At 44.6% G+C, this 225,347-nt stretch overlaps 1 protein-coding gene across 2 annotated transcripts; it reads right to left on the bottom strand.

Annotated features, from left to right (window-relative positions):
• Positions 1-23,936: 23,936 nt before the first annotated feature.
• Positions 23,937-147,659, bottom strand: tpst1 (tyrosylprotein sulfotransferase 1). 2 transcript variants are annotated; one of them, XM_080512038.1, is made up of 6 exons: positions 147,510-147,659; positions 88,568-89,603; positions 53,276-53,474; positions 31,383-31,433; positions 30,896-30,954; positions 23,937-24,387 (listed from the first exon to the last, which is right to left on the bottom strand). In XM_080512038.1, the coding sequence occupies exons 2-5, from the start codon at positions 89,422-89,424 to the stop codon at positions 30,919-30,921; spliced, it is 1,143 nt and encodes a 380-aa protein (XP_080368164.1). In that variant the 5' UTR covers positions 89,425-89,603; positions 147,510-147,659; the 3' UTR covers positions 23,937-24,387; positions 30,896-30,918. The 2 variants fall into 2 exon arrangements, with proteins under 2 accessions (XP_080368164.1, XP_080368165.1); XM_080512039.1 differs by lacking the exon at positions 31,383-31,433.
• Between the last annotated feature and the right edge of the window lie 77,688 nt (positions 147,660-225,347).

Below are 225,347 nucleotides of genomic sequence, written 5' to 3'. Positions count from 1 at the left end.
CCTCGCTGTCCCACAGTACGCCAGTCCCTCTCAGGTATAGTTTTCTAAACTAAAAACGCTTCTCCTGTCCACACATACCCAGTCCCTCCTCAGGTATAGTTTTCTAAACTAAAACCTTCCTCCTGTCCCACAGACCCAGTCCCTCCTCAGGTATAGTTCGTACTGAGTATCCTCCTGTCCCACAGACCCAGTCCCTCCTCAGGTATAGTTTCTAAACTAAAACCTTCCATCCTGTCCCACAGACCCAGTCCCTCCTCAGGTATAGTTTCTAAACTAAAACCTTCCTCCTGTCCCACAGACCCAGTCCCTCCTCAGGTATAGTTTCTAAACTAAACCTTCTCCTGTCCCACAGACCCAGTCCCTCCTCAGGTATAGTTTCTAAACTAAAACCTCCTCCAAGTCCCACAGACCCAGTCCCTCCTCAGGTATAGTTTCTAAACTAAAACCTTCCTCCTGTCCTCACAGACCCAGTCCCTCCTCAGGTATAGTTTCTAAACTAAAACCTTCCTCCTGTCCCACAGACCCAGTCCCTTCCTCAGGTATAGTTTCTAAAACTAAAACCTTCCTCCTGTCCCACAGACCCAGTCCCTCCTCAGGTATAGTTTCTAAACTAAAACCTTCCTCCTGTCCCACAGACCCAGTCCCTCCTCAGGTTCTATAGTTTCTAAACTAAAACCTTCCTCCTGTCTCACAGACCCAGTCCCTCCTCAGGTATAGTTTCTAAACTAAAACCTTCCTCCTGTCCCACAGACCCAGTCCCTCCTCAGGTATAGTTTCTAAACTAAAACCTTCCTCCTGTCCCACAGACCCAGTCCCTCCTCAGGTATAGTTTCTAAACTAAAACCTCCCTCCTGTCCCACAGACCCAGTCCCTCCTCAGGTATAGTTTCTAAACTAAAACTCTCCTGTCCCACAGACCCAGTCCTCTCAGTATAGTTTCTAAACTAAACCTTCCTCCTGTCCCACAGACCCAGTCCCTCCTCAGATATAGTTTCTAAACTAAAACCTTCCTCTGTCCCACAGACCCAGTCCCTCCTCAGGTATAGTTTCTAAACTAAAACCTTCCTCCTGTCCCACAGACCCAGTCCCTCCTCAGGTATAGTTTCTAAACTAAAACTCCTCCTGTCCCACAGACCCAGTCCCTCCTTCAGGTATAGTTTCTAAACTAAAACCTTCCTCCTGTCCACAGACCCAGTCCCTCCTCAGGTATAGTTTCTAAACTAAAACCTTCTCTCTGTCCACAGACCCAGTCCCTCCTCAGGTATAGTTTCTAAACTAAAACCTTCCTCCTGTCCCACAGACCCAGTCCCTCCTCAGGTATAGTTTCTAAACTAAAACCTTCCTCCTGTCCCACAGACCCAGTCCCTCCTCAGGTATAGTTTCTAAAACTAAAACCTTCCTCCTGTCCCACAGACCCAGTCCCTCCTCAGGTATAGTTTCTAAACTAAAACCTCTTCCTGTCCACAGACCCAGTCCCTCCTCAGGTATAGTTTCTAAACTAAAACCTTCCTCCTGTCCCACAGACCCAGTCCCTCCTCAGGTATAGTTTCTAAACTAAAACCCTCCTGTCCCACAGACCCAGTCCCTCCTCAGGTATAGTTTCTAAACTAAAACCTTCTCCTGTCCCACAGACCCAGTCCCTCCTCAGGTATAGTTTCTAAACTAAAACCTTCCTCCTGTCCACAGACCCAGTCCCTCCTCAGGTATAGTTTCTAAACTAAAACCTTCCTCCTGTCCCACAGACCCAGTCCCTCCTCAGGTATAGTTTCTAAACTAAAACTCCTCCTGTCCCACAGACCCAGTCCCTCCTCAGGTATAGTTTCTAAACTAAAACCTTCCTCCTGTCCCACAGACCCAGTCCCTCCTCAGGTATAGTTTCTAAACTAAAACCTTCCTCCTGTCTCACAGACCCAGTCCCTCCTCAGGTATAGTTTCTAAACTAAAACCTTCCTCCTGTCCCACAGACCCAGTCCCTCCTCAGGTATAGTTTCTAAACTAAAACCTTCCTCCTGTCCCACAGACCCAGTCCCTCCTCAGGTATAGTTTCTAAACTAAAACCTTCCTCCTGTCCCACAGACCAGTCCCTCCTCAGGTATAGTTTCTAAACTAAAACCTTCCTCCTGTCTCACAGACCCAGTCCTCCTCAGGTATAGTTTCTAAACTAAAACCTTCCTCCTGTCCCACAGACCCAGTCCCTCCTCAGGTATAGTTTCTAAACTAAAACCTTCCTCCTGTCTCACAGACCCAGTCCCTCCTCAGTATAGTTTCTAACTAAAACCTTCCTCCTGTCTCACAGACCCAGTCCCTCCTCAGGTATAGTTTCTAAACTAAAACTCTCCTGTCTCACAGACCCAGTCCCTCCTCAGTATAGTTTCTAAACTAAAACCTTCCTCCTGTCCCACAGACCCAGTCCCGTCCTCAGGTATAGTTTCTAAACTAAAACCTCCTGTCCACAGACCCAGTCCCTCCTCAGGTATAGTTTCTAAACTAAAACCTTCCTCCTGTCCCACAGACCCAGTCCCTCCTCAGGTATAGTTTCTAAACTAAAACCTTCCTCCTGTCTCACAGACCCAGTCCCTCCTCAGGTATAGTTTCTAAACTAAAACCTTCCTCCTGTCCCACAGACCCAGTCCCTCCTCAGGTATAGTTTCTAAACTAAAACCTCCTGTCTCACAGACCCAGTCCCTCCTCAGGTATAGTTTCTAAACTAAAACCTTCCTCCTGTCCACAGACCCAGTCCCTCCTCAGGTATAGTTTCTAAACTAAAACCTTCCTCCTGTCTCACAGACCCAGTCCCTCCTCAGGTATAGTTTCTAAACTAAAACCTTCCTCCTGTCCCACAGACCCAGTCCCTCCTCAGGTATAGTTTCTAAACTAAAACCTCTCCTGTCCCACAGACCCAGTCCCTCCTCAGGTATAGTTTCTAAACTAAAACCTTCCTCCTGTCCCACAGACCCAGTCCCTCCTCAGGTATAGTTTCTAAACTAAAACCTTCCTCCTGTCTCACAGACCCAGTCCCTCCTCAGGTATAGTTTCTAAACTAAAACCTTCCTCCTGTCCCACAGACCCAGTCCCTCCTCAGGTATAGTTTCTAAACTAAAACCTTCCTCCTGTCCCACAGACCCAGTCCCTCCTCAGGTATAGTTTCTAAACTAAAACCTTCCTCCTGTCCCACAGACCCAGTCCCTCCTCAGGTATAGTTTCTAAACTAAAACCTCCTGTCTCACAGACCCAGTCCCTCCTCAGGTATAGTTTCTAAACTAAAACCTTCCTCCTGTCCCCACAGACCCAGTCCCTCCTCAGGTATAGTTTCTAAACTAAAACCTTCCTCCTGTCTCACAGACCGAGTCCCTCCTCAGGTATAGTTTCTAAACTAAAACCTTCCTCCTGTCCCACAGACCCAGTCCCTCCTCAGGTATAGTTTCTAAACTAAAACCTTCTCCTGTCCACAGACCCAGTCCCTCCTCAGGTATAGTTTCTAAACTAAAACCTCCTGTCCCACAGACCCAGTCCCTCCTCAGGTATAGTTTCTAAACTAAAACCTTCCTCCTGTCCCACAGACCAGTCCCTCCTCAGGTATAGTTTCTAAACTAAAACCTTCCTCCTGTCTCACAGACCAGTCCTCCTCAGGTATAGTTTCTAAACTAAAACCTTCCTCCTGTCCCACAGACCCAGTCCCTCCTCAGGTATAGTTTCTAAACTAAAACCTCCTGTCTCACAGACCCAGTCCCTCCTCAGGTATAGTTTCTAAACTAAAACCTTCCTCCTGTCCCACAGACCCAGTCCCTCCTCAGGTATAGTTTCTAAACTAAAACCTTCCTCCTGTCTCCACAGACCCAGTCCCTCCTCAGGTATAGTTTCTAAACTAAAACCTTCTCCTGTCCCACAGACCCAGTCCCTCCTCAGGTATAGTTTCTAAACTAAAACTCCTGTCTCACAGACCCAGTCCCTCCTCAGGTATAGTTTCTAAACTAAAACCTTCCTCCTGTCTCACAGACCCAGTCCCTCCTCAGATATAGTTTCTAAACTAAACCTTCCTCCTGTCCTCACAGACCCAGTCCTCCTCAGGTATAGTTTCTAAACTAAAACCTTCCTCCTGTCCCACAGACCCAGTCCCTCCTCAGGTATAGTTTCTAAACTAAAACTTCCTCCTGTCTCACAGACCCAGTCCCTCCTCAGGTATAGTTTCTAAACTAAAACTTCCTCCTGTCCCACAGACCCAGTCCCTCCTCAGGTATAGTTTCTAAACTAAAACTCTCCTGTCTCACAGACCCAGTCCCTCCTCAGGTATAGTTTCTAAACTAAAACCTTCCTCCTGTCTCACAGACCCAGTCCCTCCTCAGGTATAGTTTCTAAACTAAAACCTTCCTCCTGTCTCACAGACCCAGTCCCTCCTCAGGTATAGTTTCTAAACTAAAACTCCTCCTGTCTCACAGACCCAGTCCCTCCTCAGGTATAGTTTCTAACTAAAACCTTCCTCCTGTCTCACAGACCCAGTCCCTCCTCAGGTATAGTTTCTAAACTAAAACCTTCCTCCTGTCTCACAGACCCAGTCCCTCCTCAGGTATAGTTTCTAAACTAAAACCTTACTCCTGTCCACAGACCCAGTCCCTCCTCAGGATATAGTTTCTAAACTAAAACCTTCCTCCTGTCTCACAGACCCAGTCCCTCCTCAGGTATAGTTTCTAAACTAAAACCTTCCTCCTGTCCCACAGACCCAGTCCCTCCTCAGGTATAGTTTCTAAACTAAAACCTCCTGTCTCACAGACCCAGTCCCTCCTCAGGTATAGTTTCTAAACTAAAACCTTCCTCCTGTCCTCACAGACCCAGTCCCTCCTCAGGTATAGTTTCTAAACTAAAACCTTCCTCCTGTCTCACAGACCCAGTCCCTCCTCAGGTATAGTTTCTAAACTAAAACCTTCCTCCTGTCCCACAGACCCAGTCCCTCCTCAGGTATAGTTTCTAAACTAAAACCTTCCTCCTGTCTCACAGACCCAGTCCCTCCTCAGGTATAGTTTCTAAACTAAAACCTTCTCCTGTCTCACAGACCCAGTCCCTCCTCAGGTATAGTTCTAAACTAAAACCTTCCTCCTGTCCACAGACCCAGTCCCTCCTCAGGTATAGTTTCTAAACTAAAACCTTCCTCTGTCCACAGACCCAGTCCCTCCTCAGGTATAGTTTCTAAACTAAAACCTTCCTCTGTCTCACAGACCCAGTCCCTCCTCAGGTATAGTTTCTAAACTAAAACCTTCCTCTGTCTCACAGACCCAGTCCCTCCTCAGGTATAGTTTCTAAACTAAAACCTTCCTCCTGTCCCACAGACCCCAGTCCCTCCTCAGGTATAGTTTCTAAACTAAAACCTCCTCCTGTCTCACAGACCCAGTCCCTCCTCAGGTATAGTTTCTAAACTAAAACCTTCCTCCTGTCCACAGACCCAGTCCCTCCTCAGGTATAGTTTCTAAACTAAAACCTTCTCCTGTCCCACAGACCCAGTCCCTCCTCAGATATAGTTTCTAAACTAAAACCTTCCTCCTGTCTCACAGACCCAGTCCCTCCTCAGGTATAGTTCTAAACTAAAACTTCCTCCTGTCTCACAGACCCAGTCCCTCTCAGGTATAGTTTCTAAACTAAACCTTCCTCCTGTCCCACAGACCCAGTCCCTCCTCAGGTATAGTTTCTAAACTAAAACCTTCCTCCTGTCCTCACAGACCCAGTCCCTCCTCAGGTATAGTTTCTAAACTAAAACCTTCCTCCTGTCTCACAGACCCAGTCCCTCCTCAGGTATAGTTTCTAAACTAAAACCTTCTCCTGTCCTCACAGACCCAGTCCCTCCTCAGGTATAGTTTCTAACTAAAACCTTCCTCCTGTCCCACAGACCCAGTCCCTCCTCAGGTATAGTTTCTAACTAAAACCTCCCTGTCCACAGACCCAGTCCCTCCTCAGGTATAGTTTCTAAACTAAAACCTTCCTCCTGTCCACAGACCCAGTCCCTCCTCAGGTATAGTTTCTAAACTAAAACCTTCCTCCTGTCCACAGACCCAGTCCCTCCTCAGGTATAGTTTCTAAACTAAAACCTTCCTCCTGTCCCACAGACCCAGTCCCTCCTCAGGTATAGTTTCTAAACTAAAACCTCCTCCTGTCTCACAGACCCAGTCCCTCCTCAGGTATAGTTTCTAAACTAAAACCTTCCTCCTGTCCCACAGACCCAGTCCCTCCTCAGGTATAGTTTCTAAACTAAACTTCCTCCTGTCTCACAGACCCAGTCCCTCCTCAGGTATAGTTTCTAAACTAAAACCTTCCTCCTGTCCCACAGACCCAGTCCCTCCTCAGGTATAGTTTCTAAACTAAAACCTTCCTCCTGTCTCACAGACCCAGTCCCTCCTCAGGTATAGTTTCTAAACTAAAACCTTCCTCCTGTCCTCACAGACCCAGTCCCTCCTCAGGTATAGTTTCTAAACTAAAACCCTCCTCTGTCCACAGACCCAGTCCCTCCTCAGGTATAGTTTCTAAACTAAAACCTTTCCTCCTGTCTCACAGACCCAGTCCCTCCTCAGGTATAGTTTCTAACTAAAACCTTCCTCCTGTCCCACAGACCCAGTCCCTCCTCAGGTATAGTTTCTAAACTAAAACCTCCTGTCCCACAGACCCAGTCCCTCCTCAGGTATAGTTTCTAAACTAAAACCTTCCTCCTGTCCCACAGACCCAGTCCCTCCTCAGTTATAGTTTCTAAACTAAAACCTTCCTCCTGTCCCACAGACCCAGTCCCTCCTCAGGTATAGTTTCTAAACTAAAACCTTCCTCCTGTCCCACAGACCCAGTCCCTCCTCAGGTATAGTTTCTAAACTAAACCTCCTGTCTCACAGACCCAGTCCCTCCTCAGGTATAGTTTCTAAACTAAAACCTTCCTCCTGTCCCACAGACCCAGTCCCTCCTCAGGTATAGTTTCTAAACTAAAACCTTCCTCCTGTCTCACAGACCCAGTCCCTCCTCAGGTATAGTTTCTAAACTAAAACCTTCCTCCTGTCCCACAGACCCAGTCCCTCCTCAGGTATAGTTTCTAAACTAAAACCTTCCTCCTGTCTCACAGACCCAGTCCCTCCTCAGGTATAGTTTCTAAACTAAAACCTTCCTCCTGTCTCACAGACCCAGTCCCTCCTCAGGTATAGTTTCTAAACTAAAACCTCTCCTGTCCACAGACCCAGTCCCTCCTCAGGTATAGTTTCTAAACTAAAACCTTCCTCCTGTCCCACAGACCCAGTCCCTCCTCAGGTATAGTTTCTAAACTAAAACCTCCTGTCCCACAGACCCAGTCCCTCCTCAGGTATAGTTCTAAACTAAAACCTTCCTCTGTCTCACAGACCCAGTCCCTCCTCAGGTATAGTTTCTAAACTAAAACCTTCCTCCTGTCCCACAGACCCAGTCCCTCCTCAGGTATAGTTTCTAAACTAAAACCTTCCTCCTGTCTCACAGACCCAGTCCCTCCTCAGGTATAGTTTCTAAACTAAAACCTCCTGTCCCACAGACCCAGTCCCTCCTCAGGTATAGTTTCTAAACTAAAACCTTCCTCTGTCCCACAGACCCAGTCCCTCCTCAGGTATAGTTTCTAAACTAAAACCTCCTGTCCCACAGACCCAGTCCCTCCTCAGGTATAGTTTCTAAACTAAAACCTCTCCTGTCTCACAGACCCAGTCCCTCCTCAGGTATAGTTTCTAAACTAAAACCTTCCTCCTGTCCCACAGACCCAGTCCCTCCTCAGGTATAGTTTCTAAACTAAAACCTTCCTCCTGTCCCACAGACCCAGTCCCTCCTCAGATATAGTTTCTAAACTAAACCTTCCTCCTGTCCCACAGACCCAGTCCCTCCTCAGGTATAGTTTCTAAACTAAAACCTTCCTCCTGTCCCACAGACCCAGTCCCTCCTCAGGTATAGTTTCTAAACTAAAACTCCTGTCCCACAGACCCAGTCCCTCCTCAGGTATAGTTTCTAAACTAAAACCTTCCTCCTGTCCCACAGACCCAGTCCCTCCTCAGGTATAGTTTCTAAACTAAAACCTTCCTCCTGTCCCACAGACCCAGTCCTCCTCAGGTATAGTTTCTAAACTAAAACCTTCCTCCTGTCCCACAGACCCAGTCCCTCCTCAGGTATAGTTTCTAAACTAAAACCTTCCTCCTGTCCCACAGACCCAGTCCCTCCTCAGGTATAGTTTCTAAACTAAAACCTTCCTCCTGTCCACAGACCCAGTCCCTCCTCAGGTATAGTTTCTAAACTAAAACCTTCCTCCTGTCCCACAGACCCAGTCCCTCCTCAGGATATAGTTTCTAAACTAAACCTTCTCCTGTCCCACAGACCCAGTCCCTCCTCAGGTATAGTTTCTAAACTAAAACCTTCCTCCTGTCCCACAGACCCAGTCCCTCCTCAGGTATAGTTTCTAAACTAAAACCTTCCTCCTGTCCCACAGACCCAGTCCCTCCTCAGGTATAGTTTCTAAACTAAAACCTTCCTCCTGTCCCACAGACCCAGTCCCTCCTCAGGTATAGTTTCTAAACTAAAACCTTCCTCCTGTCCACAGACCCAGTCCCTCCTCAGGTATAGTTTCTAAACTAAAACCTTCCTCCTGTCCCACAGACCCAGTCCCTCCTCAGGTATAGTTTCTAAACTAAAACCTTCCTCCTGTCCCACAGACCCAGTCCCTCCTCAGGTATAGTTTCTAAACTAAACCTTCCTCCTGTCCCACAGACCCAGTCCCTCCTCAGGTATAGTTTCTAAACTAAAACCTTCCTCCTGTCCCACAGACCCAGTCCCTCCTCAGGTATAGTTTCTAAACTAAAACCTCCTCCTGTCTCACAGACCCAGTCCCTCCTCAGGTATAGTTTCTAAACTAAAACCTTCCTCCTGTCCCACAGACCCAGTCCCTCCTCAGGTATAGTTTCTAAACTAAAACCTTCCTCCTGTCCCACAGACCCAGTCCCTCCTCAGGTATAGTTTCTAAACTAAAACCTTCCTCCTGTCCCACAGACCCAGTCCCCTCCTCAGGTATAGTTTCTAAACTAAAACCTTCCTCCTGTCCCACAGACCCAGTCCCTCCTCAGGTATAGTTTCTAAACTAAAACCTTCCTCCTGTCCCACAGACCCAGTCCCTCCTCAGGTATAGTTTCTAAACTAAAACCTTCCTCCTGTCCCACAGACCCAGTCCCTCCTCAGGTATAGTTTCTAAACTAAAACCTTCCTCCTGTCCCACAGACCCCAGTCCCTCCTCAGGTATAGTTTCTAACTAAAACCTTCCTCCTGTCCCACAGACCCAGTCCCTCCTCAGGTATAGTTTCTAAACCTAAAACCTTCCTCCTGTCCCACAGACCCAGTCCCTCCTCAGGTATAGTTTCTAAACTAAAACCTTCCTCCTGTCCACAGACCCAGTCCCTCCTCAGGTATAGTTTCTAAACTAAAACCTTCCTCCTGTCCCACAGACCCAGTCCCTCCTCAGATATAGTTTCTAAACTAAAACCTTCCTCCTGTCCCACAGACCCAGTCCCTCCTCAGGTATAGTTTCTAAACTAAAACCTCTCCTGTCCACAGACCCAGTCCCTCCTCAGGTATAGTTTCTAAACTAAAACCTTCCTCCTGTCCCACAGACCCAGTCCCTCCTCAGGTATAGTTTCTAAACTAAAACCTTCCTCCTGTCCCACAGACCCAGTCCCTCCTCAGATATAGTTTCTAAACTAAAACCTTCCTCCTGTCCCACAGACCCAGTCCCTCCTCAGGTATAGTTCTAAACTAAAACCTTCCTCCTGTCCCACAGACCCAGTCCCTCCTCAGGTATAGTTTCTAAACTAAACCTTCCTCCTGTCCCACAGACCCAGTCCCTCCTCAGGTATAGTTTCTAAACTAAAACCTTCCTCCTGTCCCACAGACCCAGTCCCTCCTCAGGTATAGTTTCTAAACTAAAACCTTCCTCCTGTCCCACAGACCCAGTCCCTCCTCAGGTATAGTTTCTAAACTAAAACCTTCCTCCTGTCCCACAGACCCAGTCCCTCCTCAGGTATAGTTTCTAAACTAAAACCTTCCTCCTGTCCCACAGACCCAGTCCCTCCTCAGGTATAGTTTCTAAACTAAAACCTTCCTCCTGTCCCACAGACCCAGTCCCTCCTCAGGTATAGTTTCTAAAACTAAAACCTTCCTCCTGTCCCACAGACCCAGTCCCTCCTCAGGTATAGTTTCTAAACTAAAACCTTCCTCCTGTCCCACAGACCCCAGTCCCTCCTCAGGTATAGTTTCTAAACTAAAACCTTCCTCCTGTCCCACAGACCCAGTCCCTCCTCAGGTATAGTTTCTAAACTAAAACCTTCCTCCTGTCCCACAGACCCAGTCCCTCCTCAGGTATAGTTTCTAAACTAAAACCTTCCTCCTGTCCCACAGACCCAGTCCCTCCTCAGGTATAGTTTCTAAACTAAAACCTTCCTCCTGTCCCACAGACCCAGTCCCTCCTCAGGTATAGTTTCTAAACTAAAACCTTCCTCCTGTCCCACAGACCCAGTCCCTCCTCAGGTATAGTTTCTAAACTAAAACCTTCCTCCTGTCCCACAGACCCAGTCCCTCCTCAGGTATAGTTTCTAAACTAAAACCTTCCTCCTGTCCCACAGACCCAGTCCCTCCTCAGGTATAGTTTCTAAACTAAAACCTTCCTCCTGTCCCACAGACCCAGTCCCTCCTCAGGTATAGTTTCTAAACTAAAACCTTCCTCCTGTCCCACAGACCCAGTCCCTCCTCAGGTATAGTTTCTAAACTAAACCTTCCTCCTGTCCCACAGACCCAGTCCCTCCTCAGGTATAGTTTCTAAACTAAAACCTTCCTCCTGTCCCACAGACCCAGTCCCTCCTCAGGTATAGTTTCTAAACTAAAACCTTCCTCCTGTCCCACAGACCCAGTCCCTCCTCAGGTATAGTTTCTAAACTAAAACCTTCCTCCTGTCCCACAGACCCAGTCCCTCCTCAGATATAGTTTCTAAACTAAAACCTTCCTCCTGTCCCACAGACCCAGTCCCTCCTCAGGTATAGTTTCTAAACTAAAACCTTCCTCCTGTCCCACAGACCCAGTCCCTCCTCAGGTATAGTTTCTAAACTAAAACCTTCCTCCTGTCCCACAGACCCAGTCCCTCCTCAGATATAGTTTCTAAACTAAAACCTTCCTCCTGTCCCACAGACCCAGTCCCTCCTCAGGTATAGTTTCTAAACTAAAACCTTCCTCCTGTCTCACAGACCCAGTCCCTCCTCAGGTATAGTTTCTAAACTAAAACCTCCTGTCTCACAGACCCAGTCCCTCCTCAGGTATAGTTTCTAAACTAAAACATTCCTCCTGTCCCACAGACCCAGTCCCTCCTCAGGTATAGTTTCTAAACTAAAACCTTCCTCCTGTCTCACAGACCCAGTCCCTCCTCAGGTATAGTTTCTAAACTAAAACCTTCCTCCTGTCTCACAGACCCAGTCCCTCCTCAGGTATAGTTTCTAAACTAAAACCTCCTGTCCCACAGACCCAGTCCCTCCTCAGGTATAGTTCTAAACTAAAACCTTCCTCCTGTCCCACAGACCCAGTCCCTCCTCAGGTATAGTTTCTAAACTAAAAACCTCTCTGTCCACACGACCCAGTCCCTCCTCAGGTATAGTTTCTAAACTAAAACCTCCTGTCCCACAGACCCAGTCCCTCCTCAGGTATAGTTTCTAAACTAAAACCTTCCTCCTGTCCCACAGACCCAGTCCTCCTCAGTATAGTTTCTAAACTAAAACCTTCCTCCTGTCCCACAGACCCAGTCCCTCCTCAGGATATAGTTTCTAAACTAAAACCTTCCTCCTGTCCCACAGACCCAGTCCCTCCTCAGGTATAGTTTCTAAACTAAAACCTTCCTCCTGTCCCACAGACCCAGTCCCTCCTCAGGTATAGTTTCTAAACTAAAACCTCCTCTGTCCCACAGACCCAGTCCCTCCTCAGGTATAGTTTCTAAACTAAAACCTTCCTCCTGTCCCACAGACCCAGTCCCTCCTCAGGTATAGTTTCTAAACTAAAACCTTCCTCCTGTCCCACAGACCCAGTCCCTCCTCAGGTATAGTTTCTAAACTAAAACCTTCCTCCTGTCCCACAGACCCAGTCCCTCCTCAGGTATAGTTTCTAAACTAAAACCTTCCTCCTGTCCCACAGACCCAGTCCCTCCTCAGGTATAGTTTCTAAACTAAAACCTTCCTCCTGTCCCACAGACCCAGTCCCTCCTCAGGTATAGTTTCTAAACTAAAACCTTCCTCCTGTCCCACAGACCCAGTCCCTCCTCAGGTATAGTTTCTAAACTAAAACCTTCCTCCTGTCCCACAGACCCAGTCCCTCCTCAGATATAGTTTCTAAACTAAAACCTTCCTCCTGTCTCACAGACCCAGTCCCTCCTCAGGTATAGTTTCTAAACTAAAACCTTCCTCCTGTCCCACAGACCCAGTCCCTCCTCAGGTATAGTTTCTAAACTAAAACCTCCTGTCTCACAGACCCAGTCCCTCCTCAGATATAGTTTCTAAACTAAAACCTTCCTCCTGTCTCACAGACCCAGTCCCTCCTCAGATATAGTTTCTAAACTAAAACCTTCCTCCTGTCTCACAGACCCAGTCCCTCCTCAGGTATAGTTTCTAAACTAAAACCTCCTGTCCCACAGACCCAGTCCCTCCTCAGGTATAGTTTCTAAACTAAAACCTTACTCCTGTCTCACAGACCCAGTCCCTCCTCAGGTATAGTTTCTAAACTAAAACCTCCTGTCCCACAGACCCAGTCCCTCCTCAGGTATAGTTTCTAAACTAAAACCTTCCTCCTGTCTCACAGACCCAGTCCCTCCTCAGGTATAGTTTCTAAACTAAAACCTTCCTCCTGTCCCACAGACCCAGTCCCTCCTCAGGTATAGTTTCTAAACTAAAACCTTCCTCCTGTCCCACAGACCCAGTCCCTCCTCAGGTATAGTTTCTAAACTAAAACCTTCCTCCTGTCCCACAGACCCAGTCCCTCCTCAGGTATAGTTTCTAAACTAAAACCTTCCTCCTGTCCCACAGACCCATTCCCTCCTCAGGTATAGTTTCTAAACTAAAACCTTCCTCCTGTCCCACAGACCCAGTCCCTCCTCAGGTATAGTTTCTAAACTAAAACCTCCTGTCTCACAGACCCAGTCCCTCCTCAGGTATAGTTTCTAAACTAAAACCTTCCTCCTGTCTCACAGACCCAGTCCCTCCTCAGGTATAGTTTCTAAACTAAAACCTTCCTCCTGTCCCACAGACCCAGTCCCTCCTCAGGTATAGTTTCTAAACTAAAACCTTCCTGTCCCACAGACCCAGTCCCTCCTCAGGTATAGTTTCTAAACTAAAACCTCTCCTGTCTCACAGACCCAGTCCCTCCTCAGGTATAGTTTCTAAACTAAAACCTTCCTCCTGTCTCACAGACCCAGTCCCTCCTCAGGTATAGTTTCTAAACTAAAACCTTCCTCCTGTCTCACAGACCCAGTCCCTCCTCAGGTATAGTTTCTAAACTAAAACCTTCCTCCTGTCTCACAGACCCAGTCCCTCCTCAGATATAGTTTCTAAACTAAAACCTTCCTCCTGTCTCACAGACCCAGTCCCTCCTCAGGTATAGTTTCTAAACTAAAACCTTCCTCCTGTCCCACAGACCCAGTCCCTCCTCAGGTATAGTTTCTAAACTAAAACCTCCTGTCTCACAGACCCAGTCCCTCCTCAGGTATAGTTTCTAAACTAAAACCTCCTGTCTCACAGACCCAGTCCCTCCTCAGGTATAGTTTCTAAACTAAAACCTTCCTCCTGTCTCACAGACCCAGTCCCTCCTCAGATATAGTTTCTAAACTAAAACCTTCCTCCTGTCTCACAGACCCAGTCCCTCCTCAGGTATAGTTTCTAAACTAAAACCTTCCTCCGGTCTCACAGACCCAGTCCCTCCTCAGATATAGTTTCTAAACTAAAACCTTCCTCCTGTCTCACAGACCCAGTCCCTCCTCAGGTATAGTTTCTAAACTAAAACCTTCCTCCTGTCCCACAGACCCAGTCCCTCCTCAGGTATAGTTTCTAAACTAAAACCTCCTGTCCCACAGACCCAGTCCCTCCTCAGGTATAGTTTCTAAACTAAAACCTTCCTCCTGTCTCACAGACCCAGTCCCTCCTCAGGTATAGTTTCTAAACTAAAACCTTCCTCCTGTCCCACAGACCCAGTCCCTCCTCAGGTATAGTTTCTAAACTAAAACCTTCCTCCTGTCCCACAGACCCAGTCCCTCCTCAGGTATAGTTTCTAAACTAAAACCTTCCTCCTGTCTCACAGACCCAGTCCCTCCTCAGGTATAGTTTCTAAACTAAAACCTTCCTCCTGTCCCACAGACCCAGTCCCTCCTCAGGTATAGTTTCTAAACTAAAACCTTACTCCTGTCCCACAGACCCAGTCCCTCCTCAGATATAGTTTCTAAACTAAAACCTTCCTCCTGTCTCACAGACCCAGTCCCTCCTCAGGTATAGTTTCTAAACTAAAACCTTCCTCCTGTCCCACAGACCCAGTCCCTCCTCAGGTATAGTTTCTAAACTAAAACCTTCCTCCTGTCCCACAGACCCAGTCCCTCCTCAGGTATAGTTTCTAAACTAAAACCTTCCTCCTGTCTCACAGACCCAGTCCCTCCTCAGGTATAGTTTCTAAACTAAAACCTTCCTCCTGTCCCACAGACCCAGTCCCTCCTCAGGTATAGTTTCTAAACTAAAACCTGCTGTCCCACAGACCCAGTCCCTCCTCAGGTATAGTTTCTAAACTAAAACCTTCCTCCTGTCCCACAGACCCAGTCCCTCCTCAGGTATAGTTTCTAAACTAAAACCTTCCTCCTGTCCCACAGACCCAGTCCCTCCTCAGATATAGTTTCTAAACTAAAACCTTCCTCCTGTCTCACAGACCCAGTCCCTCCTCAGGTATAGTTTCTAAACTAAAACCTTCCTCCTGTCCCACAGACCCAGTCCCTCCTCAGGTATAGTTTCTAAACTAAAACCTTCCTCCTGTCCCACAGACCCAGTCCCTCCTCAGGTATAGTTTCTAAACTAAAACCTTCCTCCTGTCCCACAGACCCAGTCCCTCCTCAGGTATAGTTTCTAAACTAAAACCTTCCTCCTGTCCCACAGACCCAGTCCCTCCTCAGGTATAGTTTCTAAACTAAAACCTCCTGTCTCACAGACCCAGTCCCTCCTCAGGTATAGTTTCTAAACTAAAACCTTCCTCCTGTCTCACAGACCCAGTCCCTCCTCAGGTATAGTTTCTAAACTAAAACCTTCCTCCTGTCTCACAGACCCAGTCCCTCCTCAGATATAGTTTCTAAACTAAAACCTTCCTCCTGTCTCACAGACCCAGTCCCTCCTCAGGTATAGTTTCTAAACTAAAACCTTCCTCCTGTCTCACAGACCCAGTCCCTCCTCAGATATAGTTTCTAAACTAAAACCTTCCTCCTGTCTCACAGACCCAGTCCCTCCTCAGGTATAGTTTCTAAACTAAAACCTTCCTCCTGTCCCACAGACCCAGTCCCTCCTCAGGTATAGTTTCTAAACTAAAACCTTCCTCCTGTCCCACAGACCCAGTCCCTCCTCAGGTATAGTTTCTAAACTAAAACCTCCTGTCCCACAGACCCAGTCCCTCCTCAGGTATAGTTTCTAAACTAAAACCTTCCTCCTGTCCCACAGACCCAGTCCCTCCTCAGGTATAGTTTCTAAACTAAAACCTTCCTCCTGTCTCACAGACCCAGTCCCTCCTCAGATATAGTTTCTAAACTAAAACCTTCCTCCTGTCCCACAGACCCAGTCCCTCCTCAGGTATAGTTTCTAAACTAAAACCTTCCTCCTGTCCCACAGACCCAGTCCCTCCTCAGGTATAGTTTCTAAACTAAAACCTCCTGTCCCACAGACCCAGTCCCTCCTCAGGTATAGTTTCTAAACTAAAACCTTCCTCCTGTCCCACAGACCCAGTCCCTCCTCAGGTATAGTTTCTAAACTAAAACCTTCCTCCTGTCTCACAGACCCAGTCCCTCCTCAGGTATAGTTTCTAAACTAAAACCTTCCTCCTGTCCCACAGACCCAGTCCCTCCTCAGGTATAGTTTCTAAACTAAAACCTTCCTCCTGTCCCACAGACCCAGTCCCTCCTCAGGTATAGTTTCTAAACTAAAACCTTCCTCCTGTCCCACAGACCCAGTCCCTCCTCAGGTATAGTTTCTAAACTAAAACCTCCTGTCCCACAGACCCAGTCCCTCCTCAGGTATAGTTTCTAAACTAAAACCTTCCTCCTGTCCCACAGACCCAGTCCCTCCTCAGATATAGTTTCTAAACTAAAACCTTCCTCCTGTCCCACAGACCCAGTCCCTCCTCAGGTATAGTTTCTAAACTAAAACCTTCCTCCTGTCCCACAGACCCAGTCCCTCCTCAGGTATAGTTTCTAAACTAAAACCTTCCTCCTGTCTCACAGACCCAGTCCCTCCTCAGGTATAGTTTCTAAACTAAAACCTTCCTCCTGTCCCACAGACCCAGTCCCTCCTCAGGTATAGTTTCTAAACTAAAACCTCCTGTCTCACAGACCCAGTCCCTCCTCAGGTATAGTTTCTAAACTAAAACCTTCCTCCTGTCCCACAGACCCAGTCCCTCCTCAGGTATAGTTTCTAAACTAAAACCTCCTGTCCCACAGACCCAGTCCCTCCTCAGGTATAGTTTCTAAACTAAAACCTTCCTCCTGTCCCACAGACCCAGTCCCTCCTCAGGTATAGTTTCTAAACTAAAACCTCCTGTCCCACAGACCCAGTCCCTCCTCAGGTATAGTTTCTAAACTAAAACCTTCCTCCTGTCCCACAGACCCAGTCCCTCCTCAGATATAGTTTCTAAACTAAAACCTTCCTCCTGTCCCACAGACCCAGTCCCTCCTCAGGTATAGTTTCTAAACTAAAACCTTCCTCCTGTCCCACAGACCCAGTCCCTCCTCAGGTATAGTTTCTAAACTAAAACCTCCTGTCTCACAGACCCAGTCCCTCCTCAGGTATAGTTTCTAAACTAAAACCTTCCTCCTGTCCCACAGACCCAGTCCCTCCTCAGATATAGTTTCTAAACTAAAACCTTCCTCCTGTCCCACAGACCCAGTCCCTCCTCAGGTATAGTTTCTAAACTAAAACCTTCCTCCTGTCCCACAGACCCAGTCCCTCCTCAGATATAGTTTCTAAACTAAAACCTTCCTCCTGTCCCACAGACCCAGTCCCTCCTCAGGTATAGTTTCTAAACTAAAACCTTCCTCCTGTCTCACAGACCCAGTCCCTCCTCAGGTATAGTTTCTAAACTAAAACCTCCTGTCCCACAGACCCAGTCCCTCCTCAGGTATAGTTTCTAAACTAAAACCTTCCTCCTGTCTCACAGACCCAGTCCCTCCTCAGGTATAGTTTCTAAACTAAAACCTTCCTCCTGTCCCACAGACCCAGTCCCTCCTCAGGTATAGTTTCTAAACTAAAACCTTCCTCCTGTCTCACAGACCCAGTCCCTCCTCAGGTATAGTTTCTAAACTAAAACCTTCCTCCTGTCCCACAGACCCAGTCCCTCCTCAGGTATAGTTTCTAAACTAAAACCTTCCTCCTGTCTCACAGACCCAGTCCCTCCTCAGGTATAGTTTCTAAACTAAAACCTTCCTCCTGTCTCACAGACCCAGTCCCTCCTCAGGTATAGTTTCTAAACTAAAACCTTCCTCCTGTCCCACAGACCCAGTCCCTCCTCAGGTATAGTTTCTAAACTAAAACCTTCCTCCTGTCTCACAGACCCAGTCCCTCCTCAGGTATAGTTTCTAAACTAAAACCTTCCTCCTGTCTCACAGACCCAGTCCCTCCTCAGGTATAGTTTCTAAACTAAAACCTTCCTCCTGTCCCACAGACCCAGTCCCTCCTCAGGTATAGTTTCTAAACTAAAACCTTCCTCCTGTCCCACAGACCCAGTCCCTCCTCAGGTATAGTTTCTAAACTAAAACCTTCCTCCTGTCCCACAGACCCAGTCCCTCCTCAGGTATAGTTTCTAAACTAAAACCTTCCTCCTGTCCCACAGACCCAGTCCCTCCTCAGGTATAGTTTCTAAACTAAAACCTTCCTCCTGTCTCACAGACCCAGTCCCTCCTCAGGTATAGTTTCTAAACTAAAACCTTCCTCCTGTCTCACAGACCCAGTCCCTCCTCAGGTATAGTTTCTAAACTAAAACCTTCCTCCTGTCTCACAGACCCAGTCCCTCCTCAGGTATAGTTTCTAAACTAAAACCTTCCTCCTGTCCCACAGACCCAGTCCCTCCTCAGGTATAGTTTCTAAACTAAAACCTTCCTCCTGTCCCACAGACCCAGTCCCTCCTCAGGTATAGTTTCTAAACTAAAACCTTCCTCCTGTCCCACAGACCCAGTCCCTCCTCAGGTATAGTTTCTAAACTAAAACCTTCCTCCTGTCCCACAGACCCAGTCCCTCCTCAGATATAGTTTCTAAACTAAAACCTTCCTCCTGTCTCACAGACCCAGTCCCTCCTCAGGTATAGTTTCTAAACTAAAACCTTCCTCCTGTCCCACAGACCCAGTCCCTCCTCAGGTATAGTTTCTAAACTAAAACCTCCTGTCCCACAGACCCAGTCCCTCCTCAGGTATAGTTTCTAAACTAAAACCTTCCTCCTGTCCCACAGACCCAGTCCCTCCTCAGGTATAGTTTCTAAACTAAAACCTTCCTCCTGTCCCACAGACCCAGTCCCTCCTCAGGTATAGTTTCTAAACTAAAACCTTCCTCCTGTCCCACAGACCCAGTCCCTCCTCAGGTATAGTTTCTAAACTAAAACCTCCTGTCCCACAGACCCAGTCCCTCCTCAGGTATAGTTTCTAAACTAAAACCTTCCTCCTGTCCCACAGACCCAGTCCCTCCTCAGGTATAGTTTCTAAACTAAAACCTTCCTCCTGTCCCACAGACCCAGTCCCTCCTCAGGTATAGTTTCTAAACTAAAACCTTCCTCCTGTCCCACAGACCCAGTCCCTCCTCAGATATAGTTTCTAAACTAAAACCTCCTGTCTCACAGACCCAGTCCCTCCTCAGGTATAGTTTCTAAACTAAAACCTCCTGTCTCACAGACCCAGTCCCTCCTCAGGTATAGTTTCTAAACTAAAACCTTCCTCCTGTCCCACAGACCCAGTCCCTCCTCAGATATAGTTTCTAAACTAAAACCTTCCTCCTGTCTCACAGACCCAGTCCCTCCTCAGGTATAGTTTCTAAACTAAAACCTTCCTCCTGTCCCACAGACCCAGTCCCTCCTCAGATATAGTTTCTAAACTAAAACCTTCCTCCTGTCTCACAGACCCAGTCCCTCCTCAGGTATAGTTTCTAAACTAAAACCTTCCTCCTGTCCCACAGACCCAGTCCCTCCTCAGGTATAGTTTCTAAACTAAAACCTCCTGTCCCACAGACCCAGTCCCTCCTCAGGTATAGTTTCTAAACTAAAACCTTCCTCCTGTCCCACAGACCCAGTCCCTCCTCAGGTATAGTTTCTAAACTAAAACCTTCCTCCTGTCTCACAGACCCAGTCCCTCCTCAGGTATAGTTTCTAAACTAAAACCTTCCTCCTGTCCCACAGACCCAGTCCCTCCTCAGGTATAGTTTCTAAACTAAAACCTTCCTCCTGTCTCACAGACCCAGTCCCTCCTCAGGTATAGTTTCTAAACTAAAACCTTCCTCCTGTCTCACAGACCCAGTCCCTCCTCAGGTATAGTTTCTAAACTAAAACCTTCCTCCTGTCTCACAGACCCAGTCCCTCCTCAGGTATAGTTTCTAAACTAAAACCTCCTGTCCCACAGACCCAGTCCCTCCTCAGGTATAGTTTCTAAACTAAAACCTTCCTCCTGTCCCACAGACCCAGTCCCTCCTCAGGTATAGTTTCTAAACTAAAACCTTCCTCCTGTCCCACAGACCCAGTCCCTCCTCAGGTATAGTTTCTAAACTAAAACCTTCCTCCTGTCTCACAGACCCAGTCCCTCCTCAGGTATAGTTTCTAAACTAAAACCTTCCTCCTGTCTCACAGACCCAGTCCCTCCTCAGGTATAGTTTCTAAACTAAAACCTTCCTCCTGTCCCACAGACCCAGTCCCTCCTCAGGTATAGTTTCTAAACTAAAACCTTCCTCCTGTCTCACAGACCCAGTCCCTCCTCAGGTATAGTTTCTAAACTAAAACCTCCTGTCCCACAGACCCAGTCCCTCCTCAGGTATAGTTTCTAAACTAAAACCTTCCTCCTGTCTCACAGACCCAGTCCCTCCTCAGGTATAGTTTCTAAACTAAAACCTTCCTCCTGTCCCACAGACCCAGTCCCTCCTCAGGTATAGTTTCTAAACTAAAACCTTCCTCCTGTCTCACAGACCCAGTCCCTCCTCAGGTATAGTTTCTAAACTAAAACCTCCTGTCCCACAGACCCAGTCCCTCCTCAGGTATAGTTTCTAAACTAAAACCTTCCTCCTGTCCCACAGACCCAGTCCCTCCTCAGGTATAGTTTCTAAACTAAAACCTCCTGTCCCACAGACCCAGTCCCTCCTCGCTCTTTTAAAGAGGTTTGGGGCACCATTGGCTCTTCTGTTAGGGAGATCATCAACAGCAGCCTGGCTTCTGGCATAGTGCCCTCCTTTTGTAAGAAAGCAGTTGTAGAGCCTTTGATTAAAAAACCTGGCCTTGACCCTGCAGATTTAGCAAACTATCGTCCAATCTCAAAATTACCTTTAGTGTCTAAAATATTAGAGAAATGCGTTTTTGCACAGTTGCAACCTGTTTTAGATGCAAATGGCACCTTAGACCCGTTTCAGTCAGGCTACAAAGCTTTGCACAGTCCTGAATCTGCACTTTTAAAGGTTTTTAATGACCTGTTTTTAATGACTGATTCTGGAGGCTCTGCTATTTTAGTGCTTCTAGACCTCACGGCTGCTTTTGACACAGTCGACCACACAATTCTTTTAAACCACCTAAGAGATTGTGTGGGTGTCAGGGGGACCGCATTGGAGTGGTTTAAGTCCTACCTGTCAGGGAGGTCCTTCTCCGTCAGGCTGGGGGACTCCACCTCTTCTTCTGTCCCACTTCACCGTGGAGTCCCCCAGGGATCTATCCTGGGACCCATTCTTTTTGCTTTGTATCTCCTCCCACTGAATGAGGGAAAAACCGAAATGATGGTATTTGGATCAGCCCTCACGGACTTGGGATCACTCGAAAATTATTTGCATCCCAAAGTCACCAGCCTTGGCGTCACCATAGACAGTGATTTAAGATTTGATAAACAGATCAATGGCATTTTAAAATCAGGCTTTTATCATCTTCGACTTTTATCCAAGGTTAAGCCGTTTTTATCTTTTAATCTTTTTGAGCAAGTCGCGCATGCTTTTATTTCTTCTCGTCTGGACTACTGCAACGCACTTTATTCTGGCGTTAGCCACAAAGCACTTTATTCTGGCGTTAGCCACAAAGCACTTTATTCTGGCGTTAGCCACAAAGCACTTTATTCTGGCGTTAGCCACAAAGCACTTTATTCTGGCGTTAGCCACAAAGCACTTTATTCTGGCGTTAGCCACAAAGCACTTTATTCTGGCGTTAGCCACAAAGCACTTTATTCTGGCGTTAGCCACAAAGCACTTTATTCTGGCGTTAGCCACAAAGCACTTTATTCTGGCGTTAGCCACAAAGCACTTTATTCTGGCGTTAGCCACAAAGCACTTTATTCTGGCGTTAGCCACAAAGCACTTTATTCTGGCGTTAGCCACAAAGCACTTTATTCTGGCATTAGCCACAAAGCACTTTCCCGCTTGCAGTTAGTCCAGAACGCTGTGGCACGACTTTTAACAGGGACCAAAAAACCAGAACACATCACCCCTATCCTTGCATCTTTGCACTGGCTCCCTGTTCATTTTAGAATTGATTTTAAAATGTTGTTGTTTGTTTTTAAAGCTTTGAATGGACTGGCCCCTCAGTACATTACAGATCTCATCAAAATGTACCAACCCCCCCCCCCCCCCCCCCGCGCTCTGAGGTCTGAGGGCTCCAGCTCGGGGGTCCAAAGACAAAGTGTAGAACCAGAGGGGACAGAGCGTTCTCCGTTGTCGGCCCTAAGCTGTGGAACGCTCTGCCCCCCCACGTCCCAACAGCCCCCCCACTGTGGACTGTTTTAAATCACGTCTTAAAACCCACTTTTAATCTCAGGCTTTTAACACCGCGTGAGTCGTGTGGTCCCCTGTGTCTTTTATTTATTGTTTTATTTATTGTTCTCATTTATTTTATTGCTTTTTAAGCATTTTTATATTTCCATGTATTCTTTTAAATTGTTTTATTCTTATTTGTATTTTTTTAATGTGTTTGTAGTTTTTAATCTGTTTTTATTTTTATTTTATGGTTTTATACTTATTTAGTGTTGGACTGTTTAGTTTTGTTCTTATGTGCAGTCTCATGTGCAGCACTTTGGAAACGCTTCGTTGTTAAAATGTGCTCTATAAATAAAGTGGATTGGATTGATACTGCAGACATGACCTGTGTTCTCATGTCAACACTCAAGGCCCCTCCAGACTCCCTTTATGAAGCCATAAGACCAAGAAGAAAATTTGGCTGTGAGGTCAGCCAGCTGCCCAATTTTTTATTTTTTTTCTGCAGGACTGTTCAATACACCGAGAAGCTGCCGATAATGTAAAAAAAGAAAATTCCAAACTTCACAACACTGTTCATTTCCATTATTGTCCTTGTACTTTTATTCTCTCACTTCATTCAATGTTATGTAAGTCTGTGTTATGTGCTATAACAGGAGAACGTGTCTCGGCGAGTAAAGAAATGTGTTGGAGTCGAAGTGTCTGGGTTGTACTGGAGCAGAAAAGAAAGTAAGGATGCATCGACTCATGTTGTTTCACTTCCGATCTCATCCCGATACCCGGAATTTGATATCTGCCGATACCGATACGATTCTGATACAAGAGCTCAGTTTGCTTTAATATTATTATCATTATTCTTGATTTTATATGAAGCTGTAATAAACTAGTCTCTACAGTAAAGTATGAAATGTACAAATGTATACATGTATTCTCTCAAAAGGTAACTTGAGGTTAGAATAAGCAGTACAAACTATTTTCGTTCCATTTGGACAATGTGGGGGTCTGTGACGTCATCATCTCATAATAAACTAGTTCTGTTTTTAAAACCTCACAATCACTTTATTAATTCCTGTGGAAATTCTTTAGCAACGCAGCACAAACAGAATGTTTCCATCATTAACGCAGTACAAATGATTGGGACTATTTTCAAGGAGTAAACTCCTTGAAAATAGTCGTGGAAGAGGACGCAGCTTCACTGAGGTGTGAATTGCCTGCTACCACGGAGGAACTGCTGTTTATTGTTTTGATGCCATTCTCCTCTGCAAGCTGGCGTTTTAAAATAGTAAACTCTTTCAAACTGTCTGGCGGCAGAGCGGCCGCCTCGCTGTACAAGGGCTTTACAAACATCCACGTTGCTGCATTGCTTTGCAGTGTTTTGAGCATGAAATACATCCAAACAGCGACATGTTGTCATGAAAGGTCGGATAGCACAGTGCTACTATGCGCGCCTGCTAGCTGGCTTCAAACTGTGGAATGGATTTCCTGACTTGTTACGCCACGTCTCATTGAGACCCGCCTCTGTTCAATAATGAAATCCAGTCCACAATTTGCAGCCAGCAAGCAGCGCAGCAGCAGGGAAACGCTGTTGAGTCATTTCAGCAACAGTGAAGAACAGACAAGGCTTCATGGATCTGAAATCTCTACAGGTTGGATCGGAAATTTCCAATCCGTGAATTATGTTGGTATCAGAACCCAATACCAATAATGGATCAGATCGGCCCCATCCCAAAAAGAAAGAGGAAGCACGTTTCTTAAAAAAAAAAAAGCATTGTTTATCACGGTCGATACGTCAAACTGATCGGTACCCATGAAATTGCACAATACAAAGGCATGAAAAAAATGATTCATCAAAATAGGTATTGCATCTTCCAAAAACAAACTTTCCATTCATAAATACTTGCCTTATGATTTGGGGTTCACTGCAGTTTCTTACAACAGAATCACAGAGTTTGTCTCTAAATAGGCAGAAATCATCTCTACGAATCGAACTAGTGTGACGCAACACTGAGAAATGGCAGTCAGCAGACATTCTGCGGGGCCCACAGCTGGGCTACCATGCTTTTAGTACAGTACAACACTGAAGGCCAGGAGGAGGAGGAAGAAGAAGAGGGCGGCGGTCACATGACCTCTGAGACCCGCCGAGCCTGCACACATGTGGTGAGATGAGTGGATGAATGTCCGTGATGTTCCACCGCAGCTAACTCCTGCACACACACACACACACACACACACACAAACACACATAGAGAAGGTCTTTAGTGTAGTTCACATGCCATGTCACAAGGGGGCGCTGTGTGCTCTGCACCACCTGACCCTGTCAGCGGATTCTACTTAACTCTCATGTCTTAATATTGTCACTCCTCAGACATGCTGCCAGAGGCTGCCTGTCAGCACAAATAGTTCACAGTAAATATCCAAATCAATCTAAATGTATGTTTGTAGTAGGGTTGAGCTTCAGACAAGTATCCGGTACGGATAAAGCATTTTATGACGAGTACAATATCCGTGTTCACACACACACACACACACACACACACACACACACACACACACACACACACACACACACACACACACACACACACACACACACACACACACACACACACACACACACACACACACACACACACACTGGCTGAGGCTCTCCCTAGGTTTTCTTCAGCTCGCCTCTATTTCGGTTTGTATATTAAAAGTTACTTGGTGAACTGATTTCGTAACGTACGCGGTGCATTTGACTAGACAGAGCTGAAAACGGCTCGTGTCACGTCAGTCACTGCCTCCACTCCAGTCGTTTTTTTTCTTCTTTTTTTTACCGTCTGCTTGCTCTTAGTTTGACTGGTGGTGTCAAGTCAGTTGGAAAACTTTGCTCGTACTGAACTTTTGAGAAGAATACAATGAACAAGGCCGACATATTATTTCCCTGTTTGCCATCACTGGATGTTTACATGAATCACTAAGTTCACACAGATCATTAAAAAATAAACAGTCTACAGACCACTTACACACACAATATAGCTGAACACACATAGGAGCCTATATTAATATGGCTGTTCATAAAATAAATATAATATTATAAATATTACAAATTAAGCTTTATATACTGTGTATTAGGGATGAGCGAGTACACCACTATCTGTATCTGTATCTGTTCAACCACTTAAATGATCTGCATCCATATCCGTACTTGGGAGTGGGCGTGGCCTAAACCGGAAGTATATATATAAAACATTGAATCTCAATTCTGAGGCTGTTCTGCAAATAGTTTACAAATAAAAAATAAAACCAACTTCTGATCAATCTACATCAATTTAAGACTTAAAATAATGTGCAGATTTAAGCCCCACCCAGTTTCAGTTGAACCACGCTCACTTCTGGTTTAGGCCCCGCCCAGTCCAAGTACAGATGCTGATACAGATCATTTAGATTGTTGAACAGATACAGATACAGATGCAGAAAGCGGTGTACTCGCTCATCCCTAGTTTGTAGCACAAGCACTGCAGAGTAATTCAAATGTTTTTAATGATATATCAAAATGGATAAATGTGTGTATTTCCTGGTAATTAAAGGTCACACCAAGTTCACTTGTAAATTTTAGGCTCATCATGAAACTTCATCTCAAAGCCCGACATCACTGACCTTTTGTTAATATTGTTTTAGAAGAGAAACATTCAAAAATGACCCTTGTTTCCTCTGAGTCTCAAACTGTGATATTTGAACTGCGCCTGAGTGTCTAGTGAAAATTCATTAAATGGCTTTGAAACCATGAACATCAACAGCAGCCTGGAACTGACTGGAAGCATCATGTAAAACTACTTTACTGAAAAGATTTCATTTACAGTAAAACCTCCGATTTAGGGACGCCCTAAAATCCAAGGGCAAGTGTCCCCTGAAGGCAGGTGTCCTCTCTTCGGAGACACAAGGTCACAAGGACAAATTGTAGGACCAGTTGATATTGAATGAACCAAACATCAAATAGGTTATGGTTGTTTAAAAGCACAAAAGTGTATACAATAAATATACATGTCTATAAGATGTATATAAAATAATTACCCTATTTTCCAGATGATAAGCCGCGACTTTTTTCCAACACTTTGAACCCTGCAGCTTATAACACGATGTGGCTAATTTCTGGATTTTTACGGGTTAATGGGCTTCATGCCACCATATGTTGCTTCCGCATGTAGATACATGCTGCTTCTCCAAAACGTGCCTTAAAAGTTACATTTCTGCTCTTGGTGAGCTCATCTTGTGCTGCTCTCCGTGGTCCTGACTGCTGTGAATGTTGCGTTCAGGTGCATCATAGCACGCTGGACTCCGTAGCTGAAAATTCTTCCTCCTCAGAATCACAATCGGCAAATAACCAATAAAATACTTTATCAACAGAAATAAAACGCTTGCTGATTATGCATCTGTCTCTCTGCGTCTTTCTGTGTCTCTCTCTGTCTGTGGGCTTCATCGCAGGAGAGGGAATTCCTGCACACAGCGCTGTGTTGTGTGCCTTGCGCCTGCTGCGAAGCTCGCAGACAGACAGAGAGACATGCACGAGGCGCAATTTCCAGCACTATGAAAGACAGACTGCGAGAATTGATGAAAATATAAGCAATCCCTGTGTACCTGCAGTGACATTCTTGCCACATTACAACTTGGACACCTGCAGCTTATTGTCGAGTGCGGCTTATATGTTTTTTTTTCTATTAAAATGTTGTGGGTGCAGCTTGAATTCAGGTGTGCTCTATAGTACGTAAAATATGGTATTACATAAGATTCAATTTACTTCCTGGACCATATACAGTCCAGTTTCATCCAGAGTGGACCAAAATATTGCTATAATAACCTTTAAATTTACACTTCCAAGTTTTTTCTTTATTGCGGTCACAGTGAAATTGTCTGTTTTTACAAGATCAAACAGCTAGTACTGAAAATGACTACAATCTACAGCATAAAGTCCATTTTAATGAAACATTCTGGTTCAAAACACAATGAAAAAAAAACAACAACAAAAAAACCCTTGTATAAATCCTCTATAAACTCCTTGCTTGGTGGGACCAGATTGGAGGCTCTCGGTGGGTTTTGTCCCATGGGCATTATGCTTTCTGCTGTTCAATAAAAGTGAAACCTTCTGTCTCTCATTCATTACTGCCCATATTCACGAAGCATCTCAGAGTCTCTTAAGGAGCTCCTATTTTAGCCTAAAAGTTCCTTAACAAGGAATTCTTACCTTAAAAGTGACCCAGGAAGTGTCTAAGGGCAACTCTCAGCAAGGAGTTGACAGCAACTTTTATCTTAGTGAGGAGGTGTTGTTGACCCCGTTGCTGTGTATGATGCAGTCTGCTGAGAGCTGATTGGTTGGTAGAGAAAGACAGAAAAAAGTGATTTGTGCTCCAAGTAATGAATGGAGAGTCAAATTAACCAACCTTGGGCTGTATTAAAAATGTGTAATCATGAAATTAATTTGTCTATTTAATGAAACTCAGAAAAATGTATTTAATTTGTACACAGCTTAAAATGATTGAACTTACCTCATTCACACGCCGATTATTATATTGATTTGATTATTGTTATTACGTTGCTTCACTATGGGAGAAGTAAGATACTCCCTGATGAGTTCGACCACAAACATTCCTGAACGATGGTAGTGTCATTACATCATTATCATTAAACAATTTCATAGTGCACACGTTCCCCCCATTATCCATGAGCACCTGGGGGTGGCTGTCGTACAGAAACGGCGCACCAAGCAGATACAAAAACCCTTTAAAATACACATTTTTTCACACCTTTAAAAAACTTGTACCACTGTGGTCTGTGCCACTGAATAAACAAACGGAGAACATCTTTCCTTTCTCTTTCTATTTCTGTCATCTTATCTGTTTAAGGAACTCGTAGGCTTCTTAAAAGTCCTCTTCACTACTTCTAGTGGTATTCCACCTTAGGAGCTCACTGAGGGTGAGGATGCTTTGTGAATTACTTTTATCTTATTAAGGAAAAATGTTCAGAAAATTTCGAGGAATTCTAAGATTTTTCTTAACAGTGACGTCACTACGTGCTACCTTTAGCCTCAGGATGTTTTGTGAATACGGACAAGGTGCACAGAGCGTCTTCCTCTCTCTAACAACCAATCACAGCTCTCAGCAGACTACATCACACATAGCAATGAGGTAAACCACACCTCATCACTAAGATAAAAGTGGCTGTCATCTCCTTGCTAAGTTATTCTTAGACACTTCCTCAGTCACGTTTAAGCTAAGAATTCCTTGCTCAGGGAATTTTAGGCTGAGATGCTTCGTGAATACGGGCACTAGTCTTCACCCACTCACTGCCAGATTGTTCTCATCTGCTCGCGTGCAAGACCTTGCAGCTATATTTTCTCGGACGGAAATCCTATTGCCAACTCTGCCTGCCTTTGATGAGCCAACCTGGCCTGAACCCTGCTTTGGACCTCAGCCTTCCGTCCCCGACCACGACTTCTGGTATTTCCTTGTTGGTTTGAGACTTTTGTTTCTGGCTCACCGGTGGCTGTTCTGTGTTTGGATCATTGCCTGCTGGATTCTCCATTTGCTTATTCCTGTATCGCCTTCAAACTTCATTAAAGCCATCACCTACGGTACCTGTGTGTCCGCTGTGCTGCTATTGGATGGCATACACACCTGTTACAACTTTGTGTGTGCAGAGTACACATGATATCAAAATCATCATCCACCCTGTGCGTTATACTCCGCTCCGACCCTCTGAGGTCGAACATGCGATCTGTGTGCGCCAACTGGACGCTTGTGTGAGAAGGTCCTCCATCTCCCCATCTCAACAATCACAATTTAAAAGCAAAGAACTCTCTTGGAAAAGAGGTTTATAATCTCAACTGGATTTTCCTGGTTAAATAATGGTTAAATATAAAAAGTACAAATAAATAATAAAGAGCCAGTTGGCTCAGAACTCCTGAAGTGAAACATAAACTACTTTAGGAAAGGTGGAGAACGTCGGGCAGCAGAAGTGGAGATATTTTCAGTATCATTATGTTACGCTATGGAACGCCCACAGAAGTGAGCCGAGTGTAGTATGGATGTAAACGTGTGTGCATCCGCGACTTGCACACAGTCTGCAGACACGCAATGTGGAAATCCTCGAGTAGCTGACGGAAAGGAGCTTCACAGAGCAGCAGCGTGCTGCTGGGAAGCTTTGATTATTCAGATCTCAAAACTTATCTCCTGACACCACTACAATGTCTGAATATTCAAATAATAGGGAGCCAGCCCAAGTAGTTTCGCTATTTCAGTGTCCGCTCAGCTTGAAATTTGCCAGGAAAACATGTCCGTTGTCTGTGTTTGGCCGGTTGTACGCTCATTAAAGTGTGTTAACAGTTATGTGTCCATGCGTAGTGACGTGTCCGCCCAGTACAGGGTGTTGCTCTTCCTGAGTCTAGTGTCAGAGGTTTTCCTGTATTCAAAAACACTGTACACTGGGGGGTGCCGACACCTGGTAGGGAAGGTCTGAGCATCAGTTTGTGTGTGTGTGTGTGTGTGTGTGTGTGTGGTGTGTGTGTAAAAGCAGGAGAGTGATGAAGCAAAAGAACACAACATTCCAAGAAAAAGACTTGCTAATCACAGTAAAGTTTGGTGGAGGTGGAGGAAGAAGTACAAAACTTTGGATTTAACATCATAGTCCAAAACTAGAATATCATTGAAAAATTGGTGTATGAATTTAAACAGACTGCCAATGTTTAGAAACTATAAAATTGAACTGAACCGGAGATGTTTTGTCAATAACAATAGTCCAAAATACCTTTCAGATTCTATCCAGAATCCAGACTCATTAGAGTTTATAGGAAACACAGAGTGGCTGCTATTATTGCAACAGGAGGCTCTATTAAATATTGATGTGATTGCAGCAAAAACAGAAGACTAAAAGGTTAAAATTGGGTATTCTATTAAATATATTTATTGTTTAACTAACTAATAAACTAACTGATGAAACTAATTAAAATAAACTGTGAACAATGACTTACATAAAAAAGCAGTTCATAGTCAAACTCATATTTAATGATTAAAATGTGTTTTTATTGCTCAGAAAATTCAACAAATACTCCAGTTTCAGATGTACCGTAATTCCCGGACTATTCAGTGCACTTGAATATAAACCGCACCTACCAAATTTTAAAAGAAAAAAGAAACTTCAGAGTTACGTGTTGCATTTGAACGCATCACCCATTTATCAGAAGCATGAAGCTCTTTAACAGTAAAAATGCATAAATTAGCAGCGTCAGTGTCTTAGCTGCAGTGATCAAAGCCTGTGAAAAAAGTGGCGGCTTGCAGTGCAGAAATTACAGTAAATAAATCATTTCCAGATTGTCATTTAACATGGTTGACATGGTTAATTATAGTCTATCTTCATTAGGATTTTTATTTTATTTCATGGAGCCGGAGCCTTTTTCTGAAGACTGTTTCTGAATCTGCTTTCTAACAAACAGATTTGATCATTTATTTAGAAATGGCCTGGCCTTGGCTTGATGGTTGTTGTCTGGGGGGTTAATATTGTATTTTATAAATTAGACAAAAGATTTACATTCATCACCTGTTTTAAAAAGGATCATGAAAAAATTCAGGACAAAAAAACATGACAAAAATCCTACGTGGTCAGGAAGTTTCTGCAAAATGTTTAATAATAAACACTATCTGAAATGTTGTGACTCGGAGTGTAACTATTGTAAGTCTGTACCTGGAGACAAGCTGCTGATGTTCCTAGCTGGGGTTGGGACCCTCTGCAGACTTCTGCATCTGTGTGGAGGAAAAGAGGACAGGTCAGCTGCTGTCGGCTCTGAGTGACTCACACCGAGACCATCCAGCACACACAAGGCCGGGAGGTGAGTGGAAGTGATTCAAGCGTAGAGAAAACAGGTGCACGTTCTTTTAGCTACCAGCAGAGGGCAGAGGTGCTCTTGAGCCAACTGAAAACTGGGAGAAGACAAACAGGCTAAAACAAAATAACCACTGAAGGCTGGAAACATGGAGGCAGCCGAGAAGCTGACAGTCAACAGGAGGCTGTGTTACATGGCCACACACTCAGGGGAGAACACAAAAGGAGATGATGGAAACATGATCATCCACATAGTTCAACTCAAATCAGACACCAGAAAAATGTGGAGAAATAAAAAGAGGAGAACAAAAAAAAAGGAGCTCAATGACAGGCAGAAGTGTTACTGTACCTGTGAATGTTCTTTTAGGAAATCAGGTAGCTGAAATTCCCCCTTAAAGACCTGGAAAAACAAAGGGCCAGCTTTAGAGGTCAGGGAGGCTGTGTGGGGTCAAGTCCGTGTTGCCACAACAACGAGTCCAGAAAACTCCCAGAGGCAATGAGAGAGAAAACCTGCACAAAACTCACACTCAAGAGACACAGCTGAGGGGATGCAGGGTGAAAGGAGGAGGAGGCAGAGAGGTCAAGAAAATAAGGAGGATGGGGTGTAGGGGTGGGGGTGAGGGGGTTAATGTCCTGCGGGAAGTGTGAAAATCGGGAATGTGTGTTTCTTAGAATGTTTTTCCAGGAAAGAACTACAAAAATATCTACTGTCTATAGACTTTAAATTCCTTTGTCAGGGTTTTCAGGCCTTTTGTATTGAAGCATCCACTGAATTACATCTTATATAACTAATTAACTAAATAATGAATCTTTTTCTGCATTGACCAAGCCTATTTCTAGGATTCTGAGCTACATTACGACATCCCAGGGAACTCATGGAGGTCAAGGCTCTTGTTCAGGGTGACATGTCAGCTGTGGGATTTGGACCTTCTAATTCCCGATCTCAGGTCTAACTTCCTGAACCTTGAGGTCACCACTGTCCACACAAACATGTGACCTTACATTCATTTCATTTACCTCACTGTCCAAAGTGTCGCTTGCCAAAAAAAAAAAAAAAGACTGTAATGGTTGCAGTTGAACAATGGATGGGTCTAATGTTCCGTGACGAGCCAGTGAGGACAATTCTACCAGATCATTTCTTTCAACTATAAGATACTCAACAGGTAGAGAGTTTGACCTTTCTGAAAGGTCCAGGTGAGGAGGGCACTTCATGGACTTTATAGTCCAAATATTTGCATTTATAACAACTGTTTTCACTATAACAACCAAGTACCATCATTTCTGGACCATAATGCACACTTTTGTGTTTGTTGTTGGGCTGGTACAATTTATATATCAATATATATTAGTATATATGATCGTGACCACGAGAGTTCTCTGTATGGCAGCAGAAACCTGCTACAGTACCACAGAAAAACCTCCATTACTGATGTATTCCACTGACCGAGAAAGAGAATTTGGAGTAAAAAAAAATAGAAAACGGAAAGACTTGTGTGTGTGAGAAATATGAAAGGGACTGAGGAAAAGAAACGGTTACCATGATGAGGAAAAAAAAGAAGGTTAATTGTTGGCTAAAGGCACAATGGCTAGAGCTGAGGAAGTGGGACTTGTATACATTTTATTGCAACTTAGTGTCCAGAAAATATGAAAGTAATATAAAATATGAAAGTAACATGAAAGTTGCCAAACTGTGAAGCTTCACTTATGTTGTTTTCTCGGTTCTGTCTCATGAGCTGTTGATCCTGAGGTTTTATTAGACTTCAGAAAGAAGCCACTGCCGATGCAGAGACCAGGTTCAATTCAAAGAAGCCAAAAGCCAGGAAAAGAGAAAAAGCTCTACCGACCGAGTGAAACCCACCTGCTCTTCCATGCTAACTTCAACTACCCACGAAAACATGAGCCAATCTTAGCATTCACACTCAACTCAGACTCTTTTCATCACTGCAGCCCTTGAGGACCTGGCACTGTCTCCTTCGCAGCCGTTTCCATCAGAGAGCCAGCAGCACAGCTTTACTGGGTGTGTAATAAGGTGACGATTGAAAAGTTCAATCTGAATTGGGTTCTACAAACTGGGAGGAGATTGAGTCCCCCTGCTCCTGTCAGGCTTGAGTTATTAAAACTTTCCCCACAGCAGTAAGATTATTCCACAATCCTCTTGCATGCCTGCATGCTCCCTCGCTCCCTCCCTCGCTCGCTCGCTCGTCGGCACCGGGCCAAAAGCGGGAAGTGAGCTGAAATCATTTCCGAAACCAGAGTTGTGGTTGTGATTTTCTCCTGGGTGCTGCTTTGCAGCTCTGCTCTGCTTCACAGAAGCCATGGGACACATGGGGCCGTGTGAACTCCTGACAACAGTATGCATCATAAGTCCAAGTGGACCGGACTGTCTGCTCTTCAAGCTGCAGGTCAGTGTGTCCTTCAGAGAGAAGATGGGACGAGAGGAACATGTCTGCAGCCTTAACATTGCCTCAACAAGGGGTAAATATTCAAAATATGGTGATAAACTGAAACAGTGATAAGTACAATTGCGTGTAAGAACCCTTAATCACATCATCCAATCAGCAGCGTTTACAATGTCCGATAGCTGATCTGATCGGCAGAAGGACTTTGTGTTTGATTTGTGCTGGCTACTTAACGTTAGTGATTATACCATAAATAATGTATTCACTATGAAAATTAAAACAACAAACTTTTATTTCCTTGTGTTTTGGATTCTTGGATATATTTCACCTTCAGTGACAGACACATTTCATTCCTGTGACTGTTTGAACTCCCACACTTTGCAATAAGGTGGTTATAAAGTCTAAAACAGAGTTCTTGACATTTGATTTTAGATATAAATATGGACCTGCTGCTTACACAACGGTCAACTGAAAATGTTTTTCTTTCACAAAAACTTCATGTTCAGCTGGCAAGGTTGTTTTTTTTTGCGACACTGCTTGTCTTGAAAATCTGGCTGCCTCATCTGTCTTTTGGCATAAAGACATGCTTCCTGTTTGTACGTGGTGGATGGCTGTTAATCAGTACATCCAGTAGCGGGCAGTGCAGATCGTTGGTTTTGTTGGGATCTCACAGGACCACAGAAAGTTTGTTCATTTCTAGGAAAAGACAATTGTCATATGTCATGATACACAGTCATGACATATGAATTCTGACCCAGCAATGTGATTGTCTTTCACACCCAGTGGGGGGGGGTCCTTTCACAGGACCTTCCTCCCCCCCTTTCTGCTCACAAGACTCTTCCCCCCAGGCATTCAGCCAGTCACTGATTGGTTGAAGCTCCCAGGTTTTGACACCTCCGAATCCACACGTGGAAAAAAAGGCATTCAGCCAGCCTCCACTCTCTCTCTTGCAACGAAGACTCCGAGGAGTTGCTGAAGGAAGCTCCCCAGTGTTAGCATACAGCTAACACCAGAGGCTTGCAACCAGGGACCTTCACTCCTCAACTCCTCTGCTGACCCACCACGAGGGTCAGACCTTCCCAGGACCTGGAGACCAGCACCCAGAGTCTGATCTCCCATCAACCAAGGAAAACCAAGCAGTTCCTCCAGGACGGACCAGGGAAACGACGCCTCACAGAACTTCTTTGTGTTTTCCTCAACCAGCAGGAAAAGCATCACAGACCTGAGCGACCAGCTCCTCAGTCTGGACAAAAGGAACAACCAGGAGCTGCAAAGAAGGACTCCTGAAACATCAACTTCATCTTCTTCTCCTCAGCCTGCAGAACCAGCAACCACAGTTAGCAGGAGGTGCTAACTACAGGAGAAGACACCAGCTTCCCTTCCAGCAAGGACAACAACCGAACTCTTCCAAGGAAGTGGGAACAACTGGGCATTACCTGAGATTAGTTAAACTTGATGCTATGATAGAACTGTTTAACTTTCATGAAGATGTGTTGATTCTATTACAGTGATTGAGTTCTATAGATAATGATATTAGGAGCAGTGATCAACCTGTAAACCAACGTTAGCTCTGCCACAGACACAGGGTCTGCATGCTAATCTGCTTTACTAACTAGTTAACTCACAATCCTACACATATCACATCAAAGACAACATCACACAGTAACTGAACACCATCTGACGACTCCTGACGTTTTATAAAACAAGTCTCATTCACATCAAGTCATTCTAGAAATGGTCCTTTAGCAGAGACACACAGGAAGCAGACGCTACGGCTAGCTTCTATTGTCCCCAGCACATGGTGGAGACCCAGGACAGACTTCCTGCTCTCTGATAACCTCCATTTGAATGTAGTTTTTTGTGATCCGCCATCTTGTTTTGTAGTTCCATCACACGTCTCACACACACACACACACACTCCCTCCACCTCTCTCTCTCTTTCTCTCTCCACACACACACACACACACACACACACACACACACACCAAGCTGTATATAGGTAGTTAGAATCTGTGTTTTATTGGCTATCAATTCCTGTTAAGACAGGTGGAGCTCCGAGGTTCTGATACAGATCAGATTAAATTTCAATAACATTATTAATAACTATCTTTGATAACTATTAATCATTATCGGTAGCCAACCAAAACATAAATAGTGCTCCTTATGAGGTAAGAAATCCCTACAACAGTCCAAAGGTAATGTTTTCTTTTTTGTTCATCTACGGCCATCTCTCAAAGTTTAGAATAAATCATGTACGATTACACAGATTAAACCAGGCAAGAATAGTTTGATCTGAGCTGACAAGTCAATAAACTCTGTGTGAGCTCAAATCCTGCCATGATGCCAGATAAGCACAAAACAGACGAAACGCCACTGACATTTGTGTCTTCTCTCTTCACTAACTCATCTTATTATTGTTAGTGTAGGGAAACTGAGAACTTATTGATCTTAATATCCATTTCTCACCAACTGCAAAGCCACTTAAAAGCTATTGATTGTGGCTACAGGAGCTGAGGCCAATGAGCCTCATTTACAGCAGGCTGGAACAAACACTGCGTCCCCAAGCCGGAGAGCAGAGGGTGAAGCAGTTAGACGTGACACTGGAAATAAGTCATTAGTGTACATATAAGATGCAGGAACAGTCTCACAGGGTCAGCTCAGGGTCAATGCAATTTGTCATTTTATTAGCTTGAATGCCACAATTGAGCATTGCAGCCTCAGCTTTATGACGGCCTCACTGTAATAACTCCATGTACACTAACAATTCATCAATACATTAATTGGTTGACTAACAATTAAACTGATGTCTGTCTTTTGTTATTCTCAAAAATGAATGCTGAAATCCATATCCTCCCTAGACAAAAGTTATGAGTGCAATTTATCCTTCTGATCCATTACATTATCTGCAAAAATTAATTTGTTACCTTCTCAAGTGATCATTCTTCATGTCGGTGCAAGTAGCAAACATGACCATAAATAACCAAACTGGACTGATATCAAAACCTCTCCAATACAACCTATTGACACCATAGGAACATGGACAGGCTGGTGGGAGATGATAGAAAGACAAAAGGAAGTCAAAGGTTGCAACCTGCAGTAAGCAGAAGCTTCTCTATCAGCTGATAAGACCACACCGAGCATCCCGGCAGGAAACTGAGACTACAGTTCACACAGGACCACCAGAACTGGACCGGAGAAGGTCTGTTGACTTTCCACAAGAACAGCACCTTCACATCATGGATGCTCAGACCACCAATCTGCAGCCACTGTGACAAGTTATGTCAATATGGACCTCAACCTCGGCGGTTCTATAACACAAAGATTGAGATGATGGAAGTTGAAAAATGGAGGTAAAAAAAACAACCTTCCTGCACTTCAGAAAAAGTCAAAAATCAAAGTCTAGATTTTTTTCTCATGGAGACGTCTGTCTATCCCTCCTCATTTTCCTGTGGATGTGAAATCACATTAAATCACTTAAAGGGTCCCTGAAATAATTCTATTAAAATACACCAGTATTTAGCATTATTTTTCCCCCTTTCGAATGATATATGACACACCAATGACAATCACACCACTATCTTGCTCTTGAGCGCCGAACGTCTAAAAATGCCTTTAAATCTCCCGCCCTGTGAATCTGACCTAGTTTTCCCAACTTGCCGTAGTTTTGCGCTGTGACGTATGAGGAGTTATTTACTTCCGCCCACAACAGCTGATCGTAGCGTCTTGTTTACATGTGCTCTGCATTATCGCGTTATTTAGCAGTTTTTTAGAGCCATGCCTAAGCGTTGTGTTGCGGCTGGGTGTTCCCAAATGCCCAGTCCGTCTGTAAGTGTCCATAAATTCCCAAAAGATCAAACTTTGAGGAGATTATGGACAAAACAAGTGCAGCGCACTCGCTCCAACTGGACACCAACAGAGGCCTCCTATCTCTGCAGTCAACATTTCACGGATGACTGTTACGAAACAGCACCCGCAATCCGAGAGTCACTTGGTTTTGATGTGAAGAGGAAACGTATCCTGAAACCTGGTTCTGTCCCCACCATTTTTAAACGGCTTTTTAACGGATTTTTAAACCCAACCTTCAGTAAGTCTTTTTAAAACCTGCTAAAACTTAAGACAAATAGACCAATAAACTTTGCAAAACACCCACTCTGACACAAGGGTAAATACCCGGTCACACACAATATGTACTCACGGGTAAATACCCGGTCACGCACAATATGTGCACACGGGTAAATACCCGGTCACGCACAATATGTGCACACGGGTTAATACCCGGTCACACACAATATGTGCACACGGGTTAATACCCGGTCACGCACAATATGTGCACACGGGTAAATACCCGGTCACGCACAATATGTGCACACGGGTTAATACCCGGTCACACACAATATGTGCACACGGGTTAATACCCGGTCACGCACAATATGTGCACACGGGTAAATACCCGGTCACACACAATATGTGCACACGGGTTAATACCCGGTCACGCACAATATGTGCACACGGGTAAATACCCGGTCACACACAATATGTGCACACGGGTAAATACCCGGTCACGCACAATATGTGCACACGGGTAAATACCCGGTCACGCACAATATGTGCACACGGGTTAATACCCGGTCACACACAATATGTGCACACGGGTTAATACCCGGTCACGCACAATATGTGCACACGGGTAAATACCCGGTCACACACAATATGTGCACACGGGTAAATACCCGGTCACGCACAATATGTGCACACGGGTAAATACCCGGTCACGCACAATATGTGCACACGGGTAAATACCCGGTCACGCACAATATGTGCACACGGGTTAATACCCGGTCACACACAATATGTGCACACGGGTTAATACCCGGTCACGCACAATATGTGCACACGGGTAAATACCCGGTCACGCACAATATGTGCACACGGGTAAATACCCGGTCACGCACAATATGTGCACACGGGTAAATACCCGGTCACGCACAATATGTGCACACGGGTTAATACCCGGTCACGCACAATATGTGCACACGGGTAAATACCCGGTCACACACAATATGTGCACACGGGTAAATACCCGGTCACACACAATATGTGCACACGGGTTAATACCCGGTCACGCACAATATGTGCACACGGGTAAATACCCGGTCACGCACAATATGTGCACACGGGTAAATACCCGGTCACGCACAATATGTGCACACGGGTAAATACCCGGTCACGCACAATATGTGCACACGGGTTAATACCCGGTCACGCACAATATGTGCACACGGGTAAATACCCGGTCACACACAATATGTGCACACGGGTAAATACCCGGTCACGCACAATATGTGCACACGGGTAAATACCCGGTCACGCACAATATGTGCACACGGGTAAATACCCGGTCACACACAATATGTGCACACGGGTAAATACCCGGTCACACACAATATGTGCACACGGGTAAATACCCGGTCACACACAATATGTGCACACGGGTAAATACCCGGTCACACACAATATGTGCACACGGGTAAATACCCGGTCACGCACAATATGTACTCACGGGTAAATACCCGGTCACGCACAATATGTGCACACGGGTAAATACCCGGTCACGCACAATATGTGCACACGGGTAAATACCCGGTCACACACAATATGTACTCACGGGTAAATACCCGGTCACGCACAATATGTACTCACGGGTAAATACCCGGTCACACACAATATGTACTCACGGGTAAATACCCGGTCACACACAATATGTGCACACGGGTAAATACCCGGTCACGCACAATATGTACTCACGGGTTAATACCCGGTCACGCACAATATGTGCACACGGGTAAATACCCGGTCACGCACAATATGTGCACACGGGTAAATACCCGGTCACGCACAATATGTACTCACGGCTCAAACATGTATGGTTGAACGCCTTGATTTTCTTCTAATTCTTCCTCCGATGATTCCTCTCCTTCATCTTCGTCCAAAACCAACGATACGTCACTTAAATCTTCGCTAACATCGCTCCTAGGTGCTTCTGTATCGCCAAACCCCTCCATTCTTCAATCAGCTGATGTTGTTTTGGCTGGGACATATAACCCCTCGTACGTCATATCCGGTCTAGCTCAGGCGGCTCACATTTATGGCCCGCAAATATACCGTCGTCTGCTGCATCATGTAAAGTCAATTAAAAGGGTCGGAATTCGGACTTTTATCTGGGAATGTTATATACCTTTCGAAAGCATATTTATTCTTCTTTCTAAAGATGAAATCTGAAAAACATTTCAGTTACCCTTTAACTCTGACTACATCTGGTTGCTTACTTCTTCTGGACATGTGATTTTACACTGGATTTCCTTGATTGATAATAACACATTTTGTAAGCACCCCAGGATCCGTGCCTTTGTCTTTCATACTCGATGAACTTCTGTGACAGAACAATGCTGCAGGCTGCACAGTCTCTTATAGTCTTAATACTGATAACGGCACTGTTTTTATGAGCAAGCTTCTGTTCTGAAGCATCTTTTCACCACTTTCAAAATCACAGGCGGTTTGCCTGTGATTTTGAAGCAGTCACACATGCTGGCATGTGGATGGAGTAAAAATAACTTTTTTTTTTCCTCCGTGAAAATAAAAATCTCAACTTTGATGCTTGACTTTTTTTCTGAAGCATGTGAGTTTTTTGTTGTTTTTTTATTCAGTGGCCCTAATACTCTTCCATAGTATAACAGAACGTTGTTACTGATATAATCAGTATTAGGAAAGTGTGGCAGGATAAAGGACACGCTGGAATTGCAGGTAAAACTTGTCTTTATTTCGCCACCGCCAAAACAGAACTTCAAACAGTGCGTAACATCCCAAAAGCGGTAGAGCTAAACCAAGCCCCCTTCCCACAGTCCTTTTTTTTTTTTTTACTTATTTATTTTTTCTTCTCTCTTTTTTCCTCTTTTCTCTCTTTTTTCTTTAAAGAAGAAAATACACTTTACCTTGAAAGCTCACCTTTCTGCACTTACTCCCTGCTTTAAATTAGTTCACAATGCTTTGCAGAATAAAACGTACAAAAACTATTTAGTTGTTTGTCGCTGGGATGAACAACAGCGTATTTTCCAAAGCTTTCTATGACCGTCAGGTTGCTTTGGTTGTTTCAAGATTTTCATACTTATTGTGAATCTTGAGTTCAAGGATGTTCTTGGCATGCCATCAGCCACATGAAATAACACGGCAGCTTAGACTTCCCCTCTGTTATTACACCTCTATAAACATTGTAATAGGTTGAAATAAAAACACATGGAAGAGAAAGTATAGATAAATTAAGTTCCTGGCAGAGTGAGGAGTTCACCCATCTGGGAGAAACTCTGCACCACAACATCATCAAGTCCATAAACCAAAACTCGTTTTGCGTTCTGGAGGAAGTTGCTGAGGACAGAACTATCAGGGCTTCCTTGCTCTCTGGACTGCCACTGCGGCACGCTTCAGATGAAGAGAGAAAGATGATGGACGGATCAGATAAATGAAGGGCCTAGAAGGTATATAGAATTACAGCAACAAAGCTATTAGTACTTTTCGACTTCCCACATTTTCTCCCATTGCTTTTTTCCTTTTTTCATTCCCACAGTCCTGCTGGGTGAGAGGCCTGGGTCCTAGTGGCCCCTCCAGAACACCCAGAGGGCAAACCTGGGAAAACCAGTTAATACCTCACTGGAAGCTTTATCAGTCGGCCATAACGGCTGCGTTGTCCCTCAGGCAAAACAGCAGGCGAAGCTTGGCGTCCATGAGGAGGAGAAAAACAGTTATCCACAGGCTGTGAGCGAGAACGCCCATCAGGAGAAGAAACAACTGGGGGTCTTGAAGGAGGACGACCACGATGGGGAACCTGGGCCATAAACATGTCCTCATCAGCCATCATATGAGCAGGCTTAAGTCTGTCTAAAGAAATGTGCTCCCTACGCCCACCCACATCCAGCACAAAAATCTTAGGACCCTTCTCCAGGACCTTGAAGGGGCCATCATACGGCGGTTGTAAGGGCGAATGGTGAGCATCATGTCGCACAAAAACAAAACGGGCCGACTTGAGCTCCGCCGGAACAAACAACGGTGGAAAATAGTGGTGAATGGGGCCCGTAGCCGAAAAACTGTCAGAGGAAAGTGGACAGGCTTCCGACCGGGATCGCGGAGCAGAACTTTCAGGTAAAAATTCCCCAGGAACACGGAGCGGGTGACAAAGCACGAGCTCGGTGGGCAACGCATTTCGGTCCTCCTTCGAAGGCAAACCCAACCCCAGCATTAGCCAAGGCAAACGGTCCACCCAGTTACTGTCGGACAGTGCGGCATGCAGCGCTGCTTTAAGGGACCGGTGAAAACGCTCACACAAGCCATTAGCCTGAGAGTGATATGCAGTTGTACGGTACACCTGCACACCCAAAGACCCTGCCATCACAGACCACAGCTCTGACACAAACTGGGGCCCCTGTCGGAGGTAATATCTGACGGGGTACCGAAACACGAGACCCAAGCAGAAAGGAACGCGCGCGCCACATCTGCAGAAGTCGGGGAGGACAGAGGAACCGCCTCTGGCCACCTGGTGGTTCAATCCACACTTGTAAGCAGGTGGGTAAAACCCTGCGAAGGAGGCAGAGGACCTACCAAATCCACATCCACATGGTCAAAACACCTGGCCGGAATGGGGAATGGTTCAAAGGGTGACTTGGTGTGCGGGTGGACCTTAGCACGCTAACACGCGACACACGCAGCTGGCCAGGCCAAACGAACTTAGCCCCGACCAACTTCACCGACGCCCTCACACATGGATGACAAAGGGAATGAATAGCGTTGAAAACGCGCCATGACAAGAAACTGGAATTATGGGGCGGGGCTGACCCGTGGAGACATCACAGAGGAGGGGAGAACCACCCTCAACCAAAACTGCGTTTTCCAGCCTAAGGCCCGTACCCGAAGACCTAAGAGCCAAAATGTCTGAGTCTTCAGGTTGATTGGCAGCCATAGCAGAAAAATCCACCCCCAGATGCACTGGACACACAAGCACGTGATACAGAAAATCAGCGACACGATTCACTTTACCAGCCACATGTCGGATGCCAGTCGTGAACTCAGAGATGGATGCCAAATGGCACTGCTGGCGAGCAGACCACAGCTCTGTCACTTTAGACATAGCAATGGTCAGCGGTTTATTATCCACATAAATGACGGGTTGCAAGATACAGCGCCAACAACTCATGGTCAAAAACACTATACTTGCTGTCTTGTCTTGTTCACTGTCTTGTAACTTGCGGCTGAAAAATGCAAGAGGCTGCCAAACTCCAGCTACCTGCTGTTCCACCACCGCCCCCACCGCTATATCCGATGCATCAGTCATTAAAAAGATGGGTGCTGAAGGTGCTGGATGGGCCAGAAGGGCTGCATCAGCAAGAGCAGACTTGCCGCTTTCAAAGGCCTGGACACGATCCGGTGTCCAGTCAACCGGTTCGGAGCACTTCTTCAATTGCAGAGCGCCAAAAAGTGGCTGCAGAAGGTGGGTAGCACGAGGCAGAAAACGATTGTAGAAGTTAATCATGCCCAAAAACTCCTGCAGGGCCTTAACCGAGGCTGGACGTGGAAAATCCGCCACCGCTTGCACCTTAGAAGGCAACGGAACAGCACCATGAGTTGAAATACGATGACCCAAAAAGTCAATAACTGGCAGACAAAACTGACACTTAGCTGGGTTGACAATAAGGCCGTGTTCCTCAAGGTGCTGAAAAACTTGCTTCAGATGCGACAGATGCTCCTCGACTGAAGAACTGGCCATCAAGATGTCATCCAAATAAACGAACACGAAAGTGAGGTCGCACAGCACCGAGTCCATCAACCTCTGAAAAGTCTGTGCTGCCCCTTTAAGGCGAAAAGGCATGCGCAGGAACTCGAAAAACCCAAATGGGGTAATCACTGCAGTCTTAGGCACATCATCTGCACGCATGGGAACCTGGTGATAACCGCGCACCAGGTCCACCTTCGAAAAAATTGATGTGGCCGCCAAACGCACAGAAAAATCTTGAATCTGCGGAACGGGAACAGTAATGGAGGTGATCACAAAGTCCCACTCAAAATGGCATCCGTGGAAGCATACAGTTACTGACCGACTACCAAAAGATGGGATGGGGGAACCGTTGGCCACGCTCAATGGAGGTCCGCTGTCCCCGGCCGACATGTCCGTGCTGGCTGGACGGAGGGCAGGTGAGGAGTCTGTCCGCCCTCTCAGCGGCGGACAGGCTGTACCTACGGAGCAGATGCTGCTTGAGGGTGGCATATTTCCCGAGACACGGGGGAGCGCGCAACAGCTGCATGGCCCAACGAGTGCACTGCTTGTCTCAGGCGGCAACGATCAGACGACCTGGACTCATCTTCGGTGATTCCGCGCAGTCGGAACAGCACTTCGACATGTTCGAACCACGAAGCCGGGTCGTTCTGCCAAAAATCCGCAAGCCTCAAAGCCGCGGTGAAAACTGCCGGCTGCTGAGGCTGAGGAGACGCGGACAAATCAACATCACAGTCTTCTGCTTCCTCTAACATGTTCCAAATGGGGTCACCAATGTGGCAGGATAAAGGACACGCTGGAACTGCAGGTATTTATTTCGCCACCGTCAAAACACAACTTCGAATAGTGCGTAACATCCCAAAAGCGGGAGAGCTAAACCACGCCCCCTTCCCACAGTCCTGCTGGGTGAGAGGCCTGGGTCCTAGTGGCCACCACAAAAATTCAGTTTCTACATGAACTAGTTCAAAGTTCAGTTTACAGATTTTAAAATGAACTAGTTCAGTTCATAGTTCATAATTCAGTTCAAAAATTAATGAGTTCATAGTTCTTTTTTTTCCCAATATGTTGCTGCAAGCTATTACCCTCAGAACACTGACATTTCCTTATTGTTGCCACCCATTCAGCCAGATGGCCTCACACACATACATCCCTACATTCTCAAAAACATGAGGAAACAAACATGCTGCATGAATGGTCTTTTTTAATGAGGAATTATTCAAACAAAAGAAAATATACCAGACAGGTTCTACAAACAAATTACAAATTAAAATAGTAAAACCCCCAAGGAGACCATTGTGATCTGCAGTATACTGTTAACAACCAAGTCCAGAAGATGTGTCGACATAATTGTTGTACCAACATAAACACAATCTGAGGTAGGAACCAGGCTAAATACAGTATGTTCGGTTCACGTTGGCCCAAAATATAGAGTTCATGAACAGGTGTTCATTGAACTTGTTCAGGCACAACGCTTGATATAATTAACTGTATTAATTTATCATCTGCATGAGTGGAGGAAGCAGGACAGCTAAAAGTATTCAGTTAAATGAACATGCCAACACCATGTACCACAAAGACAAAGTAGGAGAAAATCTCTGATGATTCTTGGATGTTAGAGTAAAAATTATACAAAGCAGTTTTGGTGAGCTATGCATTGGCCGTGATCACTGCCACGACCAAACTGCTTCTGAGGATTACTTTTAATATAGATGGTGCTTCATTCACACTAAAAACAGCAAGGCCGGCTGGGATAAGACTACTTTTGACAGGTCATGCCTCCTTCATCACTCACGTCTCCCTCTCAGTCAGTCGCTCAACCCGGCCTGCAAGACTGGTGGCGAAACCGGGCCTGAAGAGGAAATGGGATGCAGGGGTAAATGTTTGAATGGTGCTTGGCCAGAGAGTATTTCCACATGCGGCTAATGCAATGCAGGGGAGGATTGGAAGGGTGCTGGCACTCAGGAAGCACAGCCTGGGTTTCTGTGAACCTCGATAACATTTCAAGTGGCCCATTTAAAACCTTTTAGTTGAAATTATTTATTGTTGCTTTTCATGTCTAAGTCATTCAATTGAGTTGACCCAGAATATCAGTAGTTACCAGGATTTTAACATTCAAGTATACGTGGGCCAAAACATAATCTAATTCCCCTCCCTCATTGCAAACATTGCAGACATTTGTCTGCACATGTCGTCAGGAGAACTCTGACAAACGGACTCAAACACGCTGTCAACAAGACACACAGGTCTGCTGTGGTCAGGAGGTGGAAACAGTTGTATTCAGAAAGCATCCACATGATTGATAGAGCAAAGCAGATTTAGTATCTGAAGAATACATATCGTGTAGATTGTTTAAAAATCTCAAGCAACCTATAAGTCTGCTGAGCTGTTGGCACTCAAGTGATTTTGATTCAATGAATTCCAGTGTTGTGATTTCTTACCTCATAAGGATCACTAGGAACCATTTATGTTGTGTTTGACTATCGATAATGATTAATAATTATCAAAGATAGTTATTAATTATGTTATGGACATTTAATCTAATCTGTATCAGAACCTCGGAGCTCCACCTGTCGTAACAGGAAATGATAGCCAATTCAGTTCTATCAGTCTCATAAGATATACTAAACTGTTCATCAGGAAGTTGAATTAATAGTTAAATTAATTACAATTACCAGAATTAACAGTAAAGATTGAAGGATTTTGGAGTTCGTGATACAGAAGAATCGACATTTCATTCACCTTTGTGCTCATTAATAAAACAGCAAGTATGATTCCAAACATTATATTTTTTTACAATGAAAGATTGTAAATCAAAGATTCTAACTACCTATATACAGCTGGGTGTGTGTGTGTGTGTGTGTGTGTGTATGTGTGTGTGTGTGTGTGTACAGAGAGAGAGAGAGAGAGAGAGAGAGAGAGAGAGAGAGGTGGAGGGAGTGTGTGTGTGAGACATGTGATGGAACTACAAAACAAGATGGCGGATCACAAGAAACTACATTCCAAATGGAGGTTATCAGAGAACAGGAGGTCTGTCCTGGGTCTCCACCATGTGCTGATAGCAATGGAATATGGAAGCTAGTCGTTAGCATCTGCTTCCTGTGTTTCTCTGCTAAAAGACCATTTCTAGAATGAGTTTATATGAATGCAATTTGCTTTATAAAACGTCAGGATTCGTCAGATGGAGTTCAGTTACTGTGTGATGTTGTCTTTGATGTGATATGCTAGTAAGGCAAAGATTAGCATGCAGACCCTGTGTCTGTGGCAGAGCTAACGTTGGTTTACAAGTTGATAACTGCTCCTAATATCATTATCTATAGAACTCAATCACTGTAATAGAATCAACACATCTTCAACCCCCTCCAACCCCCACGGCCCCATCCCCTAATCCCAATACACACGCACACACACACCCACACCCACACCTAAGCATACACACACGCATACACATACACATACACATACACAAACACATACACATACACATACACATACACATACACATACACATACACATACACATACCTACATTTACTTGGGGGGAGGGGGGTGTCCCCCACTCCCCAGGCCGCCAGCCAGGCCCCCACCAGGCCACTACGAGATCCCATCCTCCACCAATCCAACTGTGAATAGGGAGGGAGAACCACTACCCAGCCCCCCCGGGGCGCCACGCCCGAGCGAGCATGCCCCCCATACTCCAGTCGCACTCACCCCGGAACACGGTGGGACCACAGCGGGAGGTGCTGGGGGGAGCGCCCCCCCCCCCCCACCCTGTGGGGTGTTGGGTGCATGTGGATGTATGTATTTGTGTTTTGAAGAGGTGGTGCAATGTGTGTGTCTAAGGTGCGGTTTAAAATTGAGGGGTAGCGGGGGCCCCGAAAACCAGCTTATCCACATTCAGATTACTTCTGGATTTCCACTTCATGAGGATTGCCTTTTTTGCGACGCTTCGGAAGACCAGGAGTGTGAAGGACTCGTTTTTCTCTCTTTTAATTTCTGTGAGATCGTCTAACAGGCAAAGTGCAGGTGAGACTGGAATGGGGTGGCCCAGGTATAACGATAAGTCTTCACAGGTCTTTGGTCAGAATGTTTGGACTGGTGTACACAGCCAGAGTGCGTGTAGATAGTAATCAGGGAGATCACAGTGGAGATAGGTATCAGGGAGATCACAGTGTAGATAGGTATCAGGGAGATATCAGTGTAGACAGGTATCAGGGAGATCACAATGTAGACAGGTATCAGGGAGATATCAGTGTAGACAGGTATCAGGGAGATATCAGTGTAGACAGGTATCAGGGAGATCACAGTGTAGACAGGTATCAGGGAGATATCAGTGTAGACAGGTATCAGGGAGATCACAGTGTAGACAGGTATCAGGGAGATCACAGTGTAGACAGGTATCAGGGAGATATCAGTGTAGACAGGTATCAGGGAGATATCAGTGTAGACAGGTATCAGGGAGATCACAGTGTAGACAGGTATCAGGGAGATATCAGTGTAGACAGGTATCAGGGAGATCACAGTGTAGACAGGTATCAGGGAGATATCAGTGTAGACAGGTATCAGGGAGATCACAGTGTAGACAGGTATCAAGGAGATCACAGTGTAGACAGGTATCAGGGAGATCACAGTGTAGACAGATATCAGGGAGATCACAGTGTAGACAGGTATCAAGGAGATCAGCTGTGCAGTTTGAACATATGTTAGAGGAAGTAGACCATCTTGAACATCTTTGTCCTGTAATGAACTCTGTGTAGGACCTTGTATTGTCTGAGCTGTATATTGGTGTTTTTGCTCATTTTGAATGTATTTCTACAGATTAGTGACCAAAGCGTTGGGTCTGTGTAGAACAACCAACTCCTTCAAGACGTCAAGGAAGTGGTAACAACAACTGGGCTTTACCTGAGATTAGTTAAACCTAATGCTATGCATAGAACTGTCTAACTTTTATGAAGATGTGTTGATTGTACAAGGATTCTGCATGCTAATCTTTGCTTTACTAACTCGTTAACTCACAATCCTACACATATCACGTCAAAGACAACATCACACAGTAACTGAACACCCTCTGATGACTCCTGACGTTTAGACAAAGCAAGTCGCATTAAAAGAAACGCATTCTAGAAATGGCCCTCTAATAGAGACACACAGGAAGCAGACGGTGTCATCCCAGATAGACGATTCCCAGTTTGACGACAGTGTTTTTTCCCCCCCAGATAGACGTATCCCAGATAGGTGACTTAATTTAAAATCACGTTGGGGAAGTTAAAAAAAAAGTAGCGAGGTAAGAAAAAAAACAAAAGTTGTCAGTCGGACTAAAAACCTTTAGACAACTTATTTGTAATGTTTCAGTGACCTAGGATAAATAAAAATTTTGTTTTTACACAAAAAAAGAAACTTTAAAATCGCTTGTTTAAAAAAAAAAAAAAAAAAAAAACGTTTTACGATTTTAAAAGTTTTTATGTTTTTGGAGGGTGTAAAAAATACATTTGTATTTACCCTAGGTCACAGAAATATTACAAATAATTCAGTTCTTGTAATAACACACACACACACACACCTACACACACACAGCTGTATATAGGTAGTTAGAATCTGTGTTTTATTTGTTTTCAGTGTGAATAAATATAATTTTTGGAATCATACTTGCTGTGTTATTAATGAGCACAAAGGTGAATGAAATGTCGACCTCTTCTGTGTCAAGAACTCCAAAATCCTTCAAGCTTTACTGTTAATTCTGGTAATTGTAATTAAGTTAACTATATATTAATCCAAATTCCTCATTAAGTGTTTAGTATATCTTATGAGACTGATAGAACTGAATTGGCTATAATTTCCTGTTAAGACAGGTGGAGCTCCGAGGTTCTGATACAGATCAGATTAAATTTCAATAACACGATTAATAACTATCTTTGATCATTAACAATCATTATTGATAGCCAAACTGCAAAATGCAATATAGATGGTACCCTGTGGGTGGACCGCACAACATAAATGGTACCTAGTGTGATCGTTATGAGGGAAGAAATCCTTACAACTGCAACCCTAAGGTCAGATGCAGTAAGCTCCATGTCCAGCCCAACTTAATTTGTGTGCATATGCGCTTTCTTTGTGGTCAAAAGTCTGCTTCACCTTACTACAAAATCGCCCTGACTTCCTCCAGTGAGCCGGCCTGTTTTAATAAACTCCATCAGGCTTCGAGGATAAATCTGCTGTGTAAGATGCTATGCACACTTCAAATAGCCTTGAAAGTTTCAATATACTACTGCATCCATAATACGTGCAGCACAGTGCATAGCGTCTATCTACACACTGCGCAATGTGTACTGTAGACTGAGGAACTGAGCTCGTTCTGTGCCGCCACACACTGTTAAGTAATGTTAAGCAATTAACATCACGGGTGTGTGAGCCTCAAAACTCTTTCGTACATATGAACAAAACAGTAAGACAAGTGAGGAGACTGTTTAAACAAGCAATTACGTGCATTAATTAGACTAGAGATATGGAGTTTTAATAAAGGATTATGTGGAAACACAGGGCTATGATATTCTATAAAGTACAGAAAGAGGTTTGCGTTCTGCTTCATTGTCCAGTTTCCATCTTTGTGCTCATTTTCTTCTGTAACAAAGTTCCCTTGTCCCTGAAGTCTTGAAACGTTTTCCATTGGCGTCACGACGCTCTCGACAATGTGACAGATTGCAGCAACTTCATTTTCTTTGCATTCCCGTTTCCCCTCACACTGATGGAAAAATAAACCAGACGAAGCACCGGCAGGATGACGTTCCACTTTTCCACAGACTCAAACTCTAAATTACGCCCCATTGAGTTACATACCAGCCAAGGAACAAAGCAGATTTCCAAGCTCCAAATGATATGAGCAACCTTCAAGAATGAAAACATAATAAGAAGACGTTAATGGAGCTGTTGCATCCCTTTCACAGAATAAGCACATCTGGTGTGACAGCGTGACGCTACTGAGACAGAAACAAGCTGGAAAAGAAGTGTTGATGTTTTTCATCACAATAAGTCAAAACTCTGCTGGTGATATCCATGACTGTAGTTAGTGATGACACCGTCACACCGACACAGTACAGCTTAGGCAGTAAGACTAACTTTAAACTGTGTGCCAATGAGAGATGGACAACATAACTAATAACCACCTCATCCATGCATTTCAGTCATGGCGTCATACGCAAGGAATCATTTACTAAGGCCCTGTTCATACGACAACGTTTCAAGGGAAAGCTAATCGTTTTTGATTTAACAAAAGTTTACATACAACATTCCGAAAACGATGTCTTTATACATGGCAAAAGCAGAAACACTGAAAACAATGTAATTTACCTGTTTTGTGTCACTAGCTTGTTTTTCTAATGAAACCACACACACATGTTTACGTGTGAAGTGCTGGGAGCTAGAATAAAGCAATTAAAAATAAAATGAATCGACTTGGTCCTCACAGGCTCAGACGAAGGCAGTAAAAATCCACTCCTCTGCTCCTTGATACAATTCATAATTGTGCATCTGGAGTGGCTAGCTCATATCTTCGCTGGTTCTTTCTACTGCTGAAGGCCAACACCTGCAGCTGTCACCAGGAGAAAAAAAACAATGCTGCATGCTGCTTGTGGGCGGGTCACCTTGGTGATGTCACCAATGGTTGAAACAATTAAACAAGCCAGAGAACGAGAAGGCAGACTTTCTTCACTTCTGGAGTGTCATTTCCAGGTATGGGGACGCAAATTAAGGTAGGAAAACCATAAGAAAGTCACATTTGCATGATATGGGACCTTTAATATATAATGTGTTTGCCTAAAAAATGGTGGAATAAGATAATGTCAAATAGATTTGATATCTGAGGGTAGTTGAAATAAAGGACTTAAATAGTGGGGAATAGTGTCAGTTGGGTCATGTTGCAAATACATGGGCAACAAAAGAAATTCTGTTGACTTGCGTAGAACAACCAACTCCTCCTCGTTTTACAAAGCAATTCGCATTCACGTAAACACATTCTCGAAGTGGACCTTTAGCAGAGACACACAGGAAGCAGACACTAAAGACAATAATTATTCATCATTATCGATAGCCCAACACAACATTAATGGTACTGAACGATCCTTATGAGGAAAGAAATCCCTACAAGTCTTACTTACGGTCAGAACATTTAAAGATTACAAGTGGTTGAGAACAGAGACCTTCTACTATGTTTGTTTGGGAAAGCATGTATTTGGAAATGTATTTGGCATGAACAGAAGTAGTCGCCTTGGCTGCACAGACTGGACGTTTCAGGAAAACTCTACGATAACTGGAAAAAGCTCCACATCTGATCCCAGAAGCACCAAAACAGCACGACTTGTTTTTACAGCAGTGTAGCAGATTAGAGGTAAGGCCCACAAAACAAAACAAAACATTGTTTGGTTTGGAGCCCAACTGAACCACTAATCCTACTGTGAACAGAACTTAATTTTTAAAGATGATTTCCACTGAGACTGTCAGAAGAAAAGAGCACCATTAAGATGTACATGCATTGATCAGTTCAAAGTGCACCACTGATGACCTCACACAGATAGAAACTTCACACTGTGCATGTGAATTCATCTTCATAGCACTTGTGATCACTTCCTGTAATCTACCCAAGTTCTAATTCTTGTTTCACCCAGTTAAACATGTGGAGACGTTAACAGCACTCAGTGTGAGGAACCACACCTCCTCCAGCACTGGATCCTCCTCACTGACACTCCTGCAGGTAATTGACTAATTGATTGCTCCTCCTCTTCAGCCCTTAAGCCTAAGTGAGGCGGGCCAGAAGATTGAGTCTCTGTTCCGAGTCACCAGCTCCTCTCATGCGCTCCACAACCCCCTGCTTCAAGCGTCCTCCGCCCCCCCGCCTCCCTGCTGCGCTCTCGGCTCCTCACTCCGGGTGTCCTCAGCACACCTCCTCTTGGTGCAGCGTGCCTCCCTGCTGTAGTCTCCTCGCCTGCGCACTCTGCCTCCCAGAGTCTCCGTTCCCTCGTCTCCCAGGTCTTGCAATAGAAATAAAGTATTGCTAATTGCACCTGCTCTGCTTTTGGGTTTCAGAAACTCCACGCACCGGCTCTCAGCTGTAACACTCAGCCCTTGAAAGCTCAGTTCCTGCAGCCCTGAAGATATACAAATAAAACAAACTTCTTGCCCCTCCCCGTGTGTGTGTGTGTGTGTCCCCTGTCTTCTGTTGTGTGGTGTTTGGAACAGACTCCAGGCCTCTGTGGGTGGGCTTCTGGATCGTTGGAGAGATGATGGAGGCTAAATTAATGCACAGACAATCCTGCCAGATGCTAATTCTCTTTATCTTGAGAAGCTCAGAGACAATTCAAATCCAAGTGAGAAATCTAATCTCTAAAAGTGGGTCTTGAGGCCTCTTTAATGCCAGCTGGCAGTGCCTGGTTTATTCCAGAACCCCCCCCAAAAAAAAACCCCAAAACAATCCATTGCTCTGAGCTGCTCATTGGTAAATTAACAACTGAATTGTTCACACTAAGCTGCATAAAGGTGACACTTTGCTTCATTCCTTCATCCGTCTGGTTGATGTCCAACTGTGCCACAGCTGGATCCGAACTCCAATATAATGCATTTCACCAAATCAAAGACGAGCAGACCTTGGATTTTTTCCAGAGTTGCCTTCAACAGCTTACAAGGAGCATGGTGGTGATTCACACTGACTTGACAAAGTAGCCAAAGTCTTAAATACAGACTCCAGCTCCATCTTTTCCATTTGGGTAACATTCCATACTTGAAAAGCCAGTTTTTGCTCCAGGAAACTGTAACTACTGCTGGACCCTCAGTGAACGGGCCCTTATTATTACATAGTACGCTGTCTTTTCAGGCTCAGCCTATCCAGTTTATGGATGCTGCTCAGCCACAGAGCGAGCACAAACCTTGTTTGTCTACAGCATTCCTTCACACATCTGTAACTTCCATTAAAGTCAATCACTGAATGTTCAAAGTCTGCCTAAAACCGGAGTAGAAGAATGATAAATGTACTTGCTCTGTACTCACCCGCCTAGTGTTGTCCAGCACGTTGGGGTCAGGGTGACCGTAGTTGGGGGGGTTGGCGTGTGGGTCGTAGCCCAACCTGGAGAGCATGGGTGCGATGACAGACATGTCCCTCACCACGTCAGCTGGAATCTTTCCGACCCACTTGGACAAGGCCTCCACGTTGACTGGTTTGATGACCTGATCTGTGGACCTCTCCACCCTAACAGGACACAGATGAGAGGGTTTTAGTTGTGACATCAGGTATAACCCAACTTCTGGCACTGATGAGAAAGGTCTCTTAGACCAGTGGGACCCACCCCTATAGGGGGGTGCCAAATACTCATGGGGGCAGTTGTGAAATACTACTGATTTGTAGGTGTATATTTTGTTCATGTCTCAAAACCCTGTAAGTCAGTATTTAGTTCAAGCATGTTACAAACCTACTAAGTTCAAGTTACATTCAAATTGTAAGCAGTAAGATTAAAAAATGGTGGCACATCAGTGTAAAGAGACAGATCAATGACTCAAAAGTGAAGCGATAGAGTTACATTGAATGTGTCTTCATTGGAGTAATTGACTTTTCTTTTTTGTAATTCTACAGGGTGCGTGTGTGTGTGTGTGTGTGTGGGGGGGGGGGTCACCTCACTTTACAATGTTCAGGATGTTGTGAAGAAGAAGATTGAGAACTAATAATTATAGATCCATTTGAAAAGCAAGCAAGAATTTTCTTTTTTTTCTTTTTGTTGTTCTCAGTGTTTGTGTCGCCCAAATTGTCCATTTATTCATGGCAGGTCATTGTGAAGCTCCTCACTGAGGGTTTTCTTGCTCTGTACTCACTTTCACACACACATTCGCTTAAGTCTTGTACAAATAACTCAAAGGAACTTTCAAAGGAAAACGCAAAACATCTGTTGCCTTTTGAAGATACATTTACACAACAACAGAGCAGAAAATACAACTTTTTGAAAATGGCTCCCAAAGTAAAACTTTTCGAAAAACAGTCACATATAGACAGGCAAAAATGACACTTTCTGGAAATGCTTGGGCTCTCTCTCCATAGAGACATGTGAATGTGAAACCTTGCCAGGTAAACAAGTCCTCAAACAGTAAACGTGCTGAACACTGACGACCACATTTCATTGGGTACTTTTCCTGGTCAGTGAGTGTGAGCGTTGTTAGCTCAGCTGGTCCCCACATGGCCCGACCTGCCATCTCGAACTTCTCTTCACTGAGAGCATTCAATTGGCTGTAATTGGATCATAAAACCTTTTTAAAGATGGCTTCTTGAACACCATTTCTCAGCAGGTCCCTATTAAACGTGTTGAATAAATGATCTTTGGCTCTGTCGGGTCGACCTCCAGGCTGCATGCATCATCGTTTATATGAGGTAGCATCACTGACGTGCCTGTCTCTCCCAACAGTGGTCACAGACAATACAGGAGATGTTTGTTTGATGAAAATCACACTGACAATGTCAAAACTTTGCAGAGTCAATGATACTTGAGGCAGATGACCTGCAGACAGTGAATGAATCAAACAAATGGGAAGACATTGATAAATATGCAGAAATTCAGGCCTGCGTCTTCATTCAACTGAGGCCTGTGTTTCCTCTGTTTAAGACAGATACATTTGTCCTCATCATCACTGCACTGTTACCTCATAGCCATATTAATTATTCATTATCTGAAATTAAATATTCATCCAGGGAGGGAATTGCAGCTGTTGTTTTCTGGAAGAAGCAGAGAGATGTCAGATCTGCCAGCATGCACATGACCACTCTCTTTAAGTTGATAACAAAGCATCGTGATAGATTCCTATAATTGACAGAGAGTGGAGTCCCATTAGCATCGGACCTCTCGGCGGCTGACGAGGGCATGTCTGACAGACATCAGCTCAAACACATTCACATAATCAGAAGAGCTGCAAGTAACTGACTGGATCAATGTCACTGAGTGAGTGGAGGCTGCATTCCCATTGTGTGTAGCCAACTGCAGAAGAAACTGTACATGATGTGAGGATGACAGCATGTCTGCTTGGATTCCACAGAGAGTGGCATGTATAGATGAATGCTAAAAATGGTAGTTTCATAAGATCAGATTTAAAAAATAATTTGATCAACAATACATTCAATATCAAAATGAATCTGAAAACCCACACATTTAATCTTCGCGTAATAAAAATAATTGATTAAACACACATTCCCCCTAAAGAGACATCACATTACAGTCTTTGAGGTTTTTTTTTATTTCTCTTTTTATTGTCTAAAAATAAAAAAAAAATCAGTTTCAGAACAAACAATGAAAAAGAGAGAGAAAACAAACAAAACACAAAAACAACACAAAACAACGCAAACAAACAAACAAAAAACAAGACCCACCCTGAAAAGCCCTCCACTTCTGGTGCACGGCATTCTCCACCTTTCCTAAAGTACTTTATGTTTCACTTCTGGGGTTTTGAGCTGTGTGTCCATCTTTCTTTGCTTTTCAATTGATTGTTCCGACGGGGAGATGGAGGCTTACTTTGCACAAGCTCTGGCGCATGCGCAGTCGCTTAGTCTTGAGACATGAACTATGGGCGCCTCCAGACAGCGCAGTGCTGCTCTGTGAAGCTCCTCTCCATTAGTTCACTTTCCCTTAACAGCAGGTCTATAGGCCAAAACCAAACAAGAGGCACTAATCTGATCCCACCAAGCAAAGAGCTTATGATTAAAATTGACTTCATGTTGAAATTGTAATAATTTTCAGTACTGTTTTGATCGATTAATATATAAATAAATAAATAAATAAATAAATAAATATCATTCCATACACTGTGACCACAACAAAGAAAAACTTTGAAGTGTAAATTCAAAGGTTATTATAGCAATATTTTACCAGTCTGGTCCGGTCAGGATGAAACTGGACTGCATGTGGTCCCCTATCTTATTTAATAATTATCTTCGGGTTAGGGTTATACATCTTATATTCAGGTGTATATATATGTATACACCTTTGTATTGGTTCAGTTATGTTCTTTTAAATAACTATAACACATTTGGTGTTTGATTCATTCAATATCAACTGGTCCTACAATTTGAAATGTTTTTTTAACCGATTCATCAATTAATCGCAAAAATAATCATCCGATTAATCGATTATTGGAATAATCATTAGTTGCAGCCCTAATTGCCAGTGTAAATGGACATACAATATCAACCACAGGGTCCAATTTCTGCCACGGATAATGGAGCCCCTCTTAGAGAATATGGACACCCCCTAAAATTGCACTGAAATGTTAATACGTTTTGACCACATAAATAAATATGTACATATACAACAAAATACAATAGGTAGTGAATTACAATTTTATTATACATAAACTATTAAAGAGTGGCAACAGGTTCAAATTGCTTGCACCTTTCAAGAACATTGCCTGATGGTGCAGATAGAGGTGGCACATTGTCTATATGCGAGAGTACATATAGAGTATACACAAGTCCAAAGGGGTACAGAATCTGTGTCATAATGAAAATGGACCCAGGATCCATATTCTGCTGCAGAATTTGGATCCTGGGTCCATTTTCTAGGGGGTTTACATTCAATATTACACCTGCGTTAATGAATCTGTAAAATTACAATAAAATTCACTTGAGTTTTGGAAGTTGAAATCAGGTCCACTCTGACTTTAAATCTCTGCAGATTACAAAGGTCAGTGAAGTTGCAGTGTATCACACAGAAACACAAATACCACAGAGTCAATGAGCATGACTGACTTTCGATCCTGCACAGGCCACCCCCAATGACCAAGAGCTTATTCCTACTTGTATAAAAGGTTCTTGAGGTGCAGAGCAACCCAAAAATTATGTATTTTTTACGCTGATCGTTGTTACATTAAAAGCTCTTTCAGGTCTCTCTGTTCCCCTGCACACATCTGTTAAGCATCTGCAACCTAGCTGCCATCCCTATGTTTCCTGTCTGGCTCTATACTTCAATATGGCAATTCACTTTCCTCTAATCCATTTACTTTGCAATTGAATCTTTACACTGTACGGGTATAGCCTCCTGCATGATTAATAGACTGAGCTGGTTTTGTCTTCTCAGGAGGATGGTGGAGAAGGTTTCTGAGAGGTGGGCCACGATCCAAATATCCTCTCTGCAACAAATGGGTGGGGAATCACTTTAGATAACTCCATCAAGACCCAGGAGGCTGCTGCGTGTTGACGTGGTACATAAAAGAATAAAGACTCAGCGTGGTGAATATAGCTCAGTATTTAGTATCACTTCACACATACACGTACGTAAGCATGCACACAGAAATAATCCAATTTGTCACAGTTCACAAATGAGTCACTTCTTTGTTGGTGGTCCTGACAGGCACCATTGGCCAATCAATAACATCTCATTAGTACTAAACTAGAGCCACATGGTGGAGTGGCAGCAAACATTCGTGCCTGAGACCAACATTCACGGGATTGAATCAGAAGTATCCAGAGCAGTAGACCCTCGGGAAGACAGTCGCCACATAATACAAGCAAAAAGTGATGTACCGTAGCTTCAGTATTATAGGTTGCACTTTTTTTTTTATTGTATGATGATGCAGTACCACTAAAACACTTTTGTTATTACCAAGTAAAAATGATCAAATGTGCATCAGAAAACAGAAAGAGGGCATAAAAAAAAGCTCACACTGTGTGAGAAACCTACTGTGATGAAAGAAACAAAAAAGGCTAATCATGGGTTAAAGGTTGAGGAGCAAATGTACTTCTGGACCTGGATAATAAATGTTGTTATACACCAGGTAGACTTATAGTGGGGTTGTTTCCCTCTTTGTGATACATTTTTGATAGATGTCACTGATACTCAAGTTCCACATCCAGGAAGTAATGGTACTTGTTAGTTTGCATCATTACTTTTAGAAACGTTGCTACTGTGCATGTGCACTATGGCTGTAATAAATAGTTTAGTGGATTGACATTAATGACAATGATGGCCTATATAATGTCATGAATTCCAGTCCATAATCTCCTGAAACCTGGTAATTTTATAGTTGAGATTTGGTCATCTGTCCACATGACTGTCTCATTGTTAATATTTACATCCCATGAGCCTCTGCACATGCATGTATGCTTTCATTACAAAAACAACCAACTGCACCCATGAGTAGCACAGCAGCAGGGGCCAACCCTGCCTCAGCGGGGGGAGGGAGGATCCACCCCCAGGGCCGCAGCGGGCACCCCCACCAGAAAGGGGAGGGCACCCAGCCCCCAAGGCCCCGAAGCCCATCACCCGCCCGCCCCGGCCAGACAGCCTGGCCGGTGCCCGATGCAGAGCACCCCCACCCCAGCAGAACCACCCTCAACCCAGAGCAGACCCCACTCCATGCCCCCAAGGCCAGGCCGCCATTCCCCAGGATGGATGCCAGCACCCCCCCTAGACTGCAGGGCCACCAAATACCCAAGCCACGACGCCCCAGCCATGTGTAGATAGGTATCAGGGAGATCACAGTGTAGACAGGTATCAGGGAGATCATAGTGTAGACAGGTATCAGGGAGATCACAGTGTAGACAGGTATCAGGGAGATCATAGTGTAGATAGGTATCAGGGAGATCACAGTGTAGACAGGTATCAGGGAGATCACAGTGTAGACAGGTATCAGGGAGATCACAGTGTAGACAGGTATCAGGGAGATCATAGTGTAGATAGGTATCAGGGAGATCACAGTGTAGACAGGTATCAGGGAGATCACAGTGTAGACAGGTATCAGGGAGATCACAGTGTAGACAGGTATCAGGGAGATCACAGTGTAGACAGGTATCAGGGAGATCATAGTGTAGACAGGTATCAGGTAGATCACAGTGTAGACAGGTATCAAGGAGATCAGCTGTGCAGTTTGAACATATGTTAGAGGAAGTGAGAGCATCTTGAACATCTTTGTCCTGTAATGAACTAGTGAAGGACCTTGTATTGTCTGAGCTGTATATTGGTGTTTTTGCTCATTTTGAATATGTTTGTACAGATTAGTGACCAAAGCGTTGGTTCTGTGTTAACCCTCCCGGGCCTGAAGCATTTTGTGCCGTTTTTCACTACAATGGATTTTTCCTTTATATCTCAAATATAAAATCCATAAACCTTGCCTTTTTGTTGTCATTTTGTTCAGGACAACCTCATAAATGCAGCTCTGAAGTATTGGTTTCGGTTTGGCATACTTTATTAACACAGTGGATCTAAAACCACCATACAACTACAAATTCGGTTGGGATAAACATAGATTTATTGATAACAAAATTCCTAGACATGCTCAACGAATCATTTTGTTTACTTGTAAAGTAAATCTAAACTATAATTAACTAAAATGTATCAAAACAGGACTGAAAAAACAATTCTATACAGATATTTACAGTGAAATAGAAGCACTGCCTCAGGCGTTTTTATAAAACTATTTACAAAAGGTCACACATATAATGTCAGGAGAAGACAAATGATTTGTGCCACTCAAAAAAACAGATTGTGTCCAACACAACACAGAGGGACACATCACACATGGCATTTCCATGAAGTGTTTTTCCTTTTCTTGTGTCCCTGCAGGCAATGTTTACATTTTAGCCTTTGGCTGTTGTGGTGGAGCTGGAATGATGGGGACAGGGGGGGGGACAGCTGTCCTGGTCTGGGGGACACCTGTCTCCTCTCTAACAAAAACAAGCTGAGGTGTTCAATATTGTCATCAGAATCACTCTCAAACTCAGTGTCAGACTCGATGCTCTGCTCCTTCAAAAAAAAAAAAAAAAGTCGGAGCGCCTGATTGACGTTCATAAGGCGTCATTGTTTTGATAGAAAAAAAAAAAAAAGAGTTCACTTGAAACTAAAAAAGACTCTAATCTCACTCACTACACACTCACTACACACTCACTACACACTCACTACACACACTCACAACACACTCACAACACACTCACTACACACTCACTACACACTCACTACACACTCACAACACACTCACTACACACTCACTACACACTCACAACACACTCACTACACACTCACAACACACTCACTACACACTCACTACACACTCACTACACACTCACAACACACTCACAACACACTCACTACACACTCACTACACACTCACTACACACTCACAACACACTCACTACACACTCACTACACACTCACAACACACTCACTACACACTCACTACACACTCACTACACACTCACAACACACTCACAACACACTCACTACACACTCACTACACACTCACTACACACTCACTACACACTCACAACACACTCACTACACACTCACTACACACTCACAACACACTCACTACACACTCACTACACACTCACTACACACTCACTACACACTCACTACACACTCACAACACACTCACTACACACTCACTACACACTCACTACACACTCACTACACACTCACTACACACTCACTACACACACTCACAACACACTCACAACACACTCACTACACACTCACTACACACTCACTACACACTCACAACACACTCACTACACACTCACTACACACTCACAACACACTCACTACACACTCACAACACACTCACTACACACTCACTACACACTCACTACACACTCACAACACACTCACAACACACTCACTACACACTCACTACACACTCACTACACACTCACAACACACTCACTACACACTCACTACACACTCACAACACACTCACTACACACTCACTACACACTCACTACACACTCACAACACACTCACAACACACTCACTACACACTCACTACACACTCACTACACACTCACTACACACTCACAACACACTCACTACACACTCACTACACACTCACAACACACTCACTACACACTCACTACACACTCACTACACACTCACTACACACTCACTACACACTCACAACACACTCACTACACACTCACTACACACTCACTACACACTCACTACACACACTCACTACACACTCACAACACACTCACTACACACTCACTACACACTCACAACACACTCACTACACACTCACTACACACTCACTACACACTCACTACACACTCACTACACACTCACTACACACTCACAACACACTCACAACACACTCACTACACACTCACTACACACTCACAACACACTCACTACACACTCACTACACACTCACTACACACTCACTACACACTCACAACACACTCACTACACACTCACTACACACTCACTACACACTCACTACACACTCACTACACACTCACTACACACTCACTACACACCCACTACACACCCACTACACACCCACTACACACCCACTACACACCCACTACACACTCACTACACACTCACTACACACCCACTACACACCCACTACACACCCACTACACACCCACTACACACCCACTACACACTCACTACACACTCACTACACACTCACTACACACTCACTACACACTCACTACACACCCACTACACACCCACTACACACCCACTACACACCCACTACACACCCACTACACACTCACTACACACTCACTACACACTCACTACACACTCACTACACACTCACTACACACTCACTACACACTCACTACACACACACTACACACACACTACACACTCACTACACACTCACTACACACTCACTACACACTAACTACACACTCACTACACACTCACTACACACTCACTACACACTCACTACACACTCACTACACTCTCACTACACACTCACTACACACTCACTACACACTCACTACACACACACTACACACTCACTACACACTCACTACACACTCACTACACACTCACTACACACACACTACACACTCACTACACACTCACTACACACTCACTACACACTCACTACACTCTCACTACACACTCACTACACACTCACTACACACACACTACACACTCACTACACACTCACTACACACTCACTACACACTCACTACACTCTCACTACACACTCACTACACACTCACTACACACTCACTACACACTCACTACACACTCACTACACACACACTACACACTCACTACACTCTCACTACACACTCACTACACACTAACTACACACTCACTACACACTCACTACACACTCACTACACACTCACTACACTCTCACTACACACTCACTACACACTCACTACACACTCACTACACACTCACTACACACACACTACACACTCACTACACTCTCACTACACACTCACTACACACTAACTACACACTCACTACACACTAACTACACACTAACTACACACTCACTACACACTAACTACACACTCACTACACACTAACTACACACTCACTACACACTCACTACACACTCACTACACACTCACTACACACTCACTACACACTCACTACACACTCACTACACACTCACTACACACTCACTACACACTCACTACACACTCACTACACACTCACTACACACTCACTACACACTCACTACACACTCACTACACACTCACTACACACACACTACACACTCACTACACTCTCACTACACACTCACTACACACTAACTACACACTCACTACACACTAACTACACACTAACTACACACTCACTACACACTCACTACACACCCACTACACACTCACTACACACTCACTACACACTCACTACACACTCACTACACACTCACTACACACTCACTACACACTCACTACACACTCACTACACACTCACTACACACTCACTACACACTCACTACACACTCACTACATGGTCAAATCATGATAATAATCACTTTTTCCCTGATATAAATCTCAACTCACTCTCGCTGTCTCCGTCTCTCTGTTTACTTTTTCACGGGTGAACTAAACAAAATGACACCTCCCACTATGGAAACTTGTGATTGGACATGGGCATACTGGCACATTTTTTTTTGCTACTCCGCTCCTTTCACTTCGTTTTAGAAGCACTCCTGACCGGTCTTCATGCACCTTAATGTCACGGAAAAACACGGACACAGTTTTCCTCATATCTCCATAATTTAAAAACGATCTTGTAGTTTTAAATCTGCACTTTGGACACGGATTGAAACACTGGACCAGATGACGCTGTGCTGTGACGCTACTGCCTTTTAAAACAGTCATGTGATTAGGACGCAACTGTGCGTCCGCCGGCCTCAGAGGTTTAATGTTGAGATCTTCTTCACATTTGGAGGTGGGAAGAGATATTGTGGTATTTGAACATGACAGGATTGAAAGGATTTTAGAAAGTGGTTTTGGTGCTGGCAGGATATCAAGATTGTTCCAGATGGTGTGAGTTTACAGGGAATGAGTGACGATCCATTCATTTTAAGAAATTCCCACCAAGCTGTCAGAGATGTGTTTACAGGTACTTCTCAAAAAATTAGCATATTGTGATAAAGTTCATTATTTTCCATAATGTAGTGATAAAAATTAGACTTTCATATTTTTTAGATTCATTACACACAACTGAAGTAGTTCAAGCCTTTTATTGATTTAATATAGATGATTTTGGCAAAAAAGTAAAGAAAAACCAAAAATCCCCATCTCAAAAAATTAGCATATTTCATCTGACCAATAAAAGAAAAGTGTTTTTAATACAAAAAAAAGTCCACCTTCAAATAATTCTGTTCAGTTGTGCATTCAATACTTGGTGGGGAATCCTTTTGCAGAAATGACTGCTTCACTGCGGCGTGGCATGGAGCCAATCAGCCGGTGGCACTGCTCAGGTGTTCTGGAGGCCCAGGATGCTTTGATAGCGGCCTTAAGCTCCTTCACAGTGTTGGGTCTGGTGTCTCTCAACTTCCTCTTCACAATATCCCACATATTCTCAATGGGGTTCAGGTCAGGAGAGTTGGCGGGCCAATCCAGCACAGTAATACCATGGTCAGTAAACCATTGGCCAGTGGTTGTGGCACTGTGAGCAGGTGCCAGGTCATGCTGAAAAAGGAAATCTTCATCTCCATAAAGCTTTTCAGCAGATGGAAGCATGAAGTGCTCCAGAATCTCCTGATAGCTAGCTGCATTGACCCTGCCCTTGATAAAACCAAGTGGACCAACACCAGCAGCTGACATGGCCCCCCAGACCATCACTGACTGTGGGTACTTGACACTGGACTTCTCCCCAGTCTTCCTCCAGACTCTGGAACCTTTATTTCCCAATGACATGCAAAATTTGCTTTCATCAGAAAAAAGTACTTTGGCCCACCGAGCAACAGTCCAGTGCTGCTTCTCTGTAGCCCAGGTCAGGCGCTTCTGCCGCTGTTTCTTGTTCAAAAGTGTCTTGACCTGGGGAATGCGGCACCTGTAGCCCATTTCCTGCACACGCCTGTGCACGGTGGCTCTGGATGTTTCCACTCCAGACTCAGTCCACTGTTTCCGCAGGTCCCCCAAGGTCTGGAATCGGTCCTTCTCCACAATCTTCCTCAGGGTCCGGTCACCTCTACTGGTTGTGCACTTTTCTCTTCCCACAGACTTCCCACTGAGGTGCCTTGATACAGCACTCTGGGAACAGCCTATTCGCTCAGAAATGTCTTTTTGTGTCTTCCCCTCTTGCTTGAGGGTGTCAATGATGGCCTTCTGGACAGCAGTCAGGTCGGCAGTCTTACCCATGATTGCGGTTTTGAGTAATGAAACAGCTGGGAGGTTTTAAAAGCCTCAGGAATCTTTTGCAGGTGTTTAGAGTTAATTCGTTGATTCAAGGGTGGGTGTGGTGCTCCAGATGATGAGGTTCATATCTCATTTAGAGTACCTTTTCATGATATGCTCATTTTTTGAGATGGGGATTTTTGGTTTTTCTTTATTTTTTTGCCAAAATCATCTATATTAAATCAATAAAAGGCTTGAACTACTTCAGTTGTGTGTAATGAATCTAAAATATATGAAAGTCTAATTTTTATCATTACATTATGGAAAATAATGAACTTTATCACAATATGCTAATTTTTTGAGAAGTACCTGTATATTGACGCTTTTAAAGCAGTTGTGTTTTTTGATGACAGGACTGAAGAAAGGAAGGTCTCTGATGTGGAGATCTTCACAGAAGGTTTTTTCAATGTCCAGCCAGCCTTCATCTAAGGGTTTCTGATTAATCCATTTTATAACATAAAGTAATTTATTGGCAAGATAATAATTATAAAAGTTTGGAAGTTCTAAGCCACCTTGGTCCTTGGCGTTCTGGTTTATTTTTCTGTAAGAATTTTGAGATATGGGAATCCAATTTATTAAACCATGTTTTTGGTGGTTTTGTTGGGATCATTGAAAAGATGTAGTTAATTTTAGGCAGGACCATCATTTTAATTGTTGCTACTCTCCCCATAAGTGATATAGGAAGTGTCCTCCACCGAGTGAGGTCCTCTTCTATTGTTTTAATGAGGGGGGTGTAGTTTAAGTGCACCAAGTCTGACAGTTTGGCTGAGATATTAATGCCGAGGTATTTGATGTTCCCTGGTTTTAGTGGAGTATTTGGTGTGTGCTGAAAAATAGAGTTAACAGGTGAGACCCTCGTAGTTCCCGGCCGCGGCTCTTCACCAGTTCTTTCTGTTTGAAATGTTCAAACTTGGCGACGATGGGCCGCGGGCGCTGATTGTCCTGTCGTCTCCCTCCCAGGCGGTGGACTCGGGCGAAGGTGATCTTGTTCACGGTGTCCTCGGGAAGCTTCAGGTGCTCCTGGATGAATCCTCGCAGCGATGTTTCCGCGTTTTCCTCCTCGCGTTCTGGAAGTCCCGCAAAGACGAGCTTGTCCCGCATACTCCTGCTTTGGAGGTCCAGGATCGACTCCTTCATCTTCTTGTTCTCCTGAGTCAGTCCGCTCAGTCCCTGGTGAAGAAGTTCCACCTGGCTTCTCAGCCCGTTTCTCTGCTGTGAGGTCTGCTACCTGTTGTTGGCTGAATTCCAGCGAGTCCCAAAGAGCTTGAAACTCACGATGGAGCACCTCCACCAGGGCGAGACGGGCATCAAAGCTGGACAGCTTGGTGTTGATGCTGTCCAGGATGTCCTCGAACTGTTTGGATGGTGAAGAAGCCGCTGTTGGAGAGCTTTCAGCGCGGCTCCTCTTCGAAGATGAGGTCTGCGGAGTTTTGGACATGATGAGACAGTCGTAGCACTCGTCCAAGTATGCTTGAAGGTCCTATTGTGTCCTCTTCCAGCGTTATAATTTAGCTTAATTTACCCTTCGTTTCTTTGTTCTCAGTAGTCAGAAAAGTTTGTTTTATGGCGCCATGTTGAACTGCACTCGATTACGTCACACTGGAATCACTCACTGCGCATGCTCCTCTGCCTCATTCCTATTTGAACACAGTTGAGCATCTCTGCTTCGTTTCCTTATATGAAATGTGTATGTTAATTTCCTATTTTTGAATTCACTGCAGTTTCCCAAAATAATGTGGAAAACAGGGTTGTCTATCATTAACCTGGTCATGCCAAACAATAAGTGCTCATAATGTTATTCCAAGAACTCGATTAACAAGCACTAATTATTTCGTATACCCTTTTATCCTCAATACTAGGGATGAGCCAGATACTCGTTTAAGACGAGTATCTGGTACAGATAAAGCATTTTTGACGAGTACGAGCATGATACGTGTAAAACTCGTCAATATCCGTGCTCGTGCTGAAGAAAATCCTCATTTGGTAACTAACTGTCTTCACACCCTGTGATTGGCCAGTCACACACAGCACCCACCCCTCCCTACAGACACACATCTCTGCAGCCAGAGCTGCACTGTTGCTAACTTGGCGACTTTCTTGCTAAATTTGGCGACTTTTCAGGTCCTGTTGGTGACTTCTTTTGTGAAAGCGACGAGTGACAAATCTACTTTTTCTGGTGTTATTGGAGACTTTCTATTGTGTTTGGCGACTTTGATGTGAAAGTACGTATGGTTCTGCAGTCGCTGTCATCAACGAGCAGTGGGTACTGCTGTGAGCCCCTCCTCCATCCTGAAGCATTCACAGACCTGAGGTCAGTCTGACAGGAGCCTCCCTCCTCCCTCCTGCAGCAGTCCCAGCTGCAGTCAGACCAGAGGAGACCCTCACCACACTGCATCCACACTGCGAATGAACAAGGCTGCCGCTGGTTTACTGAGCGGCAAGTACATATAAATGTATTTTCAATCACACTACAGATCCAATAAATCACTGAATTTGACTCAGTCAGGCACAGTCTCAGTCACTGACTCACCTTGCCAGAGTGTGACATAAGCCAGCCAATCATGTCTCAGTCAAAACTGTACTCTCAAAAATACAGAAAGGAGTTAGAATCAAACACAGAATTTAAAGGCTGGTTGAAGCCGTTTATTGGAGACAATAAACGCCAAACTATCAGATATAAAAAAAACACATGAACTCAGAAACATACCCATAAGGCAAACGGTCCGTCACTCAAAGCTATTCTCTATGAAGTGGCGTTTTGTGGTTAGGATTAGTGCGGGGTGTGTGTGTGTGTGTGTGTGTGTGTGTGTGTGAGAGTGTGTGTGTGTGTGTGTGGGCAGGGGGCTCCCAGTGTGTCGTGCTCAGTGGGAAACGGGTCCAAATGGCTCTTTAAGTGTTGGAAGTTGCCGACCCTTGGTCGAGACACAGCATTAGGCTTCAAGTTATTTTGAGAAGTGATGGCCTATTTCAATGACAAAAAAACAAACCACAACACAAGACTCAGCAGCAGAAAGATCATTTGCAGTTCTAAACATAATCAGGGCGTTTTCTTTTACTTACTTTGTCTCTTCCATGATGTTATTCCTCTTTCCAACAGCATACCTTACAATTACATGCCATTGTCCAATTACGCAAATTAGGTGATGATGTCATTTAGCAACTTCTAGCGACTTTGAGGACAGCCAATCACAACTTTCCTTACTGAGGAGTTGGCAACGCTGCCGAGCTGTGCCCTACTCTCACACACACACACACACACACAGTGACTGAACTCTCTGTGCTTGGCTTGACCCAAGCTCACGTTGCTGTCTTCAGTACTCCCTAGGTTTTCTTCAGCTCGCCTCTATTTCGGTTTGTATATTAAAAGTTACTTGGTGAACTGATTTCGTAACGTACGCGGTGCATTTGACTAGACAGAGCTGAAAACGGCTCGTGTCACGTCAGTCACTGCCTCCACTCCAGTCGTTTTTTTTCTTCTTTCTTTTACCGTGTGCTTGCTCTTAGTTTGACTGGTGGTGTCAAGTCAGTTGGAAACCTTGCTCGTACTGAACACGGTGTTTTTGAGAAGGATACAGTAAAGTTTGCCATCACTGGATGTTTACATGAATCACTAAGTTCACACAGATCATTAAAAAATAAACAGTCTACAGACCACTTACACACACAATATAGCTGAACACACATAGGAGCCTATATTAATATGGCTGTTCATAAAATAAATATAATATTATAAATATTACAAATAAAGCTTTATATACTGATATAGTATATAGTTTTTTATCATTAAAACATTGCCTTTCAATTCTGAGGCTGTTCTGTAAATAGTTTTAAAATAAACAATAAATAAAGCAACTTCTGATCAATCCATATCAATTTCAGACTGGTACCGATAATAAATAATGTACCGATTTAAGCCCCACCCAGTCCCGATAGAGCAGACGCAAGGCAGGGACGGAGACTGGGACTTGGGAGAGAAAGCTACAGCTGTAACCGATGCACTACCTTGTCCGCTCATTGCGTCATGTGGTGTCACGTTGAATCGCATCGCGTCGCGTTTGGAACCAACACGTGAGTTGCAGCTGCACCTCAGTGGCTGCAAAAAACAAAAGTTAACGAAACAACTCGTGCAAAGCAGAGGATGTACAGCAACAGAGGATTCACAAGGTCTGCCCCTGGCTGAAATGAACTAGATGAACCAAGAAGGCGGCGCCCTGACCAGCTCTGGCTGCAGAGGCTCATGATAGTAATATTGGCAAATAACCCCGTCACTTCTGATTATTTCGCAGTGAACATGCAGCATAGTTACTCTAAAGTAGTATTTGACTGTTGGGATTTATGGTTGGTTATTAGCGTTAAAATTACCATAATAGATTACTGAAAGCAATAAATCACTGGAAGTAACTCATAAAAAAAGTTAATTATTAATGGAAGTAAACGGTCATTTACTCACTAACAACTCCTAAAGTAATTGAGTAATTACTTAAAAGTGAATAAATTATAAAAAATAATTTATTAATGAAAAATTATTAATTTGATACAAGTGGCTGAAATGAGCTTCCTTCGTAGGGTGGCTGGGCGCACCCTTAGAGATAGGGTGATGAGCTCAGTCACCCTTAGAGATAGGGGGAGGAGCTCAGTCACCCTTAGAGATAGGGTGAGGAGCTCAGTCACCCTTAGAGATAGGGTGAAGAGCTCAGTCACCCTTAGAGATAGGGTGAGGAGCTCAGTCACCCTCAGAGATAGGGTGAGGAGCTCAGTCATCCTTAGAGATAGGGTGAGGAGCTCAGTCACCCTTAGAGATAGGGTGAGGAGCTCAGTCACCCTTAGAGATAGGGTGAGGAGCTCAGTCACCCTCAGAGATAGGGTGAGGAGCTCAGTCACCCTCAGAGATAGGGTGAGGAGCTCAGTCACCCTTAGAGATAGGGTGAGGAGCTCAGTCACTCTGAGAGATAGGGGGAGGAGCTCAGTCACCCTTAGAGATAGGGGGAGGAGCTCAGTCACCCTTAGAGATAGGGTGAGGAGCTCAGTCACCCATAGAGATAGGGGGAGGAACTCAGTCACCCTTAGAGATAGGGTGAGGAGCTCAGCCACCCATAGAGATAGGGGGAGGAACTCAGTCACCCATAGAGATAGGGTGAGGAGCTCAGTCACCCTTAGAGATAGGGTGAGGAGCTCAGTCACCCTTAGAGATAGGGTGAGGAGCTCAGTCACCCATAGAGATAGGGTGAGGAGCTCAGTCACCCTTAGAGATAGGGTGAGGAGCTCAGTCACCCTTAGAGATAGGGTGATGAGCTCAGTCACCCTTAGAGATAGGGGGAGGAGCTCAGTCACCCTTAGAGATAGGGTGAGGAGCTCAGTCACCCTTAGAGATAGGGTGAAGAGCTCAGTCACCCTTAGAGATAGGGTGAGGAGCTCAGTCACCCTCAGAGATAGGGTGAGGAGCTCAGTCACCCTTAGAGATAGGGTGAGGAGCTCAGTCACCCTCAGAGATAGGGTGAGGAGCTCAGTCACCCTCAGAGATAGGGTGAGGAGCTCAGTCACCCTTAGAGATAGGGGTAGGAGCTCAGTCACCCTTAGAGATAGGGGGAGGAGCTCAGTCACCCTTAGAGATAGGGTGAGGAGCTCAGTCACCCTTAGAGATAGGGTGAGGAGCTCAGTCACCCATAGAGATAGGGGGAGGAACTCAGTCACCCTTAGAGATAGGGTGAGGAGCTCAGCCACCCATAGAGATAGGGGGAGGAACTCAGTCACCCATAGAGATAGGGTGAGGAGCTCAGTCACCCTTAGAGATAGGGTGAGGAGCTCAGTCACCCTTAGAGATAGGGTGAGGAGCTCAGTCACCCATAGAGATAGGGGGAGGAGCTCAGTCACCCTTAGAGATAGGGTGAGGAGCTCAGCCACCCATAGAGATAGGGGGAGGAACTCAGTCACCCATAGAGATAGGGTGAGGAGCTCAGTCACCCTTAGAGATAGGGTGAGGAGCTCAGTCACCCTTAGAGATAGGGTGAGGAGCTCAGTCACCCTCAGAGATAGGGTGAGGAGCTCAGTCACCCTTAGAGATAGGGTGAGGAGCTCAGTCACCCTTAGAGATAGGGTGAGGAGCTCAGTCACCCTTAGAGATAGGGTGAGGAGCTCAGTCACCCTTAGAGATAGGGGGAGGAGCTCAGTCACCCTTAGAGATAGGGGGAGGAGCTCAGTCACCCTTAGAGATAGGGTGAGGAGCTCAGTCACCCATAGAGATAGGGGGAGGAACTCAGTCACCCTTAGAGATAGGGTGAGGAGCTCAGCCACCCATAGAGATAGGGGGAGGAACTCAGTCACCCATAGAGATAGGGTGAGGAGCTCAGTCACCCTTAGAGATAGGGTGAGGAGCTCAGTCACCCTTAGAGATAGGGTGAGGAGCTCAGTCACCCATAGAGATAGGGGGAGGAGCTCAGTCACCCTTAGAGATAGGGTGAGGAGCTCAGCCACCCATAGAGATAGGGGGAGGAACTCAGTCACCCATAGAGATAGGGTGAGGAGCTCAGTCACCCTTAGAGATAGGGTGAGGAGCTCAGTCACCCTTAGAGATAGGGTGAGGAGCTCAGTCACCCTCAGAGATAGGGTGATGAGCTCAGTCACCCTTAGAGATAGGGTGAGGAGCTCAGTCACCCTTAGAGATAGGGTGAGGAGCTCAGTCACCCTTAGAGATAGGGTGAGGAGCTCAGTCACCCTTAGAGATAGGGTGAGGAGCTCAGTCACCCTTAGAGATAGGGTGAAGAGCTCAGTCACCCTTAGAGATAGGGTGAGGAGCTCAGTCACCCTCAGAGATAGGGTGAGGAGCTCAGTCACCCTTAGAGATAGGGTGAGGAGCTCAGTCAGCCTCAGAGATAGGGTGAGGAGCTCAGTCACCCTCAGAGATAGGGTGAGGAGCTCAGTCACCCTTAGAGATAGGGGTAGGAGCTCAGTCACCCTTAGAGATAGGGGGAGGAGCTCAGTCACCCTTAGAGATAGGGAGAGGAGCTCAGTCACCCTTAGAGATAGGGTGAGGAGCTCAGCCACCCATAGAGATAGGGGGAGGAACTCAGTCACCCATAGAGATAGGGGGAGGAACTCAGTCACCCTTAGAGATAGGGTGAGGAGCTCAGTCACCCTTAGAGATAGGGTGAGGAGCTCAGTCACCCTTAGAGATAGGGTGAGGAGCTCAGTCACCCTTAGAGATAGGGTGAGGAGCTCAGTCACCCTTAGAGATAGGGGGAGGAGCCCCCGGACGCCTCCCTAGGGAGGTGTTCCGGGCATGTCTCTCTGGTAGGAGACCTCGGGGCAGACCCAGAACACGCTGGAGGGACTATGTCTCTCTATGGCCTGGGAACGCCTTGGGGTGCCACCGGAAGAGCTGGAGGAAGAGTCTTGGGTGAGGGAAGTCTGGACAACTCTGCTAGACTGCTTCCTCCGCGACCCGGACCCGGATAAAGCGGTAGACATTGGATGGATGGATGGATGGATATTAATTTGAATAAATTGGTTATTTATCAAATAATAATGAAATTGGAGCACCACCAGCTGAACTGGAAATAGCTAAAACCAAAATATCAGCCTCATTTGTAAAAAGGGTTATTTAAGTCCGTTAAGTCATTCAGTGCCAAAGACGCGTTTTCGCGTTTTTTCGAATAGTACCGCTGAGTGCCAAAGACGCGTTTACGCGTTAATGGCGTTTTTTGCATGGGGGCGGGGCTAATAACATGATCTTGCTTGTATCAAAAAATTGGAGTTGTAATCGCAAGGATGTAGTACAGAGCACCGTCTCAGAAGCCATGTCAAAGCGGCGGAGTTCAAGCAACTAACTTTGCAGCAGAGCATTTTGAGAGGACCCAGCACCAGCTATAGAAGACGCCGGCAGAGACCACTCCTCTGACGTAGCGAGCTTCAGCGAGCCGGTGACTGGGACCACCACAGTCGTCGAAACCAGAGGGAGAAGTCAAAGATCTGGGAGAAGACCGATCCCTGATCCGATCCCTGATGAATCAGAGTTCAGCGAGCCTGACCCAGATTCTTGGGACGAGTGGATACCGACCTCTTCTGCGAGTAGCAGAAGCCCGTCGCCCCAGCCTCGCGCCAAAGCAGCGCATAGCTCTACAGGTGAGGCTGATAATTGGATTATAATTTTCAATCCGTGAGCTCCCCCCTTTGGCCAATCTGCGTTACTGCATTCCTGCCGTGAGTCAGTGAGAACTGCTTCACTTTCTATTTCAACAAGTTGACACTCTTTATATCATATCATTGCATATAACTCGTATATCCTCACAATATGTTTAGTTTGTTCATACTTCACATAGCATCTTTTTATTTAGAATATGTGGATATGATGTGGCCTTCATGTGTTAGTGACAGCCTATATTTACTTCAGCAGCTTTTGAATTTGTTTTCACAACTGCTGCTACAGATTATACTAAAATGGTATTACAATTTCTGTCATTTATAGATGGTGCTTCAAGCACAGCTCCCTCCCCCAGGCCGGCCTGCAAATCAAGGAAAAAAGGTATGTCATTTTATATAATTATGTGCATCATATTGTGGTTGCTAAAGTCCAATATTAGCCTCAGCATGTGCCCCTCAATGTCACGGTCACACATTACACCGAATATACATTGGATAATTTTTCAAAAATTGAGTGGGCCCAGATATAAACACCCCAGGCAGTGAATCTGGACGCTGCCTGGCCTACCAACTGTTTACCAGACAGCGTTGGCCTTCTGATTGTCCATCGCCTACATCACTATCACAGCAATAAATGTGATTCTCATGGCGATTGTGTTTTTATGTAATTTACAGGTCGCACATCAGGCAGAGCCTCCCAGCAGGACACTGGCGTCTGGCATGACGAAGACTGGCATCCGACTGAGATTCCCTTCACCGCCATCCCTGGACCCCAGAATGCTGCAGCAGTGCTAGACAGCGACCAGCCAGCACACTTCCTGAGCTTGTTCCTCCCTGATGAACTGCTCCATTATATTGTGGTACAGACAAACCTGTATGCTCAGCAATATTTTGATGCAAACCCTGAACAGCCACCCCACAGCAGAGGTAAGGCATGGAAACCACTGTCTGTGCCAGAGCTTAAAACATTTCTTGGCCTTACATTTCTCAGTGGTTATATCAAAAAACCTAGTCTTCACTTGTACTGGAGTGTTGATGAAGTAGATGCTACACCTTACTTCAGCAAAACCATGCCAAGGAACAGATTCCAAATCATATGGAAGTTCCTCCATTTCAACAACAATGCAGATCAAGACCATGGTGACAAATTGTACAAGGTACGGCCCGTGCTAGACTACATTCTGGGCCAGTTCAAAGAGATGTACCAACCAAAGCAAAATATTTGCATTGATGAGGGGATGATGCTGTGGAGGGGGCGGTTGGCTTTCAGGGTGTACAACCCTCAAAAGCCTGTAAAATACGGAATAAAATCGTACATTCTGTGCGATTCTGCCACAGGTTACTGTTTCAACATGCTTCCGTATGTTGGGGAAGCTCGTACCTTGACAGATATTGTGTTCAACCTCCTGGATCGTCTGCCAGGTCACGGTTACAGACTATTCATGGACAACTTCTACAACTCTGTTGCACTGTACGAGCGTCTCCTGGAAAAACAAACACATGTCTGCGGCACACTGAGGGCAAAGAGGGGGGAGCCCAATGTCATTAGGGAGGCCACAAAGAAAGACTTGGAGGTTGGGGGCAGAATTGTGCGGCACAATGGCAGGGTGATGGTCACGGCGTGGCAGGACAAACGGGTGGTGAAGATGGTAGCAACCTGCCATCAAGATGAAATGCAAAGAGTTGAGGTGTGGCAAAGGGGGCAGAGGAACAAGGTTGAGCAGTTGAAGCCGGAGTGTGTGGCAGCCTACAACTCCTACATGAATGGGGTGGACAGACTGGACCAGAACATTGCCTATTACCCCTTCATGCGTAGAACACTGAACTGGTCCAAGAAATTTGTAGCCTACCTGTTCCAGCTTTGCATTTTCAATGCATTTGTGCTTTACAGAGCCAGGTACCCAAGGAAGTGTAAATCACTCTTGGAGTTCACACGCAGCGTTGTGAAATCCTGGACAGCGAAGCAGAGGGTGGAAGAGCATGGAGAAGGGGAGCAGATGCAGGAGGAGGGTGCAGATGGAGGCGGTGAGGATGCTGGTGAGGATGGGTACACACCAAGGGCACCATATAATTGTGACCCAGAGAGCAGGCTAGATGGAGACCTAGCCAAGCACACACTTGTGCGGCTGCCGGGAGAAAAGAGAAGGGAGTGTAGGGTCTGCGAGAGGAGGGGAAAGAGGAGTGAGACGAGACTGATCTGCAAGACCTGTAGTGTTCCCTTGCATCCAGGACAATGCTTCACAGACTACCACAGTAAAAATAAATATTTGTAGTGGTGGGTGCAGACAGACGCACAGCTGCTAAGTTTTCTTTCACAAGAAGCACTTTATGTTTGAAAAAAAATGTTTATTGTTATGTATCTGCTACCTCTTACATGCATATGTACATGACCGCTTTCCAATGCTTGTTGATGCTTCTACATGGTTGCAATAAAGTTGTATTTGTGTAACTTTAAAAAATGTTGTCCGTGTTATTTTGGTTCATTATATAATGGGAAGACTTCTCAAAGTGTTTGAGATGCCATTGAAGCAAAAAGAATTATGATCAAAGATATTTTCTGCTTGAAATGCTGTTTTTCACAAAAAGCCATTTTTCTCAGCTTTTTGGTCAGAAACCAGGATTTTCAGTGATACCCACCCATGTTCAGGAGGCCATTACTAATGAATGGAAACAGGTACAAACAAACAGATTTTTTCTGATGATAAAGGAAAGTCTGAATTTTCATTTGGTATGTTTCCTGACAAGATTTACACAGAACAACATTTTCTATGGGCTTTGAGAAAACGCTGAAATGTTGAAAAAACCCTGGCACTGGGACGTGCCAAATTTGAAAAGGGCTGGCACTGAATGAGTTAATATTCCTGTGCAAAATATAACAATCTTAAATAACAGGGAAGATGTGAGATTCGAGCGCAGACTGTTATGAACCAGTGCATTGTCAACCATAAATACACAATAATTACTAGGAATCGATCAATTCAGCTAACAGGTCAATTCACAAATACGCATTCATTCATAAATAATTCTGAAATTATTTCATAATCAATCAATCAATCAATCAATCAAACTTTATTTCTATAGCCCTTTACAATCACCCAGTGGTATCCAAAGTGCTTTACAACAAAGCTATATATAAAAAAAACAATGCATTAAGAAATACGAGAATAAAACACAGGTGCTGACTGTGGGAGGTGCGGCGGTGCTGCAGGTTGGTGAAAACTTCCAGAGATTCATAAAAACAGAGCATACAGAATAAAATACACTGTCCTAGACAGAGTAAACCAACACAATCAAGTAGCAAACGTCATCTAACGCGGAGATCTAATCTACTAAACAGCAAACACTATGTACAAAGAAAGAGTGTGTGTGTGTGTGTGTGTGTGTGTGTCTTGGGAGTCTGAGTGGGGATGTACTGACCACAAGTGTCCACCAGGTGGCGGTGGACCTTGGAGGGTCAGTGTGAGTGGGTGTAATGATCTCAAACAGACGCCAGAGGGAGGCAGGGGTCTGGTTCAGGGCGGTGACCGTAACGACCACTCAGGGCACGCTGTGACGTGCGGAGGGAGAGCGCAATGACTCGATGCAAACACCAGGTGGGTGTAAAGAGAGATTGCGATGACTCACGCAGCCACTGGAGCCGCTCGACTCGTGCTTTCTGGGAGTGCGGCGGTTGCTCAGCAACCACATAAACAAGACGCCTGTCGCACATATGCGCGTGGGACACTCGGAACGAGCGGTCTCACCTGGGCGGAATCATTACTGTAACGCCAGAGTTTAACTGGGTGTTGAGACATACAGTCAAACTCTGGTGACGATACGAAGGCTCAAGTTAGCGGTTCGGATGCTAAATGTGGCTATGTGGAGAGTTTATCTCGATCAGTTACCACACGCGGTGGCAGGATATACTCGGGACACACGCGCATGGGGGGTTAATAAAAGAGAGAGTGGAGGAAAAGAGGAGGAAAGTTCTGGTGAGACTCAGTTCTCCACACAGAGATCCAGAGGGCCGGGAGCTAAACTGGAACTCCTGTTCTGGGGTGGAAAACCAGAGTCCCGAACTTGTGATGGTGCACGTGCAATGCACGTACACAACAGATGCTTATCAGTGGCACATGAAACACAATTACAGGTTAGCTTCAGGCTAATCTCACAGCACTGCTGACACAAAAGCTCTCTTACTGTTCTGTTGGGCTGTGTGGTACAGCACTTTCCATGGGCTGGGCTCCCATTGGGCCTTACTCCGCTGTAAGTGAGCTTCAGGTTTGCCACTGTGTGAAGAGGGGGAGGGAGGGGGTGTGGCACCCAGGATCCAAAAAAAAGAAAAAGGAAAAGAGAAAAAGGATAGTCCAAACGGACTGTGTTCTGCTTGCCAGCGGGCTGAACCTTGGTTTAGTCCTGTGATCCACTTTGTGCTCTCTTGGTCTTCCCGGTGATGCAGAGACGTTCTCCCTGCTTGGAGACCAGAGTGAGAAGCAGGGGTAGTGGCTTGTAGCCCTGTCCTCCCCCAATGCTGTTTTATTACCTTCCCATTGTTCTTGCAGCCTGTTTTTTTTCAACCTTATTTTGTCAATCATTTGATGCTGCTTTTTTTTAAATCCTGCATTACAATGAGCCAATGCAACGGAATTCCGTCATTATCTCAGAATCAGAATCAGAATCAGAATTTCCTTTATTGTCATTGTAACAAGTACAACGGAATTTCATAGAAAGTTTGGGGGAAAGAAGGACAACATGAGGTGAGGAGAGGAGGGGTCGGGGCAGAGCCTTCGTTCCACACTCACATCCAGGAGAGTTGAAGACAAAACACAGCCTTGGCGACTGGGTGTCTGGGAGTCCGAAACGTAGATTAGGTTTGTTTTCGTTCAGGCGATTCAGCTTTATCTGCTGACCTTGAGTGTCTCTGGTCTCCAATGCTGCTCCAATTTTGGCAAGATTTTAGCTTCCCAACCGAGTTTGAATATCCTCCAAGATCGATCCAATTCTGCGTAAATGTTCAAGAGTCACGTCTTGCCTACTCTTGAGTTCGTTTATCACATGAGTCTGAGCATTCTAAGCTCGGCACAGTCCTTCAGTGACGATGGGCAGCCTTCCCAATGCAGCTGCTAGCGTCTTCTCAACTTTGCGATAGATCAGAAAGCTGCCAGCCCCAATCAGCAGCATACCTGCTATCATGAATCCTAATATGTAGAGGTCCTCCATATCCTCCATGGAAAGAATGGCCAAACACAGGGACCTCCAGGAACCTCCAGGAACCTCCAGGAACCCCAGGAACCTCCAGGGACCTCCAGGAACCCCAGGAATCCAGCATGTATCCGGCTGCAAACGTCCCATCGGGACATGCAGGCTCTCCTTTGCCCGGTCGTTGTGTCGTAAAAATTTGGTCCATCGCATTGAGAGACCAGTTGATCAATTCCATGGTTCCGGTTAGGTTCGGATGGGGGTGTGAAGACATTCTCTTCATAGATCAGACACAGGACAGTACAGGACGAAGCAGCAAGCGGGGAAGACGAGGGGGAGAGAGGAGAAGAGAGAAGCGTCCGCCTTCGCTGAGAGCCGGAAGAAGAAGGCTCTACAGTCCTCTGTACTGGAAAGTGCAAATTTGAATGACAATAAAGGATGTCTAAGTCTGAGATTACTGTTGCAACATCACATATCTGCGGAGCTCACCATCCCACTTACATTTAAATCGTACTTTCTGTGGAGGAAACGCACCAGATTTGGCTCTGGTTACGCTTTGCTCTCCTGCTCCGTATCGCTCCGTTCATTCCCTGCACTTTTTGTGAGGTGGAAATGGGTCTTAAATGACCACAGATCTGCATTTGGAGCCCAAAGAGCTACTATCACTCTATTTCTATGCACAGACGATTGTTCTGTTTTAAGCTGGTGTTTTCTTTCCCTTTCAAATCCTGTGGCGTTTCACTCTGGTGCATCTGTTTAACCAAACCTGGCAACTGAAAGTGATTTCTATAGTGTGCACATGACTGACATTGGAAGTGTTTATGAGAGTCAAGAACATTGTGGCCTGGAGACCTCAAGGGGGCTTGTTTTGAGACTCCAGTGTCCCATTGTGCTGGAACATTTGAAGAGTACTCAAAAGTCTCCATAGTATCTAGGCCTTAACCACAACATCCTGAAGAGCTTCTGAACATGTTTGTTTGAGGCTTTGCTCGGCCAACAAAGGAAACTTTCCTTTTCTGTTTGTGATATGTTTTTAAAAGATTCCAAACAAACTCGTTGCTCAACATTACATTTCTTTGTGTGAATGAGCTCTGACCACTGGTGTCATGTAAAGAAACACTCAAAACACAGGCCTTGCATTTTCACTTGAAATAATTGCTGAAGAATCAGTGGGAGGATATGATGAATAATGATGTATGCGGTAATGTTAATAGTCTTGCCAGCTGTCAGGCTCTCAGAGTATCATAGTGCTCCCAAACCCACAGTAAACAACTGCAAAAAACAATGGCCTGAGGCAGCATCCCTCTCTCACTCTTCACATTCACCTAATGTCTTCGCCTGCAGGACAAAACATATTTCGGTGGACAAAGGTATTTAGAAAAAAGAAAGAAAACAGCATTATCTGACAGAAAAGCTCCACATATCTCCCCTGAAGCTATCAGATATGTACATATAAATAGACGTGATCTTATTAGGATATTAGATTATTTTCAAGAGGAGTTTTATCTTCTGAAATCTCAAGATAGTACAACAGCAAAAACAACTACAAACAGTAAAAAGGATAAATAGCCAGTGCTAATAGAGAGAAATAACTAAAATCACACAAAACCGCTTAACCTCATGAAAAGTTTTTTTTTTAATGGATAATTTTCACAAAAAAAACTCAGTTTAAACAACTTCAAAAGGTTTAAAGGAAAGGAAACATGCAGGATGCCTGAATTAGTCAAAAGGGATAAATCTATTAACCCTTGGATGCACAACCTACCAGTACCTACACTCTTCCACAAGTGGGGTCAAACATGACCCCAATTCAAATCAATGCGTTTTGGAAATATACCGGGTTGTTATGTTCAAAATCTTTAAAATAAAGAGTTCTAGTATCTTCATATTCCAGGTATTCCTCATAAAACATGTTTGTGACAGGAGGCCATTTGCATTTTTATTCTTTTTTTCATAAATTTTAAGAAATTGCAGTTTTTGTATCATGACCCCACTGTTCCACAAACAGTTCCTATGGAATCTTCTATGAAACTTAATTCTTAGCAACTCTGACAGTCCTACTAACACATGTGATATCATCTCACACATCTGATGCAACTTTGACTGTCAACACTGTCCCACTTACACATGTGATGTCATCTCACACATCTAATGCAACTTTGACTGTCAATATTGTCCCACTTACACATGTGATGTCAGCAGTCTCACCACCCTGGAGGTCATTTTACCCAGCAACGTACATGTAAGTATTATCTCCATTTATGAACTTATTTTTCATTGACAGATTATGATGTGTGATCAAATTAGTGATCAAATGTGTGACCAGATTAGCCTACTTTGTTGCTAGCTAACAGTATTGTATTTAGGTAGGTAACACGGTATTGTGTTCGCTAACAGTAGCCAACTGTATTGTTAGCTGCATCTATATAATTTATAGTTTTCTGTGCACTTTAAACATTGTCCTTTCTAATCTTTTTATTTATTTATCTAAAGTAACATGGCTGCTAGGAGGCCAGCGAGGATCCCTGTGGATCTTGTCATACAACTGGTCCAGGACAGATGGGTTATGTAGAGGACTCCTAAAAAACATACAGACTGGTACATCCCAGTTCTTCTCACTTCCATCAGCACCTCTTCTATTATATTATCAGACATGAACAGCTTCCTTGCATCTATTGGGGAGACAGTTCTAAACCCAGGTGCAGGCCCTGGCTGACAACCTGGAATATTGTCCGTGGTGTTTTAGCCTGGCTGGGCGGTCACTCTGCCCAGTAAGAGCCTTAGCGCCTCATTCTGTTGGACACAATATCCATTTCTTCTTCTGAGGACTCATCAGAAGACTCCTCTGTGTCTGACTGGCCTTGTTCAGTGGGGGACGACAGTCTGGGTCCTCTACATCTGACATGTCACATTCTGAGTCAATGCCTCTGATGGGCACTTCATCCAATCTGTCCTGGATCATTTGTATGGAAAGTCCACAGGGATCCTAGCTGGTCTCCTAGCAGCCATGTTACTTTAGATATATATAAATAAATAAAAAAAACATTAGAAAGGACAATGAATGCACAGAAAACTATAAATTATATAGATGCAGCTAACAATACAGTTGGCTACTGTTAGCGAACACAATACTGTGTTATCTACCTAAATACAACACTGTTAGCTAACAACAAAGTAGGCTAATCTGATCACTAATTTGATCACACATCATAATCTGTCCATGGAAGTTCATAAATGGAGATAATACTTACATGTACGTTGCTGGGTAAAATGACCTCTCAGGTGGTGAGACTGCTGACATCACATGTGTAAGTGGGACAGTGTTGACAGTCAAAGTTGCATCAGATGTGTGAGATGACATCACATGTGTATGTGGGACTGTTAGAGTTGCTAAGAATTAAGTTTCATAGAAGATTCCATAGGAACTGCTTGGGGTCATTTTTGACCCCAATCATTACCCCCCCCCCCCCAGCTATGACCCTCTCCACACAGCTGCAAACCTGAAGCTCATTTACAGCAGAGCAAGGCCCCATGGGAACCCAGCCCACGGACGGGGCTGTACCAGCCCAACAGAACTGTAAGAGAGCTTTTGTCTGGGCAGCGCTGCTAGATTAGCCTGAAGCTAACCTGCAATTGTGTTTCATGTGCCGCTGATAAGCATCTGTTGTGTACGCGCATGACCGTGGCATTCACGTGCACCATCGCAAGTTCGGGACTCTGGTTTTCCACCTCAGAACAGGAGTTCCAGTTGCGCTTCTGGCCCACTGGATCTCTGTGTGGAGAACTGAGTCTCAGAATCGAGCTGAACCAGGATTTTCCTCCTCTCTCTCCTTCATTAACGCTCGTGCATGTGCGTCCCACGCGTATCCTGCTGCCGCTTGTGTTAACTGATCAAGATAAGCTCTCCCCACAGTTACAGTTAGCACCCAAACCGCTAACTTGTGTTGCCGTGATACATCCGTATTGCCACCGGAGTTTGACTACACGTCTCAACATCCAGTTAAACTCCAACGTTACAATAATGATTCTGCCCAAGGTGAGACCCCTTGCTCCGAGCACCCCCACCCATGCGCGTGACAAGCAATCGTCGCGTCCCCAGAAAGAGCGAGTCAAGCGCCTCCAGTGGCTGCGTGGGTCATCGCAATCTCTCTTTATGCCCACCTGGTGGTCGCATCGAATCATTGTGCTCTCCCTCCTTGTGCCGCCGTGCCCTTAGTGGTCGTCACGGTCACCGCCCCGAACCAGACGCCCGCCTCCCTCTGGCATCCGTTCGAGATCATTACACCCACTCACACTGACCCTCCAAAGTCTGCAACCACCTGGTGGACACTCATGGTCATTACATCACCACTCAGACTCCCAACACTGACTGACTGTCATGACTGACTGTCATGACTGACTGTCATGACTGACTGACTGACTGACTGACTGACTGTCATGACTGTCATGACTGTCATGACTGTCATGACTGTCATGACTGTCATGACTGTCATGACTGTCATGACTGACTGACTGACTGACTGTCATGACTGACTGTCATGACTGACTGTCATGACTGACTGACTGTCATGACTGACTGACTGACTGACTGACTGACTGACTGACTGACTGACTGACTGACTGACTGACTGACTGACTGACTGACTGACTGACTGACTGACTGACTGACTGACTGACTGACTGACTGACTGACTGACTGACTGACTGACTGACTGACTGACTGACTGACTGACTGACTGACTGACTGACTGACTGACTGACTGACTGACTGACTGACTGACTGACTGACTGACTGACTGACTGACTGACTGACTGACTGACTGACTGACTGACTGACTGACTGACTGACTGACTGACTGACTGACTGACTGACTGACTGACTGACTGACTGACTGACTGACTGACTGACTGACTGACTGACTGACTGACTGACTGACTGACTGACTGACTGACTGACTGACTGACTGACTGACTGACTGACTGACTGACTGACTGACTCACTCACTCACTCACTCACTCACTCACTCACTCACTCACTCACTCACTCACTCACTCACTCACTCACTCACTCACTCACTCACTCACTCACTCACTCACTCACTCACTCACTCACTCACTCACTCACTCACTCACTCACTCACTCACTCTTTTTGTACAGTGTTTGCATAGTGTTTGTTACTTGATTGTGTTGGTTCATGAAATAATTTAGGAATTATTTATGAATTAATGCATTTGTGTAAATAAATGCCTGTTTATTCAATTCCTGGTAATTACTGTATATTTATTGTTGACAATCCACTGGTTTGTAACAGCCTGTGCTTGTATCTCACACCTTCCTTGTTATTTCAGATTGCTATATTCGAAGAGAAATATTAACTAACTTAAATAAGTATTTTTACAAACGAGACTGATATTTTGGTATTAGCTATTTCCATTTTAGCTGGTGGTGCCCCGATTTCATTATATTTGATAAATATCCAATTTATTCAAATTGATAATTTTTCATTAATAAATTATTTTTGATAACTTATTAACATTAAAGTAATTACTCAATTACTCTAGGAGTTGTTAATGACTTAACAACAGTTTACTTGATTAATAATTAAACATTTTCAGAAATTATTTCCGGTGACCTATTACTTTCAGTAATTTTAATGCTATTAACCAATCATAAATCCCAACATATAGATACAAGTCATGAGTAAGGTCAAGAGTAGCAAAAAGGACTCATCTATCGACACCGCAGACCTCAGAAACCTCTCCAATGCGGTAAGTATCCTGGAAGGGATAAATAAAAAAACTTGATGGTCTTTCTGCCTTCCTGGGGGAGGGCAGAAAGACTGACAGTATGTATTTCTGAAAGCACTGGAGGCGAGAAGTAAGATGTGCAGTTGACAAGTTAAAACGCTGCTTCACAGACGTGTGGCTACTGCGAGGGGGTGTGCCCTGTGAGTTCAACAGCTTGTTCTCAGATTATGAACAGTTCTACCTTCTTGTTCTTGTGGCTTCAAAAAGGAAGTGTGCATGGGCTTTTAGGGGTCCCTGGAGTTTATGCACCAATCAGATGCATGACCTGCAACTGCACAACGCTGAGCTCGATCAACTGTGGTCGCCGTCTCATCAGAGGTGGACCGGCTTAAGAAGGACAACCGGGAGGCTACCCCAGGACTCGACATTAATGCTTGCCCGAACATCCGGGGCTAGTAAAAGCTTTGCTCAGGCAAGTGAATCATCTACCCAGCTTGCCCGAACAGGCTAGTGGGTTTTTTTGGTGATATTTTGACGTTTTTTCTGCAAAAATCACTTGGTATCGCCAAAGGATCACGCCACCACAGGGCACGGCCATTTCTCGCCCCGAGAGCGTGATCACGTGATTCTCCAGTGAATGAGATGATAGAGTGGGAAAACGCTGGATGCTGATCAACGCTGATCACCGCCGCTATTTTCTTCCCGATTCGTGTTCCCTATTCTGGTCAGTGACGATGCGTCTTACCTGGAAAACATGCATTCTGATTGGACGACGTCGTGTAATTCCTTGGGAATCCGTCAAATTACATCATCCGCCATTTTGAATGTTTCACTTTCTTCAACATTCAGATCGTCACGAGAAGGAATTAAAAACTCACTCACTCACTCCACATAAAAACAACTTCAACTGAAACAATGTATTTTAGATTATTTTGACTTTCTAATCCCGAAGTTTCACAACTTTTTATGGTTCAGAAAAAAGAGGAAGAGGTAGACGACCAGGATTTGTTTTGTTAATATATTAAAAATACATGTCACACATTTACCATGTTATTGAAATAAATGCAAATGGATAAAAAGTGACTAATACAATAAATAAGGTGTGGCAGTATGTAGAAGTATGGTAGTAGGGTGTGACAGCTCCCATCGTAATACCATCACATTTATTTCAGACCAACACAGCAAAAAGTTGTGCTTATTATACATATTATTATTATATTGTACATATAATTATATGTTAATTTGAGACCGGTTGGCATAAAATAAACGCCTTGGGTATTAATTCAACTCTGGGCTTTTTGCTGTGAAGAACAAACTTAAAATATAGATTATTAGTCCCTCAGATTGAAGAGTATAAAGAGATACGCTTTCCCTGAGTTTCATTCAGATTCAGATTCAGATTCAGATTCAGATTCACTTCATTAATCCCTTGGGATGACTCCCTCGGGGAAATTCGAGTTCCAGCAGCTATAACAGGACAGGAACAGCACACAGAAAGCAAAGAATAAAAAATAAATAAAATAGGATAAATCTAAAAAATGTAAATAAAATAATAAAATAAGATAAATAAATAATTATGTACAATAATTCATTCATTGCGATATCTTGATTATTAAAGAAACTAAAAACAGTTTTTATGTAAAAAATAAGTTATGTTGGTCGAATTCATACCCCAAGCTTATAAATTTCCATTAAACTTCAGGCAAGTAAAAATGTGTCCGGGTAAATAAAAAGGTGTAAACACTTGCCCAAAAATCCTTAATGTCAAGCCCCGCCCCCCCAAAATAAATTCTGTTGACATGTGAAACTTCAGCTCAATATCTTACAGATTTAGAGGTGGCTCATCCCTCAGAAGGTTTTATCTATATTCACATCACTTTCCCACTTTACGATAGTTATCAACACACATACGTATGGTTTTAAAATGTAAAGACCCGTGAGCCACCTCTTAATATTTTAATCTTAAAATTATGAATTATTATGAATTCCTAATATTATTCACCTGATAAAATATTTTGGGTTGTTCATTTGAATGGTTATTAATTAGGGGGTGCCATCAATGATTTACTGAGTGAGATTTCTTCGGACCACACTATATGTTCCAAACATATACAGCTTGTACTGCATATGTGTTAAGTGTTCAACATCTGCTTTTTCACATTACAATTAACAGTGAATGTCCACCATTGAGAAATGCATTAATTCTGCTTAAACTGTATAATGTTCCAGCAGGAAAATTCTAACACAACCATGAACTAACTGATTTGTTTTCATTGTATATTTTGAATATTGTTGGTGCCGAACAGTACAACTGAAATTTTTAAATAAAAAAATAGCTGACCTCAGATCTATGGTTATTTCTGCTAAAACCTTTGGAGTCTCACAAAATAAAAAAAGAAGCCACAAGTTTTGTGGCTCTCACTATTTTTTTTTTTTTTTTTTTACTACAGAGAAAGCAGGATGAAGTCATTGGACTGCTGCATGGATGCACTTTAATAAAAAGCAGGAGTCTTTTGAAGCACAGAATAACAAAAACGTGGTCCCAGTGTTTCCAGAGGATATGAAGTGTATTCCACTGCTGTGTGGCAGGAGGAAGGTGGGAGCTGTTTCTTTAACAGCTTCCAGCCACCCAAGTCAGTGAAGCCTAACAAGGCTGACACCGTCAGGAGAAGTTGCCCCCAGTGCTGCTATCATCTCATGTGTTTCCCTAATGAGTGGCTTCCACACTGTGCAGCTGCTCGATGCGTCATGTCCAAGTGAGACCTTTTGATGGAAGGTCAGAGGGCTTCATGGTAAGGATCTGTTTCAAGGCCAGAGGTGAAGGCTTGGGGTAGTACCTCTATAGCAGTGGTTCCCAACCTTTTTTGACCAGTGTACCCCTTGAGCTGGTTTCCATGTGAAAAGTACCCCCTCTCTCGTGTGTGATTATTCGCCTTAATGTGTACTTATATTTAACCCTTTGTCTTTCTATCTATCCAACTGCTCATTTAAATAAAACAATTATTGTGAGTGTAAAAACATACCTTTTAATGAGACACTTGCGCTTGCTTGTCTTTCATAAGTCTTTCATAATTCCTTTTTTCACTGGGCTCCCCTGTGCCTGCGTCCGAGGCGACGGTAGCAGTAGCGGTAGCAGTAGCAGTAGCGGTAGCAGTAGCGGTAGCGGTAGCAGTAGCGGTAGCAGTAGCAGTAGCAGTAGCGGTAGCGGTAGCAGTAGCGGTAGCTGGACGTTTACTCCTGCCTAGCCATGCATCCATGTTTACAGTCGGTTTGCAGCTAGAGTTAGCTAGCTTCGCGAATCGTGCGCGCCCGCAGCAAGAACGTGAACCTTTTTTTTTTTTTTTTTTAAAGCGCGTCACTTTATAGTCTTTTCATATTATGTGCATTGTAGTGTTACAATCACTGTGGACGAACTGCTACTCATGGAAAATAAACGTATGGCCTTACTAAAATTCATGATACAATATAATATAGTATACATTTTTTTTTTGTGTGTGTGGATACTGTAGGCTAATTTATAATCTTTCTGCGTACCCCCTGCAATACCCTCGCGTACCCCTAGGGGTCCGTGTACCCCCGGTTGGGAATCACTGCTCTATAGGAAGTCATGTTATAAGGAACAAGATACTATTTCTCTCCACGTCAGGCTTCGGCGTTACAGGCTTAGTGTACAAGGGCGTGTCTGAGCTCATTTCTACTGCACAAATGTTTAGTACAACAGAACACACACACACACACACACACACACACACACACACACACACACACACACACACACACACACACACACACACACACACACACACACACACACACACACACACACACACACACACACACACACACACACACACACACACACACACACAGAGACAGAAAACATGTTCCAGAAACTGCATCCCTGATGATTTGAGTGTCTGAAATGTCCCAGAAGAGGCAGAGATAAAGAAGGATTCAGCAACACATGCAGAGCACTGCAAAAAAACAAACAAACCAAAAAACTCCACCCATAAATTAACATTGTTTTATTTACAAAAAGCCACAAGCAGCATTTTTCCAGCTGGTAGACTCAACTCGAGTATAACAAGAATCAAGCACACAATGAAACCAACACTGTTTCAGAAGGAGTCTATTTCTGAAACATGTCACCAGCGTGTGTTGTGATTACTTATAAAATTAGAGAGTTGTGTCTTAATGTGGGCAAGTCTGTCCAGCACATATCAAGAAAAAGGGATCAAAGACAGTAACAATGGTATTTATGAACCCACCATCACCCCAGATGCACCAGCGACAGGAAATTGCTGAAGTTAGGCTGAGGGTGACCAAATCTGTCGGTTCTGTTAGTAGTTTTATGTTCGTATCAAACCATACATATATAATAACCTGCTCCTTATTTTTATAACATATCTCAAAAAAGCCAAGTTCATTTTTAATCAAATGCATGTATGGAATATTGTAAATATATAATCCATCAAAAAGATTTTCAATATCACACTATCAACAATACTGAAATCAATCTTCTCACAGAACTGTATAGACAAGAGCATGACGAATTGCACTGGACAGAAGATGGTATCAAGACTTGAAGTGACAGGAGGAGGAAGAAAATCAAGCTTGTGCATTGAGGTGTGAGTATTACTTACTTTGAGAGGGAGACTCCTCCAGCTTTACCGATGAGCTCCTCGTGATGGAGGACAGCATCATCCCAGGGAATGTCCAGGAACTTCAGCAGAGTCCTCATCCATTTCTCAGGATGGAGAACCAGCTGTTCATAGTGCACAGGTAAACATTTATCTGCTGCCTCCAGGCACTGACTATACATGGTCTCTATTGCCCGATTCCACTTTGTCAGACAGTCCCGGTAGCTGCCCAGGTCGAAGCCGGCGATGGTCACCTTCCGAGAGATCATGGAGTGGACAGAAGCCCGGCCGTCACGAATCATAAGCACAAACTTGGCACGAGGAAAGATCTTTGCCAGGTAAGACAGCGACTTCAGAGCAAAAGGGTCCTTGTTGCAGAGGAAGTTGGCAGGTTCACCATGCTTGACGATGATTTCCAACAGGAAGGCCTGCATGGCGGCGTCCAGCACCTCGTCGGTCACCCCGGCCTCATCTAGGCGCATCTTTTCCCGGCCCGAGCGGCTCCACATCTGCTTCATGGCAAGAATACGTGGAATTACGCGTGTTTCTTCACCACAGCGTACCTCTGGATGGGCGTCCAGCATGGCTCGCATCAGCGTGGTCCCACTGCGCGGCACCCCACCGATGAAAATAAGCGGCATGTCTTTGTTGTAAACAAATGGTGTGCTGAGGTTCTGACCGGTCCGTAAAGTGGTCCGCATGCTCCTTCCCATCGCCGACAGAGGCAGGACCCCTCCTGCCTGGCTGCGCTCCTCGATGCGATGATGGCACTCCATGGCATGGCGGCCCAGGTAGAAGACTGTGACCGAGCTGATGACCAGGCAGGCCACAAGCAAGTTCTGTTTCAGCTTCCCGATCATATTGTAGGCCACAGAAGGAGAGGACAGTATCACCACCAGGGCAAGTCAGGGGAGGGGGTGGGATTATAGGAGCTGAAGGGCAATCAAGGTTCCCACCCTTTATGGATGTTTGCTGGAAACCGGGCATGGATCGAGCTCCCTGGTACACAGTAGGTGTCGAGTCCCCAGCTCCATGAGGCCTGGATTAAAGAAAAAAAATCAACAGAACAGGTAGATCTCGTTAAACTGAGGCAGCTGCAATCCAACTACAAGGCAATGAGAGAAGATGATCTCAAAACAATAGAACCAGGTCAACTCAACTGACTTGGTTATGATTTAGAAGATATTTCACTCCATTTCCAACTGGCTTCATTAGTGTAACTTGCACTTGGACTTATGAAGCCACCTTTAACAGCAATGAAATCTTCAAAGACAAATAACCAAGCTTATCTTATTGTATTTAAAAGGATATTAATACACACACACACCATGTTAGCATTGCTTTTCTTATCAACAAGAACTGCACAGAAACTCTTAACTTGTTCATAATGTAGTGTGTTTTTAACTGCTTTCTTCAGTGCATAGTATGGAGTTACCATTACTTCCCTAAAACTGTGAAGTCTTATCAATATGCTGAAAGCAGCTTGGTGAATGTACAGTTTAGCACAAGTGCAGCGTGCTGTGTGCACATTGAAGCCACAACAAACAATAAAACTAGTTATCAAGATATGTTCAGCTTCTCATGACACCATGGAGGCACAAATGAGTCTTTGGTGAGCTGCTAGAGGTTAAGTAACCACTGGGAAACAACAAGTTATCCTGAACACACATATTTGTATTTTGCAAAGCTAATCAAGACGAAACAAAAAGATCCATTGAAATATGTATGCATGAGAATGTAGTGGAAAACATGTCATGTCTGCCAAAACATCAAATCAGACGGACACATGAATGACCACATCTGAAAAAACTACAGAAAAACTACCAGATTAATTGGTCAACTCAGCCAAGATTCTTCATGTTAATAAACCACACAAGTGCAGAATCAAATACACCCGTGGAGAGCATGTAGAGAACTACGCGTTTCACAAAAGTTGCGTTTTCTTGTTTTGATGGAGGCATTTTGAGAAAAAAAAAAGTATGTCCATTGTCTTTCCATAAGAATGTCTGTGTACTCACCATTTATAATGTTTATAGTGTATTGTTCTCTGCTCGCATGTGTGGCATAAATGAGTGCCCAACATAAAAACTACATCGTTTTCAGTGGTTTTGCCATTGCCGGGTAGATGGACATCCTATTTCAGAATGTTGCCATGTTAATATGATCATTTTCTGTAACGAAAATACAAAAATGGGCTTTCACTTTTAAAACGGGGGTCGAACAGTCTGTCTATTTGTGAACTGGAGTTTTCTGAAACGTTGGTATGACACCATTTACTACAGCTGCAGTAAATCATTCAGTGCGAGTGGAAGAAGGATTCATTCATGACCAGGAATGTAGTGCATGTGTCTCTGTACTTTTGAATTTCACAGCGCATCTCCAATAAAGTGTACATTTACTACAAGATCATCTGGATCACATATGGAGACACATTTGATTCCTTACATACTCATACTGAGTGGAGCAAAACGATGAATAAAGACAGTTTGAAATCGCTTCAATGTTGACCGCAGCACTTTTCTCAGCGTACATACAGCAGTGGTTGCGCAATACGTTGGCCAGTCGGTCATGACAGATAAAACTGCTCTTGGTCTGGTTAATATCCTCTTAAAACTGGTCCCTTGTCCTAATTTTTCATTTATCATGCTGAAAAAGACAAGAATTGTAACATCTGCCAGACGTAAGAACGACAAGGTGGCTCGTTCACCAGCTTTATTACCTGGTCATTGTCGGCTGTGACCATGCCTCAAACAGGACAGGGCAAACGCAGTATTTTAGCAGGTACCAGCGCGCCACTATCTCACGAGCTCTCTCTCCCTCGGTGGCTCACCGCCACACCCACCCACCCCCCACCCCCCACCCCCCATCCCCCCGCTCCTCATCTCGCTCTGAACATCAAGAACACTTAATATGAGCACCACACACATGAACTATTACACTATCGATGGGTGTCGCGATTTTGAATGGTGATATCACATCACATGACTCCAGTCAGATATGTTGTTTACTGCTGAAGTATTTAGTGTTTGTGATTTTTTTTGTTCTTTTTTCACATTATGACATGGTTTCAGAGTAATTTGTGAATTATAGCCAGATAAGTTGTTTTACTGCTGAAGTATTTAGTGGTTATTGTTGTGAATCTTTGGTCTTTTTTCACATTATGTTCACATTATGTTTCACATTTGTTTTGATAGTCTGTGATGTTAATAAACTTTATATTACCATACACCTTTCTTATTCTTCACAGTTTTGCAAATAAACAATAACTTGGGAGAGTAGATAAATATTTTCATCAACCTTTACTTTGGTCCAGTAAAATGTGCTTCAGTCCAGCAAAACCTGCATAATTACAAGAGCAGTGTCCGGTAAAAAATTTGAATATTACATAACACCAAGGAAAAAAAAGGACATTTTAAACAAAAGTGTAAGGCTTCTGAAAAGTATGTTCACTTCTATGCACTCAATACTTGGTTGGGCCTCCTTTTGCATGAATTACTGCACCTTCGCGGCGTGGCCTGGAGGCCATCAACCTGTGGCACTGCTCAGACATAATGGAAGCCATGTTGCTTTGATAGCAGCCTTCAGATGATTTGCATTGTTGGGTCAGGTGTGTCTAACCTTCCTCTGGAGAATAGCCCACAGATTCTCTACGGCACACGCATCAAACTCAAGGCCCGCGGGCCCAGCACATTATTTGATGTGGCCTGCGAGTGCTTAAAGGTCTGATTGGCTTAAAATAAATATCGTATTGTTCCCAACAGTGCATGAGTGCAAGCCTTGGTTTGGGCATCTATTGAAAACAATATGGTATTACATGTGCCTTTGTTGACACGGAAGTAGTATCCAGATTAAGACATGCATCGACCTGTGTTCCACCCGACGGCAGACAACCCCCCCGTGAGAAACCGCACTATACTGTCTTACAGTTACATTTGGCCCTTTAGGGGCAACCATCATGCTGATGTGGACCTCGGTGGAAATTAGTTTGACAGCCCTGCTCTATGGGGTTCAGGTCAGGCCAGTTTGCTGGCCAATCAAGCACAGTAACACCATAGTCATTGAACCAGCTTTTGGCACCTTTGGCAATGCGGGCAGGTGCCAAGTCCTACTGGAAATTAAATCAGCATCTCCATAAAGCTTGTCAGCAGGAGGAAGCATGAAGTGCTCTAAGGTTTGCTGCGAGATGGCTTCATTGATTGTGGACTTCAGAAAACACAGCGGAGCGACACCAGCAGATGACATGGCAACTGAACTCATCACAGACTGAGAAAGTTGAGACTGCAGTTCAAGCAACGTGGATTCTAAACCTCTCCACTCTTCCGCCACACTCTGAGACCTTGATTTACAAATGATATGCAAAATGTGGCTTTGGCCCTGTGTTGTAATCGTTCATTTATTTGATTATTCCACCAGGCCACTCGGGGGCAGAATCATTTCAGTTATGCTCAGTCATTTAGCAGTTGAGCAGACGTTGTACACTCTCACACCTTCATTAGCTGCAATGCTTATTACCGCTCTATGTCTTCCGATTTGTTTCTAGCCCTTTGAATGGCAAAATAAGCGAGCAAACAATATTGTTAGAGTGCATATTTCCAGTTGTTATATGTAAACAGTGTTGTGACTGTCATTCTCCTGGTATATTATAGTGTAATAACGGCTTTAAGGCATCCAGCTTATCTGTTATGTAGTTTATAGTTTATATTCAGCTTCTATTCAGCTTACTAATCAATAGTAGTGTTATATGTGAAGAAATATCTATATATCTATATCAGAATAAATTTGTGTTGTTACTGACAAAGGTATTCCTGTGTTTTGTATGTGCATTTCAGCTTCACACTTCTATATATAAAATCTGTTCAACTTCAACATTTGCCTGTTCCTTGAAGGTTGTGGTACGAAGAAGAGTTTAGCTGGCTGTGAATCCCAGTATAGGACAGGAGTTACACTGGGTGTAACAGTGCAGTGAAATTATTGCAAACTGCGAGGGACGTCAACAAACCGGACAAAGACAAGGGAGCCCTACGCAAACAGCATATGGAGACACCGGATGTCCAAGGTGACGAATCCAAGTCCATCTCAGCCCACTAAGGGAAGCCTTCAGGGAGGAGGAGTGTCAAATCATCGACAAACTTCAAGAAGTTCAGTTACATCCTCTTGAGCCAGTATGGAAGCAGCACGAGCACACGCCGAAGCTCAGACAGCAAAAGCCTGATTAGCCTGTGCTGAGAAAGAGATACACAGTAAGACTGAAAAGACCCACTTGGAGGCAGCTCTTGATGTTCGTCAACTTCAGAAAGAAGCTGACACTACCATGGCCAAAGCAGAGATAACAGAGTCTGCGGCATGCTAAGTTTGAAATTGCCCGGAGTGGTGAAGAGTTGGAGTTCCTGCCTGTCCAAACAACCGCAGAGCAAAAAGTGACTGACTACGTAAATAAACACAACTGCACTGAGCTTAATCAAGGACAGAGAGATGTGTTTATCCAGCATGATGACACCATGCAACAGCAAAAACAAATGAACCCTCCTTCCTTTAAACAAGAGCCAAATCAATACAATTTCTCACCATCAGATGGCAGCAGACCAATTGCAGAGAAATTCAGCTCAAAATCTTCCGCTCAGAATGGCAGTACCACAACAGAGACTCAGTGTCAAGGGTAGCAGACAGGACCCAATTGCAGGACTCCGAGGCAGGCTGAGTTCAATCAAGTCTTTATTTACAATGACAGTACAGACCGACATGAGATGCAGGTTGCTCCTCAACCTGAGGTGCACAGCAGACCTGGACTCCGGACAGCAAACAGGACGGACTTGACATCGACGACTAACAGACCAATAGAGAGCACACACACAGACAGGGCATATATAGCTGGCATGGTAATGAGAGAAACTGGCTACAGGTGTGGAACAGACCGCCTACTCTTAAAGGGAGATCCTCAGCCTAATCCCTGACACTCAGTTTAAACGAAACAGTAACTAACAATGACAGTGACATCCCCAGGTTCTTAGCAAAGAGTCAGCTGGTGACTGGAGGACTGACTAAGTTTGATGACAAGCCAGAGAGTTATTTAAGCTGGAAAGCCACATTTCAGAGTACCATCATGAACCTTGGTCTTACTCCCAGTGAAGAAAGTGAACTTCCTCCTCAAGTGGCTTGGCCATGAGTCTTCAGAACATGGAAGAATGATGATATCAGTCAATATACGTCACCCATCAGCTGGCCTGGCTACGATTTAGACTAGACTTGAAGAATGTTATGGCTCACCAGTAAACACTGTCATAAGCTCCGTGAGTTATTAGACTTGCTCTGTGAAGTAGAAGCTGCAAAACAAGATGGGTACTTACCTGGTTTAACTTACCTCGACACTACCAGAGGAGTAAGTCCTATCGTGGAGAATCTGCTCTTCCACCTTGAAGAAAAATGGACTACTGTTGGGTCAAAGTTTAAACAAGACTTGTTTGTCTTGTGGCTTTCCCACCTTTCACATTTTGTTCTGAGTTTGTGAGAAAAGAGTCGAGAGCAAGAAATGACCCAAGCTTTAACACAATTCATGTTTTCTGTGAGGATCCACACCTCGCTCCTGCACCGGATCCTCCCAGTGCTAGAAGATTGAGTTCTCACCCGAGTCACCAGCTCCTCTAGTGCACTCTAAGGCTCCGTGTGGCGCGCTCTCCTGCTGCGGTCCTCGTGCACTCCACGGCTCCTCGCTCTGAGCGTCCTTGGCGCTCCTCCTCTCAGCGCATCGCTCCTTCTTGTTGCGGTCCTCACACTCGTGCGCTCTGCAACCTGAGTCTCCAACTCCCGTCTCCCAGGTTATGCAATATAAATAAACGACTGTTAATTGCACCTGCTCTGCCTCCTGGTCTGCTTCTGGGTTTCAGAACACTACAGACTGGCTCCCACCCGTAACAGAAACTTCTGGTCAAACATGAACCTAGCAGACCTCAACCCGGCGGTGGAAGCCCTCTCCTTCCAAGGGGGTGTTACTCACTCGGCATGACCACCTTCTACAGGAGCTCAATGCCTCCATCCATGACATTCACCAGCGGCTGGTCCAGCAGTCTTCCACCACCACACTCAACGTTTCCGCGTCAGATCCGGGCACCGCCCACCCTTCCAGAGGCCTGGGCGATTCTTCCCCCGGCAAGGAGCCCTTTGTTCCACCACCAGAACCATAAACCGGGAAATTGAGCTCCTGTGATCAGTTCCTACTAAAGTGATGCCTTGTCTTCGACCTCCAGCATTCCAAATATCCCCTGGATCAGGCCAATATCGCCTACACTACCAACTTTCTGCCAGGGAAGGCGGCTCGGTGGGTGACGGCACTCTGGAACCATGATTCCCCGGTAATTCAGACCTGGGTCCAGTTTAGCAGGGAGCTTAAGAAGACATTGGACCAACCAGTAAAAGGAGGGGAGGTGTCGCGGTGGCTTCTGTCACTCTCCCAGTGCACCATGTCAATGGCTGACTACTCGGTAAAGTTCCGGATCCTGGCGCAGGAGTGTGGGTGGCATGACGAAGCTCTCCAGGGAATCTACGCCCAGGGTCTCTTGGAGAGACTCAAGGACCAACTGGCTACCCGAGACGAACCCACCTCCCTCGACGAGCTCATTTCCCTCTCCATCCGCTTGGACAACCGGCTGAGGGAGAGGCAGCGGGAGCGCGCTGGCTGACATCTTCGGGACTCCTGCCCAAGCCTACCATAGAGATGCGGCGCATCAGTGACCGGGAACCCTCTGACGAACCATATCTCCTGTATCCCGAGTTCCTCTGCCCGGATGAAGTGCCTCTGGTCCAGCGAATCAGTCTCCTGTTCCTGTTCTCTGGCTCCTCCTGATCTGGCTGCAGTCCCCTCGGAGTATCATGAGCTGGCGCCGATCTTCAGCAAGGACCTCGCACAGACTCTCCCTCCTCACCGGTCCTATGACGGCTCCATTGACCTGCTTCCGGGACTCCGCTGCCGGCGGCACACCTCTATAACATCTCGCGTCCCAAGAAGGAGGCGATGGAGACGTACATCCAGGAGTCGTTAGCTGCTGGCCTCATTCGCCCTTCATCATTTCCGGTGGTAGCAGGATTTTTCTTTGTGAAGAAAAATGACGCCACTCTCCGTCCCTGTATTGACTTCAAGGGCTTGAACGCCATCACCGTAAAGAACAGGTCACCCCTTCCCTTCATCGATCCCTCCTTCGAACCCCTCCACAAGGCCCAGGTATTTACCAAACTGGACCTCCGAAACGCATACCATCTCGATCGGATCAGGGAAGGAAATGAATGGAAGACGGCATTCAACACCTCGCTGGGGCTTTTCGAGTAACGGGTGATGCCGTTTGAACTCACAAATGCACGGGCGGTGTTCCAGACAATCATGAATGATGTCCTCCAGGACATGCTTCACAAGTTTGTTTTTGTTTACTTAGACGACACCTTAGTTTTGTCCCGCTCACTGTAGGAGCACTGAGAACACATCCACCTAGTCCTTCAACGCCTCACGGAAAACCGGCTGTATGTCAAGCAAGAAAAATGTAAATTCCACGCCACCTCCGTGCAGAACCTCGGCTTCATCATTGCAAAGGAGAAACTTGAAACTGGAACTGGCCATAGTTCAAGTCGTCGCAGGGTGGCCCGTTCCCATGACCCGGAAGGAGCTGTTGCGATTCCGGGGATTCACCAACTTTTACCGCTGATTCATCAGGGACTACAGTAGGGTAGCTTGTCCCTGAACTCAACTGACCTCCCCCAAGGTTCCGTTCCGGTGGTCTGAGGAAGCAACTACAGTGTTCACCCAGCTGAAAACCCTCTTCACCAGAGCTCCGGGTCTGCTTCATCCAGACCCCTGTTTGCAGTTCGTGGTGGAAGTAGACGCCTCCGACAGTGGGGAGGGAGCGGTGCTCTCCTAACCACATCTTGGCTCTCACAAGCTCCAGCCCTGTGCCTACTTCTCCTGCAGGCTCTCTCCGGCCGAGAGAAACTATGACGTGGCGAACCAGGACCTCCTGTGGTGTGGGCTCTGCAAGAATGGAGGGCACCACTGCAGTTCATCATCTGGACAGACCATAAGAACCTGGAGTACCTTCGCTCGGATTGCAGGCTTAACTCCTGTCAGGCGCGCTGGTTCCTCTTCCTGAGTAGGTTCAACTACACTCTGTCCTTCCAACCAGGACATCCCCGAACATCAAACCGGATGCCCCGTCTCAGCTACACTCATCCCCTTCCTCGTCCGAGTTGCGGGACCTCATCATCCCATCATCATGTGTTCTGAGTGCCTCCAACTGGGACATTGAAGTGACCGCACAGAAGGCCCAGGGAGCAGACCCAGATCCAGGTATGGGTCTCCTGGATCACATCTATGTTCCGGACTCTGTGCACTCCCAGGTCCTTCAGTGGGGTCACGACTCTAAACTCACCAGCCATCTTGGAGCCATCCACACCCTCTCCTTCCTGCAGCGACGTTTCTGGTGGCAAGGCATGGCCCGGGAGGTTCAGGGCTTCGTCGCAGTCTGCTCAGTCTGTGCCCGTAGTAAGTCCCATCAACCTCCGGTGGGCCCTGGTCCCACATCGCCGTGGACTTCATTACCGGACTCCTGCCTTCTGATGGGAACACCAGTATCCTGACCATAGTGAACAATTTTTCGAAGTCCGTTCACTACGTCCCTCTCCAGAAGTTGCCAACTGCCGGGAGACAGCCAACCTCCTTGTCCTCCATGTATTCAGGCTCTACGGCATTCCCATTGACATTGTGACCGACCGGGGACCTCAATTCGCCCCCTGGGTATGGATAGCCTTCTGCTCGGCCTTGGGGGCGATGGCCAGCCTCTCCTCTGGACATCACCCCCAGACCAACGGCCAGATGGAGCGGGCAAACCAGAACATCGAGGCAGCTCTACAGTGCATGGCTGTGTGGTTTCCTTCATCCTGATGCGCCCACTTTCCATGGATTGAATATGACCACAACTCCCTCACCTGCCCAGCCACTGGAATATCGCTGTTCATGGTGTGTAATGGTTTTCAACCTCTCCTCTTCCCAGATCTCGACATGGGTGTCCCCGTGGTCAAGGACCACCTCCATCGTGTCCGGGAGGTGTGGAAATCTGCAAGGGTGGCGCTCTCCAAATCCGCAGAGTACATCAAGCGACTCATGGACCGTCACCACACTCCCGCTCTGGACTACAGACCTGGGCAGATGGTGTGGTTGTCCTCCCGAGACCTTCCTCTCCATGTAGAATCGCCAGAGCTGGCTCCCCGCTACATCAGCCCAATCCCAGTGTCCAAGTTTATCAACCCCACTGTCGTCCGCCTCCAGCTCCCGACTCCCTCAAGATACACCCAACGTTTCATGTCTCTCTCCTCAAACCAGTCTCCTCTCACCCCCTTTGTCCTCCAGCTGACCCCCCGCCAGCCCCCCCCCCCCCCGGATCGTCAATGACCATCCTGCCTTCACCGTGTCCAAGATCCTGGACGTGTGGCCTCGGGGTCGGGTTTTCCAATGTCTGGTGGACTGGCAGGGGTACGGTTTCCCCCGTCGGCTCATCCTGGACAAGACACTCATCTTGGATTTCTACACCGAGGTGGCGACCATTGAGTGGGGGGAAGGCACTGTGAGGATCCACGCCTCACTCCAGCACCGAATCCTCCCTCCCTGACACTCCTGCAGGAAATTTACTAATTGATTGCTCCCACCTCTTAAGCCTTGCAGTGAGGTGGGTCCGGTGCCAGAAGATTGAGTTCTCACCGGAGTCACCAGCTTCTCACTTTGATCACATGACGGCTCCCCACTCCGTGCGCTCTTGGCCAACCTCCTCTCCTCTAACATTTGCTCTGTCAATTCCAGGAGAGAAAAGCCCTCTGGTAATTACAACAGCAGGCCATCAGTTATATTGCGTAAGACACATGCGTCCGCCAGTGTAGCCACAACAGTGTTGGGATCTCACAGGACCACAGAAAGTTTGTTCATTTCTGGGGAGAGACAATATTCATTTGTCATGAGACGCAGTCATGACATGAATTCTGACCCAGGAATGTGATGGCCTTTCACATCTAGAATGGAGAAGGGGGGGACATTCTCCAAGACCTTCCTCCCCCCCCCTTTCTGCTCACAAGACTCTCCCCCATGCAATCAGCCAGTCACTGATTGGTTGAAGCTCTCAGGCTTCGACACCTCTGAAGTCACACGTGGACAAAAGGCTTTCACCCAGCCTCCATTCGAAGACTCTTGCAAAGCAAACTCCAAGGAGGTGGGTTGCTGCAGAGCAGCTCATCCAGTGTTAGCACACAGCTAACACGAGAGGCCGGCAACCAGAGGCCTCCACTCCTCAACTCTTCTGCTGACCCACCACGAGGGTCAGACCTTCCCCTGATCCAGAGACCAGCACCCAGAGTCTGCTCTCCAGGGAAACCAACCGGTTCCTCCAGGACGGGACCAGGGACCCTCACAGAACTTCGTTGTGTTTTTCCTGAACAAGCAGGAAAACCATCACAGACCTGAGTGACCAGCTCCTCAGTCTGAACAAAGGAACAACCAGGAGCTACAAAGAAGGACTCCTGAAACATCAACTTCATCTTCTTCTCCTCAGCCTGCAGAACCAGCAACCACAGTTAGCAGGAGGTGCTAACTACAGGAGAAGACACCAGCTTCCCTCCAGCACGACAACAACTGAACTCCTTCAAGGAAGTGGGAACAACTGGGCATTACCTGAGATTAGTTAAACCTGATGCTATGATAGAACTGTTTAACTTTATGAAGATGTGTTGATTCTGTTACAGTGATCGCGTTCTGATGATAATGATATTAGGAGCCGTTATCAACTTGTAAACCAACGTTAGCTCTGCCACAGACACAGGGTTTGCATGCTAATCTGTTTTACTAACTTGTTAACTCACAATCCTACACATATCACATCAAAGACAACATCACACAGTAACTGAACACCATCTGATGACTCCTGACGTTTTACAAGACAAGTCTCATTCACATCAAGTCATTCTAGAAATGGTCCTTTAGCAGAGACACACAGAAGCAGATGCTACGGCTAGCTTCTATTGTTCTTTTGCTATCAGCACATGGCCGAGCTGTAAAGGACAGACCTCCTGTTCTCTGACAACCTCCATTTGGAATGTAGTTTATTGTGATCCGCCATCTTGTTTTGTAGTTCCATCACACGTCTCACACACACACACACACACTCCCTCCAACTCTCTCTCTCTCTTTCTCTCTCCACACACACACATGCACCTACACACACCCAGCTGTATATAGGTAGCTAGAATCTGTGTTTTATTCGTTTTCATTGTTAATAAGTATAATTTTTGGAATCATACTTGCTGTTTTATTAATGAGCACAAAGGAGAATGAAATGTCGACCTCTTCTGTGTCAAGAACTCCAAAATCCTTCAAGCTTTACTGTTAATTCTGGTAATTGTAATTAATTTAACTATTAATTCAAATTCCTGATTAACTGTTTAGTATATCTTATGAGACTGATAGAACTGAATTGGCTATCATTTCCTGTTAAGACAGGTGGTGCTCCGAGGTTTCTGATACAGATCAGATTAAATTTCAACATTATTAATAACTATCTTTGATAATTATTAATCATTATCGATAGCCAACCAAACATAAATAGTGATCCATATGACGTAGTAAATCGCTACATAATGGTCCCAACAGCAGTGAAAAATGTGGTTGAAGATATAAGCAGGCAATGCCCAATCCATCACAAGCCACACCCACTAAAAAGATGGTGAGGTTTCAGAACTATACGACTCGAAGACAGAAAGAAGTTCTCCAGAGAGCATAAGATCTGCTACCGTTGTCTTGCATCCACTCGCCATCAAGCAAAAGACTGCAACGTTAGCATCAAGTCTGTGGAATGTGACAGTGAGAGTCACCTGGCAGCTCTACATCCTGGTCCAGCACCCAAGAAACCAAAGCTTGTGCCTTCCTCTGAAGAGCAGGGCGGGGAGGAACACAGCACATCAGACTGGAATGTCACTGCCACATGTATTGAGGTATGTGGAAAGAGAATCTCAGGGAAACCCTGCTATAAGATTTCCCTGGTGCACATCTTTCCTGAAGGTCAACCACACAATATAAGGAAGATGTATGCAATCATAGATGACCAAAGTAATACCTTGCAAAACCAAGGGTTTTTTGATATGTTTGACATTCCGGGCACAACAGAACTGTACACTCTGAAGACATGTGCAGGCATAACAGAAACTTCAGGTAGAAGAGCTCCGACCTACATAGTGGCATCTGCTGATGGGAAAACAAGCTTTCCTCTCCCTGGGCTTATTGAATGCAATGCTATCCCGAATAACCGGGGGGGAAATACTCACCTCTGAAGCTGCACAATACCACCGACATCCGAGTTCAATAGCTGCTGAGATACCACCCCTTGGTCCAAGAGCTCACAAGGTGAGAAAAAAGTGTATTGGTGGACATAGTGACCCATACGCACAGAAGCTTGATGTGGGCTGGGTTATCATTGACGACGTGTGCCTCTGCAGCACCCACAAGCCAACTGAAGTGAGCGCTCTAACAACACATGTTAGATAATGGATAATGTGTTTCATCACACCAGTGCAGACAACCAGCTTGCCCCATCTGTTGAAGATTTTGCCTTTCTAAAGAAGATGGAGGGAATCTTCAAAGATGAAACTAACACCCGGGTTGCCCCACTGCCATTCCCACACAACAGATCTTATGCCTACAACCAGCTCATGTCCCTTCGATGCACACTCGACAAAAAAGAAGAAATGAGAATGCACTTTGTTGACTTCAAGCAGAAAATGTTTGATAACAAAGACGCTGAGCTTGCCCCACCTTGTGGTGAAGATAGAGAGATGATATTTGCCCACCTTTGGTGTCTACCACCCACAGAAGCCAGGAAAGATTTGAGTGCTGTTTGATTCAAGTGCATAGTTTGAAAAAGTGTCCCTCAATGACGTGCTGCTTTCTGGGTCAGATTTAAACATCTTTTTGGGTGTGCTGCTTCAGTTTAGGAAGGAATCTGTGGCTGTCACAGCTGACATAGAACAAATGTTTTACTCTTTTATTGTTCAGGAAGAAGACAAAGATTTTCTTTGCTTTCTCTGGTATGAGAATATTGATCTCAGCAGAAATGTTGTTGACTACCGCATGAGATTCAATGTCTTTGGAAACAGTCCCTCCCCAGCAGTGGCCAGAATGGTAACAGAAGAGGCAGAAGAGGAATATGGCAGTGATGCATGGCACTTCATAGAGCGGGACTTCTATGTTGACAATGCACTGAAATCCTTTCCAACTGTGCCTGAAGCCATAGATGTCTTACAGAGAGTGCAAAAGATGCTTGCACTCTCGAACCCGTGTCTCCATAAGATCACCTCCAACAGTGTTGAGGGGATAAATGCCTTTCCACTGGAAAACAGGGTCAAGGATATCAAACACCTGGATCTCTCTCCAGCTGAGCTTCCTGTCCAGCACAACTTGGGAGTGACTCGGAGTACCATGTTGGATACATTCACCTTTCGAGTTCCACGTTTGATCCTCTAGGTTTCCTTGCACCGGTAACTATCAAAGGACGACTTCTTCTCAGAGAGCTGACCAACAGTAACCTTGAGTGGGACAGCCCACTACATCAGGACATGCATGATGAATGGAGAAGATGGCAAGGTTCTCTCCAGAACTTTGAGGCACTTCCCATATGTTTCTTTCTCCACCTCGCAAGCAAAAGCTATTGAGCCTTGTGTGTTTTCAGATGCCTCCTTCAAAGCTATAGCTGCAGTCGCTTACCTGAAAGTCACACATGAAGATGGACACAATGAAGTTGGCTTCATCATGGGTTAGGTCAAGCTGGCTCAATTACAGGAGCTCACCATTCCCCGACTGGAGCTCTGCGCTGCTGTGCTTGCTGTGGAATTATCAGAGCTCCTCATAGATGAACTCGACTTGAAAATAAACAAGACGACATACTACACCGACAGCAACACGACAGTGGTGATAGTGTAACCCTGCTCAGCTACATTTCACTGCTGGTGGCTGGCTGGCTCAAACAACCTCCTCGACTCTGCATTGTATAGTTTGTTTTGAATCAAGACGGGAGGCTGGAAAGTTCTTTGTGCCACCGTTTAATATGTGGGTATGAAAATGAACATTTGCTGGTTAGATTCACGGCTTGCAGTGGATGTCTCCACACAGCACACTCATGCACGCCTCCGGTGAACTGACAATGCTGGCCACTTGGCAGCAGCATAAAACAGACAGACATGGTAATAGTAAACATACTGTATGAAAATGAACATTTGCCAGTCAGATTTATGGCTCGCAGTGGACGTCTTCACACAGCACACTATAACAGAAATACACATTAATTACCAAAGGCTAACTAGCTAGCTCATGTTGTGTGTTAAACGTGTATACACATTTAAACTCATGAGACACACATAAAACATGTGAAAACTCCGGTAATCTACAATACACACAACATTACATATTGAACAAGTACAAATAATAATATAGGGTTTTATACACTGTGCTGTTATTGACAACCCACATCGTGCACGCCTCCATGGAACTGACAATGCTGGCCACTTGGCAGCAGCATAAACACACAATTCCTGAGGGAGGCATTATAGAGCCATTGAATAATTACATGAATCCAAATAAAAACAAGTGGAATATACACCACATAAATCTTGTTACATTAGGATACATAAACAATCACAACAGAAGATTCCACATATATGTAAACAATCGTGTGCAGAGGATTTAGCAATCTTCTGAGCCAGACCAGTGGAAATATGTCTCAACAGTACATTTGGGCTAGTCATTTGGGTTCAGCACGTTTTGAGCGCTTTTCAAAGTGGACTTCCCTCATTAAATCAGTAGCTCTCCTTCGTTATATCTCGCACACCTTCACCAAACCTAAAGATGATGTGAGTTGTGCGGACTGGCACCTCTGCAAGAGAAGTCTCACATGTGAAGCCTTGACTCAAGCAGAACACACAGTGATTAGATGTGTCCAGCATGAAGTGTATGCAGAAGAAATCAAATGTACCAAGTCAAAACAGGACCTCCCATCTAACAGTTCCCTTCACAAGCTTTCCCCTTTGATTGATGACAACGGCCTACTGCGGGTAGGAAGACGCCTTGCAGAGTCAAAATTGTCAAGTGAAGCAGGCAAGCATCACATTGCTCCTCTTCTCATCCATAATCACCACGAAGCAGTAAAGCATCAAGGAATCCACTTTACTGAGGGAGCTGTGAGAGCCAATGGGTTATGAATAGTGGGAGCCAAAAGATCTATCTGCAGTATCATTCACAGATGGGTGACTTACAGGAAGCACATAGGAAGAGTGGAGCAGCAAATCATGGCGGACTTGCCTGCTGAATGCTTACAGACTGACCCATTTGATGTTGGCCTTGACGGAAGAGAGAGAAAGGGGGTGGTATATGTCAAACTGATTTCTGACCCCTAAACGTTTGATGTCCGGCTCAAAAAGGGCTGGGGCTAAGGGGGTGGAAGTCATAAATTCATGTTTATGGTTGTTTTATGACGATAATATGAGGATTTAAATTATTTTATGGTTACTTTGAAGAAATGAACAGCAGCACCGGTAACTTCCTAAATTAAATTATGGAGAGTTTTTACTGAATTAAGGTTATTTTGTTTAATCCTGAAGGGTTTAAATAGTTTAATTCCTTTGTATACAGGGGTTTAAATAGTTTAATACCTGTATTAGGGATGTTTTAAATGTTTAATACCTGTATTAGGGGATGTTTTTAAACAGTTTAATGTTTAATTCTATGAAATATATACATGGTCTTTGTATACAGTTTGATGTTCTGCCGACCTTTGAATGGTTCCTTTGAAGAATTTAGCAGGTGTTACAACTTCCTAAATGAGTTTATAAGGGTTCTGATGAGAATGTTTTACTGTTTAAAGGTTACTTTGAAGAATTTAAATTTAACTCTTAAATACAACTTCAATATGCAAGAGAAGAGACGCAGGCTTTTAATGTAAGGTTTAGTTTAAATATTTAATTCAGGGGTAGTAGAGGGTTTTTAATAGTTTAATTCTCTGAATACAGGATTTAATGTTAGACTTAATTCGAACATGAAACAAGAACGACAACAGCTTACAGCCTAGACTTAGGATTTTAGAGGAAATTAAATAAAGTACTTCTCTCTCACACATAAGGTCAGTTAAACCTCGTAACTGTTGAAGATAACATGGCTGAGAAATACTTCAATATTTAATTCACAGGGTTTGTAATTGTTTAATTCTCCGAATACCGGATTTAATGTTAGATTTAATTCTAACGTCAAACAACAACAACAACGACGACAGCTTACAGCCGAGACTTACAATTTTAGATTAAATTAAATAAATACTTCTCTCTCACACATAAGGTCAGTTAAACCTTGTAACTGTTGAAGATAACATGGCTGAGAAACGTTTTAATGTTTAATTCACAGTATACAGAACCTTAAACAGGTGTCTGAGTCGACCACTGAATGGTTACTTTGAAGAAATGAACAGGTGCGCTGGTAACTTCCTAAATTAAATTATGGAGAGTATTTACTGAATTGAGGTTGTTTTTTTTAATCCTGAAGGGTTTAAATAGTTGAATTCCTACAGGGGTTTAAATAGTTTAATACCCGTATTAGGGAGGTTTTAAATGTTTAATACCTGTTTTTAAACAGTATATTATTTTATTCTCTGTATACATGGTCTTAAGCAGTGTGATGTTAGAGTCGACCTTTGAAAGGTTACTTTGAAGAACTTAGCAGGTGTGTTACAACTTCTTAAATTAGTTTATAAAGGTTCTGACGAAAATTTCAAAGAGTTTTTTTTACTGTTTAAAAGTTACTTTGAAGAATTTAAATGTAACTCTTAAATACAACTTCCGTATGTAAGAGACCAGATGCGGGCTTTTAATGTAAGGTTTAGTTTAAATGTTTAATTCAGGGGTAGTAGAGAGTTTTTAATTGTTCAATTCTCTGAATACAGGGTTTAATGTTAGACTTAAGATTTAATTCTAACGTCAAACAACAGCAACGACGGCTTACAGCCTAGACTTAGGAGATGAAATTAAATAAAGTACTTCTCTCTCACACATAAGGTCAGTTAAACCTCGTAACTGGTGAAGATAAGATGGCTGATTAATGGTCTATAAAACAACAGCATATATTATGCATATATTACAGCGCAGCAAATCCGGGTAGCTATGGGAGTGTCGACTGACTCTGTAAAGTTGTTCAAAACAAGACAGGTAGAAAAGTGAAGATAGGAGATGTAAAATAATTTTTATCCGGTCAAGACACCGATACTCTACACAAACCGGCAAGGATACAGTTTGCCTGGAATAGAGTAATTGTGACCAGACCTCTGAGGCAATTTCAGGCAGATCTTTGTGGTATGAGGGAATTGTCCTGGGATAATGACGGCTTTATCTATCTGCTGATCGTCATTGATGTGTTTTCAAAAAAGGCCTGCGTGCGTATTTTAAAGAAGAAGACCAGTAGTGAGGTCGTGCAGGCTTTCGAGTCTTTTGCGAAAGCCAGAAACCAGAAAAACTACAAACTGATGCCGGGAAGGAATTTTTTAACAATAAATTTGAGATTCTGATGAGGAAACACGGCATCACACATTTCTCCACAGCCAGCAATCTGAAGGCCTCTGTGGTCGAAAGATTTAACCGTACGCTGAAAATGAGGATGTGGAGATATTTCATGGCTCACAACACCAGGTTAAAAATTACCTCGAGGTTTTGCAAGACTTGGTTAGAAGTTACAACAACACTTTTCACCGAAGCATAAAGATGACACTCATGGAGGTGACGTCTGAAAATACACACCAAAGTTTTTCGCAATCTGTACGGCGCACCAACAGCTCGCAATGGTCAGAAAACAAAGTTTATATTTATGGAGGGCGACCTCATCAGAATGTCAAAGTGAGAGGGACATTTGATAAAAAATGCGAGCAGAGTTTTACGGACGAAGTATTTACCATGTCAGAATGCGTCGCCTCGTACTCCTTCCATATACAATCACAAAGATCATGACACAGAACTTATCGACGGTTCGTTCTACGAGGCAGAGCGGAAAACAGTGGAACTGACTGAAGACAAGCCGTACGGACAGACAGAGGCCTGAGCACTCCCGCGTCTGCAGAGCGCCATGGAGCAGATTGGTCACCAAGGGTTTTATGTCACCCTGCCCTCCAACGCCTGCAAAAGGCCATTTAAAAACAACACTCGTTCAAGTTACACTGTGGAGTTGGACCAGGCCATTGCGCTGCATGGGGAGTGGTTCGTGGGTATGTGTCAATTTATCTACCCCCATACATGGTTCAATCTACTGAAGGAATCAGCTTCTATAAGAGAAATATGGCATCACATATTTCTCCACAGCCACCAATCTAAAGGTCTCCGTGTTTGAAAGATTTAACCAGACACTGAAAACAAGAATATTTATATATATTATATATAGGGATGCTCGATATTGGCTTTTCTACCGATATCCGATATTCCGATATTGTCCAACTCTTAATTTCCGATACCGATATCACCGATACCGATATCACCGATACCGATATTTGCTGGCTTTTTACATCAAAACTGTTAGGTAACAACAACATAAAATATCTCCTACTGTGGAATTAACACATTATGCCTAATTTGATTGTGACGCCCCACTGGATGCATATGTGAATCAAACATGGCTTTCCAAATGTACACACTGAGGAAAATAAGAGAACAACAACTTAAATTATGGAAAAAAGTGCCATATTTATTTAGTGTTAGAGAGAAACTTCAACAACAAACTCAACAACACCACAGACAATATCAAAAAAAGGAAGAGGCATATCTTCAGTCCATTAGTTGTAAACAGTCAATGAATGAATAACTGGACATAACTTGTCAAATAATAGACTCAAACTGGGCTCAATCTCTTTTAAGAGTAACACAATAGTGCAAATATAAACAAGAAAGGCACAGAAATGCTCACAAAATTAAAACAGCCCTCCTTTAAAGTGCAACAAAAACAAAGACTGAAGTTGACTCGTCCATATAACTGGTCTATTTCTTTTCCATGTCCTCATGTGTAAGAGGGAGATTGTTCTGTATGAATACAAGCATCTCAGCATCTCAGCAATGTATGAGATTTCTCTTCTCATCAATGATGTGGGCACCAGTGCTGAACACTGGTTCACTGTCAACACTGGTGCAGGGTGCAGTCAGGTACTGGTACCAGTGCTGAACACTGGTTCACCGTCAACACTGGTGCAGGGTGCAGTCAGGTACTGGTACCAGTGCTGAACACTGGTTCACTGTCAACACTGGTGCAGGGTGCAGTCAGGTACTGGTACCAGTGCTGAACACTGGTTCACTGTCAACACTGGTGCAGGGTGCAGTCAGGTACTGGTACCAGTGCTGAACACTGGTTCACCGTCAACACTGGTGCAGGGTGCAGTCAGGTACTGGTACCAGTGCTGAACACTGGTTCACTGTCAACACTGGCGCAGGGTGCAGTCAGGTACTGGTACCAGTGCTGAACAGTGGTTCACCGTCAACACTGGTGCAGGGTGCAGTCAGGTACTGGTACCAGTGCTGAACAGTGGTTCACCGTCAACACTGGTGCAGGGTGCAGTCAGGTACTGGTACCAGTGCTGAACAGTGGTTCACCGTCAACACTGGTGCAGGGTGCAGTCAGGTACTGGTACCAGTGCTGAACACTGGTTCACTGTCAACACTGGTGCAGGGTGCAGTCAGGTACTGGTACCAGTGCTGAACACTGGTTCACTGTCAACACTGGTGCAGGGTGCAGTCAGGTACTGGTACCAGTGCTGAACACTGGTTCACCGTCAACACTGGTGCAGGGTGCAGTCAGGTACTGGTACCAGTGCTGAACACTGGTTCACCGTCAACACTGGTGCAGGGTGCAGTCAGGTACTGGTACCAGTGCTGAACACTGGTTCACCGTCAACACTGGTGCAGGGTGCAGTCAGGTACTGGTACCAGTGCTGAACACTGGTTCACCGTCAACACTGGTGCAGGGTGCAGTCAGGTACTGGTACCAGTGCTGAACACTGGTTCACTGTCAACACTGGTGCAGGGTGCAGTCAGGTACTGGTACCAGTGCTGAACACTGGTTCACTGTCAACACTGGTGCAGGGTGCAGTCAGGTACTGGCACCAGTGCTGAACAGTGGTTCACTGTCAACACTGGTGCAGGGTGCAGTCAGGTACGGGCACCAGTGCTGAACACTGGTTCACTGTCAACACTGGTGCAGGGTGCAGTCAGGTACTGGTACCAGTGCTGAACACTGGTTCACTGTCAACACTGTTGCAGGGTGCAGTCAGGTACGGGCACCAGTGCTGAACAGTGGTTCACCGTCAACACTGGTGCAGGGTGCAGTCAGGTACTGGTACCAGTGCTGAACACTGGTTCACCGTCAACACTGGTGCAGGGTGCAGTCAGGTACTGGTACCAGTGCTGAACACTGGTTCACCGTCAACACTGGTGCAGGGTGCAGTCAGGTACGGGCACCAGTGCTGAACACTGGTTCACTGTCAACACTGGTGCAGGGTGCAGTCAGGTACGGGCACCAGTGCTGAACAGTGGTTCACTGTCAACACTGGTGCAGGGTGCAGTCAGGTACTGGTACCAGTGCTGAACACTGGTTCACTGTCAACACTGGTGCAGGGTGCAGTCAGGCACTGGTACCAGTGTGAACACTGGTTCACTGTCAACACTGGTGCAGGGTGCAGTCAGGTACTGGTACCAGTGCTGAACAGTGGTTCACTGTCAACACTGGTGCAGGGTGCAGTCAGGTACTGGTACCAGTGCTGAACAGTGGTTCACTGTCAACACTGGTGCAGGGTGCAGTCAGGTACTGGTACCAGTGCTGAACACTGGTTCACTGTCAACACTGGTGCAGGGTGCAGTCAGGCACTGGTACCAGTGTGAACAGTGGTTCACTGTCAACACTGGTGCAGGGTGCAGTCAGGTACTGGTACCAGTGCTGAACACTGGTTCACTGTCAACACTGGTGCAGGGTGCAGTCAGGTACTGGTACCAGTGCTGAACAGTGGTTCACCGTCAACACTGGTGCAGGGTGCAGTCAGGTACTGGTACCAGTGTGAACACTGGTTCACTGTCAACACTGGTGCAGGGTGCAGTCAGGCACTGGTACCAGTGTGAACACTGGTTCACTGTCAACACTGGTGCAGGGTGCAGTCAGGTACTGGTACCAGTGCTGAACACTGGTTCACTGTCAACACTGGTGCAGGGTGCAGTCAGGTACTGGTACCAGTGCTGAACACTGGTTAACTGTCAACACTGGTGCAGGGTGCAGTCAGGTACTGGTACCAGTGCTGAACACTGGTTCACCGTCAACACTGGTGCAGGGTGCAGTCAGGTACTGGTACCAGTGTGAACACTGGTTCACTGTCAACACTGGTGCAGGGTGCAGTCAGGCACTGGTACCAGTGTGAACACTGGTTCACTGTCAACACTGGTGCAGGGTGCAGTCAGGTACTGGTACCAGTGCTGAACACTGGTTCACTGTCAACACTGGTGCAGGGTGCAGTCAGGTACTGGTACCAGTGCTGAACAGTGGTTCACTGTCAACACTGGTGCAGGGTGCAGTCAGGTACTGGTACCAGTGCTGAACAGTGGTTCACTGTCAACACTGGTGCAGGGTGCAGTCAGGTACTGGTACCAGTGCTGAACACTGGTTCACTGTCAACACTGGTGCAGGGTGCAGTCAGGTACTGGTACCAGCAGGGAAGAGGGCCTGGTTGAGCCTCCAGTCCTCCACGGACATTTCATTCACCGGGCTTCTCCTTCTTAGCCACGAGTCCAGCGTGTTGTATTTGTTGTTGTTAAACGTCATCAAGCGCGCGCCCGTAAACGTCCCATGCTGCGTTCATGCAGACTCGGAAATTCCAATATCGGTTGTAAAAATCCGATACCGATATTTCCAAATGTTACATTTTTAAGTCAATATCGGCCGATAATATCGGCCCGCCGATATTATCGGACATCCCTAATTATATATATATTTCACGGCTCACAACACCCGACGTTACTCGGATCTGAAAAATGCATCAAAACTCCGTACAGACAGACAGAGGCCGTCTGTACGGAAGCAATCCAGCGTCTGCCCCACAGTGTGTCCACACACGTCTACAGTCTCCTGGAGCTCCCAACAATTTCAATTTTCATCTGAGTTTTGGGATGACTTGCACTTAGCACACTGATTTGGTACGTAAACATTGTACTCTGTTGTTTTTTGATACTTGAAAAAAATATTAGGTAGCTGCAGCCCTAATTACATACAGCGACCTGGCGTGCTGATGGTTGGTTACATGTGTGTCTGTATTTTGAACTTGTTGCTTTAACTTTATGTTCTATTTCACTGTCCCTATTTCAGGCTGAAGCAAACAGTCAGTTGTCCTCACAGACCCTCATCACAGCAATTAAGGTTTTTCACTTAACGCCTCATAAACTGAACAAAGAATCCTTCTATTATGAGTATTTATTTAATAGGTAGGCAGAAACCGGCAGGGTTGATTGGAACACTGCCGGTTTCTCCCTGTCTTCCAGCAGACACTTTTATCCAAAGCAATGTACATCTGAGAGTTTATTCAACACAAGCAAGGGTCACATTAGGAGAAAACATAAGCTCAGTCAGATCCACCAGGCCAGTTTTAAGTCCAGTTTGACAAAGGTGACAACAGGCAGCACAGATGGACATTAACGTCACGACAGTTGGATTATGATGAAACCATTATTAAATGGATCAAGCATGTTAATTCTAATTTTGGATTGTTTAAAATAACATGTTAGTAGTAGTAGTTTTAGATGATTGAAGATATTTTGTTCATTGCATATTTAAATATGTAACTGAAAAATGAATTGCACCTTTCAATTTGACTGTTAGTCACATACCGTATTTTCCGCCCTATAAGGCGCACCGGTGTATAAGGCGCACCTACATCAATTGACATAATTTATAACTTCATTCATATATAAGGCGCACCGCCGTATAAGGCGCATGGAATAGACCAGTGGTCAGCAACCTTTACAGCTCAAAGCTGTTAGGTTACATTTTCCACTGATTCTAACACCCAGAGAGGTGCACACACTTTATTTTGATAGTCCTACCTGCAGCCTATGCCAGGAGGACACTACACACAAAACCTTCTTCACTGCTGGTTGACAACTTACAACTACCGGTAATAAACTAAACTACATGAACTAAGCAACACAAACACAACACAACACAATTATTACCGACACCACAAACCAAATAGAACCCCCAATAATTGCATTTAAAACACCACAAACAGCTGCAATGAATTATGGGAGTTTCTATCGGCTGCACTGAGGAGCTCAGGTTGAATTTGTCGCTGCAAGGCATGATGTCCCACCATGCCTTGCAGCGACAAATTCATGTTTTGTGTTGTTGGAGGTTATTGTGGGTTGTTGTTGGGCTTGGTGTTGTGTTGATTGTGTTTATGTGTTTTTGTTCCCCAGTTTAGGGAGTCATTATTTCATCTAGTTTATTTTGGTTTGTTAGAATGTTGGTGTGCAACCATGAGTGATGAAGGTGTTGTGTGGAGTGTCGTGAAGATCCGGTTGCAAATTTAGAGTTGTCAAAATAAAAGCTTCTGGTTGTTCAGCTGTGAAATAGCAGTCTTGAGTAGAACAATCGTCCATATATAAGGCGCACTGGCAGCTTTTGAGAAAATTTGAGGTATTTAGGTGCGCCTTATAGGGCGGAAAATACGGTAATTCAAAAGTAATTCTTTGCAAATTTTTGGTTGTGAATGTTAGAATGATTCATTGTGCATTATATTTTTGTGAATGAAAAATAAACTCGTCATTTTTAACTTGTGACAGAAAAATAAGTATTAATAGGTGTGTGACTTCAGACTTTTAAAGTCATATATAATGTCATAAGTAATTCTAAAACAATTAATTGTACATTTAGAAAGAACTACAATCTAAGTGAAACAAGTTGTAATTTAATTTGCTTTGACCCATGAAATGTAGTGAAACTCATTCTTAATCAAGTACTCAGCACTTCGACATTACATTTAACTGTTTTTGTTTTCGCTTACATCTTTTGAGGTCCAACTGCACATTTTCTGCCGCAATGATGGGCTACTTGCTTGATAATTAGCACTTGACACATGGATGCCACGCCGGACACCCCGACTCCCAAGTCTTCATAAAGAGTATCTCTGCACATTCATTTCATTCACGAGCCTTTATTTAATCAGGAGAAACATATTGAGATTAATAATCTCTTTTGCAAGTGTGTCCTGGTAGAGGTACATAAAATTAATTTACAGTGTCAGTAATACCAAAATGTTCTTAAAAATAAATAAATAGCAATAGACAAATACATGAAATACAATAAAAGTACAGACACAGAGAGTAGATGAAAGATGAAAGATAAAAAAAATATAAAGAAAACAATTCTAAAAACCAACAGATAGTTTAAAATAAGTTAGGTAAGACAAGAACATGGTGACATTTATTTTTGGTTTCCAACCGCTGTGAAAGGCCCTAAACTCTCCCAGTGAGAGCAGCTCTGTGATTTTAAGATCAGTCTGTAAAGTATTCCACGAATGTGGAGCAGAACACATGAACACTTTTTGTCCCAGTTCCGTACGGACGGTTGGAGTTGTAAGTAAAAATTAATCTTTGGACTTATAATGCACTCAAAGTATACCTATCAACACGGCACACTCAAAAGGATGCAGGCAAAACTGGGGAAGCAGTATTTCACTGTCAGTTATGCAACTTCGTGGCTCTTTGCACAGAAGCAGACTACTTTACCCGTTTGCAAAGACATTTTAAACTGAGACAAACACATATGATAAAATTAATTTTAAATTAGAATAATAAGAGGTGACCAGAGCTCAGATATTACCTGAATAACTGGGAACCATTTTGCAACCAATCTATTCATTTTCGTTGACAATCTGGCCGTGATTTTTCCATCAATCAAAGCAAGTTATTTTCACAGTGTGACCTTTATAGAAGTAAAGGATTCTAACACTTTGACCACCACTATAACGTGTTCCCAAAGTACCCGGTCAAAATACTCAATCAAATGAAAGGAGTCCGGAACAGTCTCACTGATCTCACTCATAAATGATCATAAACTGCAAGAACAGAAATATTGGAGCATCATGGGTAAATTAGTTCATAGGACATAATGTAATTCAATTAAGTTTGTGAATTCTCCATTCTCACACTTTAAAGAACCTTAAGACCCAGGCACCGGACCCCCAGACCGCATCTACGTTCTTGGCTCCGTGCGCTCCCAGGTTCTTCAGTGGGGGCACCACTCCAAACTCACCTGCCGTCCTGGTGCCGACTGCAGCCTCTCCTTCCTGCAGCGACGTTTCTGATGGCCTGGCATGGCCCAGGAGGTCAGGGAGTTCGTTGCAGCGTGTTCCATCTGTGCCCGCAGTAAGTCCTCCATCAACCTCCGTCGGGTCTCCTGCGACTGCTGTCGATTCCCAGCCGGCCCTGGGGCCTCATTTATAAAACTGTGCGTAGGATTGACGTTAAAATTGGCGTACGCACGAAACACAGAAAGTGCGTACGCACAAAAATATCCTGATTTATAAAACAGTGCGCACGCACGTCCTACGCCGATTTCCCTTTATAAATCACAATCCACTCTAAATGTGGCGCACCTGTGTGCGGGTCAGACCACGCCCATATTGGCCTATAAATATTCAGAGAAACGCCTCATGAATATTGATTCATGACTGACAGCATGCCGAAAGCAGAAAGAAAAGCCAAGAAACGTAACTTCACCCAGTGTGAGGTGGAAGTTCTGGTCGGGGAGGTGGAGAAGAGGAAGGCGATATTATTTGGTGGACACAGTGTTGGGTTAGGGTTAGGGTCAGTGTTGGGGTCACCAACGCCAAAAAGGCTGTAGAGTGGCAGCATGTGGCGGATGGTGTCAATGCTGTGGCCTCAGAAGGTCGGAGTGTGGCTGAGGGGAACAAAAAGTGGTCCGACATCAAAGTAGACGCAAAAAAGCGCCTGGCGTCACACAGGCAGAGCGTCTGTGCCCCGGGCGGGGGGACGGGCCCTCCGGAGCTCACCCCGCTGGAGGAAACACTGGCGGGGGTCATCGGGGAATCCCTCCTGAGTGGAGTGGTGACGGAGGTGGAGGGGGACACCGCCACCTGCCCTTCAGGAGCCCGATGGTGCGCTCCACAATACTATAGATTCTAGGTCCTCTCCTCTGCGCCTTGTGGGTGAGGAAAAGGGGTGAGCAGCCACCGCTTGAGGGTTAGGGTTCTCCACTGTCGCCTGCAAGGTCGTGAACGGGTTAAACACTACTACAACATTGCAAGTCTCAGGATTTCCACATGAATTCTCCGTACCTAGAAGCCACCCATCACGTACAGCCTCCAGTCTGCGCCCAACACTGCTATATGGGCTATATGATATAGGATGTTACACTGCATTCATATCAGTGGAAACATAATACTGTTGTCTTACTACTGTCTTAATCATATGTTTCCCGTGTGCACTCCAGGGAGTATGTTTGTTTATTCATTGTAGAAATTACATTGTTTACTATCCACTTCTTGCAAATAAACTGTCCATATATGAGGTCATATAACTATTTATTTTACACCATCAGTTTCACACAGTTTCTCCCGTTTCTTTCTTCTGCCATCAGTGGCGCAGTTTCTCCTTCCCCCAGTTCTGTGCGTATGCCTGGGTCAGAGTTGGCGTGGTGGACCGCACATTTTCCCGTCAAGTTCTCTTTTTATAAATCCCACGGTTTGCGTAGAGAGTGGCGTACGCATTCTTTTGTGCGCACGCAACGTTTATAAATGAGGCCCCTGGTCCTACATCGCCGTGGACTTCAATTTGCCTCCCGGGTGTGGCAGGTGTTCTGCTCGGCCTTGGGGGCAACGACCAGCCTCTCCTCTGGATATCACCCCCAGACCAACGGCTAGACAGAGCAGGCAAACTAGAACCTCGAGGCGGTGCTCCGGTGCATGGCTGTGCGGCTTCTTTCATCCTGGAGTGCCCACCTTCCATGGATTGAATACGACCACAACTCCCTCACCTGCTCAGCCACTGGGATGTGGCCGTTCATGGTATGTCACGGTTTTCAACCTCCCGTGTTCCCAGATCAGCAGTTTGACGTGGCTGTCCCTGCGGTCAAGGACCACCTGCATTGGGTCCGGGAGGTGTGGAAATATGTCAGGGCAGTGCTCTCCAGATCCGCGGAGTCCAACAGATGACTCAGAGACTGGCCTGGTAGGGGTACGGCCCAGAGGAGCGGTCCTGGCTTCCCAGTCAACTCATCCTGGACGAGACGCTCATCTCGGACTTCTACGCCAAGCAGGGTTAGTCGGCAGGTGGCGACCATTGAGTGGGGGAGGTACTGTGAGGATCAATGTCTTGCTCGAGCACCGAATCCTCCCTCACTGACACTCCTGCAGGTAATCTGCTAATTGATTGCTCCCACCTCTTAAGCCCTGCAGTGAGGCGGATCCCGTGCCAGAAGACTGAGTTCTCACCGGAGTCACCAGCTTCTCTCTTTGATTGCCCAAGTCTCTGCTCCGAGTTACCTGCTTCATAGATGCGCTCCATGGCTTATGCTCCAAACGTCCTCAGCCACCCTTCCTTGCTGTGCCTGCTTCTCGTGCGCTCACGGCTCCTCACCCTGTGCATCCTCAGCGCCCCCCCCCCCCCCCCCCCGGTGCAGCGCGCCTCCTTGCTGCGGTCTTCTCGCCTGCACACTCTGCATCCCAGAGTCTCTGTTCATCATCTCCCAGGTCTTGCAATCTCAATAAATCATTGTTAATTGCACCTGGTCTGCTTCTGGGTTTCAGAACTCCACGCACCGGCTCCAAGTTTCACACTTCTTTGTATTAAATCTGTTCAACTTCAACACTTGCCTGTTCCTTGGAGGATGCGGTACGAAGAAGAGCTTAGCTGGTTGTGAATCCCAGTATAGGACAGGAGTCACACTGGGTGTAACAGTACAGGGCCATTGAGCAACAGTCCAGTTCTTTAAGTCCACAGCCGAGGTAAGATGCTTCTGACATCGTCTCTTGTTCAGGAATGGCTTGACACCAGGAATGCCACATTTGTACCCCATGTCTAGGTTTCATCTGTGCATTAGTGATGAGAAACCCGACTCCTTGAACGGACTGACGGGTTTTTGAGTCGTTCATCCAAGTGAATCGGTTGTCTGACTCATTTGAATCATTTGATTCAGTTGCACTATTTCCACCCGCTCCTGGACCTGGAGGCTGAACTGTGACATGAACCAGGGGGAGAATCATGTTTCATAGTAAAATGATGAAACACTTCTGAGGAAAATAAACAATAAGTACACATTAGTTTTTAGTGGTCCTGGTCTCCTTATTCTAGATTATGTGTGTTGTTTCTGAGGTTTAGTTGAAGCAGAAAATAAATTAGATAAATGATTAAACTGAATAAATACCTGGCATCCAGAATGGCAGATATACAGTATATATTAATGTATACATATGTTTTTATAGTTTTTTTTTCTTCCAACATTCTGATTTTCTTTTTTTACTAGTATCTAATAAATAATCTAATAATAAATAATGTTATGTTCATAGGGCAGAACTAAGTATAGGGGACAATATTAAATGTAACACAATACACACTACAGTGGTATTTTAACATTGTTTATTGTGTATTTATCCATGTATTATTCATGTATTTATCTCTACAAGCTTTGTGAAACAAACAATGTATTATTTTTATCTCCGCCGTCACTCGGAGATTTTCAGGTGAGGGAGGGGGGGAGGGCTCACCGCTCACCGCTCATGAGGTGAACGACACAGCGGAAGTGCTACTGACCGATTCAGTGAACGACTCTTTCGAGTTTCGAGGGGAGTCGGTCATGTGAGCTGAACGATTGAAGGGAGGTGAGTCGGTCATGTGCGCTGAACGATTGGAGCGAGCTGACTCGGTCATGTGAGCTGAACGATTGAAGGGAGGTGAGTCGGTCATGTGAGCTGAACGATTGAGGGGAGGTGAGTCGGTCATGTGAGCTGAACGATTGAAGGGAGGTGAGTCGGTCATGTGAGCTGAACGATTGAAGGGAGGTGAGTCGGTCATGTGAGCTGAACGATTGGAGCGAGCTGACTCGGTCATGTGAGCTGAACGATTGAAGGGAGGTGACTCGGTCATGTGAGCTGAACGATTGAAGCGAGGTGAGTCGGTCATGTGAGCTGAACGATTGAAGGGAGGTGACTCGGTCATGTGAGCTGAACGATTGGAGCGAGGTGAGTCAGTCATGTGAGCTGAACGATTGAAGCGAGGTGAGTCGGTCATGTGAGCTGAACGATTGAAGCGAGGTGACTCGGTCATGTGAGCTGAACGATTGGAGCGAGGTGAGTCGGTCATGTGAGCTGAACGATTGGAGCGAGGTGAGTCGGTCATTCGTGCTGAACTACACCTACGAGCTGACTCGAGCTGCTGAATACCTCATGTGACTGTAAGGAGCCGGAAGCTGTTGTGCTTAGCAGCTAGCGTTAGCGGCCCAGCTACAAGCTGCTTTTAGCAGCTCTTTTAGCAGCTCTTTTAGCATTACAGCTGCTTTTCTCACAGGGTGACTAAAGTGAGTAATGGAGTTAGACAAGCTGCAGAACAGTGACACTTATATTTTCCTCTCTGCAGCTGGAGGCTGTAGCAAGAATGACTCAGTGAACGAGTTAATGAACGTGAAAACTCGTGAGTCACCGTTCAGTAAAGTGACTCGCGGGTTTTGAACGATTCCTTCAAATTCGATCATCACTACTGTGCATAGCAGCTCTTGATGCGCTGACTCCAACCTCAGTCCACTCCTTGTGAAGCTCAAACAAATTCTTGAATGCATTTTGATTGACAATCCTCTCAAGGTTGTGGTCATCCATTTTGCTGCTGCACCTTTTCCCACCAGTTTTTCCTTCCACTCAACCTTCTATTAACATGCTTGGATACAGCACTCTGTGAACAAGCAGCTTCTTCAGCAATGACCTTTTGTGGCTTACCCTCCTTATGGAGGGTGTCAATGACTGTCTCCTGGATATGTATCCAGTCAGCAGTCTTCCCCATGAATGTGTAGCATACTGACCCACACTGTGAGACCTTTTAAAGGCTCATGAAACCTTTACAGGTGTTTTCAGTTAATTAGCTGATTAGGGTGTGACACCATGACTTTCTAAAACTAAACTTTTCCACAATATTCAGATTTTCTGAGACATTGAATTTTTGTTTTTTCACTATCTGTAAGCCAAAAGCATCAACATTTCTAGAATTAAAGGCTTGAAATATTTCACTCTGAGTCATGAGCCTATATCATATATGGGTTTGACTTTCTGAAACAAGCGACAAAAAATACTGAACATTTTCATGATATTCACATTTTTTGAGCTGGACCTGTACATCGGTAGTTTTATTCCATAAAAACAGCACCCATGAATGGCCTTGAAGGAGAACACCATTTTCAGTTTCTTTCAAATCTGTAAAAGAACATCATTTTCAAAATGTTGCTGTGTAAACGTGAAACATTAGTGAAACGAAAATGGGAAAAAAATGATGTGCTTTCAATTGAAACGGTGCCATATAAAATGGGGGCTCGGAGTGAAAAACAGATAATAGATATAACTTCAGTCCACCACGACTTCTTTGCTCTACTGGCTTCAGCATTCTAAAGCAGCTTGAGCAAAGGTTGTACATGAGTGCAGTATTAAAATCAAGTGTACTTGGAAACGATCAGGACCTGGAATAGTTCTTTTAGCTCATTTTGTGATGTCTTGTGTTCAGTCATCAAGCTTACGACAGCAATCCCAATTTAAGAGAACAAGCTTGGGGTTCGAGACAAAGTGCTCCAATGGCCAGTTTGATAATAAACTGCGATTGAGATTCTGAGCAGCATCGTGTTACACTTCACACCCAAGCTGAAATGTGTTTGTGTTAAATTAATTGAAGCTCTTCTCTCCTGTTACTGATATTTCATCCCCCTAGCTGCAGAGTTTCCCCATTGATCTGTTAGGGGAAGCAGCGCAGGCCGAGCTGCTCTCTATGGAGCAGCGTTGAAACCAAACCACATCAAACACTTAATAACCTCACGGAGGCCCAGTGTGGAGGAGTGTGTGTGCGTGAGAAAGAAAAGTGACAGGAGGAAAGCAGGGCTGCTTAGCTGCTCCAGTCGCTCTGCTCAGACATGTAATGATAAGAACAGCAGTCTGGTTAAACGGTTTCTTCGATTAAACGTTCCAATGATGAGTGGATGAATGATTACTCCAACTTTATCACTGTCAGGAGCCAAAGCCAGCAGGATAAAAACTAAAGTCAGTGAATTTAGAAGCTTCCAACATTCTCTTAAATGTATGAAAAGCTGTTGAAAAAACATTTATTTTAAAGCTACAAAGTACAAAACGTACATTTATCTGCAACATTACATCAAAACTACTGTACAGATTTTGTCAAACTTTTCACCACAGATTGATATTAGGTCATGGGAGATTCCACTAAATTTTGGAGGTGATTAAATCCTGGCTCAGGATTTAATTTTATAGGTTTTTAATTATTACGCCCAATCTACCTGGCAGATTGTCACCAGTGATGGATGTAACCATTGGCGGACGTCAAGAATCTCTGTTTGCTGTTCATACTCATATTAAAGTGCCTCACGAACTAGAGATACTTATGGAAAGTTCTTTAGAGCTTCTATTACTCCCCATTTACACAGCAATTGCAATGTCTTACAAGGGAGCTGTACCATGTTATTAAAAAAATGCACCCCTGGGAATCGCCCTGTCAAAAATATTTTTTCTTTTTTTATTTAATAATTAAAAAGTTATTCTCTGGAATCAATTAGTGACTTTAGCAACTTTATCCAGAAGACGACTGGTTCCAGTGTGTGGAGCTCAAATCTCCTATGTCCTCAAAATGCATCACAGCTCCTTTTGTCTGCCAGGGCCAGCAGTAGCTTCATTGCTAACCTCTGATGGAAGCTGGCTGCTGCTATTAGGTTCAAATGTTGAGTGACAGTATCATCAGTCAATCAGATTCTGATGCATTATTGACGTAGGGCCAGCGAAGTTTTGAGCGTTGGTCTTGCTGTCGTCATTGAAATGAGGTCGACTGATTGGCCCATGGGCAGGAGGTGATGACGCAGTTGTTATCTGCTTATCTGGAGTGATGGCGGCTAATTTAACAGCAAGATCGATGATATGATGGCAGACCTGCTTCTGGGGTCTTTTTCAGGGTGCCTGTTTGCAGAAGAACTGGAAACAGAGTTGAGGAAGACCGACATCAGAAATGGATGCGCTAACTCAGACCAACAAAGGTTTTGTGTGGCATTTTACAGCAAGATGGATTTAATATACAAGTGATGGTGAATGCTAGTTTTTTGTTGGTTTTTTTAAACTTTCTCTGTATTAGATTGGCACTGCTGTCGGCATTTGGTGCTGTTTTTGGATTGTAAAGTGGTGCTTCCCATGTAATCGTGCACACAGAAAGCAGGCATGCATGACAGTAGTGCTTGAGATTCGCTCCCCTTCGCCCCCACAGTCACTAGCGTGCGGTGGTGTTTCAGTCAGGGCCAGCAGTAACAAACGGGGGAGTTTGTTACCTCTCCGTGCAAACCAGAGAAAACCCTGGAGAATGATGTGATGGCAATGCTGCACAGTAGAGTCTTGATGTGTTGTGGTTGTTGATCAGCTGTCATGTTGGTGTGGATTAAGTACTGATGCATAATAGGGGTGGGGGGTATTTTGTTACTGCTGGCCCTGACTGAAACACCACCGCACGCTACTGTCTATTAAGTCACTATGGGCGCAAAACCTTACAGCATCCCTTGACATCATCTGGACCTACAAAGATGGAACAATCTACCACTTTCACTGGCTGGAAAAGTGCAAAGTGTCAAAATTAACATTCTGCCCAGATACCTGTATATTTTTCAGTCTCCCACTCTTCAGTCCCAGATCAGTTTTTAATAACATTGATAGTAAAATATAATAATTTATTTGGGATGGGAAATAGGCGTGAATTGGCAAATCCTTGCTTCAGAGAAACAGAACATGTGGTGGGCTTGGCCTACCTAAACTTTTGGCTTACTACTGGGCCACCAACGCACACAAAATTATGCTATGATGCACTGTGCCACAGGGCCAATGGTACCAAATTGAAACAGATTCATGTACCTCCTCCTCACTGCAAGCTCTGGCATGTTGACTCTGTCCCAATTTTCATCTAATCCTATTGTCACTGCTATTTTAAACAATTTGGGCCAACTCGGCCCGTTATTGTGGGTGGACCACTTTGCCCCAGATGACTCCTATTCGTAACAACCATTTAGTTTTACCCACAACAATCGACCTCAAATTTAAACTTCTGGAAGAAAAAGGGCCTTCAACACATATGAAATTTATATTTCAATAATCAGTTTGCAAGCTTTGAGCACCTATGCCAGATAGAGATGCTGATCAGGCCTGACTTTCATACTTTCAACGACGTGATTTGGTCAGGAGTCACTCTCCTCAATTCCCACCGATCCCCACCAACTAGTGGCAGCAACTTACTGCTGGAGGCGAGAATCCTGTCTCTAGGTGATATTTCCTATTTTTTATAATCTTCTGCTGACAGAAGATGAGTCTGCAATTTGATGGGGTCAGGACCGAGTGGCAGGAGGAGTTGCAGATTGTTCTCTCTGATGACTTCCAAGGTGGGGCCTTGGGAATGGTTAACTCGACCCGCAGCTGTGCTAGACTTAGCTGTATTCACTTTAAAGTGCTCCATAGGCTCCATTACAGTAAATCCCAACTCTCCAGATTCTGTCCAGATAAACACGATGACAGATATGACCGTTGCTCACAGGTCCCTTGTAACAGGCCGCACTGAGATTTCCTATGCCATGAGTTAAGTGTCCTTTTCTTTTCTTTTTTTTTTCATTTCTTCATCTTATCTTTGAGCCCTCAAGAAGATTTCAATGCCTATCATTTACTGCAAATCTTATTTCTTATTTGCACTTCACTGTATGGGACCATGTCTGTGTCAGTCTGCTGTAAACATGCATACATGGTCGGACGTGTTTATGTAAATGGGTGGATATGTGGAAGTACAACTAAATGACATTTTAATATAAATATAATAGGTTATGGGAGAAAATGGTGCACTATATGACTGTACTTTTGTATTATATTTTTTGTCTCCACCTGGCAATAAAAAAAAGAAACACATGAAAACCATCAAATCTGTCCTTCAACCAAATAGTCTTATTCTAACCATTAATTCATCCTTCACAGACTTGTCCCAAGCTTCGGTGTACTCTCTTCACTTGCAGCGCAAACATCTAGGACTCTAATTCCAATGGCTGTGGCTGAATGCGGAGCTGATGTTAGTGCATCAGGAAGGAGGATGGGATGTTAGGAAGGAAGAAGGAAAAGGAGATTTAAAAGTTCCTTTCCAACTTATCTTCGCAGACCTCAGGCATGAAGCCTGTTTCCTCAAAGTGCTTCAATTCACTTCCTAAAATAATTATACCATAATATACACTCAATAAAATCTGGATGAGTGACAGAAACCACATCTTGTAGTCACTACTTCAGATTTCAAAGGCAGTCAGTATCAGCCATAAGCAGTTCATTCTCCTATAATGGCATCCTGGAGCTCAGGCAGGCAGCTCATGATGGAGGTGGGACATTGAAGTTATACAGACATTCAATTTATGTGCTCAGGGGGCCTTAATTAAATTGTCCAAAAGCGACCATGTACAATCACAGATACTAGCCTAACTTTTCTTTCTTTCTTCATTGGATCGGTTTCTTGGAGACATCTTTGTTGTCTTTCGACTGACATATTTCATTGTCGAGACAGTTGCGTCATCCATATGCTGCCATCTCTGATTAGGGATGGGGCTGATCCGATCCAATATCGGGTTCTGATATCAACGTGATTCATGGATCGGAAATTTCCAATCCAACCTGTGGAGATATTAATGTCGGTCGTGGGGCTTGGACTTTGCATTGCGTTGGAGCTTTTGGTTTGCAGCCGTGGGAGCGCCGCGCACACCGGAGCCTTTAGCTTTCTGCAGGAGCAGCCACTCCACTCTGGCGCTGATTGCGCTCCTGCAGCTCCACACCAGAACACGGAGGCTCCGAGCTTCTCCGCATCGCGTCTGCGGTGCGCCCCTGTGATGCAGCGGCACTGACCACGATTGAATAGAACGCTGACCGCCTCTGCCTCGCATTTGAACAGAAACCACAGACCCGCAGCGGTCGCACGGCGCTTCCACAGCCGGAGCGCGCGCCACGCCTCCACGGCGCACTCTGTGGGTCTGTGGTTTCTGTTCAAACACGATGCAGAGGTGGTCAGTGTTCTGTTCAACCACGGTCATTGCCGCTGCATCGCGGGGCACCGCTCCGTTCCGTCCCCGCACTTTTGTGCGGTGGAAACTGGGCTTTACTGTTGCTAAAATGAGCCCACAAGTGTTTCCCTGCAGGCTGAAAACTATGGAATGGATTTCCTGATCCGAGGCGGGTCTCAATGAGACGTGGAGTAATGAGTAGTTGTGCTACCGAACTTTTCATGACAACATGTCAGCTGTTTGGGCATATTTTACACTCAAAACAACACAAAGCAACACAGCAACGTGCAATGTTTGCAAAGTTGTTGTACAGCGAAGTGCCGCTCTGCCGCCAGACGTCACCGTTTTAAAATGGCAGCACTGACCACGACATCAAAACAATGAAAAGCAGCTCCTCCGCTGTAGCAGGCGATTCACACAGAGGTGTGAATCGGACACAGGTTTACAGAGGTAAACCTGTGTCCGACTCCACTCTACACTCCGTGAAGATGGATGGATGGAGGGATAGAGAGATATTCAGTTTAGTCAACAGAGAAATTAGTCGCCAGGAAAATCCCTCATGAACACGAGAATTGTTTTATGTATACAAGAAAGGGCAGTCTGGGAATAATCATTATATTGTATAAGCGACTACCCTAATCTGGTTCATATTTCTCACCGGAAGGGTGCCACTCTGGCAGTGTTTAGAGAAGGTAACATAACTTTTTTTCTACTTTGACTAACAACAATTAGTCAAAGAATATTATGTCTTAGAGTCTGAAGCATGAGGAAAAACAATCTAAATACACAAGGAAATTATTTTGTGCATTGAAAACTTCCGGAAGGCAAGCCATATGGTGGATGCAGACAACTGGGAGTTATAAACCTGGATAACATAGCACATACCTGTACAACACTGTATCCTGCATCAAAACAGGACTGGCTATTAGCCAATGTGATGGTGTAGCTCTGTGAGAGTACTGTGATCACAATGTACATGGGAACATACAGTAACTCATGATGAAGCTCACTTAGCAATTAGTAGCTTTGACTGTGGACTTTGAACACTGTGGCCTACACACATCAGACATGCTTTCAAATCAGCTACAAACAGTCGCGAGTCACAACATTAATACATTACAAGCACGGGTCTTAGTGTGAAGTCCTTCCAAGAAAAACATACACGATGGTTTTCACGGAAGTGGATAGATCACAACCAATGATGCTTCTATAGAAGGCCTTGTGTCTTAATGAGTGATTACATCTCAATGATACATAACAGAGGGTCAAATCTGACTGCAGTGTTCCCCAGCATCATCACAGGAGTTCTGCAAATCAGACTGAAAACCTAAAGGAATTTCACTTGTGTTGAACAAACACTAGCATATGTCTGTATCATATTTCTTTCTGTGCTTATGTTTTCCCATTACCTGCACATCTGCAATTTCCAATGATTCAGAAGATGTTTGCGGTTTGTTGACGTTCAAGATTTGTGTGCATCTGACTTGTCTTTTGGGGATAATGCAATATTGAAACAATGAAATATGAATCCCTCAACAAAATCTAGTGCAGGTAGGACCAAATATGTTTATGTATAGAGCATGAAAGCACAGTGCATGAAGACAATTTATATGGTGAGCGAATGTGGCTCAAAATTCAATTTGAAATGTATTAATAGAAATACTTTTTTCATTTTGGGATTAAACTGCATTTTTTGACTCATCAATAAAAATGAATGATCAATCATCCAAACTGCATTTTAATTGTCTTATACAAGGCTGCTTTTTTGTGACTTAATTAAAATAAAAAATAAAATTATGTTTAAGTTTAAAATTTTCAAAAGACACTCCAGAAAATAGCGATCAAAAAACATTTTGAAATGTCAAATTTGAAAATTAAAATGCATGAGCAGAAATGCTTTTTCATTTCAAGGTTCTGGCTGCATAGTTTGACTCATAAATAAATGTATTAATGCATCATCCAAATTGTATTTGAATTTTCTTATTCAGGTTGCACATTTTGTAACAGAACTCAGAACCTAAAGAGGGGACTGTTTTTCGTTTTCATGTCCATCATGCAAAAAAGGCCTCAAAATTCAATTTGACTTCGCATTTCCAAGTGGACCAGGAAAGTGACTTCAGTAACTGCTCTCCTCTGACTGCCTGCATGTGAATGGTGAAGCCAGGAAAGTGAGAAAACAGCGTGGCAGAGGCATATTGTCCGATTCTCTCATAGCAAGGGAACGGTACTTGTATCTGCTCACGTACTGCGAGGTTTTGCAGTCACTGAACATGCCGTGGTCATTGAACGTGCAGTGTTCGCTGAACGTACCCCACCCACTGAACACACTGCGGCGGCTGAACATACTGGGGTTTGCAGTCGGAACTCTCCCCGACAAGCATTGAACAATTGGGTGAACACATCTTTTAAATGAACTGATTCTAGTCATTGAGTAACTGAGGTGTGGTGAGGTTCATGGCTGGTGAGGCACGACTCCCCTGGAGTCAGATTTACAATTGTAAGAAGTGAAAAGAGCTTCTTATTTCACTAATAATACTTTTTTAATTTGAAAACAGTGCCTTTCATGTCACCCAAGGTCACTTTACATTGCATGATAAAACCACAGGAGCAAAGTATGAAACCGCAATAAAATCAAACTAAAACAGTAAAACAACCACAGTAAAGTGGAGCTAAAACATAGAGACAGGGTAGGGGTGGTCAGGTGAGAAATGCTGTGAATAAGTGGGTTTTGAGTCCGGCTTTGAATTCTGAGAATGAGCCCATGGTTCTGAGATCCCGGGGTAGTGAGTTCCAGAGCCGTGGAGCAGAGCAGCTGAAAGCCCTGCTCCCCATGGTGGCAAGGTGAGCTGAAGGAGTGGACAGATGAATGGAGGAAGAGGATCTGAAGGAGCGAGATGGAGAGTGGATGTGGATGAGATCAGTAAGGTAAGGGGGGCAATGTTGTGAATGGCCTTGAAGGTTAACAGAAGGATCTGGAGCTGGTGGAGAACAGGAGTGATGTGGGAGATAGAGGGAGTTTTGGTGATGATGCGGGCAGCTGAGTTCTGGACTAACTGGAGTTTATGGAGGGATTTGCTGGGGAGACCAAAGAGAAGTGAATTGCAGTAATCTAGCCGGGAAGTGACAAGACTGTGGACAAGAATAGCAGTAGTGTGGGGGGTGAGGGAGGGGCGGAGGCGATTAATGTTACGGAAGTGGAAAAATGCTGACCGGGTGGTGTTATCGATGTGTGATTTATATGAAAGAGTGCCGTCGAGGATGACACCCAGACTCTTAACCTGTGGGGAGGGGGAAACCAAGGAGTTGTAGATTTTGATGGAGAAATTATTGGGTTTGGAGAGTGATGATTTTGTACCAATGAGGAGAACCTCTGTTTTATCACCGTTTAGTTTTAAGAGATTATGATTTAACCAGGTTTTTATTTCTGTGATGCAGGCAGTGTGGGATGGGGGGTAAAAGCGCGTTTACTGGTGAGGTAGAGCTGGTTGTCATCCGCGTAACAATTAAAGTGAATACCATGTTTACGGAATATATTGCCGAGGGGGAGGAGGTAAATGATGAAAAGAAGGGGCCCCAGGACTGAGCCCTGGGGCACACCTGCAGTGATGGGGGAGGGGGTTGATTTAAAGGATTTGAGCTTGATGAACTGAGTGCGGCGAGAGGTAGGTTTTAAACCAGTTTAGGGGGGGTATGAGTAATGCCAATGGAAGCTAGTCTGTTCAGAAGGGTGGTGTGAGAGATGGTGTCGAATGCCGCACTCAGGTCGAGAAGGATGAGAATGGTGAGGAGTCCAGGATCAGCTGCCATGAGGAGATTGTTAGTGATTTTTGTGAGTGCTGCTTCTGTGCTATGGAGGGGGCGGAAACTGGACTGGAACTGTTCATAGAGCTTTATTGTTCGATAGGTGAGAGTGAAGTTGGCTGGTGACTGTTTTTTTGAGAATTTTACTGATGAAGGGGTGATTGGAAATGGGGTGGAAGTTATTGAAATCAGAGGGATCAGCACTGGGTTTTTTAAGGATTGGAGTTATTGCAGTGGTTTTGAAGGATGAGGGAACAGTTCCGGTGATGAGGGAGGAGTGGATGATGGTGGAAATGATGGGAATCAGAGAGGGGAGGGAGGCTTTGACTAGGAATGTGGGGAGAGGGTCTAACTGACAGGAGGATGGCTTGGACTGATGGATGTGGTCTGAGATTTCAGAGGGAGTGGGGAGTTGGAAGGTGGAAAAGGAATGAATAAATGGGAATGATTCTGGAGAGGTGATGAAAAGAGAGTTCTGACTGAGGTGGTGATGAACGTTGTGGATTTTTGAGGTGAGAGATGAGACTTGGAGGTACCTCAATTTGCACTGATTAAACCAGAGTAATATTGGGATTTGGGTTGAGTAATGGAGTCTTTGTATTGGAGGATGTGGTTATTTTTCATGTCTTTGTGAATGGTGAGGTGGATTCTTTTATAGGGGAGCTCCAATTGGCGACCTCTGGCTTTCATGAGCCGGAGATCATATGTGAACCAGGGGGCAGGAGTGGTGAATGAAACAGACATGGATTTTAATGGAGCCAGAGAACTGAGTATGGAATGGAGTGTAGTATTGTAATGCATGACCAGATCATCAGGGGTGGAAAGTGTATTTATGTCAAAGTGGTGATCAATAGGGTGAGGGTGTTGAGGTTGATATTTTTAATGGTACAGAATGATATGTGATGGGGGAGCTTAGTGGTAGTGATGGTGATAGCAGCATTCAATGAGAGTAGAAAGTGATCAGATATATAAGTTCATATAAGTTCATCAGCTTTACAATTACAAGGGGTGACACCGGAGCAGCAGATTAAATCAAGAATGAGACCTTTGGAGTGGGTGGTGGTGTTAATATGTTGCTGAAAACCAAAACTATCTAAACAGGATGTAAAATATATGATAAAAGGTTGACTAATATTGTCCATGTGAATGTTAAAATCTCTCAGTACTATTATTTTTGATGAAAGGGAGGATAATGAGTGAGGAAGGCAGCAACGTCATTTAAAAAAATCTAAGTTGGATTTAGGAGGGCGGTAAACAGTTGCAATGATGGTGGGAGTGGGTCCGGAGAGTTCACATACTCGAAGAGAAGAAAGTGAAGACTGGGGCAGACACAGACGAGACTTTGACAGTCTCGAGGTGAATCATCGCAAGACCTCCGCGATGATTCGGGCAGGATTACTATTGCAACGACATCATCAGTAGGGTAAAACTAACCTGTCTCACAATGGTCTAACCAGCTCACGTTCCCTATTAGTGGTGAACAATCCAACGCTTGGTGAATTCTGCTTCACAATGATAGAAGAGCCGACATCGAAGGATCAAAAAGCGACGTCGCTATGAACGCTTGGCCGCCACAAGCCTGTGTGGTCACTTTTCTGACACCTCCTGCTTAAAACCCAAAAAGTCAGAAGGATCGTGAGGCCCCGCTTTCACGGTCTGTATTCATACTGAAAATCAAGATCAAGCGAGCTTTTGCCCTTCTGCTCTACGGGAGGTGTCTGTCCTCCCTGAGCTCGCCTGAGGACACCTGCTCTTATCGTTTTTTCACTTACCCGGTGAGGCGGCTCACCGGGTAAGTGAAAAAACGATAAGAGTGGATTCAATCAATTGTGAGAAGTCGTTTCCTTGCTGCCATGTTTCCGTTAAAGAGAAAAAGTCAAACTTGCGGTTAGTGATGAGTTTGTTCATGAGTTGTCCTTTACTGGTGAGAGAGCGGATGTTTAACAGTCCAAAGTTGAGTATGGTGGAGCCACAGGCGGCGGCGGCACAGGCCGAGCGAGGGAGGCTGGTCAACAAGGAGGGATCCACCGTCCCACCAGCACCACTATTCATCCAACAGCATGTTCATGCTTCATATGCCATCAGCATTCCTCTTTCAGTCACACTCACGCAACACAAATATAAACACAGGAACATATTTGTCCTACAAAGAAAGTTGCAGGACAAATTATATATATATATATATATATATATGTTTCTTTTATGGAGATGGATAGAATACCCTTCTTGTGTCCAAGCAATTCATATTTATTGTAACTCAATTAAAGAATAGAGGTGTGTGGACCACAAATTTAATTTTGACCTGTTATTTTTCAAACTTTAAATTCTGGTGCTTTAATACATTTTTAGAAAGGTTCTCTCTCAAAATGAGCGAGAAAGCACCTGTGTTGGGCCCTGTGTCCATGTTTCAACTGCATGCAGATGTTCTCCCCAGAGAGGACAGGCTGCAGGAACAATGAAAAGGCAAGAAAACAGCATGGGGGAGGACAGCAACCATGGGAGGGCCACAACTCCCAGGTTTGGAGCCAATAGAAACTGTGAAGCAAATGCAGACCTCCTTGCTTCCAACCACTCACCCGACCCGGACACTGCAGGTGTCCAAAATTCAAACCTGGTGAAACCCCCTTCCAACCAACTGCTCCTGGCTTCTCATCCCAACCACCGAACGAGACACACGTCTCTGCCTCACTGGGAAGACCAAGAGAGCACAAAGTGGACCACAGAACCAAACCAAGCCGGACGAGCAGGACGCAGCTTGGATACTTTTTCTCTTTTGGATCCTCGGAACTAGATGCGAATACCCACGTGTACCCACCACTGCGCGTGGTATCTGATCGAGACAAACTTTCCACATAGCCACAGTTAGCAACCAAATTGCGAACTCGTGCTGCCGGAATACACCCGTATTGACCGTAGTTTGACTGTATGTCATAACATCCAGTTAAACTCCGGAGTTACAATAATGATTCTGCCCAGGTGAGACCGCTTGCTCTGTGCATGGACGCGCGACGGACATCTTGTTTATCTGGTCGCTGAGCAACCGCCGCGCTCCCAGAAAGAGCGAGTTAAATGGCCCTCGTGGCTCATCACAATCTCTCTTTATGCCCCCCTGGTGGTCGCATCGAGTTATTGCGTTCTGCCTCCATGCTCCGCCGCATTCCGAGTGGTCACCACCCCAAACCAGATGCCTGCCTCCCTCTAGCGTCCGTTTGAGATCATTACATCCACTCACACTGACCCTCCAAGATCTACCTCCACCTGGTAGACACTTGAGATCATTACATCCACTCACACTGACCCTCCAAGATCTACCTCCACCTGGGAGACACTTGAGATCATTACATCCACTCACACTGACCCTCCAAGATCTACCTCCACCTGGTAGACACTTGTGGTCATTACATCCACTCACACTGACCCTCCAAGATCTACCTCCACCTGGTAGACACTTGTGGTCATTACATCCACTCACACTGACCCTCCAAGATCTACCTCCACCTGGTAGACACTTGTGGTCATTACATCCACTCACACTGACCCTCCAAGATCTACCTCCACCTGGTAGACACTTGTGGTCATTACATCCACTCACACTGACCCTCCAAGATCTACCTCCACCTGGGAGACACTTGAGATCATTACATCCACTCACACTGACCCTCCAAGATCTACCTCCACCTGGTAGACACTTGTGGTCATTACACCCACTCACACTGACCCTCCAAGATCTACCTCCACCTGGTAGACACTTGTGGTCATTACATCCACTCACACTGACCCTCCAAGATCTACCTCCACCTGGTAGACACTTGTGGTCATTACATCCACTCACACTGACCCTCCAAGATCTACCTCCACCTGGGAGACACTTGAGATCATTACATCCACTCACACTGACCCTCCAAGATCTACCTCCACCTGGTAGACACTTGTGGTCATTACATCCACTCACACTGACCCTCCAAGATCTACCTCCACCTGGGAGACACTTGAGATCATTACATCCACTCACACTGACCCTCCAAGATCTACCTCCACCTGGTAGACACTTGTGGTCATTACATCCACTCACACTGACCCTCCAAGATCTACCTCCACCTGGTAGACACTTGTGGTCATTACATCCACTCACACTGACCCTCCAAGATCTACCTCCACCTGGTAGACACTTGAGATCATTACATCCACTCACACTGACCCTCCAAGATCTACCTCCACCTGGTAGACACTTGTGGTCATTACATCCACTCACACTGACCCTCCAAGATCTACCTCCACCTGGTAGACACTTGAGATCATTACATCCACTCACACTGACCCTCCAAGATCTACCTCCACCTGGGAGACACTTGTGGTCATTACATCCACTCACACTGACCCTCCAAGATCTACCTCCACCTGGTAGACACTTGAGATCATTACACCCACTCACACTGACCCTCCAAGATCTACCTCCACCTGGGAGACACTTGTGGTCATTACATCCACTCACACTGACCCTCCAAGATCTACCTCCACCTGGTAGACACTTGTGGTCATTACATCCACTCACACTGACCCTCCAAGATCTACCTCCACCTGGTAGACACTTGAGATCATTACATCCACTCACACTGACCCTCCAAGATCTACCTCCACCTGGTAGACACTTGTGGTCATTACATCCACTCACACTGACCCTCCAAGATCTACCTCCACCTGGTAGACACTTGTGGTCATTACACCCACTCACACTGACCCTCCAAGATCTACCTCCACCTGGTAGACACTTGTGGTCATTACATCCACTCACACTGACCCTCCAAGATCTACCTCCACCTGGTAGACACTTGTGGTCATTACATCCACTCACACTGACCCTCCAAGATCTACCTCCACCTGGTAGACACTTGTGGTCATTACACCCACTCACACTGACCCTCCAAGATCTACCTCCACCTGGGAGACACTTGAGATCATTACATCCACTCACACTGACCCTCCAAGATCTACCTCCACCTGGGAGACACTTGTGGTCATTACATCCACTCACACTGACCCTCCAAGATCTACCTCCACCTGGTAGACACTTGTGGTCATTACACCCACTCACACTGACCCTCCAAGATCTACCTCCACCTGGGAGACACTTGAGATCATTACATCCACTCACACTGACCCTCCAAGATCTACCTCCACCTGGTAGACACTTGTGGTCATTACATCCACTCACACTGACCCTCCAAGATCTACCTCCACCTGGTAGACACTTGTGGTCATTACACCCACTCACACTGACCCTCCAAGATCTACCTCCACCTGGTAGACACTTGTGGTCATTACATCCACTCACACTGACCCTCCAAGATCTACCTCCACCTGGTAGACACTTGTGGTCATTACATCCACTCACACTGACCCTCCAAGATCTACCTCCACCTGGTAGACACTTGTGGTCATTACATCCACTCACACTGACCCTCCAAGATCTACCTCCACCTGGTAGACACTTGTGGTCATTACATCCACTCACACTGACCCTCCAAGATCTACCTCCACCTGGTAGACACTTGTGGTCATTACATCCACTCACACTGACCCTCCAAGATCTACCTCCACCTGGTAGACACTTGTGGTCATTACACCCACTCACACTGACCCTCCAAGATCTACCTCCACCTGGGAGACACTTGAGATCATTACATCCACTCACACTGACCCTCCAAGATCTACCTCCACCTGGGAGACACTTGTGGTCATTACATCCACTCACACTGACCCTCCAAGATCTACCTCCACCTGGTAGACACTTGTGGTCATTACACCCACTCACACTGACCCTCCAAGATCTACCTCCACCTGGTAGACACTTGTGGTCATTACATCCACTCACACTGACCCTCCAAGATCTACCTCCACCTGGTAGACACTTGTGGTCATTACATCCACTCACACTGACCCTCCAAGATCTACCTCCACCTGGTAGACACTTGTGGTCATTACATCCACTCACACTGACCCTCCAAGATCTACCTCCACCTGGTAGACACTTGTGGTCATTACATCCACTCACACTGACCCTCCAAGATCTACCTCCACCTGGTAGACACTTGTGGTCATTACATCCACTCACACTGACCCTCCAAGATCTACCTCCACCTGGTAGACACTTGTGGTCATTACACCCACTCACACTGACCCTCCAAGATCTACCTCCACCTGGGAGACACTTGAGATCATTACATCCACTCACACTGACCCTCCAAGATCTACCTCCACCTGGGAGACACTTGTGGTCATTACATCCACTCACACTGACCCTCCAAGATCTACCTCCACCTGGTAGACACTTGTGGTCATTACACCCACTCACACTGACCCTCCAAGATCTACCTCCACCTGGGAGACACTTGAGATCATTACATCCACTCACACTGACCCTCCAAGATCTACCTCCACCTGGTAGACACTTGTGGTCATTACATCCACTCACACTGACCCTCCAAGATCTACCTCCACCTGGTAGACACTTGTGGTCATTACACCCACTCACACTGACCCTCCAAGATCTACCTCCACCTGGTAGACACTTGTGGTCATTACATCCACTCACACTGACCCTCCAAGATCTACCTCCACCTGGTAGACACTTGTGGTCATTACATCCACTCACACTGACCCTCCAAGATCTACCTCCACCTGGTAGACACTTGTGGTCATTACATCCCCTCTCAGACTCCCTCCCTTATCATCGTCCCATCACATAGCGCTGCACACAGACACAGACACACACACTTGTGGTGATAGCAGGTGCCTCACCTGCCATCATGACGAAGTTTTCTTTTGAGTTTTCTTTTGAGCTCTGCCATAAAATGTGCAACTTGAATAAGGAAATGAAAATGCAGTTTGAATGAAAATTAGTAATTTAATTCATGAGTCAGATAGTGCAGCCAGAACCTTGAAATGAAAAAGTACTTTTGCAAATGCATTTTAATTTTCAAATTGGACATTTCAGAATTAATTTTGGCCACAATTTGCAGGAATGTCTTTTGAAAATGAAATCTTAACCATTATGTCATTTTTCATTTTAATTAAATCACAGAATAAGCAGTCTTGAAGAAGAAAATTAAAATGCAGTTTGGATGATTGATTTTAAAATCTATTTGAGTCAAAAATGCAGTTTTAATCTCAAAATGAAAACGCATTTCTGCTAATGCATTTTAATTTTCAAAGTTGACATTTCAAAATGAATTTTGATTACTATTTGCTGGAGTGACTTTGGTTTGGATGATTGACCACTAATTTTTATTTATGAGTCAAAAAATGCAGTTAAATGTGAAAATGAAAAAATATTTCTGTTAATACATTTCAAATTGATTTTTGAGCCACATTCACTTCTGTAAATTTAATGCAGTTCATTTAGTCTTAATTTATGTGAATATTTCAAATGCCAAAATTGTGCAGTCAATGGCCCATCTTTTTCAAAACCAGGTACACAGCATCCATTCATAACATACCTGCTTAATCCAGATTTGAATTGAATGGGAGTGGCCTAGTAACGGCACACATGCAGTGAATGCAAGGCATTCTGCTGCTTGTGGACAGTTGTCCCTGTGAATGTGAGGAGAGTGAAGTGTGTCAGCATGATTTGTCATTTGACCTCACATCTGTGACAGTGCAGCACATGTCACCACACTGCATCCGCAAACCAGTCTGACACAGTTTTTTACATGCAGCTCACACAGGAAGTGGTCACACTTCATGTTGCAGCTTTCCTACTTGCATATCAGTCACTTTATTTTTTTTCTCCAATACTCTCTCCTGAAGTAATGCATCAGTCAGGTAAATCAAACATGGCTGACAGGTTGGCACATGCCACAATTCACAAGTTATAGACAAAGAATAGCACATCACTAATCAGAGAACCGACTCACTTGGAGGGTTGCAAAATTGTAAACTTTCCATGTGAATTAACGGGAATTTGTGGGAATAAAACAGAAATTTACAAAATTGAAGGTTGGCCTTCAACAGGGGTCCGTGTATATTTTGGTCATTGGATTTTCCCTTCAGAGAACGATATTAAAAGACCAAAAATGAGTCATTATTTGATTTTAAATTTAAAATTCAAAAATCAAAACTGAAATTCAATGCATTTTTTTATCAGGATCTATGGTGTCTTTCTGGCAAGAGCACTAAAAATCTCAGACTTCTACCTTTGGGTTTCTTTAGCCACATTAAAATATCTTTCGAAATCTGATGTGATTAATGACATGGCCAAACAAGGTTGGTCATCTGCAGAAATCTGGGCACTCATATCACTCCAAAGTGGGGGTGGAGGAGGTTTTTCTGCAATAACCCAGAGGAGAGTTTGTGCTGAAAATGGCTTCAGTTTTATTGAACTGATGCACATTTGGAGCTTGAGGTGGCAAAAGCCGAGGTAAGAACCTGCTATATCTCCCTTTTGCTATGTCCTTTGAAGAGAGGGAATAATTAGCACCTTCAACTGTTTCATGTTCCCTTCTCATGATTATGAATAATACTACAACTACCGTCAGCAGCCTCAGGACAGCTGTGGCTACAATGCATGATTGTGAACAGGGTTGGGTAGTAATGTAACAGTGTTACGTAATTAGGATACAAAACATTTAACTGGAATCCGTTACAATACAAAAAAGAATGTGTAATCTCATTAAGGTATATTGTATAAAAACTGGGATTACTGAGCAGGATTACAGTAGAAATCAGATGAATAAACTAGAACTGCAGTGTCACATGATCCGTCCACTGGCATTGCGACACTTCCTGACGCTTTCAGGCTGACCGGCACTGAGGCGTTGCCATGGATACTGCAGCCAGTGGCTCTCATCACTATGTTTTATAGTGGGAGGAGTCTCTTAACCTCTCTCAGCCGTGAAATTGCTGTGAACGTCCAGGAACTTGACGTCTCACCTGAAGAAACATCTGGTAGGATAAAACCTGCTGACTTTACTGAAACACACCTGGACTCTGTCAACTAGTTTGATTAGCTCATAACCTGCCAGTAACCTGCCAATACCAGTACTAGTGCTGATGGTAGGAAGACATTCTCAATTCGTTTACAGGATCTCATGTTTTAATTTATTGGGGCGACACGTGCCATCACTTTTTTTTTGTTGTTTTAAAGTTTGGTTGTTGACTGAGTAGCAGGTTGTTCAATTAATATCAGTCAGTAGATCTGCAATGATTCGTCGACGTTGTCGACAAAAATCGATAATAGAAATTGTCGACAATGAATTCTATTGTCGACATTCGTCGCTAGACGGGTTTTTCCAACAGAGTGAGGCATCTCACTTCATTACAATCTCTGCCGAGTCGCACATGCGCAATAGCGTCTCTGACGCGCGGTAACGTACACAGAAGTAATGGCGGCGTCCAACACAGCAGCACGAGAACTTCACAAGTTTGGGAGCATTGTAGCTTGGATACGGCGAACAAAAAGATGACTTGCAAGGTTTGCAAAGCAGACCTTGCGTATCATGGCAGCACCTCGGTGATGCACGGACATTTAAAGAGAAAGCACGTCGGGCAGCATGAATGTGAACAACTCTGAATGCTTCTTCAGCGGTGTATCTACACATGTCCGTTGTTAAAACCGTTAGATTTCAGACTTGAGAATTGTAAAGTTCTTTTACAACTGAATGCACTTCACAAAATGCACTTTATATTTTTTTTATTTCATGTTTTACTGCTGCTAATGTGCCCTTGGTTTACAGGAAAGAATTGTTTACTTGATTGTAATTTATTTTTTTATAAAACACATTTGCCTGTCCTTGGACAGAGGTTTATTTGGATTTATGGCCTATCAGCAGCAAAGTTGAATAAAAGATGCATTTTTCATTGAAGTACCCACCTTTCTTGTGTTTATTATCATTTGCCACATAATTAAAGCAACCTCATGCTAAATTTAAGAAAAAATTAATAATTATCCGATTAGTCGACTAATCGTTTCAATAGTCGGTGACTAGTCCACTATTAAAATAGTCGTTAGTTGCAGCCCAATCAGTCAGTGATTCATGCTGCCAGATACAGCCTCTCATCAAACATTCATATTTAGTCCAGAAAAAACTACATTAAAACCAACGAGGAAATGGGATGAGAGAGAGAGAGAGAGAGAGAGAGAGAGAGAGAGAGAGAGAGAGAGAGAGAGAGAGAGAGAGAGAGAGAGAGAGAGAGAGTGAGAGAGAGAGAGAGAGAGAGAGAGAGAGAGAGTTTTAGAAAAGATGGGCACATTTTCTTGAATAGAAATTGAAAGATTTATTTGTATTGTGGTTTTGATTCTCAAAAAAAAAAAAATCAATGTTAGACACCTGATTGGTTACTGAGTTTTGATAGTTCAAAACTTGTTAAGTGCAATTTGTGTCTGCTGTGTATAAGATGTGTCAGTACACTGAGCAGATGACACTTTCTATTCTTTCTTGTCATTTTTTTTTATGTTTGCTGGTGAAGTAATCCAAAAGTATCTAAAAGTAATCTGGTGTTACCTTTGTATTTTAGTACTGAGAGTAAGTTCCTGATTAAATTTTTTGACAAGTAAGTTGTAATTGTAATGGATTACAGTTTTCAAGTAACCTCCCCAACCTTGATTATGAATAATACTACAAATAATTCCAGCAGTCCAAGGACAGCTGTGGCTGCAACGCTGCTTACCTCCACCTGTGTGACTGCTGTGAATGAATGAATAATGTTACTTCACCTCACTTGAAGTTACTTCACAGGCCATTTACCTCCTCTGATCCCCTGAAATTAATTTCAAGCAATCTATGTGTAGGTAATATGAATTATGAGTTAAAATATGTGATCCATCTGTCATGCAGACCTCAACACAGCAATCTGTGCTTGATTGTAGTCTCATTTAGGGACTTTTCCAACTTGAAAGTACGTTTGTTCGAAAGTAATTTTATTCATCTGGCCATGTGCATTGTCCACTCAGTGACAATTCAATTAATTTATAGATACTTACCATAATTTCTGGACAATAAGCCACAGCTTTTTCCAACACTTTGAACCCTGCAGCTAACGATGTGGCTAATTTATGGATTTTTATGGGTTAATGGGCTTCATGCCACCAGATGTTACTTCCGCATGTAGATACATGCTGTTTTTTGTGCCTCTGCTTCTCCAAAACGTGCCTTCAAAGTTTGTGCTGCTTTCCGTGGTCCTGACTGCTGTGAATGTTGCGTTCAGGTGCATCATGTATACTAGCGCGCTGGACTCTGTGGCTGAAAATTCTTCCTCCTCAGAATCACTATCATCAACAGAGATAAAACGCTTGGTGATTATGTATCTGTCTCTCTCTCTGTGTCTCAGAGATAGACATAGGGAGCTATGTCTATCTCTATGTCTCTCTCTGTCTGTCTCCCTATGTCTATCTCTATGTCTCTCTCTGTCTGTCTCCCTATGTCTATCTCTATGTCTCTCTCTGTCTGTCTGCGGCTGTGAATGTTGCGTTCAAGTGAATCATAATGTCGAGGTGTTGCATCCTTGGCTGAGAAATCTTCCTCCTCAGAATCCCAATCAGCAAATAAGATAAGATACTTTATCAACAGAGATAAAATGCTTGGTGATTATGCATCTGTCTCTGTCTCTCTGTCTGTCTGCGTGCTTCACAGCAGGCGCAGGAACTCCAGCACTATGAAAGACAGATTTGCCAGAATTAATGAAAATATGAGCAATCGCTGTGTTCCTGCAGTGACATTCTTGCCCTTTTCCAATGCAGACACCTGCGGCTTATCGTCAAGTGTGGCTTATATGTGTTTTGGTTTTTTTCGTAAAATTTTGCAGGCGCGGCCTACATTCAGGTGTGCTCTATGGCAGTGTTTTTCAACCTTTTTGAGCTATGGCACACTTTTTTCTTTGGTAAAATCTGGAGGCACACCACCACCCGAAAATGTTAAAAAGTTAAACTCTGTAGCCTTTATTAACAATATAAAGTCATTCTCAACAAAGTTTGATCAACAGGAATCCAGTAAATCCAGAAAGCAAGGACTTTTTTTAATAGTGCCTCCCTCAGTGTGAAACCTGGACCTGATGGATGAAGAGCTGAGATCCTGGTTTTCAAAAACTTCTCCATCACTGTCACTGACACAGTACTTTGATACAAGATGGCAGCAGGAGGTGGAGATGAACCACACTGACGTCTGTCACTTTACATTTCACTGGCAAAGTTCTGTGCTGCCCTCTAGTGGTGAAGAGTATTTATACATGATTACTCTTCAACACACTGCTCTCACAGCTGACAGCGGCTGTGAGACCAAATGTTTTTTAGAAAAAAATGTGAAATTGGATAATTTCCCACGGCTCACCTGACTAGATCTCACGGAACACCAGTGTGCCGCGGAGCAGTGGTTGAAAAACACTGCTCTATAGCATGGAAAATATGGTATTTAATTTGAAATATTTCCAAAATTCCCCAGCTTAATTTACCATGCAAAGTTTCTGGAATTTACCAGAAATGTTCCGCCCCTTTACAACCCTACTCACTTGCAAATAAATCTGCCAATGACGAGTGTGTGTGTGTGTGTGTGTGTGTGTGTGTGTGTGTGTGTGTGTGTGTGTGTGTGTGTGTGTGTGTGTGTGTGTGTGTGTGTGTGTGTGTGTGTGTGTGTAATTAATACAATTTCAAAAGAAGTGAGACACAATCTGGCCTGTCAGCATGGAGATGTTGCTCTGGAGATTGTTTGAATTCTTCCAGTACTTTAATGATGTTTTAGCCAACTGTGCTATCAGCAAAACACTTCCTATCTATCCGTTATTTATAAATCCAGTGGAACTGTGAAGCCTTGAAGCCATCGCTGTTTACTTCCATGTGTGCAGCGGTGTGGCACATGAAACTTGATTAAGTTGTCTCCACAAAAAATTTGCTTTGTTTTTGAATGGTAATGCATCTGGAAAATTCTTAGTCAAACACAAGATAACAAAACTGTTATGTTGTGTTCGCCAACTTGCAATCTGGTGCAGTTATTACTTAAATCTGACATTCAAATTAGTTTCCGGCAGGGTTGTCAAAAGGTTTACAGTAGACATATGGAAAATTTACTTTTTTTAAATAGTCACTGTTTTTGTTATTTTGGTGCAGGATTGAATAACATTAATGTAAATTAGGAAACATTTAAAAAGTATATATTTATGAATAATTATTTTGTGTGATTTGCAACGATGAAGATGTAAAAGGGTAGGATCAAAGAACTTGCAATGCAGAGTTCACAACTGGAGGTTCCTGGAAGCTCTGCATGTCCTAAATGTGTCTTTAATACAACAGACATGATTCAAATATACCATATTTTCCACACTATAAGGCACACCGGATTATAAGGTGCACCTACATCGATTGACATAATTTACAACTTTGTTCATATATAAGGCACACCGCCCTATAAGGCACATGGAATAGACCAGTGGTCAGCAACCTTTATAGCTCAAAGCCATTAGGTTACATTTTCCACTAATTCTAACACCCAGAGAGGTGCACACACTTTATTTTGATAGTCCTACCTGCAGCCTATGCCAGGAGGACACTACACACAAAACCTTCTTCACTGCTGGTTGACAACTTACAACTACTGGTAATAAACTAAACTACATGAACTAAGCAACAAAAACACAACACAACACAATTATTACCGACACCACAAGCCAAATAAAACCCCCAATAATTGCATTTAAAACACCACAAACAGAAACTCCCATAATTCATTGCAGCTATCGGCTGCACTGAGGAGCTCAGGATGCAAGGCATGATGGGAATTCATGTTTTGTGTTGTTGGAGGTTATTGTGGGTTGTTGTTGGGCTTGGTGTTGTGTTGATTGTGTTTATGTGTTTTTGTTCCCCAGTTTAGGGAGTAATTATTTCATCTAGTTTATTTTGGTTTGTTAGAATGTTGGTGTGCAACCATGAGTGATGAATGTGTTGTGTGGAGTGTCGTCCGCTCTGATGATCTGGTTGAGAAGTTAGAGTTGTCAAAATAAAAGCTTCTGGGTGTTCAGCTGTCAAATAGCAGTCTCCAGTAGAGCAATTCTTCCATATATAAGGCGCACCGGGTTATAAGGTGCACTGGCAGCTTTAGAGAAAATTTGGGGTTGGAGACCCCTGGTCTAAAATGTCCTACAATAGTTTCTTATTGGATCAATGGCAATGTCAAATGATAATAAAAATTGTTTGTTTGTTTTTTTAATTAGGAATCTCCTACATTTTTTGGATCACATTGACATTTTTGCTTTTAAAAATGCACATTTATTTCATGTTACTGGACAATGACAAAGTCCAGTCCAAAATATTTGCAACACCTCAGTATGGTCCTACAGTAAAGAGACAACAGGCAGTTGCAACAAAATCCAGTAGTAGAACTTGAATTAAAAACACCTAATTACTATGCTGTTTGTGTGTAATGACACTACATTAATCGACACAGTAAGATAACTGTGCCTTGCTAAGGTTACCAGGGGAACCTGACCAAACCATGGGTGGTCAGTCAGCTCAGCTGTCCACCGATGCAGACCCATCCATCTGTGATCCAGCAATCTCGCAAGCAGCGAAGGTGATCCAGTCACATATCCAGATATTAGTATTACTGTTGTTGGAAGTTTGACAAGTGCCGTCCCCTTTACATCACCCAGTCCTTGAACAGTGGGGGCTCTTCAAGAGGAGATTCATAAATACAGGCTGCGCTCAGCAACGCTGAGACAGCTGCTTGACTAAATGCAATAACTGATCGAGCAATGCGACTTCTTTTCATACACAGAAATGAGAGTCAAAGTGAACTTGAGTCTGAGAGATCTCTCTGCAGCTGTGGAGGCTGACCCGCCAAGAGCCGCTAAGCACCGACAAATGCTCAGAATTCAAATAAACCTCAGTGTTTAGACTCCAGTCCCAACCATTATAAAACAGTCCCCTGCACCCTAGAGACCACCTGCACACAGATCTGCCCTTGGCTACTGACACACTGGAACCTTACACACCAACACAGACTGAAAACAAACCTCTCAAATTGCTGCAATGTATTTTTTTCTTAAAAGTTTCATACTGGTCGGCCTGCAGGCAATGATTGTTTCATTAGATAGTAGTCCAGAGTACCTAATCTCTGACGCATAATCCTCCCAGCAGTGTGTTTGCACAGTCTCCAGTGGTGGCAAGAATTACTGACACTTTATAAGACCACAATAAAAAATGCTGAAATGAAGGTTTATATAACCACGTCTCTGTAATATAAAAGCCAATATCATCAACATAGTGCATTTCATAATAACAACCACAGCTTTTAATCAAATCCAGTAACACATTTATGCATTTCTTTTTCAGGTGAGGATATATTAAAGTTGCTCAGTAACTTTAACATCTCTATTAAATACCCTTGATTCCAATTTTTGCATGACGCTATTATGAGTTTTCAAATAAGAGACTTGAATATCTCTGGCTTGCTGAGCTCAAACTATAAACATTCAGACATAAATTAACTTAAACGAACAGTATGTGGTAGCAACACGGTGTCTCAGGAGTCAGTAATGGAAAGGAGCATTTGGATTGTCAGTGGAAACAACTGTTCAGTCAGTAATGTGGGGCGGAGCTGGGGCACACAATAACACTAATGTTTTAACAAGATGAAAGAGTAATACGTCATCAACCTGTTCTTGTCCGTGTCCGAGATCCCAATCCAAACAAAATTTTTCTTGAAAAAATATTGGAGTTGAGTTCAGCAGCACGACCACATACAGAGGGTTACTTTGCACGAGCATGACAAATGTGATTACCCCAGTCAGGAGCAACCTCGGCTGCCTTCACCGGCCTTGACACCAACATATGGAGGACCATCATATTCCACTACATCAACCAAAATCCATTAAGAAAACCTTCGTCATTGGACTTCATGACAATCACTGACTTTGTAAATGAAGATTAATTGCGATAATCTTCTTTTTAAATGTCTCATATTTGGAGATAAACACTGGTCTATGTTGCCCTTATGCTTTACCAACACTTTATGGACCCTTACAGACGTTCTGTGAGAAATAGATATTGGTTTTTAAGAAAACTACAGGTAAATGAGCAATATAAATGTCATCTGAAATTCATAAATCCATGATTATTGTCAGATATGACAATTAATTAAATGGTTGCAAAAAATGCATATGAATATGATATTAGCCATCCAGTTATTTAACAGGGAGAACACTGAGAGACAAACAACCCAGGGATAGATCTGAATTTTGTCCCCACTCGTCAAGCGGCCTTGTGAGCCGTGGGTTGCACTAGTCCTGCACATTTTGCACAAATCCTGCACCCAGTGAAATATATATTGTTAAACAAAAACAGTTTCATGTTATATTAAAATTACGATTACAGAAATATCTATTTCTATATATATATATATTTTTTTTTTTTTTTAATGCTACATTTTGTGTTGCAGGTGCATCATCTCAGAGTTTTCTTCACTTATGGTGGATGGCAAAAAACTAGAAAAATGGCTCAGGATGTAGTCACCCCGTCTCACTCATCACCTGCCTGCTGCTGGGGGGGGGGGGGGGGGGTCACATTGGCTTTTACACTTTTGCTGAGGCAAAGGCTTCTGCACATCATGCAACAACAGCTTGACGTTCTCCAGTTGTTATCATTTTTAGATGTAATAGAGAATACCAGAGAATTAATGACTAGTTTGAGATCAAACATTTATTATAGTATCATACATTAAATGATATTATTCAGTGACTAGAGTACACCAATAAAAAGACACAACACTGATGCATGACAGAGTTCAGTAATGTAGGACACAAACTGACAAAATGTAGATCCAGTTTGTTGTCACTAAAACATTTTGAAAACAAGTATTGAAGCACAATTGATGATAGTGATACTATTCTGATTTCAGAGCTCTGTTTGCTTTAATATTATTGTTATCATTATAGTTGATTTTATATGAGGCAGTAAAAAACTCGTCTCTACAGCAAAGTAATAAATGTAGGAATATTTGCATGTATTCTCTCAAAAGACAACTTGAGGTTAGTAGAAGGTGAGAAAGGGAAGCAGTGCAAAGTATTTTAGTTCCATGTGGACAATGTGGGGGTCTGCGTGACGTCATCATCCCATAATAAACTAGTTCTATCTTTAAAACCTCACAATCACTTTATTCATTCTTGGAGAAATCATTTAGCAACGCAGCACAAACTGACGTGTTTCCAGCTCTAATGCAACACAAATGATCGGGACTATTTTCAGTGAGTTTAGCGCGGAGTATGACAGCTTCACGGAGGTGTGAATCGCCTGCTGACAGCCTGGAGGAGCTGTCAGTTCATTGTTTTGATGTCAGTGCAGCTGGTGTTTTAAAACGGTGACGTCTGGTGGCAGAGCACCTCACTGTCCACGTCGATGCTTTGCAGTGTTTTGAGCCTAAAATACGTCTAAAGAGCAACATGTTGTCATGAAAAGTTGGATAGCCGCATCCCGTTGTTTCTCGTGACGCTGGAGAAGAGAAGTAAGTAATGTTACCATCGCCAAACTTTGCTAAATTAAGCTAACAGAACACAGCTATCTAGCCACAAGCACCACAAAGTGTAGCGCTGCGAGCTATGGTAGTAAGCTGATTGTAAAAATTAGACGTATCTGTTGAACATTACGTTGGCCAATTCATGATTTGCCTTAGCTCAACCATGCTGTGCTCATTTCCCAGTGAAACGCAATATTAGACTGACAATTGACAGCTTAGTATCATGAGTCACTACACCACTAACAAAGCTAGTTCGCCAATGAATGTCAACTAACGCAGCCAAGGCAGTGTCCATTAGAATACTCCACTATTCCATAAAATAATCACCCAAATAATCATTTTAAAAATAGTCGTTTACCCCCAGCCCTAGAAGCAGGCCCACTTCATGGATCTGAAATCTCCGCAGGTTGGATCGGAAAAAACGTTAAAATATCGGAAGATGATTCACTTGCCCTCGCAAAGGTTTAACTAGCCCCGGATGTTAGGACAAGCCTTAACCTCGAGCCCTGAGAGTGATACATGAAAAATTAGGACATGAGACCTGTTTTAAGAGGTTATTTCCAGACCATTTTTATGTACCGGTCCGGGTATTTTTCATCGGTAATGACCGACTGTCCAATTTATTTCATGATCACTGGGGAAAGAAACAGATGCAGCCTGTTGTCGAGGGGTGCAACAGTACAGGTGGTCCACGGTTCAGTTTGAACCTCGGTTTTTGAACCAGCATGTGTTATTTGTCTTGTCTCTTCTGCTACCTACTCAAGTCCTTGATTTGAAAGCAAACATCAAGGTGCTTATGCTGGAGATGCATGCTTGTGCGTCCCTGTGTCAAGCCCTGTATGTTTCAAGAAACATTAGCAGAAAGTGAACATTTGGAGACCAAGAGGGGATCGATTATTGCCCCAGGAGAGGCTTGGTTCTAACCACTTTAGAACCCCCCCCCCCGGACTGGCTCGGTTCTCCTCTCTGCAGAGGCTTGGTTCTCTCCATGGAGAAGCTCGGTTCTCCCCCCGGGAGAGGCTCGGTTCTCCCCCCGGGAGAGATGGAAGCATCCGCCAACACATAACCCAGACTGTATGTTGACACGGTTTTAATTTGGATGTGATTATAGCAGCGTGCGAACAGCAACAATTGTGTAACGAGGGAAAGCCGTGAAATGCGGGCGATCTGAAGCCCCTCGACACAAACTGAGTTGAAGTGTCGCAGCTTGCGAGGGAAGAGAGGGCGACATTACAACACTATAGACAGCAACAACAAAAAAATCACCCACCCAAAGCTGCGGAGACGGCCCAGGAGACGAGTCCGGGTCCGGCAGAAATCCTCCAACTGATCCAGCAGATTACACCCGGCCGATGGCGCCGTCCTCCAGAGTCACTCTGCGGGCATTTTCCGGGCACGTACGCCGAGCCAGGGGTACGGCTGGCGGGCTTCAGGTGGACTGAGGGCGAGTCACACTGAGCTGGCTGCTCCAACCAGCGAAGGTGAAACACATCCTGTGATTGGTTGAGATTGCCAAGATGGTTTGTGTCGGAGCTTCTCATTGGGCTATATCTTAGAAGGCGGGCCCACGGATGATTTAAAGTCACAGTACATTATAAGGCCGTTATGTCGGAATTCACTGGAGTGAGTGATGAGTGTGAGTCAATATGTAAATTATTGACACAACTGTCGATATAACTGTAAATTACGGCGGCCGAGAGGTTCAAAACAACATGTGAAAGAGTTTTACAAATTGTGTGACAAATGTAAATTTTGGAAAACATTTTTTCCTACCGTAAAACAAAATGAAATTACTATAACACATTTACAAGCAGTGTTGCCACAGTTACTTAAAAGAAAGTAATTGATTACTGATGACTAGTTGCTCCTTTAAAAAGTAACTTAGTTACTTCACAGATTACTTGTTTTTAAAAGTAACTAAGTTAGATTACAAGTTACTTTTTTATTTACTTTCAGCAGCTGCCGACCCATCGTCTAAATATAAAATTACAACCAGTTTTGCCAAAAACTCTGCCGATCCCTACCTCTTGCACCTGCTGATACATATTTAACCTTTGACCTAAATTCTTCATTGTATTTATATCTGACTCACGCTTTTATTATCAGCTTTTTACTATTACTGGTATTTATTTACCCAGACATGTAGTTGTAGTCTGTTGTTGCACTATATATTTATTTATTTGCACTGCCTGTTCTATGTGACTTTATTTGCCCCCCTCCCTGACAAGTAAAGTCTTTCATTGATTGATTGATTGATTGATTGATTTAAAAGGGGGGGGGGGGGGGGGGGTATTGCAATTGTAAGGTTTATAGATGAAAACGGTTGGTTCCGATTCTTTTGTGCCACCTCAACGCACCGTTACAGCCAGTTGACTTGTGATTGGCTGAGAGTGGTGAAAGGGGCGTGTCAGATGAGCGTGCAGTGTTTGTATGGGCTGCTTGTGTCTGTCACTCACAGTTTGGAAGAAGATGGAGGAGCAGTCGGTTTTGATTAATAATAAAGCAGCTTTGCTGACAAGAAACTCGTCTTATTGGACACGATAACAGTAAAGCACAGTGACTTGGACAAGTAACTTTAATCTGATTACTGGTTTGGAAATAGTAACATGTTAGATTACTAGTTATTGAAAAAAGTGGTCATATGAGAGTAACACATTACTAATTAACGTGCTACTGGCATCACTGTTTACAAGTCTCGAAACACATTTGCATTTCAGAAAATAAATTAACAAAATGTGAAACACTTTTACAAGCTGCAAAACAAATTTACACAAACGTGTAATTTTTTTTATCGCCACAAAAGTGGCAATAAAAATATACAAATCGAATCTCCACTGGAAAGGGAGGAGCACAAGTCTGGAGGTGACCTGAAGATGACTTAGAAATCATAATTGGAGCGGGTAAATCCGACTTGTGACAGCATACACATATATAATAAAGGCCTTTCATGTGTTCTGTCACACATCTCGTTGTGTCTATGTGTGACAGAACGAGATGGAAAGCGATAGTCATGTCCGTCATAGACATAATAAAGGTTACATCTGAAATGTCCCCCCTATCTATGTATCTATCGACTTTCATTTGATCCTGGAAGTGTTTGGTGTAGCAGCCATGATAAGGACTGTCCAAATTCTCAAGAAGCAGATATAAGGAGCCTTGTTGCTTCCTTTAGAGCCTCCTTTAGCATAGGATAGCATTGATGCACACTTTCACAAAGGAGGCTGCTCATGCTGCCCCACAATTCCTTGCAACGACAACATTTAAAGGATCCATATTTGGCTATATTTCATTTTTCACAGTCCATCCTGTGCTCATGTGAGATAATAATTTGGGTGCAAACACTCAAAACTAGTGAAATTCTAGTTATTTCTTGGATTGAGCTGACGTCACCTCTCATGATGGTGGTTCTCAGCTCCTCCACCTCCTCCGCCCTCACAGAGACTGCAGCCCAGCCCACAGCCGCCTCATCCACCCCCTCGGTGACGTAGCCAACAGCTCACGCTGGTAGTTGTAGTAATGTACGAACAAATCTCGGCACCTCGTCAGTCTTTTATTGTGGGAATAGCAGCAGGTTTCAAGGTGAGCTTCTGAGTAAGTCCAGTTTCAAAGTACCCGTAGTTCTAGAACAGGGGTGTCAAACTCAGATCCTCGCGGGCCGAAGCTCTGCACGTTTTCCACGTCTCCCTCCACTGAATGTCCTGATGGTTCTTCACCACGTTCAGCACAAAGCCAGATAACCAGCTGCTCATTGCACTCAGCTGTGTTGAAGCAGGGAGACGTGGGAAATGTGCAGGGCTTTGGCCCTCGAGGACTGGAGTTCGACACATGTGTTCTAGAAGCTTCTTTTGCTCAAAAACAAACAGATTCTTTGTGGAAAAGAAAAAAAAGTCCAGCCACATTCGCCGCTGTGCTTCTTCTTTCGGCAAGCCAAATAGTGTGGACACATAAGCCCCGTTTCCACCGCACAAAAGTGCGGGGACGGACCGGAGCAGTACGGAGCGGTACGGAATAGAGACCCCCACCGAAATTTTGGGTCGCGTTTCCACTGCAGAGGGGAGGGTGAAAATGTAGGCGGGATGTTGAGCGCCACGTAACGATGCAGGGGGTGACGTCATCACGCAAGAAGGAAGCGCGGAAAAGGATTGTTGGAGAAGCTTCATGGAGGATTTTGTGGTCGTTGTACTTGTGGTTGCGTGGTTCCTGTTTTGTCTGCAAGAACACGTATTGCTCGAGGAAGCAGTGCTGCGTGCTCACAGGAGAAGAATGGTGATGTTGCGGTCGATAGCGTTCCCGACACACGGTGGACAGGAGCAGAAGAAGGAGAAGCTTCACGAGGGTTCTGCACCGTCAAACAAACATTTTCTGTGGCTTTCCAACAATGTAACTGGAGCCATAAAACATGTTTAACCTTTAGTAGAGTAGAGTAGAGAGCTTTATTCCTCCCCAGGGGGAAACACAAACTTACAACAGCTCAAGGTAAAAGGTGCAGAACTAGTGTGAGCCAGACACAGCTTATGAAGTGTAATATGACCTTGTGATAACCGTAGTGAGTTTACAAAGTTTCCATTACAATTCACAAAAGTGAAATCTTCATGAGATGTGACTAGTTTCATTACCTGATTATAGCACTTTGGCTCCTCTTTTTAAAGTCATTACCTGACAATCTAAAGAATGAGGTTGTTATAACCATTGTGGCTCTTCCACAAGTTGTGCATGTTTTTTTGTTCCATTTTTCTTTGCTAAATTGTAGTCATGTCTGTGCATCAGCGTCATTTTCACGTGTTTCGTCCATTTCGCGTGTTGTCCTCCAGATCATTTGACCCTGTTTATGTTGTATTGTAATTGTACAAAGCAAATTGGAGTAGTTGTGTACTGAAACATTTTTTCATGTGTGTGCAGCTTATAATATGTTGTTAAGATATCAAAATATGTGCTCTGTATGTTTTTCAGCTCATGTTGTTGTTGCTCCGGAGTCGCCGCCAAGGACCTGCAGTGTGGATGTGAACCGAAGCCAGGAGTGGTGGGACGTGGTTGTCTCTGGGTTCACCAGCACACAGTGGGTCCACAACTTCAGGATGTCTGCAGAGACATTCCAGTACCTGTGTGACCTGGTTCGTCCAGCGATGGAGAGCCAGGACACGAACTACCGCCTGTGTGTCCGCCTGCAGAAACCAGTTGCCATTGCTTTGTGGAAGCTTGCAACTAATGATGAATACCGAAGTATTGGCCATCTCTTCGGTGTCAGCAAGACCACAGTGTGTCGGTGTGTGAAGGACTTCTGTGATGCAGCGGGTCACTTGTTGGTTCCTGCACATATTGAATTTCCTAACCAGGAGCGGCTGCAACACCTGGCAGCCTATTTCCAGAACCGGTGGGGGCTTCCACAGTGTGTTGGTGCCATTGATGGAACACACATTCTTATTCTGGCACTACAAGACTTCCACAGCGACAACTTCAATCGCAAAGGCTGGCATTCGATCATCCTCCAAGGACTCGTGGATGGAAAGGGGCTCTTCTGGAATGCGTATGCAGGCATGCCGGGAAGCATGCATGATGCCAGGGTCCTGAGACTGTCCACACTGTGGGAGCTGGTTGACCGGGGCTGCCTTTTCCCAGCATTAACTAGAGGCAAGGTGAATGCTGGATCCTGGGGGACTCTGCCTATCCCCTGCAGAAATGGCTGCTGAAGCCCTTCTCTGACACTGTGCATCTGACTGCAGAACAGCAGGTGTATAACCGCAAAATGTCACAAGCCTTTGTGCAGGCTGAAGGGTCGTTGACGCTGCCTTCTTAAGAGGAACGCAGTGACATCAGCCTGGTGAAGTCCATGGTGGTGGTGTGTTGTGCTCTGCACAACCTGTGAGTCCCATGGAGACTACAGCGACCAGTGGGACACACCAGCAGCTGCAGCAGACCAACCTGCAGAGGCACTGGCTCCGGGTGCAGATGAGGATGGCAGGACGTCAGAGAGGCTGTAATGCAGTATTTAAATGCATAAAGACCTCCTGCAATGTACATAGTTCCTGTATATATATGTTCCAACCACAGTTGCCTCCTTGTTGTCCCTCCTTATTTAAAGTGTTTATCCTTTCTGAAGACAGCTTGTCACATTTCAGATTACAGCACACACTACACAGAATATTCCAATATTTACATTGACACTGGCTAACACCATGCTCAGGAGCCATTATAAGGGCATTCATTTGATTCTGCACATTCTGACTTGGTATGTATAGTCAATATAATTATAATAAATGTGTTTGACATATTGGGGGGAAAACAATATCTTATGGAGCAAAGTGCAAGATTTGTTAAATTAATACAATTGCAACCTTTACTTAACATATTCAGCATCACAAATAAAGGACATGTCAGTTTCACTGTTGGCACAGTGCAAAATCTGTATTAATGGCATGATATGGAAAGTTGATAGTTCTGTGCTGATATTGATTAAATGAACACAAACACGTATGGAAAATCACATCAAAATTGTGTTTACAGAAAACCACAACAATCATTCACAACTATTTACAATATTTACAACCAGCTGCTTCACTCAGTGGGCTCGCCGGACTGGCCTCGCTGTGGCCTGAGGGCCTGGACAAGCATCGCAATTCCCTCAATAAACCTGTCCCTCTGAGTGGACAGGTACTCCCTCATTGCAACGGACTCCTGCTCCATCACCTGCAGCGCCCGGCCTTGCATCTCCAGGGCCCTTTCAGCCAGAGAGCTCTCAGAGGCGTGCATGTCCCGCAGGCATGCAACCAAGGGACTGCTGGCTGCATCCCTCCTTCTCCGGGCTAAACAGGAAGCAGACAGGAGTTGTTAAACAACAGAGCACTTGCACCATATGATGCATTTCATCCAAAACATATGCCGACACAACTTCTGATGACATAAAAACACCACATAGCTACATTTACAGCAGCAGTTCGGGTTCATTTCATGTCAGGAGATGCTACATACCAGTAGTGTATTTGGTTAATATCCTATTCCACTGTTTTTGTTTTGCCTTTATTTATTGCCTTCAACGGGGTTGCCACTGAATATGCCAATGCTAGTAACACTGACATTTTTACTTAACTATAGATTGACAATAAAGTTGGATTCATTTCCACGCTTATTTCTTACCTTATCCTGGACGCTGCAGCGTGTTGGATGGCCCAGCCTGTGATGGTGCCATTGGTGGTGGTGGTGGTGGTGGTGATGGAGCTGATGGCGAGGGGGATGGAGCTGACTGCAAGGGGTCAGGGACAGAGGGAACTGTAGCGCGGCTCGGGCGTCACTGGTGCCGGAGGAGGCGGAAGCTGCCTCTCCCAGACTCCCACTTCCTGAAATGTAGCATAGCCCACATGCTAAAAACACGACAGGCTAGCGGCTGAAGCTAACCAAAACAAATACCATTTGGCAGTGATTTCAATGCAATTGTTAAAAGAAAAGCTCTGAGGAAAGCCGCGGATGCCTGCATAGTCACACGGGTTTATTTACTACAATGAGCAGAGGTTGTCAGCACATTTTGGAGCATTAAACTCACCATTCTCCTCCAACAGCGACTCCAGCAGCGCCGTTGCCGTGTCCACGCCGCCTTCACGTCCCTGACTCGCCGGTCGGTGGCCATAAATAGCATGCATGGCTTCGTACCACCGCCAGTGCTTCCGCTGGGATCCACTCCTGCCATTGTGGTCTTTCACCCGGCGGTAGTCGCTCCGCAGCTTCTTGATCTTGCAGCGACATTGCGCTGGCGTGCAGACGAAGCCATGTGCAGCCATACGTTCCACCACCACTTGAAATATCTTCTCATCAAGTAGAAATGCAGAGATGAAAAGAAGCAGCATATTTCAGAGTGATTGTGTGGACAGGTTTCGTGTGTCAGAGAAGCAGGCTGAATGTGAAAAGCTTCTTTGTGAGGAAACATGTGGAAATATTGTCCAGAAAAAACCTCTATTATGTCACAATTTAACAACTCTCACTGGTGAGAAGAAAAGTGGTGAAGTCTTTGTTAAAAGTTACACCGGACAGGATAGTTTGTTGGTGCAGAAGAAAACTCACACAGGCGAGAAGCCTTATTCTTGTGAAACAAGTGGGAAATGTTTCAGTGTTACAAATTCCCTGTGAAGTGTATTGTGTGTTGTGTTAGAATGGGGGTTTTTCGTCAGGCATTATTTTGGACAGCCCAGTCAGGTGATGGGGTCCTTGGGTTACGTCCCGGTGAACAGAGTTTTTTTCTGGTGGTAATAAAGCCCCGTCTCCACCGCACAAAAAGCACCTGCCTAGACCGGTCTAAACTGCTCCGGCTCGCGTCTCACGACATGTAATGCAGTCTAAACCGCTCTAGACCGCTCCAAAGGCGACCGCTTTTCCGCTACCCATCCGTTGGGGTACCAGGACCATGGAACGGGTCTGAGGTTGAGCTGCTGTCTGCTGATTGGTCAGTGATTTACGACACGCCCTCAATATGTTAATGTGCCGGCTGGATGAATCCTCTGCTGTCAGTGTGGTCAGCTGTGCTCTGGTTGTTTTTATTTTCATTTTCTTTTCTTTGCTGCTCAACTTTAGTGTTTGTTGTGAAAGAGTGACTTGAGGCAGGGGGAGACCGGGGGGAGGGACTTTGCATCGCGTTGGAGTTTTCTGTTAGCAGCATAGCGCTGGCCGTGGCGTGGATGCGGGACACGGGAGTCTGGAGCTTTCGTCTCCGGCGCTGACCGCGCTCCGGCAGCTCCGCTTTCCAGAGGCGGTCAGCGTTCTGTTCAGCCGCGGTCAGTGGCGCTTTATCGCGGGGACAGACCGCGGAAGCCATGAAAAGGAGCTCGGAGCTCGGAGCTCGGAGCTCGGAGCTCGGAGCCTCCGTGTTCCGGTGCTGTGCTGCCGGACCGCGATCAGCGCCGGAGTGGAGAACCTCCTGCGTTTGAGCAGAAAGCTCAGACTCCCGTGTCTGTGCCTCAGCCAACCGGGGGGAACGCTCCGGCCACTTGCCCCGCACCCGAGCGCTGGAGTGCGGGGCACGTCGCCCCAAGTCGCTGGCAAGTGGCCGAGCGACTCGCTCTCTCACAACAAACACTGAAGTTGCGCTGCAGCTCTCCACTGCAAAAAATGACTGGTGCAAAAAATAACAGTGCAAAGTGGAGAATTTAAACAACAACAGAGGATTCATAAGATCTACATCTGACGACATTCTCTTCTGTTATAATGTCACATTTCTGGGGGTTGGAGGGAGACTGTCCTCCGGCCGGGCCTGGCTGGGCCTTCGCTCTTCCTGGTCTGGGGGGGGGGCTGGTCTGGGGCTCGGCGGCTGGGGCCTTCTCTGTCCCGCCGGGGGTTGGGGGGGTGGTGGGGGGATGGCCTCCGGGGGTGCGGCGGGCTCCGCTGTCGGGGCCGGGGGGGCTCCCTGCCTGCGTGGCCTGGGGGCGCTGCACTGGCCGGTCCCGGCTTGGCGGCTCGGTCGGGGCCCGGGGCTCTGCGCCCTTTATCCTTCTCTTGTGGGCTCCTCTGGCCTGGGGGGGGGGGTCCTCTCTGCGCGCTCCGTCTGGTGCCTTCCGGGTTGGGGCGAGGCTCTCCGGGGGGGTTTGTCGGGGCCTCCCTGGATCCGGTGGGTCGCTGGGTGCCGGAGTGGCGACGTCCGGGCCCTGGTGGCCTCGGCCCCCGGGGTGGTGCTGCGGCCCCCCCACAACAGTTCCATTCACATCCAGAGGACAAACCACACACACACACACACACACACACACACACACACACACACACACACACACACACACACACACACACACACACACACACTCCCACTCCTCACTGACGAGATTGTTCTGTTAATTATCAAAACCAAGTTGTTGTTTGCTTTTGTTGTTGTTGTGTTTGTTTGTTTGTTTTATTTATTTTTGTTCTATGTCCTTTTGTTTTTGCTTTTGTTATAATTGTTGTCATTATTTAGGTCTTTTGCTCTGTTGTTGCTCAGGCTGGTCTTAATCTCATGGCAGTTGGAAAATATTTAGATCACTGTGGTTAATGTATTATCAAAAAGAAAAAAAAATGTATGTAGCACTAACAAGGGTATTGTAGGTATTTTTTTTATTTTCTTTTTTTTTCTTTTTTCCACCAAGTCTCTCTCTGTCTCTCCTCTCCTCTCCTCTCCTCTCCTCTCCTCTCCTCTCCTCTATCCTTTCACCCCAACCGGTCAGCAGAATTCCTCCACCTCTGACTCTGGTTTCTACAAAGGTTTCTCCTTGTTGAGGGAGTTTTTCCTTTCCACAGTCACAAACACACCTGCTGCTCATGTGGATTTGTTGGGCTTTTCTATTTTTTGTACAAAATAAAAAAATAAAATAAATAAATAAATAAATAAATAAAGTAACCGCAAAAAAAAAATAATAATAATGTCACATTTCTGCGGAGCTCATAAGCCCCGCCCATTTTTCACGCTCCTCTCTGCAGTGGAGACACGACCCAAAATTTTGGTCGGGGTTAGTGCTTCCGAACTGCTCCGTACCGCTCAGCTCCGTCCCGGCACTTGTGTGCGGTGGAGACGGGGCTTAATAAGACGGTACTGAACCCCTCGTTACATGTTGAATGCGTTCGTGAAGAAGTAAGTCCTTAATAGTCATCAAGCATGCCTACAAGTGTTCATATTCAGTGTATAGGTCGGTAGATGTGTGTTTGGTAACAGTTCTGTGGCATTTAGCTCGGGTGTGAACGAAGCTAATGCTAATCGGCTAACTCTGTATGTGTGTGACACTGTAAGGAATTTAATTCAGTTTATGGAGCATTATTACCACCGGTTATTGATTTGTACGTTCTTTATGTGTTACAGAAAACCATTCATCGTTCATTCATCCTCGTTCATTCATTCATTCATTCATCGTTCATTTATTATACTTATTCATCATTCGTCGGGAATCCACGTTCTGTACTGCCAGCTGATTCTATTAAAAGGGATAAAGTCAACACCCGGTGTCCATATCTGCTCTCTGACCGGAGTAGTCGTCCTGGATAAAGTGCTCCCAGCATCATCATCATTCACAAGCGCATAATCGGCAATATTCAGTGATCATAGTGCTTTGATAACACATAACAGAACTCACACAGGTGAGAAGCCATATTCTTGTGAAACATGTAGGAAATGTTTCAGCGGAAAGGAGGTTCTGAAGATTCACAAGAGCACTCACACAGGTGAGAAGCCATATTCTTGTGAAACATGTGGTAAACGTTTCATTCAACATGTACTTGGACGAAACACAACAGAACTCACACAGGTTAAAAGCCGTATTCTTGTGAAACGTGGGAAAAGTTTTATTTCAAAGAGTCAATTGCTGCACCACTCAAGAACTCACACAGGTGAGATGCCATATTCTTGTGTAACCCACCCAAATATTACTAATTTGTTTGTGAGACTGTCTCTTTAAATTTCGTTAAACGGCGCTTTACCGCATGTGTCCATTAGAGGGTGCGATTGCCTTGGCTGTGAATGCTCCGCCATCTTGTGGAAAGCTTCGACCGCACGTGAGGAAAACGATGTGTAAAAGTGCTTAAAATGCTACTAAAATGTGTTGTTAACAGCTTGTTTTTGGTTCTTAGAGTTGAAACTTGTTATAAGAGGTACTGGAGACGAGGATTTGTCGAGTTTTACTGTTCTTGATCTCCGGTGAGTCTGTTACTGTGTTAAGCTAGTTCCAGCTATATATTTGTGACAATGGGAATTTTCTTTTGACATGATACTGTGATTTAATGTGTGTATTTAATTAAAAACCAATCGGAGAAACTACATACAGAAGATAACTGTTTAGAGAAACATGATTATAAGAAGGGTTTTACATTATAATGTGAACTGTTAGTGTCACATTTGTTTTCTGCGCACTGTAAAATCCTACTGCTACCGTAATGTAATAACTTGTAGTTTGAGATGATAGATACCAGATCAGCCCAGACCAGATATAGTGAGAATTATATTAATATTGTCCTGCTTATGCAGGTTGGTTTTTCTTAAGACCTGATTCACCCTGGGACTGTTTCGGTGCTCGGCTGGAGTCGCGGAGTCCGTGGTGTCACTTCCATTGGCCTGGTCCAGAAACTAAGGACGTGCTGGATGCCCTACCACCTCCCCCTTCAGGAACTTGGCCTTCATCGTAAACAGCTGAATAGCTAAGAACTTGTGCACATTCAACAATAGTAAAAATCACACTACCCGGGTAGATGCAAACTAGTTTTTCAGAGCTCTGAACTTTTCTTTTTTTTTATTTTCAAAGGACTGATTTATATAGGGGTAAACATTGTTTTGAGATGCATTTATGATCTGTGAAATAAATGCCGGCTTTTGTTAACTTGCATTACAAACCAGTTGTGGTCTAAAATTCTTACACCTTCTTTCCTCCTTTAGAATCTAGATTCCTGGTCACGCGTTGTAGTTCACTTGATATAGGTTACACTTGTGAAACATGTAGGAGATGTTTCAGTGATCATAGTGCTTTGATAACACACAACAGAACTCACACAGGTGAGAAGCCATATTTTGCGATATATGTGGGAAATGCTTCAGTGGAAACGATCATTTGATAAGTCACAACAGAACTCACACAGGTGAGAAGCCATATTGTGAAACATGTGGGAGAGGTTTCATTGATCATAGTACTTTGGTGAAAAACAAGAGACCTCACACAGGTGAGAAGCCATATTCTTGTGGAACATGTGGGAGAGGTTTCAGTCATCGTACTTCATTACGGCACCACATGAAAACTCACACAGAGATGAAATCATGAAAGACTATTGCAGGTGTGTGAATGAATTTCAGTGATGAAGCAGGTTTCCACTGCAGAAAGGCCGATTCATCCTCCATCAGAACAAGAAGAAAGTGTTGCCAAACAAAACGAGGTGGTGATCTTCAGCCAGCTCCCTCTGGCCAAAGACATTTTGTCCAGCAGTACCAACCGTCCGGCCCAAGTCTCTCGGTGCCGCTCTGCCGTGTGCTGCTCATGTACCTTCCTGCTTGCTAATGACTATCAGTCATGTTTTAATCATGTTTAGCATGTAGCCTCGCTACTGTGTGAGCCCTGAAACACATTAGCGTGTAGCATTTTCTCGTCTCAAACTAGTTATTCAAACAACAAGCGGTGGATATACCACAACAAGAAATGTTAATGCCTCCAATGTGAAATATTCTGACTTCAGTATAACATTAAAATGTCACGTTCCTTTAAACACACTGTTGAAAAGGTCAAACTCTGACATTCCAAGAGGTTATGAGGAGTTCTAAGCTCTGATTGCTGGACGTCTCCAGACACCAGCTGCCATGGAAAGACAACACATGTTATTTGAGTTTTAATGAAAACAAATGCTGCTCTGCAATGCACACTGCCACTCTGTGTTGAATTTTAAATTCAAATGAACAGGGGGGCTCATCAAAAACATTTCTCACAGTTAAATGCTTTAAATTCTCACATCCAGTTCCTGCTCTGGACGCTGAACCAGGGGGGTTTGCACAAAACCAGGAGAAGGGATAAAGCCTGGAAAAACAGCCATCCTGGATAAAGTTCTCCCCAAATCAGTTGAACAAAAGCTGGCCAAGTTTATCCAGGTCAAGTAACCATGGCGATTCAGCCTCTACAACTCAGCTGCTGCAGAGCAGGTTGGTTATAGAGGATAAAGATCCCTGGTGTGATTGTTTTACACAATGGTAATAGTTTTTATACATGTTTGTCCACCAACATATAATAAACAATCATTTAATTTGTCCCTCGACTTTTGGTTTTAACTTTTTTTAATGATCATAGTTTATTTATAATCAATCATCAATCATTTATTTATTTATTTATATAGCACTTTTTTAGGTGAGGACTAAGGTGATATGAAGACATGGAGGACACCGAGGACTAAGGTGATATGAAGACATGGAGGACACCGAGGACTAAGGTGATATGAAGATATGGAGGACACCGAGGACTAAGGTGATATGAAGACATGGAGGACACCGAGGACTAAGGTGATATGAAGACATGGCAGGACACCGAGGACTAAGGTGATATGAAGACATGGCAGGACACCGAGGACTAAGGTGATATGAAGACATGGCAGGACACCGAGGACTAAGGTGATATGAAGACATGGAGGACACCGAGGACTAAGGTGATATGAAGACATGGAGGACACCGAGGACTAAGGTGATATGAAGACATGGCAGGACACCGAGGACTAAGATGATATGAAGACATGGAGGACACCGAGGACTAAGGTGATATGAAGACATGGAGGACACCGAGGACTAAGATGATATGAAGACATGGAGGACACCGAGGACTAAGGTGATATGAAGACATGGAGGACACCGAGGACTAAGATGATATGAAGACATGGAGGACACCGAGGACTAAGGTGATATGAAGACATGGAGGACACCGAGGACTAAGGTGATATGAAGACATGGCAGGACACCGAGGACTAAGGTGATTTGAAGACATGGAGGACACCGAGGACTAAGGTGATTTGAAGACATGGCAGGACACCGAGGACTAAGGTGATTTGAAGACATGGAGGACACCGAGGACTAAGGTGATATGAAGACATGGAGGACACCGAGGACTAAGGTGATATGAAGACATGGAGGACACCGAGGACTAAGGTGATATGAAGACATGGAGGACACCGAGGACTAAGGTGATTTGAAGACATGGCAGGACACCGAGGACTAAGGTGATATGAAGACATGGCAGGACACCGAGGACTAAGGTGATTTGAAGACATGGCAGGACATCTAGGACTAAGGTGATATGAAGACATGGAGGACACCGAGGACTAAGGTGATATGAAGACATGGAGGACACCGAGGACTAAGGTGATATGAAGACATGGAGGACACCGAGGACTAAGGTGATATGAAGACATGGAGGACACCGAGGACTAAGGTGATATGAAGACATGGAGGACACCGAGGACTAAGGTGATTTGAAGACATGGCAGGACACCGAGGACTAAGGTGATATGAAGACATGGCAGGACACCGAGGACTAAGGTGATTTGAAGACATGGCAGGACATCTAGGACTAAGGTGATATGAAGACATGGAGGACACCGAGGACTAAGGTGATATGAAGACATGGAGGACACCGAGGACTAAGGTGATATGAAGACATGGCAGGACACCGAGGACTAAGGTGATATGAAGACATGGCAGGACACCGAGGACTAAGGTGATTTGAAGACATGGCAGGACACCGAGGACTAAGGTGATTTGAAGACATGGCAGGACATCTAGGACTAAGGTGATATGAAGACATGGAGGACACCGAGGACTAAGGTGATATGAAGACATGGAGGACACCGAGGACTAAGGTGATATGAAGACATGGAGGACACCGAGGACTAAGGTGATATGAAGACATGGAGGACACCGAGGACTAAGGTGATATGAAGACATGGAGGACACCGAGGACTAAGGTGATATGAAGACATGGAGGACACCGAGGACTAAGGTGATATGAAGACATGGAGGACACCGAGGACTAAGGTGATATGAAGACATGGAGGACACCGAGGACTAAGGTGATATGAAGACATGGAGGACACCGAGGACTAAGGTGATATGAAGACATGGCAGGACACCGAGGACTAAGGTGATATGAAGACATGGAGGACACCGAGGACTAAGGTGATATGAAGACATGGAGGACACCGAGGACTAAGGTGATATGAAGACATGGAGGACACCGAGGACTAAGGTGATATGCTGCTCAACTTTAGTGTTGATGTGGGGCTTGGGACTTTGCATCGTGGCTTTCTGTTTGCAGCATAGCGCGCGCCGTGGGGTCCGCTGCGCGCCGTGGGGTCCGCTGCGCGCCGTGGGGTCCGCTGCGCGCCGTGGGGTCCGCTGCGCGCCGTGGCGTGGGTGCGTGTCCGGGACACGGGAGCCTTGAGCTTTCGGCTCCGGCGCTGATCGCGCTCAGGCAGCTCCGCTGTGTTTTCTGTTCAAACGCATGGCAGAGGCGCGTGCGCCGTGCTCCACGGCACTCCCGCGCACCTCTGCCTCGCATTTGAACAGAAAACATAGACATTTGCCGCGCGCGCGGTATAGCTGCACTGACCGCTGAAGTGATAAATAGAAGCTTGGAGCTCGGCGCCTCCGTGTTCCGGCGCTGAGCTGCCCGAGTGCGATCAGCGCCGAAGAGGAGAGGCTGCTCCTGCGTTTGAGCAGAAAGCTCAAGACTCCTGTGTCTGTGCCTCAGCCAACCGGGACGAATGTTCCGGCCACTTGCCCCACACCCGAGCGTTCGCTCTCTCAGAACAAACACGGAAGTTGCAGCTGCTGCTCTGCCGCTGCAAAAAATAAGTTACCTAAACAACAAGTGCAAAGTGGAGGATGTAAACAACAACAGAGGATTCATAAGATCTCGATCTGACGACTTTCTTTTCTGTTGTAATGTCACATATCTGCGAAGCTCTTAAGCCCCGCCCACTTTTTAAGCTCCTCTCTGCGGTGGAAACGGGTACTGGAGCCGATCTCCGGCTTCGCTTTGCCGTATCGCTCCGTCCCGCTCCGTCCCGCTCCGTCCCTGCACTTCTGTGTGGTGGAAACGGGGCTTTATGAGACTGATCTATCTATCATCTATCTATCTATCTATCTATCATCTATCTATCTATCTATCTATCTATCTATCTATCTATCTATCTATCTATCTATCTATCATCTATCTATCTATCTATCTATCTATCTATCTATCTATCTATCTATCTATCTATCTATCTATCTATCTATCTATCATCTATCTATCTATCTATCTATCTATCTATCTATCTATCTATCTATCTATCTATCATCTATCTATCTATCATCTATCTATCTATCTATCTATCTATCTATCTATCTATCTATCTATCATCTATCTATCTATCTATCTATCTATCTATCTATCTATCTATCATCTATCTATCTATCTATCTATCTATCATCTATCTATCTATCTATCATCTATCTATCTATCTATCATCTATCTATCTATCTATCTATCTATCTATCTATCTGTCTATCTATCTATCTATCATCTATCTATCTATCTATCTATCTGTCTATCTATCTATCTATCTGTCTATCTATCTATCTATCTATCTATCTATCTATCATCTATCTATCTGTCTATCTATCTATCTATCTATCTATCTATCTATCTATCTATCTATCTATCTATCTATCTATCTATCTATCATCTATCTATCTATCTATCTATCTATCATCTATCTATCTGTCTATCTATCTATCTATCTATCTATCTATCTATCATCTATCTATCTATCTATCTATCTATCTATCATCTATCTATCTATCTATCATCTATCTATCTATCTATCTATCTATCATCTATCTATCTATCATCTACCTATCTATCTATCTATCTATCTATCTATCTGTCTATCTATCTATCTATCATCTACCTATCTATCTATCATCTATCTATCTATCTATCATCTATCTATCTATCATCTATCTATCTATCTATCATCTATCTATCTATCTATCATCTATCTATCTATCTATCTATCTATCTATCATCTATCTATCTATCTATCATCTATCTATCTATCTATCATCTATCTATCTATCATCTATCTATCTATCTATCATCTATCTATCTATCTATCATCTACCTATCTATCCATCCTCCAGACCTGCAGCTTTATAACAATCACTGGCGTCCTTTAGCTTCTTAACATGTGGGCTCGTTGGTCTAGAAGTATGATTCTCGCTTCGGGTGCGAGAGGTCCCGGGTTCAATTCCCGGACGAGCCCTTTGGTGATCAATCATGATTCCTCATGTTAAATTTCAAAAGAGGCTATGTGTACGACCCTCCTCAGTCCTCATCTATTGACTTCCACTGAACCCCGGGAGTGTTTTGTGTGGCGGCCAAGGTAAGGACTGTTTTCTTTTTGTTTCATTTTATTTAACATAATAATGTGTATGTGAGCTAATGTGTGCTATATGAAGATGTTTCAATAAAGTATTAGTAATAATAGCAGAAAAAGCAGCAGAAATGTTGGTCTAGGATGTTCCTGCAGCAGAACGTTCTCCATGTTTCATGCTGGAAGATGTTCCTGCAGCAGAACGTCCTCCACAGCTCATGATGGAGGATGTTCCTGCAGCAGAACGTTCTCCACAGCTCATGATGGAGGATGTTCCTGTAGCAGAACGTTCTCCACGGCTCATGATGGAGGATGTTCCTGCAGCAGAACGTTCTCCACGACTCATGCTGGAGGATGTTCCTGCAGCAGAACGTTCTCCATGTTTCATGCTGGAAGATGTTCCTGCAGCAGAACGTTCTCCACGACTCATGATGGAGGATGTTCCTGTAGCAGAACGTTCTCCACGGCTCATGATGGAGGATGTTCCTGCAGCAGAACGTTCTCCACGACTCATGATGGAGGATGTTCCTGCAGCAGAACGTTCTCCACGACTCATGCTGGAGGATGTTCCTGCAGCAGAACGTTCTCCATGTTTCATGCTGGAAGATGTTCCTGCAGCAGAACGTTCTCCACGACTCATGATGGAGGATGTTCCTGCAGTAGAACGTTCTCCACGACTCATGATGGAGGATGTTCCTGCAGCAGAACGTTCTCCACGACTTATGCTGGAGGATGTTCCTGCAGTAGAACGTTCTCCAGCAGTTGTGTTTCCTTGAAGTGGACATTTAATGATCAAGAGAAACAGGGTACGTCCCTGAACCCAAATTTAACCTCTAAACCAAATTAGTCACACTCATCAGGACGTACTCAGATGATAAGAAAATGTAAAAAATGACCCATAACCCCTAAAAGTGGCCAAATGTGCTCTCTAGCGCCACCTACAATCACTAAGATTGCCAATGTCCACCACAGCCATGGTGTGATCTCTCTTGGAATGTCGTCAAACCAAAACTCACTTCTTCATCTCACCAAACCTTAAATATCACACAAATATTAACAATTTAAATTTTTCATAGTTACTTCCAGTGATTTATTACTTTCAGTAATGCATTACTTACAGTAATTGTAACACTAATAACAACCATAAATCCCAACAGGAACAATATTCTGGATTGAGCGTGTTGCCTTAGTTAACTCAGTAGTTAAGATGGCGGCGCGTGAACACGCAGCGGCTCCTCTCTCTCCCATCTCAACCCCCTCCCCCCTCTGCCTCTGCCCCCTGCCACAGCCACCCTTACACCCCTCCTCCCCTCCGGCATCTGACATCATGCCCACCCCCCCACTCACAAATGAACACTCTCTACCTCAAAAGAGACATTGTGTACATGTCACTTTACTGTTTATAGGATTATATGATGTATATATTTTTAAATCTTTAAACTGTTATTTTTTTTATATATTGTTACATGCCTTTTGCACTGTGGGTCTGAGAGGACTGACATTTCATCTGTGCTGTACGTCATGCATATTAGCACACTTGTCAATAAAGCTGACTTTCACTTTGACTTTGACTTTGTCCCCCACTTGGTCAAAGATGGAGATTCCAGTCAGACAAGTGAAGCTTCCTTCAATTGTCTCTCATGTCCTGAGTCTTGTCCTGCCAAGATGTCCTCCAATAAATGTGTCTTCTCCTTGAAGAGTGAGGAACAGCTGATTCATTCAGAGTCATTATTGCTGTCAGTGGTTATTTTCAGTGTTTGCACTCAGTGCAGGATAGAGATCTACTCACATTGTGTTTTTGTTCATGAAAAGTCAGGATCCACTGAGATTTGAACTCAGATCACTGGATTCAGAGTCCAGAGTGCTAACCATTACACCATGGAGCCACTGGGGGGCGATCAGGAACATCTCATAAACCAGGGAGTGAAGAATTGCTCATATTGTTTGTTCATGTCTCATGTGAGACAGTGTGATATAAAAGAAGAAAACATACTTTATTGATCCTCCAGGAGAAACTTCACCTCTTCATTTATCTTCTGCTCTTCATAGTGAACCTGAACTACAGAGACCAGAGGCCTGGACTACAAAGCTGGAGTTTCTCTGAAACATTCACATTTGAAGGTGTTCTGCCATGGTGCCAGACAAGAGCTGCACAATTGTGTGGTCAAAGGGAGGCCTTACCTTGGTTGGCTGAACCCCTGATGACAGCTTGGTTTGTGATTCTGTAACACCAAGTAATATCATCTCCTCACCTCCTCCATGACTACTCAGTCTCTGTAAGATTCCTTTTCTTCATCTTTTCTTCAGGTTTTAGAGTCAAAATGATCAACAGGCTGATTGAGATGCAGAAATATTGAGGAAGCTCTTTGCATTGAGCATTGATGGTAGAAAGTGGGCGTGTTGAGGGCAGGAGATGAACCGTCAACCTTCCAGGTGGACTGTGATCTATAAAAGGAAAGTGTGTGTGGATGTGCGTACGCACACTTTTATTGGTCCACATTTTATTTCCTGCTTTTGGGATCACGTACATTTCTAGTAGGAATCCTACACAAGGTTTTATAAATGAGGCCCCAGACCAGATCAGATCCGTAATGTGGTTCGTTAGAAATGTGTTAGAAAATGAAATGTTAGAAAATGAAGCAACTACAGGTCAGGGACCAGTGGTTCCTGACTGATGAGAGACATCAGTGAAGAACTCAGGGCTCCAATGGCCAATCTGTCAATATTGCTGTTCTCTGGCCAATGCCAATGTCCCTGCAGGGTGTTGGGCTGTAAGAACAGCTCCCCCTGGTGGACGAGGTTCCTCATAGCACCCTGGTGAAGTGTGTTTCTGACAGTTTGAGCAGAAACATCACATTAGTGTCCTGCTGGAGGTTCTGCAGCTCTTGCAGCTCCTCCTGGTCCTTCTTGCACAAAGGAGGAGGTAGCAGTCCTGCTGCTGGCTTGTTGTCCTCCTACCCCCCCTCCATGTCTCCTGGTGTCCTGGCCTGTCTCCTGGTATGTCCTCCATGTCTCCTGGTGTCCTGGCCTGTCTCCTGGTATGTCCTCCATGCTCTGGACACTGTTCAGGGAGAGACAGCAAACCTTCTTGCCACAGCTCATTGATGTTCCATCTTGGATGAGCTGCACAACCTGAGCATCTTGTGTTGGTTGTCGACACGCCTCCTGCTCCTCCAGAACTGAAACACTAACATTCTAAAGTGAGCAGAACATCAGCCAGAAAGAAGGAGAACAGCATCATGGTTTGTGGTCACCAGCTGCAGAATCACTGCTTTATAGGAGTCGTCTTGATAATTGTTTGATTATTGTGATATGAAATGTTTCATATCACAACACTCCAGAGACACTAAATCACTAATGATCTACTTTCTGGTCAAGACATAAAGCTTGGAGATGCTGGGGATTGATCCCAGGACCTCATACATACTAAGCATCTACTGTAGAACAGAGGCTGGATTTGTTTTTCAACTGAATCAGTTGATGAAAGACCAGGAGAAAAACTCCTGAGTAGCTTGTCTTCATCATTCACTATCAAAGCTTTGATTGTGTGTCTGGTTGCTGGAGCTGCTTTTCTTGGAGGGGTGTGGCTCATTTGTCCAGCAGTTGTGTTTCCTTGAAGTGGACATTCAATGAAACAGGGTACGTCCCTGAACCCAAATTTGACTCCTAAACTTGCTCACCAAATTAGTCACACTCATCGGGACGTGCTCAGATGTAAAAAAAAAAAAACATGACCCCTAAAAGTGGCCATGGTGTGATCTTCCTTGGAATGTCATCAAACCAAAACTCACTTCTTCATCTCACCAAAACTTAAATATCACACAAATCTCACTCAAACTTTAATATTTTCCATTAAACAGGACGTCTACTGAAACTAGAGGTTTGTATTTCCAGAAGAAAGTGAAAGTGTGAAAGCTGAAGAGGCCGAATAAAGTAAATGGCTAAATGGTGTGTCCAGTACTGAGATCAAAGGAGAACAAAGGAGATCAGCATCTGATGTAGATCAAACCCACTGAGCAAGCAACGTCCATAGACGTCCAAGACATGTCCATCTGTCCAGTCCCTATTGAGGACGTCTATTTGACAGCCAGAACTAGTTGAAAATAGACATTTTAAACAGGCTGTAATGGAGGACGTCTATTTAACTGTCTATTTTACCATCATGTAAAATGAGTCACTTTTAAGAACTGTGACAACTGTATTCCAAAGATTCTTTAAAGTAAGTCCAGCAACTGTCAACCTGAATAAATCATCCATACTGGAGCAAATATGACTGTGATAACGTTGTTTGATTTTGTACCAATTCATCATAAATGCACTGAAAGACACGCGAAAGGTCCCCGGTTCGTGACCGAGCGGAAACACCAATTTATGTTAGGTAAAAAACCTGCAAGAATGAGAGAAGAGAGACAACCCCAGTATCGAGAGCAATAAAGAGTCAAAACAATAAGTCAGCTTGTACAAGGACGGAGACATGAAATCACCTCAGGAGCTGAAGTTCATCAATCTGCCAAGATCTTCATTTCGCTGCCCAGTTTTATTCAAAGTTAAAGTAGGCGGTTACAATTTCACACACAGACACAACAAAGCAGGTTAACACTAGTTCCCAGGCATGTGTGTGTGTGTGTGTGTGTGCGTATGGTTACACTTCTATGTGGTTCACACAGCTTAAGCAGGAATCTCAGATAAGATGTCCCCCGGCCCAGAGGCCAGAGACCTTGAAGAGTCTCAGAGTGTGGTACTGTTGAGATTTATGGTTGGTAATTAGCATAAATAATAACTGTAAGTAATGGATTACTGAAAGTAATAGATTACTGAAAGTAATTTAGGAAAAATTGGAATTACTAATGAAGTAAACGGTTAGTTACTCATCAGCAACTCCTAGAGTAATTGAGTAATTACTCAAAAGTTAATAAATTATCAAAAATAATTTAATGAAAAATTAGTAATTTGAATAAATTGATTATTTATCAAATAATAATTGAATCGGGGCACCACCAGCTAAGCTGGAAATAGCTAATACCAAATTTCAGTCTCGTTTGTCAAAAAGGTTTATTTAAGTTAGTTAATATTTCTGTGTAAATATAACAATATTAAATAACAAGAAAGGTGTGAGCTTCGAGCACAGACTGTTACAAACCAGTGAATTGTCAACAATAAATACACAATGATTACCAAGAATCGATCAATTCAGTTAAAATGCATTTATTACCAAAAATGTATTTATTCAAAAATAATTCATAAATCATTTATTAAAACAACACAATTAAGTAATAAACAATCAAACACGAAGATCTAATCTATTAAACAGCAAATACTATGTACAAAGAAAGAGGGTGTGTGTGTGTGTGTGTATGTGTGTGAGAGTGTGTGTGAGTGAGTGTGTGGAAGCCTGAGTGGGGTGTAATGACCACGAACGTCCACCAGGTGGCGGCAGGCGTTGGAGGGTCAGTGTGTGTGGGTGTAATGACCTCGAACGGACACTAGATGGCGGCAGGCGTCTAGTTCGAGGCAGTAACCGGAACGACCACTAGGGGCGCGGCGGCGCACGGAGGGAGAATGCAATGACTCGACTTGTCCACCGAGTGGCGGTCTTTCAAGAGATTGCAATCACCAACGCGGCCACCAGAGGCGCTCGGCGCTTTCTGGACGGCGTGACGTCACTGTGCTCGTGCACGGCTCGTGAGCCTGCTTGGAGCGCGCCTGGGGTTCGTGGCTGAGAAATCCCAGGGACAGTGAACTACACATGGTCACAGAAGCGGGTGGAGAAACAGCCGTGGCTGCTTTTACGCAATTGTTTAGTGAGGGAGAGGAAAAGAGAGAAAGGAGAAGAGGAGGGAGGGAGAAGGGCAGTGGACAGAATTTGTCTAGCTGCACAGTCCCGCGGTGTGTAACTATGGAGCTGTACACACCAGTCCAGATATGGGAATATGCAGGACTCAGATGGAGAGAGAGAGAGAGAGAGAGAGAGAGAGAGAGAGAGAGAGAGAGAGAGAGAGAGGAGGTTCGCGTGGATGTGAATCCAACGCGCAGACACAGATTGGTTGAAACACGGGATCGGCGTCCCTGAGTTCAATCACAATAATAAAAACACACAGCAATATTAAAATCACGTTATTCTCATTGGCTGCCCAGCCTTACTCAGTTTGACGAGGGTGAACGTGCTGCAGCGGGGAAAGTCCGTTGATTTCCCGGCTGGAGCTTGTTTCTCTCTGGCGTCCCAGGTAAACAAGCTAAACTGGTCTGTGGACAGGAAAAGTCCACAGGATGAGTTTAGGAGCGCTTCTTTTGAGGAGGGGGAGAAGAAGCGGCTTCAGGTCTGCATGCGGAGGAAGTGTGCGCTGGCAGCTGCACACTCGGACTCCGGTGAAGAAGAAAAAAAAGGAAAAGTAGTTCCACGGTGGTTGTCGGCTCGTCCGGCCCGGTGTGGAACTCCGGGCCCGGTCAGCGGGCACACGTGGCACTTCGTCTCCGTGCGAAAAGGATGCGTCCGTCTTTACGCAGGTTTCAACATTGGAGAGCAAGAAATTAGTGATGATCAAATTTGAACGAATCGTTCAAAACCCGCGAGTCACTTTACTGAACGGTGACTCACGAGTTTTCACGTTCATTAACTCGTTCACTGAGTCATTTTTGCTACAGCCTCCTTGTAGCTGGGCCGCTAAGCACAGCAGCTTCCGGCTCCTGACATTCACATGAGGCTTTCAGCACACTGGAGTCAGCTTGGAGGTGGAGTTCTGCACGAATGACCGACTCACCTCCCTTCAATAGTTCAGCTCACATGACCGAGTCAGCTCCCTTCAATCGTTCAGCTCACATGACCGACTCACCTCCCCTCAATCGTTCAGCTCACATGACCGAGTCACCTCCCTTCAATCGTTCAGCTCACATGACCGACTCACCTCCTTTCAATCGTTCAGCTCACATGACCGACTCACCTCCCCTCAATCGTTCAGCTCACATGACCGACTCACCTCCCTTCAATCGTTCAGCTCACATGACCGACTCACCTCCCTTCAATCGTTCAGCTCACATGACCGACTCACCTCCCCTCAATCGTTCAGCTCACATGCCCGACTCACCTCCCCTCAATCGTTCAGCTCACATGACCGAGTCAGCTCCCTTCAATCGTTCAGCTCACATGACCGACTCACCTCCCTTCAATCGTTCAGCTCACATGACCGAGTCACCTCCCTTCAATCGTTCAGCTCACATGACCGACTCACCTCCCTTCAATCGTTCAGCTCACATGACCGACTCACCTCCCTTCAATCGTTCAGCTCACATGCCCGACTCACCTCCCCTCAATCGTTCAGCTCACATGCCCGACTCACCTCCCCTCAATCGTTCAGCTCACATGACCGAGTCAGCTCCCTTCAATCGTTCAGCTCACATGACCGACTCACCTCCCTTCAATCGTTCAGCTCACATGACCGAGTCACCTCCCTTCAATCGTTCAGCTCACATGACCGACTCACCTCCCTTCAATCGTTCAGCTCACATGCCCGACTCACCTCCCCTCAATCGTTCAGCTCACATGCCCGACTCACCTCCCCTCAATCGTTCAGCTCACATGACCGAGTCAGCTCCCTTCAATCGTTCAGCTCACATGACCGACTCACCTCCCTTCAATCGTTCAGCTCACATGACCGAGTCACCTCCCTTCAATCGTTCAGCTCACATGACCGACTCACCTCCCTTCAATCGTTCAGCTCACATGACCGACTCACCTCCCTTCAATCGTTCAGCTCACATGCCCGACTCCCCTCGAAACTCGAAAGAGTCGTTCACTGAATCGGTCAGTAGCACTTCCGCTGTATCGTTCACCTTATGAGCGGTGAGCCCTCCCCCCCTCCCTCACCTGAAAATCTGCAGCGGCGCTCCGCTCAGAAAGTTTCTGAGTGACAGCGGAGAAGAAAAAAAAATACATTGTTTGTTTCACAAAGCTTGAAGAAATAAATACACAATAAATTATGTTAAAAATACGACTTTGTTGCCTTCAATGCTGTCCCCTATAATTAGCTTCACCCTTTGAAAATCACGTTATTTATTAATAGAAGTAAAACTATTTTGGAGAGTTGTGAGAAGAAAATCAAAATGCTGGAAGTGAAAGGTTTCCTATCTGAGCAACTCCTTCCTGAACGGCCGACCTTCTTGTGTGGTGGAGATCTGGTGCCCCAGTGTTCAAAAACACAGTGGAGGTTATGAAAACCAAACTGTGCATCGTGGCAACATCAGTGCCTTCAGAACGGATCTTTTCCATTTACTTTGGAAGATTGTTTACGAGATTTGCACTAATTCATAATTTGTGAAACGCCTTCATTTACATTTTGCACATAGTTATTTTATTTGTATTTATTCATTTAAGTGTAAGTTCCAGTTTCTGTTTACTTTCTATTCCAAATTTTCGTTTTTGACGTTTCAATTGTGATGTTTCAGATTTACCTTTGAGGTTGTGACAGAAAAAAAAATAAACATTTGCATTTTAAGAATTTTTTATCTTTCTGTCTTTTTTCTGCTAAAAGCAGCTTGTAGCTGTAGCGCTAGCTGCTAAGCACAGCAGCTTCCAGCTCCTGACATTCACATGAGGCTTTCAGCACACTGGAGTCAGCTTGGAGGTGGAGTTCAGCACGAATGACCGACTCACCTCCCTTCAATCGTTCAGCTCACATGACCGACTCACCTCCCTTCAATCGTTCAGCTCACATGACCGACTCCCCTCCCTTCAATCGTTCAGCTCACATGACCGACTCACCTCCCTTCAATCGTTCAGCTCACATGACCGAGTCAGCTCGCTCCAATCGTTCAGCACGAATGACCGACTCACCTCCCTTCAATCGTTCAGCTCACATGACCGACTCACCTCCCTTCAATCGTTCAGCGCACATGACCGACTCACCTCCCTTCAATCGTTCAGCGCACATGACCGACTCACCTCCCTTCAATCGTTCAGCTCACATGACCGACTCACCTCCCTTCAATCGTTCAGCTCACATGACCGACTCACCTCCCTTCAATCGTTCAGCTCACATGACCGAGTCAGCTCGCTCCAATCGTTCAGCACGAATGACCGACTCACCTCCTTTCAATCGTTCAGCTCACATGACCGACTCACCTCCCTTCAATCGTTCAGCGCACATGACCGACTCACCTCCCTTCAATCGTTCAGCGCACATGACCGACTCACCTCCCTTCAATCGTTCAGCTCACATGACCGACTCACCTTCCCTCAATCGTTCAGCTCACATGCCCGAGTCAGCTCGCTCCAATCGTTCAGCTCACATGACCGAGTCACCTCGAAACTCGAAAGAGTCGTTCACTGAATCGGTCAGTAGCACTTCCGCTGTGTCGTTCACCTCATGAGCGGTGAGCGGGTGAGCCCTCCCCCCCTCCCTCACCTGAAAATCTCCGAGTGACGGCGGAGAAAAAAATAATACATTGTTTGTTTCACAAAGCTTGTAGAGATAAATACATGAATAATACATGGCTAAATACACAATAAACAATGTTAAAATACCACTGTAGCGTGTATTGTGTTACATTTAATATTGTCCCCTATAATTAGTTCTGCCCTATGAACATAACATTATTTATTGATACTAGTAAAAAAAGAAAATCAGAATGTTGGAAGAAAAAAATACTATAAAAACATATGTATACATTAATATATACTGTATATCTGCCATTCTGGATGCCAGGTATTTATTCAGTTTAATCATTTATCTAATTTATTTTCTGATTCAACTAAACCTCAGAAACAACACACATAATCTAGAATAAGGAGACCAGGATCACTAAAAACTAATGTGTACTTATTGTTTATTTTCCTCAGAAGTGTTTCATCATTTTACTATGAATACATGATTCTCCCCCTGGTTCATGTCACAGTTCAGCCTCCAGGTCCAGGAGCGGGTGGAAATAGTGCAACTGAATCAAATGACTCAAATGACTCAAATGACTCAAATGACTCAAATGACCGATTCACTTGGATGAACGACTCAAAAACCCGTGAGTCCGTTCGAGGAGTCGGGTTTCTCATCACTACAAGAAATCACCCCCGCGGGGGTATTTTATACCTTTTGTTTTGGTGTCGTGTTTCCGGTGGGCTCTGGGTCATGTGGACCAATCCTGAAGGAGGGCCCGCCCTGGACATTCCAGCTGGTGAGGGGGAGCTCTCAGGCTCCCCCTGCCGTTGGCCTTAAAGGTTCAAGCACAACACATTGTCATATTCTGACCAGGAGACAATGTCTAAAAAGAAAAGAAAATGTCAAAAGTCCCTCCTATCTAAGGCATCTGTTCCTGCCTTGGCAATTATTTTCCCTAAAAATTTAAATGAAAACTAAGTATTTTTTTTCCTAAGCAGTTATTGAAACTGAATTTTTTAACATTAAACAATTAAGTTGATCTTGTTGGCAGTGCAGCAACATCAGATCAGGATCCACCTGCAACATCTCACATCAGATTAGATAGTCCAATAATTGTATTATTGATCAACCACCAAAGAAATACTGACTTTAAACCTCATTACTGTTATTAGAATTTATTCTATGTACTCCTTATTATCAAATGTCTTTTTGAAGATTATCTTTTAACTCTCATCATGTTTTTATTGCTTTTATATATATTTATTGCCATTCCCCCTTTTATAACAGAAATAGAAAACATTAAATAATCTTTTACTTTTAATTTAACATTACTTTTAATTTAACATTACTTTTAATTTAAAGTATTTCCCATTTATCCTTTATTCCACATCAACACAAAAACATCTCTAGTTGGATCACTGTGCTCCTCCTGTTCTCCTCTGTCAGCGTCTCCCATGAGAACTGTCCTGGACAAAACATGGTCTCGTGAGGAAGTCATGTTTCCACCTCATGCTCCTCGTCTGTGGTGTTTCTGATGTGTCACAACAATCTCTGCAGAGAACCAGGGTCTGTCCTGAACTTCTTATCAGGCAGGTGGTGTTCTCTTTGTACCACAAACAACGTCAGAGTCTGTTGAGAACGATGGTCAAGAGGACAAGAGGCTGAGAAGACAGTCCCAGGATGCATCAGTGGGTTTAATTATCATCATTAGAATTCAAAGGGAATGGCTTTGCCCGTCGCATTAGTTTGACTTTTAACAGGTAAAAAACCGTAAGACTAGTTATTGTCTTCTTTCCTAGTTGGCTTATTTATTGGTTGATTAACTTTGTTCCCACACTTTTCTTTCCCTGTAGAAAAGTTCAGTTGAATCACTAAATTTGGAGTTTGAAAGTATTGCCCTGGTGGTGGTCTGTTTAAATTGCATCTGATGGTTTATTATTGGACTTTTAGTTCAGGTCTTTGATATTAATTGTAATTGTTAACAGGATCTCTTTCTGAAACTTTTACTCCTATTTCCTAAGTATTAACTAAAACCTGTTCTGTTAGTTCTTTTAACTAAACCTGCTGATTGAAAGGGATAACTCTAATTTAATTTAATTTAATCCATTTATATTAACCATGTTTCTTTTCATTTTATTTGACTTGTTAGATTAAGTCTACATCAGTTAAAAACACTATTTTAGAATAATGGCTGGTCGTGTGTTTGATCTGAGTCCACATCAAATGATCCTAAAGGGTTCCAGGGTCTTTGTCTTTCACCTTCTATTTCTCAGGCCTCCATATCTCCACCCTGTCCTCCTAGTTAGTCCCCTAGTGTCTGCTGCTGACCCTCCCCAGGGTTGAGACGACCCCCCCACTAGAAGGAAGGACCCCCTTTGTAGCTGGACTGGGCCAGGAGCAGACGTTGGTGCTGAACTACCTTTCCCTTCCTAGAGGATGTCGGCCTGTTGTAGTGATTTCAATATTTCCCCTGGAAAAGATTCATCAAGACTGTTTCTTCCATTGTTTTCTCAAGTTTTGCTTTTAACAACACCATTATATTTTTCCACTAAACCAGCTCTTTGTGGATGATAAGCACAACAATTTTTTAAATTTTATTTTGTTCCTAAATGTTCTGATACCTTCTATATGAATTTGTTTACCGAATGGCTTCCATTATCGCTGTAAATTGTTTTTGCTATTCCGTATGTTGGGATGATCATTTTTGCAAAGTGCTTTTGCTAATGTTCCAGTATCTGGATGTTTGTTTGGTATTATTTCCACCCAATTAGAGAATGTGTCTATTATTACTATTCTGGTTTTGGAACTGTACCTCCTTTTTTGTCTTCTGTTTTATAAAGATTATACATACTGCTCAAACATTTTTATTTATTATTTTTATTATTATTATTTATTTATTTATTTTTAGTAAGAATTGATTATCTTGGTGTACCATCCCTCCTGTTGAGGCATGGCGAAGCCCATGGCTCATTATTGCTCCTATTTATAGAGTGATTTTGGTAGAGTAGGTTTTCCTTCTGGTCAGAAATAGATACTCTCTTTCTGCTGTGCTCCATGTTTTATTTATTTATTTTTTATTCTATTTTTCTTATCCAATATTGTTTTTCTGTTTTGGAACCGGGTTTTGAATATCTTTTAAAACTTCTTTATCTAATTCTGTATTTATGAAGATAAATATCTCGCTCCTGGTTTCGTTTTATCACTTCTTTGGCTGTTTTATCTGCAAATACATTGCTTTTTGTCATTTGAACCATCTGTGTTCTTTTTATATGATCTATAAATATTGTTAAATCTGATTTTGTTAGACGCACATCTTTTAAATCTGGTCAAGGATGTACGTTTTTGGTAGACAGTCAAACTGTCATGTCTCGCATGATAAGATAGTTTGTTTTGAAGTAATATAACGGACACTGCGTGCAGTACTTTCAACGTTAGTGGGTGAAACAGCACTAATGAAGCCTGCAGTGCTCCACCGAGGCTGCTCTCACCGCTTGTACATACAGACAGTGCATGTGATTCACTATCAAGTTTAGTTGGGTAGAACGCTCCAGGCCGTTCCAGATCTCCATGTTTTGAATCAGCATCAAGGTTATAAAATCATTTATGTTTTGGGTAAATGCTTTCAAGTGATTAGAAATCCGTTTATGATGTGTGTCTTCCCTCCTGTTGAGAGGTTTTACTGCATTCAAGATGGAGTTCAGTGTTTTACTGCATTTCTAAGTATAGTACATGCTGTGTATGATTGGTACCTTGGCCAATGTATGGTAACTGTGTTCAGGTTCTGGGTTTAGACATGTTTTATTAGTTACTGATGCTTTAATGATCTCTGCCATGAGCTTTCAAAGTAAAAGGATCTAGAATGAACTCTGTTCTGCTTGCTATGTTCAGTAACTCTACAACTGTAGGATCATTATCAGCTCATCAACATTGTTTGGTGACGTCTCCACTGTAAAGGTTGTCTTATGCTTGACGTGTCCACGAGCTCCTCACGGCTTCCTGCAGCCAAATGACATCATTTTAGCCGCCACGCCCCTCAGTGCAGTCCTGTTCACGTGGACGTCACCGCTCCGTGTGCCTCCCAATTCTTCTGACTACACGGACGGAGACGTGAGGGAAAAAGGTGGAGCTGAAGAGGAGGAAGACTGAAGACTTGGTTCTAAAGACACAAAAAGCATCAAGCTGCACTTCCACACTGAAAACACAAGATGTGACTCATAGACGTCAATTAGCTTCAGTGTCACACTTCAACAGAGGGAACCTTTAATTTGAAACACTAGTTGATGCTCCGCTCTCCACTGCAGGATCACCTGCTGGTGTCACAGAGAAGAAGTCTACTTCTTCTGCTCTAATTGAATACTGCGGTGGAAGTGTGTTTGTGATGCACTGCCCCCTGCAGGTTGGGAGCAGGAGCCGCTGGAGGAGAGAAATGAAAACGTTGAGTTGCATCATGGTGGTCCGTTTACACAACAACCATGCTTGAAGCCCTGAAAACAGGATCTTGTGAAAACGCTCCTCCATCTCCGTAGACGGTCCCTAAAAGTGTTCCTGAATTCAAAGTGTGTCTCACAGTATATCTCATGTGTTTTGGAAGAGCATCCTCGTCTTCATCACTTCATGTGTTCAGTAGAACAACCTGCCTAGTCGGAGTTACAGTGTGTGCACTGGAATGGAACTTGTTTATTTCACCTCACAGCTTTTTCAACATATAGTCATGTGCAGTATTTAGTATGTCCACATGAAGAAACATCCAGTACTCATGTTTTCCAGGCCTCGTTGGTGCAGTAGGCAGCGTCAGTCTCATAATGTGAAGGTGGTGAGTTGGATCCTCACACGGGGCAAGAGTTTTAGCTCTAATGCTGGATGTTGAACTAGAACGCTTGAAAGTCCACTCACTTTCTAGAACCACAGACAATCCAGTAATGCAAGTCAACTTTCAATGGGCCTGTTTCAGTGGCGGCTGGACAATAGAGGGCGCCAGAGAGCTGCCCTCCCTGGGGGTTTGAAGGGTTTTTTTCTTTAATAAAACATGATTCAACTGGAATACTGTTGAAATCTGTTTATGTCCACAAACTAACAATGGTTCCTGACTGTAGTCGCTTCATTTTCTAACAAATTTCTAACATTTCATTTTCTAACAAATTTCTAACATTTCATTTTCTAACAAATTTCTAACATTTCATTTTCTAACAAATTTCTAACATTTCATTTTCTAACAAATTTCTAACGAACCACATTACGGATCTGATCTGGTCTGGGGCCTCATTTATAAAACCTTGTGTAGGATTCCTACTAGAAATGTACGTGATCCCAAAAGCAGGAAATAAAATGTGGACCAATAAAAGTGTGCGTACGCACATCCACACACACTTTCCTTTTATAGATCACAGTCCACCTGGAAGGTTGACGGTTCATCTCCTGCCCTCAACACGCCCACTTTCTACCATCAATGCTCAATGCAAAGAGCTTCCTCAATATTTCTGCATCTCAATCAGCCTGTTGATCATTTTGACTCTAAAACCTGAAGAAAAGATGAAGAAAAGGAATCTTACAGAGACTGAGTAGTCATGGAGGAGGTGAGGAGATGATATTACTTGGTGTTACAGAATCACAAACCAAGCTGTCATCAGGGGTTCAGCCAACCAAGGTAAGGCCTCCCTTTGACCACACAATTGTGCAGCTCTTGTCTGGCACCATGGCAGAACACCTTCAAATGTGAATGTTTCAGAGAAACTCCAGCTTTGTTGTCCAGGCCTCTGGTCTCTGTAGTTCAGGTTCACTATGAAGAGCAGAAGATAAATGAAGAGGTGAAGTTTCTCCTGGAGGATCAATAAAGTATGTTTTCTTCTTTTATATCACACTGTCTCACATGAGACATGAACAAACAATATGAGCAATTCTTCACTCCCTGGTTTATGAGATGTTCCTGATCGCCCCCCAGTGGCTCCATGGTGTAATGGTTAGCACTCTGGACTCTGAATCCAGTGATCTGAGTTCAAATCTCAGTGGATCCTGACTTTTCATGAACAAAAACACAATGTGAGTAGATCTCTATCCTGCACTGAGTGCAAACACTGAAAATAACCACTGACAGCAATAATGACTCTGAATGAATCAGCTGTTCCTCACTCTTCAAGGAGAAGACACATTTATTGGAGGACATCTTGGCAGGACAAGACTCAGGACATGAGAGACAATTGAAGGAAGCTTCACTTGTCTGACTGGAATCTCCATCTTTGACCAAGTGGGGGACAAAGTCAAAGTGAAAGTCAGCTTTATTGACAAGTGTGCTAATATGCATGACGTACAGCACAGATGAAATGTCAGTCCTCTCAGACCCACAGTGCAAAAGGCATGTAACAATATATAAAAAAAATAACAGTTTAAAGATTTAAAAATATATACATCATATAATCCTATAAACAGTAAAGTGACATGTACACAATGTCTCTTTTGAGGTAGAGAGTGTTCATTTGTGAGTGGGGGGGTGGGCATGATGTCAGATGCCGGAGGGGAGGAGGGGTGTAAGGGTGGCTGTGGCAGGGGGCAGAGGCAGAGGGGGGAGGGGGTTGAGACGGGAGAGAGAGGAGCCGCTGCGTGTTCACGCGCCGCCATCTTAACTACTGAGTTAACTAAGGCAACACGCTCAATCCAGAATATTGTTCCTGTTGGGATTTATGGTTGTTATTAGTGTTACAATTACTGTAAGTAATGCATTACTGAAAGTAATAAATCACTGGAAGTAACTATGAAAAATTTAAATTGTTAATATTTGTGTGATATTTAAGGTTTGGTGAGATGAAGAAGTGAGTTTTGGTTTGACGACATTCCAAGAGAGATCACACCATGGCTGTGGTGGACATTGGCAATCTTAGTGATTGTAGGTGGCGCTAGAGAGCACATTTGGCCACTTTTAGGGGTTATGGGTCATTTTTTACATTTTCTTATCATCTGAGTACGTCCTGATGAGTGTGACTAATTTGGTTTAGAGGTTAAATTTGGGTTCAGGGACGTACCCTGTTTCTCTTGATCATTAAATGTCCACTTCAAGGAAACACAACTGCTGGAGAACGTTCTACTGCAGGAACATCCTCCAGCATGAGTCGTGGAGAACGTTCTGCTGCAGGAACATCTTCCAGCATGAAACATGGAGAACGTTCTGCTGCAGGAACATCCTAGACCTCCTAGACAGGACATGAGAGACAATTGAAGGAAGCTTCACTTGTCTGACTGGAATCTCCATCTTTGACCAAGTGGGGGACAAAGACAACACGCTCAATCCACACTATTGTTCCTGTTGGGATTTATGGTTGTTATTAGTGTTACGATTACTGTAAGTAATAGATTACTGAAAGTAATAAATCACTGGAAGTAATTATGAAAAATGTAAATTATTAATGGAAGTAAATGCTCATTTACTCATTAACAACTCCTAAAGTAATTGAGTAATTACTTAAAAGTTAAGAAATTATCCAAAATAATTCATTAATGAAAAATTATTAAATAGAATAAATTGGTTATTTTTCAAATAATAATAGAATTGTGGCACCACCAGCTAATACCAAAATATCAGTCTTGTTTGTAAAAAGGTTATTTAAGTTAGTTAATATTCCTGTGCAAAATATAACAATCTTAAATAACAAGGAACGTGTGAGATTCTAGCTCAGACTGTTGCAAACCAGTGAATTGTCAACAATAAATACACAACTAGAAAATTCCCGCGGAAATTTTATTGTGCCTGCCACCTGCCGCCCCCTGCTGCCGGCAGGGTGAAAAATACGTGGAAACCATGTCATTAGCTAGTGATTCTCGATCGCAGCGCCACCACGAGGCCACCCTCCAAATTTCAGCTCATTTGAACAAACTTGTTAGCATGCGATGCTAATACCTGCGATTTGCCTGAAAAGCGCAGAGGATACCTCCCAGGTGTGGCTGACCTGGAATCTGGAGTTACGTCACATTCTGAGATGCTGAGCCAATTAGCTTAGCGCGGCGGCTAACTAGCTAGTGCGCCGTGATCGCAGCACCCCCATGAGGCCACCCTCCAAATTTCAGCTCAATTGAACAAACTTTGTAGCATGCTAATTGGCATGCTAACAAGTGTTGATGCTGAGTCATTGCCATCAGCATTAAAATGCATTGAAAAGTATGGTGCCTAAGCTACTGTGTGTGTGTGAGCACTGTGTGGTCAGCCATCATGTTACTGGTCCAGTCAATCAGAGGAGCCGTGTGTGTTGCCAGGCAGATTGAGAGCAGCTTGTGTGATGTCATGGAGACGGCTCCTGATTGACAGGCAGCAGGTGGCAGAGACTATGAGACCTTATCTGAGGGAAGAAGATGTTTAAGCACAAACGCAGGTCCCGAACAACTGCTTATAGTTGGAGAACCGTGACACTTGGGTGAAAAATTCCTTCACCGTGGGCGTCGGGAGAAGTTGAAGGACGTACGGTGTGGTTTTCGTGTGCTCACGAGATTACGTCTCCCCGTGAGGACTTGAAACAAATGGCTGAACTTTGGGGATTTGGGGAGAAAATGACTCATCAAAATACATAGGAGCGGGTTACAGAAAATCCTGCGCTCCCTGTCAATTAAGTCCCCTGGAGGGAGAACCGTGTCTCTCTGAGACAAAAGTGTCCCCTCGTGAGAAGCACAAGGCCTGTAGCTACATTTTGATGTATAATATGTTGAGAAAGACGAAGAAATGTGGCCGTGGCGACGAGATAAAAACTTTTTTTTTTGTGGAAAACGGCAGTTTCTCTCCCTCTAGCCGAAATGTCCCCCTCTAACTTTTCCACATACACACCCATACAAAACTGGAAAAAGGAGGGAAAACTTGATGACATTTGAAGGCTCACAGTTTAAAATTGGTAAAACTTGTGAAAAATCCGAGGACATATGTGAATAGAAGACAAGTGCGGCAACGTTTTAAAAGTAAGTTGGAGTCTCTGGCTGGAAATTTGGTGACGTGATGTGGCGGGGAAAAAGTGTGATTTTGTGTGAATGTTGTTTCCGGAATCGCATTCAAGTCTATGAGAGAAATTTTCCCCGTTTTTTACGTTTTGTTCGTAAACCGTTTGCGATATCCAAAATCTGAATAGATCCGCACCGATCCCGATAATTGCGCACGTTTCGATATATCATTGTCTAGGTACGCCAAACGGTGTGGGACTAGTAGGGTTCCGTAAATTGCGGCAGAATAATAATAATCCATCCATCCATCCATTGGCTACCGCTTTATCCAGGCCGGGTCGCGGAGGCAGCAGTCTGAGCAGAGTTGTCCAGACTTCCCTCGCCCCAGACACTTCCTCCAGCTCCTCCGGTGGCACCCCAAGGCGTTCCCAGGCCAGCCGAGAGACATAGTCCCTCCAGCGTGTCCTGGGTCTGCCCCGAGGCCTCCTACCGGAGGGACATGCCCGAAACACCTCCCTCGGGAGGCGTCCGGGGGGCATCTGAAATAGATGCCCGAGCCACCTCAGCTGGCTCCTCTCGATGTGGAGGAGCAGCGGCTCTACTCCGAGCTCCTCCCTGGTGACTGAGCTCCTCACCCTATCTCTAAGGGTACGCCCAGCCACCCTACGGAGGAAGCTCATTTCAGCCGCTTGTATCCGGGATCTCGTTCTTTCGGCCATGACCCATAGTTCATGACCATAGGTGAGGGTAGGAACGAAGATCGACCGGTAAATCGAGAGCTTCGCTTTTTGGCTCAGCTCCTTCTTCACCACGACGGACCGATACAACGTCCGCATAACTGCAGACGCTGCACCGATCCGCCTGTCGATCTCACGCTCCATCTTCCCCCCACTCGTGAACAAGACCCCAAGATACTTAAACTCCTCCACTTGGGACAAGGGCACTCCACCGACCTGGAGGGGGCAAGCCACCTTTTTCCGGTCGAGAACCATGGCCTCGGATTTAGAGGTGCTGATCCTCATCCCAGCTGCTTCACACTCGGCTGCGAACCGTGTCAGTGCACGCTGGAGATCCAGGCTTGATGGGGCCAACAGAACCACATCATCCGCAAATAGCAGAGATGAGATTCTGTGGTCCCCAAGCCGGACCCCCTCCGGCCCCCGGCTGTGCCTAGAAATTCTGTCCATATATATGATGAACAGAACCGGTGACAAAGGACACCCCTGCCGGAGGCCAACGTGCACAGGGAACAGGTCCGACTTACTGCCGGCAATGTGAACCAGACTCCTGCTCCGGGAATACAAGGACCGAACAGCCCTCAACAAGGGACCCCGGACTCCGTACTCCCGGAGCACCCCCCACAGGACATCTCGGGGGACGCGGTCGAACGCCTTCTCCAGATCCACAAAACACATGTGGACTGGTTGGGCGAACTCCCACGAACCCTCAAGCACCTGGTGGAGAGTATAGAGCTGGTCCAGTGTTCCACGACCAGGACGAAAACCGCATTGTTCCTCTTGAATCCGAGGTTCGACTAACGGCCGGACCCTCCTCTCCAGTACCCTGGAATAGACTTTCCCGGGGAGGCTGAGGAGTGTGATCCCTCTGTAGTTGGAACACACCCTCCGATCCCCCTTCTTAAAGAGAGGGACCACCACCCCGGTCTGCCAGTCCAGAGGTACTGTCCCCGCCCGCCACGCGATGTTGCAGAGACGAGTCAGCCACGACAGTCCCTGCACATCCAGAGACTTAAGGAACTCTGGGCGAATCTCATCCACTCCCGGTGCCTTGCCACCGAGGAGCTTCACAACAACCTCGGTGACTTCAGCTTGGGAGATGGACGAGTCCACCTCTGAGAACCCAGTCTCTGCTTCCTCAATGGAAGACATGGTGGTGGGATTGAGGAGGTCCTCGAAGTATTCCTTCCACCGCCCAACAATGTCCCCAGTTGAGGTCAACAGCTCCCCACTTCCACTGTAAACAGTGTTGGTGGAGAACTGCTTCCCCCGCCTGAGGCGCCGGACGGTTTGCCAGAATTTCCTCGAGGCCGACCGAAAGTCCTCCTCCATGGCCTCTCCGAACTCCTCCCAGACCCGAGTTTTTGCCTCCACCACAGCCCGGGCTGCGGCTCGCTTGGCCTGCCGGTACCTGTCGATTGCCTCGGGAGTCCTATGAGCTAACAGTGCCCGGTAGGACTCCTTCTTCAGCTTGACGGCATCCCTTACTTCCGGTGTCCACCACCGGGTTCGGGGATTGCCGCCACGACAGGCGCCAGAGACCCTGCGGCCACAGCTCCGAGCAGCAGCTTCAACAATGGAAGTGGAGAACATGGTCCACTCGGACTCAATGTCTCCAACCTCCCTCGGGATCTGTGAGAAGCTCTCCCGGAGGTGGGAGTTGAAGGCTGTGCGGACGGAGGGCTCGGCCAGATGTTCCCAGCAGACCCTCATAACACGTTTGGGCCTGCCGAGTCTATCCGGCCTCCTCCCAGTCCAGCGCATCCAACTCACCACCAGGTGGTGATCAGTTGACAGCTCTGCCCCTCTCTTTACCCGAGTGTCCAAGACACGCGGCCAGAGATCAGATGACACGACCACAAAGTCTATCATTGACCTCCGGCCTAGGGTGTCCTGGTGCCATGTGCACATATGGACACCCCTGTGCTCGAACATGGTGTTCGTTATCGTCAAACTGTGACTGGCACAGAAGTCCAATAACAGAACACCTCTCGGGTTCAGGTCGGGGAGGCCGTTCCTCCCAATCACCCCCTTCCAGGTCTCACTGTCATTGGCCACGTGGGCGTTGAAGTCCCCCAGGAGAACAATGGAGTCCCCAGTTGGGGCACTATCCAGCACCCCTCCCAGGGACTCCAAGAAGGTTGGGTACTCTGAACTGCTGTTTGGTCCATAGGCCGAGACAACAGTCAGAGACCTGTCCCCTACTTGTAGGCGTAGTGACGCAACCCTCTCGTTCACCAGGGTGAACTCCAACACATGGCGGCTGAGCTGTGGGGCAATAAGCAAGCCCACTCCAGCCCGCCGCCTTACACCGCGGGCAACTCCAGAGAAGTGGAGTATCCAGCCCCTGGCGAGGAGCTGGGTTCCAGAGTCCAAGCTGTGAGTGGAGGTGAGCCCGACTATATCTAGACGGTATCTCTCAGCCTCCCTCACAAGCTCGGGCTCCTTCCCCCCCAGCGAGGTCACATTCCATGTCCCAAAAGCCAGAGTCTGTGTCCGGGGATCGGGTCGTCGAGGCCCCTGCCGTCGACTGCCACCCAATCCACACTGCACCCGACCCCTACGGCAGCCTCTGTGGGTGGTGGGCCCACAGGAGGATGAGGAAGAGGGGCCCGCGTCGTCCCTTCGGGCTGAGCCCGGCCGAGTCCCGCGGGCAAGAACGCGGCCACCCGGCGCTCGCGTGCGAGCCTCCACCCCGGGCCTGGCTCCAGGGTGTGGCCCCGGCTGCGCCAAACCGGGCGACGTCACCTTGCTCCTCTTGCGTGTATCCATGGGGGTTTTGTGAACTGCTTTTAGTCTGACCCGTCGCCTCGGACCTGTTTGCCTTGGGAGACCCTACTGGGGGGGCAAGCCCCCCGACAACATAGCTCCGAGGGTCATTCGGGTGCTCAAACTCCCCCACCACGATAAGGTTGCAGTTCAAGGGGGAGCTTATTAATAATAATAATAATAATAATAATAATTAAAAAAAACGGCGCTTTCCCAGGATTGTAATAATTGTGCGACGCCTCTTACAGAGGCAGGCACAATTAATTAATATTTTACAACTTAAATCAACACATTTAAATACAATTAAATAATGAAACTAATATAAATCCAAAATGTATTGTACCATGAACTGAAATGACCATGAAATACTTAATAACTAATATGGCACCTACATACTTTTTTGAGCTTGCCATACCCTTATGTATGACAATTACAAATGTATTGTCAGAATTGACATAAGCATATGGGAACTGTTGGTCTAGTCCAGGGGTCGGCAACCCGCGGCTCCGGAGCCACACGCAGTCTTTGGTCCCTCTGCTGAGGCTCCTTGAGCCTCGGTCCCACTGCAGTTCATCCGTGAGCGTGGCGGGCCGAGGCGGTACGGTAAGGCAAAGTGCACCCAGACCAACTGTGTTGCACGGTCCCTCTGCAGAGTGTGCAGTAAAATGAAGGCGAGGTTGCGAACAACGCAGGGATGTAATGTGATTACGCAACAATCGTGGCACGAAGAACGTGGAAGTTGCAGCCGCAGCTCACGGCAGCTGCAGTCGTGAGCTTCCTGTATCTGTGACACAGCGGAGAACCTTGTCCGTCCGGACTGCAGCGTCCATCTCCCACTGGAGCTCCTCTCCTGTTACTGAGAGGACAGTCTGAACTTCGTTGCAACACCGCGGTGTTGTGGAGCGCCGACGTTTCAATAAACCCAGTCAACAAAACAACCAGTGTGTGCAAAGCGTCGCATGTGAACAATCACGGAAGTTTTTATGGCAGATGAGATTTTTTAATATTGCCGTCTTATTGAGAATGACGATCGTCAACACCAGTCAGCAGACGCAGTTAGTCACTTCAGTAGATAACGAAACAACTTTTAATGTAAAATAATGTTTAAATTTACATCCAAATTTACATACATACTATAAACTGTATATAGATCAGTGACTGGACGTCACTGATCTATATACAGTTTATAGTATGTATGTATGTATGTATGTATGTATGTATGTATGTATGTATGTATGGATGGATGGATGGGTGGATGGATGGATGGATGGATGGATGGTATGATTGCTGTTGGCCAAATCATTTATAGTCTTGTGTTCTCTATAATCTGTAATCTATTTCTCCAATCATCATTATCCTCAGATTTGTTACATTATATTTTATAACAATTCAGGTCGTTGTCACATTCTGGGTCATTGTTACACATTGGGCTCGAACAAATCTCATCAAGCAGCAGTATTTGGATGTTTTTGACATTTTATTTTTTTTATAGATATTTAATTTTGCTTTGGTGGGGGAGGGTGGGAGGCGTGGTCTCAGGGTCTTCAGTCAGAAGATTTTGTGTTTTGTTTCTTCGCTTTTCTTTGTTGTCTTCTTCTCATATTTCGTTTTCCAAGTCTGCTATCTGAAAAACAAAATGACATTTGTTGTGTTAAACACTGCAGGTAAAACAGCCCTTAAACCAAGGTTAGAGCAGCGATCTAATTAACTATATGTAAAATAAGGCCCATCCAACTCATCCAGTCATTTTTCAATTATGTTCACAACAGCTTGTATCGTCATCGATGTTCTTACTTGTGTTATTGTTGGATTGGATGTTTTCACTCAGGGGGGAAGAGCAGTCACAAGTCGTGCTCTGTGTCTCCTCTTCATTGCTTTGTGGTGATCTTCAACAAGCAAGAAAGAAAATTGTTAGTTTCAGTTTAGTCTTTAAATACTAGAAGTCCTCAGTGCGATAAAGTGTTGAAAAATACCTGATGACAGACTCTGAATCGTCCCAAACCTCCAAGTGTATTTCATCACATGAACTCGTTTCTTCCTTGAGGACATCCTGTGTCGAGGCCTGCTCCTCCCTGCTCAGGTCAGTCAAATAATGCTCATTGGTCAAGTGGTTGCTGGTGGACACGGTGGTGCTGGCGGGAAGCCAATCATGTTCCACTTTATCAGAGGTGACAGTGTTACACATCACCATGTGATTGCTGGAAGATTTCACAAGATAAACAATCATTACACTCAACAGCTTGCAAAAGCACAATGATGTTGAATATTTGCACACAAACTCAGCAGCTATTGTATCGGTCTGTTTGTTTGAAAGACTCAAAATCATCAGAGAGCTCAAATTTGGACAAATACCTGTTGACAGTCTCTGAATCGTCCCAAACCTCCGAGTGCCGCTGGGCATTTTGCTGTTTTTCAAGAAACTTGAACTTGTTGTTGTAGGCGTTCATGCATCTGAGTGAAGATTCCACACTGGAAGATAAACAATTATTAAGCTTAACAACTTCACATATCTTTTGCACGATGATGTTGAAAACTTGCACAGACACTTACTAGCTGGGGTGGCTTTGTTTATCTAAATGGCTCAAGGTAATGAACGGATGTGCAAGCATCTCTTCTGGTGTGATCCTTTTGGCAGGATCCACGTGGAGCATCTTGGCCAGTAAATCAATGAATGTCATCCGGTCCCACTCAAAAGCTTGGCGATCTTTTATGTAGACTGAATCAGGGGGCTAGTGGGACAGAAAAAGCAAGCGAAAACAATTTAGTAAAATAACTAAACTTGTTCAGTAACACAAATGTTTTACCAAAAAAATTAAACAAACCTTCACATGATCAAAGAGATTCCTGAACACTTCGTCGGCGCATTTTGTTGAAGGGTTGTGAGGACCATATTCAGCTGGTAACTGAAGAGAGGAATGAATTGGTTAGTTCAACAGATTCAGAAGACAATAGAAAATGCACAACATTCACTGATCAGTCAATAGAGAGACAGTGAATAGTACCTTTAAAGTCCAACCCCGGGGATGACCTCCTGAACTTCCTTTATCGAAGAACTTCTCAGTATAAATGCCTCTATCCAACAACTGATCTGATGGTTGTCCCAAAAGGCCTACGATGTATTCCATCTGTGGACACAACACAGTGTTGGAGCATGCGTTCAAAAAGACACATGAATATTGCTCTATGCATTATGTACAATTTACAGATGTACTAATTTCAATAGAAGATGTATTACACATTTATGCACAAAGTGCTTTGACTTTTGAAAAGGTGTTTGCCTTTATAACAACAAAGTGCTTAAAACTACTGACTACAAACTGTAACATGAATCACTTATTACAACTCGCTATCAAAGAGGTTGGAATGATTATTTGTGTTCTGTCTGAATTGTATTACTGACCAGTTCATTTTCATCTTCGGTGGGAAACAGTGGAGTTCCCATGAGCATTTCCGCCGCGATACATCCCAGCGACCACATGTCAATAGCGTGGCCAAAAGGAGCTCCGAGCACAATCTCTGGAGACCTGAAATAGACGCAAACACAGGAAGGTGATGAAGAGGTGGTCTGATGAACTGAGAAGTTAGCTCATGGTGCGGGTCCAGATGTGTTCCAGAGATCTGGTTCACGTACCTGTACCACAAAGCCTGGAAACCGCATCCCGTCATTTCTTCAGGATATTGGATGGCCAAGCCAAAGTCAATGACTTCAACTTCCAGAGGATGTAGAGAACGGTCGACCAGCATGATATTGTCTGGCTTCAAATCAGTGTGAACCACGTCTGCTCGCTTCAGGAAACGCAGAGCAACGGCCGCCTGAACAAAAGACATAAGACTAAAAATTAAATGCATTTCAAAAGCCTCTAGATTTTTTTTCTATAATTTTTCAATTATTATTATTATTGGGTTAGATTATTATTGAGTCTACAACCCTTAAACCCAGTGCAATTACTATTCTGTGGATTTCAATCTTTCTTTTCTTATACTTTAAAAAGGAAGCTATGTTATGGAAGTTGCAGCTGGAAATGATACCAAAACATTGAATCAAGAGATGTAAAACAAGAAATAAAACAAAAGAGAAAGTACAGAAGAGAAAAACCTGTTGTAAAATTGGCCGAATCTTATCCAGTGTAAGAAACAAATTATCCCTGATGAAGTCCAACAGGCTGCGGTCCAGCAGCTTGAACTCCATACAGAAATGATCGTCAAACACGAAGGAGTTCTTAAAGGTCACAATGTTGAAATCCTCACAGCCCAAAGCTTTCAGGTATTCCAATGCCTTTGCCTGGAATCACACAATATCATGTGAAATCATATATACACATATTTTTTCAAATAGTGAAATGGTAATGACTGTTTTACTGTCTCACCTCCTCTCTTGCCATTTTGGTGTGCGTCACGTCTTTAATCATTTTCAAAGCGACTGTTTCATTGGACGGCATTTTCTGGCACTGGGTCACGACTGCAGATACACCACTGCCCATTATGTCCTGCACCATATATTCAGCGCTGGGCGACACTATTGTTGCGCCAATCAGGTCGTCGCTCTCATCCTCCTGAGATTTCACAAAATAATTTGAGTTTTGAATGTAGAATTTGACATAAATGTAGTTGGTCACTTATTGGTTTCTTATTATAGCAGCAATTTGTAATAAACTACTAACTGATATTTATCAAGTCAAAACTCACATTATCCGAGTGTTCAGAACAGTTGGATGACTCAGCATCTGTGAAGAAAGAGAGAAAGTTGCTTATCCGTCAATGTGAGTTAGAAAATAACCTTATGTAAACTCATGATGTCAACAATCACATACCTGTGAAACTGTCTTCATAGTTTGTCTCATTGCCGGATTTTATCTCTTCATGCAAGTCACTCAACTGTTTTTCCAGACAGCTGATTTTCTGCTGGCGATCGTTGAGATTTTTAACATAAGTTGTTGCAACTCGCATCACATCTGCCACCAGTGTCTGTCGGTTGATTGTGGGCGCAACACAAATATACTGTAGAACACAAGGGAAGACAATCATTAGACCTGCTGAAGTTTATTTTTATGCTACCTTAGTAAATGTTATTGTGGTCTTCAATCTCCCTCTCATTTCTTTTACATCCAGAATTACAGGTTCTACTGGAAGTACTTCTGACTGATAAAATATATTTAACAACAACTTACATTAAAAATCTGGACCACATCTTGGAGGATGTGCCCCTCTTGAGTCTCCATTTCCTGAAGCTGTGGAAATGTCAGATTTTTCATTCTTCTTCTTCACTATAATCTGAAGAAAATATTAAAAAGAAAATATTGTTAATTTTTCACAGAAAATCTGCAACACACTCACAGTAATTCTACACTGATAATGATCTTTTCCCCCCAAACAATTGCCTTCCATAAGTCATGTAAGTTCGCAAAATGTACTTCTTTTCATTCAACTCACAGTGTTGATGTCAATGAATATGGTCGGGATGTAAATCCTTGTGAAGAATCTCGTCGTGGATTAAGTATCTCTGTGAATCGCTCTCACGTGTCTCGACCGCTGGCAGGTGATGAACTGACAATCAGACTGGAACAGGAGTGAAACAAGTGACATCCAAGGCTGAATGCAGCTGAGTTCAACTGAAATGAAACTCTGGCTTTTATCTTCTTTGTGATCAAAGGACTTGTCCTTTGATCACATGCTCAAATGCAGCTGAATTGAAATGCCCAAGTGGCTTTTATCTTCTAACTCTGCCTTTTATCTTCTAACTCTGGCTTTTATCTTCTTTGTGATCAAAGGACAAGTCCTTTCATCAATGCTAACTCTGTTTTGTGATGTCATCGATCAGGTCAGGAAATAACTGGGGGGGAAACTCAGTGAAAAAAGATCAAAGCACCTCCATGAGGTTCCTCTCTCAGCTACTCTAAATGGGACATTGTCTCACTTCGATCTTTTCCACTTTCAAACCAAATTCTACATTTGAAGGAAAACTAAAACATTAAACTGCAGATAAAGGGGAAACTTTGCTTAAGAAGGAAATGTCAGTATATGTAAATTTCAATATTATAAATGTAATCACAAAAAGTACTGTGCCCTAGATAACACTGATTCATCATACTTTGTAGGTTTCCCAATAAAACCTTCCACTATCCACCGGAGCTTATGGCTGACGCGTGTTTAAAAAAGTGTGTCCTCCACAATGGTCTCTCTTTTATGTTATTTATTCGTCAAAAATACAAAAAGACAAAAAGACAAGCACCTGTTCCACACGGTCCTCGAGCCAAACACTGTTCCTACACGGTCTTAACACAATACTAACACGCTCCTAACACGATCCAAACACGGTCAGAAAAACCGTGAGCTCCTCCATACAAGTCATCCCCGTCACTGCGCTCCTAAAACTTCCGAGCCTTAAAAATGAAAGTTAAACTCCTTAAAGCTACAGGCTCTTAATTTTATCCACAACACAAATAATAATGAAATATTAATATTTTACAACTTAAATCAACACATTTAAATACAATTAAATAATGAAACTAATATATATCCAAAATGTATTGTACAATGAACTGAAATTACCATGAAATACTTAATAACTAATATGGCACCTACATTAGCGGCCCCTAATTGTTCTGATGATGCAACTTTTAAGAACAATTACCACAATTATATAAACTTACAGCAAATATTATTAACAAGTATTCACACTGCCAAACATTAAACTTTTCAACATGAAAAGCGCCGTTAATAAGCATAGCAAATGTCCACTGTTTTGTCCATTAACTTCAAACAAAGATACAAAGTCCATAGGCAGCCCGTCTTATCTTCATCAGCTGTGGAGAGAAAGATAGAAAAAGAGGAAAGAGACAGACAGAAAGAGAAAGAGCCAGAGGTCACCAGTACGTGGCTCATCGTGGGAGCTCAGTCTTTACCACTGGCTCATTCAGGTTCCACCAGCAGGCAGATCTTTGTAATGGGTCTGTCCATGATGTTAGTCTTTGTCTTTATCCGAACTCTGCGAACAAAACCCTTCTTGTCTGGAACAATCTCGATGATCTTTCCCATAATCCACGAATTCCTCGGCGCACAGTCGTCCACAAGCAGAACCACGTCTCCTTCTGCGAAGTTCCGGGAAGCTGTGGCCCACCGCTGACGCTCTTGGAGTTGAGGCAAGTATTCTTTGAGCCACCTCTTCCAAAATAGGTTGGACATGTATTGAACCTGCCTCCACCTACACCGCGTGTAGAGGTCATCCTTGTCGAACAATCCTGGAGGTAAGCTTGGTTTCGTTTTCAAAAGCAGGAGATGATTAGGCGTCAACGCCTCCAAGTCGTTTGGGTCATTGGATGCCTTCGTGATAGGCCGGCCATTGACGATTGCCTCTGCCTCACACAGCACTGTGTGAAGGCTTTCCTCATCCATGAGCTGTTCTTTCAAAGTGGAGTTCAGCACCTTCCTTACTGATCTTATCAGCCACTCCCATGTTCCTCCATGATGCGATGCGGCGGGAGGGTTAAACATCCATTTGATTTTGTGTTGATGGAACAGATGCTGAAACTCTGAGGAATTCCAGTCAGCCATGGACGCCTTCAACTCACGACTTGCTCCAACGAAATTCGTCCCATTATCTGAGAGAATCTCTTCCACTTGTCCTCGCCGTGCTATAAAACGCCGGAGAGCGTTTATACACGAATCCGTATCTAATGAGGAGGCGAGCTCAATATGCACTGCACGCACAGCTAGGCAAGTGAAAATGACTCCATACCTTTTTACGAGGCTTCTCCCACGTCTCACTTCGAATGGTCCGAAGTAGTTCACCCCGACTCTTGTGAAGGGTGGATCATCTGGTAACACTCGTTGTAGTGGAAGGTCAGCCATTAGCTGTTGTCCAGCTTTACCAGCTAAGCGGCGACACACCACACACCTTCCACATATCTTTCTGATAGCCGTGTTGGCACTCGTCATCCAAAACTTCTGACGCAACTCAGAGAGCATGTGGTTGCGTCCTCCATGCCCAGTTTCTTTATGAATTTGTTGGAGAACCAAACCCGAAATGTGAAAATCTCTGGACAGAATGACAGGTTGCTTGCTGTTCTCTGGCATAGCTGCCCGACTCAGTCTTCCACCAACTCGCAGCACACCGTCTTGAAGTATGGGGTTCAGCTTATACAAGGGGCTGCTGCGCTTCACATTTTGTCTTTTGTTCAGAGCTCCAATCTCTTCTGAGAATTTCTCCTTCTGACATAATCTAGTGATGTGAAGCTCCGCCTTATCCAGGTCTTCCACTGAAATGTGTGTGCTCTTGTAGCTTTCTTTAAAGGTGTCCATCTTGCTTTGGATTAACTGCTGTGTACTGCACAAGCAGGATTCCTCACTGGCTGCATACAGCTCTTTCCTCCGTTGACAGAGACTCCAAAGCAAAACTTTAAGCTTCAAGAACCAAGCCACAGCTCGTTTCAACTTCATCCAAGATGAGAAGTAGTGGATCAGTTTCTTGAACGGAGTGACACTTTCCTCCACACCTATGGAGTTTACTGCAACTCTTTTGATCTCAGGATCATCCAAAGCAACTTCTGCATCGCTCAAGGGACTCTTTGGCCAACACTCAACTGGACCGCAAAGGAAGTCTGGACCTGAAATCCAACTTGTGTTTTTCATGAAGTCACCCACCTTTTGCCCTCTAGAGGCGCAGTCAGCTGGATTCTTGTCGGTGCCTACGTGTCTCCATTGTTCGACATCAGAGCCTTTCATAATGGCAGACACTCTGTTTGCCACAAACGTTCTGTAACGTGTCGTCTCATTTTGCAGATACTTCAGTACGACTGTACTGTCGGTCCAAAAAATTGACTGTGCAAGGTCACATTGCAACTCTCTTCTCAAGACGCCATCCATTTTCACTGCTACTGTGGCCGCCGTCAGCTCCATCCGTGGAATGGTAGGCGACCTGAGAGGTGCCACCCTGGACTTGCCCATCATGAATGCACAATGCAGTTGGTCACTTGTGTTCCGCATGAGAAGGTAACTGACTGATCCGTATGCATACTCGCTTGCGTCAGCAAAGTGATGCAATTGTGCAACTGCGCAATCTCCAAATCCTTCAGGCTTTAGACATCTGGGAAAACTGAAGTGCTCTAAAGCAGGAAGACTAGCTAACCAGTCGCACCACCTCTTTTTGATGTGCTCAGGTAAGTCGTCGTCCCACCCAATCTTCAACCTGCACAAATCTTGCAGAATAGTCTTTGCTGGCAAAACCACAGGTGCCAGCACGCCCAATGGATCATATACTGATCCAACTACTGAGAGAAGTCCCCTTCTTGTGAATGGGCGGTCTTTGATGGTGATTTTAAACTTAAGCGTGTCGGACTCCACGCACCAATTGAGACCCAGGGCTCTCTCCATTGGAAGCTCATCCCGATCAAGGTCCAAGGTTTTCACCTCCTTCGCCAATTCAGACTTTGGGATGGAATCGAGCACTTTGCGGCTGTTGCTCACCCATTTGTTGAGACGAAAGCCTCGATTCCTGCAGATTCTCATGAGGACTTGGCACATGATTATGGCTTCCTCTTCTGTAGCGACAGACTTGAGGCAGTCATCGACATAAAAATTCTTGTAGGACTGTCTGTACCACCTCAGCTCTGAACTGTTGACTCTGGTCTTCAGCGCACTTCCTCAGTGCGAAACTGGCGCAGCTGGGTGAGGAAGTGGCTCCAAACAGGTGTACTGTCATCTTGTGTTCAGCCAGAGCTTGATTGTAATCTCCACCTGGCCACCAAAGAAACCTCAGCAAGTTGGAGTCCTCATCAGCCACTTTAACCTGGTGGAACATTCCTTCAACATAATCGCAACAGGTTCTTGTCTGAATCTAATAACAACACCAATCAGGCTGCTTGTTAAATCAGGGCCTTGCAAGAGTTGGTCATTTAACGACGTTCCCTGATAGGAAGCTGCACAGTCGAACACAACTCTCAATTTCTGCTTCACGGGGTGATACACAGCAGTATGCGGGATGTACCACACTTTACCTTCCTCATACGTCAGCTCTTCACCTGACAATTGCACAGCATTGCCTTTCTGAAGGATGTCATCCATGAAATCTTTGTACTCTTTGAGAAAGCAGCTATTTCTGATAAATTTCCGCTTTAAATTCTGTGCTCGCTGCTCAGCCATTATCCTGTTGTTTGGCATGTTGACCATTCTGTTCTTCACAGGCAAACATATGACATAGTGGCCATCAACCAGTGTAGCGGATTCCATGACCATGTCCATGAACTGGTGGTCCTCTCTAGACATTTCCACTTCATCATGTTTTCCTCCCTCTGGGAAATCCAACTGAAACTGTTGAAGCCACAAGTTCTCCAAACAGGCCACCGATATGCGGTTCGCCATGGCCTTGGTAGGCTTCCTTTTATCTGTCCAACTGCAGCTTTCCCTCAAAGGCCCGTTCACAGTCCAGCCAAGCATGGTTCGTATAGCATATGGTCCATTACCAACGCTGCTCACTACTTCCCACGGCTTCATAGCTTTTGGCACGTTTGCTCCAATGAGCAATCCAACGTCAGCTTTGATCTGAGGCAGATGTATTTCTTTAAGGTGAGGCCACCTTGTATGTGAAAGCATCTGGAAGATCAATAAACTCATCACCTGACAAACTACTGACCTCCAGACCGGATGCCACATAAGTACTGACAGGTTTCTCTTCACTCATGGTTCTCAGCAGCATGTCCGTTTTTCGTCCACTAAGTTTCAACTCATTCATCAGTGCCTCGGTACAAAATGTAGCCGAACTTCCCGGGTCCAGGAAGGCATACGTCCGCACTATCTCATTTCCACACTTTGACTTGACTTGGACGGGAACAATTGCGAGCGTGCAGTCGTCCTCACCGGCCCCAGTCAGCTCATGACCCTCGGACTGAGCACAGACATATGCACTCAACACTGTCTGACCATCACTGTTAATCTTTCTTTTCTCAGCATCAGCAACTACATCCTTTTTCTTGATGTGCAGAAGTGTGGGATGTGTTAAAGAACACACCTCACAGCTCACCTTTGCTTTGCATAGTTTACTCATGTGACCATACTTGAGACAGCTGAAACAAAGTCCCTTGCTTTTCAAGAATTCCAATTTCTCTTTGTGAAGCTTGCCTTTAAGCTTGTCACAAGTGTCCAGGACATGCTCACCTTTACAGAAGAGACACACCAGTGTTGTTGGAGAAGCAGGAGCCGAATGCTCCACTTGCTCTGCATCCCTCTGTTCCAGCTTTACAGCACTTGTGGTGAAAGACTTCCTGAATATGCCTCTTTTCTGCTCTTTCTGGTTGCTTTGTTTAGCTAAGGATGTTTTAGCCAACATGTTATCCTTTATATCACCGAAGACTGGGTGAAGAGCAACTTTGGCCTGTTTGTGAATAAAGTCTGCTAAATCCTTAAACTTGACTCTTCTATCACATTCCTCCTGTATGCGACACACAACACCTCTCCACCTTTCATGCAGCTTGAATGGAAGCTTTGCAACAATAGCCTTCAAGTTTGCAACATTGTCCAGCTCTTCCATGTAGCTCACCTCAGTCATGGTGTTGCAGCATGCTGTCAGGAAGAGTGAAAAGGCGTTCAGAGCCTCTGCATCCTCCGGCTTGATAGGTGTCCAGTCCAACACTTTGTTCATGTAGGCTACAGAGATTTTATCATTGTTTCCAAAATGCTCTTTTAGCAGCTGTTTGGCCTTTTGGTAGCCTGCATCTGGTTTCATGTGAAGGCAACTCTTTATCAGCTCCTTTGGCTGTCCATCAGTGAACTGCTCCAAGTAGTAGAGACGGTCTTTAAGGCTTTCAGTGCGTGATTCTACGCCATGCTCAAAGGCTCTAACAAATGAATTATAATCGAGAGGATCGCCACTGAAAGTAGGGATGTCTAATGGCGGCAGTGTCATCATTCTCTGTTGTTTTACCATCAGCTCTGTTATGTTGTTCTGCCTTGCCATAACACTACAGAGAGTCTCCACGGTACGATCTCCTGTCACAAGATCACCTGTGGACTGTTGAAATGTGGTAAGTTGAGGTTGCAGTGGCCTGAACTCACCATGCCCATTCCTCCTGTCGCTAACTGGATTTTGACTCACAGGTAATGGTAAGTATCCAGACTGCATAGTCCAGCCACCCTCTTGGCTTACATGTGATTGGTGTTCATTCTCGTAATTTTCTAAAACTTTGAGCTTAGCATCAGAGGCTGCAATGGCAGTTTGTAGATGTAAAGCTTCTCTTTTTGCTTTCAGCTCAGCTTCTTGACGTTCAATATCTTGTTTTTGTTTAAGAGCTGCAGCCTGTGCAAGTAATTGGGCTCTCTCTACTTCAGCTTTTAGGCGCGCAGAGGAGGCGGTGGACACCTTGCTCCCTACACCTGAACCACGCCGTCTGCTCCTACAGCTTTGAGCAGCTGAAGCCATCGATACACTGTCTGCTGGCTGAATGTCCGCGTCACATTCCTTGGCTTGTTTAGCACGATCATCCACTGCCTTTATCCACATCTCCACATGTTGCATAAATTCACGAATGTCCATTAATTTAGGCTCAAACCATGAACTCTGATCCTTCTCGAGTTCTTCTTCACACAGCAACTTTGTTAAATCATCATTTGTCTTGCACCATTCCTCTAGCGAGACTTGATAACCCAGTCGTAATTTCTGTTTCACTGTGTTTACGTTAGCATCGTCTTCCATTAGCCGCTTAATCTCGTTAGCTTGGCTAGTTAGATGACCCGCTTTAGCTTTCCTCGATTGAGTTAATCGATCCACTTTTTCCCCGACAGCCCTTTCTGTCATCTTCGGTTCTCTTTTTCCACACACTAGCTCCTCATGGTGTTCTTCCATAATGTCCAATTGACAAGAAATAGCAACGTTAGCTGGCTTGCTTACCTTGCTGTTTACTTTTTCCTGATCCACGTGGGCAAAAAATCAATAATCCGCCCGCTTTCGTCAGCGTGCTCCCGCTGTCACGTTGTCCACAGAAGCCGTTTCCACTTTCCACGAGTCCTGTCCTTTCCACACGGAGAAGACAAGACGTTTTTCTGACTAAAATGTAGGTTTCCCAATAAAACCTTCCACTATCCACCGGAGCTTATGGCTGACGCGTGTTTAAAAAAGTGTGTCCTCCACAATGGTCTCTCTTTTATGTTATTTATTCGTCAAAAATACAAAAAGACAAAAAGACCTGTTCCACACGGTCCTCGAGCCAAACACTGTTCCTACACGGTCTTAACACAATACTAACACGCTCCTAACACGATCCAAACACGGTCAGAAAAACCGTGAGCTCCTCCATACAAGTCATCCCCGTCGCTGCGCTCCTAAAACTTCCGAGCCTTAGAAACGAAACTTAAACTCCTTAAAGCTACAGGCTCTTAATTTTATCCACAACACAAATAATAATGAAATACTAGAAAATTCCCGCGGAAATTTTATTGTGCCTGCCACCGGCCGCCCCCTGCTGCCGAGCGAGGCCGCGGCGGGGTCAATAATACGTGGAAACCATGTCATTAGCTAGTGATTCTCGATCGCAGCGCCAGCACGAGGCTACGCTCTAAATTTCAGCTCATTTGAACAAACTTGCTAGCATGTGATGCTAACAGCTAACAGCGATTAAAGTGCGTGGAAACCATGTGGTCAGTTAGTAATTCTCGATCGCAGCGCCACCACGAGGCCACCCTCTAAATTTCATCTCATTGAACAAACTTGTTAGCATGCTAATTGGCATGCTAACAAGTGTTGATGCTAAGGCATTAGCATCAGCCTTAAAATGCATTGAAAAGTATGCTGCCTCAGATACTGTATATGTGTGAGCACTGTGTGGTCAACCATCATGTTACTGGTCCAGCCAATCAGAGGAGCCGTGTGTGTTGCCAGACAGATTTGCTGCTTGAGTCTGTGACGTCATCCTGATTAGGTGCAGCTTGTGTGAAATGGAGTTTGCTGAGTCACCCACAGAGGCAAAAAAGGACAAACGCAGGTCCCGAACAACTGCTTATAGTTGGAGAACCGTGACACATTAGATTAGATTAGATTAGATTAGATTACATTAGATTAGATTAGATTAGATTATCTATAAACAATAACTCATTTAACTTCAGATTGATAATAGGCCAGATCAGGATATGGTATATGAAAATAAGAGCCTCTGAAAGCTTTTCTGGGCTTGAATTACTCTGATTTCAGACTGATATTAAAAGGAATTTCCCTGTTATCATTGAATCATTCCAAGTCACATCTACAGTGACATCTAGAGGTGGTATATATATATATATCATTTAAAAATAATTCCCCTCTCGCCCTCCGTGGGCGGTCACCTGTTTTTCTATTCCAAGCTCGGGTCCTCTACCAGAGGCCTGGGAGCTTGAGGGTCCTGGTCCTCTACCAGAGGCCTGGGAGCTTGAGGGTCCTGGTCCTCTCTGAGCCCTTGTGTAACCCAGTAGAGAAAATGGGTCATTTTCTCTTCGTTTTGTTGTATTTTACATTTGTGTACTTTTATTTTGAAAATGATTTATTTTGAAAAGAGGAAGTGTGATCCCCTCGCTCAAACTTTATTTTCCTGTTTTGACGGTCAGGTTGGGTGATCGTGACCTTGTGATTTGTTGAAGATAATATTAGCCCCGCCTCCCGAGCTGCGGACTAAAGCACTAGTTTATCGGCCTTTTTGCACTCTGGGAATGAGAGAGACAGGCTGTAGACGGTCCGAGCAAAACATTTTGGGTCGTCTGGTGAGTTTTATTGGAAAAAACAGTGATGTAAATATATTTACATGATCCTTGAGTGAATTTGGTTTATTTGTTGCATTAAGTGGAAGGAGCACAAGCTGGAGAGGCTGTGCCGTGGCGTTCCTTGCTTGTTCCTCTGGTACCTCATCTTGGTAAGTCAATGCCATGTGCGAGTTAGATGAACATGCTAGCGCTATGCTAATATTAGCCGATGCTAATGCTAATCGCGAGTGGTATTTTTCTGATAAAAAGCAATGTGTCCTTTTGTCTTTCACCCGCACAGAAAGAGAGGACAGATCTCTTGGTTAAGGGAAGCAGCGGTGAACTTTAAAATATAGTTCAACAAACCTTGAGATTGGATTAACACAGTAATTTATTACAAAAGACAGAAACACTGGCCATCTAGAGAATCGCCTTATACTTAGCCGTTAAAGCAGCTGAGGATAAACGCGCCTCAGGTCAGTCGAAGAGCAGAAGGAAGAAGAGAACTCCACACAGAGCTCCCGCCCGATCAAACACGCGCGCTGCTAAATCCCCTCTTCCCATTGGCCACCGCTGGAAAGAGGCGTAAGCAACGTGCTCTCCTATTGGCGGACCTTCACACAGACTGAACAAACTACGGTACCCATGATGCATTTCGGTATTTGTCCATCATCTACAGCTCAATAACAAAACAGTCCGCCGCCATTTTAACAGTTTGAATAAGTCCATGCGGGAAGCGTCACAGTTCGGAGGTCAAAGAAAACGTCATAACTCTAACAATAGCTCTCTTGATGTGATTCTATCACATCACAAATAAACATTAAAAGAGAACAGATTAGTTTCATCTTCTGGATCAAAATGACCTGGTTCACCTGTGGAAGTTAACAATGCCATATTTACTACATCCCGTTTGTCAGGGGAGATGGCAGTGTTAATCAAACGAGTAAGAAGCTCTCTATTACATGGAATGCAACAACAAATAGAAATCAACACAGACATTACCAAAGCTTTGTAATTACCAAACATGTCAGCCAAACCGTCCCACATGAATGTATCAACTCCTAAATTATGATGAATAATAATTTTTTTATATTGAGTGTACGCAAACCTTCTAGAGTCCTAGTTAAGGTGCCATCTGCTGTTGTGTTATTAGGGATGAAAATACACTTATCACCAAACATAGCACATACTCCTCCTTCAGCCAGGAGCATATCAACGGCTATGCGGGTCGGATAAGCCATGGTTGAGGTTACTTGAAGCTGTTCGTGGACAGCTGCAAAACCCATTTCTGTCCAATTGCCTAAACGTTGAACATTTTAATGAATATAATTAATCCTATCTACATTTTTATTAGGTGTGGCTGGGAAAACGCTGAGATATTTGGTAGGTTTTCAAAACTTGCTGCTATTTGATCAACTAATTTGTATTCATCAGGCACTCCTATCGCATCTATATAAGTTGGATTTGATTGTCTTCTCCAATCTCTTTTGCGACGTTTAAAATGACTTTTTGGTGCACCTCAGTGCGTTGTATTAGAGTAGAAATTTGATCTATGTTTAAAGGCAGGACTTTTACTGGAATTATTAAAATTACAAATGCATATAAACCTCTAGCCTGTCTTGGGAGTCCATCATAAATTTTATTTGATCCACACCACCACCATATATCTGACCTAGTTAATAGCGTAAAATCAATGGGAACTTGAAGTGTTTTTTCACACCAAGTTGAATCAAGAGTTCCTAATTTGTGTTCAACTTTATCAGCATTTACTTTAATACAGGTGAAGTTTTGTTTAGCCACTGTGCTATGAAATAGGGTTTTTAAGTTTAGATATTGTAGTTATGAGAAAAGTTTCTTACAGGTGTTACTAGGTATAGTTTGATTCATTAAGTTGACTATAAAATTTGAGTTTACTGCAGTCGGCACTACCTTAAGTAGAGGTCAAGCATGCATACACAAACATAAACCTTTAATTGTGTCCTGGGAGATTTTAGAAGCTTGCTCTGCCATTAGCAACCAATTATTTACATCACCTAAAATTCCTGTTGTTTTTTTGAAATAATCATCTACTTCTTTAACGGTCCTAATTCCTACATTTTTTGCTGCTGGAGAGATCCAAGCTTTAGCTCCTATTTTATTTTGGCAGAGGTAATCACACAATTTTATTGGGAAAGCTACATCTCCCTTATCTCTCAATTCCCATAGAAGTAAATCCCAACACACTCCAAAATTACCTTTAGGGAAAACAGGGGGAAAAGTAGTATGGTTGTTAGTTAGATCTACCTTAATTTCTATTGATTCACTATTTGAAATTGGTGATTTTAGCATGTGGCTGATGCAAGTGTGTTTACTTGATTTACATTCGTTAAAGAACTAATACCTTCACCTGCGGGATGGCAGTGACATGTACAAAAACCAGGATGATAAGACAATTAGTAATGCAAGTATTAATCTACATAAACATTTCCATGATTCACATATACAGGACCTCTGGCTTTGACCAGAACCTTCAAACAGTTTTTTTTCAGCCACTTCATCCTCTGTTCTTCTGTGAAGATGAATTCTTGATTAATTCTTTCTGTCTTTCTATATCAGTGCTGCTCCTTCGTGTTGTACAATGTTTTGCGATCTTCTGACCGGCTTGAACCTAACAATGTTTTCTCTTTAATCGTCAGGGGTTGCTGCGGTGCACCCCTGGGGATCTTTCGTCGTCGGTGTCGTCGCGATGATTTCCTCCTGGTGTCGATTCTGCGTAGGATGCTCCCTCGTTGTCATTTGGCCCCTCCTGGTCGTTGAATTCCTAGTCGTTGTCAGGAACGATGATCTCTCTGTCGGATGAATCTGCCTTGGTGTAGTAATGAAGATGGCACCACGCTCGATGTCCTCCGACCCTCACGGCATGTGATGTCTTCTCCGTCACTCAGAATGGACTCCATCACCTTGGATTCCTGTAAACATTACAAAAAATTCTCCAGAGATGGGGGAAGACTCGAGTGTCTTTCCTCACCTGCTGTGAGCAGGAAGTGTCACCATTCACTTGCTCTCTCTTTTGTCTTGTAAATAGCTGGTGTTGTTTACAATCTCACCCAGCTTTTATTACCCCTTATTGATGTGGTTAGCGGGGCGTCTCTTGAGGAGTTATCTCTATTTCAAAAGGATTGCATACACCGTGTGTGTGTGTGTGTGTGTGTGTGTGTGTGTGTGTGTGTGTGTGTGTGTGTGTGTGTGTGTGTGTGTGTGGAGACAAGAGAATTGAAAGGAGCATTTGTGTGAGTTGTGTCACGGAAGTACAAAACAAGATGGTGGATCACAAAATACTACATTTCAAATGGCGGTTCTCAGAGAGCAGGAGAACTGTCCTTGGTCTCCACCATGTGTTGATGACAATGGAACAATAGAAGCTTAGCCGTAGCATCTGCTTCCTATGTGTCTTTGCTAAAGGACCATTTCTAGAATAAGTTTATGTGAATGCGATTTATCTTGTAAAACGTCATAAGTCATCAGCTGGTGTTCAGTCGCAGTGTGATGTTGTCTTTGATATATGTGTAAGATTGTGAATTAACCAGTTAGTATAACAGATTAGCATGCAGACCCTGTGTCTGTGGCAGAGTCAACGTTGGTTTACACATTATTATCTGCTGCTAATATCATTATCAAAAGAATGCGATCACTGTAACAGAATTAACACATTTTCATGAAAGTTAAACAGTTCTATGCATAATCATCAAGTTTAACTAATCTCAATTAAACCCCAATTGTTACCACTGCCTTAAAGCAGTTCAGTTGTCGTCTTGCTGGAGGGAAACTGGTGTCTTCTCCTTTAGTTAGCAGCTCCTGCTAACTGTGGCTGCTGGTTCTGCAGGCTGAGGAGAAGAAGATGAAGTTCGTGTTTCAGGAGCTGTCCTTTACAGCTCCAAGTTGGTCCCCTCCAGACTGAAGACCTGGTGGCTCCAAGCTATGACGGTTTTCCTGCTTGTTTGAGGAAAACACAAAGAAGTTATGTAAGATGTCTTTTCTTGGTCCCGTCTTGGAAGAACCGGTCGGTTCCCTGGAAAGCAGACTCTGGATCGCTGGTCTCTGGATGTGGGAGGTCTGACCCTCATGGTAGGGTCAGCAAAGTTGAGGAGTGGAGGTCGCTGGTTTAAAAGTTGTTAGTTGGTTAAAAGTATTAGTTGTTAACGCTGGGTGAGTTGAACTGCTGTAACTCACCTCCTCTGAGCGAGGCTCCCAGGACCCCCTGTGACACGAGTGCATCCAGAGGTGTGAAAAGTCTGCTAGCTGAAGCAGTCTTAATTACACGTTGTAAACAGAGAAAGAGGAAGGGGGAAGGAGATCCTGCAGAGCTCCTCCAACCCCCTACTAGGTGCGATAGACAATTACATTCCTGAGTCTTTTTTCATGTCATGGCTGCGTCTCATGACAAATGGAGATTTTTCTACTAAAATTAACAATCCAAATTAACAATCCAAATTAACAATCCTTCTGTGATCCTGTGTAATCCCAACATTCCCCCTGTGGCCTCAGAAGCATTGTCGACAAATGATTCTGAGGGCACACATGTTCAGTCTACAGATAAGAAAGTTCATATATTAATTCATTCATGTGGTATCATCTGGACACCTGGTAAACAATTAGGCCTTGTCGGTACAATCTATCTCTGCTATGCAATAGTACTACAAAACAATCCTTCAGGTTATGAAACACAATTCAGAAAAACCACAATAACACTGACATGATGTTAAATAACTACTTTTTGTCCCAGTTAATGTTGGTGAGACACAGGGTTGGTAATTAAAATAAGTTGAAGGGGGGTCACCTCAATGAGCACTGTATGTGAATGTATATTTATATGACTATGTGTAAGTCATACAGAATCCTTACTAGTGTTTCAACGTACCTATGTGTCTGACAAAATTGTGCACAAAATTTAATACAAGTGTACTTGTTAAGTGGACAGCGATGTTTTAAGTCCATCTGAGGTTAATAGCAGGGTGTCTTGCTATTACTTGTTTAGGAATCGACTTCCTGCTCTTGCAGCTCAAGTCTGCCGGTCTGCAGAGAACAAAGAGCTCATTACAATAACAACTGTATCAATGTTGCTGCGGGGGTGGTCTATGAACAAGCCCTGGTTCTTGGAGACAGAGAGACAGTTAGAGGCATTCAAATTCATCACTAAAATGTCCCTCAAATTCATTTCAAATTCTTCACTTTTTTTTCCTTCATTCTCATACTAACTATCCCATCTCTCCACAATACCAACACTCTTTACTCTCATTTGCTGGGCTAACTTTTTCTACCTGCCTTGTTCCTTTCTTTCCATAATAGCCAACAAAATAACATACTTTTCCTTCAAAACACACTTCCTCTTCTCCTTCAATATAAATCACATTTCTATTTCTCGTCCTTATACTTAAACCACTTTCTACATGAAGAGGGGTTTTCTGCTTTACTTCTCCCCTTATCCTGTGTCTTTATCCCTTTTTCTCCTACTCAAGCACATGGAGATAACAAAACACACAGCATCCATTTTTTTTTCTTTCTTTTACTTTAAAATGCCACTTTTTCAGTTTCAAAGCTGAGAAATGTCTCACTTCAAACTGCCTAAAGATCTCCAATAAAAGGCTGTCTTTACTCCACTAGAATAACCGCACCGTAAGGTTTATCAGTCATCTAGTGTTTCAATTCGGACACTTTTCATTCACACAGTCATTCACAGTGTTATTCTCGGATTGAAAACTACTTTTTCCACTTATGATAAAACAACAACACAACTATATCAACTCACAGCATCACCCACACAATTGTGTATTTTACCAGAACATGAGCCTGATGCAAACGCACAATACATACAAACCACTCACACAATCTCTTCATGCTTACAAAATATTAAAAAAATGACTGCAGTTTCCCTTAAATAGCGCTTTTCTAGTCTAACGCGTCCCGGACGCGGGGCAAAGTTTGCAAGTGGTAAAACTCCAAACTTTGCGGGCCTTTAACCCTTATAGTTTCTTTTTAAACTTTGACTATAGAATTCTCCAGAATCTTGTTTAAAGTTCCCCGAACTGTAATTATTTCACGAGACTTTAAAATCTCTGTTTAAGGTTCCCCGAACCGGTTATTTGTTTCGGACTTATAGATCCTAAGGTCCCTGACCTCAAGCCCCAGGCTTCGAAAAAACACTTTTAAGTACTTTCTCCTTCAGCGTGCCCCAGGCACCTGGGATATAAAAAACTGTATAATCCACTCTCAAGTTTTTGAACTTTAACATATTTACCGTTAATTCTATAAAATTTAGCAATATCAAACGGCGTTCAACTTCACGTACCACAGAGCCAATTTATCGTGTCCAATGTACAGTTATTCGGTAAAACAGGAAACTGCGCACCTTTCAATTTAACCCGGGCGGCTCGGTATTACGTTCAGAAAAAAATCGTTTTTCACTCACCGGACCAATTCGTCCAAACTTCCCTTCCGTTAAAAATCGTGTTCGTGGCGCCATTTTGTCCTTTTGTCTTTCACCCGCACAGAAAGAGAGGACAGATCTCTTGGTTAAGGGAAGCAGCGGTGAACTTTAAAATATAGTTCAACAAACCTTGAGATTGGATTAACACAGTAATTTATTACAAAAGACAGAAACACTGGCCATCTAGAGAATCGCCTTATACTTAGCCGTTAAAGCAGCTGAGGATAAACGCGCCTCAGGTCAGTCGAAGAGCAGAAGGAAGAAGAGAGCTCCACACAGAGCTCCCGCCCGATCAAACACGCGCGCTGCTAAATCCCCTCTTCCCATTGGCCACCGCTGGAAAGAGGCGTAAGCAACGTGCTCTCCTATTGGCGGACCTTCACACAGACTGAACAAACTACGGTACCCATGATGCATTTCGGTATTTGTCCATCATCTACAGCTCAATAACAAAACAGTCCGCCGCCATTTTAACAGTTTGAATAAGTCCATGCGGGAAGCGTCACAGTTCGGAGGTCAAAGAAAACGTCATAACTCTAACAAATGAAAACATTGTTTTTGGGCAAGATATGGTGTCTACCCACTTATATGTTGGTGCATAACCATGCAAGGAAGCACTTTTGGTTATTTTCACACTGTTTTGACTAAGCATAATTATTATTTTGTGTTCAATGTACACTGTGATTATTTTCTATGCAAAAAGTCTGCAGTAACTGTGCTGTTTTGTTAAACCCAGTAGCACAAGTGGGGTTTTGCTGATTGATGTGTTTATTTTAAAGGAGAATATTGTATTGTATGATCTATTTAATGTCATAATTCTCAAAAAGGATAAAAAGAGAGATTCATTGAATTGTTACATGGATAAAAACTATTTCATGTATTTTAACAAATTATATTTTGATTGAAAAAACATGCATGTAAATTATTACTGTATTTTTTGTAACAGTAATGAGAAAAGATAAAAGCAAAGCTATAGCAGTGAGATTAGATAATGGACTTTTGTTCAGCTGTACACAATAATACATTATTGTTGTGCAGGCTAGTTTTTCACGGTTAAGAAAACCCTGGATGGAACCACCTTAGATGTTCTCCGGACGGAGATGGCGAGCCTGTGCCCAGAAGTGAACTTTGAAGAGCAACCATCCTTCATGCCTTGCAGAGTGCTAACACCCTAAGCTGCCGCTTAAAGGACAGGAAATCAAACACATTGACTTGACGAAACGACTAAAGAAGACTAAACTGAAATACACTGAGCTCAGTAAGACTTGGGGGTTTATGTTCCTTTTTGTTGCATATGCCGGCTATGCCTACTGTTGTACATTTAAAATGTTTATTGTTGTGTTTTAAATAATAGTTCTTTGTCATACTCACTTGTTGTCTCCAGCCATTTCATCACATTCACTTAGTTCCTATTGTAATCCTTTCGAGCCTAGCAACTGGTCTATACTTTAGATTATTACGTACCTACATAACGTGAGTCAGGGGTTACACTTGGTATTTCTCAAGTTTCTCATGTTCCTTCTTTCTGATGTTACCATCACTTGGTATTGCTACATCCACCACCACGGCTTTCCTCTGCCCTTTATCAACCACCACAATGTCTGGTTGGTTCTCCATTACATCCTGTCTGTCTGTATCTGGAAGTCCCACAGGACGTTCTGTACAAGATATATATATATATATATATATATATATATATATATATATATATATATATATATATATATATATATATATATATATATATAGTGCATCTCCCTACCATCCAGTGTGCCTGGCTGGGAAGGTGAGCTTTGTATGTGCCTCCAGTTGCTCCTCCCACTCCTCCAGGCCACGCCCCTGGTTGGGACCCTCCTCCTGTGTCCAGGCCACGCCCATGGTAGGGACCCTCCTCCGGTGTCCATGCCACGCCCATGGTAGGGACCCTCCTCCTGTGTCCAGGCCACGCCCATGGTAGGGACCCTCCTCCTGTGTCCAGGCCACGCCCACGGTAGGGACCCTCCTCCTGTGACCAGGCCACGCCCACGGTAGGGACCCTCCTCCTGTGTCCAGGCCACGCCCACGGTAGGGACCCTCCTCCTGTGTCCAGGCCACGCCCATGGTAGGGACCCTCCTCCTGTGTCCAGGCCACGCCCACGGTAGGGACTCGCCCCATGTCTCTCTCAGGCTGGCTGATTAAAGCCAAGTGGATTCAGCTGTGAGAGCTGCTGATGGCCAGAGGACGACAAAAGCTGCTGCCTGCATTCAGACTCTGCTGCTTTTTTCTTCTTTCTCTCTAATTCATGTACATTTTGTCAATAAAACCACCTTCACTGCAAGCAGCCTGCTTCCCTGTCACTTCCTGGAGCCCGTCGTGACAATATCAACAGTATTTACACATTTCAAGCCAGTGAGTTCAAGTACAAAAGGAGAGACTTTCCACAGTCATGATGGATCAGTCCCAATGTGATGGGGAAGCTTGACTGTGGCCAGGTGGCGCCCTCTGGTGACACAAGGAAAAGCTTACAGCACCTGGTGTTGTGACATTAACTGGCCAGCAGGTGGCACAAGCCCATCAAATCCTCTGATCCAGGATTCTGCTCAATCCCAAGATCAGCAACAGGGACTTAGGAGGCTTCCGAAAGGAGTTAAGGAAAGGTGTTAGGAGGCTTCCTAAAGGAGTTAAGGAAAGGTGTTAGGAGGCTTCCGAAAGGAGTTAAGGAAAGGTGTTAGGAGGCTTCCTAAAGGAGTTAGGGAAAGGTGTTAGGAGGGTTCCTAAAGCAGTTAAGGAAAGGTGTTAGGAGGCTTCCTAAAGGAGTTAAGGAAAGGTGTTAGGAGGCTTCCGAAAGGAGTTAGGGAAAGGTGTTAGGAGGCTTCCTAAAGGAGTTAGGGAAAGGTGTTAGGAGGCTTCCTAAAGGAGTTAAGGAAAGGTGTTAGAGGCTTCCTAAAGCAGTTAAGGAAAGGTGTTAGGAGGCTTCCTAAAGCAGTTAAGGAAAGGTGTTAGAGGCTTCCTAAAGCAGTTAAGGAAAGGTGTTAGAGGCTTCCTAAAGCAGTTAAGGAAAGGTGTTAGGAGGCTTCCTAAAGCAGTTAAGGAAAGGTGTTAGAGGCTTCCTAAAGCAGTTAAGGAAAGGTGTTAGAGGCTTCCTAAAGCAGTTAAGGAAAGGTGTTAGAGGCTTCCTAAAGCAGTTAAGGAAAGGTGCTAGAGGCTTCCTAAAGCAGTTAAGGAAAGGTGTTAGAGGCTTCCTAAAGCAGTTAAGGAAAGGTGTTAGGAGGCTTCCTAAAGCAGTTAAGGAAAGGTGCTAGAGGCTTCCTAAAGGAGTTAAGGAAAGGTGTTAGGAGGCTTCCTAAAGCAGTTAAGGAAAGGTGTTAGGAGGCTTCCTAAAGCAGTTAAGGAAAGGTGTTAGGAGGCTTCCTAAAGCAGTTAAGGAAAGGTGTTAGAGGCTTCCTAAAGCAGTTAAGGAAAGGTGTTAGGAGGCTTCCTAAAGGAGTTAAGGAAAGGTGTTAGGAGGCTTCCTAAAGCAGTTAAGGAAAGGTGTTAGAGGCTTCCTAAAGCAGTTAAGGAAAGGTGCTAGAGGCTTCCTAAAGCAGTTAAGGAAAGGTGTTAGAGGCTTCCTAAAGCAGTTAAGGAAAGGTGCTAGAGGCTTCCTAAAGCAGTTAAGGAAAGGTGCTAGAGGCTTCCTAAAGCAGTTAAGGAAAGGTGCTAGAGGCTTCCCAAAGCAGTTAAGGAAAGGTGTTAGAGGCTTCCCAAAGCAGTTAAGGAAAGGTGTTAGAGGCTTTCTAAAGCAGTTAAGGAAAGGTGTTAGAGGCTTCCTAAAGGAGTTAAGGAAAGGTGTTAGGAGGCTTCCTAAAGCAGTTAAGGAAAGGTGCTAGAGGCTTCCTAAAGCAGTTAAGGAAAGGTGCTAGAGGCTTCCTAAAGCAGTTAAGGAAAGGTGTTAGAGGCTTCCTAAAGAAGTTAAGGAAAGGTGCTAGAGGCTTCCTAAAGCAGTTAAGGAAAGGTGTTAGGAGTCCTTCCTAAAGCAGTTAAGGAAAGGTGTTAGAGGCTTCCTAAAGGAGTTAAGGAAAGGTGTTAGGAGGCTTCCTAAAGCAGTTAAGGAAAGGTGCTAGAGGCTTCCTAAAGCAGTTAAGGAAAGGTGCTAGAGGCTTCTAAAGCAGTTAAGGAAAGGTGTTAGAGGCTTCCTAAAGCAGTTAAGGAAAGGTGTTAGAGGCTTCCTAAAGCAGTTAAGGAAAGGTGCTAGAGGCTTCCTAAAGCAGTTAAGGAAAGGTGTTAGAGGCTTCCTAAAGCAGTTAAGGAAAGGTGCTAGAGGCTTCCTAAAGCAGTTAAGGAAAGGTGCTAGAGGCTTCCTAAAGCAGTTAAGGAAAGGTGCTAGAGGCTTCCTAAAGCAGTTAAGGAAAGGTGTTAGAGGCTTCCTAAAGCAGTTAAGGAAAGGTGCTAGAGGCTTCCTAAAGCAGTTAAGGAAAGGTGCTAGAGGCTTCCTAAAGGAGTTAAGGAAAGGTGCTAGAGGCTTCCTAAAGCAGTTAAGGAAAGGTGCTAGAGGCTTCCTAAAGCAGTTAAGGAAAGGTGTTAGAGGCTTCCTAAAGCAGTTAAGGAAAGGTGCTAGAGGCTTCTAAAGCAGTTAAGGAAAGGTGCTAGAGGCTTCTAAAGCAGTTAAGGAAAGGTGCTAGAGGCTTCCTAAAGGAGTTAGTGAAAGTCAATCACGTTAGTGTGGCAGTCGGACCACACTTTCACTTAGTGACGTCATAGTAACAAGTTAGTGACGTCTGCCGTGGTGGGGAAGAACGACAAGTTTCTGAAAATGGAGGATAAAAAGCACTTTGGGTTTTATGCTGAGATGCTGAGGTCATGGTTGTATTAAACTGTGAACACCAAACAATACAAGCTCATCTTGTTTTGCTCTTGTATAGAAAACATTTAAAATCACATTCAACACCAACTTTAGAAGAAAGAGAGTTGATGTTTCCCCCCAGGTGGGCCGGTTAGCTCAGTGGGTCAGAGTGTGGTGCTAATAACACCAAGGTCATGGGTTCAATCCCCATACTGGACACATGAAGCTTCATGAAATACTGTCTTTACTTTCTGATGGTGCTGTCTCTTCAACAAACATTTAAAACCAGTAGTTTCAGTCAGGGCCAGCAGTAACAAAATACCCCCTCCCCCACACATTATGTCCTACAGTAAATACACAATGAGAATCCAATGTAAGGCCACTACTATGCATCAGGACTTAATCCACACCAACATGACAGCTGATCAACAAGCACAACACATCAAGACTCCACTGAGCAGCTTCACCATCACATCATTCTCCAGTGTTTCCAACAGGTTTGTACACGACTGTCATGCATGCACACTTTGTCTGTGTCACCATTGTATGGGAAACACCACTTTACAATCAGAAACAGCAGCACCTGCCAACAGCAGCACCAATCTAATCCAGAGAAAGTCAAAAACAAACTAGCATCACCATCACTTGTAGATTCAATCATCCTGCTGTAAAATGCTGCACAAAGCCTTTGTTGGTCTGAGTTCGCTCCTCATTTCTGTGTCGGTCTTCTTCTACTCACAATTGACCTTTTTTCTGCAAACGGGCACCTTGAACACGTTCCCCAAAGCAGGTCCTCTATCGTATCATGATCTTGATGTTCAATCAGCCTCCATCACTCCAGAGTAGCAGATAATAACAGAATCATCACCACCTGCCCATGAGCCAATCAGACAAGCTCATTTCAATGACCACACCCAGACCAGCACTAGAAACTCTGCTGGTCCTAAAGCGTTCTGTCAATAACACATCAGAATCTGATTGGCTGATGATACTGTCACTCAACATTTGAACCCAATAGCAGCGTCCAGCTTCCATCAGAGGTTAGCAATGAAGCTACTGCTAGCCCCAGCAGAGGAAAGGAGCTGTGATGTGTTTAGAGGACATAGGAGATTTGAGCTCCACACAATATAACCAGTCGTCTTCTGGATAAAGTTGCTAAAGTCACTAATTGATTCCAGACACAGATTTCAGAATCACTTTTTAATCATTAAAAAAAAAGACAAATCATTTTTGACAGGGCTAGCAGTGCTAGACCTGCTGCCCTGACTGCACACCACTGTTTAAAACACACTCCACTGCTTCAGTCTTCAGTGTCAACCTTCATAATTTAAATTTTTCAACTTCATAAATTATTCATCAGATACACTTAAGAGATTTTTTTCATCATGTTTTTCAGGTGTACCTGATGGAATCCCTCCAGGTTGCTGGTGTCCAGGGGTGGCACATGCCTTGCATGGAGGCCCGGCAGATCCAGCACATGAACCGGCAGGCCGAGGTGCTCTTTGGCAGGGAGCATGTTTTTATTTCTGAATGATGTTAAAGGACTAATCCACGTCCCTGAATCCTCATGGTCTGTTCTGTACATTTGCAGATTGGACTTTGAGGAACCAGAGCCGGTGGCAGGACCTTCAAAGTGGACCATCCAGCCCAAGGCCACCAGGACCACCTCCCACACCCCACCTCCGTCTCAGCAGCACCAATACTGCTGCTGGTCCCAGCACAGCCTCGGGCACTGTCTATTCAGTTTGCTGGGCCGTCCAGCAGTCAGGTGTTTGTCCCCCCCCCCCCCCTCCCCGCACCCATCGTCAAGACCGTCATGCCGAAGGAATCTAACAAACCCTGTGTGGCGTGTCGAGTACCACATGCCTGCGCACAAGGTACACGCCATCAAAAGAAAAAGTACGTGGAAACCAGAAGATGTTTACCTTTTGCCCAACAACAAGAAAATCCACCACGCCTGGTTTTGAGGGTGTGGTGTACACCAGCTGTGAACATTTTAAAACTGTGGTGGAGAAGAGGAGGAATGATTAACACCTCCATTTGGTGTGTTTGTAGAAAATGAAAAGTCTATATATGTATATTGTTCAATAGTTGTGAGTTGTCTTGAATTACATTGTTGTATTTATGTTTGTTATTTGTAAATGTATCTTCACATTTTCTGACATTAATAAATGTAATCTTTAACAGTAAATCTTTTACATTGTTAATTATTGTTGTATTATATTTGTAAATTCATAGTAGTTATTATTTCATATCAAAACACTAAATGTTTGTGTAAATACATAATGGTTTCAGTATACTAAATACACTTAATAAAAATGTTGTTAGCATTTAAAATGTGTGTTATTCTCAGTAAAACTGTAGTGAGTGTGAAAACAGTATCTCCAGACAGATCTTAAAGAATCACATCATAGGAGAACAAGACCTGAAAAGAATCTGTCTTGAGTTACAAAAGTTCTGATCTGTTGGAGATCAAATGTGACTGGTAAATTGGAATCCTCTGGCCTTCTCCATTAAGATGTAAGACTTCAGAATATATTGTTAAAGGGATGAAATCAATCCCAGGAATTATATTGTCCTGAATGAATACATAATAAATCTCCTTCAATGAGCTGGAATTACATTAAAAGAAAGTGTTGTGACATTAACTGGCCAGCAGGTGGCACAAGCCCATAAAATCCTCTGATCCAGGATTCTGCTCAACCCCAAGACCAGCAACAGGGACTTGGGGGGTCATGAGCTGTTCCCATCTAAGTCCTGACCAGGCCCTACCCTGCTTAGCTTCCAGGATCAGATGAGATCAGGTGTGTTCAGGGTGGTATGGCCGTAAGCAACAGCAACAGGAAGGAAGGATCTTTTTAGAGTTGAATTTACACTGAAAACACATTTACTGTGGCATTTGTTGTCAATCAGGCTCGTCTGAAATCAACCTGGAATAAACCTCCAAAGTGTCTTTGTTGTGAGTCTCACAAATACTGACCAACAATCACTATTGCAAGAAATAATGGAACCGTTCAGGAAAGAATCTTTCTCCAGGAAAACTTGCTAACATGCTGAACATTCTGCTTCTCTTTGGTCTCAGTCATTCATGCAGTGGTTGTGGTTACTTACCCTGCATGACAAGACGCTTTTTCTCTTGATGTTTACTGTTGAATACCACCATTTGTACTTTTACTATTCTTCCTGCTTTGAAATGTGTCAATAGTGTTGATATTGAATTAATACTTATAGTGATACATTTGACTGAAATCACTGGATTGTCTTTGGTTTTTGAGAATGATCAGACTTTCCACTGTTCTGGTTCAACACTGATCAAATGAGCTAAACCTGTTGCCCCGCGTGAGGCTCGAACTCACAACCTTCAGATTATGAGACTGACGCTCTGCCTACTGCACCAACGAGGCTTGAAAACATGACTAATGGTTGTTACTGATCGATGATTAATGGACGATCTCAGTGGCAAAAGTCACATTCCTGAGTCAGAATTCACATGTTATGACTGCATCATGACAAATGAAAAATGTCTCCTTGGAAATGAACAAACTTTCTGTGGTCTTGTGAGATCCCAACAAAGTAAAACCATCCTTTTGTTTAAATTAAGGTGATTTTAATCGTTCCTTTTATCTCAAATCATCTCGCCAAGACAAGGACCAGATTTACATAATATCTTCAATCAACTTCTCAAGAAGGAGAAAGAAAACAAGAACAGGCCAAGACCTTCTTGAAAAGAAAGAGAACGACTCCTGACCCACTGACCAGAAGAGAGCTATTAGCCAAGTGGCTAGCCTCTATAGCCTCGGTCCCACCGTACACAAGTGCCGGGACGGAGCGGAGCGGTAGGGAATAGAGACCCCGACCGAAATTTTGGGTCGCGTCCCCACTGCAGAGAGGAGCGTGAAAAGTGGGCGGGGCTTATGAGCTCCGCAGAAATGTGACATTATAACAGAAAAGAACGTCGTCAGATGTAGATCTTATGAATCCTCTGTTGTTGTTTAAATTCTCCACTTTGCACTGTTATTTTTTGCAGCGGAAAAAAAAAAGTTACTTTTTGCAGCAATAATTTTTTGCAGCGGAGAGTGCAGCGCAACTTCCGTGTTTATTGTGAGAGAGCGAAACCTCCGGCCACTTGCCGGCGACTTGAGGCGACGTGCCCCGCACTCCAGCGCTCGGGGGCGGGGCAAGTGGCCGGAGCGTTCCCCCCGGTTGGCTGAGGCACAGACACGGGAGTCTGAGCTTTCTGCTCAAACGCAGGAGGTTCTCCACTCCGGCGCTGATCGCGGTCCGGCAGCTCAGCGCCGGAACACGGAGGCTCCGAGCTCCGAGCTCCTTTTCATGACTTCCGCGGTCCGTCCCCGCGATAAAGCGCCACTGACCGCGGCTGAACAGAACGCTGACCGCCTCTGGAAAGCGGAGCGGTCAGCGCCGGAGACGAAAGCTCCAGACTCCCGTGTCCCGCATCCACGCCACGGCGACCGCTATGCTGCTAACAGAAAACTCCAACGTGATGCAAAGTCCCTCCCCCCGGTCTCCCCCTGCCTCAAGTCACTCTTTCACAACAAACACTAAAGTTGAGCAGCAAAGAAAAGAAAATGAAAATAAAAACAACCAGAGCACAGCTGACCACACTGACAGCAGAGGATTCATCCGACACATTAACATATTGAGGGCGTGTCGTAAATCACTGACCAATCAGCAGACAGACACATTGAAATATTGAGGGCGTGTCGTAAATCACTGACCAATCAGCAGACAGACACATTAACATATTGAGGGCGTGTCGTAAATCACTGACCAATCAGCAGACAGACACATTAACATATTGAGGGCGTGTCATAAATCACTGACCAATCAGCAGACAGCAGCTCAACCTCAGACCCGTTCCATGGTCCTGGTACCCCAACGGAAGGGGAGCGGAAAAGCGGTCGTCTTTGGAGCGGTCTGGAGCGGTTTAGACCGCATTCCTGTCGTGACACGCGAACCGGAGCGGTTTAGACCGGTCTAGGCTGGTGCTTTTTGTGGTGGAAACGGGGCTTTTGTGAACAGGGTTTGCAAGGCTGGACCACTTGAGGACTGGTGGTAGATCCCGGGAGACGTAAACATTGCTGACATACCTAGTGTTCGGACTTTTGTTTTCCCAGCCCTCCAAACAGGCTTGTCAAGCAGCACACAATGGTATAACTCGTGTTTTCTGTTTTTATTTCCTTTGTTGTAAACTGCACATCTTCTCACTGGGTATGAACAGCTACAAAAGTACACATGCTCACAGGTACACAGGTACACAGGCACACAGGCACACAGGTACACAGGCACACAGGCACACAGGTACACAGGTACACAGGTACACAGGCACACAGGTACACAGGTACACAGGTACACAGGCACACAGGCACACAGGTACACAGGTACACAGGTACACAGGCACACAGGCACACAGGCACACAGGTACACAGGTACACAGGCACACAGGCACACAGGTACACAGGCACACAGGTACACAGGTACACAGGTACACAGGCACACAGGCACACAGGCACACAGGTACACAGGTACACAGGCACACAGGCACACAGGCACACAGGCACACAGGCACACAGGTACACAGGCACACAGGCACACAGGTACACAGGTACACAGGTACACAGGCACACAGGTACACAGGCACACAGGTACACAGGTACACAGGCACACAGGTACACAGGTACACAGGTACACAGGTACACAGGCACACAGGTACACAGGTACACAGGCACACAGGTACACAGGCACACAGGTACACAGGTACACAGGTACACAGGTACACAGGCACACAGGTACACAGGCACACAGGTACACAGGTACACAGGTCATAAACCTGGAAGTGATAAATAAAACAATCACAACATATTCTTTAAACATCACTTTGTAAACAAATAACCTTCTTAAGTCTTGATAGTCATCCTCATTCATTATAGCGGAGATAGCTCAAAAGACTACATTACCCAGAATGCCCCGCTCCTACTGAGCATGCTCAAAGCGACACTATCGATCACGTGATATAAACATTGGCACGCTCGTGCTTACAAACTGCACCCGTGCCTTTCAAACACACATTCAACAGGATTTAACTAAGGTACTTAAACACACAACACATCACCCTATCGAGTTAGTGTCAGCCACCAGGTGCGCTAAATAACTAAGGTATCGGATCGAGCTAACGCTAAAAGCCAAATGCTAACTAAGGTTTAAACATTCTCGCCGAACATCCACAGCAATAAATAATTTTCAACTAAATCACACACGGCAGCGTGAGACAGAGAAACATTGTGGCACACGTTAATGAACAGAAATCAACATGCAGTGTTATCAAGTCACATGATCAACTACATACCAACGGGCTGTGTGCTCCTGACAATGGTCCAGGTAAAAGAGGAACTCGCCAGGTATTTCAAATGACCCGTGATACTTGTGCATGCGTTCAAGCATGACATGAGAACTTAGACATACAGCCATACTATCGCTGGATATATCTAAACAATCACACTATGGCCAGAGATACCTGAACAATTATAAAGCTTGAACCACTTATCTCCATTATACATTAATTTAAGTTAAGTTATTTAGACCGATTATTTTTACATTATTATAATTATAATTATTTTCTTTTCTTTTTTACAAAGTGATCATGAGACTCAACACCTCCCACTTGGCCGACTGATTATTATCCAAGGAGGCCACATTAACATACTGTCATTTAAACCTCTTAACAGCTGCTCAACATAAAATAGAACACGTTCAAATGAAAATAAAGTGTTTTACAGTCTCTTTTTTTTTTTTTTTTTTTCCATGGTCAACGCAAACCATAAGCAACCTAACTAGGGAGGTAGGCTCTACCACCTGTCCTCCGTACTGAGTGTAGGTTTACCCTTGAACCACTCAGCCGCCTCCCAGGGTTACCCACTAAAAATTAAACCAGAGTCCTTGGGCACCCATGAAGAGGACTTCTTACCTCCTATTGGTCTTCAGCAGGAATCAAAACGACCAACCTTCGCACGTCTCTGCGAATGGTGATGGTTGTCTGCATTCTAGAGTCCTTATTCCGGGCCTTGGATTCCAGGTGGGCAGGAATACCCATGCAGGTCTTGACGTCAGCGTCCCGGACCACTCCTTTGTCATCTGGATGCGTTGCACCCTTGTCCGGTGCGTCCCAGGATAAGGGAGTTGGGAGTCAAGTACTCCACTGTGTCCTCTTGCTCCTGTGCTCTGGCGTCGATTGGACGTTCGTTGGTCAAATTGGCAGCTGCATAGAGAAGGGTTTGGAACCCCCCCCAAGTGCTGCAGGCAGTGGTTCCGCCGAGGCTGTCGAGAGCTCGTTTAGCAAGCTTTACGGCTGCCTCTGCTGCTCCGTTCCTGTGCGGTGAGTCCGCAGGGTGGAAGTCCCACTGCCACTCTGTGCCATTTTTGGCAGCAGTGCTTTCAATTGACATGCTCTGTATGCAGCTCAGGTGCTGGAGCAGCTCTCTCAGTGCTGGTCTGGCACCCACAAAGTTTGTTCCTCTATCGGACCAGATCTTTCTGGGATGCCCCCTTAGAGATGTAAATCGGGAATAGGCCTGGAGGAAGCTCTCAGAAGACTGGTCGTCAACGAGATCAGCATGTACTGCTCTGGAAGCCATACAGCAATACACGATTCCCCAGACCTTCTTCTTTGATCTCTTCTTAACGGCGTCCCTAACTTCAAAGGGGCCGAATATGTCCAGTGTGGTATACTCGAACGGATTTGCTCTGCTTGTACGCTCCAGTGGAAGGTCACTCATCACTTGCTGGCACAGTCGGGATCTTCGCTTCTTACAAGTGACACACTCATTGATCACCCTCTTGACTATCCTCCGACCTAGCACCACCCAGGCCTTTCTTCTGGTGTGCAGCAATGTGGCAGCAACGCCTTCGTGGTTTTCCTCATGAGCTTCCCTAGCAAGCAAGGTCCCTAACCACGACTGGTAAGGGATTAATGGCACAGCTCTTCCGTCTTCAGTCCAGGATTGAACTCTGCCACCACAAACGAGAAGTCCTGTGTTGGTATCTTTAAACACCACCAGGCGGTTCAGTGTTGTGTCCTGGAAGTTCACGCTATCTTGGGCTGCAATGGCTAAGTCTTGGAAGGCCAAATTCCTTTCCTCACTGGAAAGTGCAAGGCCTGACGCCTCCCACTTTGGCAAATTGGAAGGCCGTCTTGTCCTATTCAGCCAGGATTCAGCAGCTCTTCTCACCCAGGCAACTGTTCCACAGAGCCTTGACAAACTGCTGAATCGTTTGGGCCCAACAAGACCCACCAGATCCATGCCCCAGGCTTTTCTCTTTGGCGTCTCCGCTGTTTGAGTTGGAATCTGGTCTTTCAATGCTGGTCGCAACACTGGGCCTTTCAAGCTTGCACCAACATTAGTGTCACTGGGGCTTGACTGGTTTTCAGCCTGAGACCTAGTGACTACAGCCGAGAATGCCTTTCTTTGCAGTCCTCTGATGTCATCCGCAACGTCAGTAACAATCTCACTAGCCATCTTTACAGGCCAGTCAGCTTCGGGCAACCTCAGGAACTCTGGGCCTTGTTGCCACTCCGACCCTTCATCAAGCTCCTCCGGAGTCGCTCCCCTTGTGATGATGTCTGCTACATTGAGTCTACCCTCGACCCACCTCCAGTCTTCTACTGGTCCAGCCTTTTGAATCTCACCGATGCGGTTAGCGAAGAAGGTCTGGTAGCCATAACTGTCCTTGTGAATCGCTCCCAGGATTGTTTGGCTATCCACAAAATGGATCCAGCGTGAGACATCGATGCGGCAGTGCTTCTCAAAGTATCTCTTGAGACGGACGGCGAAGACGGCCCCACACACCTCGGCCTTAATCACGTCCCCCTTCTGGTCCAAAGGGGTAAGCTTGGCCTTTGACTCGACGAACCTTACGGTGATCCCGTCCTCTGTCTTCCAACGGAGATAGAGCACAGCGCCATAGGAAGCTTCACTCCCATCTGAGAATGTGACTCCCAAAGGACAGCCAATGGCTTTTGGTGGTGTAAGGCTTCTTTCAAAGTTAATCCGGCCAAGTCTCACGTACTCTTCGAAGAGTCCAATGGCAGCCTCCCGGAGCTTTGGCGAAAGTGGCTCATCCCAAGTGTCTTTGGCTGGATTGCCTATATTCGCCTCCCGGTAAGATTCTCTTACAAGCATCACTCCTTTCTGCTTTGCAGGTGTGGCAAGACCAATGGGGTCGTAGAACCCTGCAATCTGGCTCAGGAGTATGCGACGAGTTAGTGGGTTGGGAGTATTTGTTCTGACCTCATCTTCGCATAAATCCAGTCCTGTCCTCATCTTTCCTCTCTTTCTAGAGAAATTGACAGATGTCATCACATGAAGTTTGTCAGTTTCGGGTTCGTAGCCGACTCCCAGTGCTTTGCTCTCTTCATCTCGCAGCTGGTTGGGTAACACAAGAGTTTTGGGCACATACTTTGTTGTTGGACTGGTGCAAGTGTCAGCTGTGGATCCAAACCTCCCACTCTGGCCAGACAACACCCAAGGTTTGAGTCAGAAGCCTCCAGCCTTTAAGATCTTCTCTACTTGACTGGTGATCTTTACAAGCTTCTTCAGGTCATTGTGGGACGTCAAGATGTCGTCCACATAACTGTCTTCGACCAAAACACGGCGTTCTTCAACCATGTCTGCAAACTGGGGTAGGTTAGCCGTTTCTCTCATGGCAATCTGAGCGATGGAACCAGCCGGTTTGTCGCCGATGTTGACCCTGACAACAGCAAATACTTCAATTTCACCCTCTGGATTGTCCCTCCAGAGGAAACAATGGAGATGGACTTCTCTGTCTTTCAGCCAGACCGAGTTGTACATCTTGCTCACATCTCCAAGGGCAGCATGCAACCCAGATCTGAATCTTAGAAGTACTCCCCTTATCTGGTTCAACACATCTGGGCCCTTGTGCAGCAAATCATTCAAACTTACTCCCTTGTATTCCTGGCTGCTGTTCCAGACAATCCTGATGGGAGTGGTAGTTGAATGAGGATTTGGAGCAACTAGATGGCTAATGTACCACTTGGGTCCCTTCCACCTGCCGACCTCCTCTTCCGTGAGTTTAACGGCAGCACCTCTCGAGACCAGTTCATGGATCTGCTCTGTGTATGCAGCCTTCCACATTGGCTCCTTTTCCAGGCGTTTCTCCGTGTTCTTAAAGGTTGCTTCCACAGCATACCTGTTGTCTGGAAGCGTTGAGGGATCTACCCTCCAGGGGTAGGCAGCATCCCAGTGAGGGCGTTCACTGTGCTTGTCAGCTTTCACATAGGTGAGGCATTCCTTAATCTTTTCCATCTCTCGTTCCTCTCCTAGGGTCATTTCCTTGCCTCCGGGGGGACACCTACCACACCTGCAGCTGCCGCACTGAGGATCACACGCTGCACCAACACTGTCCCACTTGAACCATTCAAAGACTTCTTTGTTGGTAGTTGCCGTACTTCGGATGATCGGTTCCTGTCTTTCCATCTGGTTTTCACCAGGTTCGGTTGGGTCCAAGAGAACCTCTCTGTACGCCCTCGACGTCGTTCTCATTGACCGCGCAAAGTGGGTTTCAGATTTGTGTGCCTCCAGGTCTATCACTTCCAAGAGGTCAGAATGAGCTCCTCCAACGGTTTTGCCCATGGGACCATCCCAGAGGACGAGATCCCCGACCATTTTGATTGGCTGTGGAACCAGACGACCTTCTCTATGACTTATTAATAGGTCAATCTTCTTTGGACGGACTAAGTCCTGGAGTTCTACTTCAGGGAAGAATCTCTGCAGCTGCTGCGGTGTGACTGACTGGTTCACTTTTGCTATGCTTTCCAAGCCGTAACAGAGCAGTTTGTATTCAACCACCTTTCCCTTTGGGGATTTCACCCGTAGCCTCAGGGTATATCTTTTGGTGACAACTGTCGTCTCCATTTTTCCGACTCCTTGGACAATCAACTGAATGTTCTCGCCATTTAGCCCGAGACGCTCTGCTGCCTCATTGGAGATATAATGGGTGTCTGATGCGAGGTCAATCAATGTCCCAATTAGATGGCCGGAGTTTGTCGTTGCCTGTAATAGCATCATTATGACTGGGTACTCTTTGGGGTGACGACTAGTATTAGCACACACCGTTGTCGAGACCTTGTTCGAGAAGGCTTCCTTAAATTCTGCTTTCAGCTCTGGAGACAGTTTAGCGAGGAGTTCCTCTTGCTTGTCAGTCAGTCCAATTTTCTTCCCACCAACCTTTGGCTTGCTTTGCTCCCTGCTCCTTTTGTCTTTCTTGACTTGTGGGTTTGGACAAAGCAAGTAGTTGTGGTCTGAGAACCCATCTCTCTCTGACAGTCATCCTTTGAGCACAGAAACTTCTGAGAACAGTAGCCATCCTCACCGTGGGGCTGCAAGCATTTGAAACATGCTCCTGCTTTCTTTAGCTGTGCTTTCTTGCTTGACAAGTTCAGTTTCTTGAAGGTTTTACAAGCAAACAGCCTGCCTCCATGGTCATCATCTCCACATGTTGCGCATGCCTTTGGCTGAGAACCCAAGGTGGCTTTGGTGAAAGCCCTTTTCTCTTTCTTCCTGTCATAGGACCTCCCAGGATTATCAACAGAGCTAGGCTTCAGCTGATCCAGCTCTTCTAAAATGTCCTCCTGCTTTTTCAGGAAATGCAGTAGAAAATCAAAGTGGTTTCGTGATGAAAACCCACTTCCAGGATCGTTCTTGTGCGTCAGCCACTTTTCCTTCAGAGAATCTGGAAGTTTGCTTTCAATTGACTGCACGACCACGCGATTCTTCACAGCATCCTCCTCTTTCAGCACTTGGAGGTCATGTAGAGCTCTCTCCACAGCTTGAATTAGCTCAATAGTCTTTCTGGGGTGGTTGCCCTTGACAGGGGGAAGTTCTTGCACTTCTTTCGAGATTAGCAGAACTATTCTTGATTTGTTCCCATATTTGTTATCTAGGAGCCTGAACACATCATTGGAAGACCCACAGCTAGACAGCACAAGGTCTTTCTTGACTTTGTCATCTAGACTTCCTAGAAGATGGAATTTCCGTATGTTGTCAAATCCATGAGGATTTCCTAGCCTTTGAAGGTCCTCCCAGTCAGCTTTCCATTGGTAGTACTCCCTGATGTTACCAGTGAAAGTGGGTAGACGTGCTCGCTCTAAGCTGATCTGGGGCCTGATGTTGTTGGCCATTGGATATGGGCTAAAATCAACTTGCGTGGTGTAATTGGCCCCATATGGCATGTAGGAGGCATTTGGTGGTTCACCAAGGCTAGGACTGCTCCACTGTCTAGGTGACATTAAGGCTTGGTTAGCCCAGAATTTTTTAAAACTGAATGAGGGAAAAACCGAAATGATGGTATTTGGATCAGCCCTCACGGACTTGGGATCACTCGAAAATTATTTGCATCCCAAAGTCACCAGCCTTGGCGTCACCATAGACAGTGATTTAAGATTTGATAAACAGATCAATGGCATTTTAAAATCAGGCTTTTATCATCTTCGACTTTTATCCAAGGTTAAGCCGTTTTTATCTTTTAATCTTTTTGAGCAAGTCAAATTTGCTTTTATTTCTTCTCGTCTGGACGACTGCAACGCACTTTATTCTGGCGTTAGCCACAAAGCACTTTATTCTGGCGTTAGCCACAAAGCACTTTATTCTGGCGTTAGCCACAAAGCACTTTATTCTGGCGTTAGCCACAAAGCACTTTATTCTGGCGTTAGCCACAAAGCACTTTATTCTGGCGTTAGCCACAAAGCACTTTATTCTGGCGTTAGCCACAAAGCACTTTATTCTGGCGTTAGCCACAAAGCACTTTATTCTGGCGTTAGCCACAAAGCACTTTATTCTGGCATTAGCCACAAAGCACTTTCCCGCTTGCAGTTAGTCCAGAACGCTGCGGCACGACTTTTAACAGGGAGCAAAAAACCAGAACACATCACCCCTATCCTTGCATCTTTGCACTGGCTCCCTGTTCATTTTAGAATTGATTTTAAAATGTTGTTGTTTGTTTTTAGAGCTTTGAATGGACTGGCCCCTCAGTACATTACAGATCTCATCAAAATGTACCAACCCCCCCCCCCCCGCGCTCTGAGGTCTGAGGGCTCCAGCTCGTGGGTCCAAAGACAAAGTGTAGAACCAGAGGGGACAGAGCGTTCTCCGTTGTCGGCCCTAAGCTGTGGAATGCTCTGCCCCTCCACGTCTCAACAGCCCCCCCACTGTGGACTGTTTTAAATCACGTCTTAAAACCCACTTTTAATCTCAGGCTTTTAACACCGCGTGAGTCGTGTGGTCCCCTGTGTCTTTTCTTTATTGTTTTATTTATTGTTCTCATTTATTTTATTGCTTTTTAAGCATTTTTATATTTCCATGTATTCTTTTAAATTGTTTTATTCTTATTTGTATTTTTTTAATGTGTTTGTAGTTTTTAATCTGTTTTTATTTTTATTTTATGGTTTTATGCTTATTTAGTGTTGGACTG

This window comes from Blennius ocellaris, assembly GCF_963422515.1.
Source record: "Blennius ocellaris genome assembly, chromosome: 2".
Classification (NCBI taxonomy): Eukaryota; Metazoa; Chordata; class Actinopteri; order Blenniiformes; family Blenniidae; genus Blennius; species Blennius ocellaris.
Note: the sequence above shows the minus strand (reverse complement) of the source record. Positions and strands in the feature narration are given on the sequence as shown.

Bases quoted from the DNA above. Each gene is read 5' to 3' on its own strand.
- tpst1 (XM_080512038.1), bottom strand. From the start codon at position 89,424: ATGATCGGGAAGCTGAAACAGAACTTGCTTGTGGCCTGCCTGGTCATC. The intron at 53,475-88,567 runs GTAAGTAATACT...GTGTCCTGTTAG, and splicing joins GGAGGAGTCTCCCTCTCAAA to GGTGGAGAGGTCCACAGATC. The intron at 30,955-31,382 runs GTACAGTAACAC...TCCTCCACACAG, and splicing joins TCCTAAAAGAACATTCACAG to ATGCAGAAGTCTGCAGAGGG.